General features: G+C 44.2%; 3 protein-coding genes and 1 long non-coding RNA gene across 16 annotated transcripts; 2 read left to right on the forward strand and 2 right to left on the reverse strand.

The window, feature by feature from the left end:
• Window positions 1-2,424: 2,424 nt before the first annotated feature.
• On the reverse strand, window positions 2,425-12,535 carry LMOD3 (leiomodin 3). Of its 2 annotated transcripts, none has more exons than XM_005297800.5 (3): window positions 11,746-12,535; window positions 7,844-9,274; window positions 2,425-2,937 (listed from the first exon to the last, which is right to left on the reverse strand). In XM_005297800.5, the coding sequence occupies exons 1-3, from the start codon at window positions 12,034-12,036 to the stop codon at window positions 2,911-2,913; spliced, it is 1,749 nt and encodes a 582-aa protein (XP_005297857.2). In that variant the 5' UTR covers window positions 12,037-12,535; the 3' UTR covers window positions 2,425-2,910. The 2 variants fall into 2 exon arrangements, with proteins under 2 accessions (XP_005297857.2, XP_065406790.1); XM_065550718.1 differs by having other exon boundaries at window positions 7,844-9,291; window positions 11,746-12,202.
• Window positions 12,536-27,219: 14,684 nt separating this feature from the next.
• Window positions 27,220-29,621, forward strand: LOC135972525 (uncharacterized). The gene is made up of 2 exons (XM_065550709.1): window positions 27,220-28,057; window positions 29,052-29,621. Exons 1-2 carry the CDS (start codon window positions 27,481-27,483, stop codon window positions 29,525-29,527), a joined length of 1,053 nt encoding a protein of 350 aa, XP_065406781.1. The 5' UTR covers window positions 27,220-27,480; the 3' UTR covers window positions 29,528-29,621.
• A 13,337-nt stretch (window positions 29,622-42,958) lies between these two features.
• Window positions 42,959-240,144, reverse strand: FRMD4B (FERM domain containing 4B). 12 transcript variants are annotated; one of them, XM_024100169.3, is made up of 24 exons: window positions 239,994-240,144; window positions 189,396-189,532; window positions 130,418-130,483; window positions 129,003-129,097; window positions 126,460-126,552; window positions 120,589-120,673; window positions 104,173-104,229; window positions 103,044-103,066; window positions 83,098-83,181; window positions 81,495-81,560; window positions 80,164-80,221; window positions 78,769-78,855; window positions 61,583-61,659; window positions 60,205-60,343; window positions 59,565-59,706; window positions 58,929-59,062; window positions 58,726-58,845; window positions 57,177-57,405; window positions 53,063-53,119; window positions 51,425-51,572; window positions 50,000-50,167; window positions 48,120-48,925; window positions 46,867-46,999; window positions 42,959-44,569 (listed from the first exon to the last, which is right to left on the reverse strand). In XM_024100169.3, the coding sequence occupies exons 3-24, from the start codon at window positions 130,481-130,483 to the stop codon at window positions 44,449-44,451; spliced, it is 2,988 nt and encodes a 995-aa protein (XP_023955937.1). In that variant the 5' UTR covers window positions 189,396-189,532; window positions 239,994-240,144; the 3' UTR covers window positions 42,959-44,448. The 12 variants fall into 12 exon arrangements, with proteins under 12 accessions (XP_023955937.1, XP_008177702.1, XP_008177698.1 ...); XM_008179480.4 differs by lacking the exon at window positions 189,396-189,532 and having other exon boundaries at window positions 239,994-240,079; XM_008179476.4 differs by lacking the exons at window positions 189,396-189,532; window positions 239,994-240,144 and adding an exon at window positions 163,988-164,394 and having other exon boundaries at window positions 50,000-50,125.
• LOC135972527 (uncharacterized) lies at window positions 92,532-106,094 on the forward strand. Its single transcript, XR_010589011.1, has 3 exons — window positions 92,532-92,659; window positions 93,799-93,882; window positions 105,976-106,094. It is a non-coding gene; the product is annotated as an uncharacterized LOC135972527 (long non-coding RNA).
• Window positions 240,145-288,358: the final 48,214 nt, after the last annotated feature.

Raw genomic sequence — 288,358 nt, forward strand, 5'->3', positions numbered from 1 at the left:
GATCTGATGGCTCTGAACAGCCTTTGTGCCTTTCCAGAAGGCACCATTTTTGTGGGGCACTTTCCTAGACTCCACCTACCTTTCCTTTAGCCACACCCTCTCTGAACTGTTGCAATCATAGGCAAGGGTTGTGCTGATGCCACTGAGAATAGCATGTTCCAGTCTCTTCTCCGTATAGTTCCCTTCTTCATCTTTCATCTATGCTGCCAGTTCCTGCTGAGTGTGCTCTGTGTGCCATATTAGCATATGGTCCCACCTATGATTACATATAAGGTAGTGATGGGCTTTTGCTTGCTTTGCCTTCCCTCAGAGAAGGGATGGGGTTGCCATATTTTCTTCCAAACGCTTAGACACCCTTCCCGGTTGTGTGAGTGTAGAGTGGCTCCTATCGTGCATTTGCTTCCCCTTCTTTGTTACTACACAGTGTAGACAGTAGGAGCACACTGAAAATTTTACATGAACATTATGGGTCTGATTCACTAGAACGATCAGCCATAAAATCAGCTTAAGTGGCCCTGGGAGCATTCCCTTCATGTAGGGATCGGCTGATGGCATAGGGTCACTGCACCAGCTCTGCCATCCCTCAGACCCTCTCTGGCTGGAAACGATACCTAAGCACTAGGAGTTATGGTCAAGGCACACGCTTCCCTCCAGACGGACCCTTGAAAAGCTGCTCAGTTTAGGGTGAGTCCTGAATCGCCTCTGGGAATGGGGCTGAATAAGAGTGTCTCAAAGCTGCTTTGGCTCTTCCCACCTCTGCCTGACCATGCTCCTTTTTCTGCTAGCCTTTCAATTGAAAGAGAGCGACAACAACACTGGCACATCCCACCTAGGGTATTCTCTTCATTTGACAGCTGTAAATGAGAAATACAGTAAAACTGTGTTTTCCTCTCAACATGTGCACAAGCAATGTTGAATCATAGTTTTAAAAATTCCTTAGTGTGCTGTAAATTCATACAGTACCCTACAAACAGTAAATCAAGTTCCCTGCCTGCATGCATGTCCCCCACCCTCAAAGGGAATCAGACAGCAGCTCAGTTAAGGTACAGGGAGGGGACGTGAACAAAGGTGGAAGGGTGGATTTGAAAGGAGAGGGTTGATTGGCATGAAGAAGGCAACTGTTCTCTATGTGGGAGCAGTAGGATATGAAGCTGAGTGGGAGAAAAGAGGTTTGGGAAGGAAGCATGGATCGTGTAAGAGAAATGCAAGCTGGCTGGCAGAAGACTTTTTAGAGCCTTGGTGATCATATTGAGCGAGAAGGGAAGGAGAAACCAGGAGCTGCGGAAAGAAGAGGTCAGATTATTGGGATGGCCAAGGACATTCAGACAAGAAGAGAAGGAACTGAGCAGCAGTAATAGGCAGACCAAGGAGGAAAAAAAGAGCAAGACACAGCCTTGTGTCTTAGCTACTAGAGGCAGAGTAGGCCATTAATGGACTTGGTGATGCTGGTTTGCGTGGAGTGAAGTTTTGTGGGGAGCAAAAGGAGAGTTGGCAGATAGGAAGCAAGCAGAGTGAGGGGATAGACTAGTATGAACAGACTGAAGTAGGGGGAATACAACAGCATGCCTGGTAGCAAAGGGAAAGCATCCAGAAAAGAGATTAATTAAAGATAAGAGGAACTGAGGAGGATTTCACACGCTTTGGGTAGAGACTTTCCCCAACACCAGAAATGACCTCTCCTTTCCTGGGCACATTCTGTGGGTGCTTGGGCTGGGTTTGGATGGTACAGAATCAAGGCTTGTCACTTTGACCATTTAAAGCATTTTTCCCCATCAGAATATTTCAAAACCATTAACTGGCGCAAGGATGGGCAAGTGCCGTTACCTCCAGCTAGAGCTCTGCACTGCCATCACCATACAAGCGAGACATTCAGTTCCTTCCTCAAACTGGCAGGCAGCTTGAGACCCAAGCAGAGGGAAAAGGGCAAGGGCCCAAAAATACTCAGTAGCAGCAACTCTGGCCAGTTCATCAGTAGTATTGAGGGACATCTGAAACAGTCCAGTTCTATTCTCAGAAGGTGACTGCAATGTGTGGTCTGAAGCATGCGGGTGGCGAAACAGTTCAGGGTTATAGCAAGGACAGAGAGAATCTGCCAGGGGAATAATGATTGCACAGCTCCCAAAACAGCTCATGGCTTCATGTTTTAAATGCTAACCAGATAGAATACTTGCCAGAACACATTCTATGGAGTATGAAGTTTGAAACTGTTATGACTTTCTTTTTTTTCCCCTGTGTACTGTGCCTTTAAGTTTCTAAGAACTCTGCCTGTTTGCAGAGATGGCAGCCATTTTGTTCTCAGAACTACTGCAGTTCGTTTTGGAAGAAATGCACACTGTGCTCTCTCCTAGACAGGGCATTTTTGCTCTTTTGTTTGTTTGTTTCCTCAGTCTAAAAACGAAAATAATTCTGGACTGAAAATATAAGTTGTGTAGATAGAAATCACATGTGTACTTAATAAAAAAAGCAGTGGCATACAGCAGTGTGAAAAAAGAAAGTTGTGTGTGTAAAGAAGGAAAGTCACAATAGAGCACTATGTGTTGCAGGAGAATTTAACAGCAGAAAGTACCATGTAAGCAATAGAGTTCACTGTCTGAATCTGTAAAACCTGTTAAGTTGTTGCAGCTGCTGGGCAAATACCTCTGGACAAACTGGAGACTAGAATCCAACTGGCAGACAGAGATTATACCAGGGCATCATTGTTACTTGATAGCTGATGGAAATCCTTTTAGCATTGACTTGTTCCATTCCACCCTTTTTCATCATGGTATAAACAGATGCATATTACAAGCATTGTTCCCACATGTTCATATCTACCACTTGGCTTCTGAAGAAAGCATCCTTTGAAACAATTGTAAGTGAAACTTGAATCGTCTTTATTTCAAGTTGTTTCCTTCAGGGGAATCTGGTGTTTCACTCTAGCTCTTTTGGTACTGGCACCTGTACAAGACCAATAAGAAGACATGTTAATAGCAGGAAAAACTGGCTTTGCCCTTTTTTCTCCAAAAATAAGTGTGCTTATTATAATTAGACAGTAACATCACAGTACTGAAAATGTAACAGGAAATTCTGTGGCTATAATGGTTAAGAAATTCTTGGCACATTGTTGTCTCTTAGAATTCACAGAGCTGTTGGTTATTGCTTGATAAATCAAGTAGCCATCAATAACACCACTTAGCCCAGATAGAGATCCCATAGATCTCAGAGTGCTCTACAAGGTGAAGAGGCATTCTTATCCCGCATATGACAGATGGGGAAAGAGAGACTCTGGAGAGGATTTAAGTGATGTGCCAAGATCACACAGTGAGTCAGTGGCAGCGTCTATGTGCCTTGAATGCAAGTCCAGTGACCTGTCCACTGCGGATATTTTACTTCTAATCCATTGTGAGCCGTTCTAGACAGCGTGACCAGATCCAAGATACAACACTTCTACACCAATGTAAAAGGTCAGAAGTCCTGAAGACTGCCTTTCTTTGCAGCTAAATTAGTCTTTAAATAATCCTTGCCACTGTAGTAGTAGTAATAATAATAAAAATACCCCAGTGATGTGAGTTAGGGACATATTGGCAGCATTAACTTTGAATTTACAGGCAGGTGTCATTTTAAGACCGCTCATCTTCTTTAACATGTCAGGCCAAATTCTTGTCTCAGTTATGCCTGTGTAATTCCACTGAATATCGTGAGTTTGTACAAATGTAAATGGGACCAAAATATGGCCTGTAATTTAAAAAAAAATAATACATTGAAAAAAATTCAGAGGAAGTTATAAAGCAGGTGTCAATTACTTGAGAAATTGGAATGGCACCTTTTGGCAATTTACTTTTTAGACTGGATCCTCCACACTCATGCTCATGGGACTATTCCTTAATCACACAAGCAATTCCATTTGGATGATGATTTTCACAGAATTTAATGGGCCTGATCGCTTTTGTAAGAACTACGAGGTCAGTATTAGATCCTAGAAGACCAGAATGTTAAACACTATGGCCATGATTTTGAGTGCCCAATCTGAGTCTTCTGAAAGAGGCCTGGTTTTCCGAGGTTGAGGGCTCACCACTTTCTGAAAATCAGCCCCCTTAAAGTATTTCAAGTTGGACACACAAAAATGGAAGCATCCAAAATCATTAGTCCTTTTCATAATTTTGCCCCATATTTTGTAAAAATACATAACAGACCCAGATCCTACTCCTATTGTTGCCAAGAATTTTGCCATTGACTTAAATGGGAACAGGACCAAGTCCAGTCACTATAGTCACACAGTGGTTCCTAACGTGGGGTACACGCACCCCCTGGGGGTGCGAGATGCCCTTTCTGGGGGTGCGAGACATGCCAGATTTTTTTAGAAGGTAAATAATCGAAAACACAAATTAAGCACAGGCAGGTAAGTACAACTACTTTGTTTCATCAAACCTATGTATTTATTAACATTATACATTTTTTAATGATTACTGTAATATACAAACAAAATATATCTAGATTTAAGGGGTGCGAGAACATATTTTGAGAACCAAAGGGGTGCAGGCTGCAGTAAAAGTTAAGAACCACTGAGTGATAGACGCAGATCCGGGGCCGATATATTATTTTGTTAAATACATGTTCACTGTTAACATTTCATACATGCAAAACCTAATTCACCATTGCTGTAAACGGGCATATCTCCATTGATTTCATTCCAGTTACACTTGCTCATGCCAGAAGTGAATTTAGCCCATGGTCTTTCTTGTTTGGTTTTATCTATTTATTAAAAACGTTATTTTTAATTAAGATATTATTGAAGGCATTATATGTGCTCTACAGACCAAAATAATACGTTAGAGGCCATTTGATTCTATCTGATATGGACTCGGGCAATTTTAAAAATGTGTCCTGGACCAGATAGACCAAAGCAGCTCCGGAGGAGCCACTTCTGCCTGTCTAGCAAATTATCAATTCAAAAGTCATGGCATATGCACTAAATATACCTTAGAAATGGTTGACTATACAGACATAGATTAAGGGGCATTGGCAGTGTCGCCATTTGTAATATCATGATAATCTCAAACAAAGCAAGGAAGAGTTGCGGTAAAACAAACAAACAAATGTACTCCTCTACCCACTAAAACAAGAGCACAGTCTCTCATGAGATCTTCTGAGTGGTAAAAGCCCCCTAAGAACTTTCCCTACAAGTGTGCATTAAAGGCTTCAGTGGGTGAGATGCTGAGCCTCCATAACTCCAAATCATATTGATGGGAGTTCATTTATGTCTCGTCTTGTAAGTTACTGAGCCCCTGTTCTCTGTGTCATTTGGAGATGGAGTTATGGGAAGGCAGGGGACTAAGGTACGTCTATACTTACCTCCGGGTCCGGCGGTAAGCAACCGATCTTCTGGGATCTATTTATCGCGTCTTGTCTAGACGCGATAAATCGATCCCGGATCGATCCCGGAAGTGCTCGCCGTCGACGCCGGTACTCCTACTCCGCAAGAGGAGTACGCGGAGTCGACGGGGGAGCCTGCCTGCCACGTCTGGACCCGCGGTAAGTTCGAACTAAGATAGTTCGACTTCAGCTACGTGAATAACGTAGCTGAAGTTGCGTATCTTAGTTCGAAGTGGGGGGTTAGTGTGGACCAGGCCTAAGGCTAGGAATAAATGGTCAGTTTTCAGAATGGAGAGAGGTAAATAGTGGTGTCCCCCAGGGGTCTGTACTGGGCCCAGTTCTAGTCAACGTATTCATAAATGATCTGGAAAAAGAGGTAAACAGTGAGGTGGCAAAATTTGCAGATGATACAAAACTACTCAAGATAGTTAAGTCCCAGGCAGACTGCAAAGAGCTACAGAAGGATCTCTCAAAACTGTGACTGGGCAACAAAATAGAAGATGAAATTCAATGTTGATAAATGCAAAGTAATGCACATTGGAAAACATAATATCAACTATGCATATCAAATGATGGGGTCTAAATCAGCTGTGACCACTCAAGAAAGAGATCTTGGAGTCATTGGGGATAGTTCTCTGAAAACATCCACTCAATGTGCAGCGGCAGTCAAAATAAGCTAACAGAATGTTGGGAATCATTAAGAAAGGGATAGATAATAAGATAGAAAATATCATATTGCCTCTATATAAATCCATGGTACGCCCACATCTTGAATACTGCATGCAGATGTGTTCGCCACATCTCAAAAAAGATATATTGGACTTGGAAAAGGTTCAGAAAAGGGCAACAAAAATGATTAGGGGTATGGAAAGGCTGCTGTATGAGGAGAGATTAATATGACTGGAACTTTTCAGCTTGGAAAAGAGACGACTAAGGGGGGATATGATAGAGGTGTGGAGAAAGTAAATAAGGAAGTGTTATTTACTCCTTCTCATAACACAAGAACTAGGGGCCACCAAATGAAATTAATAGGCAGCAGGTTTAAAAGGAAGTATTTCTTCATACAATGCACAGTCAACCTGTGGAACTCCTTGCTAGAGGATGTTGTGAAGGCCAAGACTATAACAGGGTTCAAAAAAGAACAAGATAAATTCATGGAGGATAGGTCCATCAATAGCTATTAGCCAGGATGGCCAGGGATGGTGTCCCTAGCCTCTGTTTACCAGAAGTTGGGAATGGGCGACAGGAGACGGATCACTTGATGACTACCTGTTCTGTTCATTCCCTTTGGGGCACCTGGTATTGGCCACTGTCGGAAGATAGGATACTGGGCTAGATGGACCTTTCGTCTGACCCAGTATGGCCATTATTATGTTCTTATGTTAAGGCTAGGGCACTGAACAGGTGACTAAGTAGACCTAGGTTCAGTTCCTGGCCTTTCCACTGGTTTGCTGGGTAATCTTTGGGCAAGTCACTTCATCTCCCTGTGCCTCACTTTCCCCATCTGTGAAATGGGGATAATGATACTCACCTTGTAAGGGGCTTTGAGATCTATGGATGAAAAGTGCTAGATAGGTATTATTATGGGGCTCAGAACCTCATAGGATTGACCATAAATTGTTAAGGACCCTGTATAATGTTTGGAGGATTAGTAATAAATCATTCCTGCAACTATTTGCACCCTAAAAGAAACAGATTTACACACACACACACGCACACACACTTACACTTCTAATTTTTTTGCTTATCTATTGAGTTGAGTCCTTTTCTTTTACCTTTATGATTGTGGGCATACAGAGGTTTGAAATCTCCCTTTAGGACTTTGTGTCAGTGGTACCATTTCACTGACTACTATTTAGAGGGGCTTATGATTTGTCTAGTTATGAGCTGAAATTAGGCATGAAATCTCACTCTATGGGCAGATAACGGTGTGGGTCTTGCCATCCTTGCTCAAAGAACACTCAGTGGGAGCTTTTCCTATATAAGGACTGTAAGTTGGGCTTAATATTGACCACATTTGAAGTAAAACTGTGGTTGGTCATTATTGCGATGTAACGTGTGAATTAAAGTATGAATTCATCTAACAGCTCACAACGGCCCAGGAGGCAACTAACAAACCCTTTATCAAAATTCCAGAACATAAATGTACTTAATTTTAAAATGATGATGAATCTATCCAGAAAGCATAGGAGCCAAATCTTCACCAGGCATTAATAAATGCATCTGCAAAATTTGCGGTTGTATTAATTTGCCTGTGCAAAAGTCTGCATTTGTGCATATAGAAACACGTGACTAATGCTCAAAAGCTGTTCACAAAAATGCCAACTTGCATACAATAACCATGTTTCTATGCCTGAAAATGAATAGGCCCACAATTTTTGTAGATGCTTTTGTGGAAGCCCTTCAAATAGAATATTAGATTTGATTTGCATTAAATTACAGAGATGGAAATATTTCCCTGTTGCTACCATTCTGTTTCATAAACACTTACCGGTTTAAGATAAGCGACGTTACTCTGACGAATGTCATTTAAGAGCTTTTCTCTTGGGGTTATCTCAACTAGAGGAGGTGGTCGTTTTTTTGGAACTGGTTTAAGAGTCTTGATCACATCTTTGATGCTTGTTTTTTCAGCTGGTTCCACGTATTCTGGTATAGTGGGCTTGCGCTGAGTTCTCTTGAGTTTGACCATTTTGAAGGAGGCAGGTTCCTCACTGCTCTGTTCTTCAGGGGCTGGCTTTCTTGCATGTTCATTTTTCCTGCTCATGGGCATAGTTTTAGGGACAGGTGGCGGCTTGGGGGCTTGTATTGAGCTATACATCCTTGAATCAGGCATTGGTCCCCCTAGCATTTCCCACATCCCAGGAGGCAACCCTAGTCCATTTTCTAACATGGCTATTAACTCTCTCTGCTGTTTTAATTGCTGCTGTTTTTGCTCATCCTGCCTTTTTTGCCTTTGTCTGTCAAGATTTCTGCTGAGCAGATTGGTAACAACCATCCTGGGGCCTGGAAGTTCAAAGTGATAGCCCATCTTCAGCAGCTTAGGGTTGGCTTTCAGAAGCCTGGCAATTTCCATTTCAGCTTGATGGCCCAACATGTTCCTCTGATTGTGAAAACGCAGTTCAGTTAACGTCTCATTATACTGCAGACATCTCATGATAGCAACGATTCCCTTGCCTGAAATAAAATTTGAATCAATGTTTAGAGTAGTGATGCTCCTGTTTTCACGTAACATGTTGGCCACAGCAAAAGCTACGTTATCATCAGCTCCCACATTGGCTAAACTAAATGTTTTTACATGCTTGTTTTTTTTCATGGCATTCACAAAGTCCACCAGCATTTCCTTTGGGATGTTTTCAATGTTGTTCAGGTTGAGTTCCTTCACATCTGGATCGTTTTTCCGGACCTTCTGCAAGCTCTCATCTAAATTGGTTTGGTTTCCTGAAGGTCTTGCACTTAACTTAATAAAACTAGTATCTACAGCTAACTTCTTTGGAATTTGTAGTTTTGATACTTTCTTCTCATGGTTTTCTTGGTTTTCTGGATTTTCCCCTGATTTTGTACATGGCTTCTTAGTTACCTGAGCACTGTTGCTGTTTTTGTCTCCATATGGCTTCTTCATTCTTGATTCTTCTTCGTCATCTTCCTCCTCCTCCTCTTCATCATCGTCATCTTCCTCCTCGTCGTCATCATCATCATCATCATCTTCCTCCTCCTCCTCTTCTTCATCTTCTGTCTCTTTATAGCTTCTCTCTTCATTTGTTTCTCCCGATTGTTGAGCTGAACCCGGCTTGGCCTGTTCGACATGTTCGTTTTTGTAATATGTTTCTTTTCGGTCTGCTTCTGTAGTATCTTCTGCCATTTTTTGCTTAGCAATATTGTCCATATCCCCAGCATTTTCTTCAAACTTCTCTGCAACGTTTCTCTAAAGAAGACAAAATGCTAATAGCTGAAATAATTTAAAATGGTTTTGTGACATTAATTATGTGCTGAAATAAAAATATAGCAAATGGATTTAACATATCTGTTTTTCCTCACATCATATATAAGAGAATTCTTTTAGAAAAAAGAAACAATGTTCATTGTACTTCTGGCCTAAATGTGAATGAACAATAATTCCTTACTTAAATACTGTTATACAGCAATCTCTCATATAAACTTTCCAAGAATGCCAATAACTTCTTTCACATTCCTGATCTAAAGTCTATTGATGTCATGTGAAATCTTTCTATTGACATCAATGGTAGATCAGCCCTAATTGTCTCTGATATAACAATGGGTTGTCTATCGCATTTCTAGGAAACCTTTGTTTTTCATGTAGCAAAAAAATGGAGATACATTTCTAGCTATTGGCTCTGTGGCTCAGTCTAATGAAGATCAAAGAGGAGAACATCATAGTAACTGGTAGAACTCTTAGTGCAGGTCACCCAGAGGATTCAGGGGGCCTGGGGCAAAGCAATTTTGGGGGCCCCTTCTATAAAAAAAGTTGCAATATTATAGAATGCTATATTCTCGTGGGGGCCCCTGAGGGGCCTGGGGCAAATTGCCCCACTTGCTCCCCCTCCCCCCCCCCCGGGGCGGCCCGGTATTAGTGTTCAAGCCTTAGGAGTCTGGGCTTTTGTGTAGAGCATTAGCATTAAGGGGGCATCACTGAGGATGTAGGTGAATATTAGTTCAATTGCTTTTGTGTTCTGCAGTGGGAAAGTGGTTTCTGAACACTGCTTGATTCAAGGGCTGTGCTTTTAGCATCAGTAATGACATCATATTAGCATCTGCTCTGTTCCTGCCAGGAAGGTTAGCCACTTTCCCTGAAGGTCTATTTCATGTACAATTTAATTTTCTTGTCCCTTCCTCATGATGGGTAAGAACTGGATTTTACTACTTAGGACCCATTTTACTTTGTCTGCAGCTTGCTATTAGTAAGCAAAAACTCCCATGGACTCCAGTGAGAGTTTATCTATAAATAAGGAGTGCAGGATCAGGCCCTTTGTATGTACAAGAGTAAGGGATGCAGATGGTGGTGGTGGTCCTGCCCCACTGAGATCAGGATTGGAACCACAGTGACACTTAACTGCACTTCTCCTTTGTACCAGTGGAGGTTGCTATTTGTCAAGTTCTGAAGTGACAAAGGAGGGGATGCTGAAATATAAATAAATCATATCTGTTTGCTGTATTAATGAAGCTCTCGGAGTTTTTGTATGGATTTAACTTGACACAGAACTGGGAATGAACCACACAACTCCCAACTTTGGAATAGTTCAAATCTGGATCCAAACTATATCCAGGCCCATCTATATTTTGTACAATAGAGGTTAAAGAAACCCCAACAACTTTCAACATCCCAAAGTATAAAAGGAAGCACATTTATATATGAACCTGTTAAAGGCCAACAACGATCAAGCGACAGCTTATCTTCTTTGTAAACACCTACTGGGACACTACAAATTTTACTGGAATTCAGGGATATACAGTACTGACGTACTAGAATACAACCATATTATATAAGGTTGGACTGATGGTAAAAAGTCGCACACTGTTTCTCCCTTGAGTCCTTTAAAATTCCTACAGGTCCTAATACAGATGTATTTACGCAGGCACATCTCCCCTTGTATTCAGTGGGAGTTTGGCCTGCATAAAGACTATGGCCCCAATTCAGCAAAATATTTAAGTACGTGCTTAACTTTAAGTCAATGGGACTTAGGAATGTGCTTAAGTGCATTGCTGAATAGGATTGGACTCTTGAATCAGAGCCCACCATAAGACATACAACTGGATCCCCAGTTCCATTAACTTGGCTGATTTACATCTGCTGAGTATTTGGTCCATGAAGTTTGGGCTCATAGTCTCTAGTGACTGTAACTCATAGTCAAAAAGACAGACATTTTCAATGTGACATTGTTATATTAATTATTACTATTATTATTATCATCCAATTTTAGAGTTTATTAAGCCCTTCTAATTATATTAAGGTTATAAGGGAAAATCACACTAGCCAATATATATATTCTTATATATATTATGGAGAAATAAAAAGCTTGACTTCTATTTTGTGATTTGCTTTCATATGGTGTTTTTTCAGTCAGAGGTTTTGATGAAATAAAAACGTCATTTTCTTACATTTGAAAATGTAGTTAACAATTTAGGGCAAAAAGTAAAAATAAAAACCCTGGGGTAATCTTTCAAGTTACATCCTATAGTTATAGAGAATTTTGAAACAAGATTTGACTGAGTTTAATTCATACACTATACTGTGCTTTAATTTGTAGAAGGAACTGACAGAGAGGAAGACAAAAGCATCAAACCTATTGTTATGAGGGCCCTGATCTTTGGCAATATACTCTTACAATAAGTCTTATAGCAGATGCATAATAAACAGTTGTGATTCTCGCTTATTACCTCAGATGGCAAGAGGTTGACGGGAACTCTCTCATCCTCTAGCATGCGTCTTGATGCCTTCTGCCAATACAGGTAATCAACAAGAGATCTGTGGTCAAAGTTTCCCGTTGGAGGTTTTTCAGTCTGATCTTTCTGTATCATTCCAACTGGGACTCTTGGATCTGGAGCCATGACTTCCATTTCACATTGGAGCTCCCTCAGCTCTTCAGGGGATAAGTTTCCTAAGATTTCATCTTCATCAATGTCCTCGATTCTGACTTCCTGGTCAGAATTTTGGCTGAATTCAGACATTTCTTTAAACCCGCAGAAAATAATTTATAAAACGCTGTGCTACTAATGGTATTACACGCTGTTAAATCCCCACATTCATGTTTTTGTCGTGGCCCGTGGCAGTGCTGGATCTCAGTGTGTGAGAGAGACAGTGGGACTAAAGCTTTTACTAAGTCTATATTAAGCTGCTGCACTTGGCTGGATAAAGAGAATTTATGGAGATGCTGCCATGCTCCGTTTTCAGCAACTTGTCAGCTGTGCAAACCCTTCTGACATTTCAGTACAGCCGGTATGTCTCTCATTCAGTAATAGAGAAGATGATAGTTTTCTAGAGGATTCCCTTCAGAGGATGACTTTTAAATCTCATCATATTGATAAATCTGCTATATATACACAGGATGAAATTCACATTTGTGCAGAGAACCAACACACAAGTTTTCTTGGAACTGGAAAAGGTTCAGAGAAGGGCAACAAAGACAATCAAAGGTATGGAAGTGCTCCCATGTGACAAGAAACTAAAGAGATTAGGGGTGTTCAGTTTAGAAAAGAGACAACAAAGAGGGGATATGATAGAAGTCTATAAAATCGTGTAGTGTGGAGAAAGTGAATAGAGAAGTATTATTTATCTTTTGACACAATACAAAAACCAAGCATCCCAATGAAATGAATAGGCAGCAAGTTTAATACAAACAAGAGGAAGTATTTTTTCACAGAACGCACAACTAACCATGGAACTCATTGCCGTGGGATATCGTGATGGCCAAAAATATAATTGGGTTAAAAAAAACTGGATAATTTCATGGAGGATCGGTTCATCAAGGTCAACCCCATGCTTAGGGCAGCACTGAACCTCTGACTACCAGATGCCAGGAGTAGAAGACAGGGATGGATCACTCCATAAATGCCCTGTTCTGTACACTTCCCTTGAAACTCTGGTACAGGCCACCGCTGGAGATAGCAAACTGGATGAGATAGACCATGGTCCCTATATCATAATAAGGTGCACTTGTTACTACTACCAGGGTCCTGGGCCATGACAAGGGGTCCTAGGTGCTAATAACAACCTGAATCTAAAGAACCAGGTGTGCAGTGAATGTTACCTCTGTAAATTCTTTATTCATAAGGCCTCTTTACCACATAATAAGCCTCATCCTAGGAGTGGGACATAAGTCCTTGTGTAGTCATGGGTGAAATTCACCAGTAGTGTTTCTCCTTGAGGTTACCATATCATTTTCACACCCATCGGCTAATGTTAGGATATTGTGGTTATTGTTTACAACTAGGGATGTCATGCAAGTTTAAAACAAACTGTTGGGCCTATTTGCCACATATATTGAACACCATCATGAAGCTTTAGTCTTTATTTAGATTTCCCCTACACCTTGTGCGTTGAAGAACGCTAAAGAGACTTTTGTCTTTTTGGGTTTGTATCCCAGTAGACAAGTGTTCTCAAATTTTTTCCCCCCAGAAAGCGTATCTTGTGTATACTGTTCCTACTTATTAAATATAGAGCATTACTTGTGATTATAGGTATTTTACAATGCACTGAGGTTACAGATCCAAAAATAAGACCCTATTTAACATCCTACTGTGCATGCGTTAGGAGCTAGCTGGGTCTGTAAAACACAATATATTGGTAGAAGTTAACCTGTCTCACAAGAGGTTCACAGCTAAGAAGCAGTGCGCTAATCTGCTGCATATCTATGACTATAATTAGTTTTCTGAGACCTAATAAGTACTGTATTTGCATCCGTCTAGGCAATAGTGCACCAAAAGAAAACAACAACATTCCACTGAATTTCCTTGTTACCAAGTATCCGTGAATGACTGGGAAATCCTCAATTATTACCACCATTTCCTGTCTCCTTCCAATTCACTATCAAACCATCTTAGATCAGAATCTCTGCCAGCCTTCTGGACTGCAATGTGCTCACACAAGATATGTCCGGTCAGAATCTGGGCTCTGCCTCTGGACATGGGAACCTGGTTAGGAATTATTTTCAACTAACTGTCTATCTTGAAAAGTTTTATTTTTTCCGTCATATGATTAGGGTGGGCCACTGGCAGCCTGGAATAAGTGGGTGAAACCTCCTTGGGAATCTCTGGGATAAATTTGGCAGCGATGTACACAGTAGCGTAAGACAGACAATGGGAGTAAGTCGTGTGACTTAGAATAATTTGGCATTTAGTGAGTGTAGAAGAGCCGTCTGGCACGGGAATTGGGACAAGCGATGCAGGAAGTGTGGCTACGCCAACGATACGCTACCCCACGTCCTATGTAGCTGCAAGCCCCATTCGAGAGCTTGGAAGCTATGACACAACGCCATCCAAGATCGCTTGGCCAGAACCATCCCGCCACCCATGGAGAAGGTTGCCGTTAACTCTGCCATCTCTGGAACTGACAGCCAACTGCAGCCGGACATCGTCATCACCAACGAGGACCGGAAGATCATCATGGTGGACGTCACAGTGCCCTTCGAGAACAGGACCCCGGCCTTCCATGATTCCTGAGCTTGAAAGGTGGAGAAATATGCCCCCCTGGCTGAAACCTTGAGAGCAAAGGGTTACCAGGTTCAGACACACGCGCTGATCGTCGGAGCCTTGGGCACATGGGATCCCAGTAACGAGCGTGTGCTGAGAGAATGCAGAATCGGTCAACGCTACGCTCGGCTGATGTGGCAACTCATGGTGTCAGATGCCATTAGGTGGTCGAGGGACATCTACATAGAACACATCACTGGACATCAGCAGTATCAGGAGGGATGAGCTGGAGTGCCGATGAGAAGCGCAGTCAGGAAAGTAACTGAAATACTTTCCTCATGGATTATATTTTCTAAATGGACAACCAACCGAATTCTCAATTACTGAGGGACAATCTCCACTCATTGATATATTTTGCTTTCCACAACCAACTCTCTGCACAACTTTTCATGAGTGATGTACCCCAGTATTCGGATTCTAGTATCTAAACTGTATTGTTAAATCTATTCACCTAAATTTGGGTTATTGCTGATTATGTACTCTATGTATCATATGACTTTTAAAAAACTGACTTTGTATTTAGGGATAATCTAAGCACTATACCCAGATGTACAGACACTCTTTTCTTAACCTATGTGTTATATAATTTTTTTTAACATTAGCTTTAATAAAAAAATTTAATGAGTGGCATTTACTCATTTATGAGGTAAAGAGGAGGCCAGGGCAGCCCCAACAGCTTCAGTTGACTCCGGAGCTGAAGCTCCAAGGCACAGCACTACTTTAAGGCTCTGGCTACACTATGAGGCTTTTAGCGACACAGCTGTGCCCCTACAGATGTGCCGCTCGCTAAAAGGCACACAGTGTAGCTCCTGTTTGTCGGCAGGAAAGAGCTCTCCTGCCGACAAAAAACTTCCACCCCCCATGAGCAGCAGAGCACTCCTGCCGACAAAGCGCTGTTCACACCTGGCGCTTTTCGTCGGTAAAACTTTTGTCATTCGGGGTGTGCGGTTTTTTTAACACCCCTGAACGACAAAAGTTTTGCCGACGAAGTGCCAGTGTAGACATACCCTAACTTTCCCATGGTTTTATTCCAGGGGTTCTCTCACTTCACAATGTTCCTGGTTCTCCTGGAAACTCAACAACAAGCCAGGTCCTAAAGCCGGACCGAGTGCTCTCACATTCGACTTCAGTCCTGGACCCTGTTGGCAGAGTGATCTCTGGCCAGGCTGCCAAGTGCCAGGCACTGGGCAAGTGTTGACACTCACTGCATTTGCCCCTCCCTGCACACATTCCTGCAGCCCTTTGGGATTCTCCAGCCCAGAGCAGGGATGTGATGCGGGGAGTGGAGAGGACTTTTCCTGTAATACTCTTCCCAGCCATTGTGCACAGGGCAGCGACACAGAGGGCAGGGAGACTGCATCTCCTCTGCTCTCAGTCCCCCCCTGCCAGCCGGCTGCCCCTGTGACTCTGGCAGGAGGGTGAGGAGCAGAAGGGAGACACACACAAACCGGGAGAGTGAGGAACTGAAGGGAGCAGGCTGGGGGATGGGAGCAGAAAGGGTAACAGGAAGTAAGGGCCAGATGGAGAAGTTCCTGCTCGGCTGACCTGCCACTGTGCCACTCCCCAAACAAGTTCCTCTGCTCCCTCCACTACTCTTATCCCTGCTGGCTTCTCCAGTCTTCCCCGTGGTCCCTGTCTCCGCGCCCCCAACTTGTGCAGAGTGCAAGGCAGCTACTTCCCCCGCACCCATCCATCCTGCCTCTCTGGGGCACTCCAAGAGGCGGGTGAGTGATTGTATTTCACTGGTGAAAAATGGCTGGACAGTCCTGGGCCACTTTGGGCAGTGTGCTCCTTGGGAACATGGCCTTCTCCCATGATCCAGACCTTGCTTTCTTAGCAAGGCAACAGCGCTTATCGCCTCCCTCCAGGTCTGATAGCTTGTGCCATGAACCTTGCCTTCCAGAAACCCTTCCTTCCAGATGCTGGGTAGGATATATGCCCCATGCTTTATCTTAAACATTCCCGTAGCTGCTTCCACCTGAGGCCCCATCCACCACCACCCTCACCTGCCAGAGCCCATAGGCCCCCCACCATGGCCAGAGGAGCCTCGGCCAAACCACCCCAGGCCTCCAGATGGCCAGCCCCAGTTGCCAAGCCCTCCAGGCCGCCGGCTGGCCCAAGCTCCAGGCTGCTGGTCCAAGCTGAGCCCCCGCCGGCTTCTAGGGATGGGGGGGGAGCCAGGGCAGGGGCTCAATGCAGAGTGTGGGCGGGGCCACGACCTGGGTTAGGGGAGGCTTAGCCTCCCATGGCCTATGATACCTGTCCCCCATGCATGTTTCCACAACCACTGAATGCCAGATCAGTGTACACTTCACTCACATCCAATCTCCAAGCAATTTGTGTCCTTCAGGCATATTTCACATTAAGCACCAAATCCAGGTCCTGTTAAAGTCAATGGTGTAACCTCAATTTAATTCATTCGGCCCTAAATCTTTGGTGAATTTTATAACAATGATAAACATGTCATGCAGAATGTTTGACTACCAGTTAATCTCCGTTAAATAGCCTTAAATCCAATATAATCCCTGAACTAGTTCAGTGACATGAGTAGAAATGACAAAAAGTAAAGTATCAGGAAACAAAAGGCAAAGGAAAAATAAAATAAAAAGAGGCTACGAATACAAGGGATCTTGTCACCCCTTTGGTATTGCAAGAGGCAGCCTTATAATTTATTATGCCTCAGTGAGCACAACATCAGACCCACACGTCAATGTGTCTAGTCTACCAGTTCTAAACCCAGCAAACACTGTCTATAATGTAGTCCATAAATGGTTTCCTGATGTTATCAAATAAATCATCTGTGTTCTGGAGTTGTCATGGGATTCTCTTAAACAATGCTGTTTGGGTCACTGAAGCTATCCAGTCACTGGTTGCAAATCTCCGGTTGATTTCTTGACGGTAAATAAAGTGTTAGTCATCCTCTTATATTTCCCTGATCTGCAGCCTGGGCGGGATAAAAGTTATGAAGGGCGTAAGGCTAATGGGAGGGAAAGGCCTCAGTATGAATGACATAGTGCAAAATAATTACTTCTGACACAGACATTTGATGCCTTCACTGACTTCGGAACTTGAAATGTTAGGCAAAAAAATTGTCTAAGTAAAGGTATCAGGCAAGTTTCTCCCCTGTGTGGCTGGTGATGTTTATGAAGGTAATGAAATGCTCAACTGGTCGGCTGGGTAGCACGTAACGCAATATGACAGTGAGCTGATCTACATGGGACACCTCCGGTGTTGAGTCGATGGATGCTGAAAAATATCCCATATCTTTGATCTGATAGCATCTTCTTTGCCAGCAGTGCAATTAATTCATCACAAATAGTCTTTGATAGATACGATGTATGGCCTTTTCCACGACTTGCAAGTTCATTGATGTGCTGAGCTAAGAAAAGGTCGAACTTAGCAATTAGCTCTAGAATGCCAAGGTAACTGCCATTGTGTTTCGATCCAACAGTCTCATCTGAGCCATGGAATGGCAGACCACGGCTCAGCAAGAAAAACTATGGTTTCAGCTACACGTCTGAGAACATTCTTCCAATAAGCACAAGCTTCCAAAAACTGGTTTTCCATTTGGGTATCAATTCTGCCACAACTTTCTTTCAGGCCTGGTAGCTGCTAACCGACAATGCATGCTGCTCACTCACTGCGTGATTGGTAATGGATGCAGTATTCTTCCAATCACTGAAGCCTTCGCAGAACATTCCCCACTTTTTGGTTTCAGAAAACAGGTGGCAATAAAAACAGTACACTTTCTTCTTAGAAGGCGAATAGATGAGCCATTCTCGCTTGCCAATCTGTTAGGCTTCACATATTCAAACACTGATTTGGTCAGATAACGATTCTGATTGGTATACTCTCGCTTGTTCAAGGAAAAGTCAGCATCTAGATTCTGGCATTTCTGTGGGTCCTTCTCAGTCCAAGATGCAATGAAATCTTGAGAAGTCACGTCCCACTCGCCATGTCCCACTGGAGAAGGATATGTTTGTATTACTTTCATTATGAAAGTCTTCAGAGGAGCGGGGCGAGTCTACCGCTAGAGAAGTCACAAGAGCCTGCTCCTTTTCATCAGGCTCTGGAGCAGCAGGTTCACTTGGGCTGGTTTTCGCCTGGACTTCCTCACCACCAGACTTAGCAGGAGGAAAAAATGTTAGGAGAGAAGGCGTTCCTTTCAGCACTGCATCTTATCTTTGCCACCTTTCTTTGGCCTCCTTCAATTTCTGCCATCCTCCCTTTTTCAACATGGTTTCTGTTGTCCAGTATAGGCCTACTGTGTACAAAGTTCAATATTGCATGGGCCCACAAACACTTACTTAGCCCACAAAGACAAAATCACAACCACCATACATTGAATTCACAATCTTGATGAATTAATTTGTACAAAGCAATATCTAATGAAACCAAAACATTCTGATGGCCCCGCTACTGTCGCTCAGCTGTTACTTCAATATGGGATGGAGGGCCTACAGTAGGGCCTAAGGCAATAGCCTTATTAACCTATGGGTTAATCTGGCCCTGTCTGCAGCCATTCCATCCTGGGTTGTGATCTCATCAGATCCATTAAGTCAAGTCAAGTTTGGCCTGGTGTACTTTGCAGAGGGACTTTCAGGGAAATTGGGATATGGCAGGGATGCGATATATTGTGGGGGATTCAGTACAGTAGGCAGCAGTTTTCCATTTGAATCAGAACTTTAGAAGGCATTGTTGACAAAAAGACTGTCCCAGCAACAGACTGGGATTTAGCCAGTGTACAACAGGTAAACAGACAGAAAGGAGGGTAGAAGGACAAGATAACAGTAGACACACAATACGCAGCTGCATTAGTTAACAGACATTATAATTCCCATCTACAACCTTTAAAACATTTGATTTCAAATTTCCTTGCACAGTAACTTCTTTAATACCAAGACCACTACTTAATTCAAAATACATTGAATTGGGATACTCTTTTGACACCTACCACCCTGTTTGAAATTGAAGGAGGAGAAGACTGTGTAACCCCCTTTCCCTGGGTTACTTGGGAGCAGGTAATAGTCCCCTGTGTGCCCAAGCATCTGATGTTGTTGACAGTAAAGGAGATGCTGAGTTGGTGATGTTGGATAGGTGGGAATCCTCTATCCACCCCTCTGCTGCAGTCCCTTTACTCCTCAAGGAAATTAAAATTGGCAGTGCCTCCACCTGGCTGGGCCCTGCATACACTCAATGGTGGTGCCTGGGGAGCCTCCAGGAATACACCTGAGCTCATCTGTGCAATGGGTGTAACTCAAAAATACCAATGATAAACAATATACATTTAGCTTGGAGTTAACACACCTTTACCTAACCATGTAGGGAAACATGGTATAACAGACTAAGATGGAATGTCACTGCTCATTTAAATCAGCAAGGGGCAGTTCAATAAATCAATTAACAAATACAGTTTAGAGTAGTAAACAAAATTTATCTAACTTGCATTTACACTGCCACCATTTACCGCACCCCTGAGTATACACTCCTCTGCATATCAGAGTCCTAGACACTTGCTTGCATGGGCACGCTTGAAGATCTTGAAGCTGGGGCCAGCGCTCTGTTGGTCCAGTGATTCAGTCCAGCCAAGGCAACAAGGGGCAGAACAATTCTAATTCGGGAGCATTCCAGGATGCACAACCCTCTGAAGACTGGAGATGGTTTAACCAGAGGTCAGCAACCCTGGTTCGATGACAAGACCACCCTGCCTCTTCTCAGACTCAGACAACCCCTTAGGGTCTCTTTGCTGTCCCCCGCCCCTTGCAAGCACTTTCCCAAACAAGGGTGGTGGTTACTCACACCCCCATCACTGCAGGCCCACCTCAGTCAGCTCTGGGCACAGTAACAGTCTCTGCCCTGGCTCCAGTGAAGCCACCAACAGCCTCGCTGCTAAATTTGTGGCTTTACAGTCACACGGCCCTGTTTTTAAAAATGTTTTTCTCTCCCCTTATAGTCTCTAAGGTGCCACAAGTACTCCTGTTCTTCTTTCTCTCCCCTGTTGTTGTGAGACTCACACAAACAGCAGGGGAACCAGCTGCCTCTACAAGGGGAAAGGGAAGCTGGCCAGATATAAAATGGTGTGAAATGCACAAAGTAAATGGAACCCACTGGTGAGTGTGTCTTACCTGTCTCCCCCCTTCTGTGCCAGTCCGCAGCCCTGAGCTATAGAGGTTTGGCTCGTTAGCTGATACTTTTAGTGCTGGAGGTCCTCACTTCAATCCAGTGTGGCAGCCAAGACAGTAGCTGTCACATAAACAAACAAACAAAAAAGGGATTTCCCACCCCCCCTTCAATCTCTACCAGATTTCGTTATTTTAGGTGTTACCTGCAACAGGGGTAAAAAATTTTAAACAGATGGGTGGGTTTTTGTCAGCAATGTCCCTTTAAGTACAATGTGTGACTCAAAGTGTTATTCTGTCATGTATACACCCAGGGTCATGATGGATTCTCCATCGCTGGAAACTTTTAAATCACAATTAGATTTTTTTACAATAAATACGTATATGCTCCATTTCAAAAGGAATTATTCTGGGGGAGTTCTCTGGCCTTTGTTATATAGATCAGACAAGGCCTTCTGACCTTGATATCTATGAATAACTTGTCTTGGAGCATCTGAAGTTACACGTTTTATATTTTAGGCCTAAAACTTAATATTCAAACTTTAGGCCCCATTAACCTAGGGCTCTGGGCAGGTGCGTGGCTCTGTCCGTGTGCCACAAGTGCAAGGATTAGGGTCTGAGACCTATTTTTTCTCCCCAAAAGGGGTATATTATGTTCACAACTATTATTTGTTATCACAGTTTTACTGACCGAAGCATTTGTAGGTCATGCTCAGATTGCATCAAAGTGCAGCATACAGGGGATCTGTAGAGGAAGATATTTTAAAGCAGGAAAGTGCCAACATTTTTATTTTTATTCAGCTGATGCTAACAATCTTTAAAGCCAACTGCATCCCACCCCCTATCCCATCTTCCAGCCGATGATTAACAACTTGTTTTGAAAGCTTGGCCATCTCACGCAATTCTCCTTTAGTGAACTCTACGAGCATTCTGGGCACTAGTCTTACTGACATAGATAATTAATGGCTGTCAAAGATTCACAATAATAGTACTGAGTAAGCACCGTGTTAATGATTCCCCACTTGGTAGAAAAATAACGTCCTTTTCGCCTTCACTGCAGAGCTGGCATAGATACTTGAAGTGCAAGTTACACAGCCACTAATAAAAACCAAAGCGTATGTTTTATGGTACTCTATAAAGCTGAAGAACTTACTTACATTATTTTTTCAAACAGGCACACACAGCTCTGAGAAGTCACTGTGGCAGCACCTTTCATGAATTGATCTGAATACTTCGAGTTAAAAACTCCATACCTGTACAGAAAACTGCAAAACTGCAGAAAACGGCAGTACAGAAAACTTCTCGGCTCCTCGGAGCTAAGATCAAGTGTAGTATTAGAGCCGAACTAAGTGTTAATTCCTTTTGTTAATTATTCCTTATTATTAAGGTAGCATTTTTGAATATGGAATCCAAAATATAGATGAGAAAAAAAGTCACTTTAACTGAACAGAAGCCTGTTTAATATATGGAATAATGATAGCTACAGTTCTGTCATGTTGACTAGGTACTTTACAAGTGCTGAATACTAACAGTTAAGAAATAAGCGTCAACTGTGCTGAGAGATTAAAAATGCCTATAGAAATCAATGACCGATTAATACTTAGCGCTTATTGTTTCTAAGGCAAGTATTTAGAGCATGAACATTTGTTTGATACCCAGAACAATCGGGTACTATATTGTTTCACGTAAATTGATTTCTCTTTCAAGTATTTTCTTCAAAAGCTCCCGTCCTTCAATCCGTCTAGAAAGTAAAAGCAGCAACAAGCTTTTAACTTGAATAAAGAGAGGGGACGACATGTTCACCAACTTCTCTCCGTGCGTCACAGTGCGACTCCAAGGTAGCAGATCATCAAAACATGCTTCAAGTGTCTAAAACGTTCAATGGGTTCTATTTTTAAGATAACTGATAGGGACATGTGCTGATACCAAGTCCTTTAGAAAGCAAATTCTGTACAGTTGGTTTTCATTTTTGTTGATAAAACCCACCCATTTATTGCCCTCTACCAATACATGCCATTACCAAGTGTCAAAGCATTAACTGAAAAAAGGCTGGAGAATGTGTCCATGTAACATAACCTGACATCACTTGTAAAATAGTTGTAAGGGTGATGGGACAGTCTAAAATTGAAAAACACAGACCGGTTCTGAGTATGTCCAGCAGTTCCCGGTAATGCCATATGGGGATTATCAAGGGTCAGATGATGGCTTTTTAATAATAAGAACCACCAAGTAACTAGAGGGATCATAAAGAGAGATCCTGTGGTAAAGATACCAGGAATCTTCTGGAAAAAACAATATATGTTTGATCTGATTTGTTGTTAGGCAGCTCCCCTGAGAAATGAATTTATCATCCGTTAAAGTCACATGACAGAAAGAATGGTATTGCTGCAAAGGTCTGATCCTCTGCCCAGTGACCTGAACTAACTGGCTGATGTGGGGAATTCCTCCTGGGTGACAGACAGCTGGAGAAGCCGGCCCTACACTACTGCCTCACACACTCCATCTTAGGGAACATGGACAGAGGGAAGCAATATGGGTAGATGGGTGCTTTGCTCCAACAATCCCCAATGGCAGGCCCCAGAACTGGGAGAGCCCCAAAAGTTGTGTAAAGCCATCTTTGTCTCCTTCCCTTCCTCAGCTCTGCACCAAACAGAGCTCGGCTGGACCTGAGGATTGGGGACTAGAGCGTTCATTATACTCAGATTGGGCAGATGGGAGCTCTGCCACTGATTTCAATGAGAGTAGAAGCAGGCTCTAAATGGCATGTTGGTATAACAGACTAAAGAGCAAAGTTCTTCTTTTATTGGGATTTCCATTCCCAATACAGTCTAGAGAAGCCTAGGAATGCCACAAGAACCAACAGCCCATTAACGAGGTCCCACCAAACTAATATCTACCTCAGATCTCAGCATTCAGGTTCCTTGTCCTGGCAAAAAGAATGGGAAAAGCCAGTTTTGTCATGGTAAAAAATGAAGTCATAATTTTAGTCTAAGTAAGAGTAATGACAGAACATGTTAATTCACGTGAAGTGGCTTGTCAGGGACAATTATGAGATGAGTCAAATGAAAAAGGATATTTACAATCAAAACCATTAAAACCCATTTCATAATGTTGAACTAATGATTTAAAACCATTAAAGCGCCCCATACTCCATCATACCTGAGAGAACGAGAACCAAGCTCCATCAAACCTGAGAGAACGAGAACCAGTTTTGTAACCACTCTGCACAGAATCTAGCTGAGCTGTGAGCCAGCTAAGTGTGAAAAAAAAAGAAGAGACCAGTTTATATCAGATGAGGATCAGGTTTTATTTAATGAACGAGTTTTTTAATGTTTTTTTTTTAAATGAACCCCTCGCTTCATAAAAGGCACATATTTTGCCACAGAAGTTATCGCTCTGACGAACACTTAAATGTAGTCAGTGGTGTCCCACATTTGTCTAGCTCCTCACATCCATGACTTATTTTAATTGCACAGTTAAGCATATTGTTACTTATATGGCCCAACCTTTGTTAAAATCCTGTTTAAATCCAAGGTACACATTGTTCAAAGCAAATGAAGCAATGCTGCTTACTCGACATTCATGAGAACCAAGACAACCTGCCTTTGTTTGAAGCTTGTTTGTAGGCTCTTTGGTATGGGTAACAGCTGAGCTGAATATTTCTTAGGCGTTCATCAAAAGATGGACTATATTCCAGTTATATATATAGGTGGGGACTATTCCTTGCTCTCACTTACTGTTTGTCCTTGGTAAAATCGCTTAACTGATCCATGTCTCAGAGTATCTATCTTAGTATTACATACCCAGCTCATGAAATTGAATTAGCATTTTGTAAAGCACTTTGAAATACTTGGATGAAAGATGCAAGATAAGTGCAAAATGTTAGCTGTGGATAGTGGAGCTTTGCTAGTACTCCAGATGGACAGGGTTAACAGCTCACAAATAAATGACAAGAGCAACCAGTGATGAAAATAAACCAGTGCTGTGGATTAGGCCATCGGCAATTCATTTCCCACAGCTCTTTTAGGAGAAAGGGATGAATCAGGGAAATCGTTATGGGATATGGAGTCTTTCCCCTCAGTTCTTTTCATCAGCACTAAACACACAGAGCATAAAAGGGCTATAAAGCTGACCTGTTTGGCCAGCTGTGGATTTCTCTGGTTTGGTGTGGTGATGCCTGGGGAGGGAGCCTGGCTTGCGGATGGTTGTACTCAGGCAAACCATCACTTCTCAATGGCTGTTGTAGCCCGGCACAACTTAGAACAACCCTGAGGCATTGCAGTCTGAAGGGATTTTTAGTAGGCCGCAGGGCTGGGGAGCGGGCTTTAATGGGAGCACCAGGGCACCTTTTTCCTGTCATGCTGGGTCCTGGGCCTAGCAGAGCTTGGCTGGACCTGAGAATTTGTCCCAGTCCCACACATTCCCAGAGATCCTTTGTTCTTTCCAGGACTTCCCTCATCTATCTGCCTCATTTCATGGCTGCCGCTTTTGTCTTCCACTGTTTTTTTGAAAGGGGGCGAGGGGTACTTTGTGCCCACTGGATATCTTGGCCCTCGGATACCTACCCCATTACTATGATACCTTTGGGATCATTCCTGGCTGCACCTTCCCACCTGATAAGTGCCCACTGAAAAGATTTAAAACTCCGAAGAGGACTTTGACTCTGGCTTGCGCTATGGGGCTAAAAAGAGCAGCACGAAATAGCTGGAGCCTGAGCTCGGAGACCTCCCCTGTCTCCAGGTTTCAGAGCCTGGGCTCCAGCCTCAGCAGGAACATTTATACCGCTTGTTTTAGCCCCGTAGTGTGAGCCTGAGTCAGTTGACCCAGGTACCGAGACTTGCTGCTGTGTGATAAAAGACCTGTGGGTCAGCTGACTCTGGCTCCAGGGGCTTGGAGGGCTATAAAACTGCAGTGTAGATGTCCAGGCCTGGGTTGGAGAGCGTCCAGAACCCAGGCTCCAGCCTGCCTCCAGACATCTATCCCTGTAGCCCAACCTCCACAAGCCTGCGTCTGCTGAGCTGGGACCTGAGACTCAGTGCCAGGGATTTTTAATCACAGTGTAGACATACCCAGAGAGTCTAAGCAAGAGGGAAGACACAGGATCTCAACCCAGATTGCTTGAGGCCAGCACATCCCTCGGCCCGCGCTGCTTCCCGCAGCCCCCATTGGCCTGGGATGGTGAACCGCGGCCAGTGGGAGCCGCGATTGGCCAAACCTGCGGCCGCGGCAGATAAACAAACTGGCCTGGCCCGCCAGGTTGCTTACCCTGGCAAACCGCGTGCCAAAGGTTGCCGATCCCTGGTCTAGCGTCTTAACCATACGACCATGCTTCCTTTCAGTAGCCTTACCTCCACCTCTCTTTTTGGGGCACACCAGAGCCCCAGCGGCTACTCCCATAGATTGTAGTAGTGGCAGCAGCGAGGCTATTCTTGCCATGCTGCTGGAGTAGATGGAGAAGTTTCCCCCCCCCCAGCCCCCCTTAATTCCCCTCTGTGCAAAGATCCTATTTACTTGCACTTTTGCTGGGGATGAGGGTGGCTGATGCCCAAAATGTTCTAAGTCCTGGGCACTGTTTAAAAAAAATAAAAATAAAAATAAATGGAGATATCCCATCTCCTAGAACTGGAAGGGACCTTGAAAGGTCATTGAGTCCAGCCCCCTGCCTTCACTAGCAGGACCAAGTACTGATTTTGCCCCAGATCCCCAAGTGGCCCCCTCAAGGATTGAACTCACAACCCTGGGTTTAGCAGGCCAATGCTCAAACCACTGAGCTATCCCTCCCCCCCAGTTCTGATCCCCTCCCCCAGTTCTGATCTTTGCTTCCCTCTCCCTGCTCTGCCGTCTTGCTTTGCTGCTCATTGGAGTACTCCAGCTTGTGTTCCTCTACCCTTGCCACAGCCCCCAAGTATTGTGATCCCTGTCTCCTTCCATTCTCCTTCTGCATCGCTGCTGACCTCTTGCTCTTTCCCTGCTCTGATGAGGTGTGCTTTCCTCCTGCCTTCACCCTTGGAACCTATTAATGTTTGCACAGCTTGAACACTATTTGTCTTGGGTTTCTCAGTCAATGATGAAGGACTGCATCAGAGTTTGCCAGACACTCTGTAAATGTCTCCCCCGGTCACTTTATAAGAACCTGGTGGGTTTCCTTTTCACAAGGATCTTTTATGGAACAAGGATGTTGGCCGTGATAGCAATAATTAATGAATGCAGAATTCTGGGCAACACTTTTCTGTATTTTTCACTTTTTCAATGTTGAAAATCATCTGCATTTCAGTGTGTGCAGAAATACATGCCCCCAACATTTATCCAAACTATTCCTAGCCACTCCTTAATTTGGATTAGTCACCCTGCTCCACAATGCCAAGCAGCTTTAATCCTTCTTCAAACCTCTCTCCCCATTCTCATCTTAGGCCTGGTCTACACTAGGCGTTTATGTCGAAGTTAGCGCCGTTAAATCGAATTAACCCTGCACCCGTCCACACTGCGATGCTATTTAGTTCGACATAGAGGTCTCTTTAATTCGACTTCTGTACTCCTCCCCGACGAGGGGAGTAGCGCTAAATTCGACATGGCCATGTCGAATTAGGCTAGGTGTGGATGGAAATCGACGCTAATAGCTCCGGGAGCTATCCCACAGTGCACCACTCTGTTGACGCTCTGGACAGCAGTGCGAGCTCGGATGCTCTGACCAGCCACACAGGAAAAGCCCCGGGAAAATTTGAATTTGAATTCCTTTTCCTGTCTGGCCAGTTTGAATCTCATTTCCTGTCTGGACATCGTGGCGAGCACAGCAGCACTGGCAACGATGCAGAGCTCTCCAGCAGTGATGGCCGTGCAGTCTGGGAATAGAAAGAGAGCCCCAGCATGGACTGATCGTGAAGTCTTGGATCTCATCGCTGTGTGGGGCGATGAGTCCGTGCTTTCCGAGCTGCGATCCAAAAGAAGGAATGCAAAGATCTACGAGAAGATCTCTAAAGACATGGCAGAGAGAGGATACAGCCGGGATGCAACGCAGTGCCGCGTGAAAATCAAGGAGCTGAGACAAGGCTACCAGAAGACCAAAGAGGCAAACGGACGCTCCGGATCCCATCCCCAGACATCCCGTTTCTACGAGGCACTGCATTCCATCCTCGGTGCTGCCGCCACCACTACCCCACCAGTGACCGTGGACTCTGAGGATGGGATACTGTCCACGGCCGGTTCCTCAGACATGTTAGGGGACGGGGAAGATGAGGAAGGAGATGAGGAGGGCGAGGCAGTTGGCAGCTCTCACAACGCTGATTTCCCCGACAGCCAGGATCTCTTCATCACCCTTACAGAGATCCCCTACGAAGCGTCCCCAGCCATTACCCCGGACACAGAATCTGGTGAAGGATCAGCCAGTAAGTGTTGTAAACATCTAAACATTTATTTTTAACAAAACAGGAATATTAACAATTAAAAGAATGGGTTGTTCATGATTAGTGTGCCCTAGGCGCTTAACGGTTTAGTAAGGGGCAGTGCAAGTTTTGAAAAGAAATCTAGCAATGTCCGGTTTTCAGTGATTGTCCTGCACAAGCCGCTCTACTGTGTATTCCCTGCTACTGCAGCTACAGTAAAATGCGGTCTATATGTGCGGGGATAGAGCAGTAATCCTCCTGGGACATCTCGATGAAGCTCTCCTGGAGGTAACTTGAAAGCCGTTGCATGAGGTTCTTGGGGAGAGCGGCCTTATTGGGTCCTCCGAAGTACGACACGTTGCCGCGCCACGAGATTATCAGGTACTCGGGGATCATTGCTCTGCACAGCAGGGCGGCATACGGCCCTGGTCTTTGGAGGCTTTCCCGGAGCATTCTCTCTTTGTCGCTCTCGGAGATCCTCATCAGGGTGATGTCGGCCATGGTGACCTGCTTTTAATTAGGTAGGGGAATGTTAGTGTTGGGACTGCTTTCCCGTTCCTTTACAGAACTGTCACCGCTGGTTTGCAGCCACGCGGTGGAGGCGGGAGAGGGGCAGCCGAAAGGGATCATTCCCGGGGACAGCCGCGAGGGGGTGGGACAGGGGCAGAGTTCCCGCTTGCCGGATTGCTGGCAGCAGGGACTGACATTGATTTAAATGTGAAATGAGGCCAGTGGTAATATAAAAGTTTTAAACTGCCACAAGTGTACGGCTTACCATGTCTGCCTGCAACAGAAATTCCGTTGTGCTGCCTCGCTTCTCAAATGTGCTGTTCAAGACCCCAGGCACAGAATGCGAAGGCCGAGAATTCGACCTTGTGCTGAGTGCGCATGTGAAAGGTGCTGTGCATGGTCTTGTTCACAGAGAAAGACTATGTTCTTTGTTCACAACTACATTTATCTTTCAGAGGAATTCACTCCCTTTTTCCCATTTCCACAGCCCCGTCTGCGACTGTCTCACAACCTAGCCTGGAATCACACTCCCAGAGGCTAGCGCGGATTAGGCGTAGGAAGAAGAGGACACGGGAGGACATGTTCTCTGAGCTTATGGCCTCTTCCCAAGCCCAGGCAGCACAGCAGACCCAGTGGCGGGAGAACTTGACCCGAATGCACCAAGCCAACATGGATCGGGAGGAGAGGTGGCGGCAGGAAGACCAGCAGGCGACTCAAACGCTGCTTGGACTACTGAGGGAGCAAACGGACACGCTCCGGCGCCTTGTGGATGTTCTGCAGGAACGGAGGCAGGAGGACAGAGCCCCGCTGCAGTCCATCTCTAACCGCCCTCCCCCGCCACCAAGTCCCATACCCACCTCACCCAAAGTGCAAAGAAGGAGAGGCGGCAGAGTCCCTGCTAACTCTCACTCCACCCCTGCAGAGAGCTCTAGTAGCAGAAGGCTCTCATTTCCCAAAATTTGAAAAGTTCTTTCCTTCCCGCCTGACACAAGCCCACGTCCAAGTTTCACCTCCCAATGCCATGTGTAGTTGATAATAAAAAATTCGTTTCTGTTAACTACTGTTTCAATCATGTTCTTTTGGAGGAGGAGGGGAAAGGGGGTTGGAAATTGGACAGGACAGTCTCCTTTGGCAGGGTACATAGTCGGGGGCAGGCACAGCAGCAGGGCACATACACAGTGCAGTGATGCAGTGACTAGTTGCCCCGGTTAGTCTGGGAGGTTGTTTTGATGTAATGTTGGGGGGGGTGGGTTGCTCTGTGACTTTGTGGCGGGGGAGGGCAGTTACAGATCTTAAGCGCCGGTCCTTAGACAGGATCACAGAGCCACACAGCATGGGATCTGTAACCGTCCTCCCCCTGCCACAAAGTCAAATAGACCTCCCATACACACAGTCCCGATCAGGAGGGTTGACAGGCTCCGTTGAAACAAGCATCCCACCGCAGCGGAGCCTGTCAATCCTTGAGTTTAGAAGCTGCATTCGCATCACAACACTAGACCCGCCCCGCACCACAGTCTGCGTCCCAGTTTTAAAAAATTCCCGCTAAAACAGTATTAAAGAAAACGGTGTGCTTTAACAAAGTAGAACTATTTTTATTTCGACACGTGTGTTGGAGGGGGGGTGAAGGGGGTATGTAACTGGATAGGATAGTCAACATTACCTGGGTAAAGAAACGGGGGCAGGTTTAGCTTCTCAGTACACAAACTATAAAATCACAGGTTACCCTGCTCACTCAGGAACTTTGCTTTCAAAGCCTCCCGGATGCACAGCGCTTCCCGCTGGTCTCTTCTAATCGCCCGGCTGTCTGGCTGTGAGTAATCACCAGCCAGGCTATTTTCGTCAACCTCCCACCCCGCCATAAAGGTCTCCCCCTTGCTCTCACAGAGATTGTGGAGCACACAGCAAGCTGCTATAACAATGGGGATATTGGTTTCGCTGAGATCACAGCGAGTCAGTAAGCTTCTCCATCTCCCCTTGAGACGGCCAAAAGCACACTCCACCACCATTCTGCACTTGCTCAGCCGGTAGTTGAAGAGTTCTTTTTCAGTGTCCAGGGCGCCAGTATAGGGCTTCATGAGCCAGGGCATTAGCGGGTAGGCTGGGTCCCCGAGGATGACTATAGGCATCTCCACATCCCCAACAGTTATTTTGTGGTCCGGGAAGTAAATACCTTGTTGCAGCCGTCTAAACAGACCAGAGTTCCTGAAAACACGAGCGTCATGAACCTTGCCCGGCCATCCCACGTAGATGTTGGTAAAACGTCCCCTGTGGTCCACCAGTGCTTGCAGCACCATGGAAAAGTATCCCTTTCGGTTAATGTACTGGGTGGCCTGGTGGTCCGGTGCCAGGATAGGGATGTGAGTTCCATCTATGGCCCCACCGCAGTTTGGGAATCCCATCGCTGCGAAGCCATCTATGATCGCCTCCACGTTTCCCAGGGTCACTACCTTTGGCAGCAGTACATCAACGATTGCCTTCGCTACTTGCATCACAACAACCCCCACGGTAGATTTGCCCACCCCAAACTGGTTCGCGACTGACCGGTAGCTGTCTGGCGTTGCAAGCTTCCACAGGGCTATGGCCACTCGCTTCTGTACACTCAGTGCAGCTCGCAACCGGGTGTCACTGCGCTTCAGGGCAGGGGACAGCAACTCACAAAGTTCCAGGAAAGTTCCCTTCCGCATGCGAAAGTTTCGCAGCCACTGGGATTCATCCCAGACCTGCAGCACTATGCGGTCCCACCACTCAGTGCTTGTCTCCCGTGCCCAGAATCGCCGTTCCACGGCATCAACATGACCCATTGCCACTGTGATGTCCTCGGCGCTGGGTCGCCTGCTTTCTGACAGGTCTGTGCTACTCTCAGACTTCAGGACATCACCGCGGTGCCGTAGCCTCCTTGCCTGACTTTTCTGCATCTGCCTCAGGGAAACCTTTATGATAAGCTGCGAGACGTTGAGAGCGGCCACAACTGCAGCGATGGTCGCAGCGGGCTCCATGCTCGGAGTACAGTGGCGTCCGCGCTGTCAATGACTGGAAAAGCGCGCGAACTGTTTTCCCGCCGGCGCTTTCAGGGAGGGAGGGCGGGAGTGATGGACGGATGACGACAGTTTCCCAAAAGCACCCTCGACTCATTTTGTTACCCAGAAGGCATTGCCGGCTACACCCAGAATTCCAATGGGCAGAGGGGACTGCGGGAACTGTGGGATAGCTGACCACAGTGCACCGCTTCGAATGTCGACGCTATCACCGTTAGTGTGGACGCACAAAGTCGAATTACTGTCCTTAGTGTGGACACACACGTTCGACTTTGCAATATCGATTACAAAAATTCGATGCAAGTAAAATCGAACTACTCTCGTAGTGTAGACAAGGCCTTAGCCTTCCAACAGTCTGATGCTATCTGCTCCTTTTTGGCCTTGATCTTTTGCCCTGTGTATTGTATTCAGGTGGGTTAGCTTGTAAGGTCCTCAGAACAAGGACCTCATCTTTCTGTATACCATTATGTTGTGTCTCGATCTGTGGAATCACTGTCCTTCTTGAATAGAAGAGGCTTATTTAAAAATAACAACCAGAAACTAGATACACAAACAGGCTTTCACGCAGCTTGAGTTCTAGCTTTCATCACTTGTTTACCAGGGACCACTCTCTGTCTGGAACACTATAGGGTAAACGGAGACATCTTACAAGTAAACAGTGCAATTAACAATACCAGGTATTTTAGATCACTGAATTTCATCTGCCGTTTTGTTGCCCAGTCAACCAGTTTTGTGAGATCCTTTTATAATTCCTCACAGTCTGCTTTGGACTTAACTATCTTGAGTAATTTTGTATCATCTACAGATTTTGCCACCTCATTGTTTACCCCTTTTTCCAGATCATTTATGCTGGTCCCAGTACAGACTCCTGGGGGACACTGGTATTTACCTCTCTTCATTCTGAAAACTGATAATTTATTCCTACCTTTTGTTTCCTGTCTTTTAACCAGTAACTGATCCATGACAGGACCTTCCCTCTTATCCCCTGACGGCTTACTTTGCTTAGGAGCCTTTGGTGAGGGAACTTGTCAAAGGCTTTCTGGAAGTCCAAGTACACTATATCCACTGGATCATCCTTGTCCACATGTTTGTTGACCCCCCTCAAAGAATTCAAACAGATTGGTGAGGCATGATTTCCCTTTACAAAGACAGTGTTCACTCTTCCCCAACAAATCATGCTCATCTATGTGTCTGATAAATCTGTTTTTTTACTACAATTTCAACCAATTTGCCTGGTACTGAAGTCAGGCTTACCAGCTTGTAATTGCCAGGATCATCTCTGGAGCCCTTTTATAAAAATTGGCATCACATTAGCTACCCTCTAGTCAGCTGGTACAGAGGCTGATTTAAGCAATAGGTTACCTACCATAGGTAGTAGATCTGTAACTTCATATTTGAGTTCCTTCAGAATACCATCTGATCCAGGTGACTTATTACTGTTTAGTTTATCAATTTGTTCCAAAACCTTCTCTATCAACACTTCAATCTGGGACAGTTCATCAGATTTGTTACCTAAAAAGAATGGCTCAGGTGTGGGAATCTCCCTCACATCTTCTGCAGTGAAGACCGATTCAAAAAAATCATTTAGCTTCTCTGCAGAGGCCTTGTCCTTCTTTAGTGCTCCTTTAGCATCTTAATCATCTACTGGCCCCACAGATTGTTTGGCAGACTTCTGGCTTCTGATGTACTTAAAAATATTTTTGGTGTTGGTTTTTTGAGTTTTTGGCTAGTTGCTCTTCAAATTCTTTTTTGGTGTTGCCTAATTATACTTTTACACTTGACTTGCCAGAGTTTATGCTCCTGTCTTTTTTCCTCAGTAGGATTTTAATTTTTACAAGGTGCCTTTTTGCCTCTAATGGACTCTTTTACACTGTTATTTAGCCATAGTGGCATTTCTTTTAGTCCTCTTACTATTTTTTAAAATTTGAGTCTCTGTTATGGTGTTTTTCAAAAGTTTTCATGCAGTTTGCAGGCATTTCACCCCTGTGGCTGTTCCTTTTAATTTCTGTTTAACTAGCCTCCTCATTTTTGTGTCATTTCCCTTTCTGAAGTTAAATATTACTGTTTTGGGCTTCTTGGCTATTTTCCCCCCCCTACAATTTAATTATATTCTGGTCGCTATTACTGAGCAGTTCAGCTACATTCACATCCTGGAGCAGATCTTATGCTCCACTTAGGACTAAATCAAGAATTGCCTCTCCCCTTGTGGGTTCCAGGACTAGCTGCTCCAAGAAGCCGTCACTAATGGGGTCTGGAAACTTTATCTCTGCAACCTGTCCTGAGGTGACATGTACCAGTCAATGTGAGGATAATTGAAATCCCTCATTATTGAGTTTTCTATTTTGATAGCCTCTCTAATCAAACCAAGCATTTCACAATCATTGCCACCATCCTAATCAGGTGGTTGGTACAGGTAGTATAGTCCTACTGCTATACTCTTCTTATTTAAGCATGGAATTTCTATCCATAGAGATTTTGTGGTACAGTTTGATTAATTTAAGATTTTTTTCTTTATGTGAAAGAAAGCATAGGGTCAAATATAGTGTCACTTCCCCACCAGCACAACCTACTCAGTCTTTCCTGTATATTTGTACCCTGCTATTACAGTGTCCCGTTGATTGTCATCATTCCACCAAGTTTCTGTGATGTCTGTTATATAAATATCCTCATTTAATACCAGCCATTAAAGTTTACCCTCTTAGCATTTAGACTTCTTGCATTAGTATACAAGCACTTATAAAATTTATCACTTTTTAGTTTTTTGCCTTCATATGATGTAACTGAATGAGACTCATTTTCATTTGACTGTTTCTCTTCCATTCCTACCTGTACTTTATCAATGTCTATCCTCTCCTCTTTACTAGGACATAGATAATCTCCATTAATAGATCCTCTCCTAAGGGATGTCTCTGTATAAACCATGTGCTCCTCTGCACCTGTCGGCTTTACGGGTCTTTACACCTGGGCAAAGTCGTGTGCCTGAGTTTCTTACCCTAAGAACTTGTTAAAGATGACAGGAAAGTATAAAACAAATTAGAAGCTGTGTGGAGCATGGAAATCTGCACGTGAGGATTTTAGCTCGCCTGTCTAGAAAGTGGAGTGCAAGCATTGATACTGTTTTGTTCTCGTAAGCTGAAGAATCATCATGTACAATGACACAATTTCTGGAGGCCTGAAGAACAGCTCTATGTAAGCTTCTCTCTTTCACCAACAGAAGTTGATCCAATACAAGATACTTATCTAATCCACCTTGTCTCTCTTGCAATCATTTTACATGATCAGGAGAGGGCACTAAGTAGCTGTTTGAAGAAGGCCCTCATTACCTGGCACATATATTTAAATGCACTGGGCCAGACACCTGGCCAATGGAAACGACGCCAATTTACACCAGTTGAGGATCTGCCCCACTGTATATTGGTGCTCAGAGCACCTTTGCTGTTTTGCTGCATACACGTTTGTGTGGCTGTTCTGATCTACATAGCCCCAGTGTTTCATTTTGACTTTGTTCCATCTCAGATCAAACCTGAGTGGAAATGATTGAGTTTTGCACTGAACCCATGTGGACTGGCAAATTTCACCTTATTTCTATGCAAATCCATAAATGAGCCCAGCTGAGCTCTAAAGATCTATGAACCTCAGAGAACGTTACACCAAACATGAGCTGAATCTTGGGTTTGGAACAAAGGGGTGTTTCGTTGGGGGTTTGTGGCAAATGTTAGGCGTGGCTCTTTTATGTAATATTTCAGACGACAGTAATCCTGTCACCACGTTATCTCGGAAGCTCTAGGTCACAGGAGCTAGCTATCACTGCTAAGCAGAGTTAGTGTGTTCTCCAGCCTTAGTCCTTATTCCAGTGGTTCTCAACCCCCCCCCCCCCCCGGGGGGCCGCAAGCAAGTTTCAGGGGGACCGCCAAACAGGGCCGGCATTAGACTTGCTGGGGCCCATGGCAGAAAGCCAAAGTCCCACCGCGTGGGGCTGAAGTCCAGGGCCCTGAGCCCTGCCTCCTGGGGCTGAAGTAATATAGCTTCATGGGGGCCCCTGCGGCATGGGGCTCAGGGCAGTTGCCCTATTTGCTACCCCCTACTGCCAGCCCTGGCTTTTTAAAGCTGAAAACCAGGTATTGTGGCACAGTGGGCTTTGGAGTTTATATAGCACGTTGGGGTGGGGGTCCTCAGAAAGAACCCCTGCCTTGTTCCACCTACTCTTCCTTGACAGTTTGGTGATTGCATCATGTATTTCATAAAACAATTCGTGCAGTACATTCACAAAGAACTGAGTTCTGCAAGGTTTCTTCCAAACGTTGAAGGGGCAGGAGGAGATTCACCCTTGTGCAGAGGGGCAGCAGAAGGCCTCTCTGCCACTTAAATCCATTTTTAAATTCTTACAATAGGGCTTAAGTGAGACGCAAATGGTGCATAGGCCTGGCTCTGGCCCTCTGCACAGAGCTCTTTGGAGAACTAGGTGAATATTCATCTTCCCTGAGACTAGAGAGAGCAAAGTCTAGTGCTGGGCTAATGCTGAGATTTTGTAATATTTACTAGGGAGCATGCCCTGCTGCTGTGAATTAATGCTCTTTTAAGCCCTTGACCATAGGATAAGCTCATCTGTGTAGGAGACAAAGTTTTCCTCAGAGGCTGGTCCCAGACTGGAATGAACTCCCCCCAGGAACTACGGACTATCACAAACCTTCCCCGTTTCACTCCAAGTGCTAAGTATCAGGTGCACATCTTCCACTTGCCTTCACGAACACAAAAACAGAGCAGTGTGTATTTTAAAAAAGCCCCAACACCGACAAAACCCTCCACGGCCCACACGATTCCTCCTCTGTGGAGAAGGCCAGAGAAAGAACAAGCCTCCAGTGACAGATGTTCGTCACGACGTTTAATGTGCTAGTGGAAGAAGCTCAGGTATGAGGGAGACAGAAGAACCTGTACAGAACAGACTCGAATAAAACGCTTCCTGCACCATTGAATTTTTACAAGCTCGTCCTGCCACGCTGAGGAGGAATGTACGTTTGTGTTGTTAACAGAACAGAAAAAATATGCAACAACAATAACTAAGAGATCAGATTACATTTAATATAGTGAAAGGAAATCACTCTAAAAATTCTCTAGGTGTGGTGATTTCTTTACTTTTGTTAAGAGGAAAAAAGGCAATTGTGGTGTTCAGATTAACATTCGATCTGACCCTGTTCTGTGGATTTTTGTTGTTATATCTTTATATGTTCTCTCTGGGCTTCTGTTCTGTCTCTCAGTACGTATTATGTTGTGGAAATATGAGAAATAAAATATTCCCAAATAAAAGGCGGAAGGATTTGAGCTGATGAAAGGTGAGAAAGCTCTTACCTGCAGTGATCCTGATCAGACACTAGATGTCCTCGCTGTTCCTGCTCAAGAAAGGTGGGTGAACCGTTGCTGAGACAGCTGAAAGCATATTATGAAATAACAATCCATCGATGACAATTGTATGATTTCCCATTTCAGTTCTTTACAAATGATCATAATTACAAATATACTATTAACGACTTCTGTTCAAGTGCATTCGGCTGTACAGGTAACTGTGGTTGTTCACAACTATTAAAGCGGAACATGGCTAAAGAAATATCCTGGTTCTCTGGTTAAATAAGAAACTAGAGATTCCCAAAAGTTCAGAGCCAGAACCAGGTGGAATTTGCTCACATGCCCGGGGATGTTGGATTTGGGGTTTTGCTTCAAATCCACAAGAAACTAAACACATGTATCCCCGGTGTACCGCGCTTTGCAGCACAGAGCTCTGGAGAGTAATTGGTAACATCAGAATTCAGGCAAACTTTGAAGCATCTCTCGGTGCCTCCCCAGATGGAACGCATCAGCGGCCCTCGTTGTCCTGATGCTAGGCTGGGTGTGAAATCTGCAAGTTCTTCCCTTCTTCTATTATCCCCATTTTGGTTGGCGATATATTCCAGTTTTCCCCGATCTATACTCGCTGGGCTCTTTGGGGAGTGGACGTTTTAATTCCATGTTCTTAGCCCCTTTCAGAGTTGTAGAGACCTCCTCCCTTGCCTCTGTTTTTCCACTTTATTTCTTCTACCCTAAAAAAGGGCTGGATGCCCCCTGCCCCCAGCCTTCTCTCACCGCAGCAGCCTGAGGCCGGGGGAGAGGCACCCCTTCCCGGATGGGGCAGCTCCAGGGGTGGGGGAGAGGTGCCTCTCCCCAGCTGCGGCAGCTCCAGGGCTGGGGCTGTGGGGAGAGGTACCTCTCCCCGGCCACGGCAGCTCTGAGGCTGGGCTGGGGGAGAGGCACCTCTCCCCAGCTGCAGCAGCTCCGGGGTTGGGGCCAGGGGAGAGGTGCCTCTTGCTGGCCACGGCAGCTCCGGGACTGGGGCCGGGAGAGAGGTGCCTCTCCTCACCTGCGTGGCCCTTGATAGCCTGCTGCATGGCCGCGCAGCTTAGAGTGAACTTAGCCTGGCAATTTGTTCCAAAGGTTGACTGCATTGTGTGAAGAAGTACTTCCTTTTGTTTGTTTTTAACTTGCTGCCTATTAATTTCATTGGGTGACCCCTGGTTCGTGTGTTATGTGAAGGGTAAACAACACTTCCTTGTTCCCTTTCTTCACACCAGTCATGATTTTATAAGCCTCTATCATATCCCTCTCCAATAGTCTCTTTCCCAAGCTGAACAGTTCCCATCTTTTTTAATCTCTCCTCATATAGAAGCTGTTCCATCTCCCTCATCTTTTATGTTGCAACCAGGACGGCACACAGTATTCAAGGTGTGGGTGTACCACGTACGATGCATTATGACATTTTCTGGCACTATTGTCTATTCTTTTCCGAATGGTTCCTAACATTCCATTAGTTTTTTGACGGCTGGCTGATCATTGAGCAGATGTTTTCAGAGAACTATCCATTCTCAGCTACCAGTAGACCAGCAGGTGATCCTCCAGGGGAGCATGTTTTAACCCCAGGCCTTCCGGAATTTTCAGGCCTAACATCCCTAAATATCAGAAAAATTCTGACCCAAACTTTGCAGATCGGGCTCCTCTGTTTTTAAAATGTCACCAAATTCACTGAATCTCATTCTCTCGCTGCACATCCAAGATAATAATGGATTATGGGGAGAATTCCCTAAGACTAGATGAGTGCTAATGTTGTATTAATATTCAGAAAGGGCAAGTAGGACGGGTAACAATAGGCCAGTCACCAATCCCGGGGTACATAATGGGAAAGCTGATACAGGAGTCAATTGATAAAGAATTAAAGGATAGGAATCTAATTAGTGCCAGTCAACATGGTTTTCTGGAAAGGAGATCTTGACAAACAAATCTGATTTCATTCTTTGATGAGATTACAAGCTCGGTTGATAAAAGGTAACTGCACGGATACAGGATACTTAGATTTTTGTAAGGCATTAGTACTGCATGACATTCTGATTAAAAAAATTAGCAAGATCAATATAGTATCAATAGAGCACCCATTACATCGAGTAGGAAAATGTAACTGACAGATCCCAAAAACTAGTTAATGGGGAATCATCATCAAGAGAGGGTATTTTCAGTGCGGTTTCACAGGGATTGGTACTAGGCCTGATAGTATTTAACATTTTCTATCAATGATGTGTAAGTAAATATAAAATCAGTGCTGATAAAATGGGTGGATGACTGTGATGGGGCCTCTACTCACTGCTAGACAGCGCCTCCTTCTGGCGGTTCTGGGGATTAGCTCCACCAAGTTGATGCCCCTTCCTGCAGTTGCATGCCATCTCTCTGTCTCGGTCTGCAGCCCTTCCCTCACTTGAGGAGCTGCTGCTTCCTCTTCGTGACTCAGTAGTCTCCCTTTCCAGAGTGGTCTTTTAAAGTCTCTCTGCACAAGCAGCACCAGGCAGTCCTCACAGATCTTCATATCCACTGTCCCATACAATGCCGCTCTGCAATGGATGGTAGGGTAACTGAGGCCCACCCTCTACTCAGGGTTCCAGCCTGGGGCCTGTAGTGAACAGTTAAGGTCTGCATGTACGCCCCTTTACTGCTGTCACCCCTGGACTCCTCCTACCATGCTGCTTCTCCCCTTCCTTCTCCCTGGCCTCAGCAGTACAGCAGGCTTCCTCCCGGTTACTCCCACCACTGTTGCTGTCCTGGCTTTATAGAAGCCCCTGCCTGTTCCCTCACGGGTGATCTTCCTTCTAATTAGCTCCCTCCACACAGCCTAAATCTCTCCCATTTGCAGTTGAATTGGCTGATTGGGCCCACCTGGCCTAATTCAGCTCTTGCAGGGCCAGTGTGGGCAGTACAGCCCATCACAATGACAAAGATTGGTTGAGTGGTAAATAATGTTGAGGACAGGGCAGTTTTACAGAGCAATCCAATCGCTTGGTAACTTGGGCCCAAACGAAATGCATTTGAATATGGCCAAATGCGAAGTTATTCATGCAGGAACAAGGAATGCAGGCTCCGCCTTTTGAATGGGGGACAGCATCCCGGAAAGCAGCGACTATCCAAAGGATTTAGGAGTCCTAGTGGCAATCAACTGAACATGTGTGATGCTGTGATAAAGGGGTTATTGTGATCCTGGGGTGCAGAAACGGGAGTGATGAGATGTAGCACAGAGGTGGTTTTACCCTTCTGTACAGCATCGGTGAGACCGATACTAGCTAATGCATTCAGTTCTGGTGTCCACATTTTTAAAAATTGCAAAATTGGAGAGGATGCAGAAGAGAGTCACAAGGATGATTCAAGGGCGGGAGAGAAATTAAACAGTTTGAGCTCTTTAAATCTAGCATAAAGAAGACTGAGAGGTGACTTGAGTCCAGAGCGTAAGTCCCTTCATGGGGAGAAAATCCAAGTACTGAAGAGCTCTTTAATCTAGCAGAGAAAGGCAGAACAAGATTCAGTGTCTGGAAGCTGAATCTGTGACAAATGAGGCACCCCTTTTTAAACAGTGAAGATGATTAACCACTGGAACCAACTCCCAAGGGAAGTGGTGGATTCTTCTTCTCTGGATGTCTTCAGATCAAGTCTAGATGCCTTTCTGGAAGAGATGCAAACACAAGTTGTGCTTTAGTCAAAGACGTGATTGGGGTAACTGAGTGAAATGTAATGATGTGTGATACACAGGTCAGACTAAATGATCTAGAGGTATCACCTGGCCTTAAATTTTACGAATCGATGGTGTTTCCATCCTCCATCAGGAACACCGGCAGGACGTGCCTGCTCACAGGATCCTTGCATCCTTCATCCTGCAGCAGGGGGCCATATACAGAGCCCCATCTTAATGCGATACTCGTCCTGGACCTGGTCCTACACCTGGACCTGCAATCGTCGTTGTGTCAGCGTTCCTCCAAATCTCGGGCAGATTTTGCAAAAGGACTACGATTAGCCCAGGCACAGCATATGAGAACAAATGGTACTATGGTGAGTAAGCCTGACCAGCCAGCTTCTCGTTGCATTGACAGTATGTTTTGGACTTACCCAATGCTCCCCGGGGAGCATGCGGTGGCAGAGGCGTGCCCTACATTGGCTGTGGGGTAGTTTTTATTTTGATAACGCAGGATCACAGAGGTGTTCCTCTGCCTCGGATGTGGAGGCTGAGCCGGAAGAACCTGCTAAGCCAGTGCAGGCGAGACCTGGAGAAGGGGCTGTGCGGCGGCCGGCTTGTTCTTTGGGAGCAGCTTTTTCATTCCCTTTGACGCGAAACGGCCGAACCCGCACTTTGCATTGACTTCCAAAGAAGCAGGATCCGGTCTCAAATTCTGGGTTAGCTAGGACGCCAGTGACAATTGTGTGGCGATTCATGAGTCAGTCAGAAAGAGGCAAAAGGAAAAGGTCTAACCAATGGGAAGGACATTTCTTTCTATTGGGGAAAAAACACAACCACCACCCCAAAATCTTTTCACACATGATTTTTTTTTTTTTAAGTCAGCTGCTGGCAACAAATTACTTTGTCCTTTGCAAAAATTATACCTGAGTATCTCCGCTCCGGGTGGACTGAAGGTCAAAGGGTAAATTCCACTTGCTGCACTGCATTTTAGAAGGCCAAATTTCATTCCTCTTCTCACCTCACAGGGCCTAGACCAGGGGTAGTCAATAGGCAGACCATGGGCCAAATCTGGACTGCCAGATGCTTTTGAAGGGACCTTGAAATCTTTCTTTAATTATTATCATTATTGTTATTATTTTTTAGTATTATTTTCTTCTTCGGAGTCTGGACCTTGACCAAGTAATTTGGACCTGACAAAAAATAATGGACCACCCCGGGGCCTAGACTCCCCCACAACAACAGCATGAACAGAAAAGGAACTCAGCTGGGCACCTCGGGAGATAAACAAAGAATTGTCAGTGATGCCATCAGCGCCTGGATTTTAATTTCACAAACTTGTGTTCCAACTTGTAGAAGAATTTTCTTCACAGTGTTTCTTTTTGTTAAGGGGGGTGAGCAGGAGAGAGAGGAGGCGTGCTTGTTTAGTTTGTTTTGGAGAAATCCCACTGCACTGTCACGGCAGGGAAAGGAAAATCAATGGAAGGGATGCAGATGACATATTGAGTCTGACAGTATAGATTAGATTACAGAGAGCACATGGCTCTCAGTCATACCCACGCCGTCCAGAGAGGCCTTTTGTACTATGATGCTTAGCCCCAGGAAATTGGTAATCAATGGACTATCCCCAGTGCTGACACTGAGCTTTCTGTTATGTTTGTTAACTTTCTGTTGCATCTAAAATGGTTTCAGACAAAAAAAAAAAAGTGTGTTAGGTAACGTAAACAGATGCTGTGCACCTTGCAGCGCTCATCGACTTCAGCAGGAGCTGCGGGTGCCCAGAAATGGCTGAAAAATCAGATGTTAAGAAATTATTATTACGGATTATTTGTACTATTGTTGCAAGTAGGCGGCCTAGTCATGGGCCAGGGCCCCATTGTGCTAGGCCCTGTACAAACAGGGAACAAAAAGCCAGTCCCTGCCCCAGTGAGCTTCCAAATGTTGTTCTGTGAAGGTTTAATAGCTTTGTGACGTACGTTACAAAGTGATGATATGGCCTCACTCGGAAAAGTTACACAAACCCTCATGATGAGTGGTGTGATAATTGTGCTAGGAAACGGCCCTTGTTCATTGGCTGAATGGTGATAAAGCTTTGATGGTAAAAGCTAAGAGACATCAGAGGTTGATGAGTTCTGCCTAGAATTGCTTAGAATAAAGCACTCAAATACCACCCAGAGAACTGTTCTTCCGGATAGCACAGGAGAAGCAGAACACCAAAACGTTTTTGGTAGCACACTTTTAGTTTATTGACCTATACAAAATAATAGGCCCAAAAAGTCAGAAGTAGAAAAGGAATCAGCAAAAAGGACTTTTGCGTTTCTAGAAGGGTATACAAATATGCAAAAGGAAATAAATTATTTTTTTATTGTTTTGTTTATTCCAAACCTCAACTCTAATAATACAAATGACTGAGGACCAGCTTAACAAATTTGTCTTTCGGTCTATATTACATGCTTTGGAATACTGGTAAAAAAATGTTCCAAAAGTTTATCAGAAACTTTGCTATTCACAATATGAACAAGGAGTAACTAACCCTGTGTATAAAAGAAATAAAAGAGCACCATTTTATGGAGTGAAGCACAGTACAGCTGAGAAACAAGAATTATTTTACAGTATGCAAACATTTTTTTTTTTTTTTGTAAACTACACAAGTTAGTCCACACTAATTGGTTTCTACAGATGGATGATATGAGGTAGGCTTATCCCTCCTAGATCAAAACTGCTGTTGATTTTTTAAAAACAACGTAAATGATTTTGTGAAAATGCTGTTTTGTCACTTAGTGACTTAGTAGTGCACCTGGCGTTTCAGATGACGTTATACAATTCTAATGCCCTCAATTTTAAGGCACCGACTTGGTCTTTTTATTTATTTTTTTTGTTGCATCCACCTTAGAATACTGGCCAGTTTAATAAAATTGTTCCACATGTGATAACTAGAGCATTCCACCTCCGATTTTCCATCAATCTGGCAGAGCAAAATGTAATAGCTATCTAATTAAGAGTTCACTGTGCATTCAACACGACTATTTGCATGCCCATCTGCACAATGAAATTGTACCATGGAAAATTCATTTAAACGTGAGGATATTAATTACATTTTATCATGGGAACAGTTCAACGTTTGCTGCTTCTATTTCCAAAATCCACCCAGCCTTCTAGGGTTAGTTTTACATTACATGTTGCAATAGTAAATTGCCTTTCTTTCCAGAATCCATTTTGTGGTGCATACAAACACTCGTAATAACACTCCCCTCCCCCAAAATTTTGTAGCTCATTCAAACCTCCATTAAAAAATCCAGCCTTCCTTCAAGTAATGTTCCAATACTGACTGAGTCAATCTTTTCCTCATTCACACACACACACACAGTATCCTTCATCAGCTTATGAAGTCCTTCTTGGTCATCATAAGTGACGGCAGAAGACATTTTTATTTCTTCTTCTTTCAGCCATCTGAATTGTGCTCCTAAAATTTCTGTTTTCTCCATAAGTCACCTTTTCACATTTTGTTGAGGTTTGCCTTCAACACCTTCCAGTCTTCTAAAAAGTGCTTGCTAAATATAAATACTTCAGCCAAGTGCTGCATCTCCTCATAGATTCAGTGGCGGCCTGCCCTTGCTCAGTTAGGCTATTGTCTGGATTCAGAAAGAAATGCCATTGTTGGAAAGACTTTGTAATTTTGTACATGTCCCTCTTAATGCTGAACACAATCTTCACCCACAAGCCAAAATACTTTCATTTTTGAGTGGGGTGGGGGGGGGAATTCCACAGGAGATCTCTTTCGAGGGAACTGCATTCTGTGCAAGGCACATGGGGGGTGCAAATACAGGGCTGTTGAGGGCCTACACGAGCGTCCCAGGCTTAGAATCCTCATGCCAAAATAGCCTCTGCTCATTACTGTGCAAGTCAGCTTCCAACTGGTTCTCGTCAGCATCCTCCAGTCGGCTTGTCTCTGCATATGCTCTACAAAAGAAACACAGCGTAAATGATAATTGAGGGCGCAGTAAGCGTTGCACTGGGATTTCAGGTGCTGGGTTGGTAATGCTTAGAAGTAAATAATCTGTAGAGACTGAGCAGTTTCTGATCTTAGCGACACCATCATAAACTCAGAGTAACCGCATTGACTGTGAGTATCTGAAAGTCAATGAGGTTACTCTGGGTTTACAGCAGTGTAATTGGGATCCAAATGTAACCCTGTGATTTGTTCTCCAGACAGGGAAGATAATAAGGAGTAGATCCTTAGCTGGTGTAAACTGTCATAGTTCCACTGATTTCAAATAGAGCTATGACAATGACTTACCCCTGTGTGTTTCCCAGTGTCAGCAACGTCATAAGAATCATATCCAATATCCTTGATCTGCATGTGCCTGCAGATAAGGGCCATATAGCATGTGGCAATCAGTCATTTACAATAGCCACACATGGATATGTTCACTACAAAGAGTGTGATACTGGGGTGGATTTGGACAGTGATCAGAATATAAAAAAAGTTACAGTTAACGTAAATCGAAGGGATAAAGTTGTCAAAATAAGGCAGCTCATTTACATTTTTCAAACCCCAACTGTAGGAGGGTCAGTAATTAGTCGAAATGCTATTTTTAAAATGTTGTTACTGTAGTTCTTTTAGTCACTGCAATCAAAAAAAAACAACCACCCCAAACTTAAGGCATTTAATGAAAATCAATGTGAAGACTTTTATACTCCTTTCTTTAATGCTTCTGGTTGTTTAAAAACAAATAAATACGTCACTAGGTAACTTCACACCAGTCAGCCCAGCAGCAAGCAAAAACTGCAATCCATGAAGCAGCACACACAAATGTGGAGTACTGTACTTACTACAGCTGGCTACAGTTAGCATAAGAGTATTTAAAAATGATCTCATTTCTGCAGGCGCAATCATTCTCCTGGACAGAAGACCTTTGTTCTGACTGATAACAGGTGGAGTTAGAAAGCGGAGGAGGAAGGAGACAGAAAACAGGAAGCAGAAGAGTCGTGTGAATATCTGTTTGCAGCACTAGAGCGAAATGCTGGACTGTTCCAGCCCTTCACAGAATAAACGTGTACCCGAGTGGCCAGTTCCCACGTCTATGTGAAAGGGAGTAAGAGGCATAACTTGTGCAAAGCCCCACTCTGCACTCTCTAGGCAGCGGTCTGTGTAGCCATGTCAAGTCAGGATGGTTTAACGGTTAAACCCCCACTGTGAGATGCACTCGGTTTATTTGTGGTGACAACAACTGTGGGTAGCACCTTTGAACGCTATCACGTGGATATGAGCTTGGAGAGAAACAGCCTCTCCCTCAGGAGGCACAACGGCTCCAGAAGCGGAGGGAGAACATGGCTGCCGGGCCACTTACCGGGGGCAAAGTATCATTCAGTCTCCATAGGGTCTGCTCTGTTGAGGGAGGGTGGGACAGGGTCACAGTTATGCTCTCTGGGGAGGCTAGTGCACTAGCAATGCTGGCCTGATAATCACTGCTGTCAGGGCATGACATGCCGCGCCCTGGCAGAGAGGTGTAAGGGGGAATGCTATTTGCACCTTGTCCCATCCTTGCACACTCTCATATTGACAGGTACAACCGAGCCCTTAACTCTTCTCTGTGCCCGTTTTCCCCTAATTAAAATAGACACGATTATACCTCTCTCCCTCCCAGGCCTACTGTGCAGATAACTTAGTGAATAGGCCAGACTCTCAGCTGGCGTATATCAATTTAGCTCCAGTGGCTAGAACAGAGCTCTGCCCGTTTACACCAACTGATGGTCTGGTCTAGTGTTACTGATTTAAGATCCTTGGATAAAAGATGCCATATCAGTAAAGTTTCAGAGTAGCAGCCGTGTTAGTCTGTATCCGCAAAAAGAAGAACAGGGGGACTTGTGGCACCTTAGAGACTAACAAATTTATTAGAGCATAAGCTTTCGTGGACTACAGCCCACTTCTTCGGATGCATATAAGTGGGCTGTAGTCCACGAAAGCTTATGCTCTAATAAATTTGTTAGTCTCTAAGGTGCCACAAGTCCTCCTGTTCTTCATATCAGTAAAGTAAAACATTACCTGAGGACAGCTAGAAAGAAACGCAGGAATATTCTTGCTTGAGTCAGCTGAAGCTGTATGGTACGGAGCAGATCTGCTCTCAGTAAGTTGGTTTCATAACTGCTCTTGGTTTAGGAGTTGGCTCCCTCATACCTGATTGCTACCTAGATAAGTTTTAAAAGCTTACACAGTACAGAGGAGAGGGCAGCAAGTCTTACTGCACTTTGCTCACCTGCTCTGCAGTGGAAGGTTGCCATAAACATTCCCATAACAGCTGGTATAAGAGGAATGAGACGATGTATCATAATCGGAAAGCCCTAGTGCAATCTGGTTCCGCCAGTTTCCAGAAGTGTTTGTAGAAGACGCTAGAATTGTAAAAACAATGCGAGCACATTAGATTTTTCGGTAGCTCAGAGGACTGAAAGAAGCAAGATGTTTTTCATTAACAATCTCGGCAGGTTTCTGTAGGGGACACAGACTCCAAACACACCTGTCTTTACACGTACTTTGGAGAGTGAGGCATGGTGTGTGGAGGGTAGAGGAATCGGGTGGTCTCCCCTTTAAAAAAGAGTTTGTGGAGCCTCCCAGTCAGAGTGGCTGTATTCTGTGCTTTAGAAACCAGCCAGAGAAGCAGCGTGGATACTGAACTAGGCTTGGCATGTGCTGGGGATGTGATGAACATGGCTATTTGGACCCCACCGTGCCGGTGAGGTTTCTTCAGATTTTTATTTTTGCATAAAGGGCAAATGACTCAGCAATGTGAGAACGGGACAGGGAATCTGGGCCCCCTGCCTACTAGCCCCACCTTAGACACGGACTCCTGCTGCAGCCTAGGGCGATGCACCTGCTGACCTGGGGCCCTGCACCATCTGCAATGTCTATAAAACAGGAATGAAACTTCCCTGCCTCACAGCAGTGTTCCACTCATGTCTCAGTGAGCAACTGCAAATGACTAAGTCCTATTACCGTAGCATTCTTCTGACCGGCATCAGGGGTATGTCTGCCACTTGTGTTTACAGAACACGGGGCGTGTACCCATTTTTAAAGGTACCACTATGATGGTGTTGTCCTTTCCTGGTGGGATTGGCAGAAAAGTGGTGCTCCCAGGAATTACACCTCAGCCTTTGAAGATCCTGAATATCTGACACGGACATACCATCCTGGACAACTAAGTCCTTTTCCCATCGGCAGTGCTTCTGGGAACAGTCTGAAGCAGGTCAAGGTGCATCCAGGTAAGCTTGGAGCATGTACCTATCCCTACTGATAGGGCCTGTGCCACCTGCATCATTCAATTATCATACAAAGATTCGTATTTAGCTATTCTGCATTTTAGTTTTGTTGGATGAAATTCTGCCCTCGGTTACGCTCATGCAGCCCCATTTCCTTCATGGATTTCAGTGGGTTTGCAAGGGTATTAATGTGGAGAGGATGTGCCCCTCCGAAGGGACATATAAAATATTCAGCATATCACAAATCATCTGTTACCTGAAGAGAAAGAAGAAGCCCGGCTGCTAGGAGAGAACGGTACTTGCAGCCCTGCAAAGCCCAGACTCCTTTGGGATCCTCGGTCAGAGTCAAAGCCTGCCTGCAGGCTCTGACCCTGGTCCTTTTGACCGGAGGCACGTTGGTACCAACCACGGAGATGCTCTGTTACTAAGGCTTTGTGAATGTTTTTGGTTATATGCTGCGTTTTAGCAACCTGCTTCCTTGGAAGTCTCAGAGTTGCATATGGATTGTGTGGTACTCTTTCCATCTCCCCTTCGTGGTAGGACCTGAGTTCCCGATAACGGTCGTACCCACAGTGCACCGATGAGCGATATGAAGGGTTGACGCTATACTGTCCCTCTGTGTCATTCTCATAAACGTATCCCCCATTGTAATAAACGTCACATTCAGTGTAAGGTGAATAGCCAGGAACATAGTAACTAGAGGAAGGCTGCTCCTGACTCTTTTGGTAGACGCCATTCCGTGAGTCTTTCTGGGCAAGATTTGGCATGCTTCCTGAACTTGCAGCAGAAATGTTTTGTTTCTTAGACCTCCTTCGGCCTCTCGTGCGGTTGTCAAGCGTCTGCGTGGTGTAATATGGGTTGGGGTTAGGCGTCACGCAGTAATACTCTGCACTCGACTGGCTGGTGTAGGATGATCCATCGTCTAGTATTTCAGTGCTGCTACTTCGCTGGGATTTCGAGAAGGAGAACACAGGCTTTTCACTGGCAGTCTCCGACAGCAAAGGGGTTTGGGATTCTAGACTCCCGCTGCGCTGTCTGCAGTGCTCTGGGGACATATCCGGCCTGAAACGGCAGAAAATTAGGTTGGATGTAGAAGTCGTATGCAGACATGAAGCATTTGAGAGTTAGTGTGTGGCAAAACAAAGAATTCTTTCCAAGCAAAGTACAGGGTCAGGTTTTGGCAGGTGATGCAAAGTCCTAGGTGGATTATTCCTAAGTCAGCTGCCATATCAACCAGGGCAAATCCTTTCTTGCTGTCGGTGGCATGGCAGAACAAGGTAAAACGCTTGAAACCAAGTTCAGTTTACAATAATCCAGATCCTTTAGTCAGGGATAGGGAAGATAAAAATCCCATTTAGAATATGCAGCACCTTCCCTAGCAGCTTGGAATGCCTGGGCACGGCCTCAAAATCAGCTTTTTATTTTTTCTGGATAAAAGATCTGGATGACACTGAAGGGAACTTGACTTAAAGATTCTACCTTTGCAGCAACAGATGATTCAAAACTGTGACAAAAGTGAGACTAACAAGGTCATATTCTGGTAATGAGTTACAAGTGGATCTCACCCACTGCTTAGTCTTTACATTTAATATCCACAAATATACAGTACGTTGATAAAAATAATGCTGGCTAGCGGGGGTCTTAAGAATTTTATAAATACATAATAAATAAATAAATAATTGTATAGTTACCTTTCTGAAACAAGCAATACTGCGTAGCTTAAACATAAAACCCCTGAAGTTTGGATGTTTACAAAACCAGGACGATCATAGCTTTCTTATCTATTTATATAGCCCTCTCTCCCCACACGGGCAACATTTCCCAAACGGCTTCAATCCCATCTCTAAGTTTGCATGCACAAGTTTATACACGCTGTTCTCTGGAAATCTACAGCTGGCACTTGAGCCTGGAAAGTCCATCATTTGCATGTTGGAAAGCTGGTGCAGAGCTGCATGTGCCAGCGATGACTGATGTCCAATTATCCATGTGAAAAATCAAAGGCTGACAACCCTGCCTCTATCTTGGCAAAGGACACACACAAAAGGATCCTATTTCTTTACTCTCTTACACTGCTGATTTTACTTCTCTGCACAAGAGACACGTTACTTCCCAATGATTGAATGGAACTCAGCTTACTGCAAATGGCTACTACTGTAGGCGTTGCGTGTGAGCACCGGCGTTGTAGGCATGCTTCTCCCTCCATAGGGCTGTCGTTCCAGAATTCGATAAGGGCTACTGTGTGTCGATAGAGGGTCCCTGTGACTACAAACAGAAGAATCCAGCACATGGCCATCACCAAAATATCTTCAATAAAATGCAAAGGACAACTGCATTGACATTAACTGCATATTGATCCAAAGGAAAAGATAGACGAGGGTAGAGAAAGCAGAGGTCAGTGTGGCAGGGTCTGCTACCAGTGGTGAAGGTTAGTGCTGTTATAACAGCAAGGAGTTCAAACCCCTCTGGTTCAAAAGGTTAACACAGCAAGGAAGTTCACCACTGGATAACTTGTAGGAATAGCTGCTGCCAAGGGACAGAGATGCAGAGCATAAAAAACAGAAAAGGAAGCCGAGAAGCCAAGGAATAACACAACGGCACTATTCAAAGTTATAGACATTAAACTAATTATAATTCTGTATATGAGTTTGATGTGACAGAGTATTCTGCTTAAATTCCAGGGGAGCACTGATCAAAAGTCAGTGGCCCAGCACTGTCCAATGCATACTAATATATATATATATATTTTTTACACATACTGTATATTCATAGAGCCTGATCCTGAAGCACTTACTATCCAGCGTGGTTTCTGATCCATAGCTCATTAAAGTCAATGGGAATCTTTGCACTGAGTACAAGGTGCATTGGATTGGGCCCACGTTACTTACTAATAGGACTGTCAGTAAGTTAACTCGCGGTTATGAGCCCCATAGGCCTGACCCTGTAGAGCTTAGAATTCTCAGTTCTCACTGATGTCATTGGGAGCTGAGAGAGCTTAGCATCCAAGTGGCTCTGGCCCTATGCTTGGTAGCAGGCTGAGATCATAGTTACTCTCTCGCCTGTCTCCAGAAGCTACATACCTAGCAGCGTTTGAAATCTGCAACTGTACTACAACAGTGCCCTGGCTAGAATTTTCACATGAGCAGGATGGATGCACAGGGTTCTCCTCTAGCTGAAATGATTGAAACATCAACCTCAGGGAAACAATAAATGATTTAAAAATATAGGGGAAACAAGCCACACAAAAGGAGCTGAAGGATGAAAGGGCAGGAGGCAGTAAAACGTTCTTGCATGCAACACTTGCCATTAAATCTCTATCCCTTTTACCAGTTGCCCCAATTGAGATTCATTATACTTTTACAGTTAACATTCAGCCTAACTTGTGTTAACATGATTATAATATTTAAGCAATAAATTTAACCACAAGCACAGCGGCAAAGTCCAGTCTGTTTGCTTATGTGTCAGACAGGAATGATCGACCCTGATACCAGCAGTCGACATTGTGGTATTTGTTACAACAGATATAAAACCAGGCTCACACCAACAATATGGCAATACTAGTACCTAGAATGTCTGTTTTCCAGGAGCTGTTCGTTGATAGAGGACTTTCTAAGATGGATTCTCTCCAGGCCAAGGGACTTTGGCGGAGGGATTCTTGGAGACAGCTGCACGGAACTCATTCCCTGCCCTGGTACAGTAAGGGAATCGTTGGCTGTTGGAAAGAAACGTGATTTTTTTTGTTAGCAAAATCTGCATTCTACCCTCTGACCCAGGGGGACCAAGGGTGCTGGAAACTCCCTGAGGTTCAGCTAGCAAATGCTCTTCTCTGTGGGAACCAGGATAGGGTGCCCTCACCCCTCAGAAGCTTCTCCTGTCCCAGGAGCTTTTCCTGCACTGAACTCTCAGGGGACACCGTGGAGTGGCAGTTAATATTGATTTTAGCAATATTAACTCCTGCCTGGAATTCTGCCATGTCACAAAGGAAAGTTCTTGGGGAAAGCGATTGCTCATGGGCTCCGCCAGCTTCTGCAGAGATGGTGGGAAGGCATGGAGTAGAACTGATTTTCCCCCCATTTCCATACCCTGCCCTTCAATTTTCTCCTCTCTGCTCAGGTCAGAGGTGGGAGCATCATTCCCTAGCTTTAGTACTTTAAAATGACTCTTTAAGAAAGCATTTTGAAATAAAAGTTTCATGAAAATATTTTTCACTATGAAGGACCAACTTTAATTATCTGTAGCGAGGAAAAAAACAGGGATAAGTGTTTTTAGTTGGAAGCAACTGTGAAGACTCAGGGCTTGATTTTGATCTCACTTCCGTTAGGGCTTGATCCTCTCCCCACCGAAGTCAATGACCAAGCTTCCATTGACAGGTGCAGGATCAAACACTCGGTGAGCATACGCATACACTGAAGCCCTGATTCAGATCTCACTCCCACCCGTGAGAATCAGGTGTAACTCAATTTAAGAGTCAAGGCGTGAGCACGAAGCTGAGATGAGATCAGAATCAAGCCCTCACTAAGCAGTGAATCATGGTCTGGATAATATTTGTTCCCAAATGATGATGACAAATCTAAAGGAATGTCAAGCCAAGTCTTTTCCAGATGGTGACTGGTCTAATATTAACTGCTAGAGGAAAAAAAATCAAGTACACTAAAACAGAACACCATATCCCTGGCAAGATGCAGATCACCATTTAACACACAAACAGGGCATTAGTTTCTCTGCATGTTTTAATATTTTAATGATTTAGAACTGCAGTGATGACATCTGGGTCGGGCACGTCCTGTCAGCTTACGATTGGCTGGCTTAACTGGCCAGATTACATCAGCCAGTCATTCGCCATCCTGAAGTGCCCTCCCCTGCCAGTTACTACCGGCTGGAATTGTTTGTTTCTTGTATTTCTGAAGGTTAATCAGAAGCGCTATCCCATTAAAACAACAATCACCTACAAAGAAAACCAGCAGAAGAGCCTCACGCTTTTGACAAATACATGGTTTCAAAGAACAGCTTCTGATTAAGCATATTCTTCTCTTGTATAAAATCATTGCTCACTAAAAGGTTTAGCAAACGAACTAAGATTTAAATAGAGGCATCAAAGATGTAGCTGTAGGTCAGAATAAGATACTGAAAAAGTTATATTATTATTTATGAAGGGCATGATATACTTTATACTTCATAAATGGAAAAGCGTAAGCGACATACCATCGTCATAAATTGTTGTATCAGACAAAGAGCTACTCTCAGATGGGACTGTATCATCTGTAAATGAAAACAAAGGATTTGAGATACAGGATACTCTACAGAGGTTTCTAAATACTCTATATTAAAATAAGCTACCAAGCCAGATGGACGTGAACTGCAGTATCATGTGATGCATATGTAGCCTTTCACAATCTGATCATCTTATTTTGCACTGCACTCCTACCTTATTTGTTTACATTGTAATTTAATAAGCTACCAAATATGACAACACTTGGGATAGAATTTTCAAGTCCAATGGGCTTCAGGCACCTAACCTGTTTAGGCACTTTTGAAAACCCCCCCACTAGGCACCAAATACCTTTGATATTATGGCCTTAGATTACTTTTGAAATGGACTTTGGGGCTTTTGAAAATTTTACCCTTAGACAAATTCTGCTCTCGGTTACACTGATGTAAATCGAGACTAATTCCATTGTTTTCAAGGGCATCACTTGAAATTTACACCAGAGCTGAATCTGGTCCTGGTCACGGTGATTTGGTTAAACGCACATTTTGTATTTATTCATAATGCTCTATTGCATACACCAGAGGAGTCTCATCTTTCCACTTGATGCTCCGGGTTACCAATCGGTAAGGAATCTGATGCTGATCCTTAAACACAAGGGGAGAATGTTCATAACAGAAGCAGCTGGTGCCAGCCACGGCAGTTGGTTACTTCCACAGCTCAGCTGTTTCTTCAGCCCAGTCATCATAAACATAAGTTGCACAAGTTTGTTCTCATGCCTGCTATGCCGGGGGTTTACAAAGAGCAGCCCGTGAAGAGCTTACCAGAGAGGACTACCATACTGTCCAGAAAGAACACTGTCATGCCTCCACTTCCTTCCTCTGTAACCATAACAAACTCTGGGCAAACTCCTATGGTTCTTATTCAGGGTTCATTCAACTGACTTCAAATGTGTAAAAACAGTGTCAACAAAGAGGAAAGATATCAAGATCCGGCTTCATGAAAGGCAAAACCCCACTGCTGAGATAACAATGAATGGGCAGCTCACTATTGTACATAGAATCATTCAACATTACAAATATCTGAATCGGTGTGATTCCGGTCCCTGCCTCCAGCCCCAGAAATCTCCCACGATATGGGAACTGGTGCAGAGTCAGGGAAGAAAACTATAAAAAAAGAGAGAGTTCAGTATGGGAGGGTGCTGGCAGGGGCGCTGGAACAATTTGTATAGTGGGGGTACGGAGAGCCATTGAACCAAACTGTAAACCCTGTATATGATGGAAACCACTTCAAGCCGGGGGTGCGGCAGCCCCCCTAGTTCTAGCACCTGGGTGCTGGACGAAAGGAGACTCAGCAGGAAAAAGTGGCAAGGGAGATACTGATTCGGGAAACGGGGTACTTGTAAGGACAGTGTGCACGGGGTGACACTAGCAAAACACCCAGATCTACACAAGCAAAGAGTAAACGCTCTCCATAAAGACATATTATTTCCATTCTCTTTAACTAGTCACTAGGAAGAGTGCTAAGCAAGTCAGCTGTCTAGCAATGTACTGCAACCCCTCCCCCCACCCCAGTGTTATTAAACACATGAATCCAGCCAAGATATGCCAGGCCATGTGCACCATCTGCTGCACAAATGTCAGACGCTGCGCCATGTGGAAGAAGCACAACTAGAGCCTTCTGCAGCCGGGGTGCGTGTGTGAGTGAATGGCCCATGACAAGTGGCAGGGCCTGGAATGACGACTATGAAAGTCAAGTACCTGCTTAATCTCCCGTCCCCAGAGGACTGGACCGAGAACAGCGCAGGGCTGATTCGACAGAAACCATTCCTAAAATTCACAGCTGGGACGGACTTATTGCCGCACTCCTCACCAAAATACTCATCTTCAGCTTTCGGAAACCAAGTGCACAAAACGTGGGAGTGATTATCTCAGAATGAGCATGGCCAGGGATGGTCCAATGGTTGCTTGCAGATCAGTTGCAGAAGACTGGGCAGATCTACCATAAATGATGGTTCTGCTCTTTCCAAACTCCAAGCAGCCAAGCATCATTCCTAAACACATACTGTTTCTGAGGTATTGGTTTGGAGTGCAGCTTATTTACCTACAGGCCAAATCTTGCAGTCTTTGCTCAGGCAAAACTCCCAGGGAAGTCAGTTGCCGGACGCCGTGAAATGATAGAGTAAGTGCGTATTTTTCTGAGTGAGAACCAAAGGATTGCGAGAAGCTGGGAATGGGCAACAGGGGATGGATCACTTGATGATGACCTGTTCTGTTCATTCCCTCTGAAGCATCAAGCATTGGCCAGTATCAGAAGACAGGATACTGGGCTAGATAGACCTTTGGTCTGACCCAGTGTGGCCGTTCTTATGGATTTGTATCTAAACTCTAACTTCCCTATTTTACACAATGGTGCCAAATACCCCATGTAGTAAGCAGCGGGAGTTATACACAGATGGTGTACCATGATGTTCACGCTACTTACTAGTCCCTTGGGGATTTCCTGCCTCGTTAGCCCAGTATGTTACTTGTTCTAGACGTATATGTACACCTCTACCCCAATATAACGCAGTCCTCAGGAGCCAAAAAAATCTTACCGCGTTATAGGTGAAACTGCGTTATATCGAACTTGCTTTGATCCACCAGAGTGCACAGCCCTGTCCCCCCGGAGCGCTGCTTTACCGTGTTATATCCAAATTCGTGTTATATTGGGTTGCGTTATATTGGGGTAGAGGTGGACTTCCAAAACTACTGCCTACATTGGTAAGCACAAGGCTAGAAAAGGAGATACTATCTTCACCCCTTCCCCTAGAATCTGGCTGTTAGTCCAGCTAACATCCTCCAGCCAATCAGCAATGATAAACAGCCTTGCTTTACCACTTGCTGAAAAAAATTCCAAGTGAATTCTGAAACCAAAGGGGACACAACAGCAGTGGCCCTGGTAGAAAATCTAGGCCATGTGTAGACTCCCTTATGTTGCAATATTTAAAGGGAAGAAAATAGACTGCTAAGGGTTCTTATTCCAGAAATGAAGAGGTACATTGGGCACTATACTGACATCCCTCATAGGGATACAATATAAATATACTATAGAAAAAGTACATCCTCCTTCTCTACTTTGCTGCTTCCAGGAGAAAAATACATCTCATGGAACAGCTTTTGCTCTGGGCTCAGCAGAATGTGCAAAAAGAAAGTGATCAAACATTAACAGTCATATATATACAGATGTTCCCAGGTCAAGGAGCAGAAAGATGTGTCAGAAAGCCATTTATCAGCATAGAAAACTTAAAGAAGACACAATATACTAAGCTTTTGCTATTCCAAAAAACTTCCCTCAATTAGCCTCATGTATTAATTACTGACCTCTCACACAAAGGGGCTGGAATCAGATCATGCCTTACTTTCAGAATGGAGAAGGCAGTGACATCTACATTTCCCTTACAATCATTATTTGCAAAGGGATTGCTGCTGTCCACACACACTCATCACATTGCTACGTTTAAGAAGTTAAACGCCTGGCTTATGGAGCTTATATGCAACAATGCACGTTGAGAACACCCCAGCTTTGTTGTTGTCTTATGGGGAGTTAATAATTTCTAATCAAGACATACATTCTTTGCTCCCTGCTTATTTTTCTGACTTTTCCCAGCAGTTGCTATCATCCTGCAGAAATATTCACCCACTTTCCTTCCTACTGTCACAGTAAAATAAAAACAAGGGGATGAGAATTATAAGGAGGCACTGGAACAGCTGAGAGATCCTTGAAGCTTATTTCAGAAATAAAAGAGCATCTAGTATGCTACAGAATAAGGTACCACACCAGTTTCGGCTGAGAAGATGCCGCCAGCCCTTCTGCATACTGTAATTCTTTGGTCTCTGATGTTAGAACATGTCAGCACTTGTGCCTAGCCTCTCCTATGATCTGTTCTACCCACAGCTTATGTACAGCACAGGAACAATGTTTCATGTATACCATGCATTAATTACATCTTCCTTTTCCATGCAAGTGCCATGGAAAAAAATATACCAAATATATAAACAAAACTTGTCACTGAACTGAAGAACATTCTCTATCGCCCTCATCAGAAACGTGGGGATTCTTGGTGTTTACCTGGCAAAATAAGGGTTGATTTCTGTGTTGGTTTTTTGCCACATTTGATCCTGTATTCATTTATGGAATTTTCGATCTCTTGAAGCTTTTTCATGGCAGCAGTGTAATCTTGTTTTCTTTTCTTCTTCACATTTTTGCACATGTCTGGCTCGCTGGCAAGTTTCTTCGCGGCTTCCACCATCTTTTGCTGTATGAGGAAATTTCGCTCCAAGCTTTGCAAAGCGGGGTCCTGCAGATTCATGACAACATTAGCTCTTTGTTATTACATGATGCTGCACGTCGAAGTACAAGTAAATAAAATTCAGTGTACAAAATGAAACCTTAAGTGAAAACACAGAAATATTCTCAAAAAGAGTATATGATTATGGTCTAGTACTTAAGAGATTCCCAGGTTTTATTCCTTAACTCCACTGAACTCACTGTGTGTCCTTGGGATGGTTACACAGGCCAAAATTTTCAAACCTAAGTGCCTAAAGTTAGACATCTAACTCCATGTCAAGACACCTAAACAAGTGAACTGATATTCAGTGGGGTTCAGTGATGTTCACCACCACCTGCTTGGGTGGAAGTCAAAGTTTGCGAATATCAGCTTGGAATCTCTCTCTGCTTCACTTTATGAAATTGATATAATCACAGCTACATCACAGGGCGTCAGAAATTTAGCTAATTACTGTTTGGGTGACAGAAGTGCTATGCAGTGCATTACTGCATGCTGTCCGAAGGGTTTTGCTTCAAAAGGATTTAGCACAAAGTACGTTTGTTGCAGCTTTGGGTTACGCCAGCATTGTCATTCAGAGCACAAAGCCCATGGGACATAAGCATACAAAGTGCTCACAATCCCAATCCCACTAAGAGAACGAAGCCAGCCAGCACAGCCCTGAAAAGAGTGGATGGTGATGGTGGGCCCAGAGACTGCAAGAAGTCTTGTGAGAGTTCAGCGCATCCCTCAAAGCAGCCTCTGCCTGTGTAGCTCCTTACTGAGATCTCTGAACAGTACAAAGCTCTCCCTGGGTGGAATCTGTGCCCTGCTACGCTGGCGAATCCCCACCCACTGGCACAGTGACCCCTGCTGCCAGCGAAGGGTGCAATTTACAGCCCCATTCAGCTGCAGAGCACAGAATTATAGTGCTGGGTGACGACTAGGCACTGAAGGACAGCACCTGCTCTCGCTGACGACTATGGTAAAATCTCCACTGATGTCAATGGTGCATGGTTGCGCCCTATGGGGAGCTTGCTGTCTTTTGCCAGACTCCTTTTGAAGTCAGTGAGAGCTTGGTTTCAGTAAGGGCAGCAGGATGGGACCCTCGCTGCAGAACTGGATAGTTTTACCCTTGGTTTTAGAGCAGACACATGCACACGCCAACCCCTGCCTGGTCCCAAACAGGGGTAACTTACAGCAGCCGATCCTTAATGTTTGCTACCTGAACTGACACATCAGGAACGTAAAACCACCAATCACTACCAGCCAGAGCCTGAGTATTAGACGCTGTTTGAGTTCGGACTCTGGCTGCCCGATGGGTAGTAAGCTGCATGAATTTGCTGTGCCTACCTCCTCGCTGGGAAGCAGGTTATCATCCAATTTGAATGCTGTGCCTACACGCCTTCTGACCTGAGGAGGTTTCTCTCCCACGCTCAGAGGATACTCCTTTGGCATTTTGCCAGTCAGCTCCTGCGGAATGGAAAGGACGCTGGGTTATTAACCCGAGGGGGAGGCGTGCCAGCACTCCTCTGGAATTTAACAACAGTCCTCACCGCCTCCCGCAAGCAGATTTTCTTCAGCTCCTCCACTTTCTGCAGCAGCTTTTCTTGCAGCAGCTTTTCTTTCTTCTTTAGTTCCGTCATTTTCTCCTTCTTTTGCTCTTCGCTGACCTCAGAATCTTGAGACCCTGAAGCAACGAGTTACCTTTAATGCGGAGTCTGGGGGTAGACCCATTTCCTTCCTTGGCCTAGAACAAAGGGCCCAATCCTGATTTCCCAAAGCTGCCTAAGGAAGTTAAAGCACCAAATCCCACTGAAGTTCAGTGGGAGCTGGAGGTCCAATTTCCGATAACCCTAGCTGCTGTCCTCTGTCTCTCACACACATGGCCGAGTACATGTGCATAGAAGACACCAGGTCCACACTTTTAGATGCGCCTGGATTGTAGAGAATGCTATGGGTTTGCAGGTTCAGTAAACAGGTCTCAAAATTACGTATGGGATAAAAATATATGACACTGACACTATCCAGAATGTATGTTATGCTTATAAAATCAAATCTTTATAATCTGATCTACATTAACATCTACTTCACAACAGCTACGAACGAATGGCATCATTTTCTCCTTTCTTGCACATAGGCCTCACAATTTTTTGACAGGACCTGCCGTTGGCTTGAAGCAAAAATGTTACCTGAAGAGATTAAACTGCCGTTGCTGGCCATAATAAGCTGATTCTTTGCCTCCAAAGTCACGAGTTTGGAAACCTTTGGTGTCCCCATCTCCGTCAGGTCCATGGCAATATCATCCAAACTTCTGGCTGAGGGAATTTTTGCCTGAAAGAGTTAAAACACAATCCTGCATCATCAAGTTACTTCTAACTAGCTTCAGAACAAAGGGTCATAGAGATGACATTTCACACTTCTCCTCATAGTAAATTAAGAGCGCATGCAACACCACCGTGTGGGATTTTACACTTTGCTTTCCATTCCTTGGCATTTTCCCCACAGTCTGGCTATCTCCATAAGGAAAACCCCTTTATTATTTGTATCCTGTTCAAAATGAACGTGGGAAAGAGGCCAGACACAGGGTAGATTAAACATTGCGCTGTGATAATTCCCCCATTTTGTGATTTCATTTCCACAGCTCTTAACTGGAGGCAGAATAATGTAGCTATAGCATTGTTATTTGAGCTAACAGATCGCATAACAGCTACAAAGCCAATTCGTAGCCTTTCTTCCATGACTAGTTTATCTCTAGAACAATGCACATTGAAGTAGGTACGAGTACGGGAGTTGAAATTTTTGCTTTTGGTAACATGTCTGGTAACTTACTTTGCTTTGTTTTCTGTCCAAGTAAAACTGGTGCTGACTGATTGCCATTACCCAGATGGATTTGATCAGGGAAGTGTTTGCATACCAGGTTTGCACTACAAGTCCGCTCTGTCCAAAGGTCCTTCTGGACACTGAAATTCTAAAGGGGTAAAAGAAATGCAAGCTGAGGCTGGTACCTTTTCGGTTTAAAATAAGAGCTGCCTTTTTCTGAACCAGGCAAGACCCAAGACGCAGCCTGTGAGCTACGTCCTTTACTGAAGAAAAATCCTTCCTCGCCACATCTGCTGCTGCTATGCTCTCCTTGTTATTGCAGAACTGAATCACAGCCATAAAACCTCTCCTTTTTACAACACAGTGAGCTCAAAGGGAGGGGGCTGCTGCTCCTGCAGCTGAGATCAGAAGCAAAGGGATGGACATGTTATAAATCTACAATAGAGAATGGAATGCAGAGGGATCCTGAAGGGATGAGAGAGATGGTGCGGGACGTGCCAGGGGGAATGGAGGGGTATCCCAAAGCTTTCAGCACTTCAGTTATGGAAGGGAGCTGGAAGCAGATTGCTGGGTGCAAGCAGCATTGATGGAGAAGGGGGGGGTGATAGGGGGAGAGGGATGAAGGAAGATGGAAACAGAAAGAAGTGGGATTTCTTCAGGGCAAATTGTGGTCCTTTATGGAAGTGGCTGTGAAACAAGCGCACGGAAGGGCAGCATTACTGTGAACTCACGTTCTGACTGGGTGCTCCCTCCAGCCCCCCTGAACAGGCTGTGGGCTAAAGAGGCGGAAGTCACTGCTGGGCCAGAGACGTACATGAACTTATGGGAGTCATGCCCCCTGTCCTATTGGCTCTGCAATCCCTGTGACTCCAGCCACAGTGGAGTCAGCTGCCTCTCCCTGGGTTGTGAGGGGAGCTAAATAGGAGGAAAACTTCTCCTCTGCAGCTACTGCAATGCGTGTCTATAAGCATCCACTGCAGCTTACCAGAACCAGGTCCACAGAGTATGAGCGCGCCTGGGAACTGCCCATATGCAATTTGAAACAAATCTGAGAAACTGAGCAGCGTTATAAATACCCCTCAAAATTTCACCCCACATTACAGATCAGTCCTGAGGCCCTTTTTGTGCCTTACCAGGAAACTATTTCTTATCATTAGTTACTGGAAACCACAGACCAGATCGGTGGCCCTAATACAGCCCTGTTCTGCTGCCCTGGACCTGAGGACTGGGCCCCATAACTCAAAGCGAAGAGGAAGATCAAAATTTTATGTCACAATGAAATCCTGGGTCCATTGCAGCTCAATGAAACGAGAACTCGGTCGACACCAGGATTAACTGTCCAATGTCTAAAGGTTTTCGGTTACAACCACCACCATTCTGGTCTCACCTGCGTGGATCGTGAACTTCCACAGCAAATTTCTTTTCACGGAAATACAGATTTTCCAGCTGTTTCCATTGAAATAACTATGAGTATGAGGAGAGAGAAAGAAACAAAATACAGTCACCCCAAGAATCACTGCTCTCTTTCCTCCATCATATTATTCATGCCAACCAAACCCGGGGGAGCTCATGCTACATCTAAAGATTAACTGTGCCAAAAGTCACTGGTTATAAGATAAAAAGGACCCATAAAGCAAACTTACAATGTTTGCTATAAACAGTGTATTGTAAATTGCAGATCTGAATTGTGCAAGCAGCTGCCTTTGCCAACAACACATTTCATCTTGTGGCTAAACGTTCACGTCTAATCAAACTTTCTGTCTTGGGAGGAGTGCTAAAGTACTTTTTACTCTGATTAAACGAAGAAGCTAATATAAATCGTTGCACACCAGAAGTGAGGTAAAATAATGTGTTCTTCTCCTTCTGGCCTTTGCTCCTCCAATCAGGAGTGCACAGGGGAGTAACAAAGTAACAACAGCTTTGGAAAAGACATGCTCTAGTCCTGGCACACACTCAATGCAACTGGGTTTGGGGTTTTGAGAGATTTTTGGGTGGGGTGGGGGAGAGACTGCACAGCACCCTGGAAGAGAGTCTGGGAGGAGCAACTTCAAATATCTTGCTCCTCTAAGCATTTCCTGAGCTTGTAGCTCCTTGGGGCAGAACAAGATTTTTGTTCTGAGTTTGTACAGTACCTAGCACAATGGCGTCTGGTCCCTGACTGGGGCGCCTAGGTGCTACGGGAATACAGCTAATAAAGAAATGTGTAACCGCCGGCTGGGGACCAGAGAACTGTTCTCTAGGACAGCGTTTCCCAAGTCATGTGTTGCAACCCACCAGTCAGTCACAGATAGGTTCTGGGCCTGGTGCGGAACAGGGGTTTGGAGAATGAGGCCTTCCCCCATGGTCATCAGCCAGCGGCGGCTCCTATCCTGCAGGGATGGGGCCTGCTGCCCGCTCCCCGGCATTGCAACCTGGTGCCTGGGGTTGCAGCACCACTCCGGTTTCTCCCAGCCATCCCTCCGTCAGGGCTGCCGGGCCAAACTTGAGAAGCGCTGCGACCTACGCGCCAGGTCACAATACCTAGAGTGGGGAGCCAGGCCAGGCCCGAGGGACAGGAGCCACTGGTGGGGGGTGGGCCTCCCCTCCATCCCAGGCTGGGATTAGAGTTGTGGTGCCGGTGCAGAGGGTGCTGCTGCGGGTGGTCAGTGCCCCCTGGACAGGGCGAGGAAGGAGGAGGAGAAGAAGAAAGATGCCGGCCTATGGTTTTGTTCCCCCCCAAATTTGGGCCCTGAGTGGGTCACAAAAAAGACAAAATTCAGTTGCCTTAGTAATAAGTTTGGGAATCACTAGTCTAGGACAGCATAACCAGGGAGGCATTTTGCACCAGTGCCCTGAGATCTGCAGCCAGGGGGTCGGAATTCCCTATGGATCTTCTTACCCTACTCCTTCTGCATTCAGTCATTACCTGAGGGGATAATATAGCAGGTTTTGCATCCATTCAACATGGCACATTCTTAACATAGCTTTCACCCTGTGGTGGAATTTTGCTGCAGAAGGGGATGTTTTTTTAATTTTCAGCAGTGACACCTGTGCAAAGCCAGTTAATGCCAGTGGGGTTACACAGGTGTCACTAAGTGCATAATCAGACAATGGACTGGGACAGGTGTAGCCAAAGGTTTAATTTAGCCTGCAGACCCTCTCCTACTGAGATGGAAAGACTGTCAGAGCCCAGGCTGAGCGCTGGGCTGCAGTTGCGTGGACAGGAGGAAGAGGAAGAAACACAATCACCAAGACACAATGAGTAAGAAACACCTCCTTCCAGAATATCACTAAGTCCAAAGTCCAAATATTTCCAAAGTCACTATTTCAGGCAGAACTGGGTTTTAAACTTCTTAGCCAATTAATCAAACATTTCATTCAACAGCACATATAATATTACTGTTCATCTCTAGGTAATAGTTTAAATGTCACATCACCGTAAGACTCCATCATACACAACATGAAGTAACGTCAAGGTTCATAAAGCTAAATATTACGTCCTGCTTCATTTTTAAATGCACGTATCCCAGGTCATAAATAAAACATAATCCAGTTCATATGTTTGTGGAAAACTATGGGACAATTCTTTCAGTGACCTTTCACTCTACGGAATCCTGTTTACGGAATCCACAACTTTTCTTTTTCTTGTTGTTAATAAACTCTGCTCAATTAAAAAAATGCTGTAATGAGAAATGACCCTTGGTTAAAAGAATCATTCACATTTGCAGATTACTGTTATGTTTTTAACAGTGCTGCTTAAGGGGAAATCTACTTATTGTTGTATTAAATTAACACAGAAAGCTCCCAGCCATAAAGAAGCAGCTGGATTTTCTAAATGAATTCCTTCTACCGAGAATATAAGTAATGCAATATCCCAGAACGCAGTGCATAGAGAGCGCTTGAACTCTGCGGCACCACAGCACTATTACATACGGTATCCCAGAAACTACATATACAGGAGCAGACAAATGCCCCTACTCCTCTCTGAAGAATGTCCATGCGCTGTCATCTACTGCACCAACATTTTTCCTAAGCATAGCCAGGATATAGAACTACTCAAAATGATACACTTGAATCTCCACACTTACCTAGTTACAAAAAAATGTGCAATCTTGCTTCTCGCTTGTTTGGTTTATAATCCAATTGTTTCAAAAGCGAAGTTTAAAAAAGAAAAGATACCATTCCCCCCCAGCCCCTTTCCCCCAGCAAGCAGCTTTCCGCTTCCCTCTGCTGCTGAGTTTCAGCCTCCTAGGTGTAACTCTGGTTTCACAGGCTTAACTCCCACTGCTGACACATTGCTGACATCACCAGCTATATCAGCAGCAACGCCTCCCCAATCCCACCCTCTCCCCACAGATAGCTAAACTCAGAACACAGGAGGAAGTTTCACAGAGGAGGGACGTGCTTTAAGACAGCGGAACGCTGCAGACTTCATAGGGAATTTCCACTGAAGTGGCTTCAAATTCAGGATCACTGGTGGCAGCTTTAAATGCACAATCCTACCATGGCCCTCATTCACCTCTGAAATGTAACAGGTTCTACAGGAAGAGTTGTGCTACATTCCAACTGCGCTTCCCGGCAGCTCAAGTCCCACACCCTGTAAAAAACGACGGGCATGCTTGAAATAAGAGCTCCCTGACGCACAGCCTCCCTCTCTGTCTTATCACTGACTAACGATGAATCCTGTCCCCTTTATCACTTCCCCTGGATTTTTTTTTTTTTGGCAAGGACACTGAATGTTCCCTGCATACCTGAAGGGTGTGGGAAGCCGAAGTGACTGACACAATCAAGAGACAACCTGTTCTACAAGAAAACCGTGCGAACAAGATGGGGTTTGGCATGTGATTAAGGTGCAATCCCCTCACCCCTGTGACTCTAAGCTCCAGAGAAAAGATTCTGGCCCCCACAAACAAACATGATAAAACTCCAATGTAAATATTATCCGGGGGGGGGGGGGGGGGGGTCGGTACATGAATGGACTGCCAAACCCTGCTGTGCTTAGTGCAGTTAAGCATATCTGTACTAGTTAGGGCCCCCAGGTCCAGACCAGCCCCTGCTGTGCTCTGGAGAAGAAAATCTGAGAGATCCCCTCATGGAAACTCCACAGCCTTCTGGTGAGGGGTGAGTTTTGTCTCCTTTCCTCCCCACTATGGAAAAGGCTGTGGGAGCTGCCTCAAAGCTCGAGGACCCCCAGGAATCCATAAAAGAAGATCCTATACACAAGGCCCTGTACCCCATAATTCCTCTGGCCTGACTTCCCCATCCTACTTCCTGTCAGCATGGCTCCATTGCACTCACACTACTAGATCCCAGTCCCCCAGTCACAACTGCCTCTGGGAGGCCCAGCTGAACAGGTAACAGAGGTGAGGGCTGCATTATTTTTTCCAAGGATTCTCTGTAGCATTGGTGGGGGGCATAAGGGATCTGGACCTATGGAGAGGCCTCTGTGAGTGGGATGGAGCTGCAGAAGTGGCCGATATTCCTGTTTTATGTAGTGGGGGAAGGGAGGAGGTCCCATATGCAGATCTCACAAGTAGGATTTTCAGCCTAGAGATCTGTCATATTCTTCTATATTCATGTATGTTGACCCATCTTTTGCCAAATCTCTATTAATCTTGCCCACAAATGTAAGTAAGTTACACAGTAGGGAAAATTACTCGGACAAGGTATTTTTGCCCCTATCATTCTGTAGAATTCGGTCTCCGATTGATATTATTTATTATTAAAAGACAATCCGCTAAGTAAAATGGTGTCAGATGAAGACACTTTTAGCCATTTACTATTTTTGTAGACTCTCTTCTGTCTTCCCATAACTGAGCAATAGCATTTATAAATGGATTGTAGGGCTACTGAGAAGTTCTGGTGAGACAGCCGTGGGGCATGGAGTTCGTTATTTAGCTCATTTCAGAGATGGCACGGGCAGTTCACATTGTTAGTTGGTCACGAGGGCTTGACCTTTTCCCCTGCCCCCATATCTCCAAGTGTATTTGCTCATTTTAAACGGTCTGGATATTGAGCGCTAAGATCAGCCAGCATGCAGGAATTCAAAGTTACAGCATTTCTTCGATTTAGTGCAGAAACAGAGTTGCAGTTTAGACATCAAGTCTGTATGCCAGGAGCTCCTAATTCTGCTACTGACTGCCTTTCTGTTTTGTGTTCATTCACTTGATCTGTCTGTGTCTCCGCTTACTACTCGGTAAATACTTAATGCACCTATTGCCCAAAGGTGTTTAAGGGTTAATTAGTTAATAAAGTACTTTGAAGTTGAAAATTTTAAGTATTGCAGTATTATTATTGGCGTTATTGCACAGCCATCGGTGTGTGTAGTGGTTGTGTGTTGAGTGCTTTCAGAAGTACTAAATTCAATGTGAAATCCCAGTGTTATAGTAACATTACAGTGAAAGTTCATACCACACAGTATTTGGCTTTACTAGAGCCATTGCCACATGTACTGTAAAAGTGTGTTAATAACATGCACTCCATATCAGCCATCTGAGATACAGCACCAAAGTCATTTCACTGCTTTTTGTGCATCACTCTTAACACTCATACGTTGTAATAGCAATATGCATTTTTATTATGCGCCTGTATGACCAAACAAGTAGCAAATATTGTTGAGAACAATAGTTCCTAATAGTTCATAATCTATACGCATTTGACATGTTTCTGTAGCATGCACTAATAGATATGTTGAGAAGTTTATGCTTGCATATGACTTTGCTGACTTGCTTCATGCTGCATCTATTGACATGAGAAATGCTGAAAATCAATAACTGTTTTGAAGGCTACAATTTGCTGTGCCAGGGATCTGTGGGTTCATGATATGTAGTTACAGCAGATCATATTTTCAAATAACAACTAAGAAATAATATCCTGTTCGTTAATAACTCATATGACTAAACCATATACTCTCCTAGGGTCAGAAAAACTTAGCTACCTAAAGTTTTTTCTCTCCAAAACCATCACTTCTCTGAATTTTCTGTATGCATATTTAACACACACACAGTTTTCCAATAGCTTTTAATCTGAAATGGTTTACATAAAGCTAACTATGCTGTCATCCTGTCCTTTTAGAAAGACACGTGACTGTCTAGGTAATCACAGAATAAGGGTGGACAAATAATATTTATATAGAGGAACTCAAAAATAAATAAGCAAATAAAATCTAATTATCTTCAATTACTGATGAGTAAAATAAGGCGTTTCATCATTTTTTTTTAAAGCAGTAGAGACAGGCCATAAGGGATGGCCAGGAGAAGAAAGGCCACGGGGGACTGGAGAAAAATCAAAGGGAGTGAAACAGACTTGTAACAAATGGCTTACAAATAAGTTTTTCCAGATCAGGGGCCAAATCCAGAGGTCTGTACGCCAATAAACTCCCACTTCATAAATCCTTTCCCCACTATACCTGACCTAACTCTGTACAATCCTATCTACATTTTCACCTTTCCTAAAATATACATATAGCAAAATGGAAAGAGTAGCAAACCAATCTGGGAACTTCATACTGGCTTTTGAAGGCAGGAAGACCAATCAGAAATAATTAAAATGTTTTTGCAAACATTTTGCAATCTGTTTAAAGTGCCTTGCTCCTGGTACATGCACCTGAGATAATAAGTGTTTATAAAAACTCTTCTCCATCCACTTAGATCATTCAAGACCCCCATTAAGCTCAATGGGAGACATATGTGTGGTTCAAAGTGCAGAATTTGGCCCTGTAATGGTTTGTTAAAGACCTGAGACGATCCTCAGAGATGCAAAGCTAGTTAGCAATGGCTAATTGTGCATAAGCACTAAGCAGGACAACACCCGAAGGATTTCTTTGGGTCTATTTTTAACATATCTGCATTTCTAGATCATTCTAAACTGGGTTACATTCATCAGTCTAAGGCCTTGGCTACACTGGCGCTGTACAGCGCTGCAACTTGCTGCGCTCAGGGGTGTGAAAACGCCCCCCCCGAGCGCAGCGCTGTAAAGCGCCAGTGTAATCAGCGCCTGCAGCGCTGCACGCTCGCTCGCAGCGCTGCAAGCTACTCCCCTCGGAGAGGTGGAGTACATACAGCGCTGCGAGAGCTCTCTCGCAACGCTGGCGGCGCGACTACACTCACGCTCACAGCGCTGCCGCAGCAGCGCTGTGAATTCCCAACTGTAGCCAAGGCTTATGTTACAAGGCAGAAAAGAAAAACACTTAACTGAAAGTGAGTGGGAGAAGTAAGAATATTAAGAACATAAGGCTGGACATAATTGGGTCAGACAGGACCCCTGTCTGCTGTCTGAAAGTGGCCAGTGCCAGATGCTTCAGAGGGAATGAGCAGAACAGTGCAATTATACCCCTGTCATCGAGGCTCAGCTTCCAACAGTTGGAGATTTAGGGATGCCCAGAGCATGGGGGTGTATCCTTGACCTTCTTGGCTAATAGCCATTGATGGACCTATCATCCACAAACTTATCTAGTTCTTTTTTAAACCTGGTGATACTTTTGGCCTTCACAACTTCCCTGGCCACCAGTTCCACAGGTTGACTGTGCGTTGTGTGAAGAAATACTTCCTTATGTTAGTTTTTAACTTGTTGCCTATTAATTTCACTGGGTGACTCCTGGTTCTTGTATTATGTGAAGGGGTATCCTCATTTAATACCAGGCACTCATGTTCACTCATCTTAGTATTTAGACTTCTTGCATTTATATACAAGCTCTTTTCGAATTTGTCAGTATTTAGTTGTCTTCATGTGACGCAACTGAATGGGACTCTTTTTTGTTTCACTGTTTCTTTTTTGTGCCTACCTGTGCTTTAGCGACTTCTATCCTCTTCTCTTTACGAGGATACAGAGTATTCCCTTTAATAAATCCCCTAAGGAATGTCTGTGCACATCATGTGCTCTTCTGCATCTGTCAGCTGTCCCCCAGCCATTAGTTTAATAACTCTTCTACAACCTTTTAAATTTTACATGCCAACCATAGGCGCCGAGTTCTGCTTGTGCTGGTGGGTTCTCGATCCCCCTCTATCCGCGGCCCCGCCCCAACTCCACCCCTGCCCCGCCCCCTCCTGTCCCTGCCCCACCCCCATTCCAACCCCTTCCCCAAAGTCCCTGCCCCAACTCTGCCCCCTCCCTGCCCTTATTCCAACTCCTTCCCCAAATCTCCTCCCTGGCCCCACCTCCTCCCCTGAGCGCGCCAAGTTCCCGCTCCTCCCCGTCCCTCCCAGAGCTTGCTACCCCACCAAACAGCCGTTTGACGGCGGCAAGTGCTGGGAGGTAGGTGGAGGAGCGGGGACACGGCATGCTCAGGGGAGGAGGCGGAGGAGAAGGTGACGTGGGGCGGAGGCGTGGGGCGGAGAGCTTGGCTGCCGGTGGGTGCATCATAGGAGTCGGCGCCTATGATGCCAACAATCTGGTTCCATTTTGGTTTAGGTGGAGCCCATCCTTCCTCCTTTCCCAAAAGGCTCCCCAGTTCCTAATAAACCTAAACCCCTCCTCCCTACACCATCCTCTTGTCCATGCATTGAGACCCTGCAGTTCTGCCTGTCTAACTGGCCCTGCACATGGAACTGGAAGCATTTCAGAGAATGCTAATATGGAGATCCTGAACTTTAATCTCTTACCTAGCAGCCTAAATTTGGCCTCTAGGACCTCTCTCCTACCGTTCCCTATGTCACTGGTAGCTACATGTACCACAACCACCAGCTCCTCCTCAGCATTGCATAGACGTCTATCTAGATGTCTCAATCAATCCGCAACCTTCGCACCCTGCAGGCAATTCACCATGCGGTTCTCCCACTCATCACAAACCCAACTACCTATATTTCTAATAATCAAACATATCCTAGGTATATACGAAAAACATCACGGAACCATCAGGACATATTATGAAACAATAATCCTATACAGAAATATACCATTCATTAGATTCTTCTTTGTATGAAGCCCCATATCAGGCAGATGGGCTCTCCAGGTTGTTCATACAAAACTACTCTACTGTATTATTTCTATAGCAGTAGCACCGATAAGGAATTTAGCAGGACCCGAATGCGTTGTATAGACACAGAACAAAAAGACAGTCTCTGCCTCAAAGAGCTTACAATCTAAACCTGATTTCCTACTTCAGGGAAATTTATGGCAACAAATGAGAAATAGCCCCAAAATTCATATTCAGATCCGGAGCTGAACTCTGGGGCTTTGTTTATAGGACAGATCTTTTCTGAGCTGGCTAAATGCTCAGGGGGAAATGTGCCATAAGAACGAGGGAGAAGTTACATACAGTAGAACTTCAGAGTTACGAACACCAGAGTTACAAACTGACCAGTCAACCACACACCTCATTTGGAACCAGAAGTACACAGTCAGGCAGCAGCAGAGACCAAAACAAAAACAACCCCCTCCCCCCGCTAACAAATACAACAAAAAATAAAAGCAAATGTAGTGTTAAAAATTTAAAAAAAATAAAGGGAAAGCAGCATAAGGATTTTTCTTCTACACAGTAAAGTTTCAAAACTGTATTAAGTCAATGTTCAGTTGTAAACTTTTGAAAAACAACCATAATGTTTTGTTCAGAGTTACAAACATTGCAGAGTTATGAACAACCCCCATTCCTATGGTGTTCATACCTCTAAGGTTCTACTCTACAGCTAATGCAATAAGCCATAAACTCATAAAAGTTAGGGTTAGTTTAAGAGAAATGTGCTTAATCTAAATCAGCCATGTAGCCTCAACAGGTGGGAAACAGAGAGGGAGGGAAGGAGAAAGAATCAGCCTTTGTGTACCCTGGTGGAAAACACAACTGCAGTCCATTTATGCCTGCTTATGACTGGGTAGAGTCTGGCTCATTGTGCATGCACTTGTGTGGGTTACACTCATTTGTCCACTGAAGCTTCTAAAGGAAGCTTTTCATATAATGAAGATGCTGGGTAGAGGCTCTATGAGAGAGGTGGTCATTTCTGATCCGGAAAAACTCTGATTACAGACCACACTGTTGTACCAATTTAAAGGAAGTGATGCCTTTGCAAGGGAAGCGGTCGTTTTTGGCAATATTTGATAGTCACTTAAATGCAAAGCAGACTGTGATGAAGCAACTAAAATGAGGGATGTTGTAGAACATGTGTACGTCAGCCAATGATTCACGCAACCAGACTGTGCTATATAGCTTTGGAGAAAATGAAATCATTGTATGCAATTGTTAATTTTATTTTTTCTCTGTAAGAAACTTCATCAGAAGAATGGATGCAATTGCATGGTAAAACAAATGGATTAACATCATCCTCAGCAAACATTACATTTTCTAGGCAGAAATATTTGCTTGAAAGAAACCTTTAAAAGTCATATAACTGATTTCTTACTATGAAAAGTTAGAAGAAACTCTCCACTAGATCTTCTGCTATTATTTCTGAAACAGATCCAGACTTCAAGAAGTGCCAGTGGTACTTGGATTAAAACGGAGATAGCATGATGGTGAATCACACCCTAGACTTGTGCTTTATTGGACTACTTTTTTATTTATTATTAATGGTTTATTTCTATCATGGTAGCACTTTGGTACCCCAGACCTGAACCAGGACTTCAGTGTGCTAGGCACTGTACAAACTCAAAACAAATACATTCCCTGTGTGACAGGGAATGCCTATCACATGCCTGCCCCTTTCCAAAAACAGAGGCCGCTCTGAGACCTTCTTGCTTGTCTCAATACCTCCACCAGTGCATCCACCTTGGCACTGTTTTCCAGCTTTCTGGTCCCTTCTCCAAAGTGGGGTGGGACCTGAGGGGTGTCTACTCAGAGAACTCTCCTTGTCAGCCTCTCCTAGCCTTTCACTCACCTTTTCTCTCTCTCTCTCCACCCCACCCCATTCCTTTTTTAAGCATTTCCTTCCTGTTTTTCCTTTCCTCTTTTTAAACCTCTTGCCTGTTTATTGGTTAATTAGTTGATTAACTTCCTTATCCCAGTCTGGCCTGGTAATCAGGCACACCCCTGGCCAATTAGGCCTCCTCACAGGAACCAGGGTCCATTTCTCAGCATTCCGTCACACGGCTTACAATCCAAGTATAAGATGAGAGACAACAGGTGGATACAGACAGATGGGGGAATATAAGGAAGCAATGAGATATATTAATTGCAGAAAAACCCTGAAATAGTAGAGTGGTCAATCAGGCCCGAAGTGCTGAAGAAAAGCAAATTTACTTGAACATTTTCTATACAAGGCTGATGGCAATGTTCAAGGCATGCTGGACTTTGTGGCGAGAGCCCGTTTTGGGGGAGAAATATTTACCAGAAGTTTCTAGGAGGCAATTTACTTAAGGCACCTATCAGTCTTTTCTGCCTATAGCTTTCTCCAAGAAAATGGCTGGGTGATTCCCCAGATCATCTTAATGGGGAGTGAAAATCTGAAGACTCAAAACATAAAACTTCTAGCTTTGAGAGCTCTGTGATTAGTTCGGCCAAGCACAGCTATTGAATAACAAGGTGCACAGTATAATTCTGGGGCTGAGCTGAGGACATTTATTGGACTTGGCCAGAACCATATTATCCTCACAATTATGGAGGCTGGAATCCTTAGGCTCTTTGGTTTTTAATACACCGTAAGTGATCATTTGCACAGGTCAGTGGTGCATGGAAAGTGCCGATTACATCCTTTTTGTTTTAAGCATCTCATCTGCTGGTACATGTTTTCTCCTTTCAAAAGAAAATCAGAAAACATATTCAAAGTAGTTTGTGTGTGCACATGAGAATTAATATCCTTCTCTAACCTTATTCACCAGATGGGATCCTATAATTGGACATTGGGTTTTGTAACTAATGTTGTGCTGGTAACTCAGGGAGAGTGAGTTTCTGTATATTAAACCCTTAGTCAGAAGGAGAGATTTACAGAACTTTTTCTACCGATGAAGTATTTTTTCTAATGTCTCAGAAAATCAAACCATGGTCTCACTTGTTTTACCCTCCCGGTAAAATCCACAGAAATTTTGCAACAACCAAGCAAACCAACATAAAACAAGTGTGTCCTTAGAGGGCTGAAGCTCAAACAACAGTCTGCATCTGGAAGTCACTGCTTTTCATAGAATAGTCTTATTACAAGCTCTGTGTTTACTTTCAGTCAGTATCTGGATTCTAAATCAAAGGCTTCCCCTGGGTGAGAAACACACAAAGCAAATGGGATCTTTGCATAATTAGAATAGCCTGCTGAGAATTCAGTGCCAATACTATTGTATTCTGAGCAGCTGAACAATGCAGGACAAAAAAATGTATATTAAAAAATAGTTCTATAAGAGAAAACGTGCAGCATCAAGATTTAGATACCTTTTACTTCATTTTGTAAATACCTATGATAAGCATTATCCATTTTCAAAGCCAGTATGCTTTAACAATGCTATTGTGTGGTGAAGGAAATTGATATTGAAATATCTGTAGCTTTAATACAACTCCATAATAAGATCCATTTTTTCTATTTAGGCATTAGGACTACATCAAGTACTGTAACTTGAATACAGGAATAGGACAGAGCAGGAGAAAACTTAGCTGAACTTACTTACTTTTTGACTAATGTTGCTATTATCTTTTCAAATTTCCGTTCTCATTTGATCACCATACAGTGGTTTATTACAGCACATAATGGAATCTAGTTTCATTTTCAGACACAAAGGCAGCCCACACCACTTTACATATTAATAAGCTGGATGCTTTTGTAGGCAAATGAAGATTCATCCTGTATACTAAATGGACGCATAGGGCTTTGGATATTAAAACCTGTTTTATTTAGAAAAGGAACGCTGGCCAGGATACCAGTGTTATCTCCTAATCCATTCAACAAGGATTCTGGAATGGGAACAACATCTTAAATAACATCTGGACAATCAACAAAGATGAGCAGAATGCACCTTACTTTACCATATGAACTGAAGAGAGGCTGGTACCATAATACAGTGGTCTCCAAAGTGGGGTGCGCGGCAGGAGGAGCGGTTTTTTTTTTTTTTTTGCTTCGTCAGTTCAGGCGGGAGTCCCAGCGGCTTTTTTTTTTTTTTTTGGTAGAGCCGGCGCGGCAGGGGTTGCATGCTCAAAATCTTTTTACCGATAGGGGTGTGCGATCAAAAAAGTTTGGAGACCACTGCCATAATAGGACAGCAGCATTAATCCTGGGCATGAGATTAAACCTGGATGTGGGTTCTGAAGCCATGCATCATATATCCTAATGATCTTATGTTCCAGAGCACTTATCACCTGAGTCATACGGACACTATAGCGTGTAGCCAATATGGAATCCATTGCTTCTCATTCGTGAAAATTGCCTTGGTCTTCGGAGATGACAGCAAGAACGATACTTTTAAAAAAACAAACCACCAGGGCCGGCTCCAGGCACCAGCCCAGCAAGCAGGTGCTTGGGGCGGCCAATGGAAAGGGGCGGCACATCCGGCTCTTCGGCAGCAATTTGGCGGTGGGTCCCTCAGTCCCTCTCGGAGGGAAGGACCAGCCGCCAAAGACTGAAGTGGCGGCGGTAGAGCTGATCGCGATCACAGCTTTTTTTTTTTTTTCTTCTTCTTTTTTTTTTTTTCCTGCTTGGGGCGGCAAAAACCCTGGAGCCGGCCCTGCAAACAACCAAACCCCACGTGTCCATTGTCAGCATATCGCAGCACTGGAGCAGAGTGATTCCCTCAGCTCCCCCTGCAGCCAGTGACAAAACTGTCACTAACTTCAGTGGGGCAAGACGGGCTTTTAAGAGAAGGGACCATTTTAGCTTCAAACTACTTCCAATCATAATCAATATATCGGTAGTAACTGACATGTGGGCGTGCCTGTGTGTGAAGAAACAGCCCCGGATAGTTGGTGGGGCTGGAAAGCCTTCCTCAGATGAGGTGTTCCTTCAGGAACAGTCCCACTAACTTTAACAGGACTGCTCACATGAAGACTGGGCCCTTGATGACAAACTATGGTTCTGGGCCAGGTCAACACTCGTGCAAACGGGTAGCTCGCTTTATGGGACTGCTCACATGGGTAACATTACAGGCATAAGCGTTGGCCAGACTGCAGATTAAATATGTAGAGATTATTTCATCCATTTTGGTTTCAGAAGGTGCTTTCAGTGAGGGGCTCTTAACTCTGGATCTCACTCGCCTTGCTGATCCAGTCTATTGACCTTCAGTATGCTGTAGGGCTCATGTATTTACACATGGCCTTTTCTGCCTAGAGCTATTTGGGTGGCCTGAGATTCCTATATTTAAGGAGGAGGGTTTTTCATTGTCCTTTCGTTGGTATTGTGTCAATCCATGTGGGTCTACAAGTTAATGTGTTTTTTAATTGGAGAGTTTCTGATGAGTGCATGTTATCAATGGAAAACAATATTAAATAAAAAAACGGCAGCCGTCAATAGCAGCAGCGTTTACAGAATGTGGCGTGCAGGAATAGGCAGAATTCAATTACTGTGTTGGGACTTAGCCAGCACGCTGGGGATAACAATGTAGACTCCTGCTAAAAGTGCCAGACCTGAAACCTCAGAAGCTTTCCAGCCCCAGCAAGTATCTGTAGATGTTTGTACACCAAACAATCGTAGGTCTTGTCTACAATACAGGGGAAATTCGAGCTAAGCAAAGCAATTAGTTACGTGAATAGCATAACTCAAATCGACATAACTTAGATCTACTTACCGCGGGGTCTACACTATACAATGTCGATGAGGGAGCGTCTCCTGTCGACTCACCTTACTCGTCTCAATTCGGTGGAATACAGGAGTCGATGGGAGAGCGATCTGCAGTCGATATAGCGGGTCTTCACTAGACCCACTAAATCGACCGTCGATGCATCATTCGCCGCTAGTGGATCCCCCGGTAAGTGTAGACAAGCCCACATACATTTAAAAACAGGAAAACCAGCTTGCTGTTGGTTACCTTTTAACATGACATCTCTCTCTTACTCTGCTAATCAAACACACATTCACTTTTTAAGGTCTCTATCTTGGTGTGTAGATCACAATAGGGATTCCCTTAACTCCTTCCCAACTGGTTAAGGATATGTAGCAGGAGGACTTTTGATCCATGAGACAAACAGCAGGATAATTCTTGTGCAGGGCCTGCCATCTGAGCTATTGCCAGCCTGGCTCCATCCAGAAGGGCAAAGCAAGAAATTTCCTGAAAATCCAATGCTATCAGCATTTCAGTGCAGAAAGGTAGAGTCTACATGCTACATGGCTCATCCCTCTCCCCCACTGCCTGGAAAGATGATCATATTTGCTGGTTGTGGTGCGGAGTATCCACAGATTTAGACAGACATTTAGATGAGCCACACAGCCTCCTCTCCCTCTGGATAGATCTTCCCATATATTCACTGATTTGAAAACTTAATAAAAATGAATTTACACTGACTATTTCTAGCCAAAAGCAAACGGCAGAGGCTGACACGGAGTGTGAGTGTAATTCAACCTGAGCAAATGCCCTGCACCTCTTCTGTGTGAAGATGAACAGTTCTGCAATATATCTTAACCCCCAAATCTAGTCAGTATCCGATCACATCTATTTCCTTATGTATCCCTTTCTCCCTTGAAACTGAGCTCCCTAATTACTACTCTCACTGCTAACTTTAGCAGTTTGTTTCATATTCCAAACCTGGAACCACCCTTTGTGTAATGTTTGCACATTAATTTCTTCCTCAATGTTGGTCCATGACCTCGTGTTAAACTAAGTCACTGTTTCAAACAGCCTATTGGCATCAGACTTTCCAACGACCTTGATGCTTCTCCTCCCTCTTTGTTCTGTACTCCAAACTGGGTAGTTAAAATTACTGCAGGCATCCAAGTGGCACTGCTGTGAATGGTCTGCAAACATTTCCATTATAAAGCCTGGCACCGATTTGTACACAAAACTCCCATTGACTTTAGAGGGTGTGACACAGGTGTAATGGTGGCAAGATGTGACTGTTGGCATTTGGGCCCTGGCAACCTTAAAGAACATGGAGTTTCCCAAGCTGCCCAGCTGGTGTTGAGAACGGTAAGCCCATAGGTACAAAAGGAATTAAACTGAGAACTGGTTCAGCTGCACGCACACTTTCTTGCTCTGGGTGCTGGACATGACTGGCCCCATCTACCATGGTGTTGCAAGTGTTTGCAACAATGCCGAGGGGTGCCCAGAGGATGAGATTCCTAACCTCCACTTGCCGACCCATTTACTAATGTACTGTCTGTACTCAGCCAACGCTTGGGAGTACATCAGGCATGGTCATCCTTGTGAATCCGAGTTGATTTGATCTTTTACCAGTCTTGGCTATTTTATCATCTTACACCCAAATCAAACCTACTCTGTCACTGTGGTATGTGAACAGCAGAAAGTCCTGGGACTAAATAAAGGCCTTTCACTGGATAGAACAAGAGAGAAATTTAAGAGATTGATCTTGGTGACAAGTTAGCTCAAGAAAAGGAATCAATCAGTAGCTGATTGTCAAAAGGGAGAGGACAGTGACACCGTGTGGGTCTTATTAGCACGTTGAATTGCTACTAGTGGATCTCACACTTTCCTATAGCCATGTTTCTCGAAGCTCCTCCAGAATATGTGCCAGCCAATTCTGTTCCACAGGCTCACTCCTCCTGTGTAACTTTCCAGCTCCTGGACAAGCGCACAATGATCTAAACTGATCTGAAGTGACTGCTGGCAGCACGCACGCTCCTGTGAGCTACTGCCCAAAGCCTGGGGGCAGGAAGCACATCAGAAAACCAGTTCTGCATGAGGACAGAGGAGACACGGCTACAAGAGAGAAACCAGGTGTATTCCCCCGCACAGGACAACTCGCACACGTGACGAAACCTCCTCCACCTGTTCTAGGAAACCAGTTCTCCAAAGACCTCCAGGGCTCATTCCAAGCTCTGAATGGGACTTAATCAGTTGTTGAGCTGGAATAGTTCCCGCGCACATCACGTGCTGGGGCGGGATGACAGCTTGCCAGCAGAGGGGCCTGTGAGGGTGCGCTGATAGATGACTTGTAGGGAGCCAGCAAGGGAATACAGGGCCCTGTGCTTCGGTACCTGAGATTATTGGCAGGAATTACTCAAATACGCAGAGGGGGATGAGGAGGAAAGAGCAGCCTCGGATATTCAAGCACATGTTCTCAACCCACCGCCTACAGTTACACACATCCTGGGAATCAGCAGATGCATTGACTGGCCTGCAGCTTCACCAAGGATTCAACCAGCATCTCACCCATATGAGACACTGGACTGATCTTATGGCCTGATCCACTGATCCTCTCTCTCTCTCTCACACACACGTTCGTCAATGGAGATTCTGCTTGAGGGAAAACTAAAGCCAGGACCAATAACTCTGAACCCATTTAAAGCAGAGACCCCCAGCTACACCAAATTGCTTCATACTGTGGGATGACCTAGTGAGGTTGTTAAAAGTCCAGTAGCGAATGCACTGAGATCATCAAACTCATTAGAAGCACCTGTGAACCAAACTTTTGTACTGCACATTAAGAGTTTGCACTGTCTATCTGCTGGAGAGGAAGCATGTCTTCCCCTCCAGTTTTCCGGAATTCATGGTGTCTAAAGCTTTCATTTTCCTCAGGACTCTAACTAGCCATGGCTTTAAAAAAAAAAAAAAGCTGTATTTTGACATGGCAAAAAAACAACTTACTTTTCTAGGCTTGACTTTGTCTTGTAAGTCGTACTGTCCTATTCCTTTATAACTGATGCCAAGCCACCACGGGATTCCTTGTTTATCCTGTAAAATGGAAGAACACAAGAACCAAGATCTAATGAGGAGTTAAGAACCTCAAAGATTATATAGTATTTACCGATTTCCTTCTGTGACAAGTATCAGCGGGTTAGGAACACAGGAGGACTTTGCAAACAAACCTGCACTCAAGCAGTGAGACTGTGATGAAAGGGCTCTGCCATTGCCATCTCAGACGGAGCGAAGGAAAAAGGGAAGCTGTCTGTTGGCTGCGCAAGTGGACAAAAAGCAGTAGAGACGCTGCAACGTGTGGGCGGAGATCACTGCAAGTGGGACCGCGGGAGGGAAGGACGTAGGGCAGCAGAGGGTGTGGCCAAAGGCCGTGTACACAGTACAGATGCATTGCACAATAAATAAACAAATAAATGCAGAAAGGGAACAGAAGACTATGTCCAATACTCCTCACTCAATACACTGTAGTTAGAGACCATGATCCCTGCTGGATAGACACCCTTATATGCAATAAAGCTCCCCCCCCCATTTTTTTTGGCTCATGCTTTGCCCATTTATCCAGAATTTGTTTCCAATGTATTGACTAGTTATTAAACTATTCCCGTCCCCGCCTCAAAAACCTTTTCAGTTCTATAGAAATTTTGTTAGCATAATTTTGTTCAATTTTAACAAACTGTTTCAAATGTTATGGGGCTGTGAAGAAAGAGAATGCTGAGAGTGGTAATGGCAGCAGGATTTCACTAATTACAGGGGTGCATTTACACTGCAGCTAGGGGTATGTTCTGCAGCTGATGTAGAGGTACCTGCGCTAACCCTAAGCTAAAATAGCTCTGAGGGTGAGATGGTGTGGGCTGCACAGGCCTGCCTGACCCTCTTGGTATGTATTCAATTCTGCAGCCTATGCTTAAGCCCATGCAACTGTGTTCTTACTGCTTCCTTTAGTGAGCTAGGTAAAGTACAATTAGCACATGTGTGTCTGCATGAGCTGAAAACCACACCACTGGCTACAGCATTGTACCTTTAGTCTTTTCTCTGTTACATTTTTCTAATCTTGATTAACAATGCACCAGGCCTCTGGAGAAATGTAACTGCTTAAAAGTTAGAAGCGATATCCAGTTTAATCAGGATGAGAGGGTTACAGGGGTCTTTTTTTTTTAAACATTTAAAGATTCCCTTCTGCCTTCTCTGTAAATGATTTGCAGTGCATCAACAACAAAACAGTTCTCTAAGAACACTGAAAAAATATGACTCAGAAGTCCAGTTTTTAATATTGACTGGCAGATGCTGTACAGTGAAACCGTTCCTTCAAGAATGTAATCATGTTATCTATGAACAATCACTAACCTTTACTCCATAGTAATGGACTCCATATGTAGGCAGAACTTCTACCACTTTCATGTACCTGTAGACAGATTTACAGTGCATCTGATGAGTTGCTCTGGAGAGAATAATGCCTCTTAACATATCCTCTTTTACATATGCATTCAGATCAAGCCATTTAGCTTTTGCACATTAGGTGACGGGCTCAACACCCTCCATTGGGAACAGAGGTGAAATTCTGGCCCAGTTGAAGTTGATGGCAAAATTTCTGTGCACATGCAACAAATTTTTGAAAAATAAAGTAACTGTTCCCTGTAATTCCTCTTATCAAGAGTTGAGGAAGCTGAGACTAAAACTACATGTTGAAAGGTCTTTTCTGAAATGTTAGAATCATAGAACCATAGGGTTAGAAGGGACCTCAAGGGTCATCTAGTCTAAACCCCTGCCAAGATGCAGGATTTGTTGTGTCTAAACCATCCAAGACAGAATGTTGCAAGGAAAGAGCTGCCTACACTTATTTAATTCTGGTGACTTGGCAAAGTGAGAAGGAGAGTTATGGTAACATCACAAAAGAAGTGGTTTGAAGTAGCCATATTAATACAATTATGCCATTAAGGGTCTAGATGATTCAATACGTTGGTGATTCAATGGATTAGTGAACCTCTGAAAAGATAATTTATTCTGCATTCCTACTTAAAAGAGTCCTAGGACTTAATAGCAGGATTTTAACTGGGTAGGAGAGAGGTGCAGTCAGAGAACTGTGTGGGGAAACTTGCATGCTGTCTACTTCATATAACTATGTAGCTCTTCTCAAACATTTGGGCATATTACACTTTATACTATATTCGCCTCCACTCAGTGCTTTTAGGTTCTGAAATAAAGCTCAGCAATGGGAATCCGTTGACTTCAATTGGCTTTGGAATAGCCCCTAAGTCCCTCACCTTTTGAAAACCAAATTCAAACCATTTTAAAACAATAAATATATTTGTTATCCTTACACAACTCAAGGCAACATCCTCCTTCAGATATTGGGGTAAAAATTAACGGTTAGCAAACGAAGCTTGGAGGTCAATCCCTCTGGTACTGGTATTAAAATGAGGTCATAATCATTTTTTGCATATCGAAGATATTTAAAGGAGGTAAAACCTTAACTGGGGACTTGTGAAATGCAAAATTTAAGACATGGGTTAATGTAAATTTGCTGTTTGTATTAAACAATAACAATCAAAAATGTCATCGCTACAGATATGAATGGTAAAAGTCCACAACGAATGACTACAAGAACAGCATCATTCCCACGTATCAACAGAAAGTATTTCAAAAATACCCCCCAATTAAATAAGCGATACACTCACTGAACAATAGCTTGTCCTCTGGTCAGACCTTTAATTTTTATATAATGTTCAATTACTCTGTCCTCACTGCAAAACAAGCACAAAATCAATTTAGAGGCTCAGTGATTTTTATTTTTTTACATGCAGTAACTTTTGATGATATTCAAACCCATGCTCAGCATACACCAAAGATGCTTCATTGAACATTTCCCAGTAGTTTCAGTTCCATAATGACTCCAGTTCCATCCTTCATTATGCAGAATGAACCTTTTGTCTAAACCAGGGGTCGGCAACGTTCGGCACGCGGCTCGCCAGGGTAAGCACCCTGGCGGGCCGGGCCAGTTTTATTTACCTGCTGCCGTGGCAGGTTCGGCCGATCGCGACCCCCACTGGCCGTGGTTCGCCGTCCCGGGCCAATGGGGGCGGCGAGAAGCGGCGCGGGCGAGCGATGTGCTGGCCATGGCTTCTCGCCACCCCCATTGGCCCGGGACAGCGAACCGCGGCCAGTGGGGGCCGCGATCGGCCGAACCTGCCACCTCAGCAGGTAAATAAAACTGGCCCGGCCCGCCAGGGTGCTTACCCTGGCGAGCCACGTGCCAAATGTTGCCGACCCCTGGTCTAATCCTTACTACGGCATCCAATGTTCCAGAGTCTAATTAGCTCTTCATTTCAGATCAACCAGCTTTGTTACAGATGCTGCTGTAGAATAATGGCACTAATAGGATAAATTCATATCCAGTGCCTAAAGAACCCAGAACTTCAGACAGTGGCTGGTGCTGCATATGTCAGACAGAGAAAAGTTATAATGGATGTGTTAATTCCTACATATTCGTACAGGTTATTTTTATTCTCAGCCATGTAACAAATGAACCTATAGACGACCTATACCATCGTCACTCCATCATGTGTGTCTACATTTTGTTCTGCTGGAATTAGAAACAAAATACGCATTTGGACCTCTATCACTCTTGAAGACAAATGAAAAACAGGCCAAGTGATTTAGTTGCATAGCATATAATAGGAAAAAAAATGAATCCTTCTAAAAAGTATTAGTGGTAAAATGAGAAAAGCATAAGTTAGAGCCTAGAAATGAAATACAGCAGGCGATACTGTACCTGCATAAAGGGGATCCATTACAACATAAAAGTATCTTATTGTTTAATACTGTTTCTTCACAACCCAAATGCTGAGCTGTATTTCTTACCTAAGGACACATGCTAGAGATGGACTCAAGGCACAAAACTCTATCTGGCTCTGCATTTCAGACACCCCCAGGCCTGGAGAATTGTTTTGATTCACCCTGCTATAAACAATGGGTGCCATTTGCAAAATTCAGAGCTGGTCTGCAGTTTGGATTTCAAGTCTCCCTCAAGCTTGGTGATGTTCAGATCCAGAGATTTTGTTTAACCCCCGTCACAAAGGTAGGGGCTAACAAACACATTTAGATCCAGAACTGGGTTTGGATTCAGGACCTCTAGAGGCTGGATGTGTTTAGATACAGGACTTGGGATCAACCCCATTTATAACACATGCTAGAACCTTTACAAACAGTGTGCAAAACTGACGTAGTAATGGCCACTAATTGCTACTAATATTTACATTTCTATACTAGTGAGAAGCTTACCAGTAAGCGAGTGAGGGATGTTCCTGCAATGTCTTGGTAGGAAAGGCAGGCAGTGCCTTTAAATCTTTTCTTGTGTTATCATCACTAAAAATAAGAATGGTACAAAAGTTACTGCTGCTAAATCACAGATGCAGTCATTAGTTTCCAGAAAAGGAAAGAGCCATTGGGTATCAGCTACCTAAGAACATGTTCATTTGCACCATATTCCAGCTCCCTTAGCAATGTAATTCTATAGGCCTTCTGACATGACAATTCTGTAAAATACTGTCCTGTACACCAGTGTTATCATTCACTGTGAGCACAATATCATGGCTAATGGAAAATTAGGCTGCTGAAGAAAAGAAGAGATGGTATTTATCCATCTTTTAAAAAATACCGTTGATTCCAGGCAGAATACAGGAAACCTGCCCTGAGCATTTGCAGAAAGGAAACCTTTTGCCTGATTGACCATGTTGTTTTCAAGGTTTTCAGCAGAATTTTTGTTCAGCCTTTAGTTAGAAATCCACTCCTATTAGGCAACCCATCTATTCCAGGCATGAAAAATACTAGGGCTGGTCAAAAAATTTCTAACCAAATATTTTTCTGTTGAAACAAGTTTAGTCAAAATCAAAATGTTCTGCAGAGGGGAAAAAAGACACGAATTTTGGTAAAATTTCCGTGGAGAAAACCTAAATGAAATGTTTTATTTTGGATTGACTTGAAACTACAATTCCCATGAAACGCTGCAGAGGCTTGGGTGGACACAGAGATTAACATCAACCTGACCCGAAATAAACTGTTTTCAATTCAGGTTGGCAAACTGAAATGAAACATTTCAATCAGGGAATGTCAAAATGTTTGTTTTGATTGAAAATGTTGAAACCAAATGGTTCGACCTCTATAACAGAAATTTTTCTGAATTTTTAATTCTGTGAAAAGTTTGGATATTTTGACTTTTTGGCCTAATTTGGGACAAAAACCATCATCAAAATATCAGAAATTCCATTTTTGACCAGTTTTAGAAAATAGTTAATATTCTAGTCAAAGTAAATACAGCACGCCTCAGTTTTTGAAGAAACAAACTGGCACCCACTGAAGCTGGCAATAATAGACGGCACGGAAATGGTTAACATTTTCTGTTTACATGCTCCATTAATCAATCAGCTGAAACTTGCACGCCTCATTTCTGCAGGATTTCTGCATGCTTTAGCCGTGGTAGGAACAGGCATAAACATGACTTTTCCATGTAAAGAATGCACTGCTCTGATTCATTAACACTGGCCTAGATTTCTGAATTGAACAATCTGGGTGACTTCCCGGAGGAGTTGTTCATGTTTCTGTTTTAGAGCCATGTTGCCGATCAGACTCCAGTTCAAGATTTTGTCTCAAGTCACATTCCAGTTCTTCCTTCAGAATTTCTTGGTGTGTGGGCCACTGTGCATTGCTGGAGAGGAGCGCGGCATAAAAACTGCAGCATCAGCACCGATCTTGTAAGCTGTATCTAGAGAAAGCAATGCAGGCCCAAGGCAGCACTAAAAAGTCGGCTTCTTGGAAGTGTGCTCAATGCTTCTGGCAGGTGTTACGCTGAAGGCACTGTAAATTAAAGCTCTGTGTTTATACAGAGCATGGGCTAACAGCACCGCAAGCTTCTTCCACATCACCCTGACAATGTGTCAACCCTGACACAGAGGCGCCTCCTCTAGGGATGAGGCAATGAACCTCATTTTATTCTTCACCGCCTCTGCTGAAGTTGCCACCACGGGTGGCCTATCATACCAACTGGCTTCAAGTTTTATTTCTGAGCTTCCCACAACCAGTTCTCTTGTGCCAGGAACATGCGCAGCTCTTGGTATTGTGGCCAGCACATGAATGCCACAAAACATGAATCTGTGGAGAAAAATCAGAATCTTTTTTTTTTTTTTTTAAACTCCCAGTGTTGTCCACTCTCATGATATTTGGAGGTTTTTTCCTTAAAGTCCCAGCGGCTGAGATTAACAGAGATTACATGGGAATCTCAGCTTCCATTTAAACCAACAAACAAAAAACACTCAGTAAGTTTCTAGCTCTCAGGGTTGTGGAGAAAAGTCTTGAAAACATGACCCAAGTGCATTCTAAAGGCTCAGAAACCAGAACGCAAATAAAAAGAACCCACTTGGTATTTATTTTTGTTTTAAAATCTCATGGTCTTTAAGCCAGTCGCTTGATTTTTTTTTTAGCACTCTAGGTTGGCAACGCTGAACTCCACTGAAATATACTGGATTGGAAGAGTTTTAGAGGAAAATGAGAGCTATTTTCCTCAATGAGGAGCTGTTTCCTACATACAGATATTTAGGCCACAGTCTTCACAGCTGTGGGAAGTCTAGTGTTCAGCACCCAAATCCGTATTTAGGCCCCTCGTTTGGGAGTTTTGTCACTGTGCTTAGGTGCCAGCAGGATTGGGGTCTGAAGTAGGTAGCTTGATTTCCACAGGTGCTAAACCTCACTGAATTCAATGGGTGCTCAGCATCTCTGGACTCCAGGCTACTCACGTAGGTGCCTGTATGAGTCACCGACATTTGAAAATGTTAGCCTTAAGATGTAGGCTCTGAGCTGGGGCCGGCTTTCTGCTCCACTGCAAGGTCTCTCATTTCAGCATATGGTGGGGTAGTAGGCTAATCTATTAACGTTTGATCCTCATCAGATATCAAGAGACGGGATCCAATCAAGTAAATATGGCCCTGGATGCTGTAACTGTTGAAATATCTGCAACCTGACCTGAGACTGAGCTTTACATTGCCTGCTGCCTTTCTGTCAGGATGGACAGCACTCGCTCTGCCCTCCGGGGCTGGTCTGCCCTCCACAGGTCAGTTTTGGAGACCCCCTAGTGGCTATCGGTAACAACCTTTACGCAAATCCTCCACACTGAGACCATCGGCTCATTTCGCAGGCCGCTGAAAACTGTTCTGCAGTAGCAATAAATTGCAATCACGTGCAGGACCTCGACTGGACTTGAAGTGGCAGCTTAGCGGTAAAGGTTCTGGGCAGGTCCCCAGCTAGTGTACGTCAACATAGTTTGACTGAAGTCAACAGAGCTCTGATGAATTGCACTGGCTGGGGATCCGGCCTTCTGGCTGCAGAACATAATCCCCTGATGCACCCAGTTCCCCATAAATATAAAGAATAAAACAATTTTTGTCTGGCTTTGGCAGTTATCCCTTCCTAGGGTCCCAAGCTCACATCCTGCCATCCTTCCATATGCCGTTTGACAGGTGTGTATTCCATACAGCATTTTGCAGCATGTCTCCTGGAAGTACAAGACTACTGTAGGGGAGTTTGGTTGTTAAACAGAAGGCCTCACATTTCTAACGGCCATGCTGAGTTCCTTTCTCCATAGCCATAAGGTTAAACCTCTGGAATTTATGGAAAAAATGAACGAAAAACTTGGGGAAAAAGGGTGCGTCTGTCTGCTTCCTTCCTCATGTAACTTCCCCCTGGAGTAAATTGTACAGCTTGGCATTTAAATGGCATCAAGCTGCTGACTACACACTAGGGATTAGCATTTGGGATGATTCACAGCTTCATGGAGAGTGAAAAACTGGGAGTCGGACCTCTCCCCTCCTCCCCAAAAGTTCATTATCACTTCTCCCTCTGGACAAAGCATGTTCTCCCCCGACCTTTAGAATCACTACTGCATGACTTAATAATAGACACAGCTGTTTCTCAGAGATGAGGCGTCCAGATGAAAGTAGCAATGATTTGAATGACAGGTTGGGGTTTGGTTTTACAGGATCTGGAACAAGAGGTGAAATCACGAAGAGGGGGGACTGGGAAGAAACTCCCACTGCTCCACTGTCGAAACTACCCACCCAAACAAAGAGTAAGTCACTTTGAGCTGTAGCTCAGCGTGCCTCGCTTTGAGCAGAATTCTAAAAGCCTCTCTCTGAAAAATGACTCTATCTGGCTGAATTTGAGGGTGGGTGGCGGTTATGGTAGGCAGTGGGTTGTTTGCAGTTGGTGATAACACAAGCCAGCCCTCTTAAGAGCAATGGTGGAATTCCGCTGTCAGGACTGGGGGGCCCCCTACTTGCATTTAATCTGACCTCCAGTACCAAGGGGCTTCTTCATGAGTCAGCCCTGTTGGTTCCTGGCACCATTCCAACACTTAAAATGCCCAGGGTCAACAGGGCTGAATTTCTTTGGCAAAAAAGTTTGTTTCTCTCCGAGGAAGAGAATATGAAACAAGCTCATTTGAAATATTGTTCCCCCAGGAAGAGAATGAAAGAAAATGTGCATTTTCTCCTTTCTTTTCCATCCCACCACATGTATACGGAGACAAAAATTGTCCCCTAGTGTAAATTTAACATAACTTGAATTGATCACCATCACCTGGATGGGAATACCCCAATTCTGAGATTTAATAAAAATCTACATTATGCGCTTCTCACGGCACAACGTTTTAATTTGCATTCTATGTATCGTCTCTATTTAGTTTTCTGAAACAATGTGAACCAGCTTAGGGCAACATACTGCCCCTGATCTGTACGTACAACTCTTACTGGTCTTAGTGAATGTGCTGTGTGTGGATTGAGTCCCTACAAAAACCCAAACAAACCGAACAACAAAATCCAAACACATATTGTGCTATGAGCAGAAAATCTAATCACACACTAACTACCATGTTTTTCTTATAGTAAGTCTGGCCCAACTTTATCTGCCTATCGAAACCCACCTTATACCAGAAACCAGGTTGTGGCTAAAAATTTTAGCTTTGCACATAAATCCCCATTAGAATTTTAAGAGGAATTTAAGTCAGACAATAATGGCACACTTCACTGGAAGTACATTACTAAGAATTAAAAAAATTAAAAAGGATTCATAATCTATTTGCACTCTCAGGATGTGTATCTTCACAGCTTGTGGTTTCATGATACAACACTCCCTGCTAGCCAAAGATTTACTGACACGACAGAACTGTGCTAATTAGAACCATTTGTCAATAGGTGCCCAGCCTTTTCCTTGTGCCCACTGTGTCAAATAACAATTTATTTTTGTTGCTAATGCAGTAACTCAAGGTAAAAGCTTTGATGGAACAAGATGTGGTTAATGAGATTATCATAGAATGTGGAGCATGAAGTACAAAAGCAATAGGCACACCCAAGACAGCACTAACCAACACACCAATTACATTTGATATGGCAGAAAAGTTCAACATCTCCCATTTCTCTGTAAATCTTAACAACTTCTTGGTAAGTCTGGGATGTATCATAACAAAATGATATGAAGTGTTTTCGTCACTCCGGAATTGTTTTGCAAACACACGTCACATAAGACAGGAAGGGATTCAGATAGAGGAGATTCGGACAATAGGGTTTGGGATAAATGGGAGTATACAGTAGGCACAATCTTGGCTGTGTGTGTGAAGGGATTGGAACATGCAAGAGACAATACAATATTGCCATGTATTCTATACACGGGAAATTTTCTATTAACATTTTTCCCTCTTGTTCTTTTAAATGTTTTGTGTTAGAAAAAGAATGGTGCACACCCAAATTGAATACTAGAAATGGGATCTGTAATTTCTCTGTCAGGAGAATGGTTAGATTACTTGGTATATTCTGACACTTATCCCGATTCTTGAGAATTGCCAACTCCTTTAACTTTACAAAGATTGACTACCACTGAAGGAGAACGCTGTGCATTATTATTTACAAAAGGTAGACAGACACCAGGCACAATTCTGATCTAAAGAATGTAACTCTATTGACTTCAATGGAGCTATTCCCAATTCACGCCAGTGTTGATGAGTGGAGACTGGAGAATCAGGCTCAGTGAGCGGAATGTCTGTCTTATCACTGGAATGCGTCTGGAACAGATGTGTTTTCTTAAGTATTTGAAGGAGGAAAGGAAGGTGGGGTCTCAGCGTGCATTCATTGGGACGCTGTTCCAGGCATAAAGGGCAGTATGTAAGCAGGTGTGAGAGGAGGCAGCAAAAATTATTAGGGTGGAGGATACGGGGTGAAAGGGGTGTAGATGGAGATAAGGGGGGAGCTACAGAAACAGGTGGCGCAAGGGAGAGCTTTTGACAATGAGATTAGGAAGCTTGAATTTAGTACAAAAGACCTCAAACAAAACAGGCGAGTGCAATCCAGTGGAGAGACTCGAGCAGAGGGCGAATAGAGCAGCTGGATCTTGGAGCAGCATTCTAAGATACATTCATTTGATTGGTCCTCTTAGTGCCAAATAGCACATATTTGCATTATTTCCCTAATCTCTCAGTAAGGTACAGTACAGTACTTCAGAGCACTCAGGAAGTTTTTCTAGTCAAAAGGCCCAAATCCTGAAAGGGGCTGATCAAGTGATTTACTTCAATGGGAATCGGCGGTTCTCAGGGCGTTCCAGAATTAGGCCCTCATTCCTTTAGCCAGTGGGGAATTTCCCTGTGGAAAGGTTACAGGGTTTGGCTCCTCAAACACCGGATAAGTACATGCCATGGTTAAAGGCATTGGAAAGAGCACCTGTCAAATGGCTTTTGAACCCTACAACGTGGAAGGAAGATAACATACAGCTGAAACCCACTGACTGTGTGTATCAACCTAATATCCGCTGGGAGACTAACTTTTAAAACGTATTATAGATAGAGATAGGCTTGTAACGAAAGCACAGGATCCCCACTGACTCTTTCCATTCAAGGGGAGTTGGATCAGAGCCACAGAGTCAGGAGACCTGGATTTCAGCTCTGCGACACAGTTCTCAACCAGGCAAGTTACATATGATCTCTACTCCCGAGTGTCTCTTTCTGAAAGAAAATGGAGATACTGCTAACCAACCTCACAGGGGTGTTGGAGGCCTTATTCATTAATGTTTGGGAAGTGCTCAAAGGCCCTCAGATGGAGTGTGCTATTATGTTATGATAGTTCACTGCATTAGTGCATCTCTCTCAGCTAGGTACCGAAGTACACATATATGGCCCTTGTTACCATATGTCTGAGCATCCCTCACCCTTTAATTTTGTATTTATCTTCACCACACCCTTACAAGGTAGGGAAGTGCTATTATACCAATTTTACAGGTTGGGCGCAGAGAGGCTTAGCGATTTGCTCAAGATCACACCGGAAGTCTGTATTGGAGTCGGGACTTGAACTAGGTGTCCAATCCTAGGCCATGGCCTTAACCTCTTGGCCGTCCTTCTCCAGCTCCAATATTGAGAGTTGAGTATTTTGAACATAAGGACCCTTAGACTTTGAACAAAACTTCCACCATTGCCAATGGGTATCCCATGGGCAGAACTCGAGCAGAACACGGTTAACTTGTAAAAGTACCTGCGTGTGCATTTGTTAATATTTCCCCATAAGACCAGGCAGGAAGCAAATCTGTTTCAATTTACCAAAGGATTTGCTCTTGAACAAGTGAAGATTATTCACAGTTGACATGATGATCAAAGGATCCCAAACCCTCCCCCAAAACGACAGACTGTTATTGCTAACATTCACGAGTTCTGTCTGTTCATACAAAAGTCAGATCAGCCAAATTAGTCGTGGTTCTTTTGTAGGTCTGAATACAGCAGCAAAGTTTAAAGCTTGTTATCACAGTCCTCTGTGCTGGTACAAAGATACTTTAAAATATAAAAAAAGGTATCAAAATAATGATAAAAAGGACTGACAAATCTACAACGGCAAAACAGTGTAGGCTGAAGTGCTGTTGTTATTCTGTTCATTCCCACCGTGCCTAGGCAGGGCAATACAGGCAATGAAATTGAGACCCTTAGAGCGGGGAGTGAGAAAATTAGGGAGCTAAAGGGAAGGAAATTCTAAGGTTGCCACTTCAAGCCAGACTCTGCTCTCAGTTATCTGGTGTAAATCTGGAGAAAGTTCACTTAAGTCAGTGGAGTTTTTCCAGATATTCACCAGTGTAATCAAGAACAGATTGCAGCTCGGAGTTACTGGAACATAATTTTACACGGCGTAGGGGCAAACCCTCATCTTAATACCCAGTCTGCATGATGGGAAGATGCACTTGGGCCAGTGGTGAAGGAATCCTTTCCTTGAGGCAGGGTAGTCTTGTCCTGGCTGCTACTCCAGTCCTAAGACTGTATAGCTCCATGGGGGAGAGGACTGCATGACCTCTGGACCCTCTGGTACCACACTCACCCGTCTCTGGTGCACCTTGCCCAATGAGCTCTGCACCAAGGAGAACACAGGCACAGCCCTCCCGAAATCCTGCCTACCCTACTGGGCCAGTTATGCAGCACCAGGGACAGGATTTGCCCCACTGATTCACAGGTGTATTTAAAAACCACAAAAAGACCCCATTTGTGGGATAATGGATGAATGTGGCAGAATAAAACAGCCCTTTTGCACCCATTGCAGTGTATGTTGCTAATATCACCTGTACAGTTAGATTTCTTAAAAATGCATGTTAATCTTAGATCACGCTGTGCATCATTAGACCACATGAGATCATGTTATTAAATAACTTTGAAAATACCTTATATCTACCCCCTCCCCTATGCAATATCTTGGTTACAGCATTTATACCTGACTCACCAAGGGTATGTCTACACCGCAGTAAAACACCCGCGGGTGGCCTGTATCAGATGACTCGGGCTGTGAGGCTACACAATTGCAATGGGGTTCTGGATGGAGCCTGGGTCCTAGGACCATCCCCCCTTGCGGGATCCCAGAACCCAGGCTCCAGCTATGGTGTCTACACTGCAATTTTATAGCCCCAAAGTCTGAGGCAGCTGACACAGGTCAGCCGCGGGGGTTTTATTGCATTATCGACTGTTGCATGGACCGTCCAAACGGATAACTACAAAAATACGTATTTACTCCATAGACTGTACGAAGCCTTGACACAGATCGTTAGACGAAGAAGCGGGGAAAATGTTAAAACGGCACTAGCAATCTGACATCTGATCATTTCCAAAGGAGAACAGCGTCTTCCTTCAACTCCCCTTGTTGAGTTCTGTAGTTTTTACATCAAATCTTCCTATTTGAAAATGCATTTTCTCTCCCCTGTTGGTGACTGAAAGACCCGCACAAACAGAAAAAACTGGCAGATGTCCTACAGCTGCAAATCCTTACACAGACACACAACTTTTCGTGCATGAGCAATCTCTTAGCACGGGGGGCCTATCAGGGGAAACAGTGAAAGTGACTATGCACTAAGTGCTGTCAAACATGTAAACAAATTGAAAAAAAAAACAAAAATTTTCTCTCTCAACTTTCAGTTTGAATCCTCTAAGGGGTTACCTATAGTAGTATATAAACAAAAGTTCCAGCCAGAAATAGGCTTTTATCTCCACTGTGGTGACAAATGCTGAAGTGTAGCAGGGTCAGTGTGCAATGCGATAATGAATGCTCATTGGTTAGGCTGTGGGAGCCAAAATTATTCCTGGATGTAACTAAGTCAATGGAGAGACACTAGGGGTAAATTTGACCTCACATGCTCAGTTCAAACTGATAGCTAACTTTATCACATGGAAGCCCTTTGCAGTCCATATTTTACAACCTAACCACCTAGTTCTGGAGGCTCTTCTTTCATTCTGCCTACAGTACAGACGCGGATTTACTCAAGAACACACCTTTATTGTAACTTGAAAGAGGTAAGAGGAAACCAGTCTAAATTCTGCTCTCGGTGTAAATCTTCAAGGAAACATGCTATTCAAGAGTGTAACCCAACTTGCTGGTTTTAACAGGTAGCCCTTTATGGTTTGGATCATTTGTGTCTCTCTCCCCTCTCAAACCAAGAAAGGTCAGAAGAGAAATTCAAGATAACAGAACTAAGAGGCTTGGAGTTTTCAGATCTGGATCAGCAATTTTCTTGGCCTTTTCATCTGACTTCAGTATAATGACCTTCCAGTAGGGCTGGTTGAAAATTTTCCATCTAAACTATTGTTTTTAACAGAACTTTTGATTTTTTTTTTTCAAAAATGTGTCTGCTTTCCATAGACAATTTCAAATTTTGGTTGAAAAACGTAATGTTTGAAAAGTTTTCAATTCCGAAATTCTGACAAGGTGTCTCATGGGAATTGTAGTTCAATCGCCTCATTTCCCCAGGCTCCTCTTTGGCCAGGCTTCCCAGCAGGACTACATCTCCCTTGATACACTGCGTGGCTCAGACAGCAAGAAGTAAGTTTCTGTAGTACTCCTCTCCCTCGCCTCCACTCCCATTTTCTGAGCCGTTCTAACATCAAGACATGCTACAAAGCCTATCTGCTATATTTACCCAGAGAGAAGGGCAACTGCGAAAGGAGGGTCTTAGCTCTGTATGCTGGAGAGGTATTATGACACTGTCAGTAGATTAAATTTATTGAATGTGTTTTTATTTAAATTGTAAGGCATGTTGCTTATTTTGCCAGGCGCATCATATTAAATGAACTAAATGAAAAAATAAATAAAATAATATGGCCTGATCTTGCAAAGCTTGATTCGTGTTAGTTGTCCCATCCATTTCAAGTAAGCATTTCCAAAACTATGCCCATATTTCCATTGAGAAAAGTGTAGCTTACTTTGATCAAGAGAATTAATGGATTAGAAACAAAGGTCAAATGAGGTGTCTGAAGAAAAAGTTTATGTAAAGAGTTACTGTTGACAGGCAAAATACACAGTGATTCACCTGGCAAACAAGGAGAAATACAGTCATATGAGCAATGCCAGAGTGTCAAGATTGATTTACGAGCTACCTGTATGCTACCTACAGTGCATTGACAATGGAATATTTTATTTTAATATTATTGCATAGACATAAGAACGGACATACTGGGTCAGACCAAAGGTCCATCTAGCCCAGTATCCTGTCTTCCGACAGTGGGAAGGAACAGAACAGGTAATGATCAAGTGATCCTTATTTAGATGTGTATTTATCAACCTGTATTTTTAATTATCATTTTTCATTGGTGTCTGTGAAATGTGCTAGACTGGCATGTCTGGAGATTGAAGCCCTCTACTAGGCCACCTGCCCTGCCACATCATCCACCAACATGCCCCAACCTCATTCCGGAGGGGACTTCTGTAGGGCTTAGAGAGAAGTTCACTCTCCATGCTCATCCAATCCCTGGCCTCTTTGCGGAGACTGACAAGCATGTCTGCTCATTACTGGGATTATGTGATGAGGACACGTGACTGCTCGGACCTGGAGAACTAACATATTTCACAGCCGACAGACAGTTATGACTTTTGCCGTTACAACCTGGGTTGGACTTCAGCTAGGAAGCTAGACAGAAAAGGCTTTGTATGCCATGACCAATCCTTCAGGATGCACTGTTTTTAAAGTGAGGTCAGTCATAGGATGAGAAATATGGCAAACAGGTGCTATTCTACAAGACAAACAGCTCTGAACATCTGTAAAGCAGCCACTTGTTCCAACTTTTTGATAAAACATTCCTTTCTTGTAAACAATCTTCCAGTCTGTCCATAAAACAATAAGCTTTTCAAGTAAAAGTTGACCAAAGGTCTCATATGGTTGTTCTTTCACTCTTAATGTGGCGCACGTTGTGAACACTAGCTTATTATAGCTAAAACCAAAGTATTTAATTTATTCGTTTGTGAAATTTGGTTCCGGTGCTCCCAAAATTACAATTATGCTACAATTGCAGTCTGCAAGGGTATCTTTTAAACAAACTATTTCCTTTCACAAACTGTGTTCATCACCCATGTAAAGATAAACCCCAGTCTCGCATATATGTCAGCTATCAGGAATTCATTACATTGTCTGTGTTATGTTATGCCAGTCGGTAGTTATCTTTGCAGCCCACAGGCTAGAATGGAAATCCAATGTGTCAGCTATTTAAAGAAAATGGAAGCCCTCCTCCAGCAATTTAATTAACTTTCAGGCAGCCTGGGTTTGGCCTGGGTTTCAGATCTGAAATTACTGTGGAAAATATGATCTGAGATTATCTGCCAGAAAGTAAACTTTTAAAAAGGTAACTTTCCTGACACTGCACACAGTGCTTAATCTGATTTTAATCAACTTTTTCTTGCTGCTAGAAGCACAAGATTTAGGACTGTCAATCTTCATTTCAATTGTGCTCTGTCTGTTTCAGTCATGCCCCAGAAGCTATACAAACCTGAAGAGAATGGAACTCACAACTATCACGGATAGAAAATATATTCTCTTAAAAAAAAAAGGATTATGCCATAAAGACTAAAGAAAACAAATAGTCGGATTGTACCACACTACAGTATGTATATAAGGAGGTGGATAATCAGGTCTCTCTATATATTACAAAGACTTTAATGCAGCATTAATAAAACATAGTTTCATACAATATCTGATTGGTGAATATACTTATATTCTATAGGAGTTAACTGGGGAAAGATAATTTGCTAAATTTCCAGAGCAGCATCATGCTATATATTGCAAATTTACACTATGAATAATTACCAGAAGACCCAATCTATTAATTCATTACCCCTCGAAACAACATTAACTTTATACAAATCAAGTTAAAAGTGGAGTCCCAAAAATGAATACAACACAAATATTTTTCTAACCATTAACTGTGCCTGAAGCTGCAACGTGAATCTAACATATACTACATACAAAAAGATCTTATTGGAATTTATAGGTTCAAGTCTTTCTCAACTGAGGATTGTAGCTTTTTCTGTTTCATCAAAAACATGGTAGTGCATTAAAGAATTAATGTGTTATTGGTGGGATTTTTTGGGGGGAAGGGGTTGAGAGGAGATTTGACGGGTTATAGGACTTAAGTTCAAGGATGCAATTAATTACAATGCACAGGGCACTGCTGAAAAGTGAATACAAGCAAAACATAATCTCTCTCTTTTCTTTGAACAAAACTGACCAAATTATCATTACTGGAAAACATAGGGCCAAAGATCTGCAACAACCTAAAACAAACTCAGCTGTGACTCAATGGCACAACAGTAAAGCTATATCAAAGGTCAAGTGTCTGGCCATATCAAGCGTAACAACGTCACATTAAATACATGGATTTGCCATTCAGTGCGCATTGCTATGACACATTCTTACACATCTCCTGATAAACACATATAGTATAATTATGCTGGCCGGGATCACAAATTTAGTAAACAGGAAAAGGAACTGGACTGCTCGTGATTGATAACAAAATGGCGAGCTGCATCATTTGCACTGTGTTGCCACCTCTGCTAATAACACTGGTCTACAATTTTTGAGAAGTCGTCTGCTTCAGAGATAAAATGTGCTATTTATTATGTATTTTGATGTGCTGAATTCAAATATGACAATTAAAACAACTGATTGGCTACTGTTTCTAAGATATTTAAGTTTTTACATTTTATGTCTACGTATATTGTGTAGATAGTAGAGTTTTAATCATAAATTGTAAACCTAGGTCTTTGCATGTGTTTACGGTTGCTTTACATGATAATATTTCACCTGTCCTGTTTATGTAACACTTTAAAAATCAGCAAAAGGGTTATATAAATAAAATTTATTATGAAACAAAAGGCAAAAAACTATTATGTACATAGTTCAGTCCTATTCAGTGTCTACTCGGCGCTTCTTGGCTTGTCTCTTGTATTCATTAAATGGAGCATCTCTTGTCACTGTCCAGCAATAGTCTGCAAGCATTGATGGGCTCCATTTGCCCTGATAGCGTTTCTCCATTGTTGCTATGTCCTGGTGAAATCGCTCGCCGTGCTTGTCGCTCACTGCTCCGCAGTTCGGTGGAAAAAAATCTAGATGAGAGTGCAAAAAATACATCTTTAGTGACATGTTGCAACCAAGGCTTTTGTATGCCTTGAGGAGGTTTTCCACCAACAACCTGTAGTTGTCTGCCTTGTTGTTTCCAAGAAAATTTATTGCCATTAACTGGAAGGCTTTCCATGCCGTCTTTTCCTTGCCACGCAGTGCATGGTCAAATGCATCATCTTGAAGAAGTTCACGAATCTGAGGACCAACAAAGCCACCTTCCTTTATCTTAGCTTCACTTAACCTTGGAAATTTTCCACGGAGGTACTTGAAAGCTGCTTGTGTTTTCTCAATGGCCTTGACAAAGTTCTTCATCAGACCCAGCTTGATGTGTAAGGGTGGGAACAAAATCTTCCTTGATTCAACAAGTGGTGGATGCTGAACACTTTTCCTCCCAGGCTCCAATGACTGTCGGAGTGGCCAATCTTTCTTGATGTAGTGGGAATCTCTTGCACGACTGTCCCATTCGCAGAGAAAACAGCAGTACTTTGTGTATCCAGTCTGCAGACCAAGCAAGAGAGCAACAACCTTCAAATCACCACAAAGCTGCCACTGATGTTGGTCATAGTTTATGCACCTCAAAAGTTGTTTCATGTTGTCATAGGTTTCCTTCATATGGACTGCATGACCAACTGGAATTGATGGCAAAACATTGCCATTATGCAGTAAAACAGCTTTAAGACTCGTCTTCGATGAATCAATGAACAGTCTCCACTCATCTGGATCGTGAACGATGTTGAGGGCTGCCATCACACCATCGATGTTGTTGCAGGCTACAAGATCACCTTCCATGAAGAAGAATGGGACAAGATCCTTTTGACGGTCACGGAACATGGAAACCCTAACATCACCTGTCAGGAGATACCACTGCTGTAGTCTGGAGCCCAACAGCTCTGCCTTACTCTTGGGTAGTTCCAAATCCCTGACAAGGTCATTCAGTTCACCTTGTGTTATGAGGTGTGGTTCAGAGGAGGAGGATGGGAGAAAACGTGGGTCCTGTGACGTTGATGGTTCAGGACCAGAAATTTCATCCACTTCCTCTTCCTCGTCTGACTCAAGTGAGAATGATTCTGATGCATCAGGAACCGGCAGTCCTTCTCCGTGGGGTACTGGGCGTATAGCTGATGGAATGTTTAGATAATGCACAGTCCACTTTTTCTTCTTTGACACACCTTTCCCAACTGGAGGCACCATGCAGAAGTAACAATTGCTGGTATGATCTGTTGGCTCTCTCCAAATCATTGGCACTGCTAAAGGCATAGATTTCCTTTTCCTGTTCAACCACTGGCGAAGATTTGTTGCACAAGTGTTGCAGCATATGTGTGGGGCCCACCTCTTGTCCTGATCTCCAATTTTGCAGCCAAAATAAAGGTGATAGGCTTTCTTAACCATAGTGGTTATACTGCGCTTTTGTGATGCAAAAGTCACTTCACCACAAACATAGCAGAAGTTATCTGCACTGTTCACACAAGTACGAGGCATCTCTGCTCACTTTGGCTAAACAGAAATGTGTCCCTTTGCAAAATCAAACACTGACAAATAAGAGAGCACGACACTGTATGATTTCTAGAGCTGATATAGGGCAATTTGTTCAGCAGAGTGATGTAAGTTCATTATGATTGCATCATCCATGACTTTTAGTTATAACATGATGCAATTCATATCATGTATGACGCAATACCTGCTTCAGATTGCATCATTCATTGTTTTGCCTAAAAAGCAAGTACTGTCCAAACCCAGTCACAGATTTATTCATAGATCCAGTCAAAAATGTATTTTAGTCATTTCTGGTTTAAATTGAGATCCCTTCCCTTTATAACTCACTTATCCTCTGCCATTCCCAAATCAAGGGTCGTATATACTGACCCAATAGCATATCTTGAAAACTAGAGCCAATCAACAATTTTAAGCATCATTTTCGTTCTCAGTGACCCAGAATTAGTAAAGTTTGACTACATTTATTTCAGAAGCATTTTGATTGTAGAGCAGTGTAATTGCTCTTGTAGCCAGCAGTAACTTTAGACTACACATTAGAGGCTAATGGTGTCCGAAACACGACTAGCTGTGCTGACACTGACATCCTCCGTACAATAAACATACCGTGGGTGAAATTTTCAAAAGTGACTTAGAAGTGGGGTAGACCTCATCTACTTCAGAAAGATGGATTCCCAATGATATTTTCAGAAAGCCTTTGACAAGGTCCCTCACCAAAGGCTCTTAAACAAAGTAAGCTGTCATGGGATAAGAGGGAAGGTCCTTTTATGGATCGGTAACTGGTTAAAAGATAGAAAACAAAGGATAGGAATAAATGGTTAGTTTTCAGAATGGAGAGAGGTAAATAGTGGTGTCCCCCAGGAATCTGTACTGGGACCAGTTCTATTCAATATATTCATAAATGATCTGGAAAAGGGGTAAACAGTGAAGTGGCAAAATTTGCAGATGATACAAAACTACTCAAGATAGTTAAATCCCAGGCAGACTGCGAAGAAAGGATCTCTCAAAACTGGGTGACAGGGCAACAAAATGGCAGATGAAATTCAATGTTGATAAATGCAAAGTAATGCACATTGGAAAACATAATCCCAACTATACATATCAAATGATGGGGTCTAAATTAGCTGCTACCACTCAAGAAAGAGATCTTGGGAGTCATTGTGGATAGTTCTCTGAAAACATCTGCTCAATGTGCAGCGGCAGTCAAACAAGCGAACAGAATGTTGGGAATCATTTAGAAAGGGATAGAGAATAAGAAAGAAAATATCATATTGTCTCTATATAAATCCATGGTACACCCACATCTTGAATACTGCATGCAGATGTGGTTGCCCCATCTCAAAAAAGATATATTGGAATTGGAAAAGGTTCAGAAAAGGGAAACAAAAGTGATTAGTGGTACGGAACGGCTGCCATATGAGGAAAGATTAATAAAACTGGGAGTTTTCAGCTTGGAAAAGAGACGACTAAGGGGAGAATATGATAGAGGGCTATAAAATCATGACTGGTGTGGAGAAAGTAAATAAGGAAGTGTTATTTACTCCTTCTCATAACACAAGAACTAGGTTTCACCAAATGAAATTAACAGGCAGCAGATTAAAACAAACAAAAGGAAGTACTTTTTCACACAACGCACAGTCAACCTGTGAAACTCCTTGCCAGAGGATGTTGTGAAGGCCAAGACTATAACAGGGTTCAAAAAAGAACTAGATACATTAATGGAGGATAGGTCCATCAATAGCTATTAGCCAGGATGGACAGGGATGGTGTCCCTAGCCTCTGTTTGCCAGAATCTGGGAATGGGCGACAGGGGCTGGATCACTTGGATTACCTGTTCTGTTCATTCCCTCTGGGCTACCTGGCATTGGCCACTGTCGGAAGACAGGATACTGGACTAGATGGACCTTTGGTCTGACCCAGTATGGCCATTCTTATGTTCTTATATGAGATATTAATATGGGATAGCTATTCAAAAATGCCTATGGGCCAGCTTTTTAAGGGTATTTAGGTGCCTAAAAATGCAGACAGGCACATCTGAAAATCCAGTTAGGCCCCCATCTGCAGCTTTAGAAGCTGGCCTCAAGTTCAATTTTCAAAAATGCCTAAGTGGCTACATCCCATTTTCAAAAGTGGCATAGGCACTTAAGAGTCTAAGTTCCATTGACTTTTAAGATTTTCTAAAAATCTAAGTCACTTTTTAAAATGGGACTTAGTCACTTACGCATTTTTGAAAATTTTACCTCCTCCGGAAATTCCTCTTTCTGAGCAAAATAAAGGCCTATCCTAGTCCTAATTCCTCAGGCCAAGATTCTGTTGCCCATATTAGAATTAACCTGAGGAAGACAAAAATCGGAGGCTCTTTATCTTGCAGATGCCAACGGCCATTTTGCTGACATACTGCAAAGTTCGGGGCTTTTCCTTACAGTAGGATTTTCAAGTAAGCAAACACTATGTTCTCTGAAAATAACAGCTTTCAAAAAAAGTGCTCTCCCACTCAGCAGTGGCTACAATTTCTGCAAAATGATTGTTCCCTTCCCTCGGGCCATAACCAACCGTCAGCCCGCATGCAAGACTCCCACTGACTTCAATGGGAGTTCAATGCACAGATCAACATCAGGATATGAGCCATACTTTAAAAACCTTCAAACCTAATAACTCCTTTCCCATCCACAGCTTCAATTCGCAGGTCCAAAAAATTCCTTTTACCACCAGATGTGTGAAAATCAACCAGGCACAGAAGGGATCACATAACACACACTGATGTGTAGCCCATTTTCAGCTCTTTGCAAGCAAATCCCTAGGTGATTCCTGTATGTACTGGAGGTTCATTAAAAATAAAACCCCACATTAAAAAGTTAATTGTCGCAATATCAAGTAAACAAAATCTCATGACAGCCACTGTCCAAACTGATTCAAAATCCAGTTCCAAACTGATGATGAATAACTAATACCTCAGAAACCAGATACTGATAATAGGGAAGATTTCTTAAATACTACTACACTTGCATAAATAATGACACTGTGTCTGGAATGTCTTCTTCCTATCAAAGGAGGGTTTGGCACAGAAGACCTGTTTCATAATATTTTTGTAAGATATGCCAGTAACTGAGCTAGTTTCTTTAACACTGATGACCCAAATACTCACTCTTGAGGTACAGAATCGAATTCCTTCTTTCGGCTATAGTATTCATCTAGAATAGTCTTGAACACACATTTGGTTTTAACTCATAATTTATGACCCATTATGGAACAATTATAGCAGCTGCGCCTTTGCACAAAAAAACACTTCCAGGGTGGGAGTGGCACTGTAAAAAGGAAAGTCTGAAGTAATCATTTTGCATTTCAGTAGCACCTTCCCTGTGATGACCTCAACACATTTTTGCAAACAGGAGTGAGTTAAGTATCAGGGGGTAGCCGTGTTAGTCTGTATCTACAAAAACAACAAGGAGTCTGGTGGCACCTTAAAGACTAACAGATTGATTTGGGCATAAGCTTTCGTGATGCATCCGAAGAAGTGAGGTTTTTACTCACGAAAGCTTATGCCCAAATCAATCTGTTAGTCTTTAAGGTGCCACCAGACTCCTTGTTGTTTTTGTAGGAGTGAGTTAAGCTTCACAGCATCCCTGTGAGGTAGGGAAATATATTATCCCCATTTTTCAGATAGGCAGATGGAGGCACAGTGAGTTTAAGTGACTTGCTGACGGTCAGAACTGCGGACAGAACTCCTGGGCCCAGTCCAGCGTTTTAGCCACATGATCATCTTTTCCTCTCAAGGGCCTGACCTTGAACCAAAACCAGGGGAGTTTTGTGACTGACTTTGATGGAAGAAAGACTAGGCTCTTGAGGAACAGGACTCCAGGTTAGAAGAACCCAAATTTACTTGACAACTATCCCTTTATTACCAAAAGCTGAAGCAAACTATTGCTGGCTTTTGCAATCTGAAGCAAGCTGTTAGTTACTGCAGGCAAGCAGGTAGCTCAGTATATCCTGCATTTACAAAGCATGTCACTTGAAAGCTCTTGTAGCAGAAGTGTAAACAAGCCATCCTTCCGATGTGGAAATTCAGCCAGTAGTAAAACATTAACATGACTAAAGCTGACCTTTTGAATTTCTGTTTGTTCAGTGAGCTGTTTCTAATTGAAGGTCTCTTCCCTCAGCTCCTATCGCTTTTACTTTTTTCCCATAGGCCGGTTATTGCACCCAAGGAACAGGTAGAAAGTGATTTTGTGATTTCAAGGGTAACTGCTGTCTGATTATGCGGCATTAGGGAGCTAAACCCAAGCCACTCCGAGTCTCACACCAGCTACAATACAACTGTCAGGTCAAGTGCATGAAGGGTGAGGCCCCTGCAGGGCAGCTGCAAAAGAAAGCACCGCATTGATCTCCAAAGCAGGCAACTGACAAGCTCCATCTTTCTGTGCATGCATTAGCACTAGGCACAGACAGGGTCGTTAGGAGCTTCACAAACATGGATTCAAGACACAGGACAGTCCTGGTCTCTAATGTGAAATGGTTGGTAGCATTTATTTAGTCCCACCTTCCAGGAACCGCAGATTAGGTGGTGTGATTTGACTTGGATAGTTTGGAACAGAATGTTTGAATCCAGAAGCCATTCACAAAACATTCGCTTCACCACACGAACTCTGGCTTGGCAGTGATTTTACTTTTTCGGTTACTGCACGAGGCTGGATTTTTTTTCTTTCCTGCTGATGGTAGTAAAATGATTGCTTAAAACACAAAACAAACCGAAGAAAGATAGTCATTAAGCACATACATTTTATAAAGAGAAATATTTTTACCTGGAATAGTCGCCTTTAGCTTCCTACAATTGAAAAATAGGGACAAAATTAAAACACGATCTCTTCAAAAGTCTTGAGTATTAACGTTGCTATTCTCAGCATTGTTAATTTTAGCTTTTTGGCTAAATCCTGACTTCAGTTCGAGTCATGCTACCCCAAGGAAGTCACTGGAGTTGCAGGCATATATGTAAGAGAGCAGAATTTGGCCCCTAGCATTTCCGGTTGTAGATTATCCACCTGCACCAGTGCTCACGCTGCTCCCAAAACACTGCCAAATTTCACATTCAAATCCCATGTCACTTACTATTGAGAGATATAAACAGAAAGGCCCATTCTCTCTACTTTAATCAGCTACATCCAACGAAAGGCGAACATTACAAGAAGGTCAGCGGTTGTGATAGGTCGGTGTTCATTCAAGACGAAAACAATCATTCACACAGCCCAGCCAACACAACCCCACCTTGCATTTGTCAATGAAAACTTAGTGAAGCCATTTTTAAGAAAGAAGTTGTGTTCAATCACAGATTGTACCATAAACAGATTGTAAATCTAATGACAAAAAATAACAAGAACATTTGACATAAAATTAATGGTGAGGAAAATATTTATTTTTACCAAAACAGAGAGAAAAACAATTAAGAGTTTTTGGTGGTTTTTTTTAGTCCTCTTGAAGGAAAATTCGTATGAATAGTGTAATAACTTTTAGCTACAGTACTCTATTTCCCTTTCCCCTCCAACATCTCCTGCCATAAAAACAAACACATGTCAATTATTTGTGGCACAGGAGGAACTGACAAACAGGTTAGAAACCTGCTGTAATAATGTTTTCACTCCCCAGCTCACAGAGATCTACAGACCTGACTGAATCACTCTGTTCAATGATCTTGCTTACAGAAAAAGGTTACACTTGATTTCCCACTCTCCAACCTGAATTGTTTGAATAGTAAATTCCCTAACTGGCCGTAATAAAATAGCAGCTCCCCAGTCATTCACAAACAATATGTTTGTAGTGTAGACAGTGCAAAATGTAGCACAAATAAACCACAAATTGCTGCAAACGTGCCTAAATTTCAAAGTTGTGGGTTAGGTTAAAAAGCAACTACACACACACAAGAAAGGATAATCTTACCTGTAAAATCAGGGCTGCTAATCTGAAGATTGTCTCACTTTCTACCTCAATCTGCCCCTGTTTACGTAAAGAGGAAAACATTAACATGCATATCCTGACTCAGCAGTGAAGGGACACAGCCCAGGACTACTGAATCTGGGAGGCTGTCACATTACTCTGTACCTCTAGGTCTCGCTCAATTGCAGACCATACCACTGCCATGAGGGAAGGGGGGAGGGAAGAATTCCCAAGTAAAGTTTTAGTAACTCTGCCATTTGTGGGTTTGATTTTTTTAAGATGAGTTCAAGAAAGTAAATTCTGAAAACAGGATTCAGGGAGAGAAGAGAGGTAGCTGCTATTTGAATGTGTTGGTGGTGTGGAATGAATCACTTCTTTGTCTCTGCAATTTAGTACATTCAGGCCCTACAAGTTTCACCAGACCAGTTGGCTGCACTCAGGTCCCAGATACGATATTTCGCTGTTTGGTGTGTGTCTTTGTCTCTTTCTCTCTCTCCCTAGTGAAGCTTCCAGTCACCACTCAGCTTATCTTGTCATTGCATATTTTCGGCATAAAGCTTTACTGATTGCAACTAACCCTGTCAGAGCAAAGGGGTCCCAATCCTGCACACCTTAAACATAAGGAGACGTTTGAGTGCACAAGGGACGTGGGATTGAGCCAAAGATATGTACGTCTTAAAACATGGCAACTCCTCGGGGCAAGGATCTAGTTTGTTATTTGTTTGTAAAGTACCATGGACCCCCCATGAGGCTGCATAAATATTATTAATAATCATTAGGTAAAACATAACACCATTCAGTCTACACCCACTTTGCCCGATCAGGCCCGTAAGAAGAAAAGACGCAAAGTAATTATTTTACTATGACGTTCAAAACAATTTCTCAGAATCCTTGCCTCCTAGATGTTCCTTCTTCACCCAACTCAAGGGAAAGAGCCACTTGCCTGACTGTTACCCAGCGATGTGCCCTGACAACACCACACCCCCAGTAACATTAGAGATGTACAGTAGGTGGCCAATGCCCAAACACTGCTTTGGCGAATGCATAAACTCTCGTAGATCTTCCTGGCTACAGCCTTGAGTCCAAACTTACGAAGTTGGGCATCCACATGTGAAGAGGCTGGTCCTGGTTCATCAATGGTGAATATTAGTCACTGCTGTAGCACAGGGATAGGCAACCTATGGCACGCGTGCCGAAGGCGGCACGCAAGCTGGTTTTCAGTGGCACTCACACTGCCCGGGTCCTGGCCACTGGTCCAGGGGGCTCTGCATTTCATTTAATTTTAAATGAAGCTTCTTAAACATTTAAAAAACCTTATTTACTTTTCATACAACAATAGTTTAGTTATATATTATAGACTTAGAGAAAGAGACCTTCTAAAAACGTTAAAATGTATTACCGGCACGCAAAATCTTAAATTAAAGTGAATAAATGAAGACTCAGCACACCACTTCTGAAAGGTTGCTGATCCCTGCTGTAGCATATCCAAAGGCCCAGTGAGGACCAGGGCCTGGGTTTGTACAAAACCACACATAAGACGGAGCCCCTCCTCAAAGAGTTTACAAGCCAACACCCTTATCTTGCAAACACCACACTATGGCACATGTGAATGGCCCCATTCTCACCTTTGTCAGGCAGATGCAGAAGTGTTTGCAGGATCACATTCCACACCAGCAGTTAGGCCTGGGGCAACATCAGGCCCCTTACGATGGGCTCCTGGGTTAGGGAAATTATCCCCTAGCCAATTGTATAAAGGACAGAGTGGGGCCAATGATTTTTGAACAGTAAATATTTTCATTTTTACAGGGGAGAATATTGAACATGTGACACCTGCCTCTCGTAACTCAAGTTTCAGCACACTCCGAGCCTACTGGGAATTTCAGGAGTTCTGCGTGGCCGAGGTAAGATGCAGTAATGTGATGCCCCAGAGAATTACAGAGAGCTATCAAGAGTCAAAGTCTGCCTCACACGGCTCGCCAGGTTAATGCAGTTTCCAACACATTCGTTTCCATAGCCAACGATACACAAGGAAGTGATGTGACTAGCATCATGTCTGGCTGCCTTTGACTTCTCTCACCCTACAGATCAGATACCCAATTTTGCAGCTCCATGAACTGGAGTAAGAGATCGAGCAAGAGTTAACTCTACAACCTCTGGGATTGTAATCCAATGCCTTAACCACTCAGCCACCACGGCTCACAGAGAGAGATCCTGAGCCACATTGCTTTACAGTAGCTGAGGTCCACCGAGGCTGAATTCAAAGTGAGCTGGCAAATAATTCACAGTTTTCACAGAAAGGGCATTTGCTGCTGGTGCTGCCAGCAGTACAAGTCATTCCTCTCTCTCCCTTCCCCACTCCCAGCAAGTCTGTCAAGAACATTAGACTACAAGGAATTTTCCCCTTCCAACAAGTGTTGCTACTATGACAGGGAAGTCATCTCTAGGCTGGCCCCAGACTAGGAGCATTCTGTACAGATGTGTTTTATTCACACCAAACAAGAGTCACAAATAACAGAGAAAAACAAGACAAAGCGTTGCGTTGCACCGAAAATACTTTCCTTCACGTCAGGCACATTTAACGTGGATTCCAAAGTAAAAAGCAATGCCTCAGATCTTGAGCTGCCACCCACCAATGGGTGCTCAGCTAGGGTGACCAGACAGCAAATGTGAAAAATCGGGACGGGGGTGGGGGGTAATAGGAGCCTATATAATAAAAAGATCCCAAAATTGGGACTGTCCCTATAAAATCGGGACATCTGGTCACCCTAGCTCAGGATGAGGATGTAAAAGTAGTTTCAAGACCTTTGTGCTCCCCTGACTACATCAGACTCGTCCACTAATGCAATTTAGAGTTGCCAAAGGCCTCAAAAGGGCAATTACGGCAGGGGATCTTGGACTGCAGATGGTCACAACCTCTTTCCCTACGCCAGGCCCTTTGCAGCAGCCCCAGGGCAGGGGGCGTAGGAGCCTTGGTGGTAGGTGTGCCCACAGGAGGCATAGAATCATAGAACTGGAAGGGCCCTCGAGAGGTCATCTAGTCCAGTCCCCTGCACTCAAGGCAGGACTAAGTATTATCTAGACCTCCCCTGACAGGTGTTTGTCTAACCTGCTCTTAAAAATCCCCAATGATGGAGATTCCACAACCTCCCTAGGCAATTTATTCCAGTGCTTAACCAACCTGACAGTTAGGAAGTTTTCCCTAATGTCCAACCTAAACCTCCGTTACTGCAATTTAAGCCCATTGCATCTTGTCCTATTCTCAGAGGTTAAGAAGAACAATTTTTTTCCCTCCTCCTTGTAACAACCTTTTATGTACTTGAAAGCTGTTTTCATGTCCCCAGTCTTCTCTTTCCCAGACTAAACAAACCCAATTTTTTCAATCTTCCCTCATAGGTCATGTTTTTTAGACCTTTAATCATTTTTGCTGCTCTTCTCTGGACTTTCTCGCACCCATGCCCTGCACTGGGTGGGGAAACCTCCTTTAGCCAGTGATGCTGCCTCTGTGGTAACTTTGCACCAGGTGAGTAGTGCAAAACTGCTCTAATATAGCCCAAGATGTGGTCCATCATCTCTAAGCACCCAGCAAAAGCCTAATTCAATTCTTACATCAAAGGTCCTAACCCCTTTCTAGCTAGTCCCAAGGAAAAACTTGCTTTACCACCTGCTTCTGGGACAAGCACACTGATAAGGGGAAAAGCCTCTGGGGAACGCTTCTCCAGCGAGCACCCATAGCGAGGCTTTTATAATAGTATGCAGAGCCCAACCAGCCCTACAGGTGAACTAAATCCTCCTATTACAGAAGGTCTACATTAAGATCCCTTATACAAATGAGACCAGCTTCTCTGGCAGGATGTCTGGCTCATAGGTGTCTACTCTAACTCCGGTAGAGAAATGTGTCTGGTTATGATCAGTTGTGACTGGCAGAAGAATCCGCACCGTCTGTTGAATAAATCTCCTGTTCAGAAAGAAGTAGGCACACCTACTGGTACATGAGATCCAGTGGGTCTCTAAGGAACATTAAACACAGGGTTACAATATCAGTCTGTTAAGCACAACAGAATCCACTTAGTGGTAACCATACCATTACGGTATACTTAAAAGCATGCATAAATTTGCCCAATGGATGGAGCACAGGACTAGAACCCAGGATGTCTGGGTTTTATTCCCAATTCTGCCACTGTGAATCACCATCGGACCACGGGCAAGTTACTGGTTACCCTCTATGCCTCAATTTATCCCTCTATAAAATGGGGCTAATACTTGGCTACCTTGCAGGGATGGTGTGATGCTTAAAGTTTGCAAAACTCTTTGAAGATGAAAAGCTAAGTGAAACACTTATCATTATTATTAATTATGATTATTATTACACTGATCTTAAATATGTATTTACATGGTCGTAAATAAATATTTTAAGAGGTGCTGGGGACTCTACTATGCACGTTCTGACGTTTTGTGATAATTACTATTAACAAACAACAACATGGCAATTGACAGAACAAAGCACCTTAGCCAGGATATTAAGAGGCTGGCATTCAAATCCATTCAATCATGCAACAGGGATTGCTTCTTTGAGTGTAGTTTCAGCCTCCATCCTAGGATTTTGTTGATTCATGTCCCTGCCTCCATATATTGTTTTGCTTGTGAGTTATAATTCGGAGCATGTTATTAATTGTGTTGCTCCCCATATTGACCTATTTTGGACAGAACGCTGCAACTAACTTTACAAGCACCATCTTCCCCATTCCTTTCCAGCAAGGCGCATCGCTTGTGGAATGGAAACATACTGCACATTCAACACTCAAATCCCAATTGTAAGTTTGATAATTCTGCACACCAGAGCGCTGTGAAAAAATGCATCCTGGATAGCTCTAAAAATCCCAGTCTATTAAATGGAAGCCAAATTAGAGCCCATAATAGCCCGGGGGGGGGGGGGGGAATGGACGGAGATGACATACTACAGGGCTGGGGAGCATTACAATCATAGAAGGCATAATAGGCCTGCTTTTCCACAGCCTTGCACCTTGTGTAGACATTTACTCCTGTGCAACAGGAGGTCAGATACTAAGGTCATGTAAATCAAGCTTCACTCCACTAACTTCCATGGAATGATACTAATTTATATCAGCTGAGGATCTGGCCCAAGCACTCAGCATTACACAGGCCTGTGTGGCCATGCAAGGTGCAGGGCAGTGAAGAATCAGACTCAGTGTTTTCAGGGGAGCTGCAGTTCTTACTAGACCTTTAAAACAAGGGGATGACGTCACTACTGACAGCTGTTACAAGCACGTCTCATGGCCTTGCGTTCCCTAGTCCTTTCAGACTCTTGCAAGAGTGCACTGGTACATGAAGAGGCTCTAGGAGCCATTTCTCTCCCTAGGGCCAGCTGTACTCTGGCCTTATCTTTAGGACACAGTGGATTGTTTTTGATTATTGTTTATTATTTGTATGAAAGTAGCATCTAGAAATCCCACTGTGCTAGGTGCTGTACGAACGGGGGGTGGAGGGGAGAAAGCACATGCCCTGAAGAGCATAAAATAGACAGAGTTGGAGGGAAAACAAGGGCATAGAGAGAAGCGACTTACCCAAGGTCACACATCAGGTCAGAGCCAGGGCTTGAAGCCAAGTCTCCTACCACTCATTCCGCTGCCCTAACCACTAGCCCATGCTTGTGGGTGGACTCCAATCTATACATCAACCTGTGTTCATTCCAAAGGCTGGGAAGCCTTTCCAACAAAGCCAGGCAGTATTGTGAGTTTGTAACAAAATCCCAAACTGTCTGAGCTGCATGTGGTTCCAGGTTCTGCGATGACAGTTCAGCACTGCTCCAGCAATCATAGCAATTTTCGAAACCAGAGGGGAACGACACACTGATAAAGATTAATTTGCATGTCCTGTGATAGCTGGACCATTTAAGCATACGTTTAGGCAAGCAGACCAAGAGGCTGGGAGCTAGGTCTGCAGCATGCTCTGAGAACCACCTGTCGAACATGAAGGTTGGATATTTTCCTAGAGTTATCCCAACCGGGAATAAGTCACTAGGAAGAGGTTAAGTAGATGGATATAATTCAGATAATGGCATCTGATTCTTACACATTTCAGATGTAAATAGGTCTAGCCAGAATCAACGGAGCTGCTCCATGGAGGGGATGGAATTTATATTTTTCAATTAAGATTTGCAGTAGGGACCAATTGTTTTAATAGAAGAGCCAAATTCATCTGCTGGTGTAGCTGTCCAGAGGTCCGTGGGTTTACAGCAGGACTGACTCTGGCCCAACTTGTCCAGGTGGCTTTTGTCAGGCAGAATAATGTTAGACTAATAAGAGGATCTAGCAGCTGTCCAAGCTGAGTAGTAAGTATTGTAGAGCAGGAGAACATCAATATTCACAATGAGCAGTAAAGACCAAATCCTGCCTTCTCAGGGCAGAATTTGGGGCCTGATTCATCAAAGAATTTAAGCATGTACTTAATGCTCACTAAAGTCAGCAGGACTTAAGTATGTGCTTAAGTGCTTTGCTGACTAGGGATGGATTTAAGAACATACTCAAAATTGTGCGAGTAGGCAACACCGAGTGGGACAGTGAGCACTAAGAGGGCACAGTAAAAATCAACACAAGATTCCTATTGTTACATGGGTGCAGTACAAGTCAGAGTCCTGTTGAAAATTGTATCAGGAAAGAGGTGGTACTGTGAATAGGAGTTAATGGTGCTAAGCAAAACTTTGGAGTACAGGCTATTCTGAACTGAAAAGTAGTAAAGAAATGCACGGGAGTTCAGTTACAGAGACACCTGGAAATGGTTTAGACTCAGAGCCAGGCAGAGTAAAGTCATGTCTACACTACAAAATTAAGTCAACCTAACTTACATTGGCATACAGCCGCTGCAGTAATTACCTCACTTGTGCATGTTTATACTTTGTTCCTGGTGTCAGTGGTGCGTGTCCTCACCAGGAGTGTTTCCATCGATTATACGGTCTGTGTGGGGATTGCTTGAAAGCCAGTCGACATAAGCAACACAGTATCTACACGGACACTGAATCAACCTAACTATGTCAACCTTGACTCTACACTGCTCGTGAGTCGGTGGAGCTGGGCATTTACGTTGGAGAATTACGTTGGAGGGAGAGAAAATTAAGTGTAGACGTAAGCTGCCTCATGTCAACCTAACTCTGTAGCGTAGACCAGGCCTAAGAAATCAAGACCTGAAACGGCTCTGTCAAAGCAACAGTCTGTGCGTGTGGAAGAAAACAAATAAATCAATTACCAATACATTTCAAATGAAGTTTTAAAAACTGGCATCTAAATAAGAACCTAACGCCACACTCAAATCTTCCTCCTCCCCTCAAAGAGAAACGTGGGTGGGTTTTTAATATTTACCCCTTACTACAGGCTAGTGATGTCCAAGGCAGTGCTCTGTTTGAGGAGCCTCAAGAACGCCAGATAACTGCATCTATAATTACCCACAATTACTAGGAGAGGGAGAGGGGGGAAAAAAGGGAAAAAGTGAGAGAATGAGAGAGAGAAGGATGGAATTAAAAAGAGGGAGCAGGTGAAAGAGAGAGAGAGGAGAGAAAGGACCACAGCACGTGCGATAAAGTGTTTCAAGGGAGGCAACTGGCTGTACGTGGACACAGTGTACGTGAATGCAGTAACAAGAATGCAGTGCAAGGCCAACCTCGACCTTCTTGCCCATCACCACCAGTTCCCAAAGCAGATCAGTGCAATGATTTCTGGGATGTCGGACAGCCCAATGGCGAAGTATTAGTCAATGGAAGTCAGATCCTCACATTGTAAACAGCTCTACAACTTTCCTTCTGATAAAATCATTCGGGAGCGACAGTCTCAAGCAAGGGAGTGGCTCTAACGATAGAAGGTGTGGTGTGTAGGAACAACCTGTTATCATATGACAAAGGTAGCTAGGGAGGACTAAAGTAGGCCAAGCAAATGTAACAACTCACCCTTCCAGGGAGGCTACATTGGATAACATGATCAAATGAAGCAAATACTGATAAGAGGTGAATACCCAATAATTGAAAAGAGATACCTAGGGGCCCTATTTCGATCACTGACATTTACGTGTACATCTTAATTATAGGCAGAGCTAACAGTGTCACCTAGAGGTAAGATTGCCCCACACATCCCATTATAAGACCCAGTTTTCAGTGGCTTATAACTTTGCCAAAGTTAAATCATTTGGGCTGAAATTTTCCACGCCAGGCATCTGTCTCCACTGATATTTTGGGGGGAAAGTTTTAGATTAAACAGTTGAGGCTATTTCTCAGAGTGAGCTAAGGGAAAATACACTGTTTTGTCCATGGTTTTGTTGAGAAACTCTAGCACCTCTGTGCTGTAGAGTAGGAACTTGAAATTTGTCAGAAGTGCCACCCCAGCACCAAGGATGTGCCTTTTGCCATTTCCCTGAAAATTTGCCCAAAGGTGACTAATTTATAGGCCTAAAACAAAAAAACCCCCCACACCTCAGTTTACACATGTCAGCTGAGACTCATTAGAGTTTGGCAGTTAAATTCTCCAAAGTCTCTGTCTGCACTGAGCATGCTCCATCCCTCCACAGCTCCTACGTGCTGACCAGACTGAGCATTTGCCATCCCCATGGATCACGCTTCTTCCTGGGACTGCAGGGCCTAAGAAGAACTTCCCTGCAACTGCTCCTCTCAACCCACCAGCCAGAGACTGTGAGCAGGAACATTCCCTCCTCTGCATTCAGTGCTCCTGCTTCTGGTGCCCAGGCAGCCTGGAGGATGAGGAGGCTGTGGTGGTGGCAGCAGGTTGATTTGAATGCAGGAAGGGTGAGGAGGAGAAAGAGAAGAATAGGAGCAGAGGGAGATAGGCCCAGTTCTCCATTAGCTGAAGTGGCTGGGATCAATGCAGTGAATCTAAAGGTCCGAACCCTGTTTTTTTTTTGGGGGGGGGGGGGTGTCAATGTGGTTCCACATGATAAGATGTCCGGATTTTTGGGGTTGTGTTTTGTTTTAAAACAGCAAGTTCCAGTAACAAAACCTACTTTAAAAGAACATTAAGGTTGCAAAGTCAAGCACTCAAAAAAGTCAGGAGATACCAGCATCCAGAATCCAGTGGGAACTTACTAATGGCACTGGCAGACACTCCGCAAGTCCCTTCATTATCGAGAGCTCTAACTACACATATTGCACTTGATCCAACTTGTCGAGTGCAGATTGGTTTGTTTTGGAAATCCCATTACACTGTGTGGTGCACAGGTTTTTTTCTCATTAATGTACAGAGCAGAGATGTACAGAGTACCAGGTGCAGTGAAACCGCTGAGTCCTGCTCAATTGAGGGGACAGGAGCCATAGAAAGGGTGCACAGCGTGAAGCCCCAGTGCACCACATAGTGCCACTCCTGGAGGCTCCTTCATGGCTGAGTGCAGGGGTTGGATAGCGGCTCAGAAACGAATGCAACCCTGAGACTGAAGTAGCAGCCACTGACTGGGTAGGTGCTGTTGATCAGCGGCTGGAGTAGGGCTAGAGACTGTCTCCGATCTCTTTCCTGGCAGTGATCCCCGGTGTCCATATCAATGGCTCAGGCCTACCTCAGCTGAGATGCCTAAAACTCACGACTGTCAGGACTTGGTTAGCCAAGTGGTGAGCTGAGACTTCAGAACTTCCTGCTAAACTCCATTCACTTTGTTACATCCTCCATCTGCCCCAATCCACTCTGCCCTGTTCACATGTTGTGTCCAGTCTGACATCTAGATTCAGATCTCCGGGGACAGGAACTCTTTTCTTTGTTATTCATCCATATAGCACTTAGCACTGCCTACCATTCAGTTGTCCATGCGCTAACTGGCAATGGACATTGGGCTACTCCAAACTCCAGGCAAAACATGAAGGAGGGAGGCAGACTGGAAAACCGGGCTTGGTGCAGGTTTAGCTCCATGGCAGGTTTTTACACCACTCAGAAGTGAATGGGACATAAGTTGCAGTGATGTCCAGAAAAAAATAATAAAAAAAGCAGCACCTCCTCAGGGAGGGGTGGGGGAAGAGAGCCTAGAGTACTAGTTTTAAAAGCCTGAAGTACCAGTACTCATGCATGAGTCAGTGATAAGGAACCACTCCTTTAGCACATCTGAGTGGCACAGCTCAGTTCCCGTTAAATGGGGTTTTATTTGCATTGTTTGTCTTGCATGGTTCACGGGGAAAGCAAAGTCAGGTGGACAGCACAGTAAACACAGAATGAATTGCGCAGGCTAGTATGTAGTAGGAGTTTTTTCTTTAGGTGTCAAGTATCAGAGGGGTAGCCATGTTAGTCTGAATCTGTAAAAAGCAACACAGGGTCCTGTGGCACCTTTGAGACTAACAGAAGTACTGGGAGCATAAGCTTTCGTGGGTGAATGCCCACTTCGTCAGACGCAAGTGTGGTGTGTAACTTGGTATTACCTGCTGCAAGGACCTTGCATAACATGCATTGCACGAGAACGGCGGGTGCTGAAAGACAGGTCAGTGATGAAATTAAGACGCGAGCCTTTGCTGCCAAAGTACCTGTGGTCAAGATGGGGCAGGAGGGGTGTGAAAGTAAACATGGTTAATTGGCCAAGCGAAGCCAGATGTAATGCTCAACTCAGGGCATTTCTCTGTTTGCCGGTAGCACAGCAGCTTTGGAACAATCAATTCCAAACTCTCGGGGACCGTTCTAGTCATCAATGGGCACAAGGCTATTGCTACTGCTGCAAATCGGAACACCAGAAAAGCTTGATTCACAGGAAAAATCAGGGCCCCGGCCTGACTGGTGCTGCTGGCAGAAGACTCACTCTGCTGCCCACACATATCAGAGGCAGCAGCTTAACCTGCAGTGGGAGAAGAGTGGCTGTAGCCTGGGCTCTAACAGAAACAGGAGAGGCCTAGAAGGAGAGTTTGTAGGGAGGGGACTGGCAGGGCGGGGGAAGAGCAGAGTGGGAGGGGGAAACAGGGACCCGGCTGGGGAGGAAGCAAGAGTGCAGATGGAGAAAATGTAGCAGGGACCAAAGGGATGGGGTGAAAAGTGGAGGAAGCAGGGACCAGAGGGGGGAAACGGTGTGAGGGGTGAAGCAGGGATCCACAAGGGGCGGGGGGAAGACAGGGAGTAGGGAATAGAGGGGCCACACAGACACCCTGGAATAGGTGACGTGCGACTTGGAGGTGGTGGTGGTGGGGGGTGACATAGGCACTCTGGCACGTAGCCCACAGAGCCCCTGCTGTGCCTTGGGGAGGGAAGAGACAAATGGGAGCCACACGGATCCTGTGGCATGGAAGTGGGGAGACTGGGGAACAACTGCATGGGGGGGAGGGGACCATGGAGGGCAGGGAGCCATTGGCACAAGGGAGGAGATGGGAGGAGTTGCAGGGAGTCCTTGAAATAGAAGAGGATGGGAGGGTGGCACACGGGGGCCTGGTGGGGCGGGGGAAATGGAGGGATGCAAGGAGACCCTGGCGTGTGCAATACACTTGGCCGACCGAAGTTACAAAGAGTGCGACCCCCTAGTAAATCATACACTTACTATGGAGATCATGTGTCTGACTGGCTGCCCAGCTTCCTCCATGGAAAGGGGTCACTGGCTTGGCGCTCCAAAGGGAGGAAGAGCTGGAGCAGAGAAGTTATGTAGAGCAGGGTTCTTTTCTGCTCCACGTGGGCCGGCTGTTCACCAGTAAGTTCAGCCTGGAGCAAAAGGACCCCCCAGACTCCCCTGGGACAGCAGGGTCACCGCACACACTGTCCCAGGGCTCCATTAAAGTGCAGCAGGCGCTGCACCCTGCTAGGGCGGCTGGAGATGCTGGTCTGGTAGGCTAGTTAGATTCTGCTACTTTTACTCACACCGAGTAGCACCGTATGCGGTGAGCCAGCCCACTGACATCCAAATGACCCCTTGTGGAGCAAAGTGCTCCTGAACGGGAATAAGTATCAGAACCTAGCCCTGAGATATTTAAGGCATTGATCTCCCTTCCCCTGTATTAAAAATTCCCCTTGTATTGGAGGAGGAAGAGCGTGGAAACTAAACCAGAGCATTGGACCTAAACTACAGACGAGCTTCAGAGAAACTGCCCCATAGACACACAAAGGCTAAATTCTACGGAGCGCTTCTCACATGAAAAGCGTGACGCCAATAAATATTTTTTAATAATTACATAATTAGGTAGCGCTTTCAGCCTGAAGGATTCTACGGTACTTTACAAGCTATGGGGAAAATTCCTCCTAGGCAGTGGACTGGCACAAGGCCTAGATCACATTTAAGTATGACTTGGTCCCTCAAAGTAGGACTTAGCTGTCGCTTAAGCCTTGCACTGACCCTTGGCACAAGGGTGAATTTCACCCCATACGGATACAGTACCACTGAAATGAATGCACCAACACATGGCTCACTCCGCAACTGCACATACCCATCCAGCTAGGCTCTGAGTCAGGAAAGCATCAGTATTCAGGAAAGAACATATGCTTTAGAGTTAAGCATTTGCCTAAATCCCATTAAAGTCACCGGAAGTTAAGCACACACTTTTAAGCTAAATACAGGCGCAAATGCTTTCCTGAACTGGGGCTTTTTTTAAAGTTTCTCTCTGTTTTTTAAACAGTGAAATGTGCAAGAACATGGAGAACACTCCTGTGAAAATAATTAAGATGCTATTTTAAGCCATCTTTATCAACCCATCCAGGTTTCCATTCTTCCCTCACACCCTCCTATCTCATCACCCACCTTTTGAACTGCATTCCTGTCCCACAATGGGAGCTTCATGTAAAGATCTAGGGTAGGATATGGCCTTTAATATCCCATCATTCAGGTAAACAGAGTGCACTGGTGCATTACGGAGATCCCTGCATCATGTGCTTCATGGATAGTTGTTGCTTTTAAAGACATTGGGGGCTCCTTACGACATGCAATATGAGTGGAGCAAAAAAACAAAACAAAAACAAGAACAAAACAAGTTTCAGAGTAACAGCCGTGTTAGTCTGTATCCGCAAAAAGAAGAACAGGAGTACTTGTGGCACCTTAGAGACTAACAAATTTATTAGAGCATAAGCTATGCATCCGAAGAAGTGGGCTGTAGTCCACGAAAGCTTATGCTCTAATAAATTTGTTAGTCTCTAAGGTGCCACAAGTACTCCTGTTCTTCTTTTTAAGAACAAAACAAGAAACCCACACAACAAGTCTAAGCTTCCCTACCTGGATTAACTACTGAGAAATACCAGAGAACATCTGATCTGTCATTAATGACTAGCAGTAGGTTGCTTCACTGAAGTTGGGAGTCTGGTTATATTTTGTGGCTGACACTGCCCTTTACTCGGACTGCGTCTCCTTGCCCTGAAGCATAAATGAAAGTGAGTACAGTGTTTATTGAGTTAGTGTGGCTTTTGAATATGTTTGAGGTGCCCATCGTCTCATCTGCATTCCAGTTCTTAAATGACAGTGTTAATTCAACACAAATGTAAACTGCATTTTTGATCATCTCTAATGAGCTGAAATCTCACATAATTGTGATCAGATGTTCCCCAAATGGCATTAAATAAACAGAAGGTAACTCATTTTAGTGTTAAAAGGCAATGGGCCAAATGTATCCCTGGAGTAAATCCACTGACTTCAATGGAGCTACGCCAAAGATGAATTTGACTCAAATTCCCAGTCTTCCTTCAGCTTTTCCACCCACACACAACTGATTGCCCACTTTTATACGTACCATCAGTCCTTTTGCACATGCAAGTCCCACATATTTGTGACTTTTTCTAACTCATTAGGAATATTCAATATACCATCAAGAATTGTTGCGAATTGCATTACTGCCACAAACAGTACGCATAAATACTAATAATCAAGCCCAAGATGTTAACATTTATCATGCAGCAGCCACGTGAAGCCCTACTGTGCTTGGTGCTGTGAAAACAGTGACAGTCCTTGCCCCGGAGAGCTTGCAATGAAAAAGAAGGGATTTATTGAGGTGAGTTAGGGGGATGGTATTGTAGCGCATGGTGTAGCATGTTCCCAACACGACAAGCAGAGATAGCTGAACCCACAGATATTCAGGCTTGCACTGCCGAGTTCAGAAAGGCTTGACCCCAATCTTGTTCTCTTGGCACGGGATCCTGCAGTGTAAGGATCTTTTAGGATGATACCCCAAGTGAAGACACTAAGGTGATAGTGCTGCAGTATTGTCTTCAAACCCCAATTGACATAGGTGCTGTTCCTTCTGACTCCTTGCCAGACTGTACACTCAATGTTATTAGCAAGCCAAGATAAAACTAGTCCCCTGTCCTACCTGTGCAGCATCAGTTTTAACCAGCATGGCTAAGAGGCAACCGGTCTGCTCTGATTTTTTAATGATCTATATACAGAGATAAATGTCTTTGCTCAGTGTTCATTTTTGTTTCACCGGCTTGGAATGAGAAGTTATACAAAGAGCAGGGCTGTCTGGTTTTACTGTACTTTGTTTCAGAGTTGCACTGGGATACTAACTTTTCTTTATAGCAAACCCCCGTTCTGAATTTTAAGCCAAGCTCCCTCTCCTTATGCTTCCTATAGAAACTGTACACTAGGGGAAACTATTTCTCTCACTTTCTGGCAGTTGTGCTGTGCAAAATCAGGCAGCTGGCACTTCGTACACTCATACCAATTAAAGCACAGGCCTAGTGAAATAAAAAGGGCCCTCATTCAAACAGTGACACACAAAGTGCTGAAATAAATCACTGCATGATACACAATGTTATTCCAGCACTTTGCGCACGATCATCAGTTCATTTCAATATTATGCTGTGTGAATAATACTATTTATCAGGGCCAGATGCGAGTCTTCCTGGCTGGCTAGATGACATGTATGTTTATATATGAAGTATTTTTTCCCCTTGTCTTTTATACTGCATACACATAAGTATATACACACACATATACTTACCAGACAACCAAATGTTTTGATGTGACTAGCATTTAATTTCTACCAACTTCCAAGACACTTACTTGAGAGGACAAATAGACTGAACTTGAGACTCGTCGGCTATTAAGCTCGGCCAACGAGGTCCAGGACTCTTAACAGATGTTTACCTTTTTTTTTTTTTACTTTTTGGGGGCTGAGGGGTGGAAAGCGGGGTTCCATTTTCCTCCCTCTTTCAGAAACAAATTCCTATACAAGTGAGATCCACATTCTTGCCATTAAATATTCTGTGTGAGGTTTCCACCCAGCCAGAAATACCAGCTCTTGATCTACAACCCTTTAAAATGTGCTGTGTGAATGCTAGCAAACAATGGAGTTGCACGGGGATGAATTTGAACTAATATACGGACTCACTACTCCAGTTAATGAATGAGCAGATTATTCTGTTTCTCTCCAATACCTGTCAGAATCGAGTTCCACACTTCCCGCGCTTCACAACTAGGCAGGTTGCATGAAAAACAACAGAAGTGCCAGCTGCTTGACTTTACAGTATCAGAAAAATCACAGCAACATTAGGCAGTGCTGCACTGGAGTTTATTGAAACATGGTTCCTGTTACAGCAAAGGTTTGGCAGACTGGCATGGGTAAGGGTTTGATGTGCCCATTCAATCCTCATTTAGGATTAGGGAGATTCCCCTTCCTCTGGAGAGCTAATTTATACTATTTAAAACATGGTAGCATGACATGACATTCCAGTGTGAATTTTTGAATTTTCTATACACAAAGTGTTAACTTCCTAACCAGAAAGTGAATAAGTGAGTGTGTGTGTGTACGTATAGACACATGTACATACACTTATATACATATATATTAAAAGTATGTTCTCTTTGTTCTTGACTTTATGGGGTACCTTCAGGGAAAGAAGTAACCACATTCAAATGGTGTAAACACATTATGCTCCCCTTGATCTTGATGCAGAGCTGTGGTTGAGATTAATGAAGAACTAAGGTAGACACTTGCGTTAGCCATTCAATATTACATGTATGTGGGAAGCACATGTATAATGTCAATTAGAGCTGAGGGCTAGCTGCGAAATTCGGATCCAGATTTCAAACACTCAAAAGTCTGGGTATATTTGGATGTGGGATTTTGGTTTAACCCCTTTGAAAGCCAGAGGGCTGTGAAAATCGCACCCTGAAACCATCGCCGTCCTATTCATCCACGTACCTGAAGTTGGAGAAGTGTTTAGATTTGAATCCTTCAGTATAATCTAGAAATAGGATTTCATTAATACCTAATCATAGAATATCTGGGTTAGAAGGGACCTCAGGAGATCATCTAGTCCAACCCCCTGCTCAAAGCAAGACCAATCCCCAGACAGATTTTTGCCCTAGATCCCTAAATGGCCCCCTCAAGGACTGAACTCAGAACCCTGGGTTTAGCAGGTCAATGCTCAAACCACTGAGCTATCCCTAATTTATCAGCCAGTTTAGTGATGGGCTCTAATACCAGAAAACACATAATAATAGGTAAAGGTTTCAAAAGACATCACACATTACCTTGTGCACACAAGATTTTGCATTCAGGAAAAAGAGTTCTACTGTGTTTTTGTCCTTCAGAAAGGAGATGCTTTCAATGTAAAACCTGAAAAAAAGAACAAAGCGACTTTATTTTCTTACCCAGGTTCTGTTCCCCTCCCATGTCATTCTGATTTCCTCGTTTTTTGTTCCCCCGCAATACAGATGGTTCAGAGGAACTATGACTTATTGCATTTAATTTCCTGCCTATTAGTAGGGAACAAGCAGAAAGACCTGAGGAGAGATAGTGAAAAGGGAATGACAAACACCCTGTTACACCGATAAGAGCAATTTGATGACTTTTCATCTCTTTTGAAAACCTGGTCCGATTTCAAAGGGGCAAGTCATTCTCTTAAGGAGAGGAAAGACACCCTGGAATAGGAAAAGGGTAACGCAAACTCTGTGTTACTACTCGACAAAGCCAATGCAAAATCCACCGTGGCAGAGGGATTAGTGCTAGCGTGGAAGGTTGGCGGATGCATGACCTTGGAATCACATCGGGTCCAGGAACTCCTGGGAGTTCTAGTTCCAATATTTTGCACAGAGAGCCGACCATAGGTGCGCACAGTCTTCCCCCGTGGGGGCTCTGGGGGCAAGCCATAGACAGGACTCAGCAAGGTTGCTCAGAACAAACTGAAATGTCCATTGGAAATAATACAAGCTTGGAATGCTGCTTCCCGGCTCTGTCCGCACCTGCCAGCCACGCCGCCCCCACCCTGAACCAGTTTGGTGGGATCCTATGTGGAAGAATCATAGAATCATAGAATATTAGGGTTGGAAGGGACCTCAGGAGGTCATCTAGTCCAACCCCCTGCTCAAAGCAGGACCAATTCCCAGCTAAATCGTCCCAGCCAGGGCTTTGTCAAGCTGGGCCTTAAAAACCTCCAAGGAAGGAGACTCCACCACCTCCCTAGGTAACGCATTCCAGTGTTTCACCACCCTCCTAGTGAAATAGTTTTTCCTGATATCCAACCTGGACCTCCCCCACTGCAACTTGAGACCATTGCTCCTTGTTCTGTCGTCTGCCACCACTGAGAACAGCCGAGCTCCATCCTCTTTGGAACCCCCCTTCAGGTAGTTGAAGGCTGCTATCAAATCCCCCCTCAGTCTTCTCTTCTGGAGACTAAACAATCCCAGTTCCCTCAGCCTCTCCTCATAAGTCATGTGCTCCAGACCCCTAATCATTTTTGTTGCCCTCCGCTGGACTCTTTCCAATTTTTCCACATCCTTCTTGTAGTGTGGGGCCCAAAACTGGACACAGTATTCCAGATGAGGCCTCACCAATGTCGAATAATGTCAAGCCTGACCTTAAAAACCTCTAAGGATGGAGATTCCACCATCTCCCTAGGTAACCCATTCCAGTGCTTTACCACCCTCCTAGTGAAATAGTGTTTCCTAATATGCAATCTAAACCTCCCCCACTGCAACTTGAGACCATTGCTCCTTGTTCTGTCATCTGGAGGAGGTGCCGTTGGCTCCAGGACCCGGGAAGCATTTTGCACAGTGGTTGTTCTCCTCCCATGCTCCTCCCTGACTGCATTTTGCTAGCACTCAGGTGCGTTAGCAGCCTTCTATACTGTGCGCTGGAGGGGTGCAAGAGCCCTAAACGTTTATCAGTGCTGAGCAGTGTTTGTAAGTAGCAGGGCTGGCTCCAGGCACCAGCGCAGCAAGCAGGTGCTTGGGGCGGCCAGTGGAAAGGGGCGGCATGTCCGGGTCTTCGGCAGCAATTCAGCGGCGTGTCCCTCAGTCCCTCTCAGAGGGAAGGACCTGCCGCCAAATTGCCGCCGAAGAATGAAGCGGCAGCGGTAGAGCTGCTGCCGAAGTCCCGCCGATCGCAGCTTTTTTTTAATTCTTTCCCCCGCCGCTTGGGGCGGCAAAAACACTGGAGCCGGCTCTGGTAAGTAGGCATCACGTGGGATTACTATGGAGATGATCCAGGCGGTCACATGGTACCCTGAGGTTCAGTTGCCAGCGTGTGGAGTTTAAGGTTTTATTATTGACGGGGCTGGAGTTCAGCTGCCAGAACCAGAGGGTAGAGGCTCACTCGTGTCATCTGACCTCTCTCTAAACATGAAAAACCCGACACTGAACCCTGCTAATCCAGTGCATCTTCTTCCCACAAGGGGCAGCTCCCTCCGTTCACCAGCCTTTCAGAAGCCCCTTTTTGTTTGACTAAATATAGCAGGTGCAAGGGCATCTGTTTACAGCGTGGCCAAGCTGCAGAGCTCTTGACAGCTCTTAGGAATGTGAAGTCCTCTAAAGGAAAGTGTTTTCTTAGTTGTAAAGGCTCACAACCGGGAAGCGCTTGGCTGATTTGCTAAGGGAATTCTTTACACATGGTGATTCCAAAGGCTTTGTCTGAAGCGTCTGCACTTTCTTCCATGCGGGCCCTTATGCTTTGAACCATCCTCTCTTCTCTTCGAGTGCCGAACAACTTCTCCATACACTATCAAAACCCTCCTGAAATCACGTTTCCTCTCTGAAGCCTTGCTCCGCTGGCCTCTCCTTGACATGCTCATCATTGTGAGTGTGTACCATTACTGCGTGTATTGTCATGCTCTCTACTGGCAGTATAGCAGTACTGATTCTGACATGGCATCGTCTGAAACAAATTCTCCTTTAGCTCAAGTGCAAGGGGGCTGTATTGCTGTTTAGGGAAGATCTGAGCTCTGGCCTCACTGCCACTCTGCAGACACTAGTGGCCACGATGCGGTAATGGTCACATTCCTAGATGGCGAGGGCTTGCTACAGTGTCATATTTACTTGGATTTAAACTACCAGAAAAGAACGTATGGTCCAGGCTCTAATCAGTTAAAAATACAAAACCAGTAGCAAATCTCACAGCAACACACTAGCCCTCAAAAACATATCCTGAAACTAAATCCCATGCCTCTTGGATTACCAAGGGACACCCATCTTCTAATCCCTCCATCTAAGCATACAGTATTTTCTATGACTAGATGGGCAGGGATCACAGCCCAGGTACATGGGCATCTGTAGTAATTCCAGTAAATACAACGGAGTTATTCCAGAATTACACTGGCATAAATGAGATCAGCGTCTGGACCACAGAATACTGTATGCACATAGCCAAGCACCTTGCTGTCACTCTCTAGAAATAGTATCAGGGGGTAGCCGTGTTAGTCTGTATCTACAAAAACAAGGAGTCTGGTGGCACCTTAAAGACTAACAGATTACAAAAACAACAAGGAGTCTGGTGGCACCTTAAAGACTAATAGTATTCTCTAGAAATACTAAATCATAAAAACAACAAGTTCTATAAGTTGCTTTTGCTGTGTACTTTTCCCCTAATACTCACTTGGGATATTACACTAAACAGCACCAAGACTATGAACGTTACACACAAAACGGTGCCTAGACAATGAATATCTATAATTCCGGAAGCACTCATCTCTCAAAGCTATGCAAAGCAAGATAACACAGCCCCGTAAAGCCTTTTTTAGCTACATTGCTGCAAGGTATGAACAGTTCACTATCAATGCATGGGCTTCTCAGAATGATGGAACATTTGGGGCCACACTGTCCAGTCCCCTAATGCAGGTCAGTGGTGTAGCAGGGTGGCTGATTCCAGAACACCTCCTTGTGGCCAGAGGTCAATCTGCAATGCCCTGGTGCGAATTTCTCTCCTCTTCAGGGCCCCTTCATAACTCCGAGTCCACAGGTAATCAAAACATTCCCTTCCTAGGGCCCCACTTATGGAGTCCTTACATACTGGGCCTCCAGGCCCCAAGCCCAGTTCAGTCTCTCTCTCCCGACAACATAGGAAGACAAGCCCCAGTGTAAATGCTGAAGTTGACAGAAAAGGAAGTTATACAAAAGCCCAGGAACGGGGAGGATGCTAATTTCCTCTGGCAAAGGTGTTAAAAAGCGCTGGGGGGAGAGAAGGCATATAGCGCAAAAGGCTAATGTTCACCTTTGCTCTTTATCCCCCAAGCAAATTTCCTTGACCCCTTCTATCAGTTATTCTGTGTTTACGAAATGGCTCTTTCTTGCTCCTGTTTTAAAACCATGCATTTTATACCAAGCAGGCACAAGGCTTGTTTCAACCCAAAACCATGAGTCGTTAAACTGGCAGGAGACGTGCAGTAAGAAGCACCGGCACCATTTCTACCTCAGTTCTGGTCCGAGGCAGATTTCTGAGGCCACGTGGCCCACACAGGCCTGGGTTGTGCCCAGCAGGAGCGCCGCGCTCTATCCCTGCCTCTGCCTTTCCACTGAAGTTGTGTGCACGCAGCACTGTACCTAGCCTTTTGACTGCTTGCATCTGGGTTTAATTAAAGAAATAGACGATGACAAGGCACATGTGTTAGGGAGAGATAAGCGTGTGGGCGCTAACCACCCAAGGCATGTGCCAGGGTGTGAAAACCCACTGTCGCTCACACGTCAGAACTATACGCAGAGCTTAAAGGCACTTCTATTAGAATATATATTTTCTGCAGCACTAAATAATTTGTTGTATTGTCAACTATTCCTATATCCTCCTCTTTTCCTTTCTAAAGGCCTCTCCATGCACTATCTACTTGCTCATTTTAAAATAGTTTATTTAAGCTTTTATGCCCCTAAGATGCAAACTCTATCCCAAAGTGCTTGGGCTTAAAATTAGCTTCAGCAGCTTCTCCTCCCAAGTCAGCTCTTTCTCTCTGTATTAACTCTTTCAGTGCTTTCCAATCTCCCGTCTTGTAAGGAATACTTAACAGGTCCTGGCCTAGATCTTCCGTCCCAGCCAAGGTGTGCACAGCATAGCTCAGGAAGCGTGTGTGTAAAGGTGGCTTTAAGATACCTTTGTGCCCCCCACCCCCACTCCTGAATTAGCTGTTCACAGTTCCAGTCCTCTGAGGCAAGTCAGGGCAGCCCGAGGTCAGTGGATCTCTGCAAGGGGCGCCGGGTCCTGCCCACATGGAATAGAGCGCTTGACATTTCATGAAAGAATAGGGAAGATTAGTCATGTGAACAATTTGATGGCCAAGTCAGTGACAGTATTTCTGCCCTGTTGTCATTTAAGTGACTGAAGTTCAATACATAGATTCAGTTTCGCATTTCCTGTCGAGAGGCACTGAATGTTTAAGAGGGAGGAAGGGCCTGTAATAAATATATTTAAAGGGAAAAACTCAGTTTAGGTTTTGTTTTTTAAAAATGGGGGAAGCTACAAAATCTAACAAGAAGAAAAGCATATTCAGTGAACACCAGGTACTGTTTATCTTGAACCATCCCCTACTATGCCCTAAATACAGACAGCGCAGCCTTGTGGTGCCTGCTTACCCATGCTACACAAATCAATGTTCTCTCAGAGTGCCTTACAAAATTTTTCACAAACTCAGCAAAAATCTAGCAAGAAGTTGTGTCATATTAGAACTGGAGAGTGGAAAAGATCAGCCTCATTTCATTTTCCAGACTGACTAAAATGGAAAATAGTAGCAACCAGCATAAATGGGGAAAAGTAAATTTAATTGTTAAGAATTAGTATAGTTTAACTAATCATAGTTGTTAGTAGCAATTCAGGCAAGGAAGCTCTTTAAGTATAGGATTCTTTAAGAAAAAATCTTGACAATGGCTGTTTAATTTAATAAAATATTGTTTTGATTTAAAAAGGGAACAACCAAATTTCCAAAGTATCTCATAGCTAACCAGCATTTATCCAGGAGTTAACTGTTTTCTAAAAATAACACATATGGCTTTGACTTTTATTTCCTCTATCAAGTTAATTATCGATTAATTATCCTCTATCGTATTATCAATCCTTTGAAACAAAAAGCTATAAATACACCAAATAATAAATACACCAAACCTCTAATATTTGGTATATATAGAAACATATAGAAAACAATTACTTACCTAACTGCAAAGTACAAAGTTGCTGGACCTGGTTTCTTGGGCAAATCATGATCCAGAACTCGATGATCTAACTGCAGCCATATATTCTGGCCTCTGTAGGAACAAATGGGGAGTGGGGGGATATGGGGGAAGAGGTTAACAGGTTCCATTAATAATACTGAAACAGATTCCCTTCAGCACTCGCATTTGCTCAAACTGGCACTTTTAAAAGAGCAGGACTGAGAAATCCTGTTCACACTAAAGTCTGGGACGAAACTTTCAACTCTTCAATCGAGGCAGGATTTGGCCAAATGTCTGTTTACTTACTAGCCCTTTCAGACGTTGATACACTTCAAACTCAGGACTCTGAGGAAACCAAGGGCACCCCCAATCCTAAAACCGTCATATGAAGATCAAACGTGAAGTGCAGAAGAACTAATATGTCTCCCCTCCGCATTAAGGCAAGATCCTGCCCTGCTGTTGCAAATTGGAGCAGCTCCATTGATTTTGAAGTAGCCATTCCAATTTACACCAGCTGAGGATCTGGCCTGTAGTCCAAGGGTGGGTGCCCTTTACAGCAGAAAGACGCTGGTTCCATAATCACTGTGTCTGCCATGAGATTGCAGCATGTTGTGCTGTCATTTCCCAGCGTCTACTGATGCAGACCCCCAAGATGAAAAGCCTGCTTTTGAGAATTGCCAACTCAAACTAAAGAGAAGGGCGAGGTGCCCACATTTCAGAGCACAGCTTGTCAGTGGAAGCACTGTAATCTATCAGGCAGGCGCCCCTGCACACTCTGTTATTGAACACTGCATTGGCTGAATCACTTTAGGGCCGTGTCCACAGGGAGTCAGTGAGAAGAGAATACATGCCTCCCCAGGCACCATTTTTAATAACAAGCGGGAACAGAATGGGGGATGTGGTTTGCGCCTCACTTTGCCCCGTGGATTAGCTTGGAGAGACAGGCACTCAGTAATGCCTAGTGCTGCCATCTGAGAGATTCTGGCACTGGGACAGGCCCTAAACTGTAACAGCATGACTGCCCCCGAGAGGTGACAGGCTCACACTCCAAACACGGACAGGCATGTGGTGTCTTTAGCAGATGCCTACAAATTCTCTGTCATTTGTCAAAATTTCTGCTTGCTTTTTTGGGATACTAGCCGCCCTTATGAAATACCCACGGAGTGCTTTGGAAAAGCTCGGCAGGTGGAACTGCCACTAAGCAATTAACGAGGGGAAAAAAAGTCTCATGGAAGTTCTCCTGGGAGGTTGGGAGGAGTATAAACATCATCCCAGAGGTATTTATAGAAGAAATGCTGGAAGAAAACATTTTACGACCATGAAACGGGCACAGACGTTGCAAAAACATTCCAAAAAGAGTCTCCGGGAAGAAAGCAGCTCTTCAAAAAATACACCCATGGCAGTGCCAAGAAGGGCTTCAGAAGAAGACACCTCCTCACGCCGGGGTGATATCCAGCTACGACGACATTCTAAGAGCATCCTCCCCTATTCCCCTCCTCCCCTACCCCCAAAACCCTGGGAAGGGTACTGCCTCTACAGCTGTGGGTTGACGCGCAGCTTTGTACAATGGGAAGAAAGTTGGTCTTGTGATTAAGGGCGTCTTTACTGTCACAGACTTCCTATGTGACCTACAGCGATAAGGGATGTGCTAAAAAGGGCGAGAAATGTCCTAGGTAGGGCAGGGATTAACGTCAGCCCTGTAATAAAGATGTAACTAGGGCCAAGATCCAGTTCCACTGGCTACTATTGCAAACCTCCACCCCTCCCTAGCTGGGCTTGTTTTTGACACGGTTCTTCTGCCGTTTCTGGAAGCTGGGATGCGGTTGCACTGGTAAGGCTCATTATGAGGGAGTATAAAGTGACTCGTGCAATGTCACGCTGTAAAATGCACACTGAGGCTAGGGAACCTGCTCACCAATGTCAGTCAGCTCGAAGGTTTCACTAACAACTGGATGAGAGAGGAATTCAAGGAGTTAAAATGCATGCAGCTTTGGCAGCTGTTGTTGGTAGACTGTGAAGTGGTTTTAGACTTCTACAAAAATAAGCAAAAGGCACAAATATAGGGAGAGTTTATTACTATGTTATCAGACTTCAGATTTCTCTGCTGTTATGCCAGTTCGGGATTAAAGATTTGTTTATACTGGGTTTGAGGCCAGAAAATACAAAATGATGTAATTGATTAATACTAAAAATGCTTGCATATCCCCCCAATTTTTTTTAATTGCACAGAGAAGGCATGCATGAGCGTGCTCATATGTAAAGCAGAGAACACAATCAACTTTTCCACCTTTCACTTGTAAGACAAATAAGAAAGGGCAAAATAAACCCAAGGAGGATTTTATAGAACTGCCCTTCTGTTTTGTCATGGTGTGTCATCTTGACTCAGCTCGGACCATTCTAAGGGGGGAGGAAAACAGGAGTCATCTTTAGATCATTGTGGTTTGGCCTGGAGTCCAATTTCTATGCTCTGTGGGATGGACTGGGACGTTGGTTTGCAACAATCATTTCACCAATTGTTTAAAAAAAGAAATACAGATACTTACGTATCATCTATAAATGTTATCCCAAAATACTCCTTTTCTTTGAGGTTGAAATGTGATGCCACCAGATCCAGTAACTCCCGAGACAAAAGTTTGGGCTATTGAGAGAATCATCAGCATATCATTACATTCAGCTCAGCCATTTTATTTTTAAACTAGTCTTCTCTGGATAGGCTGCCGTAAAGGGACATTGCCACATCGTTTAAAGCACCATGATGCAGTCTACTACCCAGCTGGGTCCCATGAAGCCTTGTGCCCTTGGGTGTGGACTTCCCAAGTACAGCAAACCCCGGTTTACCTGTCAGAACTGCAGAAATTTAGAACCAGACATAAATGACTAAGTGATTGGGGAGCAAAGGCAACTAAGTTCTTTAGCCTTCCCAAACCAGTTGAAATGTATAAAAAGAAGTAGAAGAAAGGAGTGGCTAGTCTAGGGCAAAGACTGGACTGAATTCAGGCTTTTCGTGGACTTTGTTGCAGGAAGGACTTTTCAATATGGAATCTGTTATACCCCAGAAAAGCTAGACCTTTTTTCCCCCCTATATGACAAAGTACCATCCACCCCAAAACACAACCCAAAACACGGATCATTTTCAAAAAGATTTTAAAATTGAAACTCAGAAGAGCTTAATGTGTTATAAATTGTAATGAGAGCAGATTAAAAAAAAAAGATATTTATTGAAAAATTTCCAAATGTAACAGCATAGAGAACTAGAACATGAAACTAACAGAGGGTCCTGTGGCACCTTTAAGACTAACAGATGTATTGGAGCATAAACTTGAAACTAGTGACACAAGACAGGTCTGTTTGTCATCGTCCAAGCAAATAACAAAAAGATGAAGTCTGATTTAGATTTTTAAAATTCATTCCATGTTCCTAATCTGAGGAGTTGTTAGTCACACAGACGAGGGCTAAAATTTTTTTAGATGCGCCTCTTTGACCTTGGGGTCTAAGTCCCATTTCAAAAGTGATGCAGGCACCCAGAAGCCAATGAGATTTAGGAGCATAAGTCCTCCATCACTTCTGAAAATGGAACGTGGGCGTTTTTGAAAAAACTTTACTCGTGGACATTTAAGAAAAGTTTGACTGTGTCCATTTAAGCTGGTAAAATACAATGAAGTGGATTGCATTAAAAAGCATAGATGCCACTGTAAAACCAGGCTGTGTTGGGCAAAGTGATGCCCCATAGAGGGTGTTTCTATATGGAGATATACCTATCTCATAGAACTGGAAGGGACGCTGAAAGGTCATAGAGTCCAGCCCCCTGCCTTCACTAGCAGGACCAAGTACTGATTTTGCCCCAGATCCCTAAGTGGCCCACTCAAGGATAGAACTCACAACCCTGGGTTTAGCAAACCAATGCTCAAACCACAGAGCTATCCCTCCCCCCAAACCAGTAGCTCCAACTTCAGTTTACCTGAACCAGCAGTTCCAACTTCCTGTCATCAAGGAGCTGCACCTGGCAGTGCCTGCCTTCTGTCATCTAGAAAGACAGGAACACGTCAGTGGTCAGGGAACGGAGGAAACTCCATTTAAAAGCTGCAGAAGGCAATTACGTATGACAGTAGGTTTTGATGTCCTTGCTACAGAGCCACACTGGAGGATGTTTTGGTAACTGAATCTCCTCCCTATACGAAGGCTAAGGGTCTTTCTCCCAGAAGCTGCTGAGAACTCTCAACTCCTGTCAACTTCAAACCGTAGTGAAGGGTACTTAACACCTCTCAGGATAAAGATGAAAATTACCCAAAAGCTGAAGCAGAGCTGCAACTCAGTTGTAACTGCATTGCACGTGGCCTGTGTAGTGAAAATAAACCAGCCTTATTAATACCTTTATACACAGCGCTGGCAATGGTCTTATGCTTTAAAGCTCTGGCCGAGCAACCAGCACTGGGTACAAAACCAAGCCATTTATTCAGAGATTCCAAGGTGAGAAAGGACCATTGTGATCATCTAGTCTGACAGGCCAGAGAACTTCCCCGAAATAATTCCTAGAGCAGGCCGTTTAGAAAAAAAGATCGAAACTTAATTTAAAAATAGTGATGGAGAATCCACTCTGACCCTTGGTCAATTGTTCCATTGGTTAATTACTCTCACTGTCAAAAATGTAGGCTTTATTTCCAGTTGGAAGTGTCTAGCTTTAACTTCCAGTTATTGGACTGTATTATACTTTTCTCTGCTAGACTGAAGAGCCCATAATTAAATAGTTATTCCCCACATAGATATTTAAGGACTGTAATCAAGTCACTCTTAATCTTCTTTTTTTAAGCTAAATAGATTGAGTCTCTTTGAGTCTATCACTGTAAGGCAGGTTTTCTAATCCTTTAATCATTCTCATGGCTCTTCTTTGAACCCCTCCAATTTATCTACATCTTTCTTGACTTGTGGGCACCAGAACTGGGCATCATATTCCAGCAGAGGTCGCAGTAGTGCTAAATACAGAGGTAAAATCACCTCCTCTTAACTCCTACTCGAAATTCTCCTGTTTATATATCCCAGGATCACATTAGTTCTTTTGGCCACAGTGTCACACTGGAAGCTCATGTAAGGTGATTACCCTCCATGACTCCAAAACTTTTTCAGAAGTCACTGCTTCCCAGGATAGAGTCCCCCACTCTGTAAGTACAGTCAATATTCTTTGTTCCTAGATGCATATACAGCAGAACCCCATTTATCCAATCTAATTGGTATAGGGGCCAGAGCAGATAATCAAAAATCCGGATAAAGGAGAGAATAGGAAAGTGCAATGCTGCCGCGCCATCTAGTGGTCACCGCAGAGATCACCACCTTCTGGACCTGTGTGCACTGGCTGTCTGGTTGACACGGAGAGCCAGTTAATGGAGGGTCAGATAAATGGGGTTTTACTGAATTTATATGTAGCCATATTAAAATGCATGTTGTTTGCTTGCATTCAGTATACCAAGCAATCCACATCACTCTGCATCAGTGACCTGTCCTCTTTATTATTTACTGCTCCCCCAATTTTTGTGTCATCTGCAAATCTTAACAGTGATCATTTTAGTTTCTTTCAGGTCATTGATATAAATGTTAAATAGCGTAGGACCAAGATCTGATGCCTGCGGGACCCCACTGGAAATATACCCACTTGATGATGATTCCCTATTTGTAATTACCTTTTGAGACATATCAGTTCGCCTGTTTTTAATCCATTTAATGTGTGCCATATTTTATATTGTTCTAATTTTTTTAATCAAAATGTCATGCTGTACTAAGTCAAACACCTTACAGAAGTTTAAGTATATTATGTTAATACTATTACCTTTATCTCCTAAGCTTGTAATCTCATAAAAAATATGTATCAAGTTTTGTTTGACATTATCTTTCCTGGGATCTGTGTCAGGCTGACAGACCTAAATTACCTGGGTCATCCTGTTTACCCTCTTTAAAAATTGGCACATTAGCTTTCTTCCAGTCTTCTGGAAATTCCCCAGTGCTCCAAGACTTATTGAAAATAAATATTAACAGTTGAGTGAGTTCCTCAGCCAGCTCTTTTTAAACTCTTCAATACAAGTTATATGGATCTGCTAATTTAAAATGGCTAACGTTAGAAACTTCTGTTTAACATCCTCCAGAGATACCAGTGGAATGGAAAGAATGTTATCAGCACCATCTGATAAAACTAGTATCTATTTTTCCTCAAATACAGAACAGAAATATTTATTGAACATTTCTGCATTTTCTGCATCATTATTGATAATTTTACCCTTTCCATCTAGTAATGGACCAGTACCATTGTCAGGATTCCTTTTGTTCCTAATATATTTATAAAACCTCATATTGTCCTTAATTCTGCTGGCCATAGATTTATCCTAGTGTCCCTTTGCTTCCCTTACCAATTTTCTACAATTCCTAACTTACGATTTATATTCATTAATATCAACATCTTCTTTCTTCCATTAGTTATACATATTAATTTTTTATAGAGGTCTACACTTCCCCTCTAAACCAGGTCAATTTTTTAATCAGAACAATATTCTTCCTAAACTATGGGATTGTGGCTTTTCAGGCATCTAACAAGGTGTTCTTAAATGATTCCCAATCATCATTCACATTTTTCTGATTACAATATTTCTCCCAGCTGATGTGGCTCATATTTAGGAAATTTATGAACTAAATTAGTAAGTCCCCAGCTGGCCTGAGTTCTCTCCCTTATCACAAGGAAGTTAACCTCAGTCCTAGCCCCTGGGAGAGGGAATGAATTAGTCATACATTCGAACATGGGCAGCGGGTATCACAGGCCAGGGGAGGCTGAGCCTCCCCAAAAGAGCCAGGCATGGTCCTGCTCACACTCCGCCCCAAGCCCCCATCTGCTTCCCGCTCTTCCCCCGTGGCCTGTGCTCGCGGCTTGGGCATCCCAGTGCTTGGGCTGCCCGGTGATCCGGGCCTCGGGCATCCCAACGCTTGGGCCACCCGGTGATCTGGGCTTCGGGCATCCCAGCGCTCGGGCCGCCCAGCGCTTGGGCCGCCTGGTGCTCTGGGCCTCAGGCATCCCAGCGCTCGGGCCACCCAGTGATCTGGGCCTCAGGCCGCCCAGTGCTCGGGTTGCCCAGTGATCCAGGCCTGGGGCCACCCAGTGATCTGGGCCTCAGGCCGCCCAGCGCTTCGGCCGCCCGGTGATCCGGGCCTCGGACTGCCCGGTGCGCTGGGGGTCCCCGTCCAGTGCTCTGGGGGTGGGTGGGGGGGGAATGGGTAGTGGTCGTGGTGGGGATTCAGGGCTCCGCCAGGAAAGGGCCACGGGCAGAAGGGGTGGGGCTGCGGGCTAGCCTCCCTGAATGGGTGGTTCACATGTCACCCATACATTCGAACACCAAGGCTCCTGCCCCATTCCTTGTTGTGGCAGACATAGCAGAGACAGCCTCATTGAAGAAGACGATGGCATTGCCTTATTTGAGTGTCAAGACCAGCACAGCTGCTTGGACCATAAAGTTTATCCAGGGATATGCAAGGAGACCTGGCTCACTCCATAGCTATTAGATCTGGACTGTTTTGGTCCCCTTAGTTTCAGGTTTATTTCATGTTTATCCATTGAAAACTATTCCCATGTCTCTCTGGGAACAGTTAAAGAAAATAAAGTTACATTATGCTCCTTTAACACCTGTCCTTTAAAATCTATTACATTTCCATGAAAGCTTTTCCATTATTTAAGAACCGTTCTATTCTGGGTCCCTCACAGTCTGCACAGGGCCTGGCTTTCAAGTACTCTGAAGATTACAACCGGTAAAGGGAACCTGGCTTTTATTTTTTTAATCATGCCCTCAGAATAACTCATTCTCCTGAAGGCACAGAGCTTCTCACAGGCAATAAATCTGCAGCTCTAAACATAGACAGAAGGTGGCTTTCTAAGATAGGGATTTCCTAATGAACTAAACATCGTGAACACAGTGGTTCTTTTCCTACAGATGACTGATCTCTCTGTGGACAGTAACAGAGTTAGGGCCAGAGTCTCAGCTGGTGGAAGTCGGCATTGCTCTGCTGATGTCAGTGGGGCTCCATCAATTTACACCAACTGGGATTCTACCCAAAACCAGTGACATGACAAAATCCCTCTATAGACAAAGCCTGAGAAAGCCTGGATGTGGGAGAAGGTGGAATGTGTAAAGAGTTTTTAAAAATATAAGGCCTTGTTGACATACAAATACCAGTATAGCTGGTGCAGTTATACTGGTATAAATGCGCTTATATCACTATAGCTCATTGACATACTGGACGGGGAATAAGCTATGCTGGGGTAAGACAATATATAGTACAAATACTGTGTTTAGACCAGGCCTACATTAAAGAAATAACTATTATTTCTGTGTGTGTGTGTGTGTGTGTGTGTGTGTGTGTGTGTGTGTGTGTGTGTGTGTGTGTGTGTGTGTGTGTGTGTGTGTGTGTGTGTGTGTGTGTGTGTGTGTGTGTGTGTGTGTGTGTGTGTGTGTGTGTGTGTGTGTGTGTGAGAGAGAGAGAGAGAGAGAGAGAGAGAGAGAGAGAGAGAGAGAGAGATCTCCTTTAGCTCAATTGCTATAGACCTTTGGTTTAGAAGATAAAAATCCAGGTTCTAGTCCCCGCTCCCAGGGAGCTCAGTATGTGATTTATCTGCATTGTCTGGAGCCCTTAAATCCATTACAATCTGATCACAGCTTCATTTGTCACGAGGCCATTGTGATTTATTTATGAACACACATGCTACCATAGATTAGTCATTTCATCAACTTACACTTTTGCTGCCGCTGACATACTGCTGCCAATTGCCCCCCGTCGTGAAGCGTCTGATCCATTAGTGTTTTTAAGTCACAGCCCCATCTGTTGCACTGAGATAGCTTAAATAATGGCAACGCCTAATTGCTCGTTTTTACCCAATGAAATCACGTTCATCATTTCTGATGGCTGTAATTATCGCATTTATCTACTGTTAAGTAAAAACATTTTCTCTCTCTCTCTCTCTCTCTCTCTATATATAATATAAAAACATTGTGCCATGGAAAGCTGCCTCAAAGATTCAAGTGTAAAAGCTATCACAATCATTTGCACTTCTACTGCGCCATCCAACAGCGAATCTCAAAGCGCTTTAAAAATATTAAGCAATTAACTCTCACGACAGGCCTGTGAGTTAGGTAAGTAAGTGAGATTCCCCCATTTTATAGATGGAGACATGTAGGCACAGAGATTAAGTGACTAATTCTGAGAAGTGCTGAGGACTCACAACTCTATTTAAAGTCAATAGAATCTGTCGGTGCTTAGCATCTCAGAAAAAACAAGCCATAAATAACATACTTGGGACCACATAGGAGAAACAGGACCCAAATTTCCAGATTCCTGCTCTAATAAGACAGGCCTCTCTTTTACCCATGGAGATTTTTCACAAATTGTTAAATAGTTGGAGGTATAAATCCATCCTTGACTCTTCTTCCAATTCATTACAATTAAACTACTGATACAACTCCCGGAATTAACCCTTGAATCAGGCGTCTTGTGGTTGTTAAGATTCTCTGAACTTCAAGTATCAGAGGGGTAGCCGTGTTAGTCTGAATCTGTAAAAAGCAACAGAGGGTCCTGTGGCACCTTTAAGACTAACAGAAGTATTGGGAGCATAAGCTTTCGTGGGTAAGAACCTCACTTCTTCAGATGCAAGAAGAAGAAGTGAGATTCTTACCCACGAAAGCTTATGCTCCCAATACTTCTGTTAGTCTTAAAGGTGCCACAGGACCTTCTGTTGCTCTGAACTTCAAGCATTTTATGTTATCTCAAAAATGCAATGATGTGGCCACTTTGCAGAATTTTAGAAAGTTAAATCTGGACTATTTAGCACAGAACAGAACAGCGCAAGAGCATTCAGTGATAGGGTGTACTGAGTTGCAATTGTTGCGGCATCTCGATCACGTCCTCAGTCATACAGGCTGTTCTGTACAGGGAGACCTTGCATTCCCAGTGAGTTTCCATGGGGGGCTCCACACCGTAGCTTGCAAAGCCCGGAAGGCCAGAGATAACGACTAATTAACGATTATATGGCACCCTTCTTCCAGAAAGATCCCAAAGCCCTTTGCAAGCTATATAGAGTCAGTTCATCTACCGACATTTGATAGCGAGCACCAGTGCTATGCAACAGTTTAGGACAGGAAGCCGATGCCTTTTCCATGTGAAACATGAGGTGGAATTTTAGGTAGGCAGAATGTAGTTACTCAGCACAGAGGGGGACCAGGGCACATGTAAAACAAGTAACATGGGATCTTTAGGGACACAAGTTATAGGGACGTCAGTTTTACATTTGCATTTATTATACCCTCAAGCACAAGACCTAGCTTTCCAAGGGGAACGTCCTTTAGTTTGTGAATCTTTTCTTTAGAGGCTTCTTGCAGGCAGAGACCTCCTACTGCACAGCTACAAACCAGCCTCTTCAGCAACACACACACACACACACACACACACACACACGTCAGTGCTGCAAGCGCTCACAACCCAGTATCCCCACCTTGCTCTTAAAGGGGCAGCTCCCATTTTTCCCGACTGCATAATCGATATAGCTATTTACAAAGCAAACACAACCCCAAACAAATATTCAAAATGATGACTAAATATAAACACTGGCACCTTACGCATCCAAGAGAGGTCACCTCCAGCAGCGCCACGCTGAGGTAACGCCTTCAAGGTTTCAGTCCAGCTGCTCTATCCAGGGAAAGACTCACTTCCCGCACGTGCCATGAAACAAAAATGATGTGACCTGAATGAGTCTAATCATTGCCAGGAGAGGAAGGAGGTGAGTTCTGTGCCTCAGGTCCTCCACCGATCCTGATGCTATGAGGCAACGTTTGCCCTACATCTGTGGGCATGGAAGGCCAAAACAGTAGAACCAGCATGCTCCTGTATAAGCCTTGAGAGCACAACTCGAGACACCTGAGTGCTGGGGAACTGGGCAAGACCTTCTTTAACACACAGGATGAGGTAGGGACATGACTGCGACATGGCTATTTGACTATACACGTGCATTGCCCCAAGCCTCACTCTCACAGGGCAGGACTTTGAAGGCCGTTGCTGCAGCAGCTGTGAAGTGGCTCTGCAGCTCAGGAGAAGGATTCCATCTCCCACTGACCTCCCAGAGGGTAGGGGGCGATATTATTATTTTGTATTGAGGTAGTTCCCAGAAGCCCAAATCAGGGCTTGGGCCTCCATTGTGCTAGGTGCTGTACACACAGATAACAAAAAGACTGGCCTTGTCCCCTAGACCAGGGGTTCTCAACCTTTTTATTTCTAAGCCCGCCCCCAACATGCGATAAAAACTCCACGGCCCACCTGTGCTACAACCACTGTTTTTCTGCATATAAAAGCCAGGGCCAGCATTAGGGGGTAGCAAGCAGGACAATTGCCTGAGACCCCCACTCCTCACAGGGCCCAGTGACGCTAAATTGCTCAGGCTTCAGCTTCAGCCCCAGGTGGTAGGAACTGGGGCAGCGGGGCTTCGGCTTTCTGCTCTGGACCCCAGTGAGTCTAATGTTGGCCCTGCTTGGCGGACCCCCTGAAATCTGCTCGCAGCCCCCCAGGGGGCCTTGGACCCATGGTTGAGAACTGCTGCCCTAGAGCTTACAAATGTCGCCCTCTAGTGTCATAGGAAATAAAAAGGGGCATTACTAAGGGAGATCATCTTTAGAGCAAGAGGTAGAGGCCTCGGCTTTTAGAACTGAAAAACAAGGAGCTAGTCCTGGCTCCCCAGGTACGTACATGCAATTTATTTACCGGTAGCCCATCAGTTATTTAATCTGGTTTACTCAAGATCTGTGCAGGAATCAGGATTTGACCCAACAGCTCTAATAGCTGCCAGATCCCATTTCCTGCAGTTACATTTTCATCTTCTGTCCACTGTGCCTTGCTAATATGAACAGGGTGACTGGCAGTTCTTATTAAAGAATTTACTGCAAGATGAACCCTGGCAAAGACAAGACACCGATATTACAAGCAGTTTGGAGATAGATATGAATTTGTACGTATTTCAGCTTAATCAAAATAGGGTTTTTTGCCAATGCACATTTATATCGGTTATATTTTGCAAAAGCGTATGTCACTGTATATACCCAATCATTGATATTAATGATAGGGTGAGAGGGGAAGGGATGTTGTCTATTTATTGATAGGAAAATGGTAAAATAAGGAGAAACTTAAATAGACTCAAGCCCTTGATTCCAGTCCTATCTCCTGCATAAAATCAAGAAACAAGTGGAACAAAGCGCAGCATGGAACCCCGCTCACAACAAAACCAAACAGAAAACTGCAGAGGTAGTGGATTCTCACATTTTCCAAAGAAATCAGCAACCCCTTTTTCTCTCTGCACAAGTGGTCAGCTCTTACCTAGTGCAGGTTTATGCAACTCAAAAGCAGAGGGAGGGGAATGAGAGGAGAATGATTGTCCAGGATGTTCAGACATTACCGAATCTCGGCAGCAGTCTTAGTTTGCAGACAAGCAATTCCAGCAGGTTTTATGCAAGCAGGTGATTTACTCAGATGCTTAATGAAAAAGGAGTGCACTAAAAGAACATAGGTATCCCTTTCTATATGCGTGCATGTACCAAGGTAAAGCAAAGGGGAAGACTGGGATTAAATGCTGTTCAGAGGGGTTTCAACACAGCATTTAATTTTGTCAGTGCAAACTGGATTATCATCTAGCAGAGCTGGGACTTACACGTGTTATAGCCTTGTACAGCGTACAGATAAAGGGCAGAACTGTGGATACAAAATTAAAGGACTAAAGCCAAATTCTTCTCTTGGTTATGCCAGAGTGAATCATGAGTAGCTTCAGGGAAGTCACTTTGGATTTACACTCATTTAACAGGAGGCTAGCTTTTACACGGAGACAAACTGAAAATGGAGGCGACACTAATTATCTTTGATTTCACTCATGAAACATCACTTGCAGACAAAACACATGTCAGTGAATTCTCAATGTCAAGTTATGGAGGCATATTTTGCACAACTTCAGGAGTTTTTAAAAATACAGTCTAAAAGGCAAAAAGCCCATTTCTTAGCCACGAAGACCAATTCCCCATGATATCCGGCTCCTTAATGTTTGGAGCAGAGTAGAACCTGCAGGATATTTATGCTATTCCCCCCCCCCCCCGTCCCCCCGACAGTAACATCCTCCCTATTCGAAGCCAGTAGTTACACACAATATTTTTAGACATCATTGTGTCATCACGCTAAAAAAACCCCAACCACCGTATTTAGACGCTGTGTAAACAGGAAGCCTCGCAAACGTTTAAGTGAAAAAAGCTGACAAAATAACATGTCTCATGGAACGGCGGCTCAAGAGTGTGAGTCCTAAGAGGGTTTGAGTCAAAAATAAAACAAAAACTCATTACACTCCCTCTACAAAACTGAGATTTCATCTCCAGTGACAAATTACAGACAGCCACGGTGTGGTTTAGCCAGACAGATCTATCACAGTCATATTTTGAAAGCTTTTTTTTTTTTGGAGTGTGGATGTTTTAAAGTACTATGAAGCCACCTTCCATTTTTACAATTATAAGTAGGTAAAGATACTAAAAAAATAGCGACGAGGAAAAGAAGATTTAAAAGAAGCTGCGTATAATTTTGAGACAACATTTGGAACTGTTTATTTACCATCAAAATACTCACACACGTCATAGCTGCTTTCCCTTGGGACTCCACTACTCTGGGGTTTTAGCTGCCAGTAAAGCTACATGCAGATGCCCTAGTGTCAATTCCTAACATAGACGTGTTGCTCTAGTGAATAATTGTGATTTATACTGGTGCAGCATGTCTACATGAAGCGATCACACACATAGCTATACCAGTGTTAGCAAAATAATACAAACCCAAAACAGTGTGGACGAGGCCTGACTCAAACTCCTTAATATTCCAAAATGATTAACCTGCAATTTGAGCCAAAAGCCACCGGCACTTACACATGGAAGTGATTTTACTCAGGTGAACAGTCCCTTTACAGCCATCTGTAAGAAGAACTCTGTGGGGTCCTCTCCAGCTCAGGTGGCTGATGTAAATAGGGTTACTCATATGCGTCAAGTTACTCACCTAGGTAAAATGTTTGTGGGTCGGGGCACAAGTTTGATACTCAAGACAAGATTCCTCAGTTTGCATCTCTCTTTCTCCCTCCCCTCTCTTAGGGTACGTCCAGACTACCTGCGGATCGGCGGGTAGCGATCAATCTATTGGGGATCGATGTATCGCATCTCGTCTAGACGTGATACATCGATCCCCAAATGCGCTCCCGTCAACTCCGGAATTCCACCAGGGCGAGCGGCGGTAGTGGAGTCGACAGGGGAGCCGCAGCCGTCGATCCTGCGCTGTGAGGATGGGAAGTAAGTCGAAATAAGATATGTCGACTTCAGCTACGCTATTCCGTAGCTAGCTGAAGTTGCGTATCTTACATTGACCCCCTCCCGCCCCCCAGTGTAGACCAGGCCTAAGGGCAAATCCTGCAGTGAGGCAAAATTCCCATTAGAGTTTTGCCTGGAGAAGCCTGCAGGATTTGATCCCGACTGCACAGAGTGCTTCACTCACCTCATTCCTTTCTTTTTTTCTGGATAGTCAGCCCTATTTCCATAAGCATCTCTTAGTTTAGTCGCACAAGGTTAAGCTACACTATGCAGAAGAAAAAGCCCTAGAGAATATTTCACACTGGGGAAGGAGTCTATATAGATGCATACAATGCAGTGTGTGACAGAGCCCTTTTTTGCTAAACAAATAGCTAATACAAGCTGCAAAACATGTAATATTATGCAGGGGAAATGGCCTGCAATATGCTATTATGGTGCATTGTAAAAACAGTCCAATTTATTCTGAATCAACAGTCACAGCTCGCAGCAACAAAATCTACAGCGGCTAAAGGAGTCAGATTCATGAAGAAAACATGTATGGACATTCACTCATGCTGCAAAGAGGTTGGTCGGTTAGTAAGTGTTGTCCCATTTTGCAGATGGGGAACTGAGATACAGAGGATGAGCGACTTGCCAAAGTCACACAGGAAGTCTGTGGCAAAACTAGAAGATCGTTTAGTTCTCTTGGCTCCCAAAGTCCTGGGCTTTAATCCCATGGCCATCCATCTAGCAGGAGCTATGCACATGACCCAAGAGGAAGACAAGTTCATTAGGGCTGTACTCAAACAGATGAGAAATTTTAATCTTACAGTTCCTTTCTGAGCTGGAGTTAAAAAGGATGTAACTTAGCAGCGCCGTTCTACCCTTCTGGACATCATATGAAGCTTTAAGAAATACATTTGGGGTTACATTTTCAAATTGGCCCCGAAAACTACAGCTGCCAATTTTAGGCACACGTCACAAACCAGCACCATACATTTGCACCCGCACACATATTTGTACAGACACCCTCCACCACTGGACCCTTAGGTGATAGGAGTCTAGCTAGCTATCTGAGATGTGCTCACTGTGTGTGTGTTTCTGCAGTACTGCTGGTTAAAATTAAATACTTGGTTTTTCAGCTCATTTCTTAAAGCTTCATATAATGTCCTGAAGGGTAGAACGGCGCTGAACTCGTCAGCTTTCCCCAGCAACCACAGAACCTTTATCCCAGCCACAGCACGGCCAGCAACTCCTCCTCCTCCTCTGGTGGAGAGCACTAAGCCAGGAATCTCCAATCCCGCCTCCTCCTGGAGGTCCCTCGCTCTTTGTGCCACTCACCACAGAGTTATTTAAGTTGGTGACTCTCTGGGAACCACAGGTATCTCCGGCAAAGCAAGGGAGCTCACTGTAACACTTATGGCTATGAGAAATGGGTCTGATCCTCAAGGTTCCAGATCCAAATTTCCCCAGTGTCTGGGGATATTCCAATCCTGGCCTTAGGTCGCCTGTCCACATGTTCCCCACAGCTCCCTGGGAGCATGGCCTCCATTGACCACATGGGCTTGATCCTGCTCCCATTGAAGTCCAGGGCAAAACTTCCATTGACTTCATTGGAGCAAGACCAAGTCATTGCCCCCACCCAGACACCACTGTCCCTTCTCCCAATCTGACCTCCCCCATAACGTGGCTCCAGCTTTTGAAGCCATGAAAGAGCGTTTGGCTGAAATCCTGGCTCCGGTGATGTCAATGGGAGTTTTGCCATTTATTTCAATGGGGACATCTTGATATTTACCTTAACGGAAGCCAATATCTGTTTCGTATTAACAGCTGGCAGTACAGCAAAGCAACCGGTTATTCCTCTTGCTCCTCACACCACTGCAAAGAGACTCCTTGCTATCTTGTATTCACCAAGCCAGCTTAGTTGTAAGAGTCCACTGCAATTTCTTTATACGTGCTGTGCAGTGCGTGTCAATTTTCTGTCTCCAAGAACCCCGTGTATTTACTGACATTAATGAGAGTGATTTTACAGCATGAATGCCGTAGGAAATTGCACGGTGAGTGACTAACAATGCACAGGAATTAAATACACCTTTATTATAATATATGGGAGCGAGCTTTTTTATAAATAAAGAGTGGCGTCTCGTTCCCAGCTCATAACAGTCAGTGTCTCAACATTTTAGACGAGAAGAAAGGCAGAAAAAATAATACAAAACCGATACTGAATGATACTGGTCTCCCAGGACATTTTATCATATTTGTGCCTTTCTAGGAGATTATCAACTCTCTGAGGCCCATCTTAAAAAAATAATAGAAACAAGAGGGTTGTTTTCAGCAGAGGACATCGTTATTTCAATGCTAATGCCTCTCTGCTGATGCTTTGCATAGAAGCCTTGGCTATGTTACATTTGGCTGAGTATGAAGATACTGGGCTGGAATAGCAGGACTAAATGCTCTCTGGATAGTTTGAAACCTTCCCAAAATAGTTCCATGTATTGAAGACATTTATAAGCTTGGCTCCTGCATAGCTTCAGCTGACTTTCATGTAAGCCCCACAAGGTGAGATAGTAAAAAACTGGCAAGGTAGCAGCCCTTCCCAGCAAGCAGTCTCCCTCACTACAGGGCAGCTATGATTTTTCAGGGCCAAGTGCCAGTACGTTTTATGTGCAAGTCTCCTTTTTACTGTTCCGGTCTCTAATTCACACACAGAAAACAGTGCAGAAAACAGCGATCGTAAGCTAGTTTTCCACTCACTCGCTATTTTGTTCATCGTTTGCTGGTTCACACGGGGCCTGATGCAAAGCCCATTGAAGTCAGCGGAAAGTCATGTCATGCTTGAATTTGAGAGACATTGAAAAAATCCTTAATGACAAGCATATTGTGATGAAAATCAAGCAAACAAAAGTCCCAGAGCCGTCAAAGTGACAGAATGTGCAGAATTCCAAAATAAGGACACGGTACACACATATTGCCAAAAATGGGGAAACGTTAATGTGATATGAGGCCACTAGAATGGTAACTGACTAATGATTTCTGCCAATGCTGTCAGGTGATCCTAAAGCTGAGACTGCATTTCCTGTTGCTATGGACCATAGTTACACAATACAGTCATGCCAATGTTGTTACCTGTCTGCATGCATTCTGCAAACCTTCACATTTGTGCCTGCAAACCGGCATCTGCACAGGCAAGCCAAGCAAAGTGTGCAGCTAAGATGCTGAGGCAGGGTTCTGAAGCACCATAGGCGTATGTGTGTTTGTGGGAATGCAGCATGCCGCTGCTTGCTCCTTAGACCCCACCCTTTGTAGCTGACAATCAGCCAATCGGCACATAGGCTCCCCTAACATTCGGAGGTATTCTTATCTTCCTGAGAGAGAAACCCTCCAAAATCTGATTGACTGGGGGAAAGGTTAGCTCTCTTCCTGGAGGAACAACCCATTTCTGAAGGGGGGGGGAGCCTTTTAATTGGAAATGGAAACATTTCACAATAAATACATACATGCCGTTGGCGGTGACTTGATTATTCTGCCATACTTAGGGCTTTACACTATACGTAGGGCACTACCAAATTCATGGTCCATTCTGGTCAATTTCATGGTCATAGGATTTTAAAAATTGTAAATTTCATGATTTCAGATATTTAAATCTGAGATTTCACAGTGTTGTAGGGGTCCTGATCCAAAAGGAGGCTGGGGCGGGGAGTGGGTGCAAGGTTACTATAGAGGGGTCGCAGTATTGCCACCCTTTACTTCTGCACTGCTCCCTTCAGAGCTGAGTCCTTGGCCAGCAGCAGCCGCCGCTCTCCAGCCACCCAGCTCTGAAGGCAGCGCAGAAGTAAGGGTGGCAATACTGCAATCCCTCCTCCTACAATAACTTTGCAACACCCCACTCCCCTGCAGTCCCTTTTTGGATCAGGACCCCCAATTTGAGAAACGCTGGTCTCCCCCATGAAATCTATATAGTATAGGGTAAAAGTACACACAAGACCAGATTTCACAGGGAGACCAGATTTCATGGTCCGTGACACATTTTTCACGGCCGTGAATTCGGTAGGGCCCTAACTACATGGGAAACCAACAGCAAAATGGGACAAACATAGGCCTCAAAACTCCACAGTTAAAAGTCAGGAATATTAATAGGAAACACTCAGTGCAAATCTGCAATAAATACTGAGTCAATGCAAAACTTCACAGAACATCTGCTTTCCTTGGCAGTGACACAGTTTATAAATCAGGGCTTGTTAGTGGCATACTTATCACACACAATGCTGACACTCACAGTAATGGTGTTGTTACCATGCAAGAGGCCATGGTAATGTTTTGTTCCAAGGAGTCATGATAAAATCTACTGGGAACTGGTGGAAAAGCTCATGACAATGGGTAACTCTTGTGATAATTAAGCAATAGCTGAGGGACACCAGTTTAGGGCACGTTGCTATAAGGAAAACATTCCCCCTTCCCTTGAACACCCAAAGCTGTTGTGACTGACACAGATATGATACATCAGAGGCAGAGACAACAGTATGGCTCAGGACTGGGAAGTCAAGAGACCCATGACCTATTCCTGGCTTTGATCGCTTAAGCTCTCGGTCCTTCAATTTCCCCATCTGCAAAATGGGGATAAAGATACTGACTTCCTTTGTAAAGTGCTTTGAGATTTCCTGATGAAAAGCACTAAAAATTTTATTAAAGTTAATGTTTAAAATTAAATATACACAAGTTAAGAGGGAAGGTACTGTACATCTGGGGTCAGGCTTGAGTTATGAGGGATTACAGGTATTGGTTGCAAGGATGAAGAGATACATACATATCACATAACCAGCATAGACCCAGATTGGGGTGCAAGAGTTTTTAAAGTGTCAGTGGATAAGTGGGCTCGGGTATGCCACCCGTGGACTATATAAGGGGTCCAAGTCAGTATTAATTATCGTCATCATCCCATTAGGTCAACTCCTTGGGGTATCTGTGACTGATTCTCCTCTTCCTCCTTCCCCCCCAGCCCCCATCTCCTCTCCCTTCTCCTAGTTAGTGGCCGAAATCTTTCAGTCCTACCTTACATACCTTCCCGTCACATAAAAGAAATTTAGCTTCTCTCACCGTTGTCATTTGCAGTTTATCGCAACGTAGCTCGGACTGTGGAGAGGGTAACAGCACTGGTGACAGTCTCCTCTCAGGGCTTGTCTACACAGGGAGATGTAATAACTGTACCACTATAACTCCCTAGGTGGTTACTTTGGACTAAGAGTGTCCACAGATGGAGTTATACTGGTATAACTATAGTGGTATAATTTTACTGGTAAGTTTCCCCATGAAGATAAACACTTAACTGGTGCTGTCCATTCTACCCTCTGAATACCAGGCAGCCTAGGTCAGTGGTCTCCAAACTTTTTTGATCGCGCACCCCTATCAGTAAAAATTTTTTAAGCACGCAACCCCTGCCACGCCAACTCTACCATTTTTGCCGAAGCAAAAAAAAAAAAAGCATTCTTCCTGCTGCACACCCCCAAGCATCCTCTTGCGCACCTCACTTTGGAGACCACTGGCCTAGGTGGCCAAATGGTGTTCACTAGAGAGATGATCAATTCCTTATTTCTCAGCTGTTTTTATTTTTTAGAATAACTGGCTCTTTTCCCCTAATATTTTACTTAGTATTATGTAGCCTCAATGCGCTGTGCAGACCTGAACTCATTACTTCTCATGGTACCCTGGGTAAAGATTATGAGCCCCCTTTTACAAAATGGGGATACTGAGACACTTGCTGAAATCTACACAGTAAAATTCAGCGACAGAGCCAGGCCAGGACTCAGGATCACCCAACTCCCAGCCCGGTGCTCATTCCGGCCTCCCGTTTTTGTTAAAAACAAAAACAAGCAAGAGAGAATGAATGACACAAAAAATATCTTATCTAGTTCTTCCAAGATTGGGTTGGCAGAATACTTGCATTCTGAGGAACTGGGGAGGAGATCCTCACTGCCACCCTGGCCCCTTGTCACTGCTCCAGCCCGCTCACATGGCGTAACGTGGGCCTTAAATTTCCATATCAGCTGGAGGACAATTCCTCTGGTGCAGGCAGAGAGGAACACAGCCACGAACCTGTCTTCTGAGTACCCCTTCACAAGCTCAGGCGGGGGCAAGCTAGGGGCTGGGCCACAGTGCTATGCAGATTCTGGGCAGCGTAGCTACCCTTAGGGCACCCTGGGGAGACTGTCATAACTTAAGACAGGCTCCCAGAGCTGTCTAAGATATGCAGGGGGATACTACAGTTCCCAGAGCAGCCCAAGATGAGGAGGGTGCAAAGGTGTCTTAAAAGTTACAGCGGCCCCTCCCTGCAGCCCTGTGCTGCACCCCTTTGAGATGCACCCCTGATCTCGGTCACAGAGGACACACTTCTTTGTCGGGCATGTCCCATTTTATGGTGGTTGATCGCGCGGGTGACTTCCTGTCTCGCTCTCTCTATGGTCCATGAGTATTTTTTCTGCATTTTGGGCAGTTTCCCCATTGCGCTGCCCCTCCCTGAACGCGGCTAGAACAGCAGCCTCATTGGAAGTCTGTGTGCTCACCTCACGGAACTAATCCGCGGGCGGGAGCTCAGCAGCGAGACTGGCCCAGCACCCCCTCTTGTGTTGGGATACTTCGCCGGGCTTTTCAAATTTTGAGACAATTGTCCGCATCCAAGACACCACCCTGACCCACTTGACATGGAAACTGCCGGCCTGCTGGGGTATGCGAGCAGTTACAAAATAAAAGAGTAAATCTGCTCTTGGAGAGAGGTTTTCTCCAGGCCCAGTGGATCGCCACGCTCTGCTGTCACTGCAACCCTCATCTCTCTCCCCACGGCATGCCGCTTCCCCCCTCCCAGATTTCCATTCTTCTCTGATGGCTTCACATATGTTGCCTGCCTGCCTCCCCACTCCACCTCCCATGTTTGCTCCCTGAACTTCCTCAGAGGCATCTCTTGCTCCCTCAGTGATTCTTCACTGCTTTTGTCCTAGCCTCAAAAGCCCATGGCAGAGGGAGGGCTTGAGGCACTACAGTGGTTCTTCATGGCCCATCCCATTTCTGCTTTCCCAGCAGGTTCCCTGTAGCATCTTCCCTTTCCTTGCAGTCACTGCCTCCCTCTCCCTGCAGTTTTTCACCTTTCCCAGACTCCCTTCCTTGTTCTCTCCACAACAGCCTTTCCTCCCTGGAAGGCTGCTCACACCCTCTCCGTTCTTTCACTTCCTTCCCCCCACTTCCGATTCCTTCCCCTGGTGCCTCGCCAACTCCTTCTGCAGGATCCTTCTCTTCCTCTATGGCTCCCCCCCAAAATCCTGCTTCCCTTCTCACCCTGCCTACTCCGTCTGCACCTTCTGTCCCAGCCTCAGTGCCACCCACACTTGGCAGCCTTCCTCTTTTTCTTGGCCGCTGTCCCTCAGGAGAACTAGCCGCCAGTCTTGAACAGACATTAGGTAAACCGGAAAGGAAAAAAGGCTATGCCAGAGGGGACCACCTGAATTGGCTTTAAAAGTACAGAAGAAAAAACACCCTTCTGGAATAAGGCAAAGATTTAGCCTCATGCTCCATTAATGAGCACCCTCATCATCAAATAGAATTTCTGAGGGTAACTACGTCTTGATGCACTAGCTTGCCCGGGTGACACACACACTTTGTTAGCCATTTAAATGGTTTTGACAGAATTGGACTTTCCGCGCTTCTTTCTTAAAGGAGAACAAGGGAGTCTGATCAAAGGGGCCTTTCCGAAAGGCTGTTAATGAGTTCCATGTGCCCTGCCGTGTCTTCGGTGCCAACCCTTTCATAAGCTGTAGCGGGGATGGAGGAGCAGAGATCTTACTGATGAGACTTTGAACATTTACAAATGGAAAGGGGCTACTGTGCCAGTTACTGTCTGCCTTTCCTCAGGACTCGCTCCGTGTTGAGTAACATGGTTTAAAAATAATATTTCAAAGCAGTTTATCACGGTAAAAGCTGAAAATGCATTATCTGTGAAATCAAAAAGGATGGACCTGATCTCCAGCAGCAAAGTTGCTGGTTTAGCTTTAGCATTTTCATTAAAAAAAAAAAAAAAGCCAAAGCAGTGATTAGAACAATGGCAGGGAAAGCAGATGTAAATGCTGAGAGTAAACAAACAAACACTCCCCATGCTGCAGTTCAGAAGATGCCAGTAAAGTTAGGAGAGCTAATCTTTAGCAAAAGAGCTAACACAAATGTTTAAGTCTGCACCCTGAAAGGATCCAAGAGCAAACTCACTTTGTTTTCTGTTGTCCTCACGCTCCCCTGCTGCCTGTAACAAACTCTGCAGAGCTCTATTCTGCTTTCGTCAGGACACAGTGCAACCGCAATAAACAACGTTATCTGCAGCTGGTAAGCATCAGAAATAAATGTATTCTCTTACCTCCACGCCACAAACTCTGGTAGTTTAAAAGGACTGGAGAAACCCCAAAAGTTGCACATCAAAGAGTGCATGTACTAAGCCTTTGTATTTTTCTCCCAGTCCGAGCCGGTGGAAGTGGGGACACACAATCCCTGACTTCTTCCGTTGCCATATAATCCCAAGGAAATGACCTTACTGTTTGTTGCTTTGATTACAGATTCAGAAACAAAAGCCCTTCCAGCATTAGTCAAGGGATGCAAGATGTTGAAGGCTGATATTTGAAAGGGAGAAAAAAAATCAGTTTTTGATTTTTTTTTAACAATATCCCTTTTTGCGATCAAATTAACCCATGAAAATTAAAACCCAGCATCTACCAAAGACATCTTAGAACGCGCCAGCCCAGTGGCAACAAGCCCTCTCACTAGGGGTCAGAGCCTAGATATCTCCCAGCCCCATTACCCGGCTGCAGATTCCCCTTAAAAGGGCACCTGAGTATTGGAGTCAGCATAGCCAGCTCTAAAACATGCCCACAGTGCAGGGGGCAGAATGGACACGAGTGCAGAGCTGAGGTTTAAAGTTCTGTACTGAGTGAGGAGATCTGGGTTTAGTTCTTGCTCCAACCATTTCTGAAGCCCAGATGCTTCTGTGCATCTATGAGTGGGCCTGGGGACAAACTGATCTCAGCGGCCAACTAAGAGCCAAATAGCTATACCTTGCCTCTGACATGCACACCTGTTAACCCTTGATTTATCTGTAGGAACATCTGGGCGGAAAACGAGGGACACCATTTTCCACTGCATGCATCCAATGAAGTGGGTTTTAGCCCACGAAAGCTTATGCTCAAATAAATTTGTTAGTCTCTAAGGTGCCACAAGTACTCCGTGTTCTTTTTTCTTTTAACCACAGTTGCCAACTTTCACATGGTAAACGAGCACCCCAACTTTCACAATAAACCAAAAATCAAGTTAATCCCAGTTCAAAACAAGGCCAAAACAAGTCAGTCCCTAAGAACCCCAACACTCTATGTGACTAGATCCCTCCTGGCGTGCAGTCTGGGACTGTGGTGGGCCTGCTGTGCACCCCTGTCTCTCCCCGCCTTGCCCCAGCTTGCTGGGAGCCAATCAAAAAAAAAAAAAAAGAAGCTACAAGTTACAAGTCAAACAAACTACAAGCCAAAAACTAGCCAACAAGCAACTCACAAGCCAATTAAGCCAAAAAGAAGCCCAATTTTTGCGTTTTTTTCCACAGTTTTGGCATGTCTGCTTTTAACTGCACTGTTTTACGTTAAACCAGGAGAACTTTTCAGAGGGAGAGAATGGAAAAAAGGTAAATATTTGGCTCAAAATTGGGGCTGCCCCTGCTAAATAGGAAAGGCTGTCTGTTGCGTGGCACAGAGACGCCTCTTAACTTCGATCAGAAATCTGCGCATGGGGCAATGGTAGGGATACGTTAGAATTGGCACTAAACCCCATCCCCTCCCGCCCTCCCGTCCTTGATGGCCTGACTGAACATTGGGCCTAAAGTAGGGATAATCCATTATTTTTTGTCAAGGTCCAAATTTCTTGGTCAAAGTACAGACAAGGTCCAGACTCCAGAGAAAATAATAAATAGAACAACAATAGCAATAATAATAAGTAAATACAAAGATTTTGGGGGTCTGTTCAAAAGCGTTTGGTGGTCCGGATCTGGAACATGGTCCACCTATTGACTACCCCTGGTCTCTAGGCCTTGCTGTATCTTATTTCTCCAATCCCAGTAAACAATGCTGTGATGATCAATGCTGTGATATGCTGCCTGCATATAAGGAACACTGCATCATACACTCTTAGAGCTTAGAACTTCATTGCTTGGTATGGAAGTTGCTTTCGAGGCCCCAACCCAAAGTGCAAACTGTGCTCAGACACTGGGCGTTAAAGGAACTACTATTCATTCCAATTCAATGCAAGTGAGGCAGGAGAAGCCGCAGGTATTGTTATGGCAGGCATCCCTGAGGGGTGCTGTTACATATAATCTTCCACGCTCACATGCTAACAAGAACAAGATCTGACTCTTGGAAAGGACATGCTGCATTGTTAATTTTTGGATTGGCAAGGTTTGTATAAAGGGCACCTTCTGGAAGTGTTGCTGAATTAGCAGCAGGAGAATTCACTCTCTGCCTTGGTCTCTGATTAGAGTTAATCCTTGAGGCAGAGTTGCTCCCTAGATACAGGGGGCATTGATGTTGGGCTGCAAGTCCTGGAAGAAGGGATTGCCCTGCATGCTGGTTGATCACCTCTGTTCCAGGACTGCTGTTTGTGTGGAAACAAACAAGTTACGCTTAACTATACCTAGACTCTGCCTCACTGACTTCTCCTCTACTGGGATACTAACCTGAAAAGCCCCAGCCATCTGCAACTACCTGACAGAGGAGCAGTGGCTGTGTCAGAAAAGGACACTGGTGTGAGAGGAGGGAGTATTATATGCAGAGAATGTGGTTTGTTCTACTGTAAATGCTGAATGATTCTTTATGACACACTTTGGAGTAAAATATTTGAATAACTGAAGTCCAGCCTCCTTTCTACTGGCACAATCTGAGCCTGAAAAAATTATTTGTGGGCACAAATCTGAGGATTTATATCAGCTATTTGAACTGCACCTGCATCAGGTAGTTAAGAGACACAAGACCTCACATTTGCTCCTACAAATGCAGGCATAGGGGCTGCAAAAGGGAGACCAGCCTCTGAAAATGTAGCCTTGTATTTTTAGGAGACAATACCCCCTCTTCACTGCAGAATACATTTCTTGCAGACACTGGGCCACAGTCTCTGGTTGTGTAAATCTGCACAGTGCCTTTGAAGTTGCACTAATTTGCACCACTTGAAAATCTGGCCCATTGAACCCAGTGTCAACTGGAATGGTGGCCGAGTAAACACTGAGCAAGGGCCATAGGGTTTAGCCCATTCTGGTTCTGAATCAAACCCACTGAAGTCAACTGGTATATTTCCACCAACTTTAGTGGACTCTGGATCTGGCCTCTGAACCGGGTAGTCGGAACTACCACTGAAGTTGATAGAAGTTTTGAACACAAAGCAAGCGCAGAATAAGAGGTTCATAGTGGGAACTGGAGAAGATTATTTTTCTCTTCATGCTGATAGTTGCTTGTGCTCAGAATCATACAGGGAAATAGCGGCATATGCATAGAATAGCTCTTCAGTATTTTTCCATTTTTGTGTCCCTTATTACCACACTTAAAATAATTAAAATTAATTAGCCCAGAACACATCCACTAGGGCCTGATTCTGTTCTCACTGAAATCAGTAGTCAGACTCTTAGGCCCAAATTTTCCTGCAGTGGAGTCCCCAGAGGGTCAGGTGGCCTAGTGGTTAGCACACCTGGTTTCCAGTCTCTCATCTCCCAGGCAAAAGGAGGACAGAGATATGTGGCTCCTACCCTTTGGCCAGAGATGTCACAGTCTCAGTCTACTTTGGGGCCATACTCTCAACCGGGCCTGGTAGGGGGACCCAGGTCCTCCCTCTCCACCAGGTCCCAGCCCCTTTGGGGAGCTGCACCGGTAACATCCTCCAAGCTGAAATGCATAGTATGCCGTCCTGGGCCACTTTCTACTTATACCCTCCTTTGCTTGGGGCATGGTCCCCTACAGTCCCACTAATCCAGAACTTAACAGAGTCCAGAATGAGCAGAGCCCCACAGGGCCTGCTGGTTCTTGAAAGGGGGGTTGGAGAAGATTATCTGGGGTCCTTACCAGCGCTGAAGTCCATCTCAGGGTCAAACTTCCATCCGGCTTCCAGGAGAAGGTTTTATCTTCCCTCCAGCCAGTTCACCTTCCCATCCCCTTTCCCCTGTGGTTCTGATCTCCTTTCAATCTGCTCCTCTAGTCACAGCATGCTCTGCTGGCCTGGAGGGATGGGGCCAGTAGTGTCCTTTAACACCTTTGGGCCCAGTGTGGGGTTTGTACATCCTATCACAAGTCCCCAAATCGAGACACCTACTGTCTGATTTTCAGAGCTGCTGGGCACTTGCAACTCCAGCTGAGATCAATGGGAAGTGCAAATGCTCAACACTTCTGAAAATGCAGCCTTATATGTGTAAAATTGGACTTCTAACGACGGGGCATCCAAATTACGGACCACATTTAAAAGCCTGGCTTTTATTGACTTCAGTGGAAGCAGAAGCACTATCGCCAACCCCACACATTCAAACATTGTGAGTCAGGCCCCCAAAACTATGAGATTGGTTTAAAAATCATGAGATTTCTAAAAAGCAACAGAGGGTCCTGTGGCACCTTTAAGACTAACAGAAGTATTGGAGCATAAGCTTTCGTGGCTGAATGCCCACTTCATTGGAGCTTATGCTCCAATACTTCTGTTAGTCTTAAAGGTGCCACAGGACCCTCTGTTGCTTTTTACAGATTCAGACTAACACGGCTACCCCTCTGATACATGAGATTTCTAGTACATCTTTTTGGTTCTCTATTTTTGCCTTCTGTCTTTTGAGCCTTTCGGGTGCACTCTGATCATGTTTTCACGCTTTTTTTTTTTAAATGCAAACTGAGATTACCACCTGATCACATGACTCCAGGGACTGATGCTTTAAGAATAGTACTCAGGGATCACGAGACACATAATACAATCACTAGAGTTGGCAACATTGCAGAACTATGGCTCTTGTGTTCACGCAGATTCAATAAGTTACAAATCAGGGTTGCAGTAGTTAAATGAAAGGGTCACAGCTGACATGGTTTTAGTAAAAAGGTGTGTTCATTTCATAAAAAACGCAAGAACCAAGATGGAAACTAGACAGTGAGTCATTTTTCCTTTTAGCAGCAACAGAAAATGTGACTGTTACCAGTGTGATGCCAACTTCTGCCCTGAGTGGAACAACAACCTCGGTCAGGAATAACAGGGACATGTGGCAAGAAAGAGAGAAGGCTGCAAAGCCCTTGGGAGCTTCCCAACATAGGATGGCACTACATAATTCGGTTGTACACTTCGGGCATATGCAAGTTTTCTGAGGGGGAAAAAAAGATCAGAATCTGAAAAAATATACAGTGTACCTCTGGGTGCAGGGAGGACTAGCAGGTTTACAATGGCACCGTCAAACCAGGCCCCCCCTCACCTTGAGACCCCGCCCCCACCTTTGCCCCACCTCTTTCCACCCCCATTCCGCTTCTTCCCTCAAGGCCCCACCCTCACTCCAACTCTTCCCCCGAGGCCCTGCCGCTCGCTCTTCTCTGTTGCCATCCCCCACCACCCCCCGCATCCCCTGGGTCACCCTTGAGGCAGGAAAAATAAGTGATGGGGCCATGGCCCCCTGTTCCAGTGCCCTTGTTTCCAGTTGTCCAGTTTTCGACCGGAAAGTTCATTCAAAAAGTGGACCTGACAATGTCGTCAACACTGCTGACTGGACACTGAAAGTCCAGTTATAGGAGTGACTGCAATGAGCCTCCCCGCCAGGAGGGTGGGAAGAGCTGCTGATGCTGCCTGGAGGAGCTACCGCTCAGCTGGAGAGGGAGAGAGAGAGAGAGAGAGAGAGAGAACGAGCTGACTCCCAAGGACCCGGCTTTGGAGGAGAGAGGTAGCTGCCCCAGAGGGGATCCTGTCCGCCCGCCCTGCCCTGCCCTGTTTGTCCCCAGCCCCTGCCTCGCTCTGGCCAGGGACTGACCTCCCCTCCCCTCGCACTGTACTTTTCCACAACTCCTGCCTCACTCCAGAAACCGACCCCCTGCTGTGCTCTTGCCCCTGGATTCCTGCCTCGCTCTGAGGACCAATCCCCTCGACCCCATGGGAGCCTACAAATATGTTTGGTGCCAGGCCCACATAAGGTTAATCTGGCCCTGGCAGGGAGATATAGGGACATGCAGTATTTTGACCGGTGATGAGGGCAAAAGGCAAAAGTAGTAGGAGTCTAGTAGCAAGCTATAGTTCTGCAACTGGGAATGCCACTGGGAGCAGCGTTCCTTTATGGTGTTTAGGGTTTGTAGCACCAGGCCTTTCAGTTGAGGCATAATCCATAGCCAGCTCTAAGATGACACCCCCCCTCCCAGCCAAATTCAGGTGTGGGGAGAACAGTTGCATATTGGTTGACATCAGTGGAGTTCTTCATCTACACAGGGCTAAATTTGCCCCTATGGAGTCAAATTTTAAAAATTCATATGTGCAATTTCATGTCTAATGTATGGGTGCAATTGCTGCATTTGCACATGCAAATGGAGGCTTAGACTCACAACTGGCTCTTGCACGCACACACATACACCCCTGCTCTGAACAGGCAACTGCAGTAACTGCGAGCAACAAATGCAGCATTATGAATGCAGGTATAATGTTAGGCTCTAGTGTTCCCTGGTGGGAACCTCCTCCAGGAAATAGTATCTTCTTTTTAGAAGAAAGGGTAAAGATCACAAATGTTAAACTGCCACAAACTTAGAAGCAGAAGTTAGTATTAAAATGGATGACAGCTAATTGTGGGGCCTGGCATAGAAAAAACATTTGTACTGTCAAAGTGGCACACCAATGCTTTAGATTTTTACAAACAGAAGTAAAAGGCAGTGTGATCTATTATAAAGGGCAAAGAATGGGAGTCAAGGACCTGAGTTCTAATCCTGGCTTGGACCTAACCTGCAAACTGGGACGTGTCACTTCATCTCTCGGTGCCTTTATTTCCCTGATCTAAGCTGTTTGGGGCCAGGACTTGGCTTACTATGTGTTTGTACAGTGTCCAACAGAATAGGGCCCTGATCCTGATGGGGCTGCTGTAATATGAATTAATAATACTAGTAAAAAGTCAATGCAATTCACCAGATTGGTTCATTATGTGTCAGAAATTCCAAACACAAACATCACAGCCCCTTGAATGGAGGGACACAAACAGGTCATCTTTAATCCAGGTGATTTTCAACAGTGTCAAATAATGAATGGTTCCTGGACCCTACAAGTGATTAGACACAGAGCTAGAGAGGCAGACAAAGTTTACATGACAAGAAATTAGTACACTAAAAAAAAAAGGCTGAAAATAAGCATGTCCCCCTTTGTACTCTTATTCAGGATTTTGGGTGAGGTGTAAGGAATTGACCTATAAATGGCTTAGAATCTTCCTACTGGAAAGGCTGCCTCTCTTCCTGTGGTATACAGCTACACTAGAGATCAGCATAGACTTTCAACCTAGGGCGCACTGTTGGTACAAATAAGAAAGGGCTCCTTTCAGGGGATTCTTTGCAATTCTTTCCTAACTGCTTTGGAATTTGCTCCCCCTTTGCTCTGAAATACCCTAGATCTAATGACCTTCAGGGCACATAGCAAAGTATTTTATTTTTCCTGGGCATCTGAAAATAGGGAAGGGGAGAATTATAAGGATGCTGGCAGAGGGCAGCAAATTGAGTTTTTACATTGCATGGCTTGCTGATGGAGGCTTAGAATAGATTATGCGGCCTCACATTCAGGGTATTATTTGTCTTGTATTTTTATGTTACTTATTTTTAATCATTTGTACAAATCTAAAGAAACAGTAATTTACAGAGAGAGAAAGAATGAGTGTGTGTGTGTGTGTGTGTGTGTGTGTGTGTGTGTGTGTAAGGATAACTTAAGCTAATCTATCCCAATGCTAATAACATTATCCTCTTTACAGTCACTGAGAATGTGCTTGTCTCCATCTGTACAGGAGATCAGTAGAATTACTAATGACTAATTATGACTCCGATGTCTTAAGAGTGATGCCCTGATTTTTAGGGACAGTAAAACTAGAAGACAAAGATATTGCAGTATTATTTTAAGCACTCACTATGCATTTGATCTTTACGGAACATAGGCAAATGGAAAGACAACGATAGAAACCAAAAAGGACAAACAGAAATGGAAAAACACAGTGAGCTAAAATTTGCCCTAAATTCCATTTATGCAAACCCGTCACCCAATGAAGGGGAATTAACCAGACGTTCTGGAGAAGACTGAAATATCTGTGGAAATGAAATACAAGGAGATTCCCCATTGGACCCCGCTATAAGAGTTTGTTTTTGAAAACTAACACCAGCTACATTTGAAATGTTAACGTATTAGTGAACCACATCAGACTGAAAAAAATTACAGCTAATATAAATGGTTAGTGAATAGAGGCCACTGTTTTGAAACTGGCACTGTGACATCTAGAAGGAAATGAGATGAAGCTCATAGTCTGCTTATGAAGTTTGTCTGTTAAAATGGGAGGGAAGGGGCAGCACAAAAAAATTATTTCATTTGAACAAACTCTTTCAGACAGAAACTGTTCTATCATGAGCTCAAATGGAAACGTGTCTGGCAGAGATATTTGGAAAGTTGTTTTTGGAAAGTCGAATGTGTAAAATTAAACCTAACTCTGAACTGGCAGGGTGGGGTGTGCCCTGAGCAAAGCTCTGTTCTCAAGACTTCAGAAGGTGTTAAAATAGTTTAAAACTTGCTTTCAGTTGCTGATCATAAAGAAAACCATTGCACTGTGTCGGAATGTTCCCTGCTTGCGTGGGGCGTTTGGGGGGAAAAGGGACTTTTTAAATAATCAGTAAAGTCCAAGACAAAAATACAGGAAGTATTTCTGAAAGGCATAATTGCACTGATTCAAATCCATTTGCAAAACTGACTATAACCACAGCAAAGGTTTTCAAAAGGGACTCACGATCCTGGGAGCTCATCTTGAGACACTTAAAGGGGCAGGTGCTCAGCCCTTTCTAAAAACCAGGCCCCTTTAAAGGTATCTCATGTTGAGCTTCCAAACATGGGGACACTCAACTCAGTCGTCACTTTTGAAAGCCTCGGCCCATCAAGGTGGACCGAGATATTCTGAAGACTCATATGAGCAAAAGCACTGGCCATTGGGCTGTATCCTGTGAGGTGTTGAACACGCTTCAACTCCCACGCCCTTGAGTATTCCACACGCCTCAGGCTCAGGCCTAGGGAACGGACTGCCTTTTCTTCTATGACCTTGAAAAGGAAAAACTAGAAAGTCTCACATTTTTGGTCAATATCTGTAAGAAAAATAAATGGTAGGGTGGGGTAGTACAGGAAATGAGCTGTCCAAACTAACTGCATTTGCACCAGAGGGAAGCAGAAATTGTCCATTTCCTCTCTTATTCCTCCACCCCAAATTAGGTGTGGAACAGACATATGGAGTGCCAAGCTTCTGCACTGTCGCTTCATCAACAATTTCTCTACCTGATCTGGAGGAAACAACCTTCCTGAGGTTAAAATGAGCTTTATCTATACATTACACAAGTTCAGCATACGTACCTGCAGATCAGACTCTGACCGACATAGGTTGTTCAGTTATACACCTAGTTTAAGAGGTGCCTCTTCCCTACTCGGTTTTTATGTCAGACATATGTTGATAATGGTGCCTCAGATTTTTATTGCATGATTTTCCTTGGGCATTAGAATGGCTTCTCCTCTTATGTACGCGTGGCACACACACCCGCACATGCCAACATTAACAGCTGAGCCTGGAGTCAGTTGTGTTTTAACTTGCAAAACCCACTTGTCCACATGTCCTCAATTTGCCCCAATAGGCTCAGAGCATGAAAATTCTATCGCCTGACGTGCAGGTATTAACAATGGAAGAGAATGCTCTGGGATACATGCATGCAAAGTAACATGCAAGGTAGTTTGGGGACTCATTGATAATCAGGCCAGTGGTATGACAAACAAGCACTATGTGGGAAAAGCACTGGTATAGCAGGTTCATGTATCCAACATTGCTCATTAGTCTCAAAGAGAAAGAGAGGGAGGATCCTACATAATATGTTCTATCCCAGTTCTCTTTTCTCTTTACCTGCACTGAAATTAGATAAAACACAGATGTCCTTTAACTTCAGAAGAGAGATATCTGTTTATTTGAGGTGAATGAAGTCACATTATTTTTACATTGGAAGAAATGTCCCCGACACTCATAGATGCTTAAGTGAGCTTGCGCACCTCAGAGGGTCTCCAGTAATATTTCCCAGTGGCCCTGCAACCAGCCCAGAGAGTTACAGATATTACTGCAAAGATGTCACACCCTCTTTCCTCCCTCCCCCAACCAAATGGGTACCATGCTTGGAGACGTCTAAGCTGCATTTTTTATTTGGGATTTTGTCAAAGCCCTAATGGTATTCGCTCTTATTGACTTGCCAAAGTTGCAAAGAATCTCCATGTCACCTCTTCTTCAGCACTTTGCACCTTTTGATGTTGTTTCTAGGACAGACTCCTGGATGCTCTATGCTGTATGGAAGAGACAAGATTCCTTGGCATACAGATTCAGTTCTCTGTGACAGGAGAAATTAATGTACAGCACATTTTGTACTTTTATCCAGGGGTCAGAGAGTATTTAAGAGGGAAATAGGACACCTTGTCCCCTGCCTACATCACAGGAATTCCTCCAAATAAATAGGACTGAGCAAATAAGCATCCCAGCTTGGTTGACAACTCTGACAGCTCAGGTGATTACAGGCCTCCTGAGGAGGAGACAGTTTCAAGTTCCTCCCCTGGGGATTCTTTGTGTGAAAGACAGGCTGCCAATTCTGCGTCAGGGTCCAAAATGAGCAAGTCCCTGTGTGCAAGTGCCTCAGCGTGTGGGTGCCACTGAACGGTCAGTCAGGTCTCCAAGGCAGGTCTCTGTGGTGCCACTACCAAGAACAGAGGCCTCCAGGTACTCTGTCCACATGACAATCCCCTCACCTGAATCAAGTTGAAAGGTATAGGTGCGGAAGTTCTAGGGTATTTATTTCCCCGTCTGAAGTCAGCTCTCTTTTTAGGTTAAACATGGTTGTTGGGCTCATGGCTGAATACTGATGAAAACCTCATTCACCCTTTAAACTCAGCCTTTCAAGACAGTCATGAAAATTTACCAGCCCACGAAACAAAATCCTACTGGCCCTCCCTTTACCACAATGATTTATAGTGATGAAAAAGTGAATGGCGTTTTACCCTCTTGAAAAACAGAAGTTTACTGGCCCTAGGTTAGTGGTTGAGGCACATAAATCTAATCACCTCTAAACTCTTCATAGTTAAACAGCCGTTTTAATACCATCCACCTCGTCTTAAACCGTATTTACTCTAAGAACACCACCGTAGCTAGGTTTCTTAATTATTCACAGCTGTTAGCTAGTTAAACCATGCATGCCCTGGAAATCGAGATATAGGATGAAATATTTGAAACCAATGAGCAAATTACGCCTTCAGTGTTTTTACTAAGAAGTGACTATTGCCAAATCTTTTATATATGGTCTTATTTCACCTCTGGAATATGGACACAAATGAAATCCAGAAGGCTGTGATTATTTTCATGCAGTTAAATCCTTTTTCATCGCATGAAGTGTCTGTTCAGTTCAACTCACTACTAAAAGGATGAGGAAGAAATGTACCTTTATGTCATTAATCTGTCAAAGGTACCTATGTGGCCCCCCATTACTGGGGAATCAGAGCACTTCACAAACTCTAATGTATTTATCCTCCCAGAGCCCCAGTGCTCCCCATTTAAGTAAGGCATAGAGAGACTATGTAGCAGGACAGGGACATGAACCCAGGTCTCCCACGTCCTAGACTAGTGCCCTAACCACTGGACCATCCTTTGCTCTCTGAGAAACCTGCTCATATATAGGCTAAGGTTCAATACTACATTGAGGTCTGAGATTCTCAAGCTTCTTGCCAGCGTTACTCCACCCCAGTCAGTGGAGTTACTCGGAGTAATACAGTGGTGAATTGGGTCCTGCAACTATACATGCAGTGTCATGTTGGCAAAGTCCTTGGGAGCCTAGCTACCCAAATTAATCATTCCATGCTTCCACAGTTCAAAATAAACAAAAACCAACCAACTCAACCCTCCTCCATCAAACTATGTTTTTAACTAGACCCTTGGATGTTCAAACATATACTCATGGCATTTCATTGCAACAATTATGGCTCACTCCTGCTCCCACTGGAGTCAATGGGAGGATTGCCATTCACTTCAATGGGAGAAGAACCAGGACCTAAAGCAATAGATTGTGGTGCATCATTTATACAACCCCCAAGGAAGGAATGTTCAGTGTAGTCATTCAACCATTTCCCATATTAATAAATAAAGCCTGAAGGATTATTACACAACCCAATTTAAAAATCTGGGGGTTGAAACCTGATTTGCGCAGCTAGAGGGTGGCTGGGTACACCCCAAAGCCTAGTATACGGAGCAAGCATTCCCTGAAGCGCTAGGCCAGGGGTGGCCAACCTGAGCCTGAGAAGGAGCCAGAATTTACCAATGTACATTGCCAAAGAGCCACAGTAATACATCAGCAGCCCCCATTAGCTCCCCCACTCCCAGCGCCTCCCACCCACCGGCAGCCCCATCGATCAGCACCTCCTACTCCCTCCACGCACCTCCTGACCAGCCGTTTGGTGGTGTGCAGGAGGCTCGGGGGAGGAGGGGGGAAGGAGCGAGGGCAGTGCAGGTTCAGGGGAGGGGGCAGGAAGGGGTGGAGTGGGGGCAGAGCCAGGGGTTGAGCAGTGAGCACCCCCCCGGCACATTGGAAAGTTGGAACCCCGGAGTCGGTGCCTATACAAGGAGCCGCATATGGCTTTAGAGCCACAGGTTGGCCACCCCTGAGCTAGCTGTTTGGCCCGCCAATGCATCTAGCGGCTGTCCTTTCACCAAAGGGAGTGAGGCTATCCACACTGGAGGTGTGGCCAGGCCCCTCCCACAACTGCTGAGCACTGGCACAGTGAGCAAATGTTACGTTTTTCCAAAGCACACATAAGTCCAGCTGCTGATCATGCTACTCAAGTGCCCCTTTGAGGCTTTCTGCTCTCTCTACCACTGCTGGGAACACATCTTCCACTAGCACTCCAGGGTGGGGCAAGTGCACAGTTTGGCACTAGAGGAGTAGGACACAAGGAGATGCAGAGTGCACATTTTCACTTTGTAAAATGCCTGTAAGTGTTAAGGATGTGTGGGTGAAGGTTTCTTTAAAAGGATGCCACATGCCTTCTTTGTAGAAGGAGAATCATGTGGTGGTAGGCGCAGAGCACAAGACTAAAAAAAATTAAAGATATAAGCAGATTAAACCCTCAGCACCAACCGTTACACTCAGTAGCTTTGGACAAACAAAAATTTGCATGATCCTTGCTTCTAAAAGTTAAAAAAAAAAAAAAAAAAAAAAAAAAACCTTTTAAAGCCCCTTTAGTAAAATACACGGATTATGTCCTTGCTCAGAGTCAGGGTATGGCTACATTACAGAGCCTATATTGGCATAGTTATGCCGCCACAGAAGGAGTATTTCTATTGGTGTAGGAACTCCACCTCCCTGGATGATGTTAGCTATGTTGCCAGAAGCACACTTCTGTCGATATAGCTGGGTCAACACTGCGGGTTTTGCTGGCATAGCTATGTCGGTCAGCGGTGTGGTTTTTCCTCACACTGCTGACTGAGATAGCAGTGCTGACGTAACTTAAGTGTAGACCCAACCTCAGTTTTTACTCTGGCAAAATTCCCACCTAGAACAATTTTGCCTTTCTTAAGAACTAGGATTTTGTCTTCAGAAAGATGGAGTAAAAACTAAGAACGGTCTTTACATTTTGTTCCATATACCTTTTAATGTACCCTTAGGAGTCCAGGCAGTTCAATTGCCAGCCTTTGTTGGAATGGAATTCAAGGACGTGAGGTACATCCATATGGCCATACAAGTGCCATTTTACTGGACATACATCATAAAAAAAGGTTCTATGCAACTTGGCCAGTTGATGTTCTAACATTCAGAAGACCTTGCCTTCATTTTAGAGCAGCACTCCCATTTGTGGGCATAGCAGAGATTTAAATAAGAATTCATATGTAGGGGCAGATTTCCATTTGATGTGGCTTTCAGATGGAAGTTACATAGCGATGGTTTTGGAGAAGAGGATTCCTACACACTGCGTCATTCGCTAGAATACAATGTATAGGGGGGAAAATCAGCCTCATTGGAATAAATGTTTACGCCTATGGTGTGATCGGACAAAATCACTGTCTTACAGTCAGGAAAAACAAATAAAGAAAACCAACTGCCAGCAAGAACTGGCTCCAACTGTGATTGGAGAACACAATACTTGCAAATATGTTACTGTATTTTTTGTCTGCAAGGCAGATGCAAATGAAGTAGTAAAGAGAGTAGCTGCTAAAGCATACTTCAGAGTACAGTTATCTCAGGACTAATTTTGGTCAGCTTTTCCTTGGATAACAACCAATTCGTGATGCAAAGTATTATGGTATGTATATTATGATATATTATGATGGAACTTTCCTTAATAGCTATTCGGGAAATGCAAATAAACTAGAAAAAATAAGCTACAGACACTTTCTCCTGCCACAGCATTTTTATCTCAGACAGTCTGATGCAAATGCAGGCTATGTATTGACTTAAACCTATCAGATTCGAAGTACAAGTGACTGTGAGAGCAACTAACCAGTCTCTTGAAAGGCTATGATAGAAAGGACAGTCAGGCTCAAAAAATAATTTTCAACAAATCAGCCTGCAAGATGCATTTTACACAGCACCAACCTCTCAAGCAGTGATGTTACAACACAGACACACAGAGCTGATTAAATCATTTGAACAGAAATATTTCACGACTCCTCAGACTTGTAGATTTCAAAACTGACTTGTTATCTTAACACAAGGGAGGCTGGAAGCATAACTTTAGTATGAAGCTGTTAATTACTACAAACGTGCTGTCTTATTAAATGACTCTTTAATCACGATCTAATACACACACATACCACTACTAGGAATTAGTAAATTTCTGCTAGACAATACTCTGGCATTTTTAAAAGCAAACAAAAATTGCCATAGGTTTACCTGATAAACTTCTCTGAGACCACACCACGTTCTCATCACTTGATGGCAAGCTCTCACTCGCTGTGTGTACCACCTTCTCAAAGTCGATACTGTCAAGTTCCAAACAAACCGGCTCCCACCGAAAAGCAAGTCTTCTACTCCGCACATGAACACCGAAGCCATGATCTACTCTTTCAAAATCCTCTCTTCCTGCCTCACTCTGTGTACACAGTTAAACGCCTGCCGTTAGAGCAGCTTCATTTTATACGGCGTGCAAAGGGTAGGGGTGTTGCGAGAAGCCAGGGTCAAATCTTAAAACAAAACTCCTCTTTCACTGTGCTTCCTGGGCAGACACAGAGGCATGCTCTGGGTGTTGCTTGAAGTCCAGCCAACGGCTGCAGTAGCTCAGCCCAACCAGCAGCTCACACAGCAGCCTTGTACTTCTTAACAGCTTATATAAATCTCTGTTAAGCTTCAGTAGCCACCACTATGTATTCTAATTACATTTTAACCCCTTTTCCATGTTCTCGGACAACAACCCCGTGTATATACACTACAGGAAAAGAATTGAGGGAAGTGGTCCTGATTAATACTCTCCACATTTTGATACTCAGCAGGCACTACACACATACCTACAGCACAGTGTGTATTCACACACACACACACACACACACACACACACACACACACACACACACACACACACACACCTTCCATCACCTCATTATCTGCCTGAAAGGGAACAGCACTGTCATCGGTTCCTTCTGGCTGAGCTGTTGATCAAATAATACGTTCGAAATCCTGCTTTAAACACCTTCAGGAGAACTCTCACGGCAATAAATATATTAATGTCTCTTTTAGCATGGCTATCGGAACCCGCAAACAATATGAGGAGAGCATTCCCCTGGAGGCCACATTTCACGTTACCGTATGCCTCCTGTTTAGTAACTGCGTCTTATAATGATGAATAAGGCTGACCATCAGCCTGCTAAAGAGAAATAATTTTGATCTACTGTTAAACGAACATAATCCTATTAATGCAGCACTTGCTGCCTTAGAAAAGCAAACAGCCTCCTGCAAGCTGAGCACCTTTGCAAACAGGCAACAGGACATAAACACTCTGAAATAATAGCCCACAAGAGAATCCCAGGCTTGACTCAACAGTCAGTATAAAATTAGGCAGCAGTTAATTGTTAATGCCAGAGAACTACACCTTTTGTTTGCAGGCTATTCCTTATTAACAAGCTAAAGGGTTCTGAAGAAAGTGGTCAGTAGGTAGGTTTTGTTTGTGACCCCTAAAAACACACACTTGAACAGCACAATGAATGGGAAGTAACAGAGTAGCGCACTGCTGAATCAACAAAGCAAGGTGTACATAGAAGAGTTGTCATGTCCATATTTTGGCAACAGTTTGGCACTGGATAGTGGTAAGACCCCACTGAAAATTTTCACCGATTCATTTCACATACAAATTGTGACATATATGGTGGCAGTACTGAGGTAGAGGACAGTGTGAATTGCCATACATGCCAACAGCACTGAAATCAAGTACCACAGAAAGGAAAAGCACAGAGGAAAGTCCCATCTTGTTGGGAAAGGAATAACCAAAAGAGAGACAGGGGAGAACGAGTTATGAACAGCTAAAGAGAAGCCAGTTGAGCTATTCAGAGAAGAGCAGCTCAACACAGAGGAGTGGACTTAGGGTACGTCCACACTACCCGCCGGATTGGATGCGGATCGATTCCCAAACGCGCTCCCCGTCGACTCCAGAACTCCACCAGGGCGAGAGGCGGAAGCGGAGTCGACGGGGGAGCCGCGGCTGTCGATCCCACGCCGTGAGGACGGGAGGTAAGTTGATCTAAGATGCGTCGACTTCAGCTACACTATTCTCGTAGCTGAAGTTGCATCTCTTAGATCAATTCCCCCCCCCCAGTGTAGACCAGGCCAAAGGCACAGCTGGTTGGCTTGCTGGATTCTGACAACAAGAAGTGGTCCAGGTTCACAGAGAACATCCAGCCCATTGGCAGAAGGTCCAGCAGGCGGGGGAAATCTTGGCGTCAACTCCCCGGAGAGAAGCAGGGAAGAGGCTGACAGAGGTAACATAGGGGCTCCATCCAGACCAAATGCATCACTGCAACACGGACAGATCTACAAGTAGGCCAAGAGAAGATACAGGTGGAGAGGGACAGACTTCATCTGGAAACCCAGCTACTTGAAGAACGGCAGTGAGAGATTGCAGACAAAGAGAAGAGAAGACAAGGATCATCAACATCACCGTGAGACAGAGAGGCTGTGTCAGGAAAATCCTAATCTGGTAGATGGAATCAGACCCCAGGTGCCAGTGCTGGTGGGTGCCAGAGACTCCAAGTTATTCCCTCGCTTTAGGGAAGGGGATGACATAGATGTGTGTCTACGTGCTTTAGAAATGGGGTGTGAATTGAACGAGGTAGGGCGAGGTGGCAGGACACCAGGTTCCAAAACAGGGGGTGGGGAGTGCTATAGGGAAGGTCTGTGCCTGGAGAGTGTGTCTAGGCTCAGTATCGGAACCAGCAGATCACAGTATCTCTTGAGGAAGTCACTAAGGACCCAATTTTTAGAGATGTTCAAGTACTCCAGCGCCCATAGACTCCAGGTGCAGCACTTCTGAAAAAAATCAGACCATTGATCTTTCCTGGCCTTCGTTCTGCCCCTGCCATCTGTGAAACAGGGGGCAGAGGCCTGGCTTGAGTAATTCAACATGGAGGCGGCTTCATTTCTTGGAAGACAGGATTAGGGAGGTAACTGGATCAGCAGGCTAAAAATGGACCGTTTGTGCTAAGAGAAGTAAATGGGTCAGTAAGCTAAAAGACAGAAAGTCTGAGCTAGCTAAGATAAGAGCGGGAACACCCAGGAAACCATTTACTAAGAACAAGGGAACAATGGACAAGAGAGATTGGCAGGGTAAAGATGAGGTAACGAGTAAAGTTGAACATGGACAGAGCGTGCTCTGCAGGGACTGGTTCCTGCAAAGTAACCAAGCCAATCCCCAAACATGGGATGCAATGTGTAGTAAATGTAATGTGAGGGGTCAATGGATATAAAGCAAGGGGGTTTCTGTGTAACTTGGATGTGCGGTATGCCCTGTATACACTCCCTATGCTTAAAGCCTGATCAACTCAAGTGTCGTTTAATTGCATGCCAATAACAAAACCTCAGGGGCGGGTTCGGAGTGAAGCTGAGTACTTGGGAATCGAGTGGATAAGGCTACTGAGTGAATAAGGTCCCAGAAGCTACCCCAGCATCCTGGTGCCATGACTTGGATCCACTCGTCTGGATCAGGTAGCGTATAGACCCCTTAGTGTGAGGGTTGCAGACTAGCATTGTGGGAAATAGCACTGGAAGGGTTTAAGGCTTAAATCTAAAGAAGTTAGTACCATGCTGGAGAAATCGGTTAAATCTAAGGGCCTATGGACTTCCCAGAGAAATATTAGGGGGAGATGGGAACCAGGTGAAAAAGGAACTCCAGAGAGTGGTATTGGGGGGGGAGGGGGGGAGAGAAATGCTTGGCAAAGCACAGCAGAGGTCTGCTAAATGCCACTAAAAGGATGCAGAGGCTACGCCAACATGATGTTTATCAGAGGCAAAAATCTAAAACTAGACAGGATTTAAGGTGTCATTGGCTCCGTGTGTTATTGTTCCTACTTTATTATATAGTTGGGAAATATACACCTGGGCTCCAGCGTCAGGGGAAGCCTGTGGAGTCTGGGGCGTCCATCACTGTGGAACACAAAGCCTAGAAATCCTCTCTCAGGCCAGCTCTAGGATGTGCCTACTTTGAGAGGTTTGTGAGGTGCCATGCAAATGTAAAGTATTGCTCAGGCCAGGCACAGGCAGGGGTGGAGTTCTGGGCCGAGCAAGGCTGACGCTAGAGTTTTTGCTGTCCTGGCCCTGCCCCCTCCCCAAGAGCCATTGGAAAGAAGGCAGCAGCTCTGGGGTAGCACTGGCTCCCGCACTATGCTATTGAGCAGACATCCCCCTCCCACCCCACACACATCTTCTAGTGTGGGGACATGCTGGAGCAGCTGCTATCAGCTGGTCACTGTCACTGGTACACCATTAAAGGGATTGTACCCTCACTGGCCCAACTCCCAGCTGGAGACACAGAAGAGAAGTGGGCTGGCGGGACCCCTTTAATATGCTATAGGTGGTTGCCTAGGCCTAACATGGGCCCCAAGTCTGGGCTTCTAGCCCTGTGCCCTTTCCTCTCAGTATTTCAACATGTGGGGTGGGCTGTGACAGAATAGTGGGAGAGGAAGGGCAGAATATTTTCAGTAGTTCTTCACAGTCTTAGCTTTCATTAAAAAAAAATGCCTCTCTATCATTCATGGCTGTGAAAAAAATCTTCACAATGCGAGTACAGATACTATGTCTGAGCTTGCAGGAAGCCTAAAACAATCTCTCTGAAGTGGGAACTTCCCCACTCTATTAAAGTCTTGTATATTCTATATAGTCTTAAACTGTGCTCATCAACATAGTATCTGAGCGCCTTCCAGTAGCAAATTAAGCAATGTGACTACACATCACAGATTTGTTCTCTCATATTGCCCCCCGAGGAAGAAGGATGTGCAGTGGCTGTCCTCTATTTAATATACATGCACATTATATAAGAAAGAAAAGGGAGGACGGATCAAATGAGGAAGATGGTGTACTGGAGAAGCGCAGGAGATGTATAGATTAAGATGTGTACGTGGCAGAGGCAATATTGGTTTAATCTTCCTTGGGGGTGGGGAGAAGGTTCAGCTTTCAAGAGTTTGGGAAATGCTACCTTAGGGTTGCAAGGCTCTAGGGGATCCCCCTCCGCAAATGTGTTTTGTGTTTAAAGTGTGAAACGATCATCCACATAGACATAGCCTTAAAGTCAAGAGAGACACTTTGCAATGCCGTTGTCCATTTCCCAGTGTTGGCAGAAATCTGCAGCAGGATGCTTCCAGTCTGAGTAAGTAGCAGAGAGAGAAAATCTGCATCCAGATAATTATCAGTCCCTCAGATAACACTGCCTCACAAAGGAACCAGCCAGAAAAATCTTTTATGGCATCTGTGCGTAATGGTCTTCACATCTCAGAGTTTAAATATAAAACAGAGAAAATAAGAAAACACAGTTTCAATAATCTTCAAGTTCCAGTACTGGAACAGCTTTGTAGTTTAAGAAAATGCTTAATGAGAGATGGAAGAATAATGTAGTTTTGAGGAGGGGGAAAAAATCACAGTCTATTGAAAACTAAAACATTTTTAATCCATATCCGTTGCCTTCAATGCCTTTTTGGTTTTCATTATCACTTAATTACAGACTGCCAGAAATGTAAATTCAAGGATTTTCCCATTTATGATAGTGAACGTTTTTTTAATTGATCTGTCATCTGTGGTATCATTTTTTTAAATTGGATCGACATATACTTGGCATAGTTACTCCTCATGCTTCCCAATCACTTTGTACATCGCCATCTGGTGGTCTCGTTTTTTTATTTACACTGTTTGGATGGATTTCGTAAATGCTCAGGAAAGTAGAGGCCCGATCACAAGAACTAGCAGACCATAAAGCCTCCCCCAGCCAGCTCTGCCCATCATCCATCAGTGTTAACCATCAACGCTTGCGGCCTAAATCCTAAACAGCCTTTGTACTCTTCCAAGCAGGCCTCAAAAATCATGCCAAGCCATGGGCTAGAGTTTGACTGTGCCTACACAACCATACAGGGGAGCGAAAACCCTCTCATACCCTTACAATGGGTACCTAGACCTCGGGTCCAGACACATAGGAGTAAAAGCCTCACTCCCCCTCTTGCTTCCTCTCCGGAGGCCGTGATTGGCAATTGGGGTTACCATATTTCAACACTGAAAAAAGAGGACATGCCACAAGGGCCCCGGCCCCACCCCAACTCTGCCCCTTCCCCACCCTGGCCCCGCCCAACTCCGCCCTTCCCCGCCCCCATTCCAACCCCTTCCCCAAAGACCCCGCCCAACTCCGCCCCCTCCCCTGAAAATCACGCATTCCCCCTCCTCCCTCCCGCCCCCCAGGCTCCGGCTGCTGCTGCACCGGGGAAATTGCTTCGGCCCCGGCGTGCGGTGGAGAGCGGCGGGAGCCGGCAAAGTTGGAGCCCGGGGAGGAGGCGGCTACGTGCTCGGATGCTACCCGCCGCCTCTGTGCCCCAGCAGATCGCGGGAGTTGTAAGTTTTGCTGCAGCCACTTGCACTCGGGGTCCCCTTACCATGCCTCCTTATTTTCCTGGACATGTTCGGCTTTTTGGAAATTCTTCCCGGACAGGGATTTGAGGACCAAAAAGCCGGACATATCCGGGAAAATCTGGACGTATGGTAACCCTAGTGATTGGAGAGGGTGGGGGGAAAAGGTGGAGTCTTGTCTCCACACTGCTCCTTGTTGGTCACAATAGCTGAATCAGCACAGGGTAGAGGCAATAATCAGATACGGGTATAGGTCATCAGCAAGTTACTGACTCCTGGAAGCAAGGAGGGAATTGTGACTCAACAGCTGTGCCCGAGTTACAATGCATACCAGGCTATTCCTGGGGTGGGTGCATTTCTTGCTCAAGGCTATTTCCAAAGGCACAGTCTAGCCTCATGTGGTGAATTTTATTATCAACAATACTTTGCACATCGCTACAGCACTTGCTCAAAATGCTTTGCAATTAATGAATTAATCCTTCATGCACTTGTGAGGTAGGGAAGTATTGTTATCATCTTTGCAGAAGGGGGAACTAAACCTGGGAAAAGCAAAGTGACTGGCCCGAAGTCACACAAGAAGTCTCTTGCAGAACTGGGTGTAGGATTTAGGTATCTTGATTCCCACTCCTCCGCCTTTACCCACAGAGCTGTCCTTCTGCCCACATTAAATACCATAAAGGTAAGAAACAAGCATCAATGTGGATGAACAAGGAAGATATTCACAAACTACTGAATGAGAAAAGAATCTAAGCCCTGATCTACATGGGTGAGCGGGGCGGGCGGGGTCAAGCTAAGATAGGCCGACTTACCTGGCCGTGAGGACGGCGGCGAGTTGACCGCTGCCGCTCCCCCGTTGACTCCGCTTCCGCCTCTCACAAAGTGGATTTCCAGAGTCGATGGAGAGCATGTTCGGGGATCAATTTATCCACGTCTAGACGAGACGCAATAAATCGATCCCCGATAGATGGATCACTACCCGCCGAATCGGCGGGTAGTGAAGGCCTGCCCAAAGAGTACTATACTAGGGAATAAGAAGCAAAAAGCCTCCGAACCTCGGACACAGCCCTTAACATCAATGGAACAAAAAAAAAGATTAAGCCAAATTTAGGATGCAAAAGGAATCGTTCAGTTTGATTCAAAGGAAGGTTTTTTGTTGTTTTGTAGGGGCCTGATCTGGTATCTACTGAAATCAATGGGAATCGTTCCCTTTACTTCCACTGGCTTTAGATAAGGCTCCAAGGGAGTAGTCAGGGTCCATTTAAAACACTTTTCTAGGTAACATTCCAGTCCCCTCACTGTACAATGGTTATCACAGAAAATACAGCAGAAGGAAACCAGTATGATACCCAAGAGAGTAACCAGAAGTATATTTGACCAGAAAAAAAGATCTCCAGAAGGGACTTTGTAGCGAAACACAGCATTTTGAAGGGAACAGAGATGATAGATGTTACACATATATTTGATCTAATGTCATTTGAACAAGGGTCATGAATTTCTGCAAAGGAACAACTGTGCACAACAAGGATTTAAAGAAAAATGTCCTTAAATAAAGTTAATGTGGGTTATAAAATACTCCAGGAAGCAACAGGAACATTGAAACAACAGTTTAAAGAATGCAGTTAGACACACATGAGAAACAAACAAATATTGTGGGTTAGAACTGCTAAATCCATAGGAGGGGATGGCTCCTAAGTGGGTTTTCGTGGTCTTCTTCCATGCTGATGTATCCTGTGTTTAGAGCATAAGTGGTAAGTTAAATTAGAGGTGCTCTTAAATCCAAAATATGGTCTATTATTAATGGACACAAAGAATCCACCTATGTTGAGTAATACGATTATCAATTTGCCCTCACCCTTGTGAGGATGAACAGTACCCCTAGATCCATTGATTAAACATACTGAAAAAATCTTATCCTGAAGTTTCCTGCTCCTGAATAAAGGACTTGCGTTCTGATCACTCTAGGGCTATGTCTACACTACCGCAATAAGTCAACCTAAGTTACACAACTCCAGCTACATGAACAACGTAGCTGGAGTTGATGTAGCTTAGGTTGACTTACTGCAGTGTCTGGACTTACCTTACTCCTCTCATTCCTGGTGGAGTAATGGGGTTGACCAGAGAGCACTCTGCCATCGATTTAGCGGGTCTTCACTAGACCCCCGGTGCATGCATCGCCGGAGCATCGATCCCGAAGTAGTGTAGACATAGCCTAGGTCTCTGTACCTTCTTAACAAGAATTATTTAAACCATTACACAGGCCTGATCATTTGAACTAGCAGATCAGTGGATAACAAATAGTTTAATATAGATATTTTAAACCACACTTTGTTATCATTTAACGGGAGCATATAGTTCCCTTTCCAAGTACATCTGATATTTAAAAACTCAGAACTTCGGAAAAATCAGGCTGTCTCTGTTAAACGTTCCAATTTTACTCTACCAGTGAATGCCGACAAAACAACGGTGAGTTAGAAGTTTTACCCAGCCGCCTCTCACTGTGAGCCAGCACCCCACAACTTTAAAAGATGCCTCGTTTAGAATTTGTCCTGTAAAATATTGATTCAAAGGACTTTTGACAAACATGGCAAGAATCACAGGACTATCTGTGAATGAGGATATCCGCAGTATGTTAATTAAGTCACATAGCTCTAACCCTTTTCCTTTTCTGTCCTCTCCCTTCCTTCCCCCCCCCCCACCTCACCCCCCACTTGTCAGGCAGTGAGCGCTAAGGCAATTAACCCTAAGGCAAAACTGAAACAACTTTTTCAAAAATCCTTTTGCCGCAGTCAGGTCCCTCATTAGCTTAGTAAAGATAAAGAGAAATAAAATTATCCGCTTCCTCCATTTTCATTATGTAACCCCTCTTAAACACAAGAGTCTATAAGAGAAACAGTAGCCTACATGCCAAGTTCTACCTACAAATCATCCACTTTCAGTGCAAGCTCTTCGGGGTATTTTTTCCCCGTGTTGGTACAGTGCCTAGCAAAATGGGGTCACGGCCCACGACTGCAGCTTCTAGGGGCTATCACAATACAAACAATAAATATGATGTAAATAAATAATAATATAATCACACTGGTCCCTTCCGGTCTTGGAACCTATGAATGAATATTAATCAGAAGAGACTTGTGATAATGGCAAGAGCTGACACCACTGTGTGTTCATCGAGCAGTGGACGGTTTGAATTGGATGTTCCTTATGTCAAATATAACCTTAAGTAGGGATAAGCAGGCTCTATGCCTTGAGATTCTGGTTAGAGCTTGTACCCTGAAACTGGACTGATTTTTCAGCAAAGTCTTTTGGCTGAAAACAGAAATATTTTGATTCAAACTGACATCCTGGTGCCTCACAGGAGTTCGGGTGGGTCCAGGTTTCTGACCTATATAGCAATACAGATAGTACACTGGTTAGATAGATCCTGAACTTTCTCTCAGCACAAAGACATTTGTGCTCTGGTTGCTAGTACCTGATAAGGGCCCCTGCTCACGGTAACGAGCCAAGGGTCACAATGGACCCAGTAGATGAGGGTCAACTTCCCCCAACATTGGTGAAGGTAGATGAACCAGTACTGCGGGCATGTGGACTGCACAGGGTAGAAGAGCTGTGTCTTTATAACAGTCATCTCTTCCCTAGGAACCAACAGCATCTGGCAGAAGAGTTCCTGGGAAAGAGGGACAGTGTCCCCCAAAATAAAACCACTCTAGGCCTCCCCAGTCCAAAGGAGGCAGAGTGAAACAAAGGGGCAACCAGCCACGACTGACTGCAACAACAGCACCAGGGTTTAAATCCCCTGCTATAACCAGCTCCAGGAGGACAGGCGCGTTCTGCATGCATAGGAGGGTGCAACCCAACCCCCGCTTACGGAAAGCGCAGCCCTGGAGCTAGACATCAGAAGACCATTCCACATCGTGCCCCTATGCAGGAGGCAGTGACGATGGTGCTGCAGACACTTTGGACATCAAAGGAGCAAATGAGGATGACAAGCATGGCCAGCAGTACATGCTGCCCCAGAGGGAACAGGCCTGGGTGGGGCCATCTCCCTCCTTCATGTGCATCAGGGAACACTTGGTACATCTTTACTACCAGTCCTACAAGTATGCCACATCCCCTAGAGAAACTAGGCCTGATTCCGCTCTCAGTAACACTGGCGGAAAGTAGGAGCAGTTCCACAGTGTGGGTAAAACAATCAAGAATACATCTCCCATGTATTAACCCCACACATGCTCCGAATCCAAATCCAAAACAATGGGGGAGGGGGAGGGAGAGAACGGGTCCAGGTCAAATAAGAGCTTACCTGAATCTCTGCCCCAGAACATACGGGGCTGGAAGCAGAAGTATTCACATATCACCCCCTCCCACTGACCCACCCACCCCCACAACCCAAGCCACATACACACACACACACACACACACACCCTGGCTCTTGTGTATTTCTAGCCCAGCTGAAAGCAAGGATTACTGGAAGCCTCATAAGATGACACATTCTTATAAGATTTCCATCCCAGATTTGCATACCGAAGAGATTTGTGCAGACTGGTCAAGGATCTGAACTTCAGGGTGCATATCTGAAATGAACCCACAAAACCTCCAGGGAGATTCACCCATCAATCCTTACTTCAGAGAACCACTCAGGGTTGTGTGAAATTAAGATATCGATGTCGCTAGACAGGGATGTTCCCCTACACGCCATTAATGTTTCTTTGGTTTCTTATCCCCTTTGAATGGCATATAACGTGTGATCAGCTGGCAGTAGTCTGCTCACTCTCACACAATTATGGACCTGCTGTTTTTTCTTAATCAGACAGAACAATATAGGCCCAGTCCAGGCTTCAATAATAAACTTATATATACTGGAATGATAATTAAAGATACGCTTGTTTGTTTTTTAATATACCAGCTATTGCAATGTGCCTACAATGCACAGTGATGTGAATTCCTTGCAATATAGATCAAACGTTCCCAACTGGAAATAACAGAGTGTCTTGCCATTTAAACATTTATAAAATAAAACAGGCTGAAGTCAGATTTCTTGAAAGGGAAATTGTTTTACACTTGCTATATCAAGGAATACAAACCCAGGTCAAGTTCAAACAGTTACAGCTGCAGCGTGTGCTCCAGTTTCACAAATTAGGATTAATCCCATTTTCAAATGTTGCAACATCTGAGAAGTGAGATCATGTGTTACCTTGACTCAACTGACATAAAACGGTACTGGCCTTTCTAATGGCATAGGGCCATCCTCAGTGGGAGTCATTTGGCATAGCTCCATTTGAAGTCCATGGAGCTACATGAATATATATCAGCTGAGAATCTGTTCTAGAAAGTTTGTGTGCAATTTAGTACTGCTGAGTGAGAGTGTCCTGTTATGATGTATGTGTTGGTAGATCACACACACACACACACACACACACACACACACACACACACTAGAATTTTCAAAAGTGCCTATGTGACTTAGGGTCCTACACTGCATTTTCAAAAGTCATTTAGGCACTTTTGAAAATTGTAGCCACATGCTTACGTGTTGATTTGCACCTCCAAATGTCCCAAACAGGCCTTGTTTAAACACCCCCACTCCTGTAAACGAGGCTCATATTATATAAGAGTGAGAGGGACTGATTTTCTACAAGTTCAGGCACAAAATTGGGTGCTCATTAGCATATCTAACATGGGGATCTAACTGCTCATTTGCACACACAGATACCTCATTTCTGTGCATGTATTTGCCTCTAAACATTAGAAAAAACACACCTCACTTTTATTATGTGATCTGCAGTGCGTGGCAATGATCTCAGACCATAACTGCAGACATTCTAACTCCCCGTCAGTCGCTTTTCCAGTCCCATACCAATAGGTTTAAAGCTCTGCCTCATTCCACCCTGCAGCTTCAGAGCAATTTATACACTAAGGGCCAGTAATGGAGCTAGTCCAGAGGTAACAGAGCAGAATTGGAACTTTATGTGCTAATTTCTGTCCAAACTTACACCCCACATAACCCTATTCAAAACAATCTGCCAAATCCTTGGCTGGAGTAAACTGGCATAACTCCAGCGATGTCAATGGAACTGGTCAAAATTTTTAGGTCAAAACCTTTTGTTTGTTTTTCTTTCTTTCCAGTGGGAGAGCGGCGGGAAAGGGAAAGACAGAGATGGGGTGGGACATCCCCAAAGCTCCCTTTGTTGTTTTTGAAAAACCAAAATCTGAATTGGCTTTGTTTCAAACTAAAATGAAAATTTTTTGTTTTGTTAAAAAAAACAAATCTGAACATTTTCAAAAACAAAACAAATATTTTTTCACTTGTCTACATTTTTCGTGGGAGATCCTTGCCATTTTCCAAACAGCCCTGGAGCTCCACTGATTTACACCATCGGAGACTCTGACCCAATGAGTTTCATCTCAGTCAACGCAGAACGTGGCCCTCAGTGGTAAAATGTGCCCTACGCCACTCGAGGGCTTGGCTCAGTACCGACTCACAGGGCAGACTGCCACCTACTAACTCATGGGAGTCACTGTCTGCAGTACCTTGAGTGCAGAAGACTGCTTCACTGATGAGATCACAGAGCAGGGTGGAATGACAGCATGCAGCACGAATGACTAGAACAAAATACAAAAACACACAGAGGCTACAAGTGCAGAGAGAATTCCTTTTTCTTCTCCACTGAATCCTCCGCAGCTCCTGACTTCATCACAGCAAGTGTTCTGAAAATCTGTCAGCCTGTCCAGTTCCTAAGCTTGATTAGTCTAAATAAAACTCTGGAAGCAGATGAACTCTGTCCTAACAGGTGTTCCACGTGAAAAGGTCTTTACTGATCTTTGTACAGCTTGGGAGAAGGGTACCGAATAGACTGCCCTTTCGTTAGCAAAGGCTAATCCCCTCCCACCCAACACCACCCCAACTTTGAAATAGCAGTCAGTTTAGCAAGTCTGTCTGCTTCAAGTCTGAAAAAGAAACCGAGCCTTTACCCGCTCTAATTTCTTTAATCCTGTCCTAGAGTGTTGCAAGGAGCCATCCTGAATTGGCAGAGAGACGGCTTAGATTCACCAATAGCTCTAGCTGCACTCTGGCAGCATCTGTTTCTGCACTGGAAAAGAGCATGGCAAGGGAGACACATTCTGCCCTGCCCACTTCCTCTTTCATAAACGCTTTAGAGGAGCAGAGCCAGCAAAACACACCAAATGCTTGCGGCTTTGAGGCAGCACCTTGCCCGGCTGGACTCGCCAGAGCAGCTCAAGAGGCACAGGAAATCATTTTGCACTTAACGCCACTCCCCCTAACATCTGGAGGAAATAAGAAAAAAAGTCAGACTTGGCAGAGTGGAAAATTGGAAACTCTTTGGTAGTTGGAGCACCCAGTGGGGAAAGGGTGGGTTATGGTGGGGCACCAGAAAATGATGAAGTTTCCACTTTTTTAATTACAGAATCAAAGGATGGCTACAAAATCATACGCTATTGCTGTGAATGGGGTGTTCGTGCCATTTCCCAGTCTGACTGTCACGTGAAATGATTCTTAGCAGGCCAGTCTGTGGCCAAGTCAAAATCCTCACAAGAGAGGAATTACAAATGTCCTGCCTTGTTTATTCCCAGAAATGGAATATAGCCATTGTACAACCTTGGCCTTTTCACATCGGGCCAGCCACCCACGTTGGGCTAGCTACCTACATCGAACGGCACTCCACTGTGTTAGCTTGGGTGCTGTTTAAATGCAGATCTGACATGCTGGGAATTACCCTTCTTTAGAAAGTACTGACACAGAGGACAGGCGATCGCGAGCCCGGGAATTGATGGTAGGAGGTACGGTTTACATCAAAGCTCTTTATGGAGCCCTTCAAGGCTTAAGGCCCAGCCCCGTAACTCTTACTCCTATATTGACTTTATAGCCGTGTCGCCAACCCTCAGGATTGCAATTGTAGCTCCCGTTGCAGCACGTCCCAGAATCAGAAGAAGCTCCAGCCCCCATGCAATCGTCACCTGCCCTGGGGAAAACCACTCCAAGCAGCTGCCTTCCCCACTTTCCTCTCACACCTCTGACTGGCTGTTCTTCCCCAGAGGGCAGGGGACAGGCGCCAGAGATCTCCTCCAACCCCCAATTCAGCAGAGGAAGTTTTTGGAGGGGCGGGACAAGACGACACAGCTCAGAGACACTGCTCCTTGCTTCCCCCTCCCCTTCTATGAAAAATGGGTCTCTCCCTCCCCACCCACCTCTAACACTGTAACACCAGTCCTCGGAAGGGGAAGAGGAGATGCCTTAGAGTTGCCCCCTAAGCCTGGGAGATAGTGGTGTGTGTGTGTGTATACGTATGTACATACGCACGTACACCACCCCTGGAGCTGCTCTCCCCACCACCAGGCCTGGGAAGGGATGAAGAACCCCCACAGCTGCAGGAGGAGCAGAGGCCTGCTACGGGGGGGAAGGGAGAGATGTGGGGCTTCGGGGCACAGAATGGCTATGGGGCTGGGTAGGCGGAGTTGATGTGGAGGTGGGGCAGAGGTGAGGGCTTGGGGGGAGGCACAAAATTAATTGATTTTGGGGCTGGGGTACAGAGTTGATGTGGGGAGAGGGACACAATTAATTTATACACGTCTCGCTATAAATTGGCAACACCAATTTTCACGCACCTATTGAGGGTGGGCAGCGGGAGCTCGTAAATCAGAAAACAGCCCACATAACTCTCTCATTTTGTTTTAAAGTCTCATGATTTGGGGCCCAATCTCGTGACTTTTCAACTTTTGCGGCTGGCAATACTTTTCGAGACTTCACTGTGACTTTGTGCAGTGTCCTCATCAAATTCCAACCTGTAGAGTGGCATTGGGCCTACCTAAATACCTGCTTTCCTCCTCAGTTTCAATTAGAGAGGGTGGTACTCATCATTTCTGGTCCTCAGCTGCTGTGCAGCATTATTGTGAGCTGTTAAACAACTGCCATGTTTCCCTCCAGAGCTGGTTGCATTGCAGTAGTAGGTGCAGCAACTCGTGCACACCAGCTTGCTAAGTGTGCAACATGCTTTGGGGTCCCACCGGACAAATGGGTGTATGCATAATTATAGGTGATTACTACAATTGTTTGATTTTCCAAGGGTGAACAACATCAACAAAATAAATCCAGCCATAGCATGGGATCCTGCCGTTGAACTGGCTGGGTACTGCACGTCAATCCAGACCAATGCACATGAGCATAAAGGTTTGTTATTCAGTTTTCAATCTCCCTCCCAGGTTTTTATGGCAAATGGGATAGTATTAGTGCATAATCTAAATACCAGGCAAAGATCTGTAGCACTGCACTGCACTAGGAAGTGTAAGTGAGATAGTTAAATTCAGCGTTGCGAGAGATGCATATAGTCACGAAAACAAAATAACAGCCCCAAAATACACCACTCTCTCCTGACACAGATTTTTTTAAAAAGAGTGACCATAAACGATGACTCACTCTTGTAACTGTATCCTAGGTGCATTCATTCTCTCAGGATGACTAGCCTGGGATGCTGAACTCTTCAGAATGAGCGTAACTCAGAGCAAGTTCTGCCTTTGATGAGACGTAACGGCGCTGCACACGGCAGAGCTAGAGGATGCAAGGCCTTTGTTTTCTTCTTCCCCCGGAATTCCATGCCAATCCTGACCCCGGCATGCCACTACATAATGATCAAGAGACAACCTTAAACACCTCTGTGCTTTCTCCCATGCTACCCCTTATACAAGGAGAAAACGTGCTGATTAAATCCGAACAGCCACTAGCTTCTCTTCCTTCAAATCCCCCCTGAAGACTCACTTCCAACAGGGTGCCTGCAAAACCCAGTCTGGCTATCATGGCTAGGAAGGGGACAACTGCATCTGTTCACCTTCCCCTCTTTCTCTCTCCTTCTCCCTCCATCTCCTCCTCTATCACCAACTAAAAGAAAACAAAATCCATGTGACTAACAAAGCTGAACCAAGTCTTCACCAAATCCATTGACTTGTATGTTGCATCCCCACTGTCTACCCTCCATCTGCAATTTCAGATTGCAAGCCCTTCTGGGCAGGGATTGTCTCTTGCTGTGTTTGTACAACATTCAGCACAATGGGGTCCCAATCCCAAATGTGCCCTTTGGAGGCCACCATTACATAAATACATACCACACAAGAGGAGACAAGTTTATCACCCGGTTTCCTTTCTCAATGGCCAGCGGAAATGGGTCTATTCAAGGAGCAGGGAAGGGGGACAAAATGTCTGTAGAAAGGGTCTTGTAGGAATAATATAAATGCAGCCTTTAAGTAGATCTTTTCTACATGCATATTATTCCTCATAAAAGAAAAATATGTAAAAAGGCCATTGGGAATTGCTTTGTTAACCACTGTAGAAAATGCCAATTCTCTGGTCTCTGTAATGCCAATTCTCTGGAAAGGGTCTAGCAGCTGCTTCTCGGCCACTGTACTTCTCTTGTGCATGCACCCTCTAAGTGCCTCTGCCTGAGTATTGACTGTAGCTTAAAGTCCTTCTCATCAGAGATGTTTTCACGTTCGAATGAAAGAGTGGTGCAAATATCGCGGTCATCCAAAGCCCATTGACATCAATGGGAGTTTTTCCACTTACATCAGTGGTGTTTGTAACACGCCCATATAGGATTTTTAAAAAGAGCTTCAAACATTGTGCACTTTTCTAAAAGATTTTTGCAATAGGAGGGACACACATTGGGGCAAACATAGCGCTGTTGAAAAGGAGGGATAGCTGTAGGTTTATGGCATTGACTCTAGCAAGCTGCCAGTACCAAAAATATTCTGAGCGATACCAAACAATGCATTTTGTGAGTACATTGTGTACACAGTGGGCATGCACAATAAGATTGGAAGCAAGAGTGATTAAAAATGGTATTGCCCATTCCTAGGGCAATTAATACTCCTTTCTGTTAGCAAAGTACTTGTACAATGAATGAATGTTTGACAGTCTGGGCAACAAAAAGTCAATGATAATCTAGGATTCAGAAAGGTGGTGAATCAATAGGCTTTGTTTATTACAGCAGATTCACTTTGGCACAAACAGTGCTTTGATGTACAGCACACATCTAGAAATCGAATCTCAGCGTTATCTGGGGCGCTTCACCATGCAAGAAAAAACAACTCCAGTAACACAAGGTATTTCAACCACATACTCCAGGGGGAGTCACATCCATTTTGTAGGGCTCTGACCTCTGTTAAAGTTAAAGTTGAAGCTGGGTCATTCAACGTTTGCAAGCTACTGCTGCTTAGTGGAGGAGGAGCGTATATGCTAAGCATGAAGCCATTCTGATGGAGGGGGTCACAATAACCAAGAACAGAGAAAGTAGCAAAGTAGCCTTTTAAATGTATTTTTATCCTCAGAAGACAACAGAGATAAAGAATTTTTTCACTTCAAGGTCCCAGAAACAAAGGCAAGGTTTTCATCTCGAGGCCAAAAGACCAAAAACATCAAGACACTTGATCACGGCCTTGGATAGACCAAGAGACTACCTACACTTGACCAGAGCTCGGAGACACCCTTTGGGCCTGATCCAAAGTCCATTTAAGTCAACGGAAAGACTCCAGCTAATTTTTGATGGGCTTCAGATTCTGGCCTAATACCACATTTCCTTTTCTTTTCCCGGCATGTAGTGCTTCTGAAAGGATTGAAATTGACAACCTAGGGCAGGGCTAGGCAACCTATGGCACACGTGTCGGCACGCGAGCTGATTTTCAGTGGCACTCACACTGCCAGGTCCTGGCCACTGGTCCAGGGGGCTCTGCATTTTAATTTAATTTTAAATGAAGCTTCTTAAACATTTTAAAAACCTTATTTACTTTACATACAATAGTTTAGTTATATATTATAGACTTAGAGAAAGAGACCTTCTAAAAACATTAAAATGTATTACTGGCACGCGAAACCTTAAATTAGAGTGAATAGATGAAGACTTGACACCACTTCTGAAAGGTTGCCGACCCCTGCCCTAGGGGAGCAATGTCTTCTGTTTATCCAGAGAAGTAAGACAGCACGGACAGCTGCAGTGTTGGCTCCTTCCATGCTGACCCATCAACATGCGACAATTCCAAGTGCCAATTATTAATAGTCTCGTGTGGCCGGCCGATAGTTAACACTTTGCACTGAAACAGCCATTTTCGTCAGGAGATCTCAAAGCGTTTTACAAACATTCATTCACCGAGTTTCACAACACCCTTGGAAATAGGGAAGTGTTTTTATGCCCGTCTTATAGAAGGGGACATTAAGACACAGAGAAGTTTATGGAGTTGCCAAGTCACAGAGCAAGTAAGTGGCATATCTGGGAATAGAACGCAAGAGTCCTGTCTCCCAGCCCCTTACTCTAAGTCTAAGTCTTAGAGTCTAAGATGTGACATCTGGGACCACTCTGACTAGTTCCCTGTCCCCTCAGGCCCCACAATTTCCAGAAATCCCTGGCTAGGCCACATCAGATCATGGGTCCTTTCTACACGGATACGAACAAGTGCAATTATAGTGTACATCTGAAACATGTACGTATTTTTTATTCAAAGAGCTGCTCAACGGAATCCTTTAGTAGCAATAGCACTCATTCCAAAAACTTTTAAAAAAGAAAAAAGAAAAAAACCAGTGCAGCAAAGGAAAGGACTGACACTCGCAGTGGGTTTTATCAGACGCGACCTCCAATGGGAACAGGGACATTTGGAAGTGTCCGAAACACAAACAATGAGAAAGGAAGTTAGAAAGGGAAACTGGAGAGGGCGAAGTCCTGACTGCCCCTGTCCATTGTGACATGAGCTGAGTCAGCCCCATAAAGGAGAGAGGAAAGAGAGGCCTCGCCCCTCTGAAAAAAGCAAACGACAACGATCCAGGGGAGAGTGACAGAACAAAAACAAGTGGCAGGTGTCCTACGCACAGATCGCAACCCAGATACAAGACTGCACACTGGGAGGGTGAGGGACAGTCTGCTCCCCCTGCAGGCCATGGAGTAACGCTGATGAGTGTCAGCAATTGGCCGCCCCAGTTACCTCCACCTGCTACCACCTGTCCTGCCTGGGGGATAGGAGCCAATTCATTTTTAAGTCCTTGAACCTCTGCTGCTGTCCCTTTGGATGCTACTCCATCCGTCCTGCTGCCAGGCTGCATTGAGCCTGGCTTCCTGCAGCACTTTGAGGCCAATTCTGCTCTCCTTGAAGTCAAGGCAAGACTCCCATTGATTTGAATGGGGGGGGCGGGGAAGGATCAGGCCTTTACTGTAAATCACAGAGCTGAGGCAATGTGTGGGTGTGCAGCAGAGATCCAGGTCATCATAACAGCACCCCAGCTGGTGTGGCAGACTAACCGCACAGTGCCAGAAATTAGAAATTCCTGGACATAAAATCTTGCCCTTGTCTTTGCAGGCTATCGAGGGGGAAAGTGGAGCATGATTCATCAGAACTCAGGAAAGAGCAAGCAGAGCGTGTGGGAACACGCAGGGACGGATAGAGCCAGTCTGGAGGAGCACACGGCATTGCTTGGCGCTAGGCTGGCATTTCAGACTTTCTTGTTGTAGACTCAAAAAGCAGCTGCATTGTCAGAGGCAAGTAGAAGAGCAGAGAACAGAAATGATTCTAAACGTGAAATATTTTCCTGTTCAGGCTCCCCAGAGTTTCCTCAGCCCCAACTCCAGTCCACGGTGTGCCATTCTGTACCATCACAACCTCCCCACGGCCTAGGCAGCTAGTCTAGAAACATTCAGGCGAGTGGCTTTTTATGCCTGTTACAATGGATACAAGTAAAAGTTCTGCATTTGCTAACAATCACCACACAGCAGTAACCACAGTGCCACACGTTTCCCTCCTCACACACAGAATGGAAAACACTGGAACCTGACTGCTCCCTGTTGGCAAATGACTTTTTAAAAGGCTGGATGGGAGGGGGTTTGAAGAGCGTTTAAAAAGAAAATACTTTTATTTCTTTGTACTCAATGGGGTGCAGAACAGGTGTGTGGGCCGCCCGAGCTGCTATTCTAATCAATGGTTTGTGTTTAATAGGTGCGATTTTCATTGGCCAAGACTGCATAAGAATAATGTGTTCACCCCATCCTCCTGGGAGAGAGCATTACGTGAGCTTGGCCAGCTCCAGGAAGCCATCTGGAGGAGGAAGAGGATGTCTGGGAACAAACTAAGTGCTTTTATTAGGCCTTCCATGTGGACACAGCGTGGGACCTGGACACTATAAAACTACCTGCCACTCACCAATTAGCTGTTTGAATAGGTTGCTAGACGATGTCTTGCTGCTGCTTGTCCTCATCTTAGGGGCTGCTAATCAAGATCGCTCTACCCTGTGCATCCCATACTGATACATGGGAGGGGACTCCCAATTACAGCTAGAGAGGAGATGGAGGACCACTGGCTTTACGTCACCTTTGTTCATGGCCTTCTGTCCTGTTTTACCCTCTTGTCGAGTCTTGCAATGGGCACAAAAGGAATAGAGCCGCAGAAAGAACGAGGTACACTATGGGATATCAGTGGCTGTGACCCTCTTTCTGATCCTACATAGTTCATAGACTCCATTTTGGCAAGGGGCTGAGGACCCTTAAACGTCCACTGAAGTCTAGGGGATGTTACGGGCACTCAGTACCCTACAGGAGGCAACCGCACCTTCAAAATAAGGCTCATAGGGTTTCACTGGAGGAATGGTACGGGCATCATAGATTTAGGGATTCTTCTAGTAAATCGTGGCTGGTACTATATTCCCTAAACCACTGTGTATGTGGAGGGAGGTGAATTAGCTAAATATAATTCAATTTTAGCCTGACCATTAGTATATCAAATGTAAAAACAAAAACAAACAAAAAAAAACAAAACACAAGACTGCGAATACAGCAGTCCCTGGAATACAATTCATGTTTTTATACTGATAAATTATGCAGTAGTCTCACACCAGGTACAATCGTAGAAGAGCACCATCTGTTTCCCAATATGGGAACTCACAGGGATGATAGAGGGGATTTACTTTCCTATTCCTTTCGGCATACTACGGAGCTGATGGCACCGTGTCTACCATCCGAGTGAGGAGTCTGTCGCCTGCCTACTGCACATTTGGGACATACCCTGGTGAAGTGTGGGTTACAGATTATTTATTCTCAGACATATGGGATGTGTGCATAATGCCACCCTAATGAATAACTCTTGATGATGCTTCATACCATTGGAATATTGCAGGAGAGGCACATTTTCCAGCTGTTTGCTCATCGTGCCAGAGCACATTTATATCAGTTATTTCATCTCTAAATAGTCCAAGGATTGCCATCAGTATTTCATTAAGAAACCATCTCAATTATAATCATAGGAGAGAGAGAAAAAAACAACAACTCTGAAACAAGTCAAAGTTTCCAGGGTCTAATTTTTTAAACTGAGATTTGGGTGGGAATTGTGTGAATTAAAGACTAAATCCAGCACAGGAGAAAACATTCATTAATGTTAGCTTTCAACTTCTATATGTTTGCAGGATTCTAAAGGACCTCGGCTGGTAACTAAGCTACCTAGGACATCGTGAGAGGAGATGGGGCTGAGATTGCTTCTCTCATTTCCAGAGGGATAGCTCAGTGGTTTGAGCATTGGCCTGCTAAACCCAGGGTTGTGAGTTCAATCCTTGAGGGGGCCACTTAGGGATCTGGGCAAAATCAGTACCTGGTCCTGTTAGTGAAGGCAGGGGGCTGGACTCGATGACCTTTCAGGGTCCCTTCCAGATAATAATATATGGAGATATACCTATTATATTTTAATATTGTTCAAGAGAATACCATAGGACTAGCCAGCTGGCAGGGAATCAGACTGAAGTGCTACTGCATAGGTAGGGTGACCAGATGTCCCGATTTTATAGGGACAGTCCCAATATTTGGGGCTTTTTCTTGGATAGGCTCCTATTACCCCCCACTCCCTGTCCTGATTTTTCACACTTGCTATCTGGTCAGCCTATGCATAGATGGGCCAAGTCTCTCCTGCCACAAGGAGGGCTGAATGTGTTCTTCTTCTTATTCCCACAGTGGAAGATGCTGGCTAGTAACTATGCTATTCATACAGCTCCCTCTGCTGGTCTCATGATAAAGTCTACTTCTAAGGGACAGTGTGTAAAAGAAACCCCCAACCTCAGACCCATCCCAAGTCCCCACTTCTCTGTCTGGAACGAAGATGGTGAATTGTTGGTGCTAAAGGAGAGAGAATAAAGGGAGTGTAGCGCTGCGGTGAGTGTGTTACAAGTATCCCGTTGTGCTGATCTGCGGAGGTGAGTCTGCAACAGCCCCAGCGAGTGCACTCTGGCTCTTCAGCTCAAGCCTAAATAGCTCATGCTTTTATCTGTGGGGTTCCCGGTTCAGTCCCTGGTGTCTCAGCTAAGACAGTGACCACCAGAGAAGCACTTCAATTAAATCTCAAGGCAATACCAATCCCAAATCTTATCTGGGCTTGACTCTCACTAATGCTAGGTATAACTAGAGTAACAGAGAGAGGTTAGATACCCACCTGAGACTGCATTTCATTTAGGGCTGCAAGCTGGCTACTCTCCACAGAGTCTTCTCTAATGCTGCCTTTGTATCTCTGACTAATCCTAAATGTGTGTCTTTTCCTCAGGCAGCCCCCTTCTTCAAATCCCACTGCTTCCACTCCGCTTTCAAGGGTACGTCTCCAGTGCATTTCAATACCCGTGGCAGTAAGTCTCCGAGCCCAGGTGGACAGATTCAGGCTATGACACTAAAACAGCAGCTCAACTGTTTGGGCTCTGGTTCTGAAGCCCAGGCAGGAGGGTGGGTTTCAGAGTCCGAGCCCAAACTTTTATACTGCAGTTTCAGCACCAGAACGCGAGTGCCCAGGCTCGGATATTCTCTGCTGCAGGTTTGAAACCACAGCGTAGCCGTACCCAGGGTTAATCTGCTCCGGTGCTGTCTGTACCCATCCTCATACCTGATTTTAGATTCAGTTCTACCCTCAGCTATCCTAGCATACAGGAGAGAGGCGGACAGATGGTCGGGCACTAACCTGGAACGTGGGAGACCTGGCTTCAATTTACTGGCTCCACTACAGATTTCCTGTGTGCTTGGAATCACATTGTCAAGGGCATTAGGGACCCTTAGATTGGACAGTGGGTTCTCTGAGGAAGGACCTCAGAATTCAGCGCATTGTGAAGAGGTCAGTGGCTATCCTATCATCTTTTGCACAAGTAAAGGTCCAAGACTTCAGTTCCTTATTGAACAGGGATCATCTCACATGGAAACAAAGGGTATGTCTACACTACCCGCCAGATTGGCGGGCAGCAATCGATCCAGCGGGGATTGATTTATCGCATCTAGACTAGACGCGATAAATCGACCCCCGAGCGCTCTCCCGTCGACTCCTGTACTCCAGGGCTGTGAGAGGCGCAGGCAGAGTCGACGGGGGAGCGGCAGCAGTTGACTCACCGCGGTGAAGACACCATGGTAAGTCGATCTAAGTACGTCGACTTCAGCTATGTTATTCACGTAGCTGAAGTTGCGTAACTTAGATTGATCCTCCCCAGTGTAGACCAGGGCAAAGGAGAACCCGCACTGCAGATATTATTTGGTATAGATGTACGTGTCCCTTCGTGGAAACAATTGTCTGACTTTATCTTCACAGAGTGACGTCCTGTGTTCACACATGGGGTGTAGGGTCACTGCCCTCCTGGTCTCTACTTTGCATTGCCTCTCAATGTCTGCAGCGACTTCTGAAGTTTAAGAAGATTTTCTTCACTTGGGGAGGAAAGCTATCCTGGCTGGAAGCTTGCAAGAGGAGACAATGGGACAGATCGTTTTCCCCCAGTGCGGCAGCCCTTCATCACTCACATGACCTAAAGGTGCCAGAAAGCTGCCCCCAGTGAGTAACTGAGGGGCTCCCCCTTGAGTAGGGAAATTCCTGGAGCACGAGGAGCGGAAAAGCACCTTATGCTTCAGTGATCTGAAGGCAGCAGGACAGCTGCCAGGGGACGTTTGCTCAGCCCTTGTTACCCCCAGGATCAGGCATTTTTCATCCATTTTTGCTCCCTCCTCAGCCCTCTGGAAAATGTAGCTTGGTGGGACCCAAGAACCGCACCCAAAATTTTCGAAGGGTACGGGAACTCGCTCATTAGAAGTGCAAGAACCAAATAGAGACTAGAATTTCATAATTCCTGTAGGACCACAGAAGTCAGATAGTTCAACCTCTCTAAACTCTGATTTTTCTCTTCTGGCTCTTTTATTTGCATTTTAGGTATGCGCACGTCTTCCTCTTTCAACTACGGAGATAGGTCCAAAGTCAGTAGGCTGGAGTCCCCCCCAAACCACACCCACTTTCCTTACCTAAATACTCTTCCCTCATCTGATATCATGGCGCCTTTCCAATAATGAACACAATATACCTACCTGGAGAGAATACAGAATGACTAAGAAAAACAGCATCACTTTGTAGTAAATTACTAACTACAGTCTCCTGTCTTCATACGGGAGGAAAGAGAATTTCCTGCATTTATGAGCACATTTTGTACAGGCTCTCATTTGATCTATGAGAATAATTTGCTATGTTTTGTTCTGCATCTTTAAAATCTACATAAATTCCCATGTGTGTGTTTGGGGGGAGGCAGAGTGAATTGATGCTCTTTGTTGCATATCTGATTTAATGCACATAAGCCCAGAACAACAAGATAACAGATCACTAGGATTTCAACACTACATAACTGTACTGAGAGAGAGGCTGGTCTCAGCACAAACTCAATATATTTTGTGTGTCACAGAACACAGTAAGCAGCCCCTGGCCCCAATCCTGGCCTCTTGATTTCACTGGGACTACGGTGCAATTGTTTGCAAACTTAAAGACTCACTAGGTCGATTTTCCACATTTCCCCCTAATGAGAATTAATCCACCATCTTCCGAGTGCACAGAGAAGCATATCATGCATGCGTAAACACTTTACACAGCAAGAAATCACACCAACCCTTGCTGTGTGTAGCATCATTACACCCGTTTGTGCTTTGCTGCATTTCACCAACAGCTGCCTTATTACGACAAGCATTACTGGAATCCAGGGAACGTGGTCACCCACTTCACCATGCGCTCCTAGAAGGATCCTGCATCACTGACTCACCCAAATGACTGACTAATACGAAATGCCTGCCTTGGGCTATTAGATTTTCAGAACTTCACTTGAATCTCTAGCTTAATAACCTTATTTTTCATTGGTGATCGCATCACTGACATGACACCACCGGACTTTACAAGGTGAAGATTTTGTATTGGTTCCTACCTTTAGCTCAGGGACAGCCTTCCGTCTCTATTTAATCCTCTCTGCAATATCCTTCAGTTTTCCATTACTATGTACTGATTGCATCCTTCTAAGTCTTTCATTCTTTCTTCTGCTCTAGCCAGATCCTTCATGAAGCGCTACAGCAAAGAAGACAAAATATCAATTTTTCTTCAGGGAAAAAAAAACCTCATCCATCCTCCCAATGTGCTGTTTTCAATTCATTCCTGAAATTCTCCAGAACAACCCTCCCCATCTGCGACTGGCAATAACCAGCTATGTGCTACAAATTAGATTGGTATACAAAACAACAAGCGTTACTGCTAAGATATTTGTACACAAATGAACCTGTGGCATTGCTCCCTGTTAACGTCTCCGAGTGCTCTACGGCCCAACATTTTCTAAGGCTGCATGTTTCAGTTCATTGGAGATGCAAAGGCAGACTCGCTTAATGTCTTTTAACTTCACCTATGCATAATTCTTTCTTCCATTAGATTAATGCATGAAGTGGAACAGAAATGTACATGTTAGCTAATTACAGAAGTCAAAACTAAGCAGATCCCTTACAGAAACATGTCCTCCCTAAATTTAGTAACACTGGTTGTGAAAAGAGAAGAGGATGGGTAAAGAGGCACTTGACAAGCAGTTCCTTAAACCAGGACACAACCCAATTTCTAGTGTACTGTTCTTCAAAAGGCCGACAGCACCAAGACACACTTGAAACCGCTACCCATGCATCAGACTTTCCAAGTTGCTACCCTCCATAGTGCCACTACATTGCTCATGTCCCCTTCCCACATTCAAGTATCTCTACCTCAGGGTTTTGTAATGCCTGTTTTCTTTTACAATCAAAAGCAACTCTAACAGTAGCAACAGTAAATTTCCTAGTAAGATATCTTAGCATCTCTGGCTCCTCTCCAGTTACGGAAATCTCTGCTTGGGGTAGGGTTTTTTGGCCAGGAGCTGTCATGACTCTTACATGTTAAGCTCTCAGGCCAGATCTACTCTACAGAGACAGGAACAACTGGCCCACCAAAAAAATAGACTACAGCCTAATCCTGCAAAAGACGTTTTTACGCCGAGTCCCATGGAGTTCAAGTTAGTGGATCTGATCCTTTAGCTCAAACAGTAGCATCTCATTCTTCAATGACTTCCCTGGGGCTCCAAGTGGGCAAAAGTGTCTAAGATGGCAAATCTCTTTGCAGGAGGAGAACCTTACAGGGCAAAGTTGTCCTCTAAGATGTGCGTGGAGGGCCATCGCCAAACCACGCAGTGGCACATTTCGGAGGAGCAGAATGTCGGACTCAAGATCCACCCCTGCTTCTCTGGAGTATTTTACTTTTAAACTGAACCTACGATTCCCCTGTGTTTATAATCAAGATCTCAGAGGAGGATTTTACCCTTAGCAGGAGGGTATGAAGTTAAGTCAATGAGCGTTTTGCCCTCTCCTTTAATGAGAGCAGGATAAGGTGCCAGAATAAATTCCAAATGAATCAATTTGTACACTGAAACGATGGAGACTTTCATGCTTCTTCACTATAAATGGAATTTCGTTCTAACAGAGTTTATTGTAAGCAAATGACACTGTCTTTTGAGATGAAGACCTAGTATTAATTATAATGCAGTTTAAAATGGATTAAAGCACACCTACTGGTCAAAATGTTTTAAGAGGGTATAATCTAAGACCATTACATTTTCATTTCCTTTTCTCCATGTGTTATTTTATTGAAGGCAGCCATCTGTACGCTAGAGGGCAGACTGTACAAAAAACCAGCTTTCACTGTTCAGAGTATTTTGCAATCAAGCAGCCCAACACTGATTAGTCATTAGAGGCCTCCATTTTTGTGTACCGGTTTTTGTACACAAAACTGACTACACCCACCGAAGTGAACCTGCACCAATTTTGCATGTGCAAAAATCTGCATTCAGGTGTTCATACAAACTGAATAGCTGAGTTTGCTCGAACAAGTGACTGTTTTCAAACATGGAATGGGAGCATGAACACTTCTCCATGGACAATCAGTTCAGTGTATAAAAGTGGGCAAGCAAAAACTGTGCTAGCTTCTTCACCTATAAATCTTGCATGTGTGCTTCAACAGTTAGTTCTTAAAGGGCTTGGCAATATTTTTTGAAAAGATATGAGTGGAGAAACACAGAGTAGGGCTAAAAATTTGGATCTCAGACACAAACTATGGTGTCCACTTTTTTGTGCATGCAATTACTCTACATGCAAACAGATGCCTATGTCCTCATCTTGACAATACTGAGACCTTCACACAAGGAATTCAGCATCTCCAGTTCCCTTTTCCCCTAAGTTCAGCAGCTGCAGCACGGGACATCCCATGTGCATACACAAATTCCTATTCCCCCTCATTCAAATGCATTCCCTTCACATTAGCGTGGCCAATATTTGGCCACGTGTGGAAAATTTGGTCATAAAAATATCTGTACTTGGTGATCATCACAAAGTATTCATCTATATCTCTATTCACCACCATGGGGACAAAATCGGGTAATCATCAGCTCAACTGAGGAGAATAAATGCTGGCTCCTAAACAGAAGATAAACCATGCTCTTGTTTCCCGACTCCAGTCGGGCAAAATGATCAAACAACAACTAAAAAAGGTAGGGGTCCATTCGTTCACCTCACTCCACCCCTACTCCCAAATCATCTACCTGTCATGAAATGTTAAGAGTAGCATTCGGAGGGATGCCTGAGCTGCAAACCAAGATGTGAAGCTCACTCGGGTAGATGTATCTGAGCTAATTTTACACCCGCTATTATGGCTAAAAACAGAAGTATAGATACTGCAGAACAAGCTTCAGCAACACAAGACCTTGTGGTCCTTGTACACCCCCAAGTGCTATTTTTAGCTGTGTTAGTGTGGGTGCATCTACTGAGTGCAATCACCTGGGATTGCGGTGTAGAAACAACCTGAGAGCGCTGGTCAGAAATTGTGAAATCTGGCAATAATCGCTCGTGCGCCTATGAGATTTACTTAATACCTATTCCCTTGATCAATTCTCACCAGATTTTAATAGCCTTTGGCAGAAACGATTCACTTTTATCGACAGTTAAGCAGATCAGGAGAGGTGGGGAAGTTTCCAGATGCAAAAAAATGTAGTCGGGGGTATCCTTTGTGGCAGTGTACAGTATATATAAGAAACTAAAGTGCTGAACGAAAGCCTACTTAAGTAATTTGGAGTCTTTCTATTGACTTCATTGGGCTTTGGATTAGGCCCCTTAGAGTCCGAGCAACAGATCTTCAGCTGGTACAACTCAAAGTAGCTCCATTGACTTCAACAGACCTACACTAATTTAATTATGCCTTGGTAGGTCTTTCTCTGTGACTGGCAACACTCAGTTCTATTACAGCCAAAGTCATTGCAATCTGGGGTGCAGTAAAAAATGACTCACAGACCAGAAGGGACTACATAGCTATCATTTTGATGTGGTGCTATATTTAAATCCATTATTTTGTAAAATAGATAGGTCTCGCTTTTCATATTTTATGGCCTATTCTCACTTCTGGATGCCTGCAGTACTAGATGCACTCTGTTCTGCAATCGGATCCACATGGACAGATCACTGAATCAATGCACAGCCTCACTGACGGCAACGGGGCTCAGTGCGCCCTCGGTGGCTTGCTTACACTGCTGTCTGATTTCAGGATCAAGGTCTAAACAGATTTTGTAAAGAAGGCCATTGCCATGGAAATATTAAAGAAAATATAGGGTGTTCAAGGTATTCTTTCCTTTAATAGATCACAAATCATCTTAAGTCTAAAAATTCTTCAATTTGACCCCCGGGGTAATTTACCACCCTTGCTGTTTTCAAAATATTTCCCTCAAGTTTAAAGTCTGATTCACCTCTATACACTCATATCATTACAAAGATGCAATCTACTAACCATGCAAAACGTATTAGGATTCTCAGCTTCATTCCTCAGTCATTTTCACTGTTAACATGCATCACCATTATTTTTCCAGCTTTTTAGTGTTAAAAAAAATCCGCTGGCACATTGAGGCACTTACAATAAATTGATATTTACAACGTTGGTAAACTTATTTTTACTTCACAAATAAATATTTGAACTCCGTGCCCCTTAAATCGCAGAAAGAAGTAGATTGAATGTCACATTCTACCCTGTTACAAGGTTAGCCTCAAGCAATTAAACTACATTGAAGAACTCATCAGGCACAGTATTACATGAGGTCATTGTTTTTGAGATCCTGCGGCTTCTCATACGCATGGGTTGAATGAAAAATGTTCAGACACAATTCAGGATTTCCTATTATTTTAGCTCTGCTTGCATATGGATTTTCACTTGTATAAAAATATATTGGAAAAAGAAAGCCATTTTGAATTAAATAAAGATCATTTCACTTAATAGTCAGAATATAGACAGCCCAATTTCAGAGCTTAATTTTTAACTCCAGTCATTGGAGTTGCAATTAGCCTGTATAGAATTTTCAATGTGTTTGAGTTTTAAAAGAATACCACAAAAATAAGCAAGCAATGAGCACCGCTAGTCATGGATAAAAGCTGGACAAGAGGAAAGAGTACTACAAACAAGGACAACAGTGGAATGTTACAAGAATAAAGTCCAATCCTTCTCCCGCCAAAATCAATAGCAAAATTCTCACCGAGTTAGGCGAGAGAAGAAATACTAATCACAGATAGTGATTATCAAAGCATTTCTGTTATAATCTGTTGGGCCAGATTCATTCCTAGTTACTCCAACTTTACCCTTCTGCATCTCCATTGATTTCAGTGAAGTGACAGCCGTGTAAAACTGGACTAATGCAGTGACAAGGCCCTGCTTCTGGCCATCCACAATTTCCCTAAAGTTTCACTTATGGGGGATGGGATTTTCCAGGCCTCCCCTCTGCTTGAAGGTGAACTGTTCTGGGATGTCTGAGCAAAACCTCTTCAAGCCGTTATAAAATATAAGAGTGAGATACAATTTTCCCTTCATTTAAAAAAAAATAAAAAATCTTCTGATCTTTCTTGCTCTGTACATTTTAATATCCAAAGGCCTGTGGTAGGGTACAGAAAAAACTAACATTCTATACATTGCATGATAACTAATTACAAGATAATTCATTAGTGCAAGATTCACAAATGTACTAGCAATTTTCCAGGTTATTAAATCTATCCCATGGGGAAAATTCCCTTATTCTCACCAGAAGAGCAAAGAAGGTGAAGAAATTTCTAAATAGACCTGCTAGTGGGGCTTCCAAGAGCGGTTATATTGAGCCAGTTTCCCATGTCTATCTCAGATCTGTTAATTACAAGAGTTGACAATACAATATACTGTCCCATGTTCCAGTAAGAGGCTAGATCCCGAGCTGGTGTGAATCTGCTTAGCCCCATTGAAGTCAACGAGGATCTGACCAAATGACTAAACGCAATTTCTTGGAAAAGTTTTTGTTTAAAAATATATGATAGGATTTGGTCTTCAGCCTGCCGGACACATTAACTCAGCAGGAGAAAACTGTATTCCTACTGAGTTATCACCATACTGTCAACACAGAACAGTGTTATACGCTTGCCAAATGGTGTTTTGCTCATCAGGCACGGCACAGATGTACAGCACTACACGAGTCGTGAAGTCATAGAAAAAGCTCTTGTTCTGTCATATGTGGACACACATTCAGAGATGCATCCGAAGAAGTGAGGTTTTAACTCACGAAAGCTTATGCCCAAATAAATCTGTTAGTCTTTAAGGTGCCACCAGACTCCTTGTTGTTTCTCAAACCGATGATTTCAGTCTCCAAGGCTATAAATCTGGCACTAAATTAACCTAATAAATAAAAAGATTTGGGACACTAACTTATCTGCTAGCTCCAAGTTTCACTTCTAGCTTCTTAAAACAATACTGAACTCCCCCCGTGGGCTCTCCTCAGGTGGTTTCAGTGAGAGGACTCCAATTTTCCAGCTCACTGGAAGATAACTTGCACTCAAGCAGCTGGCATTGTAGGGATGCTTCAGGTTTTGAGGCTCCCTGCCACAGTCATAAGTGACGTAGCCCCACTTGATCTTCTTGTGCGTAGACCAGCCAACTCCAGTGCGGAGTCGATTACGGCTACACCATATAGGCCAGGGCTGATCACCGGGTGGTAGGCACTCGACTGTTGGGAGCTGGAGAGCACAGGCTATCGGGTCATTCTCTACTCTTGCTTGCCACCCAAACTGACAAGGGTTTGGTTGTGCCAGTGTGAGGGGTTTACTGGTGGAAAGAAAACTTTGTTGCGACTTCAGTCAACTTAGCATCGGTGTTCGATCATATAGCGGATGTCTTGGATCTGTGCATTGCTTGACTCTACTAGCAACTTCCCGGTGGACATCAGGAAGAGCAACACCTGCGAAGGTGCAAAGGCTGTTGATGTGGGTAGGCTTAACGCATCCTGTAATACAGCAGCAGGAGGTCTTTAGTAGAGGGTCTAGCACGCAAGGGGATCGTGCCCCCACTGTATAAGGGTATTCAGCAGAGGAACAGCAAAGTCCTGGTGCTCATGGAGCGAAAGGGCCTGCACCCCACTTTGGTATAGCCAACTTGCGGAGAACGTTGTTTTGCGTGCTAACCTTGGCTTTAGTTTTCTCGACATGGGTTCTAAAGGCGCATGACAACTTGATGCTGCGTTCGTTACTCCTCCCATATGCAGGGATCACAGAGCACAGTCACCGCCCTGGAGTCAGTGGCAACACGGCTATAGAGCTGGGCATGCAGCCATCTCTGAGGAGGCGGCACAGCACAAGGAGAGATGCCCTCTGTGCATCTGACCAGAGATGCCCACGCTCCCCTCCTTTTTCAGGGCACAGCCATGACCCTGCCACATTGTGGGAGGAATACAGTCCAACAGTGGCACTCTCTGAGCACCAGGAGGCTTTTCAATGGCCTTGTTCTCTTCCAGTGTCTTTTCATGTAAGAAGGAAACATGGGGCACAGTCTATTTAACCAGGCATCCAGCTTTTCTCATTTATTTCAATTAGTTTATTGCTCTGTAATGTTCAACCAGTTCAACCTGCTCTCTCTCACACACACACAGTTATAAAGAATTTGTACATAGTATATTTTATGGGTCAAGTTCTCTGTGGGCTTAGGCTCTGTGCAATCCTACTGGGTTAGTTCCCATGGCCCAGGATGCAAGTCAGCACAGCATTAGGCCTCAAGCATCCACTGAAGTACCATCCGTCAACTGACAAGGTTTTGTGTGCTATCACGGCAGTTACAGCTGAGGGGTGGCACTTTGGTCATGTACAAATTGAGCAAAACAAATACAAAATAGCGTTCAGCCTTGTTGATAGTATCTTGGTTAGGGTTGCCAACTTTGTAATATATAAAAACCAGATACTCCAGCAGGAGTGCTGGAACTTCCCCTGCCCCGCCTCTTCCCCCAAGCCTCTGTCCTGCTCTTCCTCCTGAGGTCCTGCCCTGCCCCATCCCTTCTCCCAGGCCTGACCGCTGCCCTGCCTCTTCCCCTGAGGCCCCACCCCTTCCTCCTGAGGCTCCACCCCCATTTACTCCTCTTTCCCCCTCCCCCATCACTCGCTGCTCTTCCCCTCCCTCCCTGTGTGGGTCAGGAGGGACTCGCCTGCAGAGCAGGGGCTGGGAGCTGCAGCCGCCCCATGCAGGTAGGAAGCGGCCCCGACTGAGTAGGAGCTGGCACGGGTGATGACTCGGTGCCTCCCTGCCTCTGGTAACAGGACTTCGGGTGTCTGGTCAGTAGATTTTTGACTGGAAAACCAGACACCTGGCCACCCTACTTGATGCAGGAATTACTGAGTAAAATGCTATGGCCTGTGTTACTCAGGAAGTCAGACTAGATTACCCTTCTGGTCTTGACATGTATAATCCTGCAATGAGCTCTGTGTTGGTGCTGGGGTCTGCCTGGGGATCCAGGCCTAATGGTCTACAAGGGAAACACAGTGAAAATTATTTTACAGAGTGCTGAGAGAGACTGGGCAATATCTCCTATTGGACCAACTTCTGTTGGTGGAATAGGAGAAACTCTCAAGCTACACAGAGCTCTTCTTCAGGTCTGGGGAAAGCAGCTGAGTGTCAGAGTCCCCGCAAATGCACAGAGAAACAAAGATTTTAGAAACCAGCCCGAACATGTACACTGCAATTCAACAGCCCCTCAACCCAAGAGCCCAAGTCATTGGCATGGGCCAACGGTGGGTTTTTAATTGTAGCATAAACATACTGTGAGAATTCCTCCTTAAACGTCCAATAGACCCCATTACATGTGCATTACATGGATTCTTACATCTCCTTCCTGAAGGATCTGTTACTAGCCACTGTCAGAAACAGATAAGAAGGACTGCTGGTTTGATCCAGTCTGGCGATCCCAGTGTTCTGAAATCTGCCCGACAACACTGTACAAACTTAAATATACTGAGCTAAATTCTGATCCCAGTTACACTGGCACAAATCAGAGCATCACCACCATCTACCCCAGCCTAGCAGAGATCAGAATCCGGGCTCTTTGTATACGTCCCCACTCAATTCTTGCTGAAATCAATAGGAGCTGTGTATGCACCCATGAGATACTCCTTTTAAAAACAGGGGTTTTTTTTTTTCCAAATTAAGTCATTTGACAACTTCATAACCCACTTACCGGATACACCTTGGGCTACTCATTTAAACACTGACATTACAGAGCATCATCTCATGATCTGTTTCAAAAGCAACTGCTCTTGGTATCCAAGCGTTCAGAAACCACATCATTCAAAGGGGTTTGAAGACCACCCACCTGCTGTTCCTCTTGAAGCAGATTCATATTTGAGCTAAGCAAGTGTCAAAGGCAGATATCATCCCTTGTATGAATAGGGATGAGTTTCTCCTCCGGATAAATGTGTATGTATTTTGGAAACAAAGTTTGTGTGCCAAGCCAAACTGGAAAGAAATCCCGGTTACAAAATAATAACACAATAATACTTAGTTTGTTTTTCATAAGCAGATCTCAAAGCATTTTACAAAAGAGGTAAGTATCATTAACTGAGGCATAAAGAGGGGAAGTGTCTTGCCCATATTCTTCCAGCAGGCCAGTGACCGAGCTGGGATTAAAATCTAGGTTTCCCAGATCCCAGGCCAGTGCTGCGCCTGCTAGGCAACGCTGCTTCCCAACAAGTTTAACAGTATGCTATTTATAAGAATTTTTTTCCCATTTTATTTTCTGCAGTAATCCAGTGTTCAGTGCTCATTTTGTCATTCTCATTGCATACTAATTGCACCAAAATATTTTAGTAAATAATTTTCCTCTGGCCCATTTAATTTCTGCCTAATAATTGGATTTTACCTTTCAGATGACTAGCATGGAGCAGTGCTTCATAATTTCGCAAACATTTGGAAACAGAGGATCTGAGGGGACAAAGCAGCCACATAAATTCGCATCACCCGCCTCATTTGACTTCAGAACTCCTCTTTCTAAGAGTATAAATTATTCTACTCTAGTTTCAGTGATTCGACTTAAAATGTTATCTGCCTGCTTCTAGAGAGCTCAGCCGTAACAGGCACCAAAATAATTTATACTATACTTGGACTTGCTAAAAGGGGAGAAAACTGGAATTGTTAAACAAAAAGTTATACTCACTTAGGATCTAATCCTATACCATTGAGATCAATGGGAGCTTTGCCATTAAATTAAATGACAGCATGACAAGGCCCTTACCTGGCATGACAACTTGGCAGATTAATGCTGCATCCTGCCAGACCCTCTGTTCTTCCAAGCAGCCCTACTCCTCGTACCATTATTTAGCTCCACTCTGTGGGCACAGCTCCAAAATTCAAACCCTTTTGGCATTTGTTCTCAAGATACAAACATCAAAGGTCCCGCTGACCTTAAAACTGAAACTTCTGCTGAAGTTACAAGTCACTGGCCTGGCAGCTCAGCACTCAGATACCAGCAGGGAGAACATGATAAAATACTTGCCTGGACAGACAGAAAGATAAACAAGACAGTCTATAAGGAATCAGTTCTACAATCCCCTCGAGGCCAATGGAGAATACAAGAGTTTCCAGGATGCTGAAAGCGCCACAGATCCATAGTTAGAAATGAAATTCTTTTCCCGCTAAGATGAGATGAGCTACGCTAGGGGATGAAGGAGCTCCTCTATTTTCTGTTGTTAAATCTAATTTTTACTCTACTTTATCAAGAGACTGCTAGCAAATAACCAGCCTGCCTTCCTCCCTGCCAGATGCATCTTTATCACATGTAAGGGGGTCGGGAGGGAAGCTATTCGTTTTTCAGAACCAGCGATTTGTGTGTGCATTTATTTAATGCTTGGAGATCCAGATTTACAGCACCTGAGTGTTTAGGCTATGGGAACTAGATGTAAGATTTTGTCAGCACTTTGCATACAGCACAAAGTTTGTAGCGATGTTCAATACCACAGGCACCGAGGTGAAATCTTTCATGCAGTTGCACAGAATATTTTTTCCAAATGAAAATTAAAAAAAAAAAAATTAATTAAAAATAATGAGCTTTTTGACACTCGTTTTATGGATGACTCAACAACATGATGGCACTTAGCGAATTTAATTTTCAAAGCATTTTTTAAACTACTCCTCACAACCCTCCTGAAAGGTAGATCAATAATTACCGCTGTTTTCCAGAAAGGTTAAGTGACTTATCCAAGTCCATTCCAGCCGTTATCGTCTGAGCAGGGTTTCCATCCCAGGAGTTCTTCCCACCTATGCCTATGCTCGCATTAAGCTGCCCCTCTCTTTTATGATCGTTAGTATTCCACTTTTTTTCTGCTCATAGCCCCTTGCAAACATCGTGCCAGATCCTCCTTTTATACCCTGGCCCCCTTCACATCAATTCACGTGGCACAAAGGGCCTGGAGAGCTTCCAGGATTTCCCCAGCTGGCTAAAAGCCGGTGTAGCTGGCTCCTAAGACACTACTTCTGCAGTCTCCAGTGTAGGTGCTAGGGCAGGAAGGGTTGTGGCTAGAGAGCTGCTGCAGCTGTTCTCAACTAGCACGCTACCCCTCTGGGCGAAAACCAGCCATGCGTACTTTAGAGCAGCTCCTTTGGCTGCTCTAGCACATGAGAGCCAGTCTAGAACTGATCCCAAGATCAGGGAATCACCCAGCAGACCGTTGGGTGCAGCTGAGAATCCAGCCCAATTTCTACTAATCTTTACGTAGGGTAAATCCTGCCCCATCCGCTGCATGCAAGAGGCTCCCGCTGAGCCCGGGGAGTGGTGGCATCTGGGTGGCCAGACTGGCTGTGCACACTTTGTACAGTAGCAGTGCTAGCACAGGCAGTAGCCACCCCCAGGTCAAAGTGCCCGGACCCCGGGGGTACCGACTCAGGGCAGCTAGCCCAAACCGCTGCCCACGACACCCCAGCTACACTACTGTTTTCAATGCCCTGTGGCTCAATGAGAGCTAGAGTGAGTATGTCTTAATCTGGGAATCCCACCCCTACTTCAAGTGTAGACATAGCCCCAGAGTCACAAGTCCTTCCCTGCCCCAAGGCCACCGCTCGATTCCCACTCAGGCCTGGCTAGCTCTGCAGGGTGGCAGATGGGGGAGGAGCCAAGCCACGGCTCCACCCACTCTCCACACTCTTCACTAATTTGCTCACAGGGAAGAGCTTTGAGTGCAGGTTCTCTTCCTCTGTGCCCTAACACAGCCATGCACGTGGATAGGGAGGAGACCTTATTGCACTGTGTAGCCACATTAGCACTAGTAACATGTACTCCTAAACCAGGAAAGGAAACGGCTACCCACTGTCCTGGGGAATGACAGCATTCTTTGGTTAAGCCACTCCCTGGAAGTGGAGGCGGTATGATCGCTTATGGAAAGAAACTCTTGCACTCACCCAGTTGCTCTTTGTATGAGGATTTCCATGGGAGTTTTTTTCCTAGAGTGGATTAGAGCAACCAAGAGGGAGCATTAAAGATCAGTAGAAGAAGAAGAAAACAAAGCGAGAGGATTGCCGCAGCACAGGATAAAGGGGAGACTCCTTTCCTTCGACATTCTGACAGCCCTGTGACCGCAATTCCAGCATCAATGGCAGTAAATAGAGAACCCAAGGAAATTGGTGCACAAGAAGCTGCTGCAGTTAAATCTATGCATTTCAGATGCACGGAAGATCATCTCCAAACATGGGAATGAAGTAATAACAGAGAGCTGGTAGAGATCCAGGGGGTGGGCCAGTGAAGGGGATCATTGAGAATTCAGATACATGCATCATGCTATGGAAAATAAAGCCATCAGTTCAATCAGACATACTTTAGTTAAGATGCTAAAGGAAAGAAAGTACACTGCTAAGCACACTGTACATAGCTATCCAGAAATGGCCCCTCTTGCGTGGCATAAAAAGCCATGGGATACACTATGTAGCTTTACAGGTTGAAGAGAACTCTATCCACTACACATTGACAGCTTTGCTTTTTCCCCTCAAACCCACTAGCCTCTCACCTGTAGCACATCCTGAATACAAGGAATATTACACTGCACTATGGTTCGTAAACTATTCTGAAATTAAAGAGCATCTCAAGTGCTTCACAAACATCAACTGATGATGCTTCACAATAGGCACAGCAAGGATGATCATCCCCATGCTACAGGTGGGTAAACTGAGGCACAAAAAGATGACGGGGCTTGCCGAAGACCACGCAGCGAATCAGTGGCTCAGCACTTTAGTCTCCTGACTCTCAGTCTGTGGCTGTAACCACTATATCATGCTACCGATGAAACAACTACAGGTGCAGTTTTAACAAAGAGGATAAATGTCGGGGGAAAACACATTACGCTCTGCTCGTTCCAGGCTTTGATCCGTTTCAGAATCTGACCAAGCAGCGAAACGTGGAGAGTTCTGAAGCGTTCCTCATTATGGCACGCCTGTGCATGACCAGGATGAGCAGAGACAAAATAATCAGCGGAGAAACTCTTCCTGCGGCATTTTCAGCAGAACACTGCAGTGCCAGAACCTGGCACGTCAGCCCATCCCTCAAGATTTCCAGCTCAAATGATCAGTCCCAAGAGGCTCAGAAGAGCTTGGAATACACATCCCATCGGTGGCCCAGATTCCACAGAAGCACATGCCTCACTTTCAACAGCTGAGAAGTCCCATTGGCTCACTGGAACTACTCGTGATTAAAGTTAGACGTGCTTAAGTCCCTCGCTGAACTGGGATTTTTTTTTTTTTTAATTGAGATATACCTATCTCATAGAGCTGGATTGGACCTTGAAAGGTCATCGAGTCGAGTCCAGCCCCCTGCCTTCACTAGCAGGACCAAGTACTGGTTTTTGCCCCAGATCCCTAAGTGGCCCCCTCAAGGATTGAACTCACAACCCTGGGTTTAGCAGGCCAATGCTCAAACCACTGAGCTATCCCTCCCCCCTAATGTACATGCATACAGGTGTTGAAACAAAAGCCCTGCCCTGATGGGTTCCTGCTGTGTCCGTGTGTTTGACAGAGAGAGGGGACTACTGAGTCTTGGACGGACGGACAGGGGTTTCCACAGCACTCCCACACTGGTTGCATTGCAGATGGCAGAAGTGGCCCCTAGGCATTGCTCAGAGCAGGGTTCTATTTCTAATCCCTCACTGGCAGGACAGGGCAAGGAAAGGGGGAATAGGGATGCATATCAGAAAGGGTGCCTGACAGCCCATACGCTGACAAACTTTACTTTGCCATGCTCACTAGCCTGGAGAGATCTCCTTTTGTTTCACTTATGTTAGGCCTCCCTCCATAGCTTTCCCTCTCCAAGCTTCGTCATCTGTCTTTCCCTTCCCTCTTAGCTGCTTACCCTAAGCACCATCTCATTCCCCCCTCCCCCATTCTGCCCAATCCATGCTCTCCCCGACACTGGATGTCTAAATGACAGTTACGCAATTCAGAACAGCCCTAAACTCCTCCATCAGCTCAGTGTTTGGACATAATCCCCTTTGGATATGAAGTGTTTATACAGTATTACTTGCAAGATTTAACTAGAAGACGATTAATCTGGCCCTATGCTTCTGGCTTCACTTTGATTTCACGTCTGTAACAAGAAATCTAATTTTCTTTATCTTACACAGCTTCCATTGGATCAAAGCACTTATGAATTTGATAAACAGATTTATAGCCTATAAGGATGTGAAGGGCTCTAACATTTTTGCACAAGCCAGTTCCACTTTTACTCCCCTCACCCTTATTCTATAAACCCACTTAGCTATGGTTGGGGTCTGGAAAATTCTGCTTATCGCAGTCATGATTGCAGTGTTGTTTATTTCAAATTAATACCCAGTCCATCTGAATCCTGGGTAGCTAAAAAACAGTGCTGGCCGTTGGGTAGAAAACAACAATAATAATTAAAATAATCAACCCAGGGAGTTGATGGGACCCTCAGATCTGAACAACTGAGCAGCAGGTTATTGATCTGTGCAGCATTTATGCCCCTCGGGTAAAGAGAATTCAAAAAGTCAGATCTTCTTGCCGATTGTCTCACCACATGGCACGGAATTAATACAGCACGGTCAGGATATTCTTGTGAAAAGGCTAATGATGGATGCTGCAACTCATTAACATGAGCAGCTAGCATGCTATGCTGGAGACAGTGACGTTCCTACCCACTATAAACAGACATCTGGCATAAGAGTACGGGATGCACACACCAGTTCAACATACTCGATTGTCCATATATATGCACTGTATGCACGCACTGTACAATACATCTGTTGTGAGAGTGTGAGGGAGCAATTGATATAGATTTGTGCCTATAGTTTCCCCACAGTAATTGTGGAGCAAAGTGGGAGGTTTGCCATCTCATTTGCATGTCAATACCCAGAATGCTCTTCTACCTCACAGCAATTTCATAGTAGCTGAACCATATTTATCAGGCAGGCTTGTCCCTTTCTGGCTTCTGGTAATGAGAGACAGGTGGCTCGTTGCGATGTGGAGGGCTTCTTGAAAGTCAGCTTGCTCAGCAAACTGCAGAAATGGGCTGTAATAATACAGATCGTTAAAATTCATCCTTCGGGGCATAAGATGATACCACTATAGGGGTGGTCAGGAAGGAATGTTACCTCGCATACAGAATTGTCCAACTGGAGATATATAATCCGGGTAGTTTAACCGCTCACTTAAGCACCTGGACTAAAATCAAGTTGCTGATCAGATAAAGCAGTCATCTGGTCTGGAACAGGAACACTTATGTTCTTGATTATCTTGCATTACTAAAGAGAACTGGCTGGCTCCGCAGTGGAGCTAAATCAGCATAGTATCATATAAATCAACGGAGCATTCTGATTTTCCCAAACTGACCCTCCGTTAAACACACCCTTTCCGAATCCTGCAATGGCAGGAACATGGCCTAAATAATCAAGCCCGTCTTTTCCACGTCTAGATTCTAGGGACCAAATTCAGCCTCGGACATAAGCAGACACAGTTACCATTGACTTCAGTGGGAGTGGCACCTAATTATTCCAGGGGCTAAAATTTATCCTAAGATTCTATGAAGTGAGCACCAGGTAGTAATTACAACAGTGAGCATTAAATGAAGCTTGTCATGTTTAGCTCAAGCCAGCTATTATGAGCTGAAGTAAAAGGCTTTCAGACAAATTTCCATGGGCTTCACTTGCACATCTGGATACTTTTTTTTTTTTTTAAATCCCTGTATTCGTTTCTGATTCCTGACCCTTCGTTTTATACTGCTCAAAAGGAATTTCACACTACAGCAAGAACTGACAGCCAGGGCAGAGAACAGAAGTGCTTCTATTTACTGGATGCCAAAGTATTGCTGAAAACCTATTATCTTAGGTATTAGCAAGGAAGCAGGAAAGCTTCCTTGATTCTATAGTCAAGAAATACCAATAAGGCAAAAAGCAGAAGTCATACCTAAGATGCTAAATAAACCAGATCTTTTGCTAACATAATAGGCCACATTCATCTCCTGGGTAACTCAGTGAATTTGGCCCACTGAAAGTAAATTTAAATGAGAAAGCACAAAAGGTGCATCAAGGTTTCTATTGGGCAAGATTTGTCCAATTGCTCTAAAATTATTTAGCTCACTTTCAGACAGAGTCCAGTTTTTAATCCAGAATGCAATATCATCTTTCCCTCTCTCTTTCTCTCTCTCTCTCAAACCCTTCCTAACCTGACATTTGATAATCTGAGCTAGATTTTCAGTACACTGGTTTGATTTCTTAGGGTTCCAGGTCTCCAGTACTCACAAGGAAAATAGGACTGTTTATCAATAACCATTTCCATTTTTTAAAGCTCTTGGCCGGCAAACTTGAACCAAAGATATTATCTTAGCCACAGAAGCCTGAATTCCTGTCACCCTTTTGCGAACATCCAGTTAGTAAATCCAACACGCAACCTTGTGATGGTGTGAAATCAAAGAGAATACAATCCGTCTCTCTGCAAGGAGGAGCTGGTTTAAAGCTTAGAGCAAGTTATCTTCCCTCTTAGCAAACCCAGATTTATATTTCAGGGCTATAGAACATTTCTCAAAAACTAATATAAAACAAATCAGTAACAAAAAGCATCTCATCTCACACACACACACACAAGCTGGGATACCAGGAAAACTAATTGATCAGATCAGAGTCACAAGAACCTGCTGCATAAGGAGTCTTAGGGTACATCTATATTTACCTCCGGGTTCGGCGGTAAGCAATCGATCTTCTGGGATCGATTTATCGCGTCTTGTCTAGACACGATAAATCGATCCTGGAAGTGCTTGCCGTCGACGCCGGTACTCCTGCTCCGCGAGAGGAGTACGCGGAGTTGACGGGGGAGCCTGCCTGCCACGTGTGGACCCACGGTAAGTACCTTGTAGTTCGAACTAAGGTACTTGGACTTCAGCTACGTTATTCACGTAGCTGAAGTTGCGTATCTTAGTTCGAACTGGGGGGTTAGTGTGGACCGGCCCTTATTGTATGTAACATTTACACCTGTTATGCCCTCATAATAATGAAAAGATTGCCCTCCCCATCTGTGGATCACAAAGGACTTTATGAACTTTAATTAATCCTCAGCACAGCTCTATGAGGTAGGCATTATTATCCGCATTTTAGAAAACAGAGACTCTGATGCAGAGATTAACTAAGTAGTCCAAGATCAAATAGTATGAGGCAGTGGCAGAATTAGGAATAAAATCCAGAACGCCTGACTTTCAGCCCTGTGCTTTAACCACTGAATAACACCGCCTGCTTTCAGGAGTTGAGTTTTTTCCAGTGAAATATAGGCAGGAAGAAGGTTAAAGTTCATCCATGTAGTTATACAAGGGCATCTTTTAAAAAGATGTGCTACGTACTTCCCCAACACATTTGAAAGAGAAATGTTCAAAGTGATGGGTGGGAAGCTTCACACAGATTTCCAAATGACTTAGGCCCTTAGAGATTAAATACTTACCAGTTTTGTTAGGGCTTTATAAAGTGACTGTATTGCAGCAGATTGTTTCAAATGAACAGCATTACAACATACCTTTCAGTGGCGCTGGACTGCAAGCTGTGGTTTGAGGCCCTATTGAAATATACTCAGAGACACCCAGCTGCAAAATTCATTCAAGGTTCCAAGACCCTGGGAATATTCTCGAGCAGCACTTCCCGAAGAGACTATTTTTGCAGGGAAAAAAATAGTTTTATTATTTTCGTGCAGAAAACAAGATTGCTCAGTGCAGCTGCGAAAGCCACTTTCGGTTAAAACAAGTAGATATCTTGATATAGCACGTTATGTAAATGATATCTCCATTCATACTGTATGCTAATACTGTGCTAAGATAGAAACACTTTCTTTCAAACATATTGGTCATGAAAACGAGTTTTACTATTGATCTGAACAGAAGGATCAAGCCCATGGCTTGAAATCCACTGTAAGCTTATATGGTAATACAGTCAATTGTTTCTCTGTTTATGCTTGAAGCTAAAGCTTTATAGGGCAAATTTTCAGTTGCCACAACCTGGTCACCAAACCTGGGACCCATAATTAAGCAACAAATAAGGTTCTGGATTGAAGCATTTGTTTTGGAACAGCCATTTGCACCCACAAATTGAGCCTCTGGATATCTAGCTGCTCAGAAGTTCCTGCACACAAATTCCATTTAGACCTCAGAGGCAGAGTTCTTGGCATCCAAACATACAAGCTTTTTGAAATTGAGTGTTGCCCGGGTTGATTTTGTACAAACATTGCCAGATAGGAGATATTATTGTTTGACTGATTCCATTGCCACTAACATAGTTTAGAACACAACCACCTGCATCTTAAACACAGCAATTGTGTTATTTATTTCAGGTGTATGCAACTGTGTAGACTAGTGGTCCAAATACAAGACCAGGAACGCCAATATCCTACTCCTGCCACTGGCTCTCTCCGTGTCCTTTGGGAAGTTAAGTCAGCGTCCCAACCTTACATTTCCCCATCTGTAAGAAGAGATGTCAATACATGCTGACCAACCTCACAGCAGCATGACAAGAATTTGTTAATGGGCTAAATTCAACCTTGCCTCCAAGCTCCACTTAGCATAGAGGAATGAGGCATCCAAAGGCCAGTCTGTGTCAGCTCCTGCATGAGTGAGAGGAGAGGCTGTTCTAACTCACACCACTGGCCCATTGTCCCTACATTGGTGGAGGAAGAACGTAGCTGAGTTCTGCCACGCCTCCTCCATCCCATCCCACATTCTGCAAGGGTGTAGGGCGAGGATAAGCAGCCGCTGACAGGAGCTGGGTTTTCATGCACATAGCATTCTCCTCTGCCAGGGAATTCTCTGTGGGCCTTTGCAAACAGGATCTTGCCCCTCTGCCCTGCCTAAGTAGCACTAAGGGGCCAGATCGTTAGAGAGAATCTGGCCCAATAATTGTGAGGCCCTTTGAATTTTCAAGGAGTTATATAAATACCAGTGGCTACATTATGGCTGGTGGTGTGTGTGTGTGTGTGTGTTTTAAAGAACCAATAGAAAGGGTGAATACAGGGAACCCCTTCTCTGCCCCCTTCCCGTAGTGCCTTGCCTAATATCCAAGTGGCGCATGCGCCTCAGAAAGGAGTTGTCTCCCTACACTAACACTCTGATGCTGAAAGCAGCTTCCTTCCCCTCCTACCCCCTCTCGCCAATCCCCTTCCGATGGCCTTGCACTCCCCGGGCATGCCAGAGTCACAATTTATCCCTGAACATTATTTATGTATAAATAAAGCCCACTCTTATGTTGTATAGTATATTGGGGATGAAACCAGAGGGGTTCTATAAAAATTGCTCTGCTCCTATACAATTTAATATTTTTCTAGGCGTGTTTTGAAACACCCTGTGGAATTTTGTTTACAGAAAGGATATAGTTCTCGATAACATTTTACAGAATGGTTCCAAAACAGGAAGACCATTTTATATTAAACACTACAGGACTCTTCTAAGAGGGTTCAAATCACAAATCTTCTGCTCAGTTAATCTATTCAGGTAAACAAGGGGGGGGGAAAAATTAGTGCGATGATGAAATTAAAAGGTAGACAACAAGCTGTGGTAGTTCACATAATACATCTGTGTTTCATTTGTGGAGTAGCTGTGGGAATTCTTAACGTGTACTGGGAAACTTTACATCTTCCCATCAGTTTGTAAAATACAAACAAACAGTCACTCCTTAAGAAGTGCATGTTTGCTTTAACAGCGGGTCCTCAACAAATACTCTGCTGTTATCATGAAAGGAGTTATTCTACAAGCTATTTCTTCCTTCAGAAGGTCCTGGGACTCTAAGATGAGATGCACTGCTAAGAAAAACCTAACAGCTACAAATCCCACTGAGACTATCTGAAAAAAAGAACCCCCAAGAATATAAAATTCTATTCCATTTGTAGCCTGTCTGTTCCAAAAACAAATCTGCATATAACTCTTTCCAAGTTTTTTCTCTATGGAAAAATGTTAATCTCCTATGAAAATAAAAACAGTGAAATGTTAACGTGATTTGAGATAAAATATTGGCATTACATTTAAAACTCAAATAGCCCAGATTAAATTAGTCATTACAAACATATCCAGGTTGGTCCCAGAAGAGGTGAAGTCAGTAATTAAAAGCTCTGATCACCTTGTCTTACATTTAAGTGACTTGGTTTGGTTCTAGTGGAATTATTGTATCTATAGGTCAAGCAGAAGCAACGGCTAAGCATCTGGGACCACGTTCACGTGGTTTTCTGACTTCCTATGGCAACAAAAAGAATCATTTGACCAAGTTCATGGTAATTTGGCAGGAGTCTTCTCTGTACCCCACCAGCACTTGTTCCAATTTCTCACTCTTGTCTCCAGTTTGCCTGGCACGCTTCCACCTCTCTTCACCTGCCTGTGATTTCCATCTTGAACTAGCTCTTAGAGAGAAACAATTTAAGAGAGTTCTGACACCTTCGGTCAACAAAAACCTACATTTCATATCATTACTGTGATTTCTATAACTCTTACAGGCTCATACACGGGTAGCAAGTGAGCCAGCCTGTACGTGAACCTTTCTTGGCGTATAGCTAGATTGCTAAAAAAGCAGTTCACCTCGTGTTTAACTGGAATGAAGTTTAAGATACAGTAGCCTGATTTCAGGAAGAACCATAGCTTAGATCCTCAGCCGGTATAAGTGAACTGAAAACAATGGAGCTATGCGAATTCACACCTGCTAAGGTTCTGGCTCAGGGGGGGTCTCACTTTATAAGCCTTTGTGCCGCTGGTTCAAAATCACAGCACCTTTCCCTTCCCACTGAATTCTTTATTCTGCAGCAGAAAGAATCTCTTAAACCTAAACAACAAGGGCTTGTCTACCCTTGAAAGTTTTGACAGTATAGCTATGTGAATAAATAAATAAATAAATAAATAACTGACATTACTATGACAGCAGAAGACTTAGCATGAATGCAGTTATACCCAGCAAGAGTCCTTTCCATGATATAGTTTAATTTAGGAGAACTGATAGGAGCTACACTAGCAAAAGAACTCTTTCATATACTACACCAGAAGGGTTTGCTTGCATGGCTATGACCCTTCTTACGGTATGTCTACACTACAAAATTAGGTCGATTTTATAGAAATCGATTTTTAGAAATCAATTTTATACAGTCGATTGTGTATGTCCACACTAAGCACATTAAGTCGGCGGAGTGCGTCCTCACTACCGTGGCTAACATCGACTTACGGAGCGGTAGGTAGCTATCCCACAGTTCCCACAGTCTCCGCCGCCCATTGGCATTCTGGGTTAAGCTCCCAATGGGGCAAAAACATTGTCGCGGGTAGTTTTCGGTATGTCGTCAGTCGCTCCTCCCTCTATGAAAGCAATGACAGACAATCGTTTCGTGCCTTTTTTCCTGGGTTACCCGTGCAGACGCAATACCATGGCAAGCATGGAGCCTGCTCAGTTCAACTATAAGCTGAGCAAGTGCAGAATGGTGGTAGAATGTGCCTTTGGAGTTTTAAAAGCTCGCTGGCGCTGTTGGTCAGACCTCAGCACAACCAACATTCCCACTGTTATTGCTGCTTGCTGTGTGCTCCATAATATCTGAGAGAGTAAGGGGGAGACATTTATGGCGGGGTGGGAGGTTGAGGCAAATAGCCTGGTGTCCGATTTTGAGCAGCCAGACACCAGGGCGATAAGAAGAGCACAGCAAGGCGTGCTGCGCATCAGCGAGGCTTTGAAAACCAGTTTCATAACTTGCCAGGCTTCGGTGTGATGTGTGTGTGTGTGTCCCCTTAATGTAAACCCACCCCTTTTGTTGAGCCAACCACCCTCCCCCCTTCCTTATTGTTTTGAAACCATGCATTCATTCCTTTTTTTTTTTTTTAATTAATAAAGAGAGATAACGGACAAGGTAGCCCGGGTGGGGTGGGGGAGGAGGGAAGGACAAGGCCACATTGCTTATTGTAGCCACACTAAAAATCAAATTGTTTGAATGACAGCCTTCTGTTGCTTGGGCCATCCTCTGGAGTGGAATGGCTGGGTTCCTGGAGCCTCCCCCTGCCCGCGTTCTTGGGCAGGGGTGAGGAGGGTGAGGAGGCTATGGAACATGGGGAGGAGGGGAGGCGGTTATACAGTGGATGCAGCGGGGGTCTGTGCTCTTGTTGGCTTTCCTGCAGCTCCAACAGATGCTTCATCATGTCCGTTTGTTCCCCCATTAGCCTTAGTATTGCGTCCTGCCTCCGCTCTTCGCGCTCACTTAATTCTTTCCTGGCCTCTGCCACTGAATGCCTCCATGCATTAAGCTGTGCCCTATTAGTGTGGGAGGACTGCATGAGCTTGGAAAACATGTCATCGCGAGTGAGTTTTTTTCACCTTCTAATCTGCGATAACCTCAGGGACAGAGGTGATGGGGGAGCATAGAAACATTCTACGCTCTGCGATTCTGGGGGGACCGCATGGTCACCTGTGCTGCTGAGTTCGCCACGCTGACCAAACAGGAAATGAAATTCAAAAGTTCCCAGGGCTTTTCCTGTGTACCTGGCTAGTGCATCGGAGTTCAAAGTATTGTCCAGAGTGGTCACAATGGAGCCGCTCCCGGAGGCCAATACTGTCAATTTGCATCTGCATTACCTCAAATTCGACCCAGCAAGGTCGATTTTAGTGCTTCTCCCCTCGCCGGGGAGGAGTACAGAAGTCGATTTTAAGAGCCCTTTAAGTCGACGGAACGGGGTTGGTTGTGTGGACGCAGTCATTTTTAAATCGACCTAACGCGGCTAAATTTGACCTAACCCCGTAGTGTAGACCAGACCTAAATTTCAAGTCTTTTAATGGGCCACTGGCTCAGAGTACCACACCAATGGCGTAACCAAGAGTTAAAAGAACATTCTCTTGGGATGCTTCATCTGGTGTTGCTACGCTGCCTAACAGATCTCTCTCTGTGAAGATCTCGAAGGAGGAGTGTGAATAAAGGTACAAAAACATGAAAATGTCAGACAGCACAGAAGATATTTTTTTTAAATCTAATCTTAACCTGGTCGCCACATAATCAAACTAGTTCATCACAAACTTACCACGTATTACTGTATTTAATAAGAACAAATTAATTCCAAAGTGCAAATTCTGATCTCAGTTACTCCAGTTTACATTGGGAACTACTCCACAGGGATCAAGGGGGTTACTCCAAACATAGACAATGACGTAACTGTTGTCAGAATATGGCCCGCCATCTTTTGATACAAATTAAAATCTAGTTCCATTTCTTTTAGCCATAGTATCTGTTACTGTAGATTTTTTTTATTCTGCCCTTTAATGGGTGGAGAGCGGGGCTGGAAGGCGAAGAGATAAAAAAAATAGGCCACATTCACAATATTGCTTTTCGGATTAGTGTCAACAAATGCTTGGGGAAGGAAAGTACTTACTTATTTAAGAATCCAAATGTCTCTTTTGCTAGGTTCTCATCCATCATATGGTATTAGAATAACTCCAGGGTCTCTGCCTTGCTTTAACAGATTTAACATGTAGATTTTTTCCCTTATTTCACAATCTTCAGTGGCATTAAGCTTTAGTGCTTCCAAAACTCCCCAGAGGTCCTTCTATTTAAAGCCTTCTTTGCGTGGGGAATTTTGAGAACAGGTTACAAATGACTTTTTTAAAAACATGTTTGAAAAGTAAGAAATAATAGAAAGACCCCCCCAAAAGGACCAAAGAGACTGGCTGACTTCTGAGATGCTCAAACACAATGAATATCCAGTATAAATCCATCTGACATCTCGGGGTTTGACCCAATGAAGCAAAGTCTCTGAGGTTTTTCAAACAGAGGACATGAAAAAAAATTTGAAAGGCACAATCTGAAAACCCACAATGGATTCCTCCTCCGAGGGGGGGAAGCATACATGGCAAAGGGCAGGAGAACACAGGAAATTCTCCTCCACTTTATCTGGATAATATCATTAAAATATAATTGCATACAGCGTCTCCTCTGGGAATCCAAATTTCCAGCCTCGCCATGTACGAATGGATGGTACAGCTGTGACAGAGGAGGAGAATCGACTTGTAATTAGGTCTCTGTTGTGCCATCAACATGCATGACATTTACGCAGGTACCTCCCCAGAGACGTGTGTCTCTCATACAGAGGGAAGAGCACGCCTCTCCAATTGTGTTCTACCACCGTATTCCACCTTGTTACCTTTTGGTTTGATTATTAGATGCCATCTAGCATCTATTAAATGGAACACCAGGAATAAACAAGAGTATAAATTCTAACTCTACAGTCTGGACAGCTCCAGTGCCATTCTGAGCTAACACACCATCATCTTCCCACTGTCAAGACGCATGCTGATCTAGTGGCTAAGGCAATACAGATCACTGGGTCACCACAGCACCAAGACATTTTTATTCATATCAATCAGCTCCTGGAATCACCGTGGAGATTAGAAGTTGCAAATAACGCCACAACAACAATCTCAGCTTGATGGGTCCTCGGAGATAAAGAGCAGTTGTAGCTCCTCCCGAGGACACAGTCCCAGGCATTAGCTTTAGTGGGTCCTGCTGTGAGGTGTCGTACATTTGCTCTCACAGCACCAGAAAGTGGAGAATTCAGCTTTGATCCTCAGATTGTATGGGCCAGATCAGCTGGCGTCAGTCAGCTTAATCAACGGTGCTCTGGCAACGAACACTAGTCATGGATCTGGCCCTATGTTTGATATTAAGTTACGTTCACTCTGGCTGGTTGCAGTGGCTGAGATCTCAGCTGGGACAAACACACATGCCAAACACCACAACAATGGGAGTGATGCTGGTGTCAGGTTTTTGGACAACGTACCAAGAAATCAACATTCTGCAAAATTCCATCTCAGGGAGAAGAAAATTTTAAACACTGTTTCCTTTGGCCCAGCCCCTGGATGGCACACAGAGTATAGCAGAGTGCACAAGGAATTTCTCCTTCTTGCATTTTTGCACAGGAGCCAGCCAGAGCCTGACCGGGACCATCATCCCTGTTCCCTCTGGACCAGAGAAGGGACCAGAGAAAGGGTCTGGGTGTGGCTGTATCATTCATCTGCAAAAAGTCCCTTTGAAACAAGGTGATTTAGTAAGCACAGCCATGTGTACTGCCAGGAGATCCTTTTAATAAATTCTATCCAAGTCAGCCAGAATTCCTCCCAGGAGTCCAGGTGATGCATGGCCCCTCCACACCCCCATTGGAGCATAAGGCAGAATATATCCATTGTGAAAGAGTGGGGCTGAAAGAGGGTATGTGCGACTGACATGCAAAGGGGCCCTCAAGCAGTTTACAGCAGTGGGTAAAAAAATCATCGCCTATCCAACGAAGCAGGGCAGATGCCAGTTACTCTAAGAGGAACAGATTATTCAATTTCAGACCATTCATCTGTCAAGTCCAGTAGCCTTTCTCCCGCAGACGCCAGGTTCTGATGCTTCAGACATGCGCAAGACCAAACCCACGATGCACACAGCCTGAGCTGCCGGGCTGTCCATGCAGTGGGCTGAGGGGGAAGGAAATGTAAATGCCATCTCTACTTCTGCAGAAACCAGCTTGCTCCTAGGAGCACAAGGTTTCATTACCTTTACCTTAACAGGCAGAGCAGCAAGAGTTAATTTTGCTCATAAAAATTACCCAGCCTATTTACAAATCCCGCCTCAGTCTCCGTCTGTTAGATGTATTCCCTGGCCTATCCTAACAGAAGAAAGGGCTTTTAAATGTTCTTTTTGGCTATGCCCTCCCAACCCCAAGGCTCCCTAAGAGGTTTCCTTGCTGTTGCCTGCACTGTTCCAGTGCTAGAGGACGGCTACTCCGAGTCCAGAGAGAGATACACAAGCATTAACAGTCTCTTTCCAGCTGACTCCCGCTTTATACCACGCTGATTATAGGGAACCAAACACCATTAATGATTTCTTACCCTTTGTAATTAAGCCTTTTTGGAAGAGCAGTGATCTTGTTGGTTTCCTTTGCCAAGAGTCTGAGTGGAAGTTACTGTTAGAATCATCGAATATCAGGGTTGGAAGGGACCTCAGGAGGTCATCTAGTCCAACCCCCTGCTCAAAGCAGGACCAATCCCCAGACAGATTTTTGCCCAGATCCCTAAATGGCCCCCTTAAGAATTGAACTCACAACCCTGGGTTTAGCAGGCCAATGCTCAAACCACTGAGCTATCCCTCTGTGGCCATACCTGCTAACAGAATTCTCATTGGGAGCAGCATTCTGATTATGCTGTTATAAACGCTAACACTATATTAATCCACTGAAACAGACACATGCCTACATATTTGCTCTTTCCTTCCTGGGCATTGGTTCCAGGGCAGCAACATTTTAAACAGTGAGATTTGGTTTTCCATTTTTTAAAAACAGCTGTCAGCACCCTTGAACACAGAAGCTGTTCCGCCCACTCGGTTGAGTTCAGCCCTACAGAAGAGAGGTGGTTTCCTTTTGGGTCACTGACATTTGAAGCAAAACGGTTTTGTATGAAATCCAGAAAAGAGGGGAGGTTGGTCTGGGAATATAGGAAGGCAGTTTTGGAGATGTACCTCTTCAGCACATAAGGATTCAATACCTAGCACGATGGAAGAAACACGTAAGGAGGATTTCAATTAGTAGAGCTAAATGCATAAAGCAAATGAATAAGCCCTAATCTAGTAGCAGCTCTCCACATCCAAGAAAACTAACAGAAGGCAACACACCCACCAGGACACTGCAATCACAACTCAGAGGAACACAATGAGGAGATGAAGACGTACTTCGCACTCGCTGTGATAGCTTCTAGTATAATTTAGCAGTGACGCTGAGGCTAATCAATGTATTCTTCCCTCCACCGAAAGCAACACCATTATTTTTGGTACGATTATTCTACCATGCAACGCATCCAATAGAGAGATAAAGCAGCATCAAAAGAAGCTGTAAACTAGCCCGGGACTTCACAGGAAATACATACAAGGCTTTCCCCCCCGTCTCCCCAGTACAACTGATTATAGGATTTACAGTAATTTTTAAAATACTCCTTTTATCGCTCTTTTGAAGTAACAAAAATGATTATATTTTCACATTTTAACACACAACTAAGAAAGAAATGGGTCTGAACCAAAATCCAGGTACCAAGGAGTTCTGAATTTTGAGGAGGTTCAGATGTGGCTCCACATCTGATCTTAGCAGCTGGCTCCTATTTCTACGAAGGACCAAACGCAAACCCGGGATCTAAGCACCTCTGAAGTTTGGCTCTGAATTCAGATGGAAAAATGTGTGAGACCATCTTGAAGTTTATCCTTCTGTAACCATGCTATGGTTCCTGGGGGGGGGGGGGGGGGGGGGGGGGGGGGGGGGGGGGGGGAAGTAGCATGAATCTTTAAGATTAACATGACTTGGCGTTTAAAGCCTGATTTTCAGAACTGCGGGCATGCAAACGTGTGTCCCCAAATGCATACTTGGCATGTATAATTACCATAACTGAATGGGCAAATCTAATATTGGCACAAAGCCAGACACATTCCTGGATACACGTATGGGCAAATTCAGGTGTTTGCAAATGCAACCATGTAGTTCTGCATACAAATTAGGCATGCAATTGCACGTGTAAATGTGCAGTCCACTGCTGAGTGTGCATATTACATGTCCCCATCTAGGAAAACACAATACAACTGCTATTAGCGAGGGCATGTTCTTCCTTTAGCTCAAGCAGCAGACAAAATTTTTAGTGCAGCTGGTCTGGGGTTCAATCCTGGTTGATGACCTATGATGGAGGTCTTTATATATGCAAGTGTATGTGTATGCGCACATTTGAAAGCCTGGGCTGTAAAATCTGTCATTTCAGACAGTTTATTTTGCCTTCCATATACAATGGGACTATTTGAGTGAAGCGAGTGATTTTGGCTCTTCATTTCTCCACCCACACAGCCTAAGAAATAATACGACTACAGAGATTACAACATAAGTATTTGCATGTAGATTGAACATCAAAGGGGGAATTCCACCTTCTTTTCCTCCTCTGCAATCTGCATTCAGAAGGAGCAGCACTGATAATACAAACTTTCTGTCTCTCTCCCTTCAGATTCACAAAGCTACATCAGACTTAGGCCAGGTCTACACTAACCCCCTAATTCGAACTAAGGTACGGAACTTCAGCTACGTGAATAACGTAGCTGAAGTTCGAAGTACCTTAGTTCGAACTTACCTTGGTCCACACTCGGCAGGCAGGCTCCCCCGTCGACTCCGCGGTACTCCTCTCGCTGAGCTGGAGTACCGCAGTCGACGGTGAGCACTTCCGGGTTCGACTTATCGCGTCCAGACAAGACGCGATAAGTCGAAGCCAGAAGTTCGATCGCTCGCCGCTGAACTACCGGGTAAGTGTAACCAAGGCCTAAGGGAACTGCCATTTTGCCTATGGTCAGGTAACAGTGTAACCAACTAAACTACTGTGGACAAGAGCATTAACATCCGCTAGTGAAAGCAAGTCATGGCTTCTCTGCCACAGTTATTTCCCCTCAGGGCGATTAGAGTTAAGGGTCATTTGCTGCCCTTCCTGTAAACACCTTTCCTCCAGGATTTATAAAGCCACTGGTTTAATTTGCAGCAAGCAGAAGAGTGCCACACAAGGGGTGAGCTCAAACACAATGTACTTTGAAAATCATGCCTGTTATCAGCATGCCTCAATTTCAATGACATTCCCAGACTTACAGCTTTTCCAATAGCACACCGCAAAACCCGTGCAGAGCCGAATTTATTGGAGTGGCATCTGAACATGCTCTCTCTTATCCCTGCTGTATAGACAGACGAGCTCTTCCTACCCAGGTGCCCCAACTGACCTTTCCACTGTGTAAACGTACATTGTTCACCATCATTGGACAACAGTTACCACATCATCTGCAATAGACTGGTTTTCTTCTATGCGATACACAGAATGCAAACTAGCTGTGGTCATTTGAGTGGTATGCAGTGGCAAATGGTGACCACTGGATACATTTTCATGCACACTGCAGACTAGTCTAGAAAAGTGATTCCCAAACTTTTTACTAGGGGCGGCCCACCAACTGACTGCATTCTGGGGATTTTTTTGCAACCCACCAAAAGTCCAAATCCATTGAGGAATAGGGGGTAAAAGTCATAGGCCAGTATTCTTTTCCTGCTCACCACCTCCTCATCCCGGCCACCCTATGCCCTGGCACACCAGCCCAGGGTGGAGGGGCGGAGGATGAAAAGGAAGCCTGCCCTGCCCTCCGCGGGGCTGATGGGCCAACTTTGAGTGAGTGGCACTACCACCCTGTGCACCAGCTGGGATCCACTGGGACAATACTGGTCTGGAAAGGAAAGGAGGTTTGTGACTAAAGCATAAGGCTGGGAGCTTACAGAACAGGATCTGTACACAGCTCATCCAAAGATGTCCCATATAGGGTGACCAGATGTCCCGATTTTATAGGGACAGTGCTGATTTTTGGGTCTTTTTCTTATATAGGCTCCTATTACCCCTCCACCCCCATCCCGATTTTTCACATTTGCTGTCTGGTCACCCTAGTCCCGTATGATGTGGGCAAGTCACTTCAGGGCTCCGTGACTTAGTTTAATCACCTCTGAAATGCGATCAAAACTTCCCTAACAGCAGCTTTGCAAGGCTCAGGTCTTCAATGTTTGTAAAAGTCATAGGAGGCCCTGGGATGGGCGGATGACACAAAGCATTTGAATGATGGCTGATCAGAAAGAGTCATTTACAACAACAGGTTACTTATCATCCTTAGCCATTTGAAGCCAGGCATCTGTGTGTGGCCTACCAACCTCAAACCAAATCCAGGAGTTTTCATGCCCCTGGGGCACTCAAAAAAGGTTAGAGTAAGAACAAGGATTAGAGTAAAGGCAAGAGTTTTAGAAGGGATCTAAACCCTCACACTTCTGGGGCAGGAGTCAGCTTCTCACTAATGGAGGTTAGAAAGGAACTTTCCCTGGGGGTAAATGAAATCCTAATGCAGGATTGCTTGAACCTTTTTCCCAAGCAGCCTTTAGTGGCTATTGTTGTTAGTGTTGTAGCTGTGCTGGTCCCAAGATATTAGCGAGACAAGATGGGGAAGTGATGATACCTTTTATTGGGCCACCTTCTGTTGGTGAGAGAGACACGCTTTTGATCTTAGCCTGAAGCAGAGCTCTGTGTATCGTGAGTGACAGATTACTAAGCTAAATGGACTACTGATCTGATCAAGCATGGCAAGTCCTACAATCTTCACTGGACTTTAGCTTTGAGGAGCGTTTGATCACATACACTGTTGTCAAGACAAATGGGTTTTATTTAATATTTAAAGCATACTGAAATGTTTCAAGGTACTGAATAAAACCCATAAGGTTTGCCTGTTCATTAAGGTTCCCAGGCAGCATGTACAAAGGTAATATACTTGCTGCCATACATTTTAATGATCCCCTGCAATTTTTATTAACTAGGAAATGGGATTACATTGCTTTTGGATAATCATTTCTTCGGAAACGCTCTCGGTAGTTCTATCCCTGAGGTATAATCACCTCAATCCTCCCACTACAGGTCTCTCTCCCTTTTACAGCCTCACCACTGCCTAGGAATATCCAGGCACTATGTTTTAAAATATGATCAAGTCTCCTGTCCTTTTTTCATATCTCAGCATTAGGATCACAATCACGAACACCAGCATGCTACACCGACATTGGATTTACATTGCCTTGATGTGGAAATCTTCCTGTGTTCTCTATAACTGACTGATTACCTCCATCCTGTACAGAGAACATGCTGTCATTTATTTTTTTTCCTTTAACTCCGATTGTTTGAGAAGACTAAAGAGAGATAAAGCTAAACCAATGCTTGATCCCTAGGTGAAGCACAATGCAATCATTCGCAGGAATGAATCTCCCTCTCTCCTTTTACTCCACCAGCTCTTAGGATGGTCGGAAAAGACCATTCTTTTTGGAAACAACAAACTTAGTTAAAAACTGGGGTCAGGACTACCAGCCATTTCATAATATTCATTTTCTATCTCCTGCCTCTATTTCTTAATAAGGAATCTTAAGATATCTTAAACTGTTTACCAACAGTTTGGCCAAGCACTATTTCCAGAAGAAATATGGTCATGGTACAATAGAGATTAGGAAGAAAACTTTCTGCACTGTATCCACAATGCCATATAAATAGGATTACGAGCTTAACACGCTGCTTCCTTCAACTGTTCTTTGAAAGCCAGAACCTAAAAAGCCATGCGTATAGGAAAGCCTATTTCTGGTACTAGGTGTTCTCATTCAGATGAAATGAACATACAAAGCCATAAGGAACATAGTGGTATGGGGAAGAAGGCATTATATAGGCCCAATTCTGGTCTTGGATACACCAGCATAAACTCAGAAATCAATACTAAGACAACATTGAAGTCATGAAATAAAATGTGGCTAAGTTAAATGTTTCGATGGCTCTGATCCTGCAATGGTGTCTGCCAACATGGAGCTCATTGCAGGACTGAGACCTAATATAGCAACTCAGTTGTCTTGATACATGGGTGAAATCCTGGTTCATTGAATTTCACCCGAGGCATTTTCTATCGATGTTTTCTTTGTTGAGTGTGAACATTAATATAGGGCTCTTTAAGTATATATATCCACTGACTTTAATGAGAGCAGATTGGGCTCCAGCTTCTTGGAAGTGGTAAACAAAGAGCATCAATGCTTCACATTTGTGCCATAATATTTTTCCCTCCACTAATACCAATAAGTTCAGATTTATTTTCTATACTAGTATAGAAAATACTGATGGAATAACTGGCCTGGAACCTTTATTTAGTTGAGTTTCATTAGTACACAGGATAGTCACACATACATTACACAGATACAGTATGGATGGTGTGAGGATTTGATAGTAGTTTCAACTACTACAAACATGGTAGAAAAATGAGACACTGCACTCTAAATACTGAAGGGAAACACACACACACCCCTTAGAAATGCACCAACATTTATTTGCTTGTTTGATTTGCTTTTGGCTTAGAAAATAAGACTTCTCTGTGTATTATTTTTTCTCCACAAAAAAAGGTTGAGACAACATAATCAATGAAATATTCATGCACCTGCTGTCATAAAAAATCCCATCAAACAGGCCTGCCTGCTGGCACCACTGATTTCAGTAGCTACTTCTCTCTCCTAGTCCTATTATACAAATCTTCCCCCATCTCCAGACACATGCTAAAATGTGATATTTACTTTAAACTTGTTGGATTGGGATGGGATGGGATGGGAGCCACAGCATGCACAAGGCCAAGCTTTGAATGACTAAAAGCAGAACCAATTGCCTCTCTTCCTAACGTTTTCAGAATGTTCATGGTCATAAAGCTACTCAGTCTTCAGAACGTCACACAAAGTTTACTTCGTATGCAAGGTTTTCTAATTGAATGTTGCATACGAATTTCTCCAAAATTCAGGCAAATACTAAAATTTGTATGACCCAAGCAGGAACGTAATTAGGATTCTACTCCTACAAATTGAGTTACCTGGAAGCTAGCTGACCCTATTGCTCAGTGGTCTCCTATTCACTTCTGCACCAATCCCAAAACTGGCTCTCTTTTATAGAACCAACTTCTGTGGGTGAGGAAGACAAGTTCTCGAGCTTCCACAGAGCTCCTAAAGGAGGTGAAGAGGCGATCTGGGTAAGCTCATCTCTCTCCCCCAATAGAAAATATTACCTCACCCACCTTGTTTCTCCAATATCCGGGGACCAATGCAGTTACAACAACACTGCATATCTTAGGTTGTCTACATAAGAAAGTTATGCCCCCTTTCACTATACCGGTACATATATGGGTGGGGGAGGGATAGCTCAGTGGTTTGAGCATTGGCCTGCTAAACCCAGGGTTGTGAGTTCAATCCTTGAGGGGGCCATTTAGGGATCTGGGGCAAAAATCTGTCTGGGGATTGGTCCTGCTTTGAGCAGGGGGTTGGACTAGATGACCTCCTGACATCCCTTCCAAGCCTGGTATTCTATGATTCTACAGTTCAAGTGATACAACTCCCTTAGCGCAGGCTTTATATTGGTATAAAGCAACTTTATGCTAGTATAGCTTAGTCCTGTATCAGAAGGGGAAAAGCTATACTGGTATAAAGACATCTTTATACTGGTACAACTCTCACACTAGGGATTGTACCAGTGTAACTATATCACTAACAAAACAAAACAAAAAGGATTTATTCTTACAACACCCTGTGAAGTAGGGACTCCGAGCAGGAGGATCCCTGCTCCCACACAGAGCTGCATCAAAGTCAACGGGACCCTGCACCCAGAGCCATTTGCAGACTTGGGGCCTAACAATTCCCTTGTAGTACAAGGCTCAGGGCTTGTCTACACTACGCGCCGGATCGGCTGGCAGCGATCGATCCAGCAGGGGTCAATTTATGGCATCTAGTCTAGATGCGATAAATCGACCACCAAGCACTCTCCTGTCGACTCCGGTACTCCACCAGAACAAGAAGCGCAAGTGGAGTCAATGGGAGAGCGTCAGCTGTTGACTTACCGCAGTAAGTAGATCTAAGTACGTCGAATTCAGCTACGCTAGTCACGTAGCTGAAGTTGCATATCTTAGATCGACCCTAAGTGGTAGTGTAGACAAGCCCTCAGTGGTTGAGTTTAAAAATCAGTTAAAGGCATTTGAAACCCCATTGTCAGAGTGTTACTAGAGGACTTTACGCTTACACAGCATATATCCGGTGGTCTACAAGAGCATTATGAACCATGATGAACACGATATTATTAGTTCCTAATTTACAGAGGAATAAACTGATGCACAGAGGGGTTAAGTGTCTCAGGGCTTATCGACAGGCAGAATTAGACCAGTTTGACTAAAGGTGTTATTTTAAATTAATGTAGTAATCAGATGCAAAAGGCTGTGTGGATCCTTCTTTTGGCTCAAACCAAGCTTATTTTGGTCTACGTTAGGAACAGACAGAAGGGACCGGATAGAATACTACTTACTCTCACGGGTACCGGTACCACCCAGTTAACGAGGATTTTGTTTCTTATACTTGTGCCTATATCAGAGCAGACGTACTTCAGCTGTGTTCGTTTTGCCATGTCTGTAGGAAGAGCTAATAACGAATGGGCAGGGCAGGTTTAAATAAAGGACCCTTTCCTCCTAACTTTCTACCCCCACTCTCCCCAGTGAGCATCTTTTTAAAAAATTCCTTCTTGTGTCGGAGAAGGGGAGAACTGGGCATGAAAGATACAAAGAAATATTAGCAGATGCCTTTATTTTCTCCCTCTCCCTTTTACAAAATTATATAACCTAAAAGACTGCACTTCATTTATATGCCTTTGCTACATGCAGTGCCTCAGTAGAAGGACTTAGCAGTGATAATTACATACATCTCCGTTTATCAACAGCAATACCAAAGAAGAAACCTAGTGAAAGCCAAACTTACATGCACAAAACTACTTCAAGACCGTAACTAGATTTGCTCCTTAAAATTACTGAAGACGGCTCTCCACAGGCGCAGGGGTCCACCCAAATGGATCAGCTTGCAAGAGCAGGACCCAAAAGTGTTCTGCTGCACCAGTTTATTTTAAAGCCACAGCTCTAACTCAGACTTTAAAAAACAACAACAACATATCTATTCCTCAAAGAGGCAGCCATTCTGAAGAACTTCATAACACAGTTCCAAGTTACCTACTAGTGGACCTGTATTTTCTGCTCTCTTAACTTCATGCCATTGCCTCTAGTTACACTTCCTTAAAAACTATCCTGAATAGTTCTTTGTCTGCACTGATGTTTGCACCCTTCAAATATTTGTTGTTGTACTTCTTTCTGCTACCCTGAAGTTTATTTGCAGACTTAGCCCGTTCTGTAGAGAGCCACTGTTCAGTCAGAATTACAGTTTACTAGCCGAGTCATTTATTTTAGGAGTTCATGGGCTAGTTATAGGAACCACCCTCCCAAAATGCCCTTAAACAGGAAAATGCTTAGAGCAGTCTCTTCGTCTCCATGAAGCTTGTTGAACTCCTTACGGTATTCTCTTCCCATGCACATGTGAAGGCTACCGTCTTAACCCACATAGGGGACTGAACAGGGATCTCTTGAGCTAAAGGCATAAGTCTCTGCAGCCAGTTCTGTAACAGACTCCCATCTTCTGTGGCTTGGGTGCAGAGGAGGGCACATTACAGTCTCTGACCAGTGGGTTATATACTTACTCTGGACAGAAGATGCTTGTCCCCAAGTCCTGAGGCACACAGCAGTTTGAATTCCAGGTGAGCCCACCTACGTGATGGCTGCCATCTCAGGAATCTTCAGCATTAAAAGTGTATCTCTCTATGGCTTGAGCTGGAGAAGCAGACCCACAACTTACATGATGGGACACTAGATGGGGAGAGCTCTGAGTTACTACAGAGAACTCTTTCCCAGGTGTCTGGCTGGTGGGTCTCATTCACATACTCAGGGTCAAACTGATCGCCATACTTGGGGTCGGGAAGGAATTTTCCCCTGGGTCAGATTGGCAGAGACCCTACGGGTTTTTCGCCTTCCTCTGCAGCATGGGGCACGGTTCACTTGCAAGTTTAAAACTAGTGTAAATGGTGAATTCTTTGCAATTTGAAGTCTTTAAACCATGATTTGAGGACTTCAGTAACTCAGCCAGAGATTAGGGGTCTAATTCCAGGAGTTTTTGTGGCCTGCAACGTGCAAGAGGTCAGTCTAGATGATCATGATGGTCCCTTCTAGTCTTAAGTCTCTGACAGCCACCATCTTGGTTGGCACCAAGACCTGAACTGGAGACCTTTAAGCATAAAAAAGTTTCACTGCTTGAGCTGAAGAACCAGCCTGCATAGCTGTGAGCTGCAACACACTCAAAACCTTCTGGTCAGTGAGTTACACAAACACTCCCCCGCTCTCACATGCCCACACCGTCGTCCTCCTCAACTCATAACCAAAGAAAATCTGACCTTTATATATTTTCTTCAGGAGTATTAAGATTCAGTTGTATTCTGGGTAGAACAATGCTTCTATCACCACCTCAAACATCTCCCTATTTAAATAGAGCATGTACACCAACCTACCCCTGTGGCAGGGGATAAAATAATCCTGAGATATCATACCTACCCACCCCAAACAGAGGTCTAGTGTGCTCCAGCCCCCGGTAGAACGATAGGATTCTTTCTTTGTATTCTAGTTTATATCACAAACAAGGCTACTGAGTAGCACTCCATGGATCATCTTAAAACACACTTCAAGCAGGAAACTGCCCCACCTCCAGGCAAATGCAATCTCTGCAAAAAACCTGATATTTGAATTATACACACCCATACATTTTATATATATATAGTGATGGGTTTCCCCTGGAGTGCCACCTGGAACAGGGGTACCACTGAGCACTCTGACCCATCAGCCTGGATTCCCTTTCACACTCTACTGCTGTGACAAACTGCCAAGCCCTCCAGCCTGCACTTTCACCAGCGTTCACACAGGTAGACACACCCCCAGCTGCAGTTACACGCAGGCTCTCTAACCACCAGCTCCTCAGTCTGGGACCCTAGAGCAGTACCGTCCTGCCCTGGCCAAATCTGGCCAGTGTATGGGTTTAATACCCAGTCCACCTCTCCCTCAACGTGAAGAGAACAATGCACATTTGTGGTAACCAAGTAGAGATTTTCCCCAAGCACTCCACCCAAAGCTCTTGGGTTTAGATTAAAACAAAACAAGTTTATTAACTACAAAAAGATAGATTTTAAGTGCTTATATGGGCTAGCAAGCAGATCAAAGCAGATTACTTAGCAAATAAACAAAAATGCAAACTAAGCTTAATATACTAGATATATAGCAGGGGTAGGCAACCTATGGCACGTGTGCCGAAGGAGGCACACGAGCTGATTTTCAGTGGCACTCACACTGCCCGGGTCCTGGCCACCAGTCCGGGGGGCTCTGCATTTTAATTTAATTTTAAATGAAGCTTCTTAAACATTTTTAAAAACCTTATTTACTTTACATACAACAATAGTTTAATTATATATTATAGACTTATAGAAATAGACCTTCTAAAAACATTAAAATGTCTGACTGGCATGCGAAACCTTAGATGAGAGTGAATAAATGAAGACTCGGCACAGCACTTCTGAAAGGTTGCTGACCCCTGGTATATAGGGTGAGAATCTGCTAATTCATATCCAGAGAGATTATATAAGCAGGCTGCAGATTCTTAAGGGGCAAGCTGCACTTGCATTACAGCTTGGAATCCCCAGGTGTTTCATTCACAGGCTAGAAATCCCATTAGCCTGGGTCCAACACTTCCCCCGTTCAGTCTTTGTTATAGCTTTTGCATATGGCGGGAACCCTTTGTTCCAAAGCTTGGTTCCCAGACTGGTTTTATGGAAAAATACTGACATCCAAGATGGAGTCCAGCATCATGTGGCCTGGTCATATGTCCTTGTAGAGTCACAACAGGCACCACTCACAAGCTGTTTCGGGTGTTCTCAGGAAGGGTCACCAGAGCTTCTCCTAAGGCCTATTGTTTTCCCTAATGGCTCATTGCCCTGAACAGGCCCTTCCCAACCAGCTACCTAGACTGAACGCATCTTGTCCAGTGGACATTACCCAGGTGTAACTACCTTTGAAATACAGATACAGAGTCAATATTCATAACTTCAGATACAAAAATGATACATGCACACAAATAGGATAATCATATTCAGCAACTCATAACCTTTCCAATGACACCTCACATGACTTATCTTGTCCAGAATGCATCATAATTATGCCATAAACCGATAATATCATCACTGTGAAGAATATAGGTTCAGTGTCACAAATAGTATTGTCTCCCTGTATGCAAAGCAGATGGGTGGGTAGGCAGAATTAGAGTTGACTTTTCAACCTTCGTTTCCTAACTTTTGAGTGTTCGATTCCAAAACCTTAATGTCCTGATGGCAGTTCTTCTGCATAGAATACATGATACAATATAGTATGTCATATAGCTATATATTTATACCACATAAAATCAAAAATGTGCTTCTAACAAAATATCCTTCCATATAATCTTTCTATCTCAAGATTATCATGTACAATAACCCATGTCCTTTCGCTCCAAAATGCTCTGTTCATTGCTATATCCTCTCTCACACCACATGCCAACATGGTTTCCTTTAGGACATCCCACCAGTTCATCTTGGTTCACCTGTCATTTTCTTTCAGTCATAACCTGTAGAACTCTTTTACCCACAGAGTTGTCAGGTCTGTGCTGGAGGTGACCAAATCATGTATGGGTGTTACCCTAAACACACACATTCCTCACATGGCCTTTTATGCTTACATCAATCATCCATATCAACATTCACATTTCTGTGAGAAAATCATTTGCTCATGTTTCTTCTTTGTTGCCCACTCAATGCCATACATTATAAGTGGACGGACCACCATTTTACAGGCTTTCCCTTTTGATCTTACTATCTTCCTGTCATATTACACACCACTGCTCTCTCTCCATTTGAGCCAGACATTCACTAGCCTAGCTCTAATTTCGTCCTCCATTTGCCCAGATTCTGGAACCCAGATACCTGAAACTTTGCATTTTCAGTATTGTGTGCCCATCTAGTTTCAAGGATCATTCTTCAGCGTTCACTCTACTGAAATGACATACCTTATCCAGCGGTTCTCAAACTGTGGGTCGGGACCCTACAGTGGGTCATGCCGCCCTTTTGAATAGGGTCACCAAGGCTGCTCAGGTTGCACGCCCCCTGCCTGGGGCTGAAGCCCTTGAGCTTCAGCTTTGGCCCCCCTGCCCAGAGCGGTGAAGCTCGGGCTTTGCCCCCCACCCCCACCCCAGGGCAGTGGGGCTCGGGCTGTCTCAGGCTTCGGTCCCCCCTCCTAAGGTCATGAAGTAATTTTTGTTGTCAGAAGGGGGTCGTGCTGCAATGAAGTTTGAGAACCCCTGCCTTATACTCTGTTTTTCCTCTGCTTATTTTGAGTCGATGTCTCGCCAAATCTCTCTCCATTTATCAAGATCTTCTTCTAGCCCTGGCCTTAGACCAGGAACCTATAATTGAAAGGCTCTGTATCCCCTTACAAACCCCCACTGTCAATTCAGTTGCCCCGGGATTTCAGTATTTATCATCCACACGGTGCACAAGACTGCCTTGCAGCGTCCTGCTGATCTGAATGGTCATTTAAACAGCTTTCTGCCATCTTCCTTCTAATCTGGCATCCTCAGAGTATTATTCAGTGCTCCCTCCACCGGTGTCTAGCGATTCTTACAAGATAATTCTAAGTCATGTTCATTGTAAGATGATGGGAGAGCAGAACTCTGGCACCATGCAACACACACACAGAAAATTACACGTTTACTGACAGCGATAGAAGAAACGCCAAGTGAAGCGAGACACCTAGCCCAATACTAGAATGTAGTTAGATAAAAAGAAAAATACTAGGTGTCAGAATTAAACGCAACAAAAAGGCCCTATTCGCTTGTCACTCAGAATCCCACACAACTCTATTTAAGGCACTACTCAGGCAAATAAATACCCGTAAGTGTGCCTGGTACAAAACATGCCTCATCTGAAAGTTCTCATGCAGCGAAGGCTCCATTTGAGTTGTACTGGGGCATGTGAAAAGCAAGCAACGGGATTTCTTTCACTGGGATGGGCAAACAGGTGTAACTTGTCCGGACGGGCACTGTGACAAGGTGTAACTCCTGGGAGACAAAGAGTTAATGCCTTGCTAAAGATGGACTTTGCCTACATGAAGAAGAGGCGGAGGGGATTAGGTTAAGGATACAGAGATTCAGGCTGAGGGCCCCTGGTTTAAACAACTCTATTAAAAGCCAGTCCCTAATCTATGAAGGGGAGGGAATGGGGTTAGAGAAGTGAAGTCGGTAATTAAGAGCTCCGATGAGGCTGGACTCCACAACAGGATTAAGGCCTGGTCTTATTTTAGCCTGAATGAGCTGCTTTGATTCAGGCTTTTATAAAACTCATTGGTCTTGAATCCTGTTTACTTAAAAAAATGTTGATGTGCCAAATTGTTCCACGGACCACGGCAGGATAACTCTTCAAGCAAAGAGATGCTGTTCTTCTCTTCAAAACCAGACACTTCGGCCTCCACTTCACTCTCGTCCTGCCCCTTTGCCAATGAGGTGAACAGTTCAGTAGATCTCCTCTGCCCCCTATGTTTAATAATCTAAGATGAATAGATCTGTCAACCAGTGTTGATATACTTCATGACAACCCCTCCTACTTGCAGATATGGAATTAGGACACTTTGAATGTTCGGAGGCCAGAAGCGCACTTAGTGTGAACCTGACAAGAATACCAGATTGTTTACACTAAACTCTAGTAAGCATTTTCCACATACTACAGTTGCCAGAGATTTGAGTGGCTCAAGGAATTGGGACCCATTTACCACCTGAGAAGTCTCTGGTTCAAACCTACCTCAAGTCAGTGACTGAAAATTGCTACTAAATGACAGCTTGTCTCAATCAGTTTCTAGGAGGAAGGGATAGCCAATTGGGGTTGCTGTGGGTGTCTCTGCAGAGAAGGGAAGGACTAATAGATATGGTAAGTGAATTATCCTTCTACCCAGAGAAGTGGTCTCACATGATTAGCGTTAAGGCATATTGACAGGCGACTAGTTTAATCCATGCTCTGTTGACAAACAAAACTTCATTCTCCAGGGCTGTCAAACAGACAAATGCATTATAGCTTCAGAATACGGTCTTGATGCAGTAATGATCTGGAACGGGAACCAGGTCCAAACATTCCTTGGCAAAGGCAGCTTTCCTCTGCTTGATAACCTAGCACAGGGGTGGCCAACCTGTGACTCCGGAGCCACATGTGGCTCTTCAGAGATTAATATGCGGCTCCTCGTATAGATGCTGACTCCGGGGCCGGAGCTTCAGGCACCAACTTTCCAATGTGCCAGGGAGTGCTCTCTGCCCCAGGCCCTGCCTCCACTCCACTCCTTCCCCCAAATGTGCTGTGCCCTCCTCCCCAGAGCCTCCTGAGCATGCAAAACAGCTGATCACGGCAGGCGGGAGGCATGGGAGTTGGGGGGTGGGGGCACTGGGGGCTGGATGTTGGGGAGCTGATGGGGGGCTGCTCTTTGGCAATGTACATGGGTAAATTCTGGCTCCTTCTCAGGCTCAGGTTGGCCACCCCTCACTTAGCACTTCATTATGCTAGAAAGAAATACATCCTACTTTCAAGAAGAATGAGGCAATAGACAAGCTAGGCAAGTTTCCATTCGTTATCTGGCTCAAATTTTTTGTTTTTCTGCAGCAGGGGGAGGGGGAAATTTGAGTCCATGTTTTCTAGAAGTTCTCACATATTTGCTGTGTTAAAAGCCCTTCTTTTCAGTAAGTTACCTCTAATAGCAAAGATGTTTTTGATAAAACCCCAATTAGGTTTTGACAATCAAAGTACCTTAGAGTCAATTAATTTTCTACCACATTTCCTTTTCTGGGGCAAGTTCTTTTAAATGGTTTTATTTTACTTTGTTTATTTATAATCAAGTATTTAAATAATCTACACAATCTAGTGATGCAGCGCTTCCATTTGAAGCTCCAATTTTTATATCTCTGCTCAACGTGAAACGTATGTGCAGTAAATTGGTTTTACTGAAAAGTGGCATTAAAATTTTAGTTCATTTAAATTTGCTTTGGGACTGAATCTGCTCTTAGGTCTTGATCCTGAAAATAATTATATATGTGTTTAATTTTATGCACAGGAATAGAGCTATGGAAGTCAATGGGATTGTTCAGGTGTGTAACATTAAGTCTTTTTAGGATTGGGTCCTCACACTGCTGTATAATCAGAGTCCCAGTTTGCATCCACTTCACTAGTAAACTGAAGTAACTGCTTCCCTGCTTGGGGTTCTTCTTGGGACAATGCACAAGTGGAACGTTACAGACTGGGAAACGCAATCCTGTTTGATGAATTTTTTTAAGTTAAGACAAATTTATGTTAGATAAGGAAAAACATTTTCAAGTGACCTCCTTCCTTTGGGTTCCCCAGTGAGGCATGTCTTGCCTGTATCCATCTTGAAGTTTATAAATTCTTTGGGGCACAGACCATTTTCATTTTTGTCTTGTGCAGCTCCAGTCATATGGTTGTTTCACAAGCACCACTGATCATGATGAAGGTTTGGAAAACATTGTCATCTCCGTCCAGCCTGTTCTCATCTAGTCACACTTCATCTTCTGCAACGGTCACAGTGGAGAGAAACCCTTGCTATCCAGTCAGATCTGGCTGAATAGTTTCATCTGGCAATGTTCAATTGGATTGTTTCTTTGCCGGCTGAAGACACGAGCAAGGGGGAACATGGAAAAAAGTAGCAGTAGAGAGATGTCCGGATGTTTTGGAGTAGGAAGAAAAGCCGGGTCCAGACAAACTCATTATTTAAACAATAGTGGGAAGAGCCAGGGAATACAGGAGAAGGAAAGCAGTGGTAGGACTCCAATTTTGCCATCAGAAACCAATGATAATTGAGATGCACTTGAAATGCCATCATTAAAGCTCCCATGCCATAACTAGTCAAGCCACGGTATGAGAATCATAGCATAATGGTGCTCTTGTACACTTCTGACATAATAGCTGCAGAGAGCATTACAATGTCAACTGAGGTTAGCATATGCTAGAAAGCAGGCTTCTGAATTGCCAGATAGATCTGCGAAAGGTTAGTCCCCAACTCAGAGAAATATCCAGGGTCGCATAAAGTATTTTAAATTCTCCTTCCAATACTGCTTGCCTATGGCAACAGTAACCCATTTCATCCTCACTCTATCACAAGTAAAATATTACCGTATGATTAATATAGCACTTATTTTAATAAAACCAATACAATTAACAATAAAATTAATTTACAGTGACATCCTGGATGTAAAGTCAACTGGCAAGACTTCCATTAAATTTCAGTGGAACCAGGATTTCAGCCTTGGTCTTGCATCTTTTTGTCAATGGCTTGGCAATAAAATGTAATTTCAGGACATTAAATCCTAAGTGGGGAGGGAGACCCACAAAAAAGATCCACACTTAGGTTAAGATATTAATTTGGTGGGGGAGGGGAGAGAATCACCTAAAAATCTTTTATTTTGCTGCTCTCCAACGACAAACAAAAAACTGACTGCACAATCGCTAGCCTAGAAGTTAACATGCAGCTCTTTTTTTGGTTAAGACGGCCATACAACTGTTAAACACAGTCGGTAAACAATCTCTGCTACATACTGAACTAAAAAGGGAACGATTCATTATGTAGGAGAGATTTATAATGTGGAAGATTAACTCAGCCTGTGGAATTCTGTCTCAAAGGAATTGAGCGCAGTTTAAAGTTAATTCGGACAAAACTCTAGGGCTGAATAGTCTAAAAAATCCCAAAGGATTTAGGCACCTAAATTCCCTTGTAAGTGCTAAGTAGCCTCCTTTGAAAATCCCAATCTAGAACTGGACTGTACAATATGGATCATTCCTGCATTGGTAGGGAGATGGAAGATGATGATTTAAAATGTCTGTCATCTCTACATTTTATGTTTCTAGGATAGTGCTGTGTACATTTTTAGACCGGACAATTTGCACAGTGGCCCTTTAATTATTTTATCACCATAGGAGCCATTGTCATGGACCAAGACCCCACTTCTAAGACAACAGATCATACGTTTCTTATCTATTTCTAGCAGTTGGATAAGGTTAGAGCTGGTAAAAGATAAAATTCAAAATTTGTTTCCTTTCTTTGCATTGAGTTTTGGCAGCAAATCAAGATCTGGAACATTTTTAGCAGTTCTAGATATCGTCCACCCATCAAAGAACAGGATACAGTCTACCAGCAGAGGCTTTCTCACATTAAAATTAACACATATACATGACCCTATTCTGAGAAATCAACTAGGCTATAAATTAAAATCACATGAAAGGCGAATTGAAGCAGGAGTGTGTAAACATTCAATGTCCATTACCCATTTTCCAGAAATTCCTGTAGTTTCAAGGTAGTGCATTTGAGAGTGTTGAAAGCTTTTTTCATCTGCTCTTTATAACCCATCCCATTTAACCATGGTATTGTTAACAGTTGCTGAAAGCACTGATGCAACATGTTTGGGGAAGGGGCTGCGGAAGGTTAATGTTTTGAATTGGCTGGATCCAACAATAAGAGCTTCTCTGTAGCACTTAAGCATTGTATTGGAAGCAAAGTGTTGACCCCATTTAAAAAAAAAAAAAAAAAACACAACCAACAACCACCCAGCTGTACATATTCTAAGCTGTCTAGGACACTGCTATTGTAGATAAGCAATGTCTTTATGAAATGCTGATGTGTTTTTGGAATGTTACAAAGAGACATTCAGGCAGCGCATCTAATACCCACTGACCTAGTTACCATACGCTGTGCTTGATTTAATCATATGTCTGGATAGCCAAAAGGTTTCAAGTGTTGACCAGTCTTGCGCCATATGGCTTGCAATGGTTCATCTGAACCTCTGATTACAAAACCAAAAGGTGTTCAACCTCCACCTCTCTTCGATCAACCCATTCTCTAGTGACCTGGCCATCTACAAAGCTCTTGAGCAGTCACGTGCCTATGGATGTTCTACAGTTGTCCCTAGCTGATCAGGATCCCAAAATCCTTAAGCAAAATGTGAGTGTTTCATTAAATTTGCTGTGCAACAGGCAAATCTTTACATTCAATCTTGTAATAGGAATTTCTATACAAAGAAGCCCATTTTACTGTGATATTGTGATAAAATACTAACATTACCTACTCCAGAAATAAATTCCCGTGCATTTGCTATTTTTAGATTTTGGGTTATAGCCCAAAAATAAATATATCTATAGCCGGCAACCCTGTTTAGATTAATTGAAAGCACACTCAGACGCAGTGATGGACACAGAGCTATTCCACAGAGATTTGAACTCTGGCAAGCAAGGTTTTCATTTTGCAAGCTTCAGCTCTCAGAACTCTCCCAACCACACATATCTGGTTCACTCAGATTCTTTGCACTGATCGAGTTTATCTGATTGGTTCAGTCAGGTGCAACAAAGAGACAGCAGCTGATATTACTGGTCAACCCCTTGTCTGGTCCTGTGCTGAAGCTGTCAGTTGAAATCAGCATGGAGCGGAAGAAGCAATGAAAGACATTGGCATTTTCAGTGAATCATTTGAGTTGGAAGGGCTCTCTGGTAGGTCATCTCATCCTTCCTTTGCATTGCGGTGTCTGGCATCATTATTTCTAATGAATTCCCAATAGGAGTGTCTAGTCTAGCCTTGACTATCTCCAATTATGGACATTCCACTGCCTCTCCTGCACAGCTGGATGCTAGGGTCAAATATATCTATTATCCTTTCAAAGAATGCCGTTTAGAACAAGGTGGAATTCTTTAGCTAAGAGGTACAGTACAAAGAATGTGTGGCTTTATTCTCTTCTCACTGATAGTGCTGTAAATCAGGTGTAACTCATTTAAATCAACCGCGTCATGCCAGTGTAAAACAGGGCAATACAAGTTAAACCTCCTCTTACTTACCATTTAAAGTTAAAACCTATATGACACACCTTTACAAATGATACCACACCACTTTGAGGGCCTGTAGCCTTTGCTACTTGATAGCAAAATGGAAATGTTAGTATTTCTTCAGTTATTGGTCTTCCTACCTAGCATATACCACATCCTATCTCCACACAGAGTTTCAATTAACGTGCATTGCTTACCACTTCGAATGGATAGTGGAATATGACCCTAAATGCTAGTCATTACACATAGCTGCATTTCATAACTCATTAACGGGCTATAACATATACAGTTGTGATCCAGAAGGCTTAGAGGACAAAGGACCCCATTTCTGGTCTCACCTACCCTGACAGATCAAGCATCACCCCACCCTAAGAACCAAGATCACAACTTTTCTAAGCCACGTGCACCCAGCACCACATGCTAACAAATTGTGATTATAAATGGAGCGGAACTACCACTCCACTATGATATGGGCCCAAGTTTTCTGAAGAGGAAGCCAGCCTCAGACTTGTTTTTTTTCCCAGGTTCCGAGTAGAGCTGAAATATCAACATCCAGAGAAAAATTAACCTAATTGTTTGCCATAAAAATATAGCTGTAAACTTGGAAGTTTTGTAAACCTAAAACACAACTTTGATTTTCCCATCCTCACACCTTTTGATGGAGGATTTTGATCTAGTAAGAGCTCCGGCGAATCCCTGTTAATCTTCGATTTACAGCGTCAGTGACACATGGCTGATAGAAAGAAAATGGTTGTAAATGGTAAGATAGTGTAACTTGTCCCACCCTCTAATTAATTTATACCCCACTTGAACTTACACCACCATTTAGTGGATTTGCCCAATTCATCTAGGGGAGTTGCATCTGTGTACACATGGATGAATTTGGCCCTGGAAGTCTTCTTTTATCCAAAGGTACTGCAGGATTCCCTATATCACCCCACCCCTTGTTCCCTCCCCCATTCCTGTCTCAGTCCACCCACCCACTGTGCCTCAAAGGACCATCTTTTGTGACAGATGTGTGCGCAGTGTTACAGGAACTGGGTGGCATCCCCTTATATAGTTTGTGAGCCAGCTAGTAGAAGATGGGGAGCCATACTGCAGAAGCCACTTTAACCCAACCCAGCAGCAGTGTATAGGTGTAACTATTCCTTGTGCTTGTATATAGTTAACAAACACAGTTGTTTGGCACCCAGTGGTGTCTGGGTGGTTTTTGTCCTCAAACTATTTAAAGGGATATTACCAAACTCCTATACACTGCAGAGGTGGACCCAGCAATTCATTCTCCCTGCCCCCTTCCCAGTCCATAGCTTCTTTGTAAAGACTGCTAGAAAGGCTGATAATGATGATGCTGGTGTTTACCTGTATGACTTGCATTAGCAAAGTTCACAATTGACAAATCTGGTAACTCTTATGCATCTACAAAAAAAGCCCAACATTTTTTTTCAAAGGAACTTTAAAAATTTGTTTTTTTAATTCTAGCAAAAAACTGTATAACATCCCCGACTTCCACTGCTAAGACACGTTCTAGGGAATCAGTAGTTTTACTGGCCATAAAACATTCCAGCTTTCATGAAAGTAAAAGATGCCTACTAGCAGAGAGCCACAGAAAAAGAGACACCTGCAAGTTAGACCTCAGGAATTCATTTGCTCCACTAACGTTTCCAAATTAAAGGAATCTGGGGGTTGTTTAAGGAAAGGAAAATATCTGGACAATTGTTGCCTTTTGATTAAGATAACATGTAGATTTTTAACTAACTGAAATGAAATCTCAGGGGCATACATTTTTGGAACTTTCAATATGTCAAAATTAAACTGAAGACTAAAGACCAATCTGGCATCAGCTGCATCCACAGAAGTCAAATGAAACCAGCAAGGTGAATTTCTATATAGCACAGACGAAACCTTGAAAATCCACTCACCGCAAAGGAATACAGATCATTCTGAGGCATGTATTGCTGACTTCTACAGAACAAGCTCACTTTAGAAAAAACAACAAACAAACAAAACCCCAAGCTTCAAGTAGATCAGAAAATAAAATAAAATAAAATAAAATAAAAAACAGAAAAGTTTTGCAAAGAACTTCAACCATTCTTTTTCTCCATTTTGAGATTTTCAAAGTTTTCTGGTTAGCGCTGGGTGTGAAAAATCCCAGCCACATGCAAATCAAGGATAAAACCAAACCATTGCAGTCTTCCTAAGTCTGCAGATAAAGCAGGTGCTCAGAGCTTTCCCAAGCCACCTCTGACTGATTGAAGACCTAACAGGTTTTCATTGCTGTTATTGGGAACCCAGCAACCAGCAGTAAAATAGACAAAACACAGGTCAACTTTACTCAACTACCTCCTGTAAGAGCTCTGAGTAGAGCCTGGGCACAAGAAAGAACACCCAAAGAAGAGCCCACCACCCCTCAGACAGCAGCTCTTGATTGAAGGGAAAATGGGGGGGGGGGGTGAGAAAGAGAATCAGAGAGAGAGAGAAAAAGAACAGGAGTACTTGTGGCACCTTAGAGACTAACAAATTTATTTGAGCATAAATTTTGGGGGGCTACAGAGAGAAAGCTCCTGCTCTGCTCCACTCCAGCAGGGCAAGAGGAGCTTCAAGTTGATCATATTCCTACTAGTGAGAGAATATAAAAGATGGAAACGCTGAGCAAGTCACAGGAACAATATTCTGGTAGGTATCCCAGCAGATGGGGCTTGGGTTTTTATTGAGACCTATCATTTGACTTAAATCCTCTGGCTACAAAGACCCAGCTCCACAAAGGTATGTAGGCTCCTCACTTCCACTGATTTCTGAGCCCTGGTGTCTAATAACTCTGTCCACGCCTTACGGCAGTTCCTCAGGTGTTGTAAATTGACATAGCTTAACTGAATTGAATGAAGATATGATGATTTACAGCAGCTGAAGAGCTGGTACCTTGTATATAAGGAAGTGGGTGAGCCCAGAGGGAAAAGTGACCATTTATTTTATATACAGTACACACAAAACAGATATAGGTCCTATCAAGTTTATAATTTTGATGAGGGCTTGTAGCTACACTGGTTTAAACTTAAATATTGTTTTTAAACAGATGTAGTTAAATGGTTGAAAACTTTGGTGTAGAAAGTCTTTTCTGGTTTAAGAGTAGCTTATTTTGCTTTAGTTTAAACCTGTTCCTAATTTAGTTAATCTACCCTGAAATATCAGTGTCCACATAGCCTTTGGCAGTTTGACTCAACTGGTTTAAAATCACATTTTTAGCTAAACTGGGGCAACTTTCTTGCACAGGGAAGCCAGAAGTTAGATAGGGTGGGAAGAAAGAGAGAATGTCCAGTCTTGGCAGAAGTGGGAGAAAGAAAACGTAGTGAAGAACACAATGTAGGGGGGAAAACTGAAGCCATATAATGGGTGGAGAGAAAGAAAAGGACAAGAGGAAACAAACACTGAAAACAATACTGGGAAAGAGGCTATTCTAGGAAAGAAAAGAGGAAGTCGGATGAGGCCAGCAAGGAAAAGCAAGTGTAACAAAAGCAAGGGAAATATGTATACATTAAGTTACACTTTAACTAAATGACAGCCTGATCCTACAAACCTGTACTCTTGTGTCAAAGATAAGGGTAGGCATGTATAAGTGTTTGTAGGTATGTGCACAGAAAGCAAATGGTTTATGTTGCAAATGAATAAAGTGCAAAAAACTATTTCTTTAAAATGAAGGGAAACGTGGCCTTAAGGTAGTGTGGTGACAGCCCGGGTATATCTCACACTGGTTAGCACATCCGAAGAAGTGGGCTGTAGTCCACGAAAGCTTATGCTCTAATAAATTTGTTAGTCTCTAAGGTGCCACAAGTCCTCCTGTTCTTCTTTAGGTTGTGTCTGGTAAAATCTATGTATAGGAAATGAACATTTATTGTTGACCACAATGTAAAATGAAAGTAATGTAAAACATTCATACTGCTGGAGGTAAGATTTAAACTCCTCTGTCCTTTTGGGTTTTATGTGCTTTCCCAACATACTCAGATAAAAATGCTATGCTGCAAATAATACTGAACTTAAACAAATAGATAAATACAGACAGACAAATACCATGAATAAGTAATAAGCCTCTTCTGACCAGGGAATTCAAAATACTGCTTGAATTCTTTTGTACCTCCTATTAAGACTTAAGTATTATATTTTGTAGAAATGATACAACTGTATTTTTTAAGTACCATTTGCTCACTGCATTGTTCCCTTCCATGTGGAAGCACTCTGTCCTAGCTGACATTTATCCCCCATGGAAAGAGGGGCTGTAGGTTACAGATTATTCTATTGCCTTGAATATTACTAAGAAAAGTAACCAGTGAGGGATAATGCCTTCAGCTTCCTCTCAGAATAGATACAGCCAACAGCTGTCTGGGCAGTTCCACTGATGGAAAACTTCAGTGCACCTGATAAGGTGATTCTTCATCTATCATGAGAGGACCTTAAGAGTTGAACAACGATTTCCCCCTACAAGTGCTAACAGATCCGAGGAATGTTTGGCATCACCCCACCCAGGAATAAATCCGACACCCGGGCCGGAGCAAGACAAAAGAAATCTCCTAGTATTCCGCTTCTGCAGCCTGAGAAGGAGTCTGGGGACATGACCAGACAGAACGGGTCGTATTAAAGCAGCATTATTGTCAGAGCGCTGAGCTCTGACTGTCTAATCCTGTAGCAGGATGACCCCCACCCCCTTGCAGGGGAGAGAAACTGCATCTCTCTAAAAGAGAGAGACAGAGCACGCTGCAGTGCCAGGGGACAGCTCGGGGATCAACCCTGCAATGCCGCCTCCTTAACAAAAAAAAAAAAAGACTTTGGAACAAGCCCCCACCTCTTTAAGCGCCTGTCCACCCAAACCTTAGGGGCCCGATTCTCTTGCCCTGTAACTTCCTTCCCTCCCTCCGTGCTCCTTACGCGTCTCCTTGCAAATGCACCAGCTCCTTCCACACACACACACACCCCTGACAACAAAGCACATGGTCCCTGGCTGTGCATGGCAGGCAAACAAACAAAAAACCCAGCCCCACACAACGCCTTGCAACCCGCAAAACGTCCCGTGCCGGCGCTGCTGAAACGCCGCCCTAGGGTGGCCGAGCCCGGGGGCGCCCTCGCCCTGCCATTGTTCCTGGCAACACCCAGGCGGATTTCCAGCCGGTGCCTGCCCCCCGGGGGCTGGGCGCGAGACGCCTGGCTGCTGGGGACGCTGACAATAGCTCACTGCGGAGAGAGGCTCGGGGGGGGGGGGAGCCTCCCTGCTCCCATCAGACAACAATGCGGCCACCTACCTTCGCCTTCTGCCTCGGCTGGGCTCTGCCCAGGGCCAGCCAGTTCGGGGCTCCCCTCCACCGCTCCGGCTGCTGCTTCTCCGCCCCCCACGCCTGCTCCTCCTCCTCCCCCCGGTCCTGTGCGGCGCTGTGTCAGGCAGCTCCGCTGCACAGCCCGGGCTCAGCTGGCATCACGCCTCTGGCGGCGGCGGCTGCTCTCCAGGCTCGGTCCTTTCATCCAGGACTGCCCCCCCTCCCCGGCAGCTGCCAGGCACGGGTCCCGCCCGGGCATTGCACGGAGAGCCCGAGCGCCCAGCGGGCAACACCCCGCTCCCTTGCACCGAGCTGCAGGCAGGCAGCCAGCCCTGTTCGGCTGGAGAGAGCCTGTGCAATCCCCGAGGGCAGGGGTAACGGGGTTTAACCAGCCGGCCTTGCAGCTGCACTTGAGGCGGGGGGGGGCAGCAGGCCGGCCGGCCCCCGCAGAGCAGTGTCCTGCTTGAGAAGGGGGATTTTTCCTGCAGTCGGTTGACACGCTTCGTTATAGTGTGAATGATTTGCTCTGCCGACACCTAGCCCCGAACCCGGGCCTCGTGCCTGCCAGCTGGCTCCAGGACAAGGGAATCCCTCGCCCGCTGCAGTCAATGCAGTGGGGGGCGGGGGGGAGCAGTACGGGAGCTCTGCCTTCCCCATTGTAGGGCTGACTCCTTTGCTGAGAGCTGCTGTGTCTGTGCGATTAAACAAATACGTGCCACGAAGAATCTTGAAGAACAGGAGGACTTGTGGCACCTTAGATTGTTTTCTCTTAATTAATTGGCCTCTCAGAGGTGGTAAGACAACTCCCACCTGTTTATGCTCTCTGTCTGTGTGTATATATATCTCCTCAATATATGTTCCATTCTATATGCATCCGAAGAAGTGGGCTGTAGTCCACGAAAGCTTATGCTCTAATAAATTTGTTAGTCTCTAAGGTGCCACAAGTACTCCTGTTCTTCTTTTTGCGGATACAGACTAACACGGCTGCTACTCTGAAGAATCTTGAGTAACTCCTCGGGTTCAGCGTGCCCACAGCAGTTCTGTACAGCCTCCCGCCTCTTGGGAGTTATTGTTACCCGTCAGAGGGGTAGCCGTGTTAGTCTGGATCTGTAAAAAGCGACAGAGTCCTGTGGCACCTTCTAGACTAACAGACGTATTGGAGCATAAGCTTTCGCAGGGCCGCCCGGAGGATTCAGGGGGCCTGGGGTCTTCCCCCGCCGCCGAATTGCCACCGAAGACCCGGCACTTTGGCGGCGGGTCCCGGAGCAGAAGGACCCCCGTCGCCGAATTGCCACCGAAGACCCGGCACTTTGGCGGCGGGTCCCGGAGCAGAAGGCCCCCCGTCGCCGAATTGCTGCCGAAGACCCGGAGCGGAAGAAGCTCCGGGGGCCCGGAGCGAGTGAAGGACCCCGCTCCAGGGGCCCCAAAAAACTCTTATGGGGGCCCCTGTGGGGCCTGGGGCAAATTGCCCCACTTGCCCCCCCCTCTGGCAGCCCTGAGCTTTCGTGGGTGAATACCCACTTTGTCGGATGCATGCCATGCCAATATGTCTGTTAGTCTATAAGGTGCCACAGGACTCTTTGTCGATTGTTAACCGTGACTTTTAACATAGACAGTTTCTGTCTTCTTTCATTACATTATGGTGGAGATTTATATTGGACAACAGGTTTTATTCAAAAATGATCTATAGTATATAAAGGCTGAATTTTGTACTGTGATGTGAAATGCCAGGACCATAAGACATGCCCAAGAATACACATGTACTGTTGTGTTACAAATACAGGCTTCTCACTCTCATAGGGTAATAGGCTTCCTAATGGACAGTAATGAATAGACCACATAGGCTTTGGCTATGGTGTGGTGGTTGTCAGATCAACGGTAGGCTGGAGCAGATGATCTTAGAAATCTGACTTCATTCACACTAAGCAGCAAAATGGTAAGTCCCGTACATTCTCAGAAAAAGGATTGTGGGTAAGCGGACCGTGCGGAAAGTCGTAGTGACATTCAGTTGTGAAAGAATTAAGAATATGTCTCCATTTCTCCAGAAATTTAGTATATCCTGTCAATATATCTAAAAACAAATTCCAATGTACGATCCTGATTAATTATGTTTTTTTCTTTAAAATACTGTCTTTTTTTTAGAGATAATAGCTACTAGCCCCACAATTGTCTGTCTCCAAATTCCCTATGGCTGCAGGTTACAGTACAGATATACTACCTTATATTGTATATAGCCTATGTAGTGCTTTTCCTTTAGGCAGAAGTATAAATATAGCCAGACCTGCCTATGCGTTCTGCATATTATAGTTATTAATGTGCAGGCTTCCCCCTGGCCAAATTGCAGATTCCATCTTGCCAGTGATTCGGTGTATTAAAGTTCCCTTAATGCTCATTGCACAATCTGAGCTAATGCTCTTCATACAACTCCTATTCTCTCTCCTCTCCTCCCACAATGACCCCACACGCCTCAGGGCTCTCTTGACTTCTTTTTGCTGTCTTCAGAGTGCCTTGGTTTTTTCCCCCTCCCTCTTGCTATTCTTCTAGGGCTCCAGCTTTGGGATTTGGGGGTGCCCCTAAAATGCCCAGCAGGTTCTAGTGCAAGATGGTGATGTCAAGCTGCCACAAGTCCCAGGATAATGCAATGTCACAACACTATGTCACCGACCTCTACTCACCATCTGACTCCTTCCAAATCTCTCTCCTGTCCCCACAGGATCTCACTTGTGTCTCACCCCAACCCACACTTCATTGCCAGTCCCTATGGCTGCAGCGCTGCAGATTAGGAACAGCCCTAGCATGATTACCCATACAAATGTTCATCCGATACACCCAGCAATTTCAAACACGGCTTATTGTCTGCGCTGCAAAAACACACCTTGTGCACTGTCTCAGTTGCATTGCTTCATTAGGGGAAATTACATTGACGGGTATTTCGACGTTATAGATGCATCCATTTGCCTTTCGCAAATCATCTTAAGTCAAAGTCTAGAGGCAGAGAAGAGATTAAATTCTAATGGTCAGCCAAACTGTCCAGCAGTTGAGATAAATGCTCTTTATCTATTTTATAATGGTAGCATTATCAAATCAAAAAGATCATGGAGGAAAATGTGTCATTGTTGCAGTACTGAAAAAAGCAGTATATGGAACATAAACGTGAGAATATGCCTCATAGAAGGCACTTTTTACAAGATACACAGGACCAAATCCTACTCCCAAGTAGTCTTATGGCCCCAGATCCTCAAAGGTATTTAGGAGCCTAATTTCCATTGATTTCAAAGGGAGTTAGGCACCTCCTTTGCGGATCTGGACCATTGGCTTCACAAGAGCGAGGTAACTATGATTTAATCCATAGAGAAAGCATATACATAAGGAGACAATTATTTATATGACAATAGTGCCTACAGGCCCAACCATGAGCAGGGCTTCATTGTGTTAGGTGCTGTACAAACAGGCTCTGCCCTGAAGAACTTACAAGCTAAAGAGACAAACTGGACAAAAGGTTGGAGGGGAAACAGGGCCCCCAAAAAGTGACTTGCCCAATGTCCCAGAGCAAGCCAATGACAAAGCCAGGAGTAAGAAGCCAGGTCTCCTTACTTCCAATCCAGTGCCCTCTCCACTGGGCCATGCTGCCTCTGTGCTGAATTACGAAATAATCAATATAAACAAATTAAACTAAATTAGAGACAGGTCTGAGTCACAGCCTTTGGATCTAGTATAGCATCTCCCAAATTTCCGTGATGTTCTGAACCAGGGGAATGGGTTCAGACCCTTCTCTAAATTACAGTGGCCTGAAGAGCTCCGACAATTTCACGTCAGCATTCAAATCTTTGGGCGTCTTATTTTATGTGGCCTAATACTCAGCTTCTCTGCCAAGCTTATCCTTCACTTCTATACCAGGCTTGGTCTGGCCCAAAGCAGCCTCTTTGAGAGGCACCATTTCAGAACCCTGTTTGGTTTACGGCACAATATCTACCGTAACCATCCGTTAGTAGTTCCTCTTCCTCATGCTTGACGTACCACTGGGAAGACAAGAAATCAGCTAGCTGTCGGGATGGTGTTTGTGATCACACAGGCACTATAGACAGCCTTTCCCTGTTGAGTCCCTGCTCGCTGTCACCTACTTAAACTCATTCCATGTGCTGATTAGTCAGTGAGTTTCTTCTTTACTGCTTGGTCGCTCCATCTCTATTTGATTATTTCCAGTGCTGCAATATGACCCCTAGAAGCAGCATGTTCTGGTTACAGAGGGTGCGGTTGGATCATGATGTTTCAGTCTTCCTTGTGGAAATATTTCAATTATCTGCCTAGTCTGTGACATAACTTAGTTTGACCATAACCTTTATCAATACAGAATAGCTCTCAGTTTTCCTCTCTCTCGCTCAACAAGCTCTCGGTTAACTAAAATGAGTCACATCTCCTAAGAATAGTGTACACAAAGCACTGTGCCCACACTGAACAGAAACTCCCCTTTCCCGAAGGTGTGGAGACACCTGAAATGCTGCTGAAAGACCAAGCCATCTGTTCCCTGATAAGTTTGTTTGTATTTTCTTATTCATCATTTCTAGCTAAGTAAAGGAACTGAAGACCACAGACATTCAAGTGAGATGGAGATAATAATCTCTTGGGATCCATTGTTTTAATTAGCTCTGCTTTCCCCATAATGAAAGTTGGATTCTAATGCTGACCAAATCGCTGTGCAAACTCCCTTCATTGCAAAAGAGGAAGAGTAATGATAAAAATATGCTTTGCCTCTCTGCTGAGGCCTCCATCACAGGTATTAATTTATGCAGATTGTTGGGGTAGGTGATGTTTAATTTTTGGAAATTCGGGATGTAACATGCAAAGGACTGAATGGACCTACGCCTGGCTCCTCAAAGGTATCTAGGTGCCTAAGACCCATGAGATTTAAACACCTAAAAGCCTTTGATGATCTGAGTCCTAGAAACTGGCAGATTTATCTTCTTCCCACTAACCTCGTCCCTTCCAGGGCAGAGTTGAGGTACACTGGTTGAGCTGCGTAGGGAAGCTTTCATCACAGCTACTCATGCCATCCCTTTTTGGTGGACAAAGAAAGAACCTGGCTTTTAAGTGTTGTCATGTGTAGGGTGACCAGACATCCCGTATTTAAGCCCTTCTGCGGGTGTCCTGATTTTTTCTTAAAAACGGGCACATTTGTCCCGTATTTTCTGCCTGCCCGTCATTAGTACCAGCAGGTCCTGCTGCTGGACGAATCCCTGCTCACCAGCTCCCTGCCCACCAGTGGTGAGTGGGAATGGGGCTTCAGTGTGAGTAAGGCTGGTGGTGAGGCACAACCCCCACTGTGTGCTGGCCATATTCAGGTGTGAACTCTGGCAGAAATCTGGGGGTGCGAGTGCTGTGGCTGGTGATAAGGTCACCTTTTTGGTTTGTTTATTTAGTTTAAAATTGTTGTCAGAAGTACCTGAAGTGCTACATAAGCACTTTTTGTAAATTTGTAGAAAAGGAATTAGGAAAATAAAATAAAATTTAGGAAAAGAGGGAAAATGAAATGATTTTGCTGAATTTTATACTATCAAACCTGCTGCCCCCGCCTATGAACATAAAATTCAGTGGCAGACTTGAACCCTAGAAGCCAGGAAGGTAGTTTCTGGAAGTCAGAATTCAAGTCTAAGGGCTTGTCTCCACTACCGGTGGGATCAACGCTGCAGTGATCGATCCACCAGGAGTTGATTTAGCGGGTCTAGTGAAAAATCGCAAAATCGACCACCGATCGCTCTTCCATCGACTCTGGTACTCCACCGGAACAAGAAGAGTAAGGGGAGTCGACGGGAGAGTTTCTCCCGTCGACCCAGCGTGGTGTGAACTCCACTGAAAGTAGATCTAAGCTACATTGACTTGAGTTACGCTACTAATGTAACTCAAATTGCATAGCTTAGATCGACTTTTCCCTGTAGTCTAGACCTTCCCTAAGGCACTAATTCAGCAAACATGTTCACACCTGCTTAACTTTACTCATGTGAGGAGTCCCATTGGCTTGTGGGGGGGAATACTCAGGCAGTGTTGAGTCATCAGTGAGCTCCTGATGTGTGGAATGCCTTTGTCATGCTGTTATACAGTGCTGAAGTCGCTTCTCTCTGTTCTGCCACGTCTGTATTACAAATGTATTATATTTTGTAATCCAGTTTTTGGAATTTCCAACATAATCAGCTATGATTTCCTCTCTGATTAGCTCATTTCAGCCTGGCTAGAGAGGATAGTAAATTTCAAGCGAAAAGAATGGGTGTGAAATGAACTCAATGGTGGTTTCATGTAACAGAAAAACAGAAATAGTCTAATATCAGCACTGCTTCTCTTAGTGTCCTTTGGAAAGTATTGCTTTCTCTTCCATCTTCTTGCCAGATGACATAAGACCCATGAGACATGAAAATTCTCCAGTGGGGTTGGTTGGTTTTTTGAGGTGGCAAGCTGTTTTGCCAGTCAGCTATATTCTTTTTTGCAGCAATGCAACTCTTTGTTCCCCTCATTATTTTCAGTAATGCAGGCTGTTATTGCCTTTGGCCAGAAGATATGCCGAAGCAATATTTAGAAGATTAAAACCATTACATGAAAGGTCTACTGCCATGGCAAAGACATGGCATACCTAGACTTCGGAAGCTGGCTTGCTGGTACTTGTACTTTAGCAATGATCTCATGGGCTGAAAATGTAGAATTTTTTTTTTTTTTAAGGCAAAACAGCGTTGCTTCCAAAAAAAAAAAAAATTTAGCTCCAGCAATGCCATTCCACTGCACGAAGCTAATTGCTAAATAAGTGCAATGTCACTCTAATATGGGGAAAAATTGCCTCACTAATTGTAGCTCATCAAAAATAATCTGTTAGGTAACATTGCTGAACAATGATCTTTTTTCCCCATTTAAATGTGGCCTTGTCAGTTGCTAGTCTCATAAAAGAATATGAATGCTAATGGAGTTAATAATGATTATGAACTCCATTAGTGTTGATAATCTTTCCTTTTTCCCCGCCTATGAGTGGGTGAATTTAATGCTTATGAAAGGTGCCAGATTGCCAGTTCTGGACACTGAGGTCCTCTGTTTAGTCACAGAACAGCAGCAGTGGCAGAGCAAAGAGCACTGAAAGGTCCCGTCCCAGATCAGGGACCCACCAGGCTAGGCTCTACACACACACATAAGAGATATCCTAGTCCTCAGAAGACTTTTGATTAAGGCACAAGACTGGGTTCTGTTTCCAGCTCTGTTACAGATTCCCTGTGTGACGTCTGTCTACGGCCCCCCATTACCATAGTTTCTGAGCGCCTCACAATCTTTAATGTATTTATTGTCACAACTGCCCCATGAGGCAGAGAAATGGCATTGTCTCCAGCTTATAGATGGGGACCTGAGGTACGGCAAGATGAAGTACACTTCTACCTCGATATAACGCTGTCCTCGGGAGCCAAAAAATCTTACCGCGTTATAGGTGAAACCGCGTTATATTGAACTTGCTTTGATCCACCGGAGTGCGCAGCCCTGCCCTCCCTGAAGCATTGCTTTACCATGTTATATCCGAATTCGTGTTATATCGGGTCGTGTTATATCGGGGTAGAGGTGTAATGTGCCCAAGGTAGTAGAGAAAGCGTGTGGCAAACAGGGAACTGAATCTGGGTCTCCTGAATCGCACGCGAATGCCCCAACCACTGAGCCATCTTTCCCCTCTACGCTATAAATTAAGTTGCTCAGTCCCTCACGTTCCAAATCTGTAAAATGGAGCTACAAATCCTTCCTTTCCCCATTTAGATTTTAAGTGCTCTCACTATGTGTACAGACAGTGCTTAGCACAGTAGGCCCCAACCTTAGATATAAATAATCATAGGCACCACCTACTATCTGCAACAGCTTGGGCAAACAGGTGGGAGAGCTGCGTGACCCCGGGGGCCAAACTGAGCAGGAGATGCCAGGAGACGAAGAAGGGATCAGGAGGACTAAGGGCCCAATCCTGCATTCCCAGTACACCCTAAAATCAGTGAGAGTTTTATAGGATAATTAATAGGCATTCAAGAAATGCAGCTCCAGGCCTTAAATGCATCCCCAGAGAACGTTCCCCTTGTAGATGTCCACCAATAACAACAGGGAACCAGCTGAAGGTACAGACTTTATTTCTTGAGACTTAAAATTCTCTGAAGTCTCCTGGAAATGGAGGCTATTCGGAGGGTTGATAGTACAATATACTGTGCTTCATTGTAGTTAATGTTCTTGTTCAACGTGTTCTCATTCTCATAGGCTTAAAACCAATGAAAAATCATAGATTCACAGAAATGTAAGATCAGAATGGGTCATTATGATAGACTGATCTCATGTATATACAGGCCAAAGATTTTCACCCTGTGATCACTGCTTCAAGAGTAACTTCTTGTTCAGTAAGACCCATCTTTTAGAAAGACCCCCAGTCTTAAAATAGTCTTTCCTGTTGAGATTTGGAGGGAACCCCACTTTTCCTAATATGTATATACTGGCTTTGAAAAGTGGAAATTTTCAAGGGTTATTTTTGTTAGCTTGTATCATCTTGAAAGCTTCGTTTGTGCATCATAGGAATTATTTGAAACATTTATGTCTTTTGCAGTTAGAAGACAACCATTTAATCCGTTACCCCTGTTTGTTTCTGAAGGCCTGTTTGTCCCTAGTGATTCAAGGGAGATGTTTGCATGGCGTTTTTCACAATGTCTCCTCCTTGCATTCCAAAGCTGTTAGGGCCTTACCATATTGTAATAATAACACCTACAACTTTCCACGTGTAGATCTCAAAGTGCATTACAACGGAGGTCAGTATCATATTTTTTTACTGATGGAGAAACTGAGGCACAGAGCGATGAAGTGACTTACCTACGGTGGCCCAGCAGGCCAGTAACCGGTCTAGAACTAAAACCCCAATCTTCTGTCCACTAGGCCACCCTCATGCTCATTGAGCATTATATTAATTGCCAAAATTCTGGGGATAGGCAAGTTTATATAAATTAGAATTTTAAACAACTTCTTGTTTCTGAAAAAGATGTTGCTAAAACACATCCACTTGACTCGAGTTTGGACACAAACATCAAACACAAGTGATGTCACCATGAATTGCCCTGGGGCATGAAACGTACAAACTTGGAAGCCTAGAGAAGCCTTGTGTTATCTGTGGCTGAAATGCTTCCAGCAGCACGACAGCTGTAAACCGTCCTCAGGAGCGGAGGAAAGTAGCTACCGAGGAGCAGTGGGACTCAACCCGGAGCTGTGCTCCAGCTATGCATAGCCCAGCATTAGGCAGGGACGTAGACCAGATAAGGGGCAAGGGAAGTGTATGCATGATTGCATGGAACCAGTGACCATAAATTCAGGGGACCGAGGTCACAGGGAGGCATAGAAAGTATAGCGCCTGTTACAAGCTGCACACTGCCAGCCATTTGGGCCCTGATCCTTCCAAACAAGTCAACGGAAATGTTGCCATTGACTCAACTGGGGAAGGATCAAATGCTTGCAGCGAACAAGAACTTATCAATCCTAGAAAACGTATATGCTACATTTTGTTGAGCGCCATCTACCAGCCCCTTATCTATTAACAATCCCTGTATATCCAGACATCTCTTTTGCAGAGTACTCTCCTAACTCTGTGCCTCAGATTGAAATATAGCCATGCAGGGGCTGTATGGCTGTCCTGAACTCTTGTCTGCAACTGGGTTAGCACTGTGAGGGCTTTTGTTTAGCCTTGCCTGAGGCCAGGCTATGGAAACACATTAAAAAATGTGAGACATTTAGCTGGCTAAATATACTAAAAGAGGGCCAACAAGCTTATTTTTGATACATGGCTCCTGCTTGTTGGATCACAAGAGCTGAAGTTACTCTAAGGGCCAAATTCTGATTTTGCCATGCTGGTGTAAATCAGGGGTAATCTCATTTACTTTCACCAGAGTTACTCTGTATCTTTCCTGATGCAACCTGGAACAGAATGTGGCCCTAAAAGGTCTGAGATGAACTTGTTGAATCTACATTAGTGCTCTCAGCCTTCAGAATACTCCTTGTGTGTGATGTGTTCGGGTGACTGAGTGAACTATACAATTACATTTATGGAGAGCCTTAGCCTGCGTATCGGGGAGCAGAACCTACAAGAGCATCCGTAGTCATAGTCATCGGTGGTTCAAAGAACAAGGTCATTTATACACATGAAGTCTTATATGATAATGCTTTCATAAACCCAGTGAAAATGTACAATACAGCGCTCATCTTTTAAACTGCATTTCAGTTCTGTCCTATAATTCTGAGCCTGTGTGCGTAATACCTAAATAGCCCCCGAAATAAAAATACTTGAGTGCAAAACTCATTAAAGCTATCAGCCTCCATTCACAAGCCTCCACATTCAAACATCATGTTCAGCACCAAACTGAAACCTGCCCAAATTCCTTATTTCCATACTAGAACACCCATCAGAATGGACACATCAAATTCCTCTGCATTACAGGCAGATGTACATCTTCCAGCTCTGACCATGGCTGGATGAGGATCAATCCTCTATGGCTTTGTGTGTGTAGTAGAAAATGGATACATGGATGTGCACACAAAAAGCAGAGGCTAATGTTGCATGTGGATGCTAGGTAGAGTGATGCAGGCAGCAGGAAAATAAATCAAATATGGCTAATTTTAAAACATCTCCTCTGCCAAAGTTTATAACTATCTGATCAATGAGATTGGTGCCAACAGGCAAAGGGTTCATTTTTCTTCACTAGCAATTCCTGTCTCAGACCTAACAAACTCACTACACCCAATACTTACATAGGCTTACACTTACACTGACATAGTATTCATCCACAAAGGGTAGCATGTGAGTTCTCTGCTGCAATATTGATAATCGTTGTGTAATGTGTGTACGGGTAGTATTTAAGGAATAACGCAACTATATTGAAAATTATGCCTTATGTTTGTGGAGTAAAAGTTAGTCACCAGGGAATCATATGTCTCAGTGATGGGCCATTGCAGTGGGAGGGAGTTGTCACCCCTCCCTGGTCAGCCAGTGACTTAAGGCAAAGATCAATTGTCTGCCCTTGTTCCATCCCAAAACAGTCAATGGAAAACCAAAGACAACTGCAAACAGTCAAAACCACTGGGAGGTGAAAAAGAAACATTATAGCAGACAGGGGATTTCCCTGCCTGTGGAGAAAGACAAAAGACGGATTCAGTATATCACAGGGTGGAGAAACACACCCTGCATCAATTCACTGAGAAAACATCTTGTGGAGTGAGGGTGTTTCATGAAAGTTTGGCTCCTGGTCCCCGTGAAGCCAGCCAACTCTGCAAACTAACTGAACTGTGGGAAAACCAATTTTATTAGATAAGAAAGGTAACTATTAATAAGTGTGGGCCCTAGTTTGCATTTTATGATTTTGTTTTATATTGTAACCATCTGTTTCCCTCACCCTCTCTTGTGTTTCTAATGGAACCTCCACTCCCTCCCAAATAAAATTTCGTTTGTTTTGTTATAAGTGCTCATAAATTCTGTGCTTTATACAGGAATGGTGAACTAAGGTAAAACTGGTAAACAGGGGCACACTGCTCCTTCGGGGGCAGAGGAGCTGGGATTTCTGTGAGTAGCCAGTGTCAGGGACTCAATATCACAAGGGAAAGCTTCAAGGGGATTAAGGAACTGGGGCACACCTCTTGTTAACCCGCAAGACAAAGCCAGGGCTAGCATAGTTCACAGTAGAGTGCTTGAGTGTCTGAAAAGCTGGTAATGTTAGGGAGCTAGCACCCATCCACCACAGGCAAGACTTTCTCTCACTAGAGGCAGGGATGATAAGGTGACTCTCAGTTCTGGGTGTCCTGAGAACTGTCACAGAGATATTATGGAAAATTCAATTGGCCCATGAAAAGCGAGTATGTTAAAACTAGAATGCTTTAATTTGAATAGATCTGATTCTCCACTTTCTCACACTATTGTAAATCAAGTGTAATTCCACTGAAGCCAATAGTTACAGTATTGTAAAAACAGGCTGTTATCGTCTTGGCCTTCACAACATCCTCTGGCAAAGAGTTCCACAAGTTAACTGTATGTTGTGTGAAGAAATACTTCCTTTTGTTTGCTGCTGCCTATTAATTTCATTTGGTGACTGCCTAGTAGTTCTTGTGTTATGAGAAGGAGTAAAAAACACTTCCTCATCTACTTTCTCCCCACCAGCCATGATTTTATGGACCTCTATCATATCCCCCCTTAGTTGTCTCTTTTCCAAATTGAAAAGTCCCCATCTTATTAATCTCTCCTCATACGGAAGCTGTTCCATATCACACTCATCATTTTTTTTCCCTTTTCTGAATCTTTTCCAATTCCAATATAACTTTTTTGAGATGGGGCAACCACATCTGCACGTAGTATTCAAGATGTGGGCATACTATGGATTTATATAGAGGCACTATGATATTTTCTGTCTTATTATCTACCCCTTTCTTAATGATTCCCAACATTCTGTTTGCTTTATTTTACCCGTGAGATTATTAGTATTCAGTTTAATAAAGGTAGTGACTCCATCCATCTAAGCAGATAATCCAAGAGTGTCTATGCAAGGGTATGTGTTAATGTCTCTGTCACTCTACACAGCAATGATTATCTGTGTGGAAGTGTCATCCACTGGTGTAACTGGATGGATGCAGAATGCCCATATTCTCACGTGAGCCTATGTGCTGCATGAACCTAGGAGAGGCCAAAAAAATGGCCTGCTAGAAGATTAGTTAGAGTATGAATGTTTAGTAGTTGGGATCCTATTTAAATAAACAGAATCTCTCTCTCTCTCTTCATGTAGTCAGACATTAAACAAATAGGAAGTGACTAAACTTTGTGATAGATTTGTTCCTGTGATGCATGATATGTAATACACTAACAATGACTAGTGAATTCCTTTAGTCAATGTATTGCTCAAACAGACCAAGCTATGACCAACATGATATTACAGAAGGCAAGTCCACTACTTTTCTGCAGTTTTGATGGTTCTTTTGCACTAAGCTAAGAGGACAAAGGTGTAAGTAAAAAAAAAAATGTTTAAAAATGACATGAAGGGGTTTGGCCTTCAGAATCTATGAATAATTCTATAGAAGAGAGGAGCATTTCCTTTAGCTCTTTATAGGAAAGCCGAGTACTGTAAACCTCACCCCAACTGGGTCTTATTCACCATTTTTCATCATTGGGAAATCATTCTCTTGCAGGACCTACAATTTCATCTCTTTCTGCTTCCATGACGGCTAGCAGAGCTCCATGCACAAAACTGTGAGGGCCATTCCAGCTGCATCATATTTTACGTGGTTGATTTATCTATCCATTCTCACAGACTTATTGAACTTAAATTGGCTTGCATGGTTGTGCTTCCCCCAGCCATATACTAGATTCTCCAACAGGTAATTTTTCACTTTGCGTTCTCTTGTCACACAAACATAGCTCTCCACTTGCACTTTTCTGGCTTAACTCCTTGAGTACCGATGGATGCCCGGTCATCACTCAGCGAAGTACTGCTCATACAAGCCTCCCCTATGCACTGTTCCTAAAAGATATCCCCCCTTAAAGGCATAGGTTTGGGTCATGCAGTTGCCAAGGCTTTAATGTATGCCATATACATTCTTGTTTTTTTCCCCTGGAACTAAGAAGCACTGACCCCATGGTATGAACCTCGTAAAGGTTATGCCCTTTGTTGTGACTGGTTCCTGGAGCAGGATTTTATCCTTTCACAAGAGACCCTTGATTTTTTGTTGCTATTTGTGACCGAGGGCTTGGAGGGCTGGGCAGCCAAGTGGTTGGAGCGCTTGACTTTCGGCCCTCTGCTTGGTCGAGGTGCCTAGGGTCCCAGCCTCAGGCCCTGTGTAAGTCAACCCCTGAGTAGGGGACCTCCCAGCATAGAGTCTGCTGCCCTGGGCTACTTCCTATCGCTGTCCCTCCAGTTTGGGGCATGGCCCCTATCGTCCAAGTCACTGGGGTGGCTTGTCTCTAGTAGCACCTCCTTGTGAACCTTGGGCCAGAGGCACTGGAACAAGGGGGGGCCAGAGGTCCATGGCCCCCCTCCCCCTTTTGACTGATCATAAGGATAAGCGGTGGGGGGAGGGGCAGAGAGGCGCGAGAAGGGGCAGTGCGGGGGTAGTGAGGACAGGGCCATGGTTTGGGCTCTCTCCACTTTTAGGGTGCTTCTGCCTTGGGCAGCATCCTGCTGCAATCCCAGGTTCCTCTGGGCAGAGCAGCCATACGTTTGGCGGGGTCAGAACCCCACAAGGTCTCTGTGCTTCAGTCACCTGGTTATCTCTTAGGGTGGGTGCTCCTAACTCTCTTCGTCAGTCTCCTTTAGGCAGGAGATGGTGCTTATTTCCTGGTGGCCGCCTTGGCTAGCAGGCTAGTGACCCTTCCCCTCAGGTACAGAGGCAGCTAGGTCCTGCCTCGTCACCAGTCAGCACTGACCTGAGCCAGGTTCTTCTCTCCTTTTCTCCCCCACTCCAGGCCTGGCATTGGCTGCAGGTAGCACAGTGCAGGGCTAGCTGGGCTCAAAGGCTCTCTTTAACCCCTTCCGTGCCAGTGGGTGATGTCTCTGCTTCATCACACAGTTGCTGACTTTACTGGCAGTTTTATTTGCAACAGCAAACCATAGGCGCCGATTCTGTAGGTGCTCTAGCCCTGGAGCACCCACAGAAAAAAATTAGTGCATGCTTAGCCCCCTCTGCCCCTCCAGTGCCTCCTACCCGCCGGCCGCTCTGCCAATCAACTCCTCCTCCTCCCTTCCAGTGTCTCCCACCCGCCCTGGATCAGCTGTTCCGTGATGTGCAGGAGGCCCAGGGGAGAGGGACAGGGCATGGTCGGGGAGGGGGCAGAACTGGCCGGGAAGAGGCAGGTCAGGGGTGGAGTGGGGGTTGGAAGAGGCGGGGCATGGTTGGGAGCTTGGAGGAAAGGGTTGGGTGGGGGTGAGGTCTGGGACGGAGCTGGGGGGTTGAGGACCTCTGGGGCCCAGAGGAAGCCCGGGCCAGTGTCTGAGTAAGATACTTCTCTGTTGACCATGGCTAATGATCCAAAAAGGCAATAAAGGAATGTTAGTTCAAATCACTACCTGCTGCAAACGGAGGCCTTTCCTTTCAGTGTTTTTCCTCTTGAATTATACGAACAGTGATAACTAGAGCCATTGAAAACACTCCAGCTTGCTCTGTACCAGAAGATCTATGCCACAATTCAGTGATCCTTCATTTGGGAAAGGTTTTCAAGAACTGGGGGCAGTTCATTACTTTCGTGCCAATACTTTGCTGGGATAAACATCTCCGTCATGGAATCTGTCCACTACTAACCTCCAACACCACTTAGCTCCAAAGGGTTTGGAGACAATGGGCCAGATCCTCAACTGGTGTAAAGTGGAAGAGTCAATGGAGTGGCACTGATTTACAACAGTAGAGAATCTGGCCTGGTATGTATGCACTGGCCGTCTGTGTTACCTAGTATCTGCTTAGTAAAATATCCCTCTAGGAATTCGTGCTAGGGCTCTAGCTGTCACGCCTCCGTTCCTCTCATTCTTCCATACAGTACGTTTTTCAAGGTGATTTAGGAGCTCTGTTATCTCCTTTAGCTTTAGCTTTCTTATTCATTCTTATCTGCCCTAGCACCAGCTGTCTCACTTCCCTCACAGTCCCTCAAGCTTTTGTTAATATAATTTAAACACTCCTCCACCCCAGCCTGTTTTCTTTCTTCAATTGCTGCCTTCCATCTTATCTCCAAAGCCTTTTAATTCCACCCTTATTTCCTTCTATAATTCATTTAGCTCAAAGCCTCAGTGTGACTGCTATTCTCAGTTCGTTCCATAGACAGTACCAATATTTTTATTCCTTCACATGTAGTGCCAGGCAATAGCGATACTTCCTCACTGCCCAACTTTATCCAGGACTTGTCATCATGTCCTATTTGATACCTTCTTTATTTCTCTTTCCCCTTCCCCTCACAACCTCCTTTTCTTTGTTAAATGCCGTTGAATGACTTCACGAAGGCACCAAACACTCCAATTTCTTTCCAAGCAAGAATCTTTGTTGTGATTTACAGCACTTTCCAGATTAAGTGCTTGATCAAAAGTGGCCTGAATGCCTTTTACCAGTGAAACTCAAACACTTGAGAGTGTAAACATGCAGCTACAAGGTTTCATCCCATTCTGGGTGTTGCTGCTAAAAATACTGCAGTTGGTTCTAGGCTTTAGGGTCTAGCGAACAGAATTCCAAGAATGGGTCAAAAAAGATACAAAGGAGGAATTACTAGGCCCAACAGCAAATTACACAATTCAAACCTTTTAAAAACAGGTTTGTTTAATGTATGGATCTGAGGCAACGTATAAGTCTGATGCCGTACCCCGATTTCCTACAAAACCCTGATTGGCACTTCCCATTATTTTACAAAGGACACAGACTATAGCCACACATCAAACATTAGGGGGTTTTCATTCGAAACAAAGTTCAAAATCTTCCTTTGTACTTGTCATTTCATATTTTTTCCCCTCCAAATTTAACTCCCAAGCTACAAAGAACACTCTAATGTAGGGCCAGGAGGCTATGTGGATGTAGGACACAGAGCTGAAGTAATTCTGATGGAAGTTCTGTATAATGCCAATCTGCTTTCCTTTTCAGTAAGGCCTTGGTACACTGGCAATTCACAGCGCTGCACTTGCTGCGCTCAGGGGTGTGAAAAAACACCCCCCCTGAGCGCAGCGCTGTAAAGCGCCAGTGTAATCAGCGTCTGCAGCGCTACACACTCGCTCGCAGCGCTGCAAGCTACTCCCCTCGGAGAGGTGGAGTACTTACAGCGCTGCGAGAGAGCTCTCGCAACGCTGGCGGTGCAAGTGTAGCCAAGGCCTAAGGTATTAACAACAACTGTTTGCTAGTTTGTCAGGCACAAAGATCGGAACATCTGGTGGTGGGATGATGAATGCTTAAATGGTAATGTGTGTTATGCTCACTGGCTTTTTGCAGGAGAGCTGGGTGAATACTGCAAGAGACACAGCCATTAATATTCATTTAAATTTTTAAAACAATTTTTCTTTGATTGTGTTTGCATCCCTTTTGGGTTTGCTTTTGAGTGAATGCTTTAGTAAATGAGCTTCCTGGCAGGAATGTTTTCTTTAACGGTGACTATTATTGCAGAATATTGAGAGAAAGTGAACTTCGGGTTTATGACTGTGAACATTTGCACCAGAAACCCAATTCTAAGAGTTATGCTCATCCAATTTGGAAACAAGAACATAACGTGATCTCTGTCCAATGAAAACAGCACATAATTTGAATGTCAAATATCAAATACTTGCAACTGTTCAGAAGAAATCCAGAGACAAGAAATATTTGCACACATTTTTTGGCATGAATGGTCAGTACATTTGAGATCTGAAGAAGAGCTCTGTATAAACTTGAAAGCTTGTCTCTCTCACCAACAGGTGTTGGTCCAATAAAAGCTATTACCTCACCCACCTTGTCTCTAATATCCTGGGACCAACACAGCTATAACAACACTGCAAACAGTACATTTGAGTAAAAAATCAATCTATTCCTGGGCAAATTTGCAAACAGAAAGATTGAACGTGAATAAATTACTCATGAATTCAACAAGGAGTCCTTGTGGCACTTTAGAGACTAACAAATTTATTTGGGCATAAGCTTTTGTGGGCTAAAACCCACTTCATCAGATGCATGGAGTGGAAAATACAGTAGGGAGGTATAAATACACAGCATATGAAAGGATGGGAATTGCCTTACCAAGTGGGGGCTCAGTGCTAACAAGCCAATTCAATTAAGGTGGAAGTGGGCTATTCATAACAGTTGACAAGAAGGGAGGAAAAATCACGTTTGTAGTGCTAATGAATTCAATGAATCAAGGTGTCCCATTTCAAACAGTTCACAAGAAGGTGTGAATACACTGGTCTACAATTTTTGAGAAGTCGTCTGCTTCAGAGATAAAATGTGCTATTTATTATGTATTTTGATGTGCTGAATTCAAATACGACAATTAAAACAACTGATTGTCTACTGTTTCTAAATATTTAAGTTTTTACATTTTATGTCTATGTATATTGTGTAGATAGTAGAGTTTTAATCATAAATTGTAAACCTAGGTCTTTTCATGTGTTTACGGTTGCTTTACATGATAATATTTCACCTGTCCTGTTTATGTAACACTTTAAAAATCAGCAAAAGGGTTATATAAATAAAATTTATTATGAACCAAAAGGCAAAAAACTATTATGTACATAGTTTAGTCCTATTCAGTGTCTACTCGGCGCTTCTTGGCTTGTCTCTTGTATTCATTAAATGCAGCATCTCTTGTCACTGTCCAGCAACAGTCTGCAAGCACTGATGGGCTCCATTTGCCCTGATAGCGTTTCTCCATTGTTGCAATGTCCTGGTGAAATCGCTCGCCGTGCTCATCGCTCACTGCACCGCAGTTTGGTGGAAAAAAATCTAGATGAGAGTGCAAAAAATACATCTTTAGTGACATGTTGCAACCAAGGCTTTTGTATGCCTTGAGGAGGTTTTCCACCAACAACCTGTAGTTGTCTGCCTTGTTGTTTCCGAGAAAATTGATTGCCACTAACTGGAAGGCTTTCCATGCTGTCTTTTCCTTGCCACGCAGTGCATGGTCAAATGCATCATCTCGAAGAAGTTCATGAATCTGAGGACCAACAAAGACACCTTCCATATCTTAGCTTCGCTTAACCTTGGAAATTTTCCACGGAGGTACTTGAAAGCTGCTTGTGTTTTGTCAATGGCCTTGACAAAGTTCTTCATCAGACCCAGCTTGATGTGTAAGGGTGGGAACAAAATCTTCCTTGATTCAACAAGTGGTGGATGCTGAACACTTTTCCTCCCAGGCTCCAATGACTGTCGGAGTGTCCAGTCTTTCTTGATGTAGTGGGAATCTCTTGCACGACTATCCCATTCGCAGAGAAAACAGCAGTACTTTGTGTATCCAGTCTGCAGACCAAGCAAGAGAGCAACAACCTTCAAATCGCCACAAAGCTGCCACTGATGTTGGTCATAGTTTATGCACCTCAAAAGTTGTTTCATGTTGTCATAGGTTTCCTTCATATGGACTGCATGACCAACTGGAATTGATGGCAAAACATTGCCATTATGCAGTAAAACAGCTTTAAGACTCGTCTTCGATGAATCAATGAACAGTCTCCACTCATCTGGATCGTGAACGATGTTGAGGGCTGCCATCACACCATCGATGTTGTTGCAGGCTACAAGATCACCTTCCATGAAGAAGAATGGGACAAGATCCTTTTGATGGTCACGGAACATGGAAACCCTAACATCACCTGCCAGGAGATTCCACTGCTGTAGTCTGGAGCCCAACAGCTCTGCCTTACTCTTGGATAGTTCCAAATCCCTGACAAGGTCATTCAGTTCACCTTGTGTTATGAGGTGTGGTTCAGAGGAGGAGGATGGGAGAAAATGTGGGTCCTGTGACATTGATGGTTCAGAACCAGAAGTTTCATCCTCTTCCTCATCTGACTCAAGTGAGAATGATTCTGGTGCATCAGGAACCGGCAGTCCTTCTCCATGGGATACTGGGCGTATAGCTGATGGAATGTTTGGATAATGCACAGACCACTTTTTCTTCTTTGACACACCTTTCCCAACTGGAGGCACCATGCAGAAGTAACAATTGCTGGTATGATCTGTTGGCTCTCTCCAAATCACTGGCACTGCAAAAGGCATAGATTTCCTTTTCCTGTTCAACCACTGGCGAAGATTTGTTGCACAAGTGTTGCAGCATATGTGTGGGGCCCACCTCTTGTCCTGATCTCCAATTTTGCAGCCAAAATAAAGGTGATAGGCTTTCTTAACCATAGTGGTTATACTGCGCTTTTGTGATGCAAAAGTCACTTCACCACAAACATAGCAGAAGTTATCTGCACTGTTCACACAAGTACAAGGCATCTCTGCTCACTTTGGCTAAACAGAAATGTGTCCCTTTGCAAAATCAAACACTGACAAATAAGAGAGCATGACACTGTATGATTTCTAGAGCTGATATAGGGCAATTTGTTCAGCAGAGTGATGTAAGCTTCATTATGATTGCATCATCCATGACTTCTAGGAATAACATGATGCAATTCATATCATGTATGATGCAATACTAGCTTCAGATTGCATCATTCATTGTTTTGCCTAAAAAGCAAGTACTGTCCAAACCCAGTCATAGATTTATTCATAAATCCAGTCAAAGTTGTATTTTAGTCATTTCTGGTTTAAATTGAGATCCCTTCCCTTTATAACTCATTTATCCTCCACCATTCCCAAGTCAAGGGTCGTATATACTGACCCAATAGCATATCTTGAAAACTAGAGCCAATCAACAATTTTAAGCATCATTTTCATTCTCAGTGACCCAGAATTAGTAAAGTTTGACTACATTTATTTCAGAAGCATTTTGGCTGTAGAGCAGTGATATCAGCAGGGGGAAAATTAGTTTTTGTAGTGATCCATCAACTCCCAGTCCTTATTCAAGCCTAATTTGATGGTGTCCAGTTTGCAAATTAATTCCAGTTCTGCAGTTTTTTGTTGGAATCTGTTTTTGAAGTTTTTTTTGTTGAAGAATGGCCACTTTTAAGTCTGTTATTGAGTGTCCAGGGAGATTGAAGTGTTCTCCTACTGGTTTTTGAATGTTATATTTCTTGATGTCAGATTTGTGTCCATTTATTCAATTGCGTAGAGACTGTTTGGTTTGGCTAATGTACAGGGCAAAGGGGCATTGCTGGCACATAATGGCATATATCACATTGGAATTATTTCCCTGGCCCTAGCAGATAACTATTTAGGGCTAGTCTACACTGGCAACGCTAAAGCGCTGCTGCGGCAGCATTTTCACGTGGCTTGTGTAGTCACAGCCCACCTCCACGAGAGGCATAGCTCCCAGCGTAGCTCCCAGCGCGGCTCCCAGCACTGCTGCACTGTATACACTGGTGCTTTACAGCACTGAAACTTGCTGCACTCAAGGGTTTTTTTTTCACACCCCTGAGTAAGAAAGTTGCAGCGCTGTAAATTGCCAGTGTAGACAAGCCCTTCGTTGAATTCTTAAACCCCTTATTTTTAACAAAAAGAAGAACAGGAGTACTTGTGGCACCTTAGAGACTAACAAATTTATTAGAGCATAAGCTTTCGTGGACTACAGCCCACTTCTTCGGATGCATTTATTAGTCTCTAAGGTGCCACAAGTACTCCTGTTCTTCTTTTTGCGGATACAGACTAACACGGCTGCTACTCTGAAACCTTATTTTTAACATCCTACATACACACACAAAACCCCTGAGTCAGCATTGATGTAACTAGGATATATGCTAGATAATCTGCCCTTTTACTGAAAAGGCTGTGACTTGCCTTCAGTGCGTGGTTTTAGACATGCTGAGCAGTGCTGCTTACAAGCTAAAACTACTGCACCCCCCTACGGACATAAACAGCGGTTGCCTAATTATAAGAAGCTTGAGAAAGAATTTGGCTTGAATGGTTTATTTGTGAAGTTAGCAAATGGGTGATTGATTTTCTTATCTGCACCAAACCCTTTCCTTCCATAAAACGTCAGTTATTTAGAAGGTCTTGAAGGCAGCAATTGTTTCATACTGTAACAAAGAGCAGCACACCAGTGACTGAAGTAGTGGACATTTCTATCAAAGGGAAGAACTAGTCAGGATTTCAGGGACCGCACAGACGATGGTAACATGAGGATGTGATTTGTGGCTAGCTGAATAAATTCACAGAGAGGCATCACTAAAGCTTTTAGCTTGCATGCTCGTGGAGCTGAAACTCCCTCTGTACATTGTAAGTGTTTAATTTTAAAGGTCCTCCAGGGGTCTGGCCTCTGGCAGCATGACTAAAATGAAATGTTCTGGTTCAGGATTAAACAGAACAGAGAGGGGGAGGGGCAATAAACAAAGCACCTTAAAATTCCCATAGGGGAGATACACCCAGTCTTTCTGACACTATTCCAGCCTGAATAACTCAGGCAACTAATTAACAGTCGACTCAAATAATTAACATCTGTGAAAACAGACAGCTTTGCCTTAGGACCATTGAGCCAGAGATTCAAAGCTGAATGGTACAGTTTATAAGCTCTTGACAAATGCTCATTATCAAATGATTAAGCTCAGTTATTACACATGCGGGTATTTATTTCACCTTTGGAGGCCAGTGTGATTTTTTTTTTTAATATTGTCATCAGATAAAATCTGGGGAGCTATATAGAGGATGCTAATAGGTATTTTAGACCACTAATTAATAATAGAAAGAGACGAACATTACTCCGCATTGGTTTCTGCTGTCTAAACAGAACTGGATTCTGATGATCGTGTGGAAAAACAACGTGCAGGAGGAGTGACCCGCAGAAAGCAAGCAAACATTGTACATAAATATTTATGTAGGAAGGTTATATAAAAGACTCCTCACTGGAGCATCTGGGACTTCACAGTGATTAAACAACAGTAATCAATATGTCCCTCTTCAGAATCCAGGAGACCCACTGCTGCATTGGATTAATGCCTGAACCCACATGTTCAATAGCCTGGCCGCCTCTTTTTGGACCCAATCCTGAACTCGGACAAAACTCACTCTGGGACTGGGCCTTTCATTAAGAAAAGCCTGAAAAGAAACATGCATAGCTTATGTTGTGCCAGAAGTCTGTCAAAAGTGGACTCTAGTGAATGCAGGGACAGATGGTATTTAACTCTGTTTAGTCTGCCTCGCCAAGTTACAGTGAGGAGATCCCACATACTATGCTGATGGGTGATTTAGATGTGCATCTCAATCAGAATTGGGAGTTAGATCATTCCCTCTCATAGTAAAATCCCTGGAAGGAGACAAAGCAGAAGGAAAGTCCCAGGGCTCCCATCATAGAATTCTTCCTGAATCATTCTGTCAGGGGTGAGGTTTGTCTCTCCACAAAATGAGTCCATCCCATTCCCAAACCTTGCAGATCGTGGAGTACTGTGCGGCTGATGGCCTAGTAACTCCATGACAATCCTGAGACCCCAGTGCCGCCCTTCACTTCCTGGCACTGTGACTCCAATGGAGGTGTGGCCCTGGTGATCTTCACAGTTCCCCACGAAGAGGCTGAGGGGCACCAAGGAAATGGTTAGTGTTCCCAGGACCACTCCGCAGGGTGGTGGGAAGGTGAGGTGCATGCACCCCTCCCCCAAGCACAGCTATGCTCCCTTCCCCATGTCTGCTGCATAGATCCCAACCATGACAAGAGCACAAAGGATGTGTGTGTGGGGTTGAAACAGTGCCACAGAGCCAGCAGCCTCCTTGCCCGAAGGGTTGAATACACACCTCAAGGGCCACACATGGATCTCAGAGGCATGATCTCATCCTGGTGTCCAAAGATAGGCAGCTAAACTAGTGGCTTGTTTTTCAGTGGGGCTGAGAACCTGGAGCTCACAATGACTTGGGTGGGACTTGTGGCTACTTAGCACTTCTGGCAATTAGGCCATTTATTTGGGTGCCTAAATTAGGCTTTAAGGGGAAGGAGAGTCTTGAGGCTAAGACACTGGAAAGGATTCTGGAGAGATCTGGGTTCGGTTCCTCGTTCTGCTACAGATTTCCTACATGGCCTTAGGCAACTCACTTAGTCTCTCTGGGTATGCCCACACAGCATGGGACAGCTCATGCTCTACAGCTCTGCGGGCGGATGGGCTTCAGAGCCCAAACTGCAATGTCAAAGTGCTGTCTATATCGCTCTTTGTAGAGCACTAGCCTGCCTCTGCCTTGGTTTCCCCTTAGAATCAGCCACTCACTGGCTCCCAGCTCTATTACATCACTGCAGTGACCTGGCCCTCCCACTAAGTCCAAAACTCCAACCAGTCTGGGATTTAAATCAAAGTCCATTGCAAGTCTTCTGCCCCAAACTTTTCCAGTGAATGCAGCCCTCCTTCTGAAGGTCTGTCCTTTTTCACATTGTCATCAGCCCTTCCTCCGGGGCTCTTCTCCTTTCTGGGCTCTAATGAGCTCCTTCTTCAGTTTGTATACAGTAGTCACTGCATCTCCTTGCAGGGTGGCTACGGGGAGAACCCACAACCACTCCCTAATAAGGGTTCCCAGCCCTTCCGTTCCCAGGGCCTCTTTATACACTCCCAGTCTGGCCTCCTCACTGTCTCTTTCCTGGCTAGGCCTCCTGCTCTTAATAGAGCATGCTCTCCTAGGTCTGGTCTCCTTGGAGTCTCCCTTTGACCCCAGCAGGCCTAAGTTTTTAATCACATGCTCTCCATCATGTGATCCTTGCACTCATTCTCTCCATCTGCAGAGCTGGGCGAACCCTGGAGCAGGATGTCGCTGAGCCCCAACCCCCTGAAAGGTGTCACCTTGTAACACCAGGTCACTAATATAGACTCAGAGACTTTAAGGCCAGAAGGGATCATCTAATCTCACCTCCTGCACATGCCAGGCCACAGAACCTCACCCCCAACTCATAGAATCATAGACTTTAAGGTCAGAAGGGACCATTATGATCATCTAGTCTGACCTCCTGCACAACGCAGGCCACAGAATCGCCTTCCCGACCCCAAATATGGCGATCAGCTAAACCCTGAGCATGTGGGCAAGACTCACCAGCCAGACACCCAGGAAAGAATTCTCTGTAGTAACTCAGATCCCACCCCATCTAACATCCCATCACAAGCCATTGGGCATATTTACCGCTAGTAGTCAAAGATGAATTAATTGCCAAAATTAGGCTATCTAACTTCAAAACATCCAGCTTTGAAAAGCAGGGCCATAATGTTTGTATAGCATTAAAACAATAGAAAAGACTATAAGTACTAGAGTCACGATTCAGACATAGTGGAGAGGGCTCCCTGGTTATAGGACATCAGGCCCTGGGACACGTTAGAGCAGAAGGATCTTTATGCTAATGGAGGGTTGGACATAGCTTCATTATGTTCTATCTCACCCTGATACATTCCCAGTCCACTCTGACACATCCCTTCTCACTGGGATGAGAGGTTCCGGCTAGAGAAAGAGGTGATTACTGTACCTCTGCCAGTTATACACTAATGGAGTTTTCCCCTGTACCTGGAAGATTCTCCACTGAGAATTTCCAGGTGGTTTAAGGCCACTTTGTGCCGAGTAGTGGAATGGAAAATCTGGCCTACATGTTAGTGTTGCTAAAATACGTGGCAATCTACAGTTGACTGGGAATGTCAATTCTAATGTTCTGAAGTGTTAAGGTTACATTCTGGGCTCAGTGGAAAGATAGCCCAGTGGATTTTGCTCAAGTTGACTAGTAACCGAGAGTACATCTATGGTTGCTTTCACAGTACCATGCAAGGGTTAACGGCGGCAATTTCAGCATGTTGTTGACCTCTCCCTTCTACACACCTGAACGACTTGGCAGATGGGACCTCACGTGTTTAATGGTTTAATGCTTCATGGGCAAATTTAAATAAAATTATAACCTGGTAAAAGAGAGCGTTTAGACGGGCTGTCGGATCACGTGGAGTTATGCCATTAAGGCTTTATTAATCAAAACGGATACACAGCCTTCCATGCCGTAGCAGACCCGAAAGGTCAGAGATGTGGATTCAGCACTCTGCCAATCTGTTCATCACTGTAAACACATGGCCTCCTCCTAGGCACCGTCTTGTGGTCTCAGGGCAGCCCTGCAGTTGGTCCTTTGCCTCAGTTTCCTTCTTCATTCTTCAGATCAACTCGGTACAGCCTTTGGAGAATATAAATAGCCCTTTTTATGGGGTTAATTTATTACCAAGTGTCCCACTACCGTGAACCAGAATCCTCCCAGCACAGTCCAAAAAGTACATTTGTCCCAACAGTCCAACACCAAGTACAGCTCTGGCATCTCTCACCATGCCTCACCCCAGCTGCCAGGTAAGGTTCCCACATCTCTCACCATGCCTCACTCCAGCCCCTCTAGCTAGGGTGTTTTTCCACCCTATTTCCTTCCCAGGTAAGGTTCCAGCTCTTGCCTGGAGACATAGCGGGCCCACCCCTCCATCATTCCCTAGACTTCAGCCCTCTGTGGTTTTCCACCTCTCCAGCTCAGAGAGCTAGCAGGCATCTCTCTGTGCTACTATCAGTCATCTTTGGCTCTCTGGCCTGGGGAAATTTGCAGGTGACCTCCTGACTGTCTTCTGCTTTCTCTTTCTTTTCTTAATTCTGGGTTGTAAAGCTCTCTCTCTAAGTGCTCTCTTAATTTTTCTGGATTCTGAATTCTCCTCTCAGGCTTCTGAACTCATTTATAACTCTTAGGACAGCCCCACCCTCCTCAGGACACCAAACTAGGGCACACCTGGACTGGAACAGCAGGATTGAGCCCCATTTCATTTATGAAGCCAGCTAACCTCTTACAACCACCAAATTGTCTGGAGCGTGGATTTTTTTGTATGTTTTTTTTTTTTTTCTGCTCTCATTCTCCACTGAGGTGGGCAAGACAACACCACTATTCTATTCTTTCATTAGGGCCTGAGGAAGCTCCCACTGAAGTCAACAAGAGTCTTCCTGTTGACTTCAATGAGAATTGGATTGGACTCAAAGAGAACTCAGTTCTTCAATCTGAGCATTAGCCTGCTAAACCTAGGGTTGTGAGTTCAATCCTTGAGGGGGCCACTTAGGGATCTGAGGCAAAATCAGTACTTGGTCCTGCTAGTGAAGGCAGGGGGCTGGACTTGATGACCTTTCAGGGTCCCTTCCAGTTCTAGGAGATAGGATATCTCCATTAAATTAAATTAAATTAAATTAAATTAAATAGATACAGGAACATCAGAGAACTTTACATTACCTTAATCCTGCCCTTTTTATTTTCAGATCTCCTCCTACTCCAGAAGATGCTCAAGAATATAAGCAACTAAAATTCCCGTGTTCAACCCCCCTGCTTGAAGCTATACATCCCTTCTGCAACTTACTGAGTCTTTGTTTAGCCTTGACAGAGAGGCTAGCACTGATATTTTTTTGCTGCATGATACAGTTTTTAACATATCAAATAATCCATTGTAAGCAAGCTTAGCAATACTTCTAGCATGTGACGTACATATAAGCTCCAGCTTTGATAGAATGTACTATATTGGCATCATTGTCTACTTTGATATAGGATGTATGTCAAGATGCTACATCTCCTAGAATATGGTGACATTACTATAATATTTTAAAGCATTTTATGAAAACTACATTGCTCCAGTGTTTCTTCTGTTTGTATGTTGGTGTTATTTTACTTTTGACAGGAAATTGCTGGCACTTACTCCTTACCTTATCAAGTAAACACAGATCTGTGTAGCATAGGGGGAGTACATTAACCTACTGCCTTAGGGTCTTTGCTGCAAATGAATATCATTCATGCAGCAGCATCTGGCACTGAGACTGCATTTATAGTGAAGAAAAAGCACATAGTGTTTTGGTCTTAAAAGATTTGTCTCAGAATGTTTTGGGGAAGTTCAAAGGCAGAACTCAAAGCTAGGGCTGGTCAAATATTTGCCATCAAAACTACTGTTCAATAAAAGAACTGAGTTTTCAACTAAACAATTTTTTGGGGGTGGGGGGTGGAAGTGTCTCCTTTTGGCAGAGAATTTCAATTTTGCTTTCAAAAGAGGAACACCCAAAACCCTAAACATTTCAACTGAAAACCAAACTATTTTGATTCTGAAATGCACCTTCAGTGCTTCATGGGTTGTTGTTTGGGGATGCCTTATGCTCCCATTTTCCTCTGCAGGCCAGGCTCCCCCACCAGACTTCCTCACAGCTGCATTTCAGAATCAAAATATTTCTGGTTTGGGCTAAAATATTTCAGTTTTCAATTTTTGGCTCAACGTTTTCCACTGGCGGTGTTGGGTGGGAAGGAATGTTTTCCATCTGGTTCTGCTGAAAACCTCTGAACTTCTCACCATCAACAAAAAGTTGCCCTTCACGGTGGGATGCCATTGTTACACTTGTTAATATGTTATATCATCATCTTGCTTCAGCTTCCTTTAAAACTACATTTTACTCTCTGATATTCAAGGTCCGCTCCCATTGGCCTCACATGTAGCAGCATGTACATAGCAGATTGCACAATTTGATTCATAAAGCCCTGCAAAATGCAGGAATGGACCAGGTCAAAATGCCTTGATAAAGGATGTGCTGGCAGCTCTGTATCAACAAAAGAAATCTGGTTGTGAATCTTACATCCGGCATAGCTTCTAACTGAATTGAAGTTGTCAGCTTGTTGTGTTCCCTTGAGAAACAGTCTGTGGTTCAAATGTGTTAATCAGTAAACTCAGCAATTGTAATTTAAGCCAGTGGCACCACACAACATCCACTAAAATCAATGTTGTAACTGATGGGTAGTGAAAGGCCTTTTTGGTTGACAACATTATTTTAAATCCTGTCAAATGGAGCCAACGAAATGTGAAGGATTGTGGAGATGTGTCATAAGGCTGAGATTTGCAACCCATCCCATTGTATATGACCTATCCATTTTGGTTATATATTATTCATTACTTCTAGATTATTCTAGCCTGCTGGCATTTGGGCAAATTGTATATTTAAACCGCTGGTGCAGGAGGGTGTATTTTACACATGTACTTTGTAAGCTTTGACGTATGAAGAGAAAATGGTATCACTTTAAGGGCTCTTGCATAATGAGACAACCAAGATGAAAAATGAGCAAGCTTGTCACGACGTAGTCAGCACATTCATTTTTGCTATGAAAACCAATTGAGCAGCTAATTTTAAAGTAAATTGCCCTTGCTTCTGACGAGAAGATGTTTTGACATTTACACTGGCAGTTACCCAGTTAGATGGGACTATTTTGGTGGTATTTGAGGGTAAACCGAACCAGGGATTTCAATGGCCTTCTAAATCTAATTTCTACTAACATGGTAGATGCCCTTTGGGCATCGAACCAGAGGTAACTCATTATTTTTGGTGTCGAGTAAGCTTCAAATACAAACATCAGCTTGTGGAGTGGCCAGAGGCAGAATGTAATGTGCATCATAAAAAATTAGGTACCATAAGGAAAAGGGTTTTCTGCTTTGACTATAATCTTTTTTTGTTATTGACAAAAGCAGATCCTTAAACACTTCAGGGGGAATTTTCAAAAGCTCATCACTGACATAAATCTGCTCCCATTGAGGTCAATGGGGGCTTTGCCCTTGACTTAACTGGGAGCACAGTTAGTGCTTTAGAAATTCCAATCCTTCTGCTTTTATATGGCAACCCATGGGTATTGGGTGGAGACCTGAGTTCAAATGAGCGTTGACTTCTAAGTATAGAAGCTAGCATGTGGACTGACAAATAACCAAATAAAACCTTGGTGATGGCAATCGGCGTGTCATCTTCTTAGATCAAGACTGAATTTATCCCTTAAATTGTAAGATTCATAGTGTAACTCTGTACTCAAGAGATGGTTATATTAGACGAAGGAGGGGTCTTCAGATTTTGCACTTGATTCTGCCTCATTGTCCTCTGAGGCTGTTGCTTCTGTTTTAAAAAAAGAAGTTCTTAGGTTTGTGCAGGAAATGCATGCACACAAACACCATTAACAAATGCTGTCTCCTGTGAAAGTGTTGTGAAAATGTACCAGGGAATATTATCTTATAGCTTAGCTTGGTGTCTCCTTCTCAGTGAGTATGATCTCGCTTTTTGACACTGAAATATAACAATGGATGGAATGTTAAAGATGTTTACATGAGCTACAACTGCCAGAAAAAATCTGGTTAATATTAGATTTCTACTTCAAACAACAAGACATGTATGCCAGGCTCAAGGAAAGTAAAATTAATAGCATTCTTCACGTTCATGAGGGAGGCTGTTGGTCCACTATTGTCTTGAAGGTGATATTCAAGGCACGTTAAGGTCTGTGTCATGCTTGGCACACGTTTGCAGGATCAGGTGTGAAGCAAATCCGAAGCTAGACCAGGGCTGCTCACTCAGATACAATGACCCACTCTTCAAGCAGAGCCTGCAGTAACTCATCCCTCAGGCGTGCTGCAGCAGTCTATCTCTGCGCAAGACCCAGGTCAGGTGACCCTAGACACAGGTATTTCACTCTCAGCACCGGAGCCACAAGTTAGTCTGTGCAACAGCACCACTTGGCTAGGAACCTTCCTGCAGCTTAGAGATATTACAGACTCCCTAGACTTCCTGCCCTTGATCCTGTTCCTGACCCAGTCTTTCTTGAACCTTGTTCCAGTCCGCTTCAGCCTTGTCTATACCCTATTCTGACCTCACTCCAGCCTTGAACTCACCTCCTGACCTCAGACCTTGGGATGGACTGCAAACCGACTTCGACCTTCAGCCTGCACCTAGGCTCCAGTTACGACCCTGATTTGGCTTGTCAACAGACTCTGACCCTGGTTCTGATCCGCAGCCTGTCCCTTGACCCCAGTTTCAGCACAGCCCTTGACCCAGTCCCGCAGCTATGTCCAACTTCGACCCTTGGTACCTATTCTTGACCACTGCTCCAACTACCAGGCCTTATAGCCTAGATCCCAGAGCCTGACATCAGAGCCTTAGTATCAGGGCTGGCTCCAAGTTTTTTGCTGCCCCAAGCAAAACAATTTTCCCGTGCCCCCCCGGCCCTGGCCCCGGGGTAGGCAACCTATGGCACGCATGCCAAAAGCGGCATGCGAGCTGATTTTCAGTGGCACTCACACTGCCTGGGTCCTGGCCACCGGTCCGGGGGGCTCTGCATTTTAATTTAATTTTAAATGAAGCTTCTTAAACATTTTAAAAACCTTATTTACTTTACATACAACAGTAGTTTAGTTATAAATTATAGACTTATAGAAAGAGACCTTCTAAAAACGTTAAAATGTATGACTGGCACGCAAAACCTTGAATCATAGAATATCAGGGTTGGAAGGGACCTCAGGAGGTCATCTAATCCAACCCCCTGCTCAAAGCAGGACCAGTTCCCAACTAAATCATCCCAGCCAGGGCTTTGTCAAGCCTGACCTTAAAAACCTCTAAGGAAGGAGATTCCACCACCTCCCTAGGTAACCCATTCCAGTGCTTAAATGAGAGTGAATAAATGAAGACTCGGCACACCACTTCTGAAAGGTTGCCGACCCCTGCTCTACGCAAAAGAATAAATGGACACAAATTAGACATCAAGAATTATAACATTCAAAAACCAGTCGGAGAACACTTCAACCTCCCTGGTCGTTCAATTACATACCTAAATGTCGCAATTCTCCAACAAAAAAACCTTCAAAAACAGACTCCAACGAGAAACTGTAGAACTGGAATTAATTTGCAAACTGGACACCATTAAATTAGGCTTGAATAAAGACTCGGAGTGGATGGGTCATTACACAAAGTAAAAACTATTTCCCCATGCTATTTTTTCCCCCTACTGTTACTCACACCTTGTCAACTGTTGGAAATGGGCCATCCTGATTATCACTACAAAAGTTTTTTTTCTCCCGCTGATAAAAGCCCACCTTAATTGAGGAGTCTCATTATTGTTGGTATGGCAACACCCATTTTTTCATGTTCTCTGTGTATATATATCTTCCTACTGTATTTTCCACTGCATGCATCCGATGAAGTGGGTTTTAGCCCACAAAAGCTTATGCCCAAATAAATTTGTTAGTCTCTAAGGTGCCACAAGGACTCCTTGTTCTTTTTGCTAATATAGACTAACACAGTTACCACTCTGAAACCATTCATAAACTGTTTGTGAACAACTTGCCAGACAAGAAATATCTTTTGAAGAAATTCATACGTCAGATAATATATTATTAGTACTATTTGTATTATGATAGCACCTGGCAGCCCCATTGTGCAAACAGATGAGAGTCTCTGCTCCAGAGCTTGCATTCTAAATAGAAATGGCCGATAAAGCTGGGAGAAAGGAAACACTGGCCTTATTTTACAGCTAGGGGACCGAAGCACGGAGAGACCAAGAGCCTTGCCCATGGAAGAGAACTGAACCCAGGAGTCCTGAGCCCTGTTCCAGTTCCTTAACCACAACATCCTTCCTCTCACTAAGGTTTGCAATCCCTTAGTGAATAATTCACAAACAAAGCCAAAATTCCTCAAGTGACGGTGATTCACTTGCCATGCTCTGCTATAGGAGTTTTCAATATTCTCTCCTTTCTGTGCTTTTTGGTTTCTCCAGGGCACCTTTCTTATGAGAGCAGCATAGGGGACTTGACCTTCCAGAGACAGATTTGGGCTGAAAGTATCTCCTGATGCAGATTTGAGCACTTTGTTTCTAATTTAGTGAAGACCCATTACAACTTTGGATGAAACACATCATGGTTTTTCATTTGGCTTCATCTGCCAGCATTAATTAGGCCACAGTTAAAGGCTTGCTTGGGAATACGTGGTAACTTAAAGACTCAGTTTCCCTGTTGAACTGATGGATTGTGGATGCTCTGAGTTTGTCCTGGTCAGTTAAACTATTAACATTAAATCTGTGAAACACTGGAGTGGAAGGGGAAGTAGCACAAAATACAGAGCCTTAGATTAAGATGTTTTCTGCTGCTCCTCTTTGCTGGAGAATTGCTCCAATCAATTAGGGCCAAATTCTCTCACCCCTTGTGTAAAGGCTGAGTAAACAGGCTTAGCATGGAAGAGCTACAATCTACATAGAAGCTGGTAGAGATGAAATTGCCTGTCCCAGTCTGAGATATGGTGCACAGCAGCCTCTGGGCTGTAGTGGCCATGGTATGTGACACTACTGGCACAGCAGTTTGGCCAGTGGAGCCATGTTGTTTATGGACCTCCCCCTCGCTATGACAGAAAGCTATCCCGGAGCAGTGCTCTGTGGTATGCAGAGATATGGAACACACCCACACACACCCACACACACACACCCTGCATTACCTCTCTTTGCTCTCTCAGTGAAAATGCGGCAGAAATGCATCTAAGTGTAGATGAAAGCACAGGCCCGAGAGTCAGGCTTTTTGAGTTCTATTGCTTGCTCTACCACTAACTTCCTGGGTGACCTTAGGCAAGATGTCTCTCTGTGCCCTTGTTTCCCATTCTGTAAAATTGGGGCATTAATGCTTCCCTATCTCAGGGAGGACTTGATTGGTGTTACCAGGGTTTCTGAGATCTTTGAGTGGAAGGTACTATACAAATGCAAGTACCTGAAGAGGAGCTTTGTGTGGGCTCAAAAGCTTGTCTCTCTCACCAACAGAAGTTGGTCCAGTAAAAGATATTACCTCACCCACCTTGTCTCATACAACTGCAAGACATTTTTGTGGAGGAGGAAGGGAAGGAGCATGTATATATGTGCAAGGGGAGGCAAAACTTGTGCCTTAATTTTAAATTCCTTTGATACACCCTGATCACTCTTTTACCTCCTGAAGAATTTGTGGAGAGAGCTCAAAGACTGTTAAATTATACCCTGTTGGATGGCAAGCATTACATTGAACATTCTGTCAGGGTTTCACCCCGACCATTTGGTTAACATTTTACTGATATTAAATCTACAACACTGTGAGCCTTTCACATTCAAGTATTAATTTTAAACACTTTTCTATAAACAAGAGACATTCCTGGATGGACTTTATGTCCGCCCATCTCTCTAGTCATTTCTTGGAGCTTGTCCAAATTGCTTTTTGACATTAATGTCACCCAGAGTAAATAGCATCACCCACAGAAGTATAAAGGGAAGGGTGAACAAATGATTCATGGTTTAAAACAGGAGAGAGAAGTTTTGCTTTTCCGTGACATGTTAAAACAGTCAGATCCTTTAAGGATTCTATCAGTCCACCTGTCTTAACCAAAAACCTCTTGTATACATAATGAAAGTATTAAACCTTGTAACCACAAAGAGCTGAGATGGTTTTATACATAAGGAACTAAGACCCAGCTCTTTAAGGGTTTTATGTGCCTAGCTCCCATTGAGTTTTGCAGATGAACAGTGCTGTATAACAGGAAGGTACTAGTGGTTGCTCAGTCTGACCCCTAAACTTTGGGCCCAAATTGGCTTAACAAGGTACCTTCACCAGAGTGATAACTGGGAGGTGACGTACAAAGATTCAGTCACAGTTGTGCTAGAGGAGGCAAAGGTACACGGTAACTCTAGGAGTAGCCAGATCTATCCTAGCTCAGGGCCGCCCAGAGGATTCAGGGGGCCTGGGGCAAAGCAATTTCGGGGGCTCCTTCCATAAAAAAAAGTTGCAATACTATAGAATACTATATTCTCGGGGGGCCCCTCTGGGGCCCGGGGTCTGGGGCAAATTGCCCCACTTGCCCCCCCCGGGCGGCCCTGTCCTAGCTGAGGAGGACAGAGTCAGGCACCAGGCCTCCAGGGGCCTGTGGCAGGAGAGCCTGAGGGAGAAACCCCTAGATGGGCCAGGAGGAAACACTGACCAATCAGGAGCCAGCAGTTTGGTTAAAAAGGCTTGCCTGCTTCTTCTTAGTGGCAGAGCTGGGGAAGACTGGGATGGACCAGGACCAGGACCTCCAGCTCAAGTGCCTCCGAGCTAGGCCCGAACCTGGTCAGGGCCTTGCCTTCAAGCTGCATTTGTAGTTTTGTTTTTATTTTAAGGTGCAGAGAGCCAAGCTCTGAGGTTGTTATTTTGTGATCTCTCTGTTTAGAGACTGACTCTGAGCTTACAGCTCAGCCCACCCTATTTCAAGCAGGCAGCCCCAAACCTACAAGACTAAGGCAGGGAATGCCTACAGTACCAAGCTTGGTCCCCGGGGGTCACTACAGAGCAGCCCCTCTTGCCCCAGGAGCTCAAAAGGTGTGTTGCCAGAGTAAGGGAGATATGATCGATCCGTCCTGGCAAGTAACCTAACGTGGCAAAACGTGTCCATTTTGAAATTTTAAATCAGCTACTAAGCTACTAGAACAGGCAAAAATGGAAAAGCAGGAAGAGAAAGAAAAGGGGAGAAATGAACTACAAAACAGCAAGTGACCAAATGGATGACAAAATTATTCTGTAAACAGCAACATCTGGCAAAGGCTAATTAATAGCTTTAGATATTGTTTTCATTTCTATAGAAGCCTTCCTTGATTTATCTTACTAGATCAAATATTTTTCAAGCTATTCTGTCTTATCAATGCTGCCCAAGGTAATCAGAATTCTTCTGGCAGAAGTACAATGTAATGAAATGGCAAATATTGCATTACGAACCCCTGTAATGGAAGTAAACATCTTTCTCTTGTGCAAGCAGAAAGCAATATAGCACAGAATTTCCCCCTAGGAATAGCTCACCCTCTTGCAATGCAAAGTGTTTTGAAAGCATTCAGTTTGATCTCAAGGGTTTTTTTGTTGCACAATATACATAAAGCAGACACTTATCCGAGTTTGTGTATATGTTTAATATTGGTTATTTTAATTCATTCATAATTAAAAAAATGATTCTCACCATTTTGAAGAACACAAACCTTATTTTGTTTTAGAAAAGTAAACAGATTTGCAGCGTGTTCACAAAATACATAATATGGCATCTGATCCAGCTCCCCTTGAATTTGGTGGAAAAACTCTAATTCACTTCAATTGGAAGATGGATTAGGGTAAATTTTTTGGAAGACTTTAATTGCCTAGGTCACTTTTGAAAAGGGGATTTAGGGTCCTAAATCACTTAGGAACTTTTGAAAATTATACTGGGTCCTTTAGTTTCATGATTACCACCCAGTCAAGGGAGCTTTTTTCTGTAGCCACATGTGAAATCTTTGTACCAGTCAATTAATCATCATTTTGGCTTTGGAGGTAGATAACATTGATTTAGTTGGGGACTGGTCCTGCTTTGAGCAGGGGGTTGGACTAGATGACCTCCTGAGGTCTCTGCCAACCCTAATCTTCTATGATTCTATGAACATAGCAGGGATATTCCCAGTGTTACCTACACTTAGTATAGGGGATCCCACCAGCACCACTGTAACATTTATCCCTTGTCACAACTTTACTGATGACCATTGTACAGAATTACCGGGACAATCTGTACATAAGTGGGGTCACATAGGCTTGTTACAAGTACTTACAGTAATAACTATTTGAGGCAACACCACCATGAAGTTTAATGTAAAAGTGGATGGACGGGGTCCTCATGGTTACAAAACTGAGGAAATGTCATTTTTATATGTCATATTCCAATTAGACAGAGTGATCTGTGATGTATTGACATAAATTGGAATAAGATTGTAAAAATGCTAGTTTCCCCATTTGGCTTTCTCAGAAATATGGGCTGTACCTCCTGAGAGTAGAGAGTGTTTAAAAACATTTAAATAAAATCAATAACACAACACTTTAGGAGAGGGAGACAGTAAGATCTGTATTTTAACAAGATATTCGTTAGTTACCTTCTGATGTCAAGTTGCTGAACTTCCCCTTTGTAAGAGAGCCTTATTAGAGACTACTAATCTGCCAACCCTCTTAGCTTTTGGGTCATCTGCAATGTCGTTAGTATTCTACTCTTGCCTAGAAACCAAAGGAGAAATGTAATTAAAATGCAATGTGACAATGCATATCAGATAAAAAGGGTCCCTTTTGCACAAAATCTTTGCTAAACTCATGTGCATTTCTTTGCTTATCACATTACTTATGTTGCTATCTAACATGAATATTAATAAAACTAATATTTTAAAAAGGAGGTCAGAACTTTTGCAATGTGCTATGCCAATCGTGTTTTAATTATTTTTCTGGTCATTAATGCCCTATGCTATTGGTTGCCCCATTCTCATAATGATAAAGGAACCCATCTAGCTATTAGTTACATTTAGGGCCTGGATGCTCTGTGTAACAGCGCGCTGGTCCTGAGCACATGTGTGGCCCAGTGCACCTGTTCCTACTCGAGCCCTTTAAAGAAATTGCTGTGAAGTAAAGGAAACAGGAGTCATGGGAGTGACAGTCATTTAACCAGCCAGAGCACGTAAGAAGAGCCAGTAGCTCAGTGAAGAGAAAGACTCTGAGCGAGAGATTCCAAGCACACGTTCTGAGGAAGGAGATGAGCAGGAGCGGCTGCCGAGACCCTGGATAGGGGGTTTATCTATTAGGGAAGCTGGAGGAAGGTTTGTAGAGCAGTGGTCGCCAACCTTTTTACGCACAAGATCACTTTTTGATTTTAAGATCAGCCCAGGATCTACCCCGCCCCTTCCCGAAGGCCCCGCCCCGCTCACTCCATTCCCCCCTCTCTCCTTCGCTTGCTCTCCCCAGCCGCACTCTCTTTCACTGGGCTGGGGCAGGGGGTTGGGGTGTGGGAGGGGGTGTAGGCTCTGGGGTGGGGCCGAGGGGTTCGGAGTGTGGGAGGGGGCTCTGGGCTGAGCCTGGGGCAGGGGATTGGGGTGCAGGAGTGGGGGGTGCAAGCTCTGGGAGGGAGTTTGGGTGCAGGGGTCATATGGTCACACTGCACCTAATCTCATAGAATCCACTGGACAGTTCATGAGTTTTACTTTTTATTAGTGTCATTGGTGGTTTATAGATCCAAAATCCTTCAGGGATTGTCACAAATCAGTGTCACATTCTCAACTGTGGGGTGTGCATTGGCTGAGCCTGGGGCAGGGGGTTGGGGTGCAGGAGGGGTGCGAGGTGCAGGTTACCACAGGTGGCTCCCGGTCGACGGCGCAGCTGGGCTCAGGCAAGCTGCCTGCCTGCCTGCCCTGGCCCCATGCCGTTCCCAGAAGCAGCTGGCTGCTGGCACGTCTCTGCAGCCCCTAGGTGGGAGGGAGGCAGCGGGTCTTCGCGCACTGCCCACCCCGCAAGCGCCACCCCCGCAGCTCCCATTGGCCCAGTTCCCGGCCAATGGGAGCTGCGGGGAAGGTGCTGGGGGTGAGGGCACCATGTGGAGCCACTCCCCCTCTGCCTCGCCCTAGGGGCCGAAAAAACATGCCAGCAGCCAGCCACTTCCGGGAGCGTCGTGGGGCTACGGTAGGCAGGCAGCCCGCCTGAGCCCCGCTGTGCCGCTGGACTTTTAGCGGCCCAGAGATCGCAATCGACTGGCAGAGGCTCCAAGATCGACCAGTCGATCACAATCGAAGAGCCTAAGATGAAAGATGATTTACTTGTATCTTTTGATCTGTGCACAACACTTGTGTTACCATTATTGTTTTGGTTTTTTTTTGCTCCTGAAGAACTGATCTCTGTGGGCTAGCTGGAGAGTTAAGTCACTTCAGTGATGTAGCATGCTGAAGGCTCCTGCATAGGAGCACCAGCGGCCTATCAGCCTGGGATCAAGAGGGAAACTGAGGCACAATATGCTTGCTGCCCGTTGAGGTAAGTCCTTGCTGCACGCCACATGATAGGCAGAAAATCTCCTTATGCCGTCTCCATTGGAAATTCGCTGTTTATATGTTTCCATGTTTATAACTGTAAAGGATATTAATAAATGACGATGTAGCTGAGTGATCACATTTTTAAATGCTGCTCTTGCAGCTACTGTGCTGGCACTCAGCAGGCCTGGGTTTGGTTCCTGGCTCTGTCAGACTCCCTTTGTGATCTTAGGGTTTTCAAAGGAGTCTAAGGGAGTTATGCTGGTAACTCCCACTGAATTTCCATGGGAGTTGGGTGCCTAATTCCTTTTAAAGTCCCTGCTTTAATCTTTCTGGTCCCAACTCAAGAGAGCAGTTAAACATGTATTTAAACCCATCCCTGTTCAACACAGCACCTGAGCACATGTCTAACTTTCATGGAATAGGAGCATGTGCTTAAATGCTGACCTGGATAGTGGTGTGTCCCTGAATCAGAGTCTGAGCAATTTCTAATATGTAAAATCCTACTTCACTGCGGAATCGTGAGGATATATTCACACATGATTGTGAGATGCTCAGATCTGGCAGTCCTGGGGACCCTTACAAGTATCTAGGTTAACCTAGTTTTCTTCCTGGGGACAGATCATAGATCAGACATCTGTAGAACACTTAGAACTGGGGATTTGCCTGAATAGAAAAAGCAGAATCAGGACACTAATGTTTTGCTCTTTCCTTTAAGGGCATGATTGTTGAGAGTGATATTTCATAACAAACAGTGGAATGGTGATAACCTGTATCAGATCACAATATGCAAGGCATGGGAAGCCATAGAGGTTATGAATGATTACTGACAAGACTCCTGAACTCATGTGAGGCTTTTCAAAAACTCACAAAGACCTACCAGTTTGAACACATCATCTCCTTGCCAAAATACCCAAAGACTAATGGGATGGCAATAAGAGCAAGTAAGACAGTGACTGATCTCCTAAAGACAGAACCTCGTGATAAAGATTCATATCCAGACCTATTGGATATTAGAAATATACTAACAGAAGAATTCCTAATGGACCGACAGACATGAACTTTTTTTCCCAACACCTTAGAAACTCTAACCTAAGCAAATACTAGACTTAAACGTCACTGGAAGAAAGGCAAAATCACAATAATATTACTAAGACAGACATAAAACTACCGTCCGCACTTATAGTGTGGTAACTAGAATCCCAGCGACTAGACAACCAGCTGGAAGCCAGCAGGAGTTGTTACCACCCTAGCAGAGCCTGGATTTAGAGTGTGGAAATAGTCAGAGATACCAGAGAAATGACTGAGATTTAATTGAAACACTTGATTCCTGTTGCTACAGGTGCGAAAGGTGAAAACTCCATTAATGAAGAAGCAGACGAGGGAACAAAAGCCGTGGGATCAGTGCCAGCAGAATCATCACAGGCCATAGTGATGACCAGCACTCACCATGGGCATAGACGGACAGAACCAACAAAACCCAGGTCGCCCAAACGCAAGCCACAACACAATCACTGTCTTGGGTGGGATGGACAGACACCAGGATCTAGCATCTAATTTCCAATGGAGATAGTGCTTCCTTTGAGTAGAGAAACTGGGACCTGAGGACAAAATATCTTTGGGGTCTGCACTACCTGCAAAGCTAGTTATTGTATCTGTGATGTTAATTCTCAGACAGCACATACTTACAACCCAGAAACAAAGAAGCTACAGAGAGAGATTGCAAGGATAGGGCTCCTGTTGCTAGTTTGTGCATAGCTATGCTATGTTGCATCCCAGCCCAGAATCTCCATAATATCAAGCACTGCAGCCACTCCACCTCTCATACGTTCTGCTCTGGGTCCTGCATTGGGAGGCTGTATAGGGCTGTTTATAGCAGCTCCAGGCTGTGTCTGCACAGAAGAAGTTCTCTTCTGGCCAGCGGTGGTGTACTAATGGCTCCTGTAAACTGCTGGAGCAAGTGCCATAATCTATCCATCAGTGATTCTGGAAGCCTGGAGAGACTTCTATCTAGCTGAGTGATCATATGCTTAATTAGAAAGTGCCAGGCCTTCTCTCCTGATAAAACTGATGCCCAGTTGCTTATTAAATTTTCCAGAGAGAAGCAAGGCAGACAGTCAGCAGGCCGCATAGCAATATGTAAAACGTTTTAGGCAAAGACCCAGAGCACAGAGCAGATTTTCTTAAATTCCAGCAAAACTGCATGGAACTCACTAATGTGTCTTGGAAGGATGAAGTGACTACAAAAGATGAGCTGAGTAGATCCAGCTGGTATTCAAATCCATGTTTCCAGGGAGGAGAAGTGCCTCAAACACAGCACCCATGCTGCTGAGCCAACCCTTGAGGTAGTAGCGTTACTACATTAATAGCGGTGACTTAACTGTAAAAAGGAGATTGCGAACAATATGGTGAAGATTCTAGTTCTTTAACTCTTTGGGACCTGGCCATCGTATGAGCCTTACAAATGTTACCAGGAGACAAAGGACACTTTACCAAATCATAATGATGATTTAAAATATTACAGCTTCCTCAATTCTGAGAAATCCTAACCCAGGAACCTTGAACATGAGGTGTGACATGAGGATAATTTTCTTGTCCTATTGTGAACACAACCATTTATTTCTCAATCCCCTTCTCCTTGGGTCAAAGCCTGTGGAAATCAATGAGAACCTTTCTACTGACTCCAAAGGGCTTGGGATCAGGTCTTTAGTCTATGATATCCTTGAGCCATGAATTGTGCCTTCTACTCTTTAGCAAGCATTCAGCTCACTGTGGGTGTTACTGGAAATAATTAATAACCTACCCAGCGTATGTCAGTGCCACACTTTCGCAGTGTAGTGCTGGACATGACCCTGCCTTTGTAAGTTTTCACGTGGCATTTCCAAATAAATACCTTCATGGTCACATAGTTAACAATCAAATGTCTGCCACATTTTTGTCAGGTAGATTTAGAAACTCCACAATATTAACATCTTCCCTCAGAGAAAAAATTAGAAATTAATGGAGATATCCCATCTCCTAGAACAGGAAGGTCATTGAGTCCAGCCCCTTGCCTTCACTAGCAGGACCAAGTGCTGATTTTTGCCCCAGATCCCCAAGTGGTCCCCCTCAAGGATTGAGCTCACAACCCTGGGTTTAGCAGGCCAATGCTCAAACCACTGAGCTATCCCTCCCCCCATCACCATCCTTGTCTCCATGGATGTCACCTTCCCATACACCAACATCCCTCACCATGACAGCATCACTGCCTGCCTCAAAAACCTACAAGATAATGAACAATGCTTGGAAATCCATCCTAAACTCATCCATTTTCTCCTCACCCAAAACAACTTCACAAGTAACAACAAACACTTTGGCCAAACCATGGGAATAGCCAGGGGCACTAGGATGGCTCCCTAATATGGCCACCTCAAGGAAGAATTTCTGGCAGAATGCCGCACAAAACCAATGATATACCTGAGATTCATCAATGATATTTTAATCCTTTGGACAGATGAGCTAAACTCCCTCATAGATTCCCACCACAACTTCAACAGCCACCCCCCCATCCATCAAACTCTCTCTAGAACATTCCCACAGAACCATCAATTTCTTGGACACCACAATTAGCTTCAACAGTGGAACCCTACAGATGACTATATACAAGAAATCCACAAATCATCTGCGATGGGGTGCCTGCCTCACACTGGTTTCTCAGGTGTTAATAGAGCCCTAGGGATACGCAGGAGGCAGCCAATCACAGAAGGGCTTATAGGAGCAGCCAATCAGGGCCAGACAGGCCCATATAAGAAGAGCTGTAGTACAGAGCAGGGGAAGTCATTCAGTCCTGGAGCTTGAGGAGGGAGGAAGACTGGCTGCCTTGCAGCAAGCACCCTGGACAGAGCAGTACTGCAGGCAGAGACCCAGGTTGCTAAAGGCAGCTCCTGGTGAGATGCAGGAATCTGCAGGCTGAGGTGCTGGTCTACGGGGAAGTGGCCCAGGAAGGTCTACAGAGGAGTCAGGGAGGACGCAGTAAGTGGCGGCCATCTACTGGGTCCCTGGGCCAGGACCCAAAGCAGTGGGTGGGCCTGGGTCCCTCCCGCCCCCACTCGCCACTGAGGAAATGGCTGGGCTGAGGGACTGCGATACTGTGTCATGAAGGGGACGCCGCGGTCTTGGGAGTGACAGGGGTCCCTGGAGCAGAAGTGATGGTGGCAAGACATCACCAGAAAAGGGCACACTGGCACACAGAGCTAATCCCCAGGACAGACAGCAGGAGGCACCACAGTGGTGAGTCAAACCCCATCACATCGCCATACTGACCTCTACAGATCCAGCAACCACCCAGATGCACCAAGAAGTCTGTTATCTACAGCTAGGAACTCAGATATCACCGAATTTACTCTGAAGAGAAAGTCTGGGATACACACATAAACACTCTTAAAACTACCTTCACTAAACAAGGACACTCCACCAGAGAAGTAGGATCACTTTATAGAATGGTCACTCAAATAATCTGGGAGAACCTTCTTCAATACAGAAAAAAATCCACTGACTGCACACATGCCTAGTTGTCACCTCCTGTCCCACACTAGGACCCCTATGGGATATAATCAAATAATTAAAACCCATACTTGATGGGGGCGGGGGGGCACATCCTGAAAGAAACCTTTGGGCGCTCTTCTGACCTTCAAACAACCCCCTAACTTTGCCCAGCTCATCAATAGAACCAAGCTCCACACAGACCAGGACATACCAACACAAAGCAGCATCAAACCCTGTCAGAACAACAGATGCAAATCCTGAAGACATATCTTTACTGCCATGACAATCAACATCTCCCAACAACAAACCCTCAAGATCCCTGAGTCCTACACATGCCTATCACAACATGTGGTATACCTCATCCAATGCATCAAGTGTCCCAACAACAACTGTGTGAATCAAACCAGACAGTCACTATGCTCTTGAATGAACTCACACAGAAAAATGACAAAAGGCAACCTATCACCCATGGGCAAACACTTTTCACAAAGTGATCACACCATATCTGACCTCTCATCCTCAAAGGAAACCTGCACAACGCTTTCAAAAGATGATCCTGGAAACTTAAATTCACAACTCTACTAGATACTAAAAGCCATGAACTTAACAGTGACACTGGTTTATGATTCATTACAGCAATTTGTGACACACCCTACTGTCTGCTAACCCTTAATTGCCTACTTCATTTTAACTGGGCTCCTACGGCATATGTGAATCTCTTATGCTTAACCATCTGTTCCACCTTGTATTTAGCTTGGACACTCTGGTACCTTCTCCAGAACTGAGGAAAAGCTCTGTAAAGCTCAAAAGCTTGTCCCTTTCACCAACAGAAGTTGGTCCTATAAAATATATTTCTTTACCTACCTTGTCTCTCTCATATGTGTCAGTCAGTTTATTTCAGTGACACTGCTTCAGATAAAACGCAACAGAGAGTCCTGTGGCACCTTTAAGAATAACAGATGTATTGGAGCATAAGCTTTCGTGGGTGAATGCCCACTTCATCGGATGCACTGCTTAAGATAATTGCAGATGTCTGCATGTGTACTGTGCCTTATCTTTCTTGGTAATAATCACTGTGTTCTGGTTATTTAATATTTTCCAAGATGAATGGCAGGAAGGTAGGACTCTTTAGAAGTGGCATCCATAGTGTTGTTGTAACCATTCATAGGTTTGTACTATGCTCCTCACAGCCGACTGCCAGGGGGTTTCGTCTTGCAGAATGCTGAGCCCTTTATCTTCCATCGTACTAAGGGAATTCTCCCATTGATCTAAGTGAACTGTTGGCAATAAAGTTCTGTGGAGGATCTCTTCTCCCTGACATCAGAAATCCTTCCTCCGTCATAAGTACTGAAGGTATCTTTGTTAAATATAAGACGTAACATTAACTCTCTCTACTGCTTTTCGTAATATAGTTCAGTACGATTTTACAAACAATAGTTTGGCGGACATAAACTTGGTGTCAACATCACAAAACTCATCAATTATACACACATACACAAACACATGACTAGACATTCTGATATTATTGGGATCATGACTGTCCCAATATTAGGGGCTTTGTCTTATATAGGACTCTATTCTTTCCCACCCCCAGTCCCAATTTTTCACACTTACTATCTGGTCCCCCTAACGCACCCCTACCTCCTGAGATTCAGAATGGAATTACACATACCAGCTGTATTTAGAATCTATGTGGATTTAGACTGTTAAGATATAGGCCAAACTCAGGAAATTACCTTGCTAACAGCTCATTGACTATTTCCATATATGGTATTTATCACTGTTGCCACAAACGAATTCATGGGAAATTTAATTAAGTTCTCAAGAAGAAACAAATGGCTTTTTATCTATTAAACACATTGGCCAAGTTTATTTCTGGCATATTTCCTTGTCGCCTAAAGGTTTTCGGTACATTATTTGCCCCTGAGTAATCGTGTTACTAAATTAAGCTTGAGGTCTACATTAGCTCACTGTGTACCATAGAAAATGTTGATAACTTCATTGCACTGCACCTGCAACAAGCGATGCTTTAAATATTTAAAAGCCCTGGTTCTCAAATAACACTGGCGGAGAGATAGTTATTTATTTATTTCCCCCCTGTGGATCTTCTACATCCTGAAACAGATGTATCCAAATTATGCAGTCAGCAACACGCATCTGGGCAGCTTCTCCTGCCCATGATGTACACAAACATTCTTGAAAGAAATTCCTGAAATAAAGAATGGAACAAATAACAATAACTATTAATAAGACAGGGCAAGATGAAACAATCAGTTGGCAGTAGAATGCACATTTTCCCCGTATCCAGCACAGCGATGTGTCAAAAGGCATCATACAAGATGCAGGATAGGACGGACCTATTTTGACAAAATATTGGCTTCTCTCTGTTGCTTGTTTAGGCAGGGATAGAACACAGCCATGAATCTAGAAGAGTTTAGTTATATGGGAAAGACAAGCAATAGTGATATCTAATGCATTTTAATAAATCTTTATGCATATGCATACAATATATAATCTGACTGGAAGAGGTAAGAGGTGAATTTAGTTTAGTAATATATATCGAGATGGCACTGTACGCACAGGAAATATTATTGCCCAGTTCCAATGTGGGCCAGCAACTTCCTGTTCCTTTGATTATACCAACTAAGCCCTAATTTTGCCAGCTGTTCCACATGGGGAAAGGGCCTCCATTGATTTCACTGGAGTTCCACATGGGCCATAGGTTTCAGAGTGGTAGCCATGTTAGTCTGTATCAGCAAAAAGAACGAGGAGTACTTGTGGCACCTTAGAGACTAACAAATTTATTTGGGCATAAACTTTCATGGGCTAAAACCCACTTCATCAGATGCATGGAGTGGAAAATACAGTAGCAAGACATGTATAGTACATGAAAAGATGGTGGTTCCCTTACCAGTTCTAAAGAGACAATTCAATTAAACTGGGCTATTGTCAACAGGAGGAAAATCACTTTTGTAGTGGTAATCAGGGTGGCCCTTTTCAAACAAGAAGGTGTGAATAACAGTAGGGTGAAAAATTAGCACGGGGAAATAGTTTTTAGTTTATGTATTGACCCATCCACTCCCGGTCTTAATTTGATGTCCAGTTTGCAAATTAATTCCAGTTCTGCAGTTTCTCGCTGGAATCTGTTTTTGAAGTTTTTTTGTTGAAGAATTGCCACTTTTAATTGTAATTGAGTGTCCACGGAGATTGAAGTGCTCTCCAACTGGTTTTTGAATGTTATAATTCTTGACATCTGATTTGTGTCCATTTATTCTTTTGCGTAGAGACTGTCCGGTTTGGCCAATGTACATGGCAGAGGGGCATTGCTGGCACATGATGGCATATATCACATTGGTAGATGTGCAGGTGAACGAGCCCCTGATGGTGTGGCTGATGTGACTAGGTTCTATGATGATGTCACTTGAATAGATATGTGGACAGAGTAGGCGTCAGGCTTTGTCCCAAGGATAGGTTCCTGGGTTAGTGTTTTTGTTGTGTGGTTGCTGATGTGTGGTTGCTGGTGAGTATTTGCTTCAGGTTTGGGGGCTGTCTGTAAGCGAGGACTGGCCTGTTTCCCAAGGTCTGTGAGAGTGAGGGATCATCCTTCAGGATAGGTAGATCCTTGATGATGCTCTGGTGAGGTTTTAGCCGAGGGCTGAAGGTCATGGCTAGTGGCGTTCTGTTACTTTCTTTGTTAGGCCTGTCCTGTAGTAGGTGACTTCTGGGTACCTTTCTGGCTCTGTCAATCTGTTTCTTCACTTCAGCAGGTGGATATTATAGTTTTAAGAACGCTTGTTAGAGATTCTATTGGTGTTTGTCTCTGTCTGAAGGATTGGAGCAAATGCGGTTGTATCTTAGAGGCATGTAGGTAAGTATAGCGGTAAGTAGGTTTCCAGTATAGGGTGGTGTTTATGTGACCATCGCTTATTTGCACTGTAGTGTCCAGGAAGTGGATCTCTTGTGTGGATTGGTCCAGGCTGAGGTTGATGGTGGGATGGAAACTGTTGAAATCCTGGTAGAATTCCTCAAGGGCTTCTTTTCCATGGGTCCAAATTTTGAAGATGTCATCAATGTAGCTCAAGTAGAGGAGGGGCGCTAGAGGATGAGAGCTGAGGAAGCGTTCTAAATCAGCCATAAAAATGTTGGCATACGGTCACACACACAGAGATCAGCTTGCTGGATTGGGGTTTACTTTAGCACATCTTTACCCCCAAGTAAATGCTGTCGGGGTATATAAAGTGTTAACGTTGTGTAAGGGATGGGAATTGGTCAATTTCAGGGTATGTGCTGGGAGAAGAGGCACCTGATAATACTATGTACACTGCAACTGACACCTTTGGAACTACCCAGAAACTGAAGACATGATGACCGGACAGTGTCAGATACCTGTCCCTCACAGGCATTCTTCCCTGTAACATGAAAGTGGCAGCCTGCTTGGTAAGTGGAGTATCTTGCTGCGAGTATATTAAACCAGCATCCTATGACCTGTGTCGGTTGCTGCTGAGTTTCCAAGTGCAGTTTAAGGTGCTAGATTTGACTGATAAAGCCCTAAATGACTTAGGTCCTCACTACCTGCGACCCTGTGTGAAACTGCCACAGCTGAGACTGGCAGAAGTGCTTGAGCTGAAGCCCTGTTAGAGTAATAGAGGAGCTACTGGGTGGTATTTATTTTATTATTATTTTTAGGACTTTGCTGAATTGGAATTCAGTCCCAACCCTGCTCCCTTTTGGTCTAAAATAGCCCGAATCTGATGACCTTTCAGGGTCTTTGCATAGCTCATCCTTCTCCCCAGGCAGTTCAGAATGGGAGATGAAGGGGATGTCCTGCTGGACAAATGCACTGTATCATCAGGTCACATCATAATGTGATTATGTGTCAGGGTCTTAAAATATATTTCCAAACATCTAATGTTCTGCAAATCCCTTACTGAATTTTGGACAGCCCTATCAAATTCAGAACTATTCTATAGAATCTGAGACATGTTATTTACTGAAAGCTAAGATTCCTTTTACAAATTCAGTAGCTCTTGTTAATTCCCAGTGGATGTTCAACTGTTTTACTTCTTTGGTCTTTCTAACACAGATATGTGTTTCTGACCCATCTATTATTCATAATTAAACCGTTGCTTTGTGTGGTGAGGACTTCATGCTGAAGGATACTGACTTGGCGTAAATCTCATGGACACTTTAATTATTTCAGTTTGAGCTTGGATAAATTAGCCAAAAATCAGCCTGTACTACAGTAGCCGCCTGATTCAGAATAAGACCTTAAAATGAAGATAATGACACAACCAAAAAGATCAGGGCATAAAAAGATTAATTCCTTGCAGAGCGGGAGCTCCTCTTATATTTCTGGACCATTTAAGTCCTTGCTTTTTTAGGACAAAATAATCACCTATTTAAATGAGAAAGCGAACACATGGTCAAATCTCAGATTGTATCCTATGATTTGGAAAGTGCCATCCAATCCTGATTGTTAGGATAGCTCCCAGAATATTCAGTCATTTGGAAGAAAATCCAACATTGTGCTGCCCACAATCTGTCATACTTAATTACCTTTATAATTACTTAGTCTGAAAATATTTTGTTTGATGTTTCCTTCTAATCATCACACTCTCCTGGTTATTTTACAGTTTGGCTGATCTTTGCAAAACCATTTCCTTTGAGCTCGAAAATCTTTTGGAAAGTGATT

This window comes from Chrysemys picta, chromosome 7 (assembly GCF_011386835.1).
Source record: "Chrysemys picta bellii isolate R12L10 chromosome 7, ASM1138683v2, whole genome shotgun sequence".
Lineage (NCBI taxonomy): Eukaryota > Metazoa > Chordata > Testudines > Emydidae > Chrysemys > Chrysemys picta.

Coding starts and splice junctions, on each gene's coding strand:
- LMOD3 (XM_005297800.5), bottom strand. CDS start 12,036: ATGTCTGAATTCAGCCAAAATTCTGACCAGGAAGTCAGAATCGAGGAC. Junction 9,275..11,745: donor TCAACCTCTTGCCATCTGAG/GTAATAAGCGAG, acceptor TGTCTTCTTTAG/AGAAACGTTGCAGAGAAGTT. Junction 2,938..7,843: donor ACGTCGCTTATCTTAAACCG/GTAAGTGTTTAT, acceptor GGTCTTGTACAG/GTGCCAGTACCAAAAGAGCT.
- LOC135972525 (XM_065550709.1), top strand. CDS start 27,481: ATGCAGAGCTCTCCAGCAGTGATGGCCGTGCAGTCTGGGAATAGAAAG. Junction 28,058..29,051: donor ATCTGGTGAAGGATCAGCCA/GTAAGTGTTGTA, acceptor CCATTTCCACAG/CCCCGTCTGCGACTGTCTCA.
- FRMD4B (XM_008179475.4), bottom strand. CDS start 164,149: ATGGCTTCGGTGTTCATGTGCGGAGTAGAAGACTTGCTTTTCGGTGGG. Junction 129,098..130,417: donor AGTTGGAACTGCTGGTTCAG/GTAAACTGAAGT, acceptor TTCTCTCAATAG/CCCAAACTTTTGTCTCGGGA. Junction 104,230..120,588: donor CAAAATCTTGTGTGCACAAG/GTAATGTGTGAT, acceptor TTACGTAAACAG/GGGCAGATTGAGGTAGAAAG.